The sequence below is a fragment of the Pituophis catenifer genome, unplaced genomic scaffold (assembly GCF_029215685.1).
Source record: "Pituophis catenifer annectens isolate HBS135680 unplaced genomic scaffold, rPitCat1.0.hap2 SCAF_10, whole genome shotgun sequence".
NCBI lineage: Eukaryota > Metazoa > Chordata > Lepidosauria > Squamata > Colubridae > Pituophis > Pituophis catenifer.
Genome location: NW_027256890.1, coordinates 20988279 through 21240981, shown reverse-complemented (window position 1 = coordinate 21240981; position 252703 = coordinate 20988279). Strand labels below are relative to the sequence as shown.

At 44.7% G+C, this 252703-nt stretch overlaps 16 protein-coding genes and 1 non-coding gene across 19 annotated transcripts; 8 read left to right on the top strand and 9 right to left on the bottom strand.

The window, feature by feature from the left end:
• The first annotated feature begins 14693 nt into the window (after window positions 1–14693).
• On the top strand, window positions 14694–17899 carry CSKMT (citrate synthase lysine methyltransferase). Its single transcript, XM_070950994.1, has 2 exons — window positions 14694–14793; window positions 16766–17899. The coding sequence occupies exons 1-2, from the start codon at window positions 14694–14696 to the stop codon at window positions 17416–17418; spliced, it is 753 nt and encodes a 250-aa protein (XP_070807095.1). The 3' UTR covers window positions 17419–17899.
• Window positions 17900–28907: 11008 nt separating this feature from the next.
• DMAC1 (distal membrane arm assembly component 1) lies at window positions 28908–31492 on the top strand. Its single transcript, XM_070951126.1, has 2 exons — window positions 28908–29135; window positions 31061–31492. Exons 1-2 carry the CDS (start codon window positions 28922–28924, stop codon window positions 31111–31113), a joined length of 267 nt encoding a protein of 88 aa, XP_070807227.1. The 5' UTR covers window positions 28908–28921; the 3' UTR covers window positions 31114–31492.
• Window positions 31493–32193: 701 nt separating this feature from the next.
• Window positions 32194–42156, bottom strand: UBXN1 (UBX domain protein 1). The gene is made up of 10 exons (XM_070951000.1): window positions 42058–42156; window positions 40892–40984; window positions 38806–38859; window positions 38567–38688; window positions 37956–38022; window positions 36735–36926; window positions 36129–36180; window positions 34983–35102; window positions 34261–34444; window positions 32194–32519 (listed from the first exon to the last, which is right to left on the bottom strand). Exons 2-10 carry the CDS (start codon window positions 40948–40950, stop codon window positions 32470–32472), a joined length of 900 nt encoding a protein of 299 aa, XP_070807101.1. The 5' UTR covers window positions 40951–40984; window positions 42058–42156; the 3' UTR covers window positions 32194–32469.
• A 6829-nt stretch (window positions 42157–48985) lies between these two features.
• On the top strand, window positions 48986–51579 carry LOC139322328 (proton-coupled zinc antiporter SLC30A1-like). The gene is made up of 2 exons (XM_070951408.1): window positions 48986–49520; window positions 50861–51579. Exons 1-2 carry the CDS (start codon window positions 48986–48988, stop codon window positions 51577–51579), a joined length of 1254 nt encoding a protein of 417 aa, XP_070807509.1.
• Window positions 51580–66959: 15380 nt separating this feature from the next.
• Window positions 66960–68976, bottom strand: LRRN4CL (LRRN4 C-terminal like). The gene is given in 3 exon segments (XM_070951331.1): window positions 66960–67346; window positions 67348–67832; window positions 68898–68976. Coding segments are annotated over 2 exon segments (867 nt in total). The 5' UTR covers window positions 67828–67832; window positions 68898–68976.
• Window positions 68977–75447: 6471 nt separating this feature from the next.
• On the bottom strand, window positions 75448–91722 carry BSCL2 (BSCL2 lipid droplet biogenesis associated, seipin). The gene is made up of 11 exons (XM_070950556.1): window positions 91646–91722; window positions 88340–88951; window positions 87680–87761; window positions 85616–85759; window positions 83474–83608; window positions 81189–81286; window positions 80213–80354; window positions 78474–78549; window positions 78091–78171; window positions 76722–76805; window positions 75448–75788 (listed from the first exon to the last, which is right to left on the bottom strand). The coding sequence occupies exons 2-11, from the start codon at window positions 88546–88548 to the stop codon at window positions 75628–75630; spliced, it is 1212 nt and encodes a 403-aa protein (XP_070806657.1). The 5' UTR covers window positions 88549–88951; window positions 91646–91722; the 3' UTR covers window positions 75448–75627.
• Window positions 91723–94256: 2534 nt separating this feature from the next.
• Window positions 94257–98960, top strand: GNG3 (G protein subunit gamma 3). 3 transcript variants are annotated; one of them, XM_070950786.1, is made up of 3 exons: window positions 94257–94524; window positions 97933–98039; window positions 98832–98960. In XM_070950786.1, exons 2-3 carry the CDS (start codon window positions 97941–97943, stop codon window positions 98958–98960), a joined length of 228 nt encoding a protein of 75 aa, XP_070806887.1. In that variant the 5' UTR covers window positions 94257–94524; window positions 97933–97940. The 3 variants fall into 3 exon arrangements, with proteins under 3 accessions (XP_070806887.1, XP_070806886.1, XP_070806888.1); XM_070950785.1 differs by having other exon boundaries at window positions 97930–98039; XM_070950787.1 differs by lacking the exon at window positions 94257–94524 and having other exon boundaries at window positions 97929–98039.
• Window positions 98961–100453: 1493 nt separating this feature from the next.
• On the bottom strand, window positions 100454–118013 carry LOC139322462 (adenylosuccinate synthetase isozyme 2-like). Its single transcript, XM_070951574.1, has 13 exons — window positions 117756–118013; window positions 116593–116695; window positions 115752–115820; window positions 113829–113879; window positions 113086–113152; window positions 110997–111104; window positions 109125–109206; window positions 108157–108283; window positions 105794–105948; window positions 104670–104794; window positions 103976–104073; window positions 102405–102554; window positions 100454–102171 (listed from the first exon to the last, which is right to left on the bottom strand). The coding sequence occupies exons 1-13, from the start codon at window positions 118011–118013 to the stop codon at window positions 102119–102121; spliced, it is 1446 nt and encodes a 481-aa protein (XP_070807675.1). The 3' UTR covers window positions 100454–102118.
• A 6236-nt stretch (window positions 118014–124249) lies between these two features.
• HNRNPUL2 (heterogeneous nuclear ribonucleoprotein U like 2) lies at window positions 124250–141157 on the bottom strand. The gene is made up of 14 exons (XM_070950275.1): window positions 140558–141157; window positions 135031–135160; window positions 134177–134250; window positions 133561–133700; window positions 132915–133005; window positions 132685–132797; window positions 132055–132318; window positions 130381–130503; window positions 129570–129701; window positions 128511–128679; window positions 128185–128385; window positions 126891–126970; window positions 125365–125475; window positions 124250–124430 (listed from the first exon to the last, which is right to left on the bottom strand). Exons 1-14 carry the CDS (start codon window positions 141120–141122, stop codon window positions 124362–124364), a joined length of 2262 nt encoding a protein of 753 aa, XP_070806376.1. The 5' UTR covers window positions 141123–141157; the 3' UTR covers window positions 124250–124361.
• Window positions 141158–151856: 10699 nt separating this feature from the next.
• On the top strand, window positions 151857–157979 carry TTC9C (tetratricopeptide repeat domain 9C). The gene is made up of 4 exons (XM_070950641.1): window positions 151857–151962; window positions 153433–153688; window positions 155370–155552; window positions 157645–157979. Exons 1-4 carry the CDS (start codon window positions 151948–151950, stop codon window positions 157737–157739), a joined length of 549 nt encoding a protein of 182 aa, XP_070806742.1. The 5' UTR covers window positions 151857–151947; the 3' UTR covers window positions 157740–157979.
• A 6488-nt stretch (window positions 157980–164467) lies between these two features.
• Window positions 164468–179897, bottom strand: LOC139321968 (dapper homolog 1-like). Its single transcript, XM_070950924.1, has 4 exons — window positions 179516–179897; window positions 170794–171061; window positions 169328–169570; window positions 164468–165932 (listed from the first exon to the last, which is right to left on the bottom strand). Exons 1-4 carry the CDS (start codon window positions 179684–179686, stop codon window positions 164500–164502), a joined length of 2115 nt encoding a protein of 704 aa, XP_070807025.1. The 5' UTR covers window positions 179687–179897; the 3' UTR covers window positions 164468–164499.
• A 3812-nt stretch (window positions 179898–183709) lies between these two features.
• On the top strand, window positions 183710–189087 carry LOC139321951 (microtubule-associated proteins 1A/1B light chain 3C-like). Its single transcript, XM_070950901.1, has 4 exons — window positions 183710–183749; window positions 185486–185541; window positions 186518–186624; window positions 188925–189087. The coding sequence occupies exons 1-4, from the start codon at window positions 183710–183712 to the stop codon at window positions 189085–189087; spliced, it is 366 nt and encodes a 121-aa protein (XP_070807002.1).
• A 1300-nt stretch (window positions 189088–190387) lies between these two features.
• ZBTB3 (zinc finger and BTB domain containing 3) lies at window positions 190388–230176 on the bottom strand. Its single transcript, XM_070950396.1, has 2 exons — window positions 229942–230176; window positions 190388–192811 (listed from the first exon to the last, which is right to left on the bottom strand). Exon 2 carries the CDS (start codon window positions 192740–192742, stop codon window positions 191414–191416), a length of 1329 nt encoding a protein of 442 aa, XP_070806497.1. The 5' UTR covers window positions 192743–192811; window positions 229942–230176; the 3' UTR covers window positions 190388–191413.
• LOC139321620 (5'-3' exonuclease PLD3-like) lies at window positions 197566–217611 on the top strand. The gene is given in 15 exon segments (XM_070950395.1): window positions 197566–197762; window positions 197859–197973; window positions 204101–204274; window positions 204567–204638; window positions 205894–206091; window positions 206093–206173; window positions 206531–206712; window positions 206833–207016; window positions 207982–208096; window positions 209082–209209; window positions 210295–210495; window positions 211467–211606; window positions 212866–213031; window positions 213996–214089; window positions 214813–217611. Coding segments are annotated over 14 exon segments (2025 nt in total). The 5' UTR covers window positions 197566–197762; window positions 197859–197883; the 3' UTR covers window positions 215013–217611.
• On the top strand, window positions 219396–225523 carry POLR2G (RNA polymerase II subunit G). Its single transcript, XM_070950668.1, has 8 exons — window positions 219396–219484; window positions 221689–221798; window positions 223022–223181; window positions 223282–223332; window positions 223456–223521; window positions 224196–224267; window positions 225122–225155; window positions 225356–225523. The coding sequence occupies exons 1-8, from the start codon at window positions 219473–219475 to the stop codon at window positions 225367–225369; spliced, it is 519 nt and encodes a 172-aa protein (XP_070806769.1). The 5' UTR covers window positions 219396–219472; the 3' UTR covers window positions 225370–225523.
• On the bottom strand, window positions 228164–228354 carry LOC139322527 (U2 spliceosomal RNA). The gene has a single exon (XR_011600858.1). It is a non-coding gene; the product is annotated as a U2 spliceosomal RNA (small nuclear RNA).
• A 9858-nt stretch (window positions 230177–240034) lies between the features above and the next one.
• On the bottom strand, window positions 240035–250054 carry SDHC (succinate dehydrogenase complex subunit C). Its single transcript, XM_070950952.1, has 6 exons — window positions 249999–250054; window positions 248158–248214; window positions 245166–245267; window positions 242943–243004; window positions 241586–241749; window positions 240035–241131 (listed from the first exon to the last, which is right to left on the bottom strand). The coding sequence occupies exons 1-6, from the start codon at window positions 250016–250018 to the stop codon at window positions 241027–241029; spliced, it is 510 nt and encodes a 169-aa protein (XP_070807053.1). The 5' UTR covers window positions 250019–250054; the 3' UTR covers window positions 240035–241026.
• Between the last annotated feature and the right edge of the window lie 2649 nt (window positions 250055–252703).

Sequence of the window (252703 nt, the reverse complement as noted above, 5' to 3'; positions counted from 1 at the left end):
AAAACGCGTGATGCCGGGGTCAGAAAAAAATCTGCCCAGGTCCAAAAAATTTTTTTTGACTCAAATGTAACAACGGATGCTAGAATGTGGTTCGGGGTGGAATTCCATGCTTAAAAATGTTATTATTAGCTGTTTTTAAAAATCGAGTGTTTTTGCTGCCCGAGGAAGAAAACGCGTGATGCCGGGGGGTCAGAAAAAAATCTGCCCAGGACCAAAAAAAAATTTTTTTGACTCAAATGTAACAACGGATGCTAGAATGTGGTTCGGGGTGGAATTCCATGCTTAAAAATGTTATTATTAGCTGTTTTTTAAAAATTGAGTGTTTTTGCTCCCAGAGGAAGAAAACGCGTGATGCCGGGGTCAGAAAAAAATCTGCCCAGGTCCAAAAAAATTTTTTTTGACTCAAATGTAACAACGGATGCTAGAATGTGGTTCGGGGTGGGAATTCCATGCTTAAAAATGTTATTATTAGCTGTTTTTAAAAATCGAGTGTTTTTGCTCCCAGAGGAAGAAAACGCGTGATGCCGGGGGTCAGAAAAAAATCTGCCCAGGACCAAAAAAAATTTTTTTGACTCAAATGTAACAACGGATGCTAGAATGTGGTTCGGGGTGGAATTCCATGCTTAAAAATGTTATTATTAGCTGTTTTTAAAAATCGAGTGTTTTTGCTCCCAGAGAAAGAAAACGCGTGATGCCGGGGGTCAGAAAAAAATCTGCCCAGGTCCAAAAAATTTTTTTTTGACTCAAATGTAACAACGGATGCTAGAATGTGGTTCGGGGTGGAATTCCATGCTTAAAAATGTTATTATTAGCTGTTTTTTAAAAAATCGAGTGTTTTTGCTCCCAGAGGGAAGAAAACGCGTGATGCCGGGGTCAGAAAAAAATCTGCCCAGGACCAAAAAAATTTTTTTTTGACTCAAATGTAACAACGGATGCTAGAATGTGGTTCGGGGTGGAATTCCATGCTTAAAAATGTTATTATTAGCTGTTTCTAAAAATCGAGTGTTTTTGCTCCGAGAGGAAGAAAACGCGTGATGCCGGGGTCAGAAAAAAATCTGCCCCGGAGCAAAAAAAAAATTTTTTGACTCAAATGTAACAACGGATGCTAGAATGTGGTTCGGGGTGGAATTCCATGCTTAAAAATGTTATTATTAGCTGTTTTTAAAAATCGAGTGTTTTTGCTCCCAGAGGAAGAAAACACGTGATGCCGGGGTCAGAAAAAAATCTGCCCAGGACCAAAAAATTTTTTTTTGACTCAAATGTAACAACGGATGCTAGAATGTGGTTCGGGGTGGAATTCCATGCTTAAAAATGTTATTATTAGCTGTTTCTAAAAATCGAGGTGTTTTTGCTCCCAGAGGAAGAAAACGCGTGATGCCGGGGTCAGAAAAAAATCTGCCCAGGTCCAAAAAATTTTTTTTGACTCAAATGTAACAACGGATGCTAGAATGTGGTTCGGGGTGGAATTCCATGCTTAAAAATGTTATTATTAGCTGTTTTTAAAAATCGAGTGTTTTTGCTGCCCGAGGAAGAAAACGCGTGATGCCGGGGTCAGAAAAAAAATCTGCCCAGGACCAAAAAAATTTTTTTTGACTCAAATGTAACAACGGATGCTAGAATGTGGTTCGGGGTGGAATTCCATGCTTAAAAATGTTATTATTAGCTGTTTTTAAAAATTGAGTGTTTTTGCTCCCAGAGGAAGAAAACGCGTGATGCCGGGGTCAGAAAAAAATCTGCCCAGGTCCAAAAAATTTTTTTTTTGACTCAAATGTAACAACGGATGCTAGAATGTGGTTCGGGGTGGAATTCCATGCTTAAAAATGTTATTATTAGCTGTTTTTAAAAATCGAGTGTTTTTGCTCCCAGAGGAAGAAAACGCGTGATGCCGGGGGTCAGAAAAAAATCTGCCCAGGACCAAAAAAATTTTTTTTGACTCAAATGTAACAACGGATGCTAGAATGTGGTTCGGGGTGGAATTCCATGCTTAAAAATGTTATTATTAGCTGTTTTTAAAAATCGAGTGTTTTTGCTGCCCGAGGAAGAAAACGCGTGATGCCGGGGTCAGAAAAAACGCTGCCCAGGACCAAAAATTTCTTTTTGACTCAAATGTAACAACGGATGCTAGAATGTGGTTCGGGGTGGAATTCCATGCTTAAAAATGTTATTATTAGGTGTTTTTAAAAATCGAGTGTTTTTGCTCCCAGAGGAAGAAAACGCGTGATGCCGGGGTCAGAAAAAAATCTGCCCAGGACCAAAAAAATTTTTTTGACTCAAATGTAACAACGGATGCTAGAATGTGGTTCGGGGTGGAATTCCATGCTTAAAAATGTTATTATTAGCTGTTTTTAAAAATCGAGTGTTTTTGCTCCCAGAGGAAGAAAACGCGTGATGCCGGGGTTAGAAAAAACGCTGCCCCGGAGCAAAAAAAATTTTTTTGACTCAAATGTAACAACGGATGCTAGAATGTGGTTCGGGGTGGAATTCCATGCTTAAAAATGTTATTATTAGCTGTTTTTAAAAATCGAGTGTTTTTGCTCCCAGAGGAAGAAAACGCATGATGCCGGGGTTAGAAAAAAACGCTGCCCCGGAGCAAAAAAAAATTTTTTTGACTCAAATGTAACAACGGATGCTAGAATGTGGTTCGGGGTGGAATTCCATGCTTAAAAATGTTATTATTAGGTGTTTTTAAAAATCGAGTGTTTTTGCTCCGAGAGGAAGAAAACGCGTGATGCCGGGGTCAGAAAAAAATCTGCCCAGGTCCAAAAAAATTTTTTTTGACTCAAATGTAACAACGGATGCTAGAATGTGGTTCGGGGTGGCATTCCATGCTTAAAAATGTTATTATTAGCTGTTTTTAAAAATCGAGTGTTTTTGCTCCCAGAGGAAGAAAACGCGTGATGCCGGGGTCAGAAAAAAATCTGCCCAGGACCAAAAAAATTTTTTTTGACTCAAATGTAACAACGGATGCTAGAATGTGGTTCGGGGTGGAATTCCATGCTTAAAAATGTTATTATTAGCTGTTTTTAAAAATTGAGTGTTTTTGCTCCCAGAGGAAGAAAACGCGTGATGCCGGGGGTCAGAAAAAAATCTGCCCAGGTCCAAAAAAATTTTTTTTGACTCAAATGTAACAACGGATGCTAGAATGTGGTTCGGGGTGGAATTCCATGCTTAAAAATGTTATTATTAGCTGTTTTTAAAAATCGAGTGTTTTTGCTCCCAGAGGAAGAAAACGCGTGATGCCGGGGTCAGAAAAAAATCTGCCCAGGACCAAAAAAAATTTTTTTGACTCAAATGTAACAACGGATGCTAGAATGTGGTTCGGGGTGGAATTCCATGCTTAAAAATGTTATTATTAGCTGTTTTTAAAAATCGAGTGTTTTTGCTCCCAGAGGAAGAAAACGCGTGATGCCGGGGGTCAGAAAAAAATCTGCCCAGGTCCAAAAAATTTTTTTTTGACTCAAATGTAACAACGGATGCTAGAATGTGGTTCGGGGGTGGAATTCCATGCTTAAAAATGTTATTATTAGCTGTTTTTAAAAATCGAGTGTTTTTGCTCCCAGAGGAAGAAAACGCGTGATGCCGGGGTCAGAAAAAAATCTGCCCAGGACCAAAAAAATTTTTTTTTGACTCAAATGTAACAACGGATGCTAGAATGTGGTTCGGGGTGGAATTCCATGCTTAAAAATGTTATTATTAGCTCTTTCTAAAAATCGAGTGTTTTTGCTCCGAGAGGAAGAAAACGCGTGATGCCGGGGTCAGAAAAAAATCTGCCCCGGAGCAAAAAAAAATTTTTTGACTCAAATGTAACAACGGATGCTAGAATGTGGTTCGGGGTGGAATTCCATGCTTAAAAATGTTATTATTAGCTGTTTTTAAAAATTGAGTGTTTTTGCTCCCAGAGGAAGAAAACGCGTGATGCCGGGGTCAGAAAAAAATCTGCCCAGGTCCAAAAAATTTTTTTTGACTCAAATGTAACAACGGATGCTAGAATGTGGTTCGGGGTGGAATTCCATGCTTAAAAATGTTATTATTAGCTGTTTTTAAAAATCGAGTGTTTTTGCTGCCCGAGGAAGAAAACGCGTGATGCCGGGGTCAGAAAAAAATCTGCCCAGGACCAAAAAAATTTTTTTTGACTCAAATGTAACAACGGATGCTAGAATGTGGTTCGGGGTGGAATTCCATGCTTAAAAATGTTATTATTAGCTGTTTTTAAAAATTGAGTGTTTTTGCTCCCAGAGGAAGAAAACGCGTGATGCCGGGGTCAGAAAAAAATCTGCCCAGGTCCAAAAAAAATTTTTTTTGACTCAAATGTAACAACGGATGCTAGAATGTGGTTCGGGGTGGAATTCCATGCTTAAAAATGTTATTATTAGCTGTTTTTAAAAATCGAGTGTTTTTGCTCCCAGAGGAAGAAAACGCGTGATGCCGGGGTCAGAAAAAAATCTGCCCAGGACCAAAAAAAATTTTTTTGACTCAAATGTAACAACGGATGCTAGAATGTGGTTCGGGGTGGAATTCCATGCTTAAAAATGTTATTATTAGCTGTTTTTAAAAATCGAGTGTTTTTGCTCCCAGAGGAAGAAAACGCGTGATGCCGGGGTCAGAAAAATATCTGCCCAGGTCCAAAAAATTTTTTTTTGACTCAAATGTAACAACGGATGCTAGAATGTGGTTCGGGGTGGAATTCCATGCTTAAAAATGTTATTATTAGCTGTTTTTAAAAATCGAGTGTTTTTGCTCCCAGAGGAAGAAAACGCGTGATGCCGGGGTTAGAAAAAACGCTGCCCCGGAGCAAAAAAAATTTTTTTGACTCAAATGTAACAACGGATGCTAGAATGTGGTTCGGGGTGGAATTCCATGCTTAAAAATGTTATTATTAGGTGTTTTTAAAAATCGAGTGTTTTTGCTCCGAGAGGAAGAAAACGCGTGATGCCGGGGTCAGAAAAAAATCTGCCCAGGTCCAAAAAAATTTTTTTTGACTCAAATGTAACAACGGATGCTAGAATGTGGTTCGGGGTGGAATTCCATGCTTAAAAATGTTATTATTAGCTGTTTTTAAAAATCGAGTGTTTTTGCTCCCAGAGGAAGAAAACGCGTGATGCCGGGGTCAGAAAAAAATCTGCCCAGGACCAAAAAAAATTTTTTTGACTCAAATGTAACAACGGATGCTAGAATGTGGTTCGGGGTGGAATTCCATGCTTAAAAATGTTATTATTAGGTGTTTTTAAAAATCGAGTGTTTTTGTTCCCAGAGGAAGAAAACGCGTGATGCCGGGGTCAGAAAAAAATCTGCCCAGGAGCAAAAAAAATTTTTTTGACTCAAATGTAACAACGGATGCTAGAATGTGGTTCGGGGTGGAATTCCATGCTTAAAAATGTTATTATTAGGTGTTTTTAAAAATCGAGTGTTTTTGCTCCGAGAGGAAGAAAACGCGTGATGCCGGGGTCAGAAAAAAATCTGCCCAGGACCAAAAAAATTTTTTTTGACTCAAATGTAACAACGGATGCTAGAATGTGGTTCGGGGTGGAATTCCATGCTTAAAAATGCTATTATTAGCTGTTTTTAAAAATCGAGTGTTTTTGCTCCCAGAGGAAGAAAACTCGTGATGCCGGGGTCAGAAAAAAATCTGCCCAGGACCAAAAAAATTTTTTTTGACTCAAATGTAACAACGGATGCTAGAATGTGGTTCGGGGTGGAATTCAATGCTTAAAAATGTTATTATTAGCTGTTTTTAAAAATCGAGTGTTTTTGCTGCCCGAGGAAGAAAACGCGTGATGCCGGGGTCAGAAAAAAATCTGCCCCGGAGCAAAAAAAATTTTTTTGACTCAAATGTAACAACGGATGCTAGAATGTGGTTCGGGGTGGAATTCCATGCTTAAAAATGTTATTATTAGGTGTTTTTAAAAATCGAGTGTTTTTGCTCCGAGAGGAAGAAAACGCGTGATGCCGGGGTCAGAAAAAAATCTGCCCAGGTCCAAAAAATTTTTTTTGACTCAAATGTAACAACGGATGCTAGAATGTGGTTCGGGGTGGAATTCCATGCTTAAAAATGTTATTATTAGCTGTTTTTAAAAATCGAGTGTTTTTGCTGCCCGAGGAAGAAAACGCGTGATGCCGGGGTCAGAAAAAAATCTGCCCAGGACCAAAAAAATTTTTTTTGACTCAAATGTAACAACGGATGCTAGAATGTGGTTCGGGGTGGAATTCCATGCTTAAAAATGTTATTATTAGCTGTTTTTAAAAATTGAGTGTTTTTGCTCCCAGAGGAAGAAAACGCGTGATGCCGGGGTCAGAAAAAAATCTGCCCAGGTCCAAAAAATTTTTTTTTGACTCAAATGTAACAACGGATGCTAGAATGTGGTTCGGGGTGGAATTCCATGCTTAAAAATGTTATTATTAGCTGTTTCTAAAAATCGAGTGTTTTTTGCTCCCAGAGGAAGAAAACGCGTGATGCCGGGGTCAGAAAAAAATCTGCCCAGGTCCAAAAAATTTTTTTTGACTCAAATGTAACAACGGATGCTAGAATGTGGTTCGGGGTGGAATTCCATGCTTAAAAATGTTATTATTAGCTGTTTTTAAAAATCGAGTGTTTTTGCTGCCCGAGGAAGAAAACGCGTGATGCCGGGGTCAGAAAAAAATCTGCCCAGGACCAAAAAAAATTTTTTTGACTCAAATGTAACAACGGATGCTAGAATGTGGTTCGGGGTGGAATTCCATGCTTAAAAATGTTATTATTAGCTGTTTTTAAAAATTGAGTGTTTTTGCTCCCAGAGGAAGAAAACGCGTGATGCCGGGGTCAGAAAAAAATCTGCCCAGGTCCAAAAAAATTTTTTTTGACTCAAATGTAACAACGGATGCTAGAATGTGGTTCGGGGTGGAATTCCATGCTTAAAAATGTTATTATTAGCTGTTTTTAAAAATCGAGTGTTTTTGCTCCCAGAGGAAGAAAACGCGTGATGCCGGGGTCAGAAAAAAATCTGCCCAGGACCAAAAAAAATTTTTTTGACTCAAATGTAACAACGGATGCTAGAATGTGGTTCGGGGTGGAATTCCATGCTTAAAAATGTTATTATTAGCTGTTTTTAAAAATCGAGTGTTTTTGCTCCCAGAGAAAGAAAACGCGTGATGCCGGGGTCAGAAAAAAATCTGCCCAGGTCCAAAAAATTTTTTTTTGACTCAAATGTAACAACGGATGCTAGAATGTGGTTCGGGGTGGAATTCCATGCTTAAAAATGTTATTATTAGCTGTTTTTAAAAATCGAGTGTTTTTGCTCCCAGAGGAAGAAAACGCGTGATGCCGGGGTCAGAAAAAAATCTGCCCAGGACCAAAAAAATTTTTTTTTTGACTCAAATGTAACAACGGATGCTAGAATGTGGTTCGGGGTGGAATTCCATGCTTAAAAATGTTATTATTAGCTGTTTCTAAAAATCGAGTGTTTTTTGCTCCGAGAGGAAGAAAACGCGTGATGCCGGGGTCAGAAAAAAATCTGCCCCGGAGCAAAAAAAAAATTTTTTGACTCAAATGTAACAACGGATGCTAGAATGTGGTTCGGGGTGGAATTCCATGCTTAAAAATGTTATTATTAGCTGTTTTTAAAAATCGAGTGTTTTTGCTCCCAGAGGAAGAAAACACGTGATGCCGGGGTCAGAAAAAAATCTGCCCAGGACCAAAAAATTTTTTTTTGACTCAAATGTAACAACGGATGCTAGAATGTGGTTCGGGGTGGAATTCCATGCTTAAAAATGTTATTATTAGCTGTTTCTAAAAATCGAGTGTTTTTGCTCCCAGAGGAAGAAAACGCGTGATGCCGGGGTCAGAAAAAAAATCTGCCCAGGACCAAAAAAATTTTTTTTGACTCAAATGTAACAACGGATGCTAGAATGTGGTTCGGGGTGGAATTCCATGCTTAAAAATGTTATTATTAGCTGTTTTTAAAAATTGAGTGTTTTTGCTCCCAGAGGAAGAAAACGCGTGATGCCGGGGTCAGAAAAAAATCTGCCCAGGTCCAAAAAATTTTTTTTTGACTCAAATGTAACAACGGATGCTAGAATGTGGTTCGGGGTGGAATTCCATGCTTAAAAATGTTATTATTAGCTGTTTTTAAAAATCGAGTGTTTTTGCTCCCAGAGGAAGAAAACGCGTGATGCCGGGGTCAGAAAAAAATCTGCCCAGGACCAAAAAATTTTTTTTTGACTCAAATGTAACAACGGATGCTAGAATGTGGTTCGGGGTGGAATTCCATGCTTAAAAATGTTATTATTAGCTGTTTTTAAAAATCGAGTGTTTTTGCTGCCCGAGGAAGAAAACGCGTGATGCCGGGGTCAGAAAAAACGCTGCCCAGGACCAAAAATTTCTTTTTGACTCAAATGTAACAACGGATGCTAGAATGTGGTTCGGGGTGGAATTCCATGCTTAAAAATGTTATTATTAGGTGTTTTTAAAAATCGAGTGTTTTTGCTCCCAGAGGAAGAAAACGCGTGATGCCGGGGTCAGAAAAAAATCTGCCCAGGACCAAAAAAATTTTTTTGACTCAAATGTAACAACGGATGCTAGAATGTGGTTCGGGGTGGAATTCCATGCTTAAAAATGTTATTATTAGCTGTTTTTAAAAATCGAGTGTTTTTTGCTCCCAGAGGAAGAAAACGCGTGATGCCGGGGTTAGAAAAAACGCTGCCCCGGAGCAAAAAAAATTTTTTTGACTCAAATGTAACAACGGATGCTAGAATGTGGTTCGGGGTGGAATTCCATGCTTAAAAATGTTATTATTAGCTGTTTTTAAAAATCGAGTGTTTTTGCTCCCAGAGGAAGAAAACGCATGATGCCGGGGTTAGAAAAAACGCTGCCCCGGAGCAAAAAAAATTTTTTTGACTCAAATGTAACAACGGATGCTAGAATGTGGTTCGGGGTGGAATTCCATGCTTAAAAATGTTATTATTAGGTGTTTTTAAAAATCGAGTGTTTTTGCTCCGAGAGGAAGAAAACGCGTGATGCCGGGGTCAGAAAAAAATCTGCCCAGGTCCAAAAAAATTTTTTTTGACTCAAATGTAACAACGGATGCTAGAATGTGGTTCGGGGTGGCATTCCATGCTTAAAAATGTTATTATTAGCTGTTTTTAAAAATCGAGTGTTTTTGCTCCCAGAGGAAGAAAACGCGTGATGCCGGGGTCAGAAAAAAATCTGCCCAGGACCAAAAAAAATTTTTTTGACTCAAATGTAACAACGGATGCTAGAATGTGGTTCGGGGTGGAATTCCATGCTTAAAAATGTTATTATTAGGTGTTTTTAAAAATCGAGTGTTTTTGCTCCCAGAGGAAGAAAACGCGTGATGCCGGGGTCAGAAAAAAATCTGCCCAGGAGCAAAAAAAATTTTTTTGACTCAAATGTAACAACGGATGCTAGAATGTGGTTCGGGGTGGAATTCCATGCTTAAAAATGTTATTATTAGGTGTTTTTAAAAATCGAGTGTTTTTGCTCCGAGAGGAAGAAAACGCGTGATGCCGGGGTCAGAAAAAAATCTGCCCAGGACCAAAAAAATTTTTTTTGACTCAAATGTAACAACGGATGCTAGAATGTGGTTCGGGGTGGAATTCCATGCTTAAAAATGCTATTATTAGCTGTTTTTAAAAATCGAGTGTTTTTGCTCCCAGAGGAAGAAAACTCGTGATGCCGGGGTCAGAAAAAAATCTGCCCAGGACCAAAAAAATTTTTTTTGACTCAAATGTAACAACGGATGCTAGAATGTGGTTCGGGGTGGAATTCAATGCTTAAAAATGTTATTATTAGCTGTTTTTAAAAATCGAGTGTTTTTGCTCCCAGAGGAAGAAAACACGTGATGCCGGGGTCAGAAAAAAATCTGCCCAGGACCAAAAAATTTTTTTTGACTCAAATGTAACAACGGATGCTAGAATGTGGTTCGGGGTGGAATTCCATGCTTAAAAATGTTATTATTAGCTGTTTTTAAAAATCGAGTGTTTTTGCTCCCAGAGGAAGAAAACGCGTGATGCCGGGGTCAGAAAAAAATCTGCCCAGGTCCAAAAAAATTTTTTTTGACTCAAATGTAACAACGGATGCTAGAATGTGGTTCGGGGTGGAATTCCATGCTTAAAAATGTTATTATTAGCTGTTTTTAAAAATCGAGTGTTTTTGCTCCCAGAGGAAGAAAACGCATGATGCCGGGGTTAGAAAAAACGCTGCCCCGGAGCAAAAAAAATTTTTTTGACTCAAATGTAACAACGGATGCTAGAATGTGGTTCGGGGTGGAATTCCATGCTTAAAAATGTTATTATTAGCTGTTTTTAAAAATCGAGTGTTTTTGCTCCCAGAGGAAGAAAACGCATGATGCCGGGGTTAGAAAAAACGCTGCCCCGGAGCAAAAAAAATTTTTTTGACTCAAATGTAACAACGGATGCTAGAATGTGGTTCGGGGTGGAATTCCATGCTTAAAAATGTTATTATTAGGTGTTTTTAAAAATCGAGTGTTTTTGCTCCGAGAGGAAGAAAACGTGTGATGCCGGGGTCAGAAAAAAATCTGCCCCGGAGCAAAAAAAAATTTTTTTGACTCAAATGTAACAACGGATGCTAGAATGTGGTTCGGGGTGGAATTCCATGCTTAAAAATGTTATTATTAGCTGTTTTTAAAAATCGAGTGTTTTTGCTGCCCGAGGAAGAAAACGCGTGATGCCGGGGTCAGAAAAAAATCTGCCCAGGACCAAAAAAATTTTTTTGACTCAAATGTAACAACGGATGCTAGAATGTGGTTCGGGGTGGAATTCCATGCTTAAAAATGTTATTATTAGCTGTTTTTAAAAATCGAGTGTTTTTGCTCCCAGAGGAAGAAAACACGTGATGCCGGGGTCAGAAAAAAATCTGCCCAGGACCAAAAAAATTTTTTTTTGACTCAAATGTAACAACGGATGCTAGAATGTGGTTCGGGGTGGAATTCCATGCTTAAAAATGTTATTATTAGCTGTTTCTAAAAATCGAGTGTTTTTGCTCCCAGAGGAAGAAAACGCGTGATGCCGGGGTCAGAAAAAAATCTGCCCAGGTCCAAAAAATTTTTTTGACTCAAATGTAACAACGGATGCTAGAATGTGGTTCGGGGTGGAATTCCATGCTTAAAAATGTTATTATTAGCTGTTTTTAAAAATCGAGTGTTTTTGCTCCCAGAGGAAGAAAACGCGTGATGCCGGGGTCAGAAAAAAATCTGCCCAGGTCCAAAAAATTTTTTTTTGACTCAAATGTAACAACGGATGCTAGAATGTGGTTCGGGGTGGAATTCCATGCTTAAAAATGTTATTATTAGCTGTTTTTAAAAATCGAGTGTTTTTGCTCCCAGAGGAAGAAAACGCGTGATGCCGGGGTCAGAAAAAAATCTGCCCAGGACCAAAAAAATTTTTTTTTGACTCAAATGTAACAACGGATGCTAGAATGTGGTTCGGGGTGGAATTCCATGCTTAAAAATGTTATTATTAGCTGTTTTTAAAAATCGAGTGTTTTTGCTCCCAGAGGAAGAAAACGCGTGATGCCGGGGTCAGAAAAAAATCTGCCCAGGACCAAAAAAATTTTTTTTTGACTCAAATGTAACAACGGATGCTAGAATGTGGTTCGGGGTGGAATTCCATGCTTAAAAATGTTATTATTAGCTGTTTCTAAAAATCGAGTGTTTTTGCTCCGAGAGGAAGAAAACGCGTGATGCCGGGGTCAGAAAAAAATCTGCCCCGGAGCAAAAAAAAATTTTTTGACTCAAATGTAACAACGGATGCTAGAATGTGGTTCGGGGTGGAATTCCATGCTTAAAAATGTTATTATTAGCTGTTTTTAAAAATTGAGTGTTTTTGCTCCCAGAGGAAGAAAACGCGTGATGCCGGGGTCAGAAAAAAATCTGCCCAGGTCCAAAAAATTTTTTTTGACTCAAATGTAACAACGGATGCTAGAATGTGGTTCGGGGTGGAATTCCATGCTTAAAAATGTTATTATTAGCTGTTTTTAAAAATCGAGTGTTTTTGCTGCCCGAGGAAGAAAACGCGTGATGCCGGGGTCAGAAAAAAATCTGCCCAGGACCAAAAAAATTTTTTTTGACTCAAATGTAACAACGGATGCTAGAATGTGGTTCGGGGTGGAATTCCATGCTTAAAAATGTTATTATTAGCTGTTTTTAAAAATTGAGTGTTTTTGCTCCCAGAGGAAGAAAACGCGTGATGCCGGGGTCAGAAAAAAATCTGCCCAGGTCCAAAAAAATTTTTTTTGACTCAAATGTAACAACGGATGCTAGAATGTGGTTCGGGGTGGAATTCCATGCTTAAAAATGTTATTATTAGCTGTTTTTAAAAATTGAGTGTTTTTGCTCCCAGAGGAAGAAAACGCGTGATGCCGGGGTCAGAAAAAAATCTGCCCAGGTCCAAAAAATTTTTTTTTGACTCAAATGTAACAACGGATGCTAGAATGTGGTTCGGGGTGGAATTCCATGCTTAAAAATGTTATTATTAGCTGTTTTTAAAAATCGAGTGTTTTTGCTCCCAGAGGAAGAAAACGCGTGATGCCGGGGTTAGAAAAAACGCTGCCCCGGAGCAAAAAAAATTTTTTTGACTCAAATGTAACAACGGATGCTAGAATGTGGTTCGGGGTGGAATTCCATGCTTAAAAATGTTATTATTAGCTGTTTTTAAAAATCGAGTGTTTTTGCTCCCAGAGGAAGAAAACGCGTGATGCCGGGGTCAGAAAAAAATCTGCCCAGGTCCAAAAAAATTTTTTTTGACTCAAATGTAACAACGGATGCTAGAATGTGGTTCGGGGTGGAATTCCATGCTTAAAAATGTTATTATTAGCTGTTTTTAAAAATCGAGTGTTTTTGCTCCCAGAGGAAGAAAACGCGTGATGCCGGGGTTAGAAAAAACGCTGCCCCGGAGCAAAAAAAATTTTTTTGACTCAAATGTAACAACGGATGCTAGAATGTGGTTCGGGGTGGAATTCCATGCTTAAAAATGTTATTATTAGCTGTTTTTAAAAATCGAGTGTTTTTGCTCCCAGAGGAAGAAAACGCGTGATGCCGGGGTCAGAAAAAAATCTGCCCAGGTCCAAAAAAATTTTTTTTGACTCAAATGTAACAACGGATGCTAGAATGTGGTTCGGGGTGGAATTCCATGCTTAAAAATGTTATTATTAGCTGTTTTTAAAAATCGAGTGTTTTTGCTCCCAGAGGAAGAAAACGCGTGATGCCGGGGTCAGAAAAAAATCTGCCCAGGACCAAAAAAAATTTTTTTGACTCAAATGTAACAACGGATGCTAGAATGTGGTTCGGGGTGGAATTCCATGCTTAAAAATGTTATTATTAGGTGTTTTTAAAAATCGAGTGTTTTTGCTCCCAGAGGAAGAAAACGCGTGATGCCGGGGTCAGAAAAAAATCTGCCCAGGAGCAAAAAAAATTTTTTTGACTCAAATGTAACAACGGATGCTAGAATGTGGTTCGGGGTGGAATTCCATGCTTAAAAATGTTATTATTAGGTGTTTTTAAAAATCGAGTGTTTTTGCTCCGAGAGGAAGAAAACGCGTGATGCCGGGGTCAGAAAAAAATCTGCCCAGGACCAAAAAAATTTTTTTTGACTCAAATGTAACAACGGATGCTAGAATGTGGTTCGGGGTGGAATTCCATGCTTAAAAATGCTATTATTAGCTGTTTTTCAAAATCGAGTGTTTTTGCTCCCAGAGGAAGAAAACTCGTGATGCCGGGGTCAGAAAAAAATCTGCCCAGGACCAAAAAAATTTTTTTTGACTCAAATGTAACAACGGATGCTAGAATGTGGTTCGGGGTGGAATTCAATGCTTAAAAATGTTATTATTAGCTGTTTTTAAAAATCGAGTGTTTTTGCTCCCAGAGGAAGAAAACGCGTGATGCCGGGGTCAGAAAAAAAGCTGCCCAGGACCAAAAAATTTTTTTTGACTCAAATGTAACAACGGATGCTAGAATGTGGTTCGGGGTGGAATTCCATGCTTAAAAATGTTATTATTAGCTGTTTTAAAAAATTGAGTGTTTTTGCTGCCCGAGGAAGAAAACGCATGATGCCTTGGACAAATTTTTTTTTTACATTTGTGTCAAAAAAAATTTTTTTTACTCCTGGGCAGCTTTTTTTCTGACCGCGGCATCAGGCGTTTTCTTCCTCACCAGCCCTAGAAAACCCACTAAAAAAATCCTCTTCTTATGAACGTCAGACCCAACCTCGATCTGCCAAATTCACTCTCAGTCTAAAGAAATTAAAGTTTCTGGTTTTCTTTTCTTTTTTTTCCCCCTCTTCCTTTTGAAGACCCAAATCACCATCTCAACCAGCTTCCCAAAATTTAAAAACAAAACTAAACATTGTATTATCTTTGGTTTGCAAATGTTTGAAATTTGTTTTTGCAAATGTTTCAGGTAATCGTGGGCATTAGAGCCATAAATCCTTGTGATGTCAATGCTGTTGCTCCAGCTTGACAGGCAGAGAAAAACCTTTGATCCTGTTTTAATTGCTTGGGAGGAAATTTTTTAAAAAGAGTGCAGGGAAGAGAGAGTGAAAGGCTATTTGCTGAGCTGGAATTTCTTTTTTCTTTCTTTCTTTCTTTCTTTCTTTTTTTTTTTTTTTTTTTTTGCTTTCTGCTTTTCCTCCTTAGCTCCTCCTCTGCCCTCCTTCCTCCTTCCTTCCTTCCTTCTTTCCTCCGAAAAATGGCAGCCACAAAGGCGTTTGCAAAAATCCCCCTGCTGAAAAGATCTCCCGCTGGACATACGATCCCTGTGTCCTTCGCTCCTTTTTCTGCATGGACAGGTGGAGGAGATTAAAGGGATTACTTGATAGTGTTTGTGTTGTGGTTTAGTTTAATCTAAATTGTTTATTTTAGTTTCATTTTTCATTTTATTATTTTATTATTTATTTTATTATTACTTTGTTTTATTATTTTATTTTAGTAATAATAAAGTAATTATTTTATTTTATTATTTTATTACTTTGCTCTTATTTTATTGTGTTTTATATTTTATTTTATTTTATTTTTACTTTTATTATTTATTTTATTATTACTTTATTTTATTAGTTATTTTAGTCATAAAGTAATCAAGTAATAATCTTATTTTATTATTTTATTACTTTACTCTTATTTTATTTTGTTTTATATTTTAGTTGTCGAGCCTCGGTTGGGTCTCGCCATCACTGGGGAGGACGACGAGGAGGGGGCAAGATTAGTTTAGTTTAGTTTAGTTTAATTTTTATTATTTATTTTATTACTTTATTTTATTATTTTATTTTAGTAATCAAGTAATCAAGTAACAATCTTATTTTATTATTTTATTTTATTATTTCTGTATTTTGTTTTATAGTTTATTTTTTAGCTTAGTTTAGGTTAGTATTTTATTATTTATTTTATTATTACTTTATTTCATCATTTATAAAGTAATAAAATAATACTTTATTCTTAATAAAGTAATAAAGTAATTATTTTATTTTATTATTTTATTTATTTTATTATTCCTGTATTATTTTATTTTGTTTTAGATTTCATTTTTTAGCTTAGTTTAGTGTAATTTTTTATTTTATTATTTATTTTATTATTAATGTTATTTTATTAATAAAGTAATGAAGTAATTATTATTATTTTACTTTATTTTATTTTATTTTATTTTATTTTGTTATTACTTTATTATTTTGTTTATTTTTTATATTATATTATTTATTTTCATTATTTTCATTATTTTTCTGATGGGATGCTGTGTTGAGCCAGCTCTCCAGCCCTTAAAAGCAGAGGCAAAGTTTTTTTCAAGACATTCTGAGTTTGGCTTAAAGACTGATTCTGGTTGCTAGTCCTTTTCTAATGCAAAACTCCACTCGCTCCCCCCCTTCGCCCCCCCCTTGTTGGAAGTACCTCCAAAAGAAAGGGGGGCAATCTGTTTTTAGACAGAGGCAGGTCGAAGGAAGAACAAGACAACTGGGAAAAATTATCGTTAGACATTTCTTGTCCTGCATGCTTTGCTCATTGAACTTTTTAAATTGTCAGCGGTTTGATTGGTTTAATTATTTACCTACTGAATCTTTGGGTTCATTCAGTGGGTTTTGGGGTCAGAAAATTGCACTGATCCTCAAGGGGATGGAAGCAAAATTGTATGTCATTGCTGAAGGGTATTTAATTACATTTCAAAGGCAGGACAGTACTGGAAAAGAGAGCCGTTTATATGCAAATTTATTTCCTTTTTAAAATCAGAATAAACAGAGTTGGAAGGGACCTTGGAGGTCTTCTAGTCCAACCCCCTGCTCAGGCAGGAAACCCTACACCACTTCAGACAAATTGTTGTCCACTCTCTTCTTAAAAACTTCCAGTGTTAGAGCATTTACAACTTCTGGTGGCAAGTTGTTCCACAGATTAATTGTTCTCATTGTCAGGAAATTTCTCCTTAGTTCTAGGCTGTTTCTCTCCTTGGTTATTTTCCATCCGTTGCTTCTTGTCCTGCCTTCTGGTGCTTTGGAGAATAGCTTGGACCTCCCCCTCCCCCCAAATCTTCTTTGGGGCAGCCCCTCAAATATCAAAACACTGCTATCATGTCACTCCTAGGCCTTCTTTTCACTCGACTAGACAAATCCAATTCCTGCAACCGTTCTTTATATATTTTAGCCTCCAGCCCCCTAATCCTCTTTGTTGCTCTTCTCCGCGTTCACATTTGACCTCCCAAAAGGAAGGAAAATGTCACCGCGCATCTCAGGCTGAAGTGCCCACCTTCAATTTCTCTCCATCCCACCCCCTTCTTTGCAGAAGATCTCCTTCAAAACATGGACCAGCGCGAAGCTTGGGACCGCTTCTACGCCCGGAGGGAGAAAAACGGATCTCCCCATCCATTCGACTGGTTCTTTGGCTACAAAGAGATCTCAATGCTTCTCGGCTCCGTTCTTAGGGGGCTGCCCCCTGGCCGGGCCCGGGTCTTAGACGTCGGCTGCGGTACTTCATCCTTGGGCTTGGAGCTCTACCAACGCTCACCCGTTCAGCTTCATGTCTCTTGTCTGGACTTTTCATCCGCAGCCGTCCAATGTCTCACTCGGATGCTGCAGGATAGCCCCCCGCCATGCCACCCGCTCTCCAAGCTGGAGTGCCACCTGGGCGACGCCACCGAACTGTCCCGCCTCTTCACTTTGGGGTCTTTCCACTTGCTTCTCGACAAAGGGACCTGCGATTCGGTCCTGCGGGGATGCCCGCAGCGAGCGAGATGCTTAGTGTCCGAGTGTCTACGGGTCCTGAAGCCGGAGGGATGTCTCATCCAGATCTCCGACGAGGATCCAGACGCCAGGGTGCCATTCCTGGAAACAGCCGGTGGGGCCAACATCAACATCGGGGAAATTGCCAATGTTAACGGCATCTCGTATTATGCTTACACACTCCGCCCCAAAGCTTCAGACCCTGTTCTGACCTAGGCTCCCTTAAAAATCAGGAAGCAGAGTCTTGGTCCCAGCAAAACCTCTTTTATTTACACGACTGTGAATTCCTTTCATTCACAGTCAGCAAGGCCTGTCCAAACAGTCTTTCAGAGGAATATTCATCAACACAGACCTTATCTCGTTTGGCAAGCTGCCACGTAACTAGTTTCCAAACGCAGTACAAGGCCAAACTTGGCACAGAGTCTCTCAGAGTCACAGAACGAACGAATTGTTTCCTCCAAAAGCCCCCTCCCCGTTTGCTCCCCTTTTGTTTCCTATGGGAGAGGCCAATCACCTCCGAGGTGTAGCTTTACTCCCAAGTCGGCCCTGCTTTCTGAGTTGTTCTTGTCTTCTGGCAGCTCTGCGCATGCGCACACTGGGAACGGGCTCCAGCTGTTCCTCTGCCTCGCTACTATCTCTCTCTCTCTCTGCCTTCGACGCAGAGCCCTCGTCCAAGCTTTCCCCAGCTCCCCCAGGACTGGCCCATGTTCCTCCCCAACCTCCTCATTGTCCGACTCTGCTGCCAGCTCTGCTGGCCGCCAGACCCATCAGATGTGGGGCAGCCCACCAAGTCTCCGACGAACCCATCGGAGACAGACGTTAACTACAATACCCATATATCTTATATCATACACTCCAGTCGTTTAGAGGTGGTTAAATTTTATTGTTTATTTCCTCGATCTGGACTCTCAGATTTCCCCTTTTGCGAAGCAAAGCCACAAACACAAGCAATTCTTTTATTTATTTTATGCGTTCAGTTTTCGTGGAACAAGCCACGATTGGCTTGCTTCGGGCAGACCACGAAGCCGTAAAAAGCTAGTTTCCGGACAGCAGGAAACGACCAAGTCAACACGACAGTTAGCGGAATTCTGGAATTTCAAAGAGAAATATTGGCCACCGTTCTAGACTTGAGGACGGTGTGATGTGATTTATTTTAAAAATATGATGTGATTTATTTAAAAAAAAACCCTGCCATCTCTTGACTTTGTTGCAATTTATTTATTGGATTGTTGGGAAGCCACTGAGCGTCCTTCAGAATTGGGCATCCTACAAGCGTATTCAATTAATATAAATTATTACTATTTATTATTATTTAGAGTACAGTAACGTCTCTAACTTCCTAACTGTCACAACATTTTCTTAGGGCCGAGCCACCCAATTCTCAAGTTGAAGCCCAAGATCCTTTCTGCTTCGACAATAAGTTTCACAAAACACGACGATAACCTGTGATTTTATTCCGCAATCAGCTAAATTCCTTGAAATTCTAAATTCAGCCCCGACAGTTTTGACGGAAATGCTGCTCAATGCGATGGGCAGCGAATGCGTGGGAATATTTGCGCGTGGATGTCAATCTTTCCTTTCCAAGCAGTTCTCGGACTGACAACGTAAGATTACTGTCGGAGGTTGGTGAATAAGGAGGAGGCCAAAATAGGGAAGAAGAAAAAACCCGGCTTTACAAACTCCACGTTGACTCGGTGCTACTAGCCAGGTTTGCAATCCCGAATCTGGTTTATAAGAGGTTAGGAAAATATCGGCTCGTCCCCTTGGATCAACAATTAAAGCCGGCTTCCTGTTTTACAGTAAGACATCATCCACGTCGTTTTCAAAAGAGGAAAACTCTAAAACAAAACAAAACAAAAAAAATGTAAAAACGGGAGGCCAGAAGTTAAGGAGCATTATTATGCCGCATTATTTTATTGAATTTATTTTTTATTGAAATGGTATAGAGCTTTTGGCACGCGATGGCACGGTAGGCCCGTTTTTCGCCCTCCCCAGGCTCCAGAGGCTTTCTTGGAATCTGGGGAGGGCAAAAACAGCCTTCCCTATCCCCCCGGAGGCCCTCCGGAGGCCGGAAACAACCTGTTTCCTGACTTCCGGTGGGCCGGGAAGGCCTGAAAATTAACTGGCCGACGTGTGCATGCGCGCTGGAGCTGAGCTGAGGCAACGCTCACATGCCCTCAGATATGGCTCCATAGGTTTGCCATCACGGGTTTAGAGGTTCTCCCATTTGGGAAGCGGGCTGGACTAGAAGACCTCCAAGGTTCCTTTCAACTCTATCCGATTCTGAATTTTATTACAAATATATTTTAAGGTACCTTAGTTCCTCCTGAAGTAACTTCATTATTTATACATCATTTGTTAAATTTATTAAGGCCTGGCCTCAGAGTTGGGGTGCTTGCTCGTGACCTGGGTGAGCAGTAAAGTGTAGTCCTTGATTTATGACCACAGCTGGGATAAGAATTTATGTTGACTCATTCAGTGAGTCAGGCCTGATTCGATCAGCTTTTTTTTCTTTTTTTGCCACGGTGGCCGCTGTTAAGTGAATCCTGTGGTCGTTGAGTGAATCTGACACCCCCCCCCCCCCAATTGACTTCTTGGCTCGTCGGAAGCCGGATGTGAACGGCGATCGTATAATCCCAGGTTCTTGCAACCATCATAAATACGTGACAACGGCTGAGTGCCCCGATTTTAATCATGGGGTGCAAGGATGGCCATAATTCACTTTTTTCGATGCCGTTGTTAAATCTCGAAACGAGTGGGCGTAAATCGAATCTGTGGGGACTTAACAAGCAATGGTGAAGCTGGTCAAGGTGGAATTTGGCTCGTGGTTGCATTTATAACATCTGGAGGCACTTCCCAGGAACATCTGGAGGAGCTCCTAAAGAACAGCCGGAGCTTCCCAGGAACATCTGCAGCAGCTTCCTAGTAACATCTGAAAGAGCTTCCCAGGAACATCTGGAAGAGCTTTTCCAGGAACATCTGGAGAAGGTTCCCAGGAACATCTGGAGAAGGTTCTAAAGGACACCTGGAGATTCCCATGAACATCTGGAGGAGGTTCCCAGGAGCACCTGGAGAGGATTCTTAAGGATCCTAGAATTTGGCTCATGGTTGCATTTATAACATCTAGAGGAGCTTCTAAAGAACGCCTGGAGCTTCCCAGGAACATCTGGAGAAGCTTCACCAGGAATATCTGGAAGAGCTTGCCAGGAACACCTGGAGAAGCTTCCTAAAGGATCCTAGCAAAACAGTGGCCAACCAGCTACCCAAAGGATCCAAGACGACGTCGAGGCTGACCATTCTCCCAACCCCGAGCTCACCAGCCTCCAGTTCCTCCTCCTCCTTGTCAGCCAGGAACTCATCTGGCTCGTCCCCTTCCAGCAACGGGAAGCCCTCCGGAGGCCACAGGAGCTCCCCGCTCTCCCCGTCGCTCCCTTCGCTGGGCTCCACCACGATGGAGGGCAGGCGGGTCTTCTCGAAGATGAGACCTTCGCGGGGTGTCCTCTCGCAAGGCCACCGGTTCGGCTCCTCCTTGAAGCCATCCGAAAGCCTTTCGGCCTGGCCCAGGAGCTCTGGATGGTCCATCTCTTCACAGGGGAAGCCCGTGTCCAGGGGAGGACTCTTCGAGAGGTCCCACCCCAGATCTTGCGGTGGAGTCAGAAAGGCCTTGAGGGAGAAGGGGGGAAAAAACACCAAAGGGATCAACTTGAGAGCAGAGTCGGTTTTTTCCAGGACTTGATCCCACGTATTATTATCATTGTATCCCATTCTATTATTCCATTCTATTTTATTATTTATTATCTGTATCCCGCCTTTATTATTTTTACAAATATTTCAAAGTAGTGAACATATCCGCCTTCCTCCTCCTGTTTTCCTCACAACGACAACCCTGTGAGGTGGGCTGGGCTGAGAAAGAGTGATTGGTCCAAAGTCACCCAGCTGGCTTTCCAGCCTAAGGCGGGACTAGAACTCACCGTCTCCTGGTGATTGGCCCAAAGTCACCTAGCCCGGCTTTCCAGCTTAAGGCGGGACTAGAACTCACCGTCTCCTGGTGATTGGCCCAAAGTCACCTAGCCAGGGATTTCATGTCTAAGACAGAACTAGAACTCACCGTCTCCTGGTGACTGGCCCAAACTCACCCATCTGGCTTTCGTGTCTAAGGTGGGACTAGAACTCAAGAGTCTCCCACTTTCTAGCCTAGCGCCCTAACCACTAGGCCAAACTGCCTGTACCTGGCCTAAGATTTGGGTGGGAATCGACACCTGTGCTGACTTGAACCGCTGAGGAGGCCACGAATGAGTTGGGAAAGAGAAAGGTGATTGATCTGGAGAGCAATTATGAGACGCTTCCTGAGCCTTACCTGCCTGCTGAGGGAAGGATCGGAGCAGTTGAAATCTTCTTTGGTCAAGCTCCATTGCATTTCTTGGTTGGAGTTTAAATCCGACTCGCCGCTCGGCATTGGATTCGAAACCGGGGCCTGCTTCAGATAAGGAGCATGTTCCTCGGCTGAAGTCGTGGGATTCTGACACTTCTGGACCATTTCCATCATGTTCGCATCTGTAGAGGCAGCAAAAAAAAAAAGAAAAAGAAAAAGAAACACAAGCCGTCCTCGTTTAGCGTCCACAATCGAGACTGGTCACTCAGTGAAGCGGTCAATAAGCGAAACCGCAGCCGTGTGCACAAGATTGGAGTTCAGCTTTTCCTTGGCTCGACAGGCCCGCGAAGGTCGTTTACGGGACGACTGGTCACAAAGTTATTTTTTTCCAGCACCTTTGTCACTGCGCACGGTCGTGAAACGAGGCAGTCGCTAAGCAAGGACGGCATCTAGCTCGCATTTTGATTTGTGGTTCGCAAATCAAAAGCAGAGGTTAAAAATACCATGCAAGCAAACAAAAAAGGAAGAGAATATCATTTCGCAATCCGTCTTAAAATCCGTCGGAGGCGATTTGCTGCACTTCCGTGGCTGGCTCCCCTCCTACTGTACCCCGCTGCTGGCTGGGGAGGATGGGAGTTATAGTCCATTTCATTTCAAGCTACATCAGTAATCAAGATGGGCTTAAACCTGAATTATTCCTGTTGGGGATTTTACCAGAAACTTACAATAAAGAAAATGTACATTTGATTATTCATGTAATAACTGCGGCTAGAATCGTATTTGCACAAAATTGGAAAAGCGGAGAGATCCCCACGGAGGAGAATGTGATTAAGAAAATATTAGAAATGTGCAGAAATGAACAGATTAACACTTGCAATTAAAGGAAAGGAAGAATCTGACTATTATAGTATATGGGAGATATTTTTATCAACGGTGAGAGAATAAATGCAAACACTCGAAATAAAAGCAGAGGAGTGAAATATGGAAAACGTACGATAGAGCTAAATAAGCTAAGAAGAGAAATGTTATATAAATAAGTAGGTATGTTACGTATTGATATTCATCTAAGAATAGATATAACCAATGAACCTGGTTGTAAACTTTTTAATTGTTATCGCGCAAAATATCTGCACCCAGACGACAAAAGAGGAAATCTTTGTATTAAAATAAAATAATTTTATTTTACTTGGTCTGCCTTCCCTGGCTCTGTCGCTGGAAACCATAGTCCCAAACACTTAAGCAAAGGGTGTTTTTGAAGGCGGATTAGCAGCCGAGAGATAAATGTCTGGATTGATGATATCTCAGGAGGCTTTTGGCCGCTTGGCAAAGTCATCGTAGTGCAAGGGGAGAAGAGGAGAAGGTCAGCCAGAAGATCTTTGTGGAGTGGTGCAACCTTTAACAGGAGACAGCTGGCCATAGAGGAGGTGCCGCAACGCCAAAACACAAATCTAAGCTGCATTTATCGTGCGTGGACCGCAAGAAGTCGGTCAGCTGCTCAGTCGGTGTTTTTCAAAGGAAGGAACGTTCAGAGGTCTGGACTTCAACTCCCAGGATTCCCCCCAGGCAGGTCTCCAAGATACTAGGGGGTCAGTGTTAGTGGGAGCAGCTCTGGGGGGTTCCTTGGTTAGGCTGTTTTTAGCAGAGTTGTAAAATGACAACACTGGTGATGAGGCACTTGGATATAAACAGAGAGCACAGCTCTCTCCGTCCTTCCACTGATGATGTTACCTAGTTGGGTCATGAAACGTTTGCAAGAAAACCACCAAGCTCAGAGAGCACCGAGGATCTCACAGTCCTCCTCCCCCTCCTCCTGCTTCTCCTCCCCACAAACCCCACTGCGATCTAGCACTGATGACGTTACCTACTTTGGTAATGAAACGTCTGAAAGAAAAAGCCACCAAGAACCCCATGCCTGGTTAAGGGAGAAGATCAAGAGCCTCGTCGATGTTCAAACAGACCATCTTCCAGTCAGAGAAACCAGAGGGGAGAAAGGGAGACGGATTCCTGCTGCTTTGAGCAGGCGGTTGGGTTTTAATCCCAAACTTCCCGCCTCCTTGGTTTTATTTCCCCATATTGCTTACCTTTTCTTGGATCCAAGCAGCTCCGGTTTAAATGTTGGAAGCCGAAGGAGACACGGTCACTAACGGCAGCTCATCCTTTGGCCTCGATTGGATAACCAGGAGGGGGAAAAAAAGCAGAAGGAAGGAAGGAAGGCTGGAGAAAAATCAGCGTTGGAGTCACCATCTGAAGTGCGGCCGAATGGCCAGTGGACGATGTCCAGATTAGTAATCTCCTTCTGAGCTCATGGAAACTTCAGTGAGAGCTAAGGAGCTCAGGGAAATATAAGCTAATCTCACGGAGGGCGGGCGAAAAGGAGATAAGTCTTGAGTCTTGACCCCCTGGGCTGTGGATAATATCTATTATTTGGGAGGTTTTGATCCTCCTCCAGCTTGTTTCCGAGAAACCTGGTTAGATGGCCAACTGCCGGAGCCACGATTGACGATCCTGGATTCGACAGAGCTCAGCAATGTTGCTTAAGGCAGGGTTTGTCAACTCACAGCCACTTTAAGACTTCCAACTCCCAGAATTCCCCAGTCATCACAGTTGGACTTCAACTCCCAGAATTCCCCAGTCATCACGGTTGGACTTCAACTCCCAGAATTCCCCAGTCATCATAGTTGGATTTCAACTCCCAGAATTCCCTAATCATCACAGTTGGACTTCAACTCCCAGAATTCCCCAGTCATCAAAGTTGGATTTCAACTCCCAGAATTCCCTAATCATCACAGTTGGACTTCAACTCCCAGAATTCCCCAGTCATCACGGTTGGACTTCAGCTTCCAGAATTCCCCAGTCATCACGGTTGGACTTCAACTCCCAGAATTCCCCAGTCATCATAGTTGGATTTCAACTCCCAGAATTCCCTAATCATCACAGTTGGACTTCAACTCCCAGAATTCCCCAGTCATCACGGTTGGACTTCAACTCCCAGAATTCCCCAGTCAACATGGTTGGACTTCAACTCCCAGAATTCCCCAGTCATCATAGTTGGACTTCAGCTCCCAGAATTCCCCAGTCATCACAGTTGGACTTCAACTCCCAGAATTCCCCAGTCATCATAGTTGGACTTCAACTCCCAGAATTCCCCAGTCATCATGGTTGGACTTCAGCTCCCAGAATTCCCTAGTGAACATGGCTGGACTTCAGCTCCCAGAATTCCTCATCCCCCTCAGCTTTCTAAAGCACATCTGGGCTTCTGATGTTTTGCAGAGGAAGAGGCAGGCACACATAAATTCCATTTTTATTTCTTGTTTTTAAAAAAATCTGGAGTTTTGTCCTGTCTGGGAAATTGGTCAAATCTCTAGTTTGCAGGGAAGGCAAGAGGGTTGAGCTGAGCTTTGGAGGAGAATTTTGACTTTGTTGCCACTTTGGAAATTGTCTGTGCGAGATGCTGGCTGAAGATGGTTGGACTCGCAACTCCCAGAATTCCCCAGCCAGCCTGCTTCTAGATGGGTGGACATGCTGCCTGGAGAATTCTGGGAGTTGAAGTCCACCTCTTTCCAAATGGCCAAGGTTGAAGTGACCCACATATGTGCAGCAACCTGAATGCAAATTCTAACCGTGAAGCTTGACCACTTGAAAAAGGGGGAGGAAAAGGGAAGATTTCCTGAGGCCGCCACACGAGGGCGCTCAAACCCCGAGAAACAAGCTTCTCTTAGCTTAAGCTGCCGAGGCGCCGGCCGGGCGCCCTTGTGCTCTCTATGGTGGTCCGGCACCGATTCCTGTCCCCCTCGCTGCTTCCGGGAAGAGGCGCCGCGGCCTGCCATGGCCATCCAGGGGCGCGTCGCTAAGGCGGTGGGCACCGGGGTGGGCATCTTCGTCGGGGCGCTGTTGGTTTTCCAGGTCTGGCCGTCCGACGAGATGCGCTCGGCGAAGATCAGCAAGGTGAGGAAATAGCCCCAGGCCGCTTCCTGCCGTTGCCGCTTTAAAACATGAGGACTAGCGCCTTGCATAAAGAGACTACTCCGAATAATGAGGACTAGCGCCTTGCATAAAGTCCTCATGTGGACTAGCGCCTTGCATAAAGAGCCTCCTCTGAATAATGAGGACTAGCGCCTTGCTTAAAGTCCTCATGAGGACTAGCGCCTTGCTTAAGACCTGAATCATGAGGACTAGCGCCTTGCATAAAGACTACACTGAATCATGAGGACCTTGTTCTGAATGATGAGGACTAGCGCCTTGCATAAAACCTTGTTCTGAATTATGAGGATTAGCGCCTTACATAAGACATGAATCATGAGGACTAGCGCCTTGCATAAAGACCCTACTCTGAATCATGAGGACCTTGTTCTGAATGAGGACTAGCGCCTTGCATAAAGTCCTCATGAGGACTAGCGCCTTGCATAAAGACCCTACTCTGAATCATGAGGACCTTGTTCTGAATAATGAGGACTAGCGCCTTGCATAAAGTCCTCATGAGGACTAGCGCCTTGCATAAGACGTGAATCATGAGGACTAGTGCCTTGCATAAAGACCCTACTCTGAATCATGAGGACCTTGTTCTGAATGATGAGGACTAGCACCTTGCATAAAGATTAGCCTGAATAATGAGGACTAGCACCTTGCATATAGACCCTGTGCAGAATCACGCAGATCAGTGCCTTGTGTAAGTGCCCAGTTGTGAATCATGAGGACTACCAGTGCCTTAAATACGCACTCAGAAATACCAGCCTTTTATTTGTTTATGTATTGATTAGACTTTTTATTTCATTCGTTAAGATTTGTTTGCTTTGCTTATTGTTAGATTCTGATTTCATTTGTTTATTTGATTTTTATGTAGTAAATCCGTATCTTGTATCCAGCTCTTTGCTTGTATAAGTCTCATGTTCGGTGTGCGTAATAAATGGAATTTATTACATTTTTTTTACCTCCTGTTTTTTGAGTTATATATATAACTCAAGATGGCAAGCCTAGCTGATTACTCCTTTCTCCTGTTTTCCCCACGACAACCCTGTGAGGTGGGTTGGGCTGAGAGGGTGACTAGCTCAACGTAACCCAGACGGCTTTCATGATTAAATGAATCTTTCATGATCCTGGCAAAACTAGGACTCAAGAGTCTAGGCCGGTACCTTCACCACTACACCAAACTTGTCATTTTAGATCAGATCTTATTAAAGAACCACAAGGACTAGCATCTTAAATAGGATTCTACTCCAAAACACCTTAAATAACATAGCCCATGCAGAACCACAAGGCTTAGCCTCTCAAAGAAGATCATATTTCAGACCCATGAGGACTAGAATCTTTTCTGACTGGTTAGGTCTTAGGAGAAGAGATGTGGCTCAGATCACAAAGGACAAGTAGTTTTTTTTTTCCACCTCAGGTGATACTCAGATCCACAAAAATGGGGATGCCCGAAAACCTTGTTTTGCCTTCCTCACGTCTTCGTTCTCCATGCAGGAATTCCGGGAATCCAGTCAGAATTATTCGGACTCACAACGACAGAACGCTTTGATAATGGAAGTCCTTAAAGAGGCCGCCACGACAGATGAGAATTGGGCTCGGAAATCTTTCTCTTCCAAAAAGTAGCAACGGCTGTGACTCGAAAGAGGCCTTGGACTGCAGAAGTGTCGTGACTCTGTAATGAAAATCACTTTTTGTTTTTTTCCTTCGACCCGTTTATTCCTTAGGGTCCGTCTATGGCTTGCTTGGTAAGCTGTCTTCATAAATGAAAAAGTGGCACTTTGGAGTGTTGTTCTGTGTGTTTCACGCCTGGCAAAATCGAAAAACGGACCTTAGAAAAACGCACGTCCTTAGGGCAGCCCAACGTGGCCATCGTTGTGTGTTTGTCTTTGAATTCACACATCATGCCGCAAGAAACAACGGTTTGCCTGCTGCTAGCTTAAGTGTCTGGTTCGTCCTGAAAATTTTTATTTTATTAAAATTTATATGTCGCCTAGAAGGTGACTCTAGATAGCTTAAGTAAAACAAGTAAAAGCAACAAGATAAAATATGAAGAGATATTAAATATTAACATCAGTTGGTCTGGAAACTGGTAGAGAGACGCTCAAGAACAAAAGTGCAAAAGAAGTTTATGGTGGAAAAACTTTAGAAGGCATTTACTAGCTGCAGTTTGACTATCTGTGTATTTATAAATATATAGTGGCTCGTGTTTTTATGTAAGGCACTTACCAAGTTAATTGTCACAAACTGTGCTGTAGTAACTTATTTATATATTTATAAATATATAGTTATTGATATGTGGCTTAGCTGGTTAATTATTTTAAATGCAGTTTAATAACTAACACTGCTAATATACATATATGGAAAGGAAGGAAGGAAGATGGTTAGATAGGTGGATAGGAAGGAAGGAAGGGAGAGGGAAAGGAGAAGAAAGAGGGCAAGAGGAGAGGAAAGGAAAGGAGGGAAGGGAAGGAAGGAAAAGAGATGGGAGAAAGGGGAAGGAGGAGAAAGGGAAGGAGGAGAGAGGAAGGGAAGGGGAGAAGAAAGGAAGGAAAAGATGGGGAAAAGGGAGAGAAGGAAGGAAAGGAAAAGAGGGAGAAGGAAGGAAGGAGCAAGGAAGAAAAAGAGGAAGAAAGGAAGGAAAAGATGGGAGAAAGGGAGAGAAGGAAGAAAAGGAAAAGGGAGAGAAGGAAGGAAAGGAAAAGAGAGAAGGAAGGAAGGAGCAAGGAAGAAAAGAAAAAGGGAAAGGAAGAAAGGAAGGAAAACATGGGAGAAAGGGAGGGAAGGAAGGAAAGGAAAAGAAGGGAGAGAAGGAAGGAAGGAGCAAGGAGGAAAAGGAAAAGGGAGAGGAAGAAAGGAAGGAAAAGATGGGAGAAAGGGAGAGAAGGAAGGAAAGGAAAAGAAGAGGGAGAGAAGGAAGGAAGGAGCAGGGGGGAAAAAGGAAAGGAAAGAACATGGGGAAAAGGAAGCAAAAGATGAAAAAATGAGATGATTTCAACTCGGGGGAACTTTTAAGAAGCCCATATTTTAGGAGGTAGATTTAGAACAAAAGACCAATGAAATCTGGAAGATGCAGCCATTGATCGCTGGTGGGAAAGAAACGCAGCTCAGGAATTTAAAGATTATTATTTTTTTTTAATCCTCCTAGGAAAATAACACAAAATATTGCAAAACGGCCTCGTTTTGTTTCCTCTTTTATTTCCCCCCAAGCGGAACCTAAGCATAAGGAACCTTGTTGCCCCCGCCGGACGTTTATAGAAGTCGGACGTCTCTTTTTTTTTTTTTCCCTTCCCTTTTCCTCTCTATGGCGGCCTTTCCGCGCTTCCGGCGGCCCGGCAAGAGCGGCTTCCGGCGCGGAGGCGGCCATCTTTTCTCGGCGGGAAGATGGCGACCCAGCCCTCCGGAGGCGGCGTGGTGGCGGGGTCTTCCGCGGCGCCCCCCAAAAAGTCCTCCTTCTGGTCCTGCTTCAGCTGCCGAATGGTGGCCGGCAGCGGGCTGTTGGCCGCCGGGCTCTGGGTCCACCTGGGAGCCCACCAGTCCTTGAGAGGTTCCAGGCCCGGGAACCTCTATGACATCTTCCGGATAGTTTTCGCCATCGGTAAAGGGGGGGGAGGGGTGTAGATTCGGACGTGCAAGGTTAGACACGTGTATTGCATGTGCCTTGCGGAGTGGAGGTCATTTTTTCCTCCCCCCGCGCGCGCTTGGGAGTTTTTCGGGGGGGTGCAATGACGCAGCTGGGCCACCGGGGGGCAGCATTTCCCCACCCTAATCCTGAGCAAGAATGTATTAAAAGAATGTTTTTTTTTTTTTTTAAATTAATGGTTTTTTAAAAAAAAATAATGGGTTTTTAAAAAAAAAAAATTAACGGTTTTTTTTAAAAAAAAATAAATGGGTTTTTTAAAAAAAATAATTTTATTGATTTATATCGATTTTCTTAGTGCTGTGAATAAGAAAATGTGTCTTTATCAGAGAGCCTAAGTGTCTGAATCACGAGGACTAGCGCCTTTAAATGAGACTGCATTCAGAAATACCAAGCTATTGTTATTTATTGGGTTTTGATTTTGATTTATTTTTTTTTATCCCTGCTTTATTACTTTATAAGGGACTCCAGGCGGCAAACGTACTTCACGCTTCTTTTCTCCTGCTCTTTGGCCTTCGTAACAACCCTGTGAGGTGGGGCTGGGCCGAGAGGGAAGGATTTTCCCCAAATCACCCAGATGTTTTTTTCCATGCCTAAAATGGCACTAGAATTTTACCAGCTCCTGGGGGATCGGCCCATAAGTCACCCAGCCGGCTTTCTGGACCAAGGTGCAGGACTAGAACTCGCCATCTCCTAGTGTTTGGTGCAGAATCATGCAGCTGACTTTCAAAGCTAAGGTAGAACTAGAACTCGCCGTCTCCTAGTGTTTGGTGCAGAATCATGCAGCTGGCTTTCAAAGCTAAGGTGGAACTAGAACTCGCCGTCTCCTGGTGATTGGCCGAGTCCAGTGGTGAAATTCAAATTTTTTTACTACTGGTTATGTGGGCGTGGCAGGGGAAGGATACTGCAAAATCCCCATTCCCACCCCACTTTGGGACCAGCCAGAGGTGGTATTTGCCGTTTCTCCGAACTACTCAAAATTTCCACTACTGGTTCTCCAGAACCTGCTGGATTTCACCTCTGGCCCAGTCACCCAATTGGCTTCCATGCCTAAACTGGGACTAGAACTGGTTTTCTGATTTCCAGCTTGGTACCTTCACCACTAATCAACCTGGCCTGTAATAGTTTCAAATATATTATCTATATTTATTAATATATTATTGGATTGGATTGGATTGGATTATTGGATTTATTAATATATTATTGGATTATTGGATTTGTACTATTAAGCCACTTTGGGCAGCCCTAATAATCCTCCATTTTTGGAATTCTATTCTTATTCTATTAATTCTATTCTATTCCATTCTAGTCTTTATTTCTATTCTATTCCATTCTAGTCTTTATTATTTCTATAGGAGCTGCGGTGGCGCAGTGGTTAAGAATGCAGTCCTGCAGGCTATTTCTGCTGACTGCCAGCTCCCTGCAATTTGGCGGTTCGAATCTCACCAGGCTCAAGGTTGACTCAGCCTTCCGAGGTCGGTAAAATGAGGACCCAGATTGTTGGAGGGCAAGAGGCTGACTCTGTAAACCGTTTAGAGGGCTGTAAAGTACTGTGAAGTCTCTTGCTATCTTCCTTCCTGTTAGAATGCAGCATTGCAAGCTAACTCTGCCCACAGCCAGGAAGTTCGATCCTGACCAGCTCAAGGTTGACTCAGTCTTCCGTCCTTCTGAGGTCATTAAAATGAGGACCCGGTTGGGGGGCAAAAGCCGGTGTAAATTGCTTAGAGAGGGCTGTAAAAGCACTGTGAAGCGGTATAGAAGTCATTCTAATTCTAATTCTTCTATTTCTATTTTATTCATTTGATTCTTTTTGCCTTCTGCAGTCTCACACAAAAGAACTTGGTTGTGCCTTTGCCAACTACGATTTTTTTGTCTCTTTCCAGGCCTTTACTCTGGGGCGATCGTAGTCATCCTGGATCCCGTCCAGCCGAAGTAGGACGGGGAAGACGTCCTTCATCGGCGGAGGCTTCCCAAGTTCTACCTGGAGGCAACCCAGAGTGCGGCAGGGATGGGGGGGAATGAAATCTTTCATTTTGAAGATTGGGAGATGTCCTGCGATCCATTAAGACAGGACAGAAACGTTGCGGCTTTCGATCTTCCACGCAAAATGGCTGCTGTCGTTGCGCGAGTTTTTTTTCCCTGTGTCAAAACAAGTCAGTTACGATGATGACACTTCGGGACAATCGTCTCTTAAGTAAGGAACGTGGACCTGATTGCGGTCGGTAAACGGAATAAGCTACCTTGCCAATTACGTTGTAGTTAAAATCATGCTTGTTGGGTGAATGGGGAAGGAAAAAAAAATCCCTCTTAATTTTGCTGTGTGTGTTTTCTGTCTCTTTTCTCTCCTTGCTCGGTCCCGTAAAACTGATCCTCACTTAAAAAACACGGTCGCTAGCTTTGAACCCCAAATTTCCCCCGTGGATAATTTGCAATTTCAGCTCCCCGGGGATATTGTGTGTTACGGGAAAACATCATTTGGGCACATCCGGATTCTGCACATTTTCAGTTACAATCCAGTCTCCTCCTTCCGAGGCAGTCTACCTCACAATCAGGGTGGATTTGATTTAAATCGAGTTGATTTAAATCACGATTTAAATCATGATTTAAATCACTAGTAAAAAGGCGTGATTTAAATCAACTCGATTTAAATCATAATTTTTAAAGAGTAACTGTCATCTCTGCTACTCCTTTGACCCACTGTTGACTCACCAATAGTCCCAGTGTTGCAGAATAGACAGCCTCGTGCTACATAACTAAGCTCCATTTCATGCTGAATAAACTAAATTATTTATCTATCTTAAATAGAAAACTATCTTACGATAGATTTTTACCCCAAAAGTTTTTTTATTAAAATAAATTTGATTTAAATCAAAAAAATCTGATTTTTTTAAAAAAAATTATTGATTTTTATCCACCCTGCTCACAATGCTGGATTGCTGGAGGGAGGGACTGTCCCGCTGGGCTGACCAGATCCTGCGCTCGTTTCCTCCGGCGAGAAATAAAACCACAAATGGCACACCAGGGTGAAGAGGTTTTATTCGGGGCTGGCCTTGGGGGGGTATCCAGTTGCAAACGCTGGCTCCTCTCCAATTCTTCTACCCACATAATGTCTTGTTTTGGTACCCCTGGGTTAAAGGGCTGCTGTTTCAGAGTCTCTCGGGGGGGAGGGAAGGAGGGGGGAGCTGGTGCGCTAGGGTGGCACCCAGTAACTACAGGGCTAGGTCAGCCTCCAACAACCGGCGCGAAGGAGGGAAAGCCACAACCGACCGTCCACAAGCGAAGAGAGCGCCACTCAGCTGTTCCCCTTCTTGGCCACTATCAACACCGCGGAAGGCACCAAGCCTGGAGAAAGAGGGGGGGGGAGAGAGAGAGAGAGAAATGAACAGAAGAAAGCAGAATTTCTCAACCTCGGCAACGTTTCGATGGACTTTAATTCCCAGAATCCCCCTCCTCGGATGGAATGCTGAGGTGGTTGCGAATCCAGGTTTGCTCAGAATAGAATAAATAATGAATAGAATAACAGTAGAAGAATATAAGAATAGAAATAGAATTAATAGAATAATAGAAATAGAATTAAAATAGAAATAAGAATAAGAATAGAAAGAATTAATAGAATAGGAATAGAAGAAGAAATAGAAATAAAATACGAATAGAAAAAGAATGAAATAGAATAATATTACTAATACCGTTTCCCCCCCAAAATAAGACATTATCCCCTGATAATAAGCCCAATTGGGCTTTTGAGGGCATGGCAAAAAGTCCACGCGCTTATTTCGGGGTTCAAAAAAATATAAGAGGGTCTTATTTTCAGGGAAACATGGCATTCTTATAATATTATAAATAATATAAGAATAGAAATAGAATTAATAGAATAAGAAATTTATTTTTTATTTATTTGATTTGATTTCTATACCGCCCTACTCCCGAAGGACTCAGGGCGGTGAACAGCCAACAATAAAATCCATAAAAGCAGAATTAAAATCAAATTAAATAGTTTTGGCCCAGACAAATTAAAACCCCAATCAATTTAAAACCAATTTTAAAATTTGAATATCTAAAATACTAAAAAAGATTAAAAATTAGAAGTTATTTTATAAAAGAGGGAGAAAATAGAATTAGAATTAAAATAGAAAGAGAATAGAAGAATAAGAATAGAAAGAATTAATAGAATAGGAATAGAAGAAGAAATAGAAATAAAATACGAACAGAAATAGAATAATGGAATAGAGTAATATTACTAGTACCCTGTTTTCTCCCAAATAAGACATCTCCTGATAAGCAGCCCAATTTGAGGGTTCAAAAAAAATAGACGGGGTCTTATTTTTGGGGAAACACGGTATTTATTCTATTCTTATATTATAAATAATATAAGAATAGAAATAGAATTAATAGAATAGAAATAGAATTAGAATAGAATTAAAATAGAAATAGAATAGAATAAGAATAGAAAGAATTTATAGAATTAGAACAGAGAATAGAATAATAACTTTATTGTTGCTTTGAATGTACACTAATTGGCGTATATTAAAAATGACATACAGCTTGTTGCATACAGCTCTTAAAGGGTCACAACCTCCAATTTTACACTACATAAACATGACAAGATAAATAAATGCAAAATTATGCATATACCCACATATATTATATGACACAGAGAAACCGTCTAGTTCGGATGTATATACGTGTTTATGGCAAGAAAAACGAATCTTGCGAGTTTACCAGACGGTTGGCCTAGGGGGACAAAGCTGTTACGGAATCGGGTGGTCGTGCTAGAGAGACTTTGAAATCTCCTCCCAGAGGGGAGCAACAGAACGAGGCCGTAAAGTGGGGTGTGTGGAGTCTCTAAGCACATTGCTCTTATAAGCAGTATCCTGAATAAAGGGAAGCAAGCTTCCTATGATCTCCACTGTCCTCACCACTCTCTGTAGGGGCTTTCTATCTGAGGCACTGCTGCCACCAAGCCAGACAACGCTCTCAATCGTGCCTCTCTTAAAACATCGTTATGCTTTGAGATTCCTGGCATTTAGGAACGAGGCAAAAGCATTGGAGGCCCCCCCCGCTCCACTTCGACCCCCAAACTCACCCAACTCCTGCAGGGGCTTTTCCATGTCTTCCTCAGTGAAAACCCGCCGGGGGAAACTCGTCAGGAGGTGAAAAGGATCTTCGCCGCCATCTTTGCGGTTCAGCTCCACGTACAGCCGCACGGCTGCCAGTTGCTCCTTGGCTTTGAAGGTGTGAGTCAGAGAGGTGCCATCCAGGAGTCTCACCTGCCCGGAGCAAAATCAAATCCTCATTGACAGGTGGTCCTCGACTTAACGACCAAAATTGAGGCAAACATTTCTGTTGCTAAGCGAGAGGGGGGTTAAGTGAGTTTTGAGCCCTTTTTTTTTTTACGACCGTCCTCGCCAGACACTTGTTAAGGGAATCACCGCAGTTGTTAAGTTAGTCATGCGGCCGTTAAGCGAATCCGGATTCCCCATTAACTTAGCTGGTCAGAAGGTCGCAAAAGAGAGACTGCAACTATCGTAAATACGAGTCAGTTGCCAAGTGACTGAATTTTTGGATCATGTGACTGTGAGATGCTGCAACCATCGTGCGAGAAACAAGCCATATTTAATATTTTTTCCGGTGCCGTTGTAGCTTCAAACAGTCACTAAACGAAGGGTTGTAAATCGAGGACTTACAAAAGCCAGCTTTTCCTTGTTCTCCATTCCAGATTTTACTGCATCGCAACTAAGAGCTGGTCTACCCAAAGGAGTTCAACACAGGAGGTTTTTCACGCCGTCAAACTTACTAGCGCCTTACCTGAATCTTGCACTGGTCGTATTCTCGCTTGACGGGGAACTCCTGGCTGGGGGAGGAGATTAGCACGGGCTCCATCTGGTCGGGCAGGGGGGAGGCCTGGGTGGCGCTACTGCAGCCGAACTAGGGGGCAAAAACCAGGAAGGTGAGCAAAAGTCACCCGCCAAGCTGTGCAATGCGTATTAAACCAGCGTTTCTCGTGCTCGGTAACTTTTGAGATGGGTGGACTTCAACTCCCAGAATTCCCCAGCTAGGATGAGGGAGGGAGGGAGAGAGGAAGGGAGGGATAGGATAAGATAGGATAGGAAAGAAGGGAAGGAAAGGAAAGGAAAGGAAAGGAAAGGAAAGGAAAGGAAAGGAAAGGAAAGGAAAGGAAAGGAAAGGAAAGGAAAGGAAAGGAAAGGAAAGGAAAGGAAAGGAAAGGAAAGGAGGAAAGGAAGATAGAAGAAGGGAAGGGAAGGAAGATAGAAGAAAGAAAGAAAGGAAAAAGGAAAGGAAAGAAAAAAGGAAAGAAGGAACGGAAGATAGAAGAAAGGAAAGGAAGACAGAAGGAAGGGAAGGGAAGGAAAGGAGAAAGGAAAGGGAAGGAAAGAAAAGGAAAGAAAGGAAAAGAAGATAGAAGAAAGGAAAGGAAGACAGAAGGAAGGGAAGGGAAGGAAAGAAGAAAGGAAAGGAAAGGAAAGAAAAAAGGAAAGAAAAGGAAAGAAAGGAAAAGAAGATAGAAGAAAGGAAAGGAAGACAGAAGGAAGGGAAGGGAAGGAAAGAAGAAAGGAAAGGAAAGGAAAGAAAAAAGGAAAGAAAAAAGGAAAGAAAGGAAAAGAAGATAGAAGAAAGGAAAGGAAGAGGAGAAGGAAGGGAGAGAGGGAGAAAGGAAGGAAGAGGGAAGGATGGAGGGAGAGGAAAGGAAGGAGAGGATGAGGGAAGGAAGGAAGAGGGGAAAAAAGGAAGGATTGAGAGAGGAACGAAGAAAGGAGGAGAGGATGAGGGAGGGAGGGAGGGAAGGAAGAAGGAAGGAAGGGGGAGAAAAGAGAGATAGGAAGGACTGACAGAGGAAGGAAAGAAAGAGAAGAGAAGATGGCTGAAGAAAGAAAACACGAAGGGCAACCTTAGTCTAAATGATAAAAATTAAACCCCTTTTTACTTTCTCACCTTCTTGGCTCGCTCGGCCTTGTCGCGTTCAATCTTCTCCCGCACTCGCTGCCTGAAAAAAGGAACCGGGGGGGGGAGGGGAGGGGGGGTTAATGGTGGAAGGATCCCCTTCCTCACTTCAGTTTGGGGGTGGCGGACAAAAGCAGACGGACAGACTCCCTTTACCCAGAATGCAATGCTTCAGCCCCCCCCTCCCCCCCCACAGGCCCTCGATGGAGCCGAATGAAGCTTCCCAGCAGCCCCTGCCAAATAGGGGATCCCGTTCCTGGGGGATGCTGGGAGATGTAGTCCAAGATCCTCCTGTTTTAAGCAGGGTTTGGACACTTTTGAGGAGGCTGGACTTCAACTCCCAGAATTCCTCAAGACAGCGAGCGGAAGTCCACGCCCCTTTAGCTGGGGGATTCTGGGAGTGGAAGTCCAGCCATCTTGAAGTCGTAAAGGCGGAAGAAGGCAGGTTTAGAGTGAATCCGGGCTGCTCCGCCCCAGCCGGAAATGCAATTTTCCCCCTGGATTCCTACAGGTTTACACACTCACACTCTCACACACACACACACACACACACACACACACACACACACACACACACAGAGACAGAGGGTCCCTCACTTGGCCAGCTTCTCCTCCAGCTTCTCCCTCCGCCTCTCCTCGGCCAGCTTCTTCATCTCGTCCTCCTGCAGCTTCTGGCGGATGAGCAGCAGCTCCTGGCCTTGTTTCCGGCGCTGCTTCTCCCGCTCGATCGTCTCCCGCTTCTCCCGCTCTTCGCGCTCCTTCTGCTTCTGGTAGATCAGCTCCATCATCCTGGGGGGGGGGGAACGGGAGGGCGAAAGGAACCGCTGGAGGCGCTTAGGAGGCACAGCTGGCCCTCAGCCCGGGAGGGAAGGAGGAAGGAGAGTAGGGGAGCAGGGAAGGGAGGGATGAAGGAGAGTAGGGAAGGAATGAAGGGTAGGGGATGAAGGAGAGTAGGGAAGGGAGGAGAGTAGGGGAGGGATGAAGAAGAGTAGGGGAGGGATGAAGAAGAGTAGGGGAGGGAGGGATGAAGGAGAGTAGGGGAGGGAGGAGAGTAGGGGAGGGATGAAGAAGAGTAGAAGGGAGGGATGAAGGAGAGTAGGGGAGCGAAGTAGGGGAGGGAGGAGAGTAGGGAAGGGAGGGAGGAGAGTAGGGAAGGGATGAAGAAGAGTAGGGGAGGGAGGGATGAAGGAGAGCAGGGAAGGGATGAAGAGTAGGGGATGAAGGAGAGTAGGGAAGGGAGGAGAGTAGGGGAGGGATGAAGAAGAGTAGGGGAGGGAGGGATGAAGGAGAGTAGGGGAGGGAGGAGAGTACGGGAGGGATGAAGAAGAGTAGAAGGGAGGGATGAAGGAGAGTAGGGAAGGGATGAAGGGTAGGGGATGAAGGAGAGTAGGGAAGGGATGGAGAATAGGGGAGGGAGGGGAGTAGGGAAGGGATGAAGACGAGTAGGGGAGGGAGGGATGAAGGAGAGTAGGGAAGGGATGAAGGGTAGGGGATGAAGGAGAGTAGGGAAGGGAGGAGAGTAGGGGAGGGATGAAGAAGAGTAGGGGAGGGAGGGAGGGATGAAGGAGAGTAGGGAAGGGATGAAGGAGAGTAGGGAAGGGAGGAGAGTAGGGGAGGGATGAAGAAGAGTAGGGGAGGGAGGGATGAAGGAGAGTAGGGAAGGGATGAAGGGTAGGGGATGAAGGAGAGTAGCGAAGGGAGGAAGAAGACTAGGGGAGGGAGGGATGAAGGAGAGAAGGGAAGGGATGAAGGAGAGTAGGGAAGGGAGGAGAATAGGGGAGGGAGGAGAGTAGGGAAGGGATGAAGAGTAGGCCTAACCTTTTCGTCTGTTCCTGCTTTTCCTCTTCCGTCAGGGGACGCTGTGTCTCTCCTTCAGCCACCTCTCCTACGGGAAGAAACTTTGTTTATACCTTTTCAAGGGACCGGGCAAATGAAAACCATAATCCACTGCCGAGTCATGATCAAAGGATGTGCAACCCTCTACAGGTAGCCCTCAACGTAGGACCACCACGGAGCCCGGGATTTGTTGCTAAGCGAGTCATCGGTCAAAGTGAATTTCGCCCCGTTGTGCGACTTTTCTGGCCACCGTTGTTAAGTGACCCATGGCACTTGTTAAATCAGTCACCCGGTCGTTAAGTGAATTCGGCTTGCCCCGTTGACTCGGCTTGTCCGAAGGTTCGCAAAAGGGGGATCACACGACCCCCGTCATCCATGCGAGTCAGCTGCCAAGCGTCTGAATTCTGATCCCGTGACCGCAACGGTCGTTAAGTGTGAACGGAGATGCCGCAACGGTCGTTAAGTGTGAAAAATGCTCCTAAGTCGCTTTTTTTTTTTCCCCTTAGCGCCGCTGTTAATTTGGAATGTTCGTTAAGTCGAGGACCACCTGTGGGGAACTCCGCCGGCACGCCCGCAAAGATCTGCTCTCTGACCTGATCCCCCTTGCTCCGAATCCGGCGTCGGTCCTTTGGGGGATTCCTCGGCATCCGGAACGGGGCCTTGAGGGGCGGCGAAGGGTTCATCCAGATTGGGATCGTTCTCATGTTCCACCAACCTGGGTCCAAAAGAGAGACGACAACGACGGCCGTTCAGAAGGGAAGGAGGGGAGGAGGGAGACGGGGGGGGGGGAGGATTTCGTAAAGAAGTGGGGAAGGTAGGCGAGCATACCTACCAATCCATGGCTTGTTCGATACCCTGGTTGCCGGTCAGAGCGAGGGCCTTCTCTCTGGAGGGGGGGGGGGGGGAAAGCAAAACATGGCATTCTTTTACTTACTTTATTTTTATTTGATTTATATTTATTTATTTATTTATTTATTTTTCATATTTGTATACCGCCCTACTCCCGAAGGACTCAAGCCGGTGAACAGCCAACAATAAAATCCATACATACAAAATTTAAAAAGCAGAAATAAAATCGAATTCAATAGTTTGGCCCAGACAGATTAAAACCCCAAGCAATTTAAAACAAATTGAAACTTTGAGGATTAAAAATATTAAAATTATTAAAATTGTTTAAAAAGAGGGAGAAAGTTAGGCCAAATAAAAATGTCTTAAGCGCGCAGCGGAAGGTGTGCAGATCCGTATCTCCGGGGGGGAGCTCGTTCGAGATAGTAGGTGCCCCCACAGAGAAGGCTCTCCCCCTAGGGGCCGCCAGTCGACATTGTTTGGCCGACGGCACCCGGAGGAGCCCCTCTCTATGGGAGCGTGCCGGCCGGTGGGGGGCTATTGGTGGTAGTAGGCGGTCCCGCAAGTACCCAGGTCCTGAGCCATGGAGCGCTTTAAAGGTGGTAACCAAGACCTTGAAGCGCACCCGGAAGACCACCGGGAGCCAGTGCAGCTCGCGCAGGAGGGGCGTTACATGGGAGCTCCACGCCGCTCCCATAACCACCCGCGCAGCCGCACTCTGCGCCAGTTGGAGCCTCCGGGTGCTCCTCAAGGGGAGCCCCATGTAGAGAGCGTTACAATAGTCTAGGCGGGAGGTGACGAGGGCATGAGTGACCGTGTGTAAGGAGCCCCCCCCCCCCGCCGGGGGGAAACCCAAGGGTTTTCGCCTCCCCCTCCCGTTTTCCGGCCCTCTCCCGAATTACGACGATTCTACTGCTCTGACACCTTCTGGAGGAACAGAGAAACGGACGAGGAGAATTCACGCCGCGATGGGAGTTTAAGAGGACGGAACAGACTTAGTATCGTAGCTCGGGGTTGAACTGGGGAGGGGGGGTCCTCGGTGCTCTCTTGAGCTGTGGGGGGGGGGGGTTTCTTGGACGTTTCAGGACCCAACTGGGTAACGTCGTCAGTGCTAGAAGGGAGGAGGAGGACGACTGTGGGGCCCTTGGTGCTCTCTGAGCTTGGTTTTTTTCTTGGAGACGTTTCATGACCCAGCTGCCTAACATCATCAGTGCTGGAAGGGAGGAGGAGGAGGAGAACTGTGGGGCCCTTGGTGCTCTCTGAGCTTGGTTGGAGACGTTTCTTGACCCAACTAGGGAGCATCATCAGTGCTAAAAGGGAGGAGGAGGAAGAGGACTACTGTGGGGTCCTTGGTGCTCTCTGAGCTTGGTGGTTTTCTTGCAGACGTCTCATGACCCAACTAGGGAACGTCATCCGTGCTGGAAGGATGGGGAGGTTTACTTTTTATTTACCCACGAGTAGCTCGCCTTTAGTGTTGTCAGTTAACAACTCAAGAAACAACAGTCTAACCAAGCACCAAAGAACACCCGAGTCAACCCCGACCCTGTATATCAACAGGGAGCAAACCCTTCTCCCTTCTACAGCGCTGATGATGTTACCCAGATGGGTCAAGAGACGTCTGCAGGAAAACCGCCAAGCTCAGAGAGAAGCACTGCTCCGTTGTTTTTTTTCCACGTTTCCTCCACGTCTAACAGCCCAGAACAGCTTCGGTTAAAATGCAGCTCTATTCCTTCCCTTGTAAACCCAAAACCTGGCCTAAATCATCTCCTCTTTTAAATTTAAATTTTAAACCTAAATTTTTAATCTGTTTAATCATGGGGGTATTTTAAAATTCAGCCTAAATTATTTAATTTGTTTTAATTTATTTTAGATTTTGTATTTCCTGTGTTTTATCTTCTGGCTGTTCACCGCCCTGAGTCCTTCGGGAGAAGGGCGGTATGGAAATTTAATAAAATAAAATAATTAATAAATAAAAAACCTCCCACGCGACAGGTGTGCATTTTCGTAACCCGTTAAGGCGGGGTTGTCCCCTCCCACACAAACCCCACATTTTTCCCGGGATGGAGACCTACGCTCGGTTCTGCGGGAAGCCCATCTCGATTAAACTTTCCAGGGCCGTGTTTTCCATCATGCTGCCTTTTTCTCACCGTCGCGGCCAGCAAATTCTGCAAAATAAAAGAGAGATTAGCCGGCCTTTAGCGGATGTTTATCCATTGGATTGTATTTAATAATAATAACAATAATAATAATAATAATAATAATAATAATAATAATAATAATAATAATTTTATTTCTATACCGTAATAATAATAATAATAATAATAATAATAATAATAATAATAATAATAATAATAATAATAATAATAATAATTTTATTTCTATACCGTAATAATAATAATAATAATAATAATAATAATAATAATAATAATAATAATAATAATAATAATAATAATAATTTTATTTCTATACCGCCCTTCTCCCGAAGGACTCAGGGCGGTGTACAGCCAATTTAAAAACACAAGACACAACAATAATTAAAAATTAAAATAATTAAATAGATTTGGCCGATTTAAAACCCCAAAAATTTAAAATACCCCAATTTAAAATTATTAAGTTGATAGCCCGGCCTGGCGGAACAACAGGGTCTTCAATAATAATAATTGGGGGTGATGGGCTTTGTAGTCCATCCCGATTTTTGAAGGAGGGGGGGGGAGGGAAGGCAAGACCCTCGTCCCACCCACGTGGAAGGAGGGAGGTGGGATGAGCCCACCTGGGCAGGGGATTATGGGTTGGCCCGGGCACCCCCCCCCAGCTGCGGCGGGGGAGGATGGGCCTTGTGATCCACAGCCCAATGGGAGGGGGGGGGGAGAACCAAGACACCTGGGAGGGGTGTGGGGGGGGAGTTTATCCAGCCCAATGGGGGATAATAGATAGGAAGGGGTGGGGGCTGCAGATTGAGGGTGATGGGCTTTGTAGTCCATCCCAATGTTTGAAGGATGGTAGGGGGAGGGAAGGCAAGACCGTCGTCCCACCCCACGTGGAAGGAGAGCTGGGCGGGGGATTATGGGTCGGGAACGGACCAAAAAAAAAAAACCCCACAGAGCCGCGGCGGGGGATGATGGGCCTTGTAGTCCGGGCCTTCGAGGAGAGCCCCACCCCCCGCAAACACCAACACCCACACCCGGGGCCCACGCGAGCCCAGCCTGCCACCCCCCCCAGGCGGAAGGGGAGCCCTCACCGGCGGCTCCAGCGAAGAAGCGGGAAGCGGCGGCCGAGGAGAAGAGGGAGGAAAGGCAGGCGGGCAAAACCGGAAGCGCGAGGCCGCTGTTTGGGTCACGTGGGCCGGATGCCGGAAGAGCGGACGGCGGCCGCGGAGGGCCAAAGGAGGGCGGGGGGGGTGTTTCTTTCTTCCTCCTCGCTCCGCCCCGCCCCGCCCAGCCCTGCCCTCCGAGCTTTCGCTTTCTCTTTGCTGCCCCCTCGTGGCTGCTGGAGGTCGCTCGCTTTTCGCCTTTAAAGTTTAAAGGAAACTTTTATTTTTATTTTTTTTTTTGCACGACGCGCAACAAGCTACGATTGGCTGAATTGGGGGGGGGGGTTGTGGGAGTGCAGCAGCAGCACGCCCTAGATTTGGGGTTTGTTTTGTCAGCTTCAGCCGTGGTAAAGATGGGTTGGAGCTCTTCGACTGCCAGGATTCCCCAGCTAGGAAGGGGAATTCTGATGGGGAGTTGACCTCCACTCATGTGAAAGCAGGCTGGCTGGGGGATTCTGGAAATTAATGATAATAATAACAATAATAGAAATAGAAAGAAGGAGGAGGAGTACAAGAAGAAGAAGGGGAGGAGGAGGAATAAGAATCAGGAGGAGGAGGAGGAGAAGAAGAAGAAGAAGAAGAAGAAGAAGGGAGGAGGAGGAATAAGAATCAGGAGGAGGAGGAGGAGGAAGAGGAGGAGGAGGAGGAGGAGGAGGAGAAGAAGAAGAAGAAGAAGAAGAAGAAGAAGAAGAAGAAGAAGAAGAAGAAGAAGAAGAAGAAGGGAGGAGAAGGAATAAGAATCAGGAGGAGGAGTACAAGAAGAAGAAGGGGAGGAGGAGGAATAAGAATCAGGAGGAGGAGGAGGACAAGAAGAAGAAGAAGGGGGAGGAGGAGGAATAAGAATCAGGAGGAGGAGGAGGAGGACAAGAAGAAGAGGAGGAGGAGGAATAAGAATCAGGAGAAGGAGTACAAGAAGAAGAAGAAGAAGGGAGGAGGAGGAATAAGAATCAGGAGGAGGAGGACAAGAAGAAGAAGGAGGAGGAGGAGGAAGAATAAGAATCAGGAGGAGGAGGAGGAGGAGAAGAAGAAGAAGGGAGGAGGAGGAATAAGAATCAGGAGGATGAGAAGGAGAAGAAGAAGAAGAAGAACCAACAACAACAGCAATAATAATAATGGCTCAAAAAGAAGCTGCCCATGGAACCAAAAACCTTACACTATTCCCCTTCTCAGTTGCAGCACTGCTGAGTTCATCCCCTTGTGTTAGGTGTGACAAATTATTTCCAGTGGGACCACTTCTGGGGGCAGGGGAGGAGAGGGGGGAAGGGGAAGAAGGGAGGACGAGGAGGAGGAGAAGGAGGGGGAGGAGGAGGAGGAGGAGGGGAAGAATAGAATAGAATAGAATAGAATAGAATAGAATAGAATAGAATAGAATAGAATAGAATAGAATAGAATAGAATAGAATAGAATAGAATAGAATAGAATAGAATAGAATAGAATAGAATCTGGCAAAATTTCAAGCCTGGTGGCCTTAGGTATTCTGTTGTAAGCGGAGGAGTGGAGGACTTTTCTCGTGAAATACCTCTGGACTCGCTCAATCGTACAGATGCGCTGTATTCAAGAATTGGTCTGGCAAAGGTTTTGCAGGCCCTCGTTTGCAGGACAACGTTACCCGAGAAGAAGCTTCGCAAGATTAGGTTAACAACTCTTAATGCCTTTTTGGCAAATGCTGTTCAATTGTTACTTGTGGTGTCGCCCCAGCAAAGAGTTAAATTTTTCCGTGTCCTTGAATGGAGGTCGCTCAGCTGTTCTCTGTCCAGCCCTGGTACATGTCTGACTCATCCAAATAAACAATCGGAGTCTTTGATTGTGAAAAGGTGAATTCGGGGCCAGCAAATCCCTTCCAGTTCAGCTGCTCCAGCCTTTCCCAGCTCTTTAGGGCCCCCCTGGCCCTTTGCCCAGCTCCTCCTCCCTGGCCTGGCACACACAAACACATGCACAACATACACACACACACACACACACACAAACCCCCCCCCCCTACAGGCTCCCTTTTGACACGGACTGGTCTGGTCCAAAGAAGATCCATGAATCCTGATGGGCCACTTATCCCTTACTCTACACTCGTTGTCATGACTTTCTGGATCTTCACAGTCTTAGATGCGTTGGCTTTCGGAGGTTGTCTTATTTAGTGGGATTTTAGCGTTTCGGCCCGATCATTTATGACAGGCTGAACCTTGGATCTCACTCACAGATTGGAGCTTGTTTTGTAAATGTATTTGAACTCTTATTTTAAATTTTATCTGGTTTATTGTCTGTCCGGATTACCACCACGATAAACGTATATTGTATAGTCAACATACTTAATAGATGATTGATAGATAGATAGACAGACAGACAAACAGACATAGACAGACAGACACACACACACAGAAGACAGATGTAGGTGTAGATAGATAGATGATAGATAGATAGATAGATAGATAGATGATAGATAGAAAGAAAGAAAGAAAGAAAGAAAGAAAGAAAGAAAGAAAGATAGATAGATAGATAGATAGATAGATAGATATTGTATAATCAACATACTTAATAGATGATAGATAGACAGACAGACAAACAGACATAGACAGACAGACACACACACAGAAGACAGATGTAGGTGTAGATAGATAGATAGATAGATAGATAGATAGATAGATAGATGATAGATAGAAAGAAAGAAAGAAAGATAGATAGATAGATAGATAGATAGATAGATAGATGATATTGTATAATCAACATACTTAATAGATGATAGATAGACAAACAGACATAGACAGACAGACACACACAGGAGACAGATGTAGATAGATAGATACGTAGAAAGAAAGATAGATAGATAGATATAGATAGATAGATGGATGGATAGATATTGTATAGTCAACATACTTAATAGATGATAGATAGACAGACAGACAAACAGACATAGACAGACAGACAGACACAGAAGACAGATGTAGATGTAGATAGATAGATACATAGATAGAAAGAATAGATAAGATAGATATTGTATAGTCAACATACTTAATAGATGATAGACAGACACAAACAGAAGACAGATGTAGATGTAGATAGAAAAATAGATAGATATTGTATAGTCAACATATTTAATAGATGATAGATAGATAGATAGACAAACAGACATAGACGCACACAGGAGACAGATGTAGATAGATAGATAGATAGATAGATAGATAGATAGATAGATAGATAGATAGATAGATAGATATTGTATAGTCAACATACTTAATAGATGATAGATAGACAGACAGACATAGACAGACAGACAGACACACACACACAAGACAGATGTAGATGTAGATAGATAGATAGATAGATAGATAGATAGATAGATAGATTAGATTAGATTAGATGATAAGATAGATAGATAGTTAGACAGATAGATTAGATGATAGATAGATGATAGATAGATAGATAGATAGATAGATAGATAGATAGATAGATGGATAGATACCGTGTTTCCCTGAAAATAAGACCCTGTCTTATATTTTTTTTGAACCCCGAAATAAGTGCTTGGCCTTATTTTTGGGGAGGTCTTATTATTTTGGGGTGCGTGGAGCAAGATGGGGCTTCTCTTGCCATCTTACACGATTTCCAGCTCTGCGTTTAAATATTTTCGGGGAGGGCTTATTTTCGGAGGGGGAGGCTTATTTTAGTACGTGTGCTCAAAAGCCCGATCGGGCTTCTTATCAGGGGATGTCTTATTTTGGGGAAAACGGGGGAGAGAAAGAGAGAGACAGAGAGAGAGATAAAGAGAGAGAGATGTAGATAGAAAGATAGGTAGATGATAGATTAGATAGATACATAGACGGATGGATGGATCAGCGGTGGGATTCAGCCTATTCGGTCCAGTTCGAACGAACCGGTTCGCTGCAACTGCCAGCTGGGCTGGCCCGCCCGCCTCTGAGCTTTACCTACCTTTATTTCGTTCATTTCGAGCGGATTGCCGCGCCTCCGGAGTTTTTAATGCTTTTAACACTGCTTCTAATGGACTGCGCTCCGTTTTACGACCCTCCTGGCCACCGTTGTTAAGGGAGTCACTGCAGAAACATAGTTGGTCGGTGACTCTGCCTTGGTAGTACAGTGGTCTAAGGCACCCTGTTATTAAGCTGGTTATTAAGACCAGCTGCCTGCAATTACTGCAGGTTCGAATCTCGCCAAGGCTCAAGGTCGACTCAGCCTTCCATCCTTTCTAAGGTAGGTAAATTGAGGACCCAGTTGTGGGGGCAATAAGCTGACTTTGTATAAATATACAAAAGGATGAAGGCTATTGCTGAGCGCATTGTAAGCCGCCCTGAGTCTCCGGAGAAGGGCGGCATATAAATCAAATTTTTTTAAAAATAAAAAAAAACAGTCGTTCAGTGAGAAACACGGTCATAATTCCCTTTGGTCAGTGCCGTTGATCAGCAAACCGGTTATTACACCGGTTGATTCCTGCCACTGGGATGGATGGATGGAGAGAGATAGGTAGATATAGGTAGATATAGGAGTCGGCAACCTGCAGCTCTGGAGCCGCATGTGGCTCTTTCATCCCTCTGCTGCAGTTCCCTGTCGCTGGTCAGCTCCACAGTTGATAGGGCTTTTGGTTAGGACAGGTAGAGGAAAAAGGATGCCGCGCTAGGAGGAGACTCTATGGTGGGGGAACTGGACTTCCTGTCAGCTCCGGAATTGAACGGGAGGGCTTCCGGTTAGGACTTTTGCGGCTCTTTGAGTGCTTAAGGTTGCCGACCCCGATATAGACAGACAGACGTTTTATTGAAATGTATATGTGTTTTTTTACATATAATGTGTTTTTTTTTTTGAATTAAAAAGTTTTATAAGAAATACAAACATTTTCTCCCCCCACCCACCCTTTCCCCCCTCCCCCCTTTCCCCTCCCCACCCCCCCTCCCTAGACTTCCCAGAACAGGCACAGGGTATAGCATTCACAAAACATAAAGCTAAGATATGCTAACAAATTATTGCCTTCATATTCTCCCTAAATCTTTAACTCCTTATAACTCAAGAGCTATAAACATAAACTACTTAAAAATATTTCATTCATAAGTTATAAGAATCTTCTTGTTCGGATACTTTTTTTGCATACTTACCGATAGATTTGAAAATAATATATAAAATTAATGAGTGTGCGGAATCAGATAGATTAACTAGATTGATCAATGGTAAAAAAGATTCAGAATTTTATAACAGTTGGAAAGTATGGTACGATTGGGTCCAGAAAAGGTGGGATAGAATAGATATATGATGATGTATATATATATACATATATGTATATATATAAAGGAATATTATATATATACATATATGTATATATATACATATATATATACATATATGTATATATATAAAGGAAAATATGTATGTATAAAGGAATGATTTTATACTTATGGACAATGTAATCATATTATACCATGGTGGCAGGATTGTATATTTTATTTGTGTATTAGTGTATAGAATATATTAATAAAAATTATATATATATAAAAAAAAAGATATGCTAACAAATTATTGCCTTCATATTCTCCCTACTTAAAAATATTTCATTCATAAGCTATATGAATCTTCTTGTTCGGATACTTTTTTTTTTGCATATCGTCAATCCATCTCCTCCATTCTGTTGTTCCGCCAGGCCGGGCTATTAACATAACGATTTTAAATTGGGGTATTTTAAATTTCTGGGATTTTAATTGGAGCCTAATTATTTAATGATTTTAAATTTTAATTGTTGTTTTGTTCTGTGTTTTTAATAGGCTGTACACCGCCCTGAGTCCTTCGGGAGAAGGGCGGTATAGAAATAAAATTATTATTATTATTATTATTATTATTATTATTATTATTATTATTATTATTATTATTATTATTATTATTATTATTATTATTATTATTATGATATGCATCTTTCATTCGAATGATCTTTAAGATACGATGAAATTTTTGCCATCTCAGCCAGATGCACAACTTTTAATGTCCATTCCTCAATGGTGGGTGGATCGTCCTTCTTCCAGTATTGTGCCACCGGTAACCTGAGTATAATGTGTTTTATTACATATTAGATATCCGGCATCTAAGGAACTGCCACAAAGGGGAGGGGGGGTCCACCTATTTACCAGAAGACAAGAAGCAACGGATGGAAACTGATCAAGGAGAGAAGCAACCTGGAACTAAGGAGAAAATTTCCTGACAGTGAGAACAATTCCCCAGCGGAACAAGTTGTGAAATGCTCCAACACTGGAAGTTTTTAAGAAGATGTTGGATAATCCTTTGTCTGAAGTGGTGTACGGTTTCCTGCCTAAGCAGGGGTCCGGACTGGATGACCTCCAAGGTCCCTTCCAGCTCTGTTTTTCCTGTTGTTAACGTTGGTGTCTCGGCGACCGCCTGAAATGTGTAGATGCTATACACCCAAAAACTGGATGCCGTAATCGACTAGCAACTGCCCCCCCCCGCCCCATCGCGTTGGAGCTCCCCGTTCCTTTCCTAGCAAGACTCCCATGCATACTTATAACCTTGGCTGTCCTTCTGCAGCTGGTGGACGACCGGGCACGGGTCCAAGAAAAAGAGGGGGAAATCGAAAAGAATGGCCTCTTTGGAAGGCCCAGGCGGCGTGCCATGGCTCACGGCTTCTGCCAAACTCCCCCGACAGCTGCCGATGAAATCCTCCTGGGAATCAGCCGCCGGGGGGGGGGCGGTGGGGGAGAGACCCACAGCAGAGCCAAGAGGTCCACAGGCGTTGATAAGAAGGGGGCAGGAAAGGCCGAGGAGGAACTCAATGGCTGGGCATCAAGGTTGAAAACCTGGCACTGCTGTGGAGAGACAGAGCTAGGCTGGCGGGGCACGAAATTGGCCTGGCCGAAGATTGCAGATGGCACCCCTCTTGAGAAAGGCATCGGGGACGCCGCTCGCCTTCCTGCCTTCGTGGCTGGTGGGCAGCCCAGACTTCCCGATCGGTCAGCTCTACCTGTTGGTCGCTCTCTTCCTGGCGGAGATGGTGGGTAGCCGCGTGACGGCCTCGCTTCTTCTGCAGACCTGTGCTTTCCACACCTTGGAAGGCGCCCTGGCCTTGGCGGTCCGCGTGATGGACGCCCGGCTTGGCACGGAAGGCACTTACGCCAGCTGGAAGAATACCTTCGGGTGGTCGCGAGCCCCCGTCGCCGGGACTCTGGTCAGCGGCGTGTTGCTCAGCGCGTTGTGCGTGGCTCTGGTGGCCGAGGGTCTTCGGAGATTGGCAGAGCCCCGGCTTACCCAGCACCCGCTGGCGCTGATGGGCATGGGGGCGCTGGCCATCCCCATCCATCTGGCTAGGGAAGGTTTGCCCTGGAAAGCGCCCGCTAAGATGGACGTCGGTCCCTGCTGTAGCAGACACAGGCCAGTGCCAACGGCAAAGCAGGAAACGGAAGGTAAGTTGGCATCGGTGTGCAAGAGACGAAGCATGCCCAGATGTGTCTTTAATGTTTTTTTAAAAAAAAATACTAAATTGTGATGCTCTTAACAGATGCCCTGCGAAGACTAAAAGTTTAATTTTAAATTGGGGGGATTGGCGGTAGAAGGAGTCATTTTTTTTTGGCTCAGTGGAAAAATTGCATTTAATTCCAGAATTCACAGGCACAGTTGAGCCCCAATTTTTTTTTTTTAATTTGATTTATATGCCGCCCTTCTCCGGAGACTCAGGGTTGCTTACAATGCGCTAAGCAATAGCCTTCATCCTTTTGTATATTTATACAAAGTCAGCTTATTGCCCCCACAAACTGGGTCCTCATTTTACCCACCTTAGAAAGGATGGAAGGCCGAGTCGACCTTGAGCCTGGCAAGATTCGAACCTGCAGTAATTGCAGGTAGCTGGTCTTAATAACAGGGTCCTTTAGACCACTGTACTGCCAAGGCTTCTTTGTGGTGCTAAGTGAGTTTTGCCCAGTGGTGAAATTCAATTTTTTTTTACTACTGGTTCTGTGGGCGTGGTATGGCTTGGTGGGTGTGGCTTGGTGAGTGTGGCAGGGGAAGAATACTGCAAAATCCCCATTCCCTCCCCACTCCTGGGGGAAGGATATTACAAAATCCTCATTCCCTCCCCACTCCTGGGGCCAGCCTGAGGTGGCATTTGCCGGTTCTCTGAACTACTCAAAATTTCCGCTACCGGTTCTCCGGAACCTGCTGGATTTCACCCCTGGTTTTACCCCGTTTTACGACCGTCCTGGCCACCGTTGTTAAGGGAGTCACTGCAGGAACATGGCTGTTTGGTGACTCTTCCCATGTGGGGCGACGGTTGTTCAGTGAGAAGCACGGTCGTAATTCCCTTTTGTCCTGCCGTTGTAACACCAAACGGTCACTAAACGGATCATCATAAACAGCATCCCCGTGGTCAGGGGATCCAAATTCAGATCCTTGGCAGGTGATTCACATTCATGATGGTCGCATGATCCCCTTTTTGTGACCTTCCGACAAGCGAAGTCAGCAGGGAATCCCAACTCGTTACGCAACCGCGTGGCTTAATTTAAGCCACGTGTCAAGGAAGGTCGTAAAATGGGGCAAAACTCACTCGACAACCGTCTCGCTTAGCAACAGAAGCGCTGGGATCAATTGTAGTTGTAAGTCGAGGACGGCCTGTCGCGTTCACCAGCCTGAGAGGTGATCGTGGCCCAGGACGTGTGCGATCGGGGACTTAAATTCAGGATTTTATCATCTTGGCCCTGCATTAAATTCTCCCAAGCTGGCTTCAATCTTGATTCTCTTCCTCAAATAGATCTTCTGGGCCATGGATCGTCAACCATCAGTCAACCTTGGTTGGTCAAAGAGAAGGAGGGAAATACTGCGTCGGCTGCAGGACCGTGGCGGACTCTTTATCTCGGATGGATGGTGGCTTGTTTTGGACCTGTGGCGGTTTTTCTGCATTCTCTCACGATCCACCTCTGGTGGACTCCATGCCTGGGACACGATGCGACATGTCTCGATCCCTGCCCAAAGAACCCGTGTCAATCCTGGGGAACGTCTGACGTCCTGCCACCGCTGTCTGTGGATTGTTGGCTGCTCTACTTGGATCCCGGGCTGGCTATGCTGGTCGCCGTGGCCTTCCTGGGTTTGATCTGGCCTACCTTGCGGGCCTCAGCCCTGGTCCTCCTCCAAGCCATGCCGGAAGATCTGGATCTGTGGCTCCTGGAGAGACACCTCCACGCCACGGAAGGGGTGGCCGCCGTGCGGGAGCTCCGGGTCTGGCAGCTGGACGGCTGCAGCCGTTTGGTGGCCACGGCCCACGTGGTCTGTCTCGACATGGCGTCTTTTGAGCCGGTGATTCAGAGGGTCAAGCAAGTGTTCTGCGAACACGGCGTCCATGCTGTCACGGTGGAACCGAACTTGGGGATGGGCCCAAATAAGGAACGGCGGGAAGAGTCCGGCCAGGGACCCCATAAGAGGCAGCTGTGTCCAAATCCTGCAGAGATGCTGGAGTTTGAGACCTGTGTATGAAAGAGGGGAGGGGAGGGGAGGGGAGGGGAGGGGAGGGGAGAGGAGAGGAGAAGAGAAGAGAAGAGAAGAGAAGAGAAGAGAAGAGAAGAGAAGAGAAGAGAAGAGAAGAGAAGAGAAGAGAAGAGAAGAGAAGAGAAGAGAAGAGAATCATGGACAACTGTCTACTACCATAGATAAACAGTTAAGAAGTCGAATGAATGAATGAATGAATGAATGAATGAATGAATGAATGAATGAATGAATGAATTCACCAAGCTGGCATTTATGCTCTCATCTAGTCAAAGTGAGGACCACAAGCTGTAAATCTCGCTGGGGCCCCAAACCTGTCTCCGTGGACTCATCTTCTTCGTTTCCTGCCCTGTGGGTAACTGTGTTTTAACTGGGTTTAGTTCTGTAAGTTTTAGCAGTATGTGGGGAAGAGATGGGGTTCACGGAAGAGTCAGATAAGAGGCAGCTGAGCCCTCAGTTGCATAATGGGTGGGGAAAAAAAGCCCAGAAGGGATCTTCCCTAATTTCTTAGCGAGAGAGTTGTACTTTCAGACTCACAATTGTATTAACCGAGATTCACAATAAAGTAGATTTCGCTCATCTGGTCATGAATCCTGTCTGGTCTAACTGGTTGGGCTGGCCTAATACTCTCACTCTCCCCTTCCTTCCTTCCTTCCTTCCTTCCTTCCTTCCTTCCTTCCTTCCTTCCTTCCTTCCTTCCCTCCCTCTCACCTTCCTTTCTTCCTTCCCTCCCTCCATCTTTCCCTTCCTTCCCTCCCTCCCTCCCTTCCTCTCACCTTCCTTTCTTCCCTCCCTCCCTCTCACCTTCCTTCCTCCCTCCATCTCTCCCTCCCTTCCTCTCGCCTTCCTTTCTTCCTTCCCTCCCTCCCTTCCTCTCACCTTCCTTCCTTCCCTCCCTCCCTCTCACCTTCCTTTCTTTCTTTCTTCCCTCCCTCCCTCCCTCCCTCAAACCTTCCTTCCCTCCCTCCCCTTTTTCCCTTCCCTTCTATCTTCCCTTCCTTTCCTTTCCTTTCCCTTTCCCTCCCTCCCTTTTATTTCTCTTCTTTTCCAAAGGGGTTGATCCCAGGCACCAAAACGAGACTTAATTGCATTCCTCCTCCTCCTCCTCCTCCTCCTCCTCCTCCTCCTCCTCCTCCTCCTCCTCCTCCTCCTCCTCCTCCTCCTCCTCCTCCTCCTCCCTGCTCCCCCAAAAGAAATGAAATCAAAACCCATGGAAGAGAGATTAAATCGAAAGGATTTTTTTCCTGTTTTCTTTCACAGCGCGTCATCCGCAGCGAGAATGCGAAATTAGGAGACAGAGCGACATCGGGGAATCATCCAGGCGTCTTCCTCCTTTCGGATGACCCCGTCATGATCTGCCCTCCGAGATCTTCACGTCCTGCAGGAACAAGACATTCATTTCCAAGCCCTCCCCTCCCCCCTCAATTTGGGGGAGGGGGGGAAGGCCTCCGGAGGGCCTCCGGAACTCAGGGGAGGCCGTTTTCATCCTCCTGGAGGCTCAAGAAAAGCCTCTGGAGCCTGGGGAGGGTGAAAAGGCCCCTACCCTGGTGGTCCTTGGCCCCACCTCCTTCTTCGTACCTGGGAGTGGTGGCCTCTAACTCATTGGTGGTTTTGGTCAAGGCGAGTCCTTCTGTTTTCTTCTCCACCTCTGGAGAAGATGTCAAATCCGTCAGCGGTGGTTCTTTCACTTCCGGCTCCACTTCTGTTTTCAGTTCTGGAATGGCTTCCAGTTTCGCTTCTGCCTTCGCTTGCGGCTTCGCTTCCGGTTTCGCTTCCAGTTTTTGGCTAGCATGGCCCTGTTCTAGCTTCTTCAATAATTTTTTGGTCACCACTTTGCTCTTGGGAGTCTTGGCCCTCAGCTGCTTCTTGATGCCTTCGCAGATGACTTTTATCTTCTCCTCGGTGTCCACGTAGCCGGCGCCATTCTGGGTGGGGACAAGGAAAGGCGGAGCTTATTTGTTTTTCCCTCCCCCAAATTGTCCGCGCCCTTCATCGCTTCCAGGGGTGGGATTCAAAAATTTTAGCAACCCAGTTGGTGTGTGGGCGTGGCCATGGTGGACGTGGCCTACTCAGCCTCCTGCACCAGGGGAGGGGCCTTTTCGCCCTCCCCAGGCTCCGGAGGCTTTTCTTGAGCCTCCGGGAAGACGAAAACGGCCCTCTCCGGGCTCCGGAGGCTGGAAACGGGCCCTTTTCCAGACTTCCGGGAGGCCCGTTTTTCGCCCTCCCAGAGCTTCCACGCCCTGTACTTACCTGGCATCCAAAACGGGCCACGTAGAGACTCCTGGGAGGGGAAGGGCTCGGTGGGCGGGGCCAACCAGTCCTTGCAACTACCGGTTCGACGAACCAGAGTAAAATTAGCATCCGAACGGCTGAATCCCATCCCGATCGCTTCCAACCTCACGTCTGGACACTTCTGAGATCAGCCAGCCCCAGAATTGTGTCGGGAATGTCAAGGCCTCCGTATGGGAAGGAAGGGTGGGGCAAACAGCCAAGCTTCCTTAAACAAACCATCATATATATATATATATCCCGCTCAAAACCATGATTGTAAAGTTTGGAAAGATTCCAGTTTGGTGTATATACCCATGATGGGACAATCTGTCAGGGTTGATGGGAGTGTTCTTGGAAGTTCCTGGATTAGGAGACACGTGTATATAAAAAAAAGAGAGCAAATCCCAATTTTTTTTTTTTCAAGAACGGATGGTGTGACCTACATGGGTTATGAACCAGGGTTTTTTTGCTTGAGCAGGGGGTTTGACCAAAAGACCTCCAAGTTCCCTTCCGAGTCCATTGTTCTGTTATTCCTCCTCCTCTCTGCAAACCCTCCCTCCCTTCCAGCACTGATGCAGTTACCTTGTTGGGTAATGAGATGTTTGCAAGAAAACAAGCTCAGAAAGCACCAAGGAACTCATATTATTCCTCCTTTTCCTCTTCCTCCTCCTTCTCTTTCTCCTCCTCCTCCTCCTCCTCCTCCTCCTCCTCCTCCTCCTCCTCCTCCTCCTCCTCCTCCCTCCTCCACTCCACAAACTCCCCTCCCTTCTAACTCTGATGACGTTACCTAGTTGGGTAATAAAATGTCTGAAGAAAACAACCAAGCTCAGATAGCATCAAGGAACCCACATTCTTCCTTCTCCTCTCCACAAACCCCACTCCCTTCTAGCACTGATGACATTACCTGCTTTGGCCCACAAAATCCCATTTTCCAAACTCGGGGGGGAAAAAAAAAAACCCTTCTCACCTTCTTGGAATGCAAAACGATATCGGATTCTGGCAGAATCACTTCAAAGGTCCCACTCTCACCAACTTCCGCCGTCTGGAGAGGAAAAATATATACGTACCGTTGTATCTTTGTTGTAAGTTGAGACTTTTGGAAAAAGGGGCAGAGAAAATGATTTTAAAAGGCCCGGAGATTAAAACATATGAAGAACAGTTGTAGGAACTGGGCATGGCCAGTCTAGAGAAAAAAAGGACTGGAGGGACGGACGGACATGATAGCAGCCTTCCAATATTTAAGGGGTGCCCCACAAGAGGAAGGGGTCAATTTATTTTCCAAAGCACCAGGAGGCCAGACAAGAAACAATGGATGGAAATTAATTGAGGAGAGAAGCAACATAGAATTACATAGAATTAAGGAGAAACTTCCTAACAGTGAGGATAATTCACCAGTGGAACAGCTTGCCACCAGAAATTGTGGGTGCTCCATCACAGGAGGTTTTTAAGAAGAAACTGGACAGCCACTGAAGTGGGATAGGATCGCCTGCTTGAGCCAGAGGCTGGACTAGAAGACCTCCACGGTCCCTTCCAACTCCTTCCTTCCTTCCTTCCTTCCTTCCTTCCTTCCTTCCTTCCTTCCTTCCTTCCTTCCTTCCTTTCTTCCAAAGAAGAAGGTTTTTAAGAAGAAACTGGACAGCCATTTGATTCTAATAATTCATTTAGGGCAGCTTACACAAATACTGAAATCCTTTTCAAATACCGAAAGCAAGTAGCAAGCAAGCAAATGTTTACTTCAGATTTTCCAAGTCAGGATTTGGGATAGGAACGAAGTGTTTTGGGACTGTTAAAATACCACAGACGGATTTACACCGAGTCCATTTTTCCCCCCACACACACACCCCACTTTCTGGATTGGCTCCACCACAACTCACTTACAATGTCCAGTTTGTTCGGGAATTTTTTCTCCAAGAGTTGCTTAATCTGCATGAACTGAGAAAAATCCATATTTAGAACACAAGAATTATAACGTGTGGGGAGGATCTACCGTCTTATGATTCAGTCTTAGGCAACAATTCAAATCTGAACCACTTAGTGCTGGTGTTAATTATCATTATTATTCAAAACATGTCGACCCAAAGGAAAAGGAATGATATTTTTAAATCCACCATAGCTTTACGGAAGGAACAGGAGGATATGTTTTTATAGGGTTAGGTTAAAAAGAAGGAATATTAATTTTGTGTAATATTAAGAAGAACCAAAAGGCATGAGGGATTGAAGAAATTAGACACCCCAACGGAAGAGAAGCATTTGGGAATATTTTGGGGGGGGAAGAAGGGTGGGGGAGAAGGGGTGGAAGGTCCAAGAGGCAGGAGGGGCGCTACGGAAAGGGGCTTACTTACCCGAGCTCTCGATCCTCAGGAACCTCTGTAAAGAAGGAAAAAAGAAGGAGGAAGATCAATGTGCCAGATGATGGATGGGTGGAAGGAAGGAGGGAGGGAGGGAGGGAGGGAGGGAGGGAAGGAAGGAAGGAAGGAAGGAAGGAAGGAAGGAAGGAAGGAAGGAAGGAAGGAAGGAAGGAAGGAAGAAAGAAGAGGGAGGGAGAAAAGAGGTTCAGCTAGATGTAATGGAGGGAAGGAAGGAAGGGAGGGAGGGAGGGAGGGAGAAGAGGAAGGGAGCAAAAAGGTACAGCTAGATGGAGTGAGGGAGGGAAGGAAGGAGGGAAGGAAGGAAGGAAGGAAGGAGAGAGAGAAAAAAGGTTCAGCTAGATGTAATGGAGGGAGGGAAGGAAGGAAGAAGAGGGAGGGAGAAAAGGTACAGCTAGATATAATGGAGGGAGGGAGGAAAGGAAGGAAGGAGGGTGGGGAGGAAGGGAAGGAGGAAGAAAAAAAGAAGATGAAGACGAAGGGGAAAAAAGAGATGATGGAAGGAACGAAAAGAGCAAGGAATCAAGAAAGGGGGAAAGGAAGGAAGGAATAGGGGAAGGGGAAGAAAGGGAGGGAGGGAAGAAGGAATAGAGAGAAAGATGAGGAAGGGAAGAAGAAAGAAGAGGGAAGTATGAAAGAAGGAAAGAAAGAATAGAGTGAAAGATAGGGAGGAAAGGAAGAGGAGAGGGAAGGGAGGAAGGAAGGAAGGGAGACAGTCAAGAAAAAAAATCCAGTTCAAGATAAGAACAAAGATCTGAAAGCATTCAAACCTTCCCACCAACTATTCAAAATCAGAATTAGGAAAAAAAGACAGGAAAACAAATTTGAGCCACCCTAAAAGCAGCTTCATCTAATGACTTCATCTACACACAGACACAAAGACACATACACACAACTACACAAACCTCTCCCCATCTTCCTTCCCAGGAGGAGGAAAATCCAAACTCAGCCTGTCTCCCACCGCTTTGTGGATTTATGCCTCTCCTGAACTTCCTCCTAAATCTTCTAATGGAAGGATTTGGGGGGGGTGACCCTTTCTTTCCCCCCTTCAGTGGTTTCTCCTGGAAAAGGATAAAATGGTATTTCCAGGGGGAGCAGGAACCCAAGACACCCCTTCCCTCACCCAGAGGGTCTTCTCATCTCACCAAAAGAGGATCTTTACTTCAAGCAAAGAGTTGGAAGTCATGGCCGCCCCTCAGCTGGGTTGGGGGGTCCCAGAAGGACAAGGGATGACCAGTTGAAAGGCTTCACCCCACAAGAGAAGCTTTGTTGGGGGGGAGCAGGTCAAGGATGAGAGTGGGGGGGGGGGACGAGAGCTTCATGGATGTTGAATCTTAGAAGAATTGGTGTGTTCCTAAGCAACTGCTCCAACGTTCTGACTTCAGACACACAAACCTTCTTTTGATTGCACAGATCTTCTAAACCATCATGGGGGAATCTCAGTTTAGGGGGTCCTTCCCTAAGGGGGATACCTTCTAGGGCACCTTTCTCCAAGCCCTCTATAGATCCACAGGATGTCCATGCCCATCATGAGGGACCACCAAGGGATGGGGGTCAACACACCCAATGCAGAAGATCGGAAGAAGAACGAAAGGGAAACGTGGTTTTTATGACAGAGGTTCTCAATCATGGCAGCTTGAAGACCTGCGGACTTCATCTCCCAGAGTTCCCCAGCCAACTTCCCTTAACAACCAGGTGATTCACTTAACAGCCGTTGTAAAATGGAGCAAAACTCACTTAACCAATGCCTCACTTAACAACAGAAAATGTGGGGCTCCATTGGGGTCATAAGTCAAGGGCTACTTGTATATGTTATACAATAAATCTTTCACACAAATGTTTTTGCTCAATTTTGGGCGTTTTCCAACCTTTTTTTCCCAGAAATATAAAATTGCTGGAGGTGGAAAGGCCGTTTTGACTCCCCACGCAACGAAACCTTTGAACCAGATCTGATGTCTTCTTAAATAACATCGGGAAGGTCAACATCTTGCAAGCTACTGATCTGGACATGATTGTTATCTTATCTTTTCCCGTTTGTTTTTCTCTGCTGGAGGGGAGGACAAATACGGCAACGATAAAATGGGAATTACCAGTGAGAGAGGGAGAAGGCTGGTTGAAATCCTAAATGACATACAGACAGTCCTGGCAAGTTTTGATGGTCACCACACTATAAAAAAAAGATTTGGAGACTCTAGAAAGAGTGCAGAGAAGAGCAACCAGGATGATGAGGGGACTGGAGGCTCAAACATACGATGAACGGTTGCAGGAACTGGGACTGGCTGGTCTAGTGAAGAGAAGGACCAGGGGAGACATGGGAGCATCTTCCAACATTTGAGGGGCTGCCACAGAGAGGAGGAAGGGGGTCCAGCTATTTTCCAAAACATTTGAAGGCAGACAAGGAATAATGGATGGAAACTGATCAAGGAGAGATTCAACCTGGAAATAAGAAGACATTTCCTGACAGTGAGAACAATCAACCCATGGAACAGAAGTTGCCTTCAGAAGTTGTGGGAGCTTCATCCCTGGAAGCTTTCAAGAAGAGACAGGACTGCCATCTGTCAGAAATGGTGAAGGGTCTCCTGCTTGAACGGGGCAAGGGGGCTGGACTAGATGACCTCCAAGGTCCCTTCCAACTCTGTGATTCTGTGAAGCAATCAATTGAGCAAGACAGGATCACAAGATCCTCACATGTTCCACCTTAGTCTTTCCAAGGCTAGACTGTTTACGTCTCACCCCTCCCGAATCCCTGAACATTAATTTCTGCTTGTCATCATGTTGGAGTTAAGCCGGGGAGAAGGAAATTACACAATGCAAAGCTGTTTTTGTTAAATAATAATAATAATAATAATAAATGAACGATTCCTTGGCAGGGAGTGAAATCAAAAGGAGAGAAGGAAAAACATCCACAGAAACATAAACAGACAGGCTATTTGGAGGGACGAGACTCAACTCTCCAACTCCGAACACAGAAAACTCTTATGTTCAACCCCAGCAGATTTGTTTTTTTTTTTTCCTAGTAAGACATAACTCGGTGGAATCATCATTAAACCAACAGAAAAACTTGGAGGAAGATGGGCGGTTTAGAAATGTGAAATATAAATAAGGAGGATAATAAGGATAAGGTTTTTCAAAACCTTATCGTCTCAACAACCTCCTACACCAGTAAATCTAGGAGGGGACCTTCAGGGAAAAACAGATTAGAGCCATTTGACACCCCCCACCCCCCACAAGGCTACCTAAAAGCCTTTAAAACCCATTGTTATTTTAAAATCTGAGACCCTGAAAACATAAATGACTGTTTAAAGGAGCAATTTTGGGCTGATGCGCATCTGATGCTATGTTATTGTTGGTTCTTCTCTTTTCCTTCTTCTCTTCTCTTTCTCCCTTTCCCCTTGATCCCTCCCTTTTCTTCCTCCTTTCCTCTCCTCTCCTCTCTTCCCCTCCCCTCCGCTTCCCTTTCCGTGCTTTTTTCTTTTCCCTCCTTCCTCTTCTCTTCCCTTCCTTTCCTTTCCTTTCCTTTCCCCTTTCCATTCTTTTTCCTTTCGTTTCCTCTCCTCTCCTCTCCTTCCCTTCCCTTTCCCTTCTTTTTTCTTTTCCCTCCTTCCCCTTCACTTCCCTTCCTTTCCTTTCCCTTTCTTTTTCCATTCTTTTTCCTTTCCTTTCCTTTCCTCTCCTCTCCTTCCATTCCCTTTCCCTTTCCCTTCTTTTTTCTTTTCTATCCTTTCCTTTCCTCCCCTCCATCTTTCCCCTTCCTTTCCTCCCTTCTCTTCTCCCTCCCTTTCCTTAATTCATCTTTCCTTTCCTCCCCTCCATCTTTCCCCTTCATATCCTCCCCCTATCCTCCCTCCCTTTCCTTAATTCCTCTTTCATTCCTTTCCTTTCCTTTTCCCTTTCCCTTTCTTCTCTTCTTCTCTCCACTCCTCTCCTCTCTTTTTCCATTCTTTTTCCTTTCCTTCTTTCCTTTCCTTTCCTCTCCTCTCCTCCCTTCCCTTCCCCTCCCCTTCTCTTTCCTTTTTTCTTTTCTAACCTTCCCTTCCTTTTCTCTCTCCTCTCCTTTCTCTTCCCTTCCTTTCCTTCTTTCCTCCCTCCTTCCCGTCAGTTTCTACTACCTTTTACTACCACAGTCCAAATCCTTTATATATATTTATGTACGTATAACCCACACATATAATTGCCACACGTGTTAAAGAGAGAGGATTAACACAGCAGCTTGCTCCAGCTGACCACCGAGCTTTGAACGGCAACGAAAACTAAATGAACAAGGGCATGATTCAGTCCTCATAACCCCATCCCATCCGTGTGGCCCATCTCCTAACTGTTTACCAAAAAGGGAAAACCACAAAAATGCCAGCAATGCACCAGGCTGGCTGGGTCCTTCCTTCCAGCTCATCTAACCTAAGACGGAAGGCGAGGATCAAATGAATGAGAGAATGAATCAACAGGGATAAAATTAAATCCCAGAATGTCAACCGGCGGTTGCCAAAACTGGGGGATGGGATGGGAGCAAGGCCAGGTGAAGGGTGTATCAATCATCCTTTGTGCAGCTCGTCTGGGCTTCATTTGCAAGCGAGGGTTTTTATTATGTTCAGGGCAGCAAACGAGCTGAGGGTCAGCCTGGATGAGCAGCCAGATTTAAATTAAATGCCATAATCCTTTTCCGGTTGACGCATCTGCAGCCCAAAAACAGCGCAGAGAAACCACACAGGGAGGCCGTTTTCGGTCGTGTTTTCAGGGATGTTTTTCTACGCGACAACTCGGTTTTATTATCTTCAAACAACGAGTCTCGGAGCAGTTTGGGGTGATCCTTTGATTTTAGGGTCTTTTGACAGAGGGGGTCCTCGACTTACCACCGTTCAGTGAGGGAGTGTTTGAAGTTACAAGGACTGACGCTGAAAAAAAGTTATTTTTAGGGCCATTTTTCACACTTTTTTTTTTCTTTTCTTTTCCTCCTGCCTGTGAAAATGACCACACACACACACAAAGCACAATTTCACCAGGGAGCTGAGTTGGAGTGGAAAAAAACACTGGCAGAAATCCCCCTTATTTATCCGTTAATATGTCTCTCTTTCTCCATCTAAATATCTATCTATCTATCTATCTATCTATCTATCTATCTATCTATCTATCTATCATATCATCTATATCTATCGATCTACATTTATCTCTATGTCTATCTATCTCTATCTCTATCTCTCTATCTCTATCTATCTAATCTATGTCTGTCTGTCTATCTATATCTATCTATCTACATCTATCTCTATCTCTATATCTATCTACATCTATGTCTGTCGATCTATATCTATCTATCTATCTACATCTATCTCTATGTCTGTCTATATCTATCTGTCTATATCTATCTATCTATCCATCCATCCATCCATCCATCCATCTATAACCTGTCTGTATGTTCTGTATGTTCATTTCCCTGTCTCTCTCATTTTCTCTATCTTAGTCCATGTATTAATATTGTCTGTCTGTCTGTCTCTTTTTCTGTCTCTGTCTGTCTGTCTATCTATCTATCTATCTATCTATCTATCTATCTATCTATCTATCTATCTTCTATCTATTATGTATGTATATATGTATGTATGTATGTATGTATGTATGTATGTATCTATTTATCTATTGTCTATCATCTATCTATCTATTATCTATCATCTATCTATCTATCTATCTATCTATCTATCTATCTATCTATCTATCATCTCTCTTCCTTCTTTCCTGCTCTGTCTCTATCTGTCTGTCTATCTGTCTATCTATCTATCTATCTATCTATCTATCTATCTATCTATCTATCATCTATCTATCGTCTCTCTCGCTCTCTCCATCCAAGCTATCCCTTGTAATTTAAAAATTCAGCACAACATAAACTGGAAAAGGATGTTAAACACATTCCCACCCCTAAAGAATGGGAAATTAGGATGTTTGGCCTCTTGGTGTATTTATTCTCAGTGAACCTAAGGCCACCCTCCAGCTTTAAAAGTAATTATTTCGCGGGAGAATATTTTTTTTGTTTAACCTTTTCTGGTAAATATAGATTTAAGAACTGCCATCCGATTCCCTTTGCGAGGATTATCTTTCCAAAGTTATTTTGCACGGACCCCCCTTTTGGACATCCGTAGGAATCGATGTTTTTAAAGTTGACAAATAAAACACATGGAAAAATGAAAGGAAAGAGTGGGAAGGGGTGGGAAACGAAGCTGAGGGAAAAAAAAATCTGTTCCACATCTGGTTTAGAGGTTAGGGAGGCATTTAAGGCAGACTCAGGCCCCAAGGAATGTGTGGGTACAAATTGTCCCAACCCGGTTGAACGGTGGGCATCTCCAGCTGTTGCCGTTCCTTCTGCCATCTGGAAAATATTGCATTTTTTTCGGGAGGAGGCAAAAGAAGCTGGCCAAATTCAGCCGCAAATAAAAAAAATTCCGGTCTTGGAAAGTGGATAGGAAAGGATCAGGGGGAAAAAAAATTCTACCTTTTTTTTTCCTCCTCTTTTTTTTCTGAGGGAAGGAAAAGCAGACCAAGAGAGCAAGATTTAAAGCAACCCAATTTTATTCTCCCCGATTAAAAAAATATATATTTTATTTATTTATTTATTTATTATTTAGTTATTTATCTATTTATTTTTTTATTTATTTTATTTATTTATTTATTTATTTATTTATTTATTTATTTATTTATTTATTTATTTTGGCGCACTTCTATGGCGCCCCCACTCCCAAGGGACTCTGGGCGGCATACAACAGAGAATAAAATATACTCTTTTTCTCATTGTTCTTCTGAAGCAAAGATGGCAAACCTATGGCAAACGCGTGCCAGAGGTGGCGTGCTGAGCCCTCTCTGTTGGCATGCCCGCTGTCGCCAGCCGCTCTTCTGGTTTCTTGCCTAGCCGGTCTTTGCGGTTGCTGGAGAGCGCCAAAAAATGGCCTGGAAAAACGGCCGAAAAACAGCCTGAAAACAGCCCGAAAAATGGCCTGAAAACAGGCATGCGTGCGCCAGTTTGGCTGGTCTTTGTGGGTGCTGGAGTGCCAGAAAATAGCCAGAAAATGGCCCAGAAAACGGCCTGAAAATGGCCTGGAAAACGGCCTGGAAAATGGCCAAAAAAACCGGCCAAAAAACAGGCATGGGGCGTGCCAGCCAGCTAGTCTTCGCAGGTGCCAGAGTACCAGAAAATGGCCTGAAAATGGCCTGGAAAACGGCCAGGAAAGGGGCCTGGAAAATGGCCTGGAAAATGGCCAAAAAAAACGGCCAAGAAACAGGCATGGGCGTGCCATCCAGCTGGTCTTCACGGATGCCAGAGCGCCAGAAAAACGGCCTGAAAATGGCGGAAAACAGCCCAGAAAAACAGCCTGAAAACGGCCTGGAAAACGGTCCTGGAAAACAGCCTGAAAACGGCCCGGAAAATGGCCTGGAAATGGTCAAGAAAACAGCCAAGAAACAGGCATGTGCATGCCAGCCAGCTGGTCTTCGCGGGTGTCAGAGCGCCAGAAAATGGCCTGAAAATGGCTGGAAAATGGCCCAGAAAATAGCCTGAAAATGGCCCGGAAAATGGCCTGAAAAACGGCTAGAAAACGGCCAGGAAAGGGGCCTGGAAAATGGCCTGAAAATGGCCAAAAAAACGGCCAAGAAACAGGCATGGGCGTGCCAGCCAGCTGGTCTTCACGGATGCCAGAGCGCCAGAAAACAGCCTGAAAATGGCGGGAAAACAGCCCAGAAAACAGCCTGAAAATGGCCTGGAAAATGGTCTGGAAATGGCCTGGAAAACGGCCCGGAAAACAGCCTGAAAACGGCCCGGAAAATGGCCTGGAAATGGCCAAGAAAACAGCCAAGAAACAGGCATGTGCATGCCAGCCAGCTGGTCCTCGTGGGTGCCAGAGCGCCAGAAAACGGCCCAGAAAACGGTTCGAAAATGGCTCAGAAAACAGCCTGAAAATGGCCCGGAAAACGATCTGAAAAACGGCCCGGAAAACGGCCCAGAAAGAGGCTTGGAAATGGCCTGAAAACGGCCAAAAAACCAGCCAATGAAGGCATGCACATGCCAGCCAGCTGGTCTTCGCGGGTGCCAGAGCGCCAGAAAACGGCCCGGAAAACGGTTCGAAAATGGCTCGTAAAACGGCCCAGAAAAGGGTCTGAAAAACGGCCCCAAAACAGGCATGTGCGCACTCCGTTTCCGGCACTCCGTTGCACACGCATTCCGGTTTGGGCCCTCGGTGCCAAAAAGGTTTACCATCGCTGTTCTGAAGTTTTCGTAGGAGGAAAAATGCAAAAGAAGAAACCCAGAGATCAGATTTAAACCCAATTTTATTCTTCCCAGCGATAAAAAGTAAACATCCGTTGACAGAATGATTCTTAAATTCGTAAGTTAGGCTCAGATTGTTCCCTGTTAGGCCATACCGAGAGAAGAGCATTGTGTGAGCCCAACCCCATCCGCACACAAAAAGACACACACAGAATCACACACACACAAAAGTTCTTACAGCTAAATTATTAAGCCAGTCAAGGACAAGTCAAACCACAAACGTCTCCAGGACTGTCCATACTTAGAGAGGGATTTTTCAAACGGCATAGAAAGCTATGGCTTTGTCTCCTATTAGTAAAATAAGAATCTAGTCCTCATTGTGCAAAATAAATAGAGGTTTGTTAAATAAGCAGGAAAGGAGTGGCTGAAATGTACACCCGAAGTCCCAGACTGGACAGCGGTAATTCTCCAGATGTTCAAACTGGAGTTTTTCTCCTACTTGCGAGACCACAAAGATAGAATTCGGTAGTTTCTAAATGCCAAATTGGTAGAAAATAAAAAAAAACTTTCCTTGGTGAGGAAGTTGGTTAGGGGTGGAAAATGTGCAACCGTCTGGATACTGAATTCCAGAAGGATTTTGGAGTGGGAGGCGCACCTAAATTAAAATAAATTAAATTAAATTATAATTTCCCGGCTGGTGTGATTGGCACAAATAAATTAAATTTTAATTTCCCAGCTGGTGTGATTGGCAGGATGTGGGGAGCTGCAGCTTGCAGGAGTAAGTAGCGTTTCCCCCAAATGAGATCACAACTCTTGAAATGGTTTTAAGTCTTAGAGTAGTTTCCTTCTTTTGAGTTAATAAACAGATCACAATGTTGGGTGCAAAAGGGTTAATTTTGGATTTTGAGAGATTTGTCTGCATCAGAGCTAAACTTTGCGGGAAGTAAATAACCTGGAATCTGTGACTCCAGGCAGGGGAAGGCATTCTCCGTAGGACGACTGAATCATTGAATCTAACAGTTGGAAAGGACCGTGAGGTCATCTAGTCTAACCCCCCAAGGATGAGCTATTGTAGATCTGAAGATGCCAGCCAGCTACAAAAGCAGGTGTCAGAAACCAGAATTTTTTTCTTCAAAGTACCTTCAGTCATTGCAACAGACAGGATGTAGTACCCCGCACTCCGAAAGAGGCCCTCCCCCCCCCTCGATCCCTTCCCTCATTCCATTGTCTTTACTTGTGATCTTCCCATCTGGTGCTGTCATCGACTCACACAGTGGCGAAGGGATGCCAGGGTGGGGATAGCTGTACCGTGGCATGATTAAAAGAGAGAGAGAGAGAGAGATAGTAGAGCGAGCTAATAAATACATAAATAAACATAATTCACAACTTCTGGATTGGAAAATTATCTCTGCATTCCGAGAACTAGCAGCCATCAGGAGAAGGAAGGAAGGAAGGAAGGAAGGAAGGAAGGAAGGAAGGAAGGAAGGAAGGAAGGAGAGAAGGAAGGAGGGAGGAAGGGAGGGAGGGAGGGAGGAAGGAAGGAAGGATGGATGGATGGATGGATGGAAGGAAGAAAGGAAAGAAGGAGAAGGAGGGAGGAAGGCAGGGGGGAGAAAGGGACGAAGGAAGGAAGGAAGGAAGGAAGAGGAGGAGGAGAAAGAGGGAGGGAGGGAGGGAGGGAATGAGGGAGGAAGGAAGGATGGATGGAAAGAAGGAAGGAAGGAAGGAAGGAAGGAAGGAGGAGAAGGAGGGAGGGTGGCAGGGGGGAGGGCGGAAGGAAGGAAGGAGGGAAGCAGGGAGGCAGGGAGGAGAAAGGGACGAAGAAAGGAAGGAAGAGGAGGAGAAGGAGGGAGGGAGGGAGGGAGGAAGGAAGGAAGGAAGGAAGAGGGAGAAAGAGAACACAAGTACTCCTCAACTTACGATGACAATTGGGACCAGAATTTTCATTGCTAAACTAGGCAGCTATAAGACAGCCCAATACTACAAGGTTTTTTTTTTGCCACGGTTGCTAAGTGAATCACATGGTCATTAAGCGAATCCAGCTTCCCCCATTGATTTTGCTTGTCGGAAGCCGGCTGACGAGGTCACAAATGGGGATCGCCTGACCCTGGGACACCGCAGCTGTCATAAATATATGCTGGCTGCCAAGCGCTCGAATTTTGTTTATGTGACCGTGGGAATACTGTATTGGTTGTTCGGTGTGAGGATTGGTCGTTAGTCGCTTTTTCTCAGCGCCGTTTTAACTTTGAATGGTCGCTCAACACATGGTCATAAGTCGAGGACTACCTGCAGTCCGTAAAGAGAATCAATTCACTTTGAAAACCATTGTCCAGCAGAAAAGGGAGGCTTTGGTCCGACTGTCCGTCATCGGAGCCCCTCTGTCTTCCATCACTTGCGCAGCCTCTCCATGATCGTGCCTCAGTGTCCCCGCCGTAAAAAGAAACTCGGTGATCGTCCAAAACGGGACACTAATAGAAACTGGCACTAGGAAGCAATCATCACAGTTGTTCTTCCGTCCGGAATGAGCTGTTGGTGGCTCCGGCGTGTCCCAAACTCATCTCCCCGTCCAGGATATTATCCAAGGATCCATGCTGGATGGGTTTGGCTTTCCGTATGTAGAAACGCCACAAGAGGACAGAAACAACCCCCAGGATTACCACAGAGGCCAAACCCACTGCTATATAGACATAGGTCATCTGGTGAGCCGGGGTTCGAACACGCCGGCACGGTCCGTGTTCTCGAACGCCATCATCCGTTGGGCTGAACCCAGCTCGGTTGGCCGCCACGACGCAGAGGAGATATTCGGTGCCGGGTATGAGGTCGGACAGCACTGTGACGCGGACGGTGTTGTTTAGCGGCGGCCCCGAAATGAAATCCTCGCCGGGGGATCTGGTACATGAGGTGGTACTTTTGAACCGTGGACGAAGGGGCGCACCAGTGCAAGTTCGCTCGGGTCTCGCTGACATGAACCGCTCGTAAACGGGGAGCGTCCGGGAGGACGTCCGGACCGGTGACTCCGGGACACAAACATTTGCTTAACCGGCTCAATTCTGCGCAAGGCACTTGGAGATGTTTGCAGCGGTCGTAGGCGCAAAAGGGGGTCAGCGACCCCGGGGAGACGGAACGGGGGGACTCGGTGGTCTGAAAGTTGTCGTAATAATCTTCGTAGTAGTCGTCGTAGTCATCGGACGCCGCGGGAGATGCTTTCTCCGGTCCGGAGAGCGGGGTGTGGCTGACCGACGGATGAGGGGTGTTTGGGCCTTGGAGGGGTTTGGGTAGCGGGTGGCCCATGCTGGTTGTGGACCCCTGAGGGCACAGCGTCAGGAGGCCACAAGCCATGATGGGTAAGAGCGTCCAAGCTTGCATGGTTCCTGAGGAGAAGACGAGAGGGAGACACTCGTGAGGAAAAAGACACAGGTGGGCCTTAGAACGATTCGTTTAGCGATGTTACAACAGCCTTGATTAAAGTGACTTGCAACCAGTGTTTGTGGTGAGGACCCTAGTAGCCTTGATAGTACAAGGGTTTAGTGCACCCTGTTATTAACACAGCTGCCTGCAATTTCTGCTGGTTCGAATCTCTCCAAGGCTCAAGGTTGACTCAGCCTTCCATCCTTTCTAAGGTAGGTAAATTGAGGACCCAGTTTGTGGGGGCAATAAGCTGACTTTGTATAAAATATACAAAAGAATGAAGGCTATTGCTTAAAGCATTGTAAGCCGCCCTGAGTCTCCGGAGAAGGGCGGCATATAAATCAAAGCAAAAAAAAAAAAAAAAGTAGCATCTGCACAGTCGCATGAACAAAAATCAGACAACTTGGCAACCAGATGCATTTACAACAATTTGCAGCATCCTGGGGTCGTGTGACGGCCATTTGCGGCCTTCCCGGACCAGCAGCGTCAAAGGGGAGAAGTTAGATTCACTGAACGACCACACAAGAACTGCAGTGATTTGCTTAACAACCAAGTTCAGAGCGCACCAAGGACAATTCCTCCTCCTCCTCTTCCTCCTCCCCCCCCATACATACCCCCTCTCCCTTCTAGTCCTAATGACGTTAACTAGTTGGGTCATGAAACGTCTGGAAGAAAACTATCAAGCTCAGAGAACACCAAGGACTCCACAGTCGTCTTCTTCCTCCTCCTCCTTTCTACAAACCTCCCTCCCTCCTAGCACTGATGATGTTACCTGGATAGGTCCTGAAACGCCTGCAAAAAAAATAATAAAATCAGGCGTGACTCACTTAAACAATCTCCTTGCCTAGCAATGGAGATTCTGCCCCCCGTGTCTCAGTCGTAAGTCAAGGACCACCTGTAACGAAAAATGCTTTTTTTTCCCCACTGTTCCAGGTTCACCCCTTGGATAACTCTTCCAGGCTGCCCAATTCATCAGGAAAAGCAAGCAAATGAACCGACAGAGAGGGAGGAGAGAGAGAGTGGCTCACCTGGCTTGTTCAGCACGATCCGGCTCAGCGAAGGATAATTCGGGATCCAAGCACGATGGAAGGAATCAAAATATTCAGGAATCCAGGATGAAGTTGTCCAGCATTAGGGGTCTCCCAGATAAAAACAGAGAGAGAGAAAAATTGTTTGTTTTTTTTCTTAAACTGGATTCAGCATCACCTCTCCGGCAGCCAAAATGAAGAATTTTTTTTTTTTGTTCTCGCTTTGCAAGGCACGGCGGAGTGGAATTCTCTCTGTTGGGACTCGCTCACCAAAGAAAACTTTATATCTTACTCATCCGATGACTTAATCTGCCCCTCCTCGCCTCCCCTTTTTTTTTTTTTTTTACAACCGGGTCCAGCCAGTGGGAAGCAGGGAAAGGAGAGCCAAGGGGGTGGGTTTTTCTGGTTTTCATTTAAGGAGAAGGGAAAAAAAATTTTTTTTTGGCCTTGCCTCCAGCCCCCATTGCAGGTGTTCGTGCAAAAAAAAAAAAAGAGAGAGAGAGAGAGAGAGCAAAGCATGCCTTATAAGGATTGTTTGCACACTCCTCGCGTCCGTGAATCCGTTCAGCGAAAATAAAATAAAATAAAACCTCTGCCTCCAGCAGTTGGGAATGCTCCAACACAGGAAGTTTTTAAGAAGAGATTGGCTCACCTTTTGGCTGGAATGGCATAGGGTTTCCTACCTGAGCAGGGATTGGACTAGAAGACTTCCAAGGCCTCTTCCAGCTCTGTTATCCTGTTATTCTGCCTTCTTTCTTTCCTTCCTTCCTTCCTTCCTTCCTTCCTTCCTTCCTTCCTTCCTTCCTTCCTTCCTTCCTTCTTTTCCTCCTTCCTTCTGGTTGGACTAGAAGATCTTCAGGCTCTGTTTTCCTTCCTTCCTTCCTTCCTTCCTTCCTTCCTTCCTTCCTTCCTTCCTTCCTTCCTTCCCTTCCTTCCTTCCTTCCTTCCTTCCTTCTTTTCCTCCTTCCTTCTGGTTGGACTAGAAGATCTTCAGGCTCTGTTTTCCTTCCTTCCTTCCTTCCTTCCTTCCTTCCTTCCTTCCTTCCTTCCTTCCTTCTTCCTTTCCTTCCTTCCTTCCTTCCTTCTTTCCCTCCTTCCTTCCGGTTGCACAAGAAGACCTTCAGGCTCTGTTATCCTTCCTTCCTTCCTTCCTTCCTTCCTTCCTTCCTTCCTTCCTTCCTTCCTTCTGGTTGGACTAGAAGATCTCCAGGCTCTGTTATCCTTCCTTCCCTCCCTCCCTCCTTCCTTCCTTCCTTCCTTCTTCCTTTCCTTCCTTTCCTTCCTTCTTTCCCTCCTTCCTTCCGGTTGCACAAGAAGACCTTCAGGCTCTGTTATCCTTCCTTCCTTCCTTCCTTCCTTCCTTCCTTCCTTCCTTCCTTCCTTCCTTCCTTCCTTCCTTCCTTCCTTCTGGTTGGACTAGAAGATCTCCAGGCTCTGTTATCCTTCCTTCCTTCCTTCCTTCCTTCCTTCCTTCCTTCCTTCCTTCCTTCCTTCCTTCCTTCCTTCCTTCCTTTCCTTCCAGTTAGACTAGAAGACCTCCAGGCTCCCCTCTCCTCCCTTCTCCAGCCTGCTTTAAGATGGGTGGACTTCAACTCCCAGAATTCCCCAGCCATCTTGCTTTAAGATGGGTGGACTTCGATTCCCAGAATTCCCCAGCCATCTTGCTTTAAGATGGGTGGACTTCAACTCCCAGAATTCCCCAGCCAGCCTGCTTTAAGATGGATGGATTGCCCCTGGACAGGACATAACTCATTTAAGAACTGTCTTGTTAAGCAACCGAAATTCAAGCCCCAATTCTGGCCATAAGTTCAATGTATTTCTTGGATAAGTTCAATGTATTTTTTACAAGAAAGTGGCATGTTAAACAGTCAATCCATTTCTTTTCCTACTGAAACAGTACTTTAATTTTTATTTGATTATTCTTGCTTTGACCTGTTCCTGAAAGCTGGAAGTAAGGAAACGTATCCCTGCTTCTTCCTTAGGAAATCCTCAAAACTGAGTATTTGCAATGAAAAAACAACAACAAAAACAGCGTCTTATTCAATGTTTGCCGTCTTCCAAATTCTCATTTAATCTATTTTGTTTCCCTGGCCTGTTAGCAACCTGGTTGCTAAAATAAACAGATCTAAATTCTTCAGACGAGCCTCTTAAAAATATTTTCTTGCATTTATTAAATGCTTCCTTCATCCACTCTATAAAAAAAAAAAAAAAATTCCATGAAAACTGCAGGTGCAAAAGGCTGACACAAAAGACAAATTCATCCAGGGAGCCAGAGTTTTCAAAACAAGCTCCCAAAATAATTTTTTTGTGTGTGTGTTTTCTTTCAAAATACCAAAAATATCTCCAGAGTTGTCATCTGGCAGCTGAGCCCTGTCTTGTTTTCTGGCAGTGGTGTCTCGAGTTAGCAAAAAAATATCTTGGATTTAATTCACGCTCGTCCAAAGGAATTTTTTTTCCACCACCCCTTTTTCCTGGAAATATTTTTTGCTCGGGAACATCTTGTGCTGAGTCAGAATATCGTGTTAGTGACTCAGCATAAATTGGCTTTTAAGGAAAATCTCATTTCCTTTCGCCTGAAAATGATGATGATTGAATTATTATTTGGGCCTCTTGGACGATCCTTAAAATCTTTGAACATGAATTATGATGTATATCTGTGCTATAATGTTTACTACTATGGCTCAAAGTCTCAAGGATTATGTATTATAAATGTTCCTTAAACATTTATTTTATTAAAGCAAGCAGAAATCGGCTGGGTTTTCATTACAAGAATATACAGATAATCCTTGATTTACGACTACAGGTGAGCCGCAAATGTCTGTTGCTAAGCGAAACATTTTACGATCTTCCTTGCCACAGTTGTTCAGTGAATCATGATTAAGGTAGAAACACCGCTGTTAAGGTAGAAACACCGTTGTTAAGTGAAGATGGCTTCCAAGTGTTGACTTGGCTCATCAGAAGGTCACAAAAGGATGATCATCCGGGACATGTGCAACCCGTCGTAAATATGAGTCAGTGGCCAAGCGTCTTGAATTTTGATCCCATGATGACGGAGATGCTGTAATGGTCATTAAGTGTGAAAACCGTCGTAAATATGAGTCAGTGGCCAAGCGTCTTGAATTTGATCCCACGATGACGGGGATGCCGTAATGGTCATTAAGTGTGAAAAACAGTCCCTTTTTTCAGCGCCGTCGTAACTCTGAATGGTCACTAAATGAGCAGTTGTACGTCGAAGACTACCTCAGTTAGAGAAAGGCAGTCCTTGATTTATGACCGTAATCGGGATCCGAATATCTCATTTCTAAGTAAGGCAAGGCGGTTTTTAAGCTAAGTCTGGCTTTACAACCTTTCCCCCCCTCCCGTGGTCGTTAAGCAAATCACTGCCGTTCCTAAGTGAACCAGGCGGTCGTTAAGCGAATCCGGCCTTTGCTTGTTGGACACCGGCCGGGAAGGTCGAAAATCACAATCACGGGACACAGACACCCTCCAAGACCCAGCAATCGTTGTAAATGCCGTTTGCCAAATTTTGATCCCGGGATCGTGGTAATACTGTGACGGTCATAAGTCTGAGGACCGGTTGCCAGTCAGTTTTTTTTTTTCCCCCGTTCTGTTGTAAGGTTGAACAGTTTCGTTGTAAGTTGAGGATAAACCTGTAGAGATTTATCGTGCAGAAATATTTTAAAAAATGACCAGCTGCGAACGTCTGGCGGAGCCTTACGGAATCGTGACACAACGGCGGTTTAAAATTGACTAACGCATTTCAATCGGTGTGGCTGGCAAAGAGGTGTGATTACACACATCCCAGATGGGTGGGGATCCCTGGGGGTCAGAGCCAGCCCAAAGTTGGCTAATATAGAGTTTATTTGCGGTTTGTGGAATGCAGACGGTTCTCCTTCCCAGAAATAAAAAGGGTGGAAACAGGGCAGAGACGCGTCACAATTTCACTCCAAGTGAAATTGGAAAAAAAATAAATAAAAATAGCTGGCTGGACAGGATCTCGTGTCCTCACAACTATTCATGAGGAAAAAAAGAGAAAATTTAGATCAAGCACAAAATTCCAGGACTGGAATTAATAAAATTTGCCATTAGAGTTATGCAGAATTTTTTTTAAAAAATGTTATTTTATTCTGGTTGAATCCTGACTGGAATTTCCCCAAACCGCATCCTGGGGCTCAATTCAGATTTCAGAATGAACTTTTCCTTGTTTTAATTTATTATTATTATTTAATATTTATTTAAATATTTAATTATTATTATTATTATTTAAAAATCCCTTTCTCCAGTCAGGATTCTGGTTGAATTCTGACTGGAATTTCCCCAAACCGCATCCTGGGACTCAATTCAGATTTCAAAACGAACTTTTCCTTGTTTTAATTTATTATTATTATTTAATATTTATTTAAATATTTAATTATTATTATTATTTAAAAATCCCTTTCTCCAGTCAGGATTCTGGTTGAATCCTGACTGGAATTTCCCCAAACCGCATCCTGGGGCTCAATTCAGATGTCAAAACGAACATTTCCTTGCTTTAATTTATTATTATTATTATTTAATATTTATTTAAATATTTAATTATTATTATTTAAAAATCCCTTTCTCCAGTCAGGATTCTGGTTGAATCCTGACTGGAATTTCCCCAAACCGCATCCTGGGACTCAATTCAGATGTCAAAACGAACGTTTCCTTGATTTAATAATTTATTATTATTATTGTTGTTGTTGTTGTTGTTGTTATTATTATTATTATTATTATTATTATTATTATTATTATTATTATTTAATATCATTATCATTATTTAAAAATCCCTTTCTCCCAAGCCGACCTCTCGGCATCGAGGACTAGAAACTTGTCTTTTCATCCAAATGTTTTAAAACATCTGGCTTTAAAGGAGGGCCCAGCGGGACAGCTGAGGTGTTTTTTTTTTCCCCCTCTGCTGGAAAAGCAGAAGCGGTGTGGGGCAGTTTCTGTTTGCTTTCTGCAAACACAACGTTTTGTGGCCTTTTTGTTTGCAAAATTAGTCAGCAAGCAATCGCATTCCAGAGATGATGGGGGGGGGAAAAATGTGTGGCGGTTATCAGAATTTACTTGGCTGAAAATACCTGCTTGCATTTGCTCCCTGAAAAAAATAAAATATATTGTTGTTTTGTTTCCTTCGGGGCTCCAAGGTTGTGTAAAATAAACTCCCGTTAAAAAAAAGGAGGGGAAAATTGCCAGAGTTGCAAACACTCCTTGCAGCTTGCCGGGGGTTAAATTCACACAATACAAAGCCACAATTTAGGAAAGTGTATACCCCCAAACCCAAATCCTGGATAATTGCACATTTTGGTCATGAGGTCTTAGCAAGAAAACAAAACAAAGTGTGACTTGAAGGCAGTTTGGCCTAGTGGTTAAGCATCGAGCTAAGAACCGGGAGATGGTGAGTTCTAGTCCTGTCTTAAGACATGAAAGCCAGATGGATGATGTTGGGCCAATCACCAGGAGACAGGGAGTTCTAGTTTTGACTTAGGTATAAAAATCGGCTGAGCAACTTTGGGCCAATCATCGGGAGACGGTGAGTTCTAATCCTGTTTAGGCATGAAAGATGGCTGGGTGACTTTGGACCAAATCACTAGGAGAGGTGAGTTCTAGTTCGGCCTTAGGCATGAAAGCCCACTGGGTGATTTTGGACCAATCACTAGGAGAGGCGAGTTCTAGTTCGGCCTTAGGCATGAAAGCCCACTGGGTGATTTTGGACCAATCACTAGGAGAGGCGAGTTCTAGTTCGGCCTTAGGCATGAAAGCCCACTGGGTGACTTTGGACCAATCACTAGGAGAGGCGAGTTCTAGTTCGGCCTTAGGCATGAAAGCCCACTGGGTGATTTTGGACCAATCACTAGGAGAGGCGAGTTCTAGTTCGGCCTTAGGCATGAAAGCCCACTGGGTGATTTTGGACCAATCACTAGGAGAGGCGAGTTCTAGTTCGGCCTCAGGCATGAAAGCCCCCTGGGTGACTTTGGGCCAATCACCAGGAGACAGGGAGTTCTAGTTTTGACCTAGAAACAAAACCAGCTGAGCCAATCACTAGGAGAGGCGAGTTCTAGTTCGGCCTTAGGCATGAAAGCCCACTGGGTGATTTTGGACCAATCACTCGGAGAGGCGAGTTCTAGTTCGGCCTTAGGCATGAAAGCCCACTGGGTGATTTTGGACCAATCACTAGGAGTCGGTGAGTTCTAGTCCTGCCTTAGGCATGAGCGTCGGCTGGGTGTTTTTAGGCCAGTCCTCTCTCAGCCCAACCCACCTCACAGGGTTGTGTGAAGAAAATAGGAGGAAGATTAAATATGGCTGCACATACAGTCCAGTTGTCGAACATTGGAAGTTTAGTCCTGTGACTGGAGTGGGGGGGGAGCATCAGAACTTCTAATCTGGTTCACGAGTAGCTTCCAGGTAGGTCCGACATAACCCAAGGACTACTGTCATAAGTGGAGGACTCCTGAACACCTCAAACGCAAGCTCTCTCTCAATTCCCATTCTTCGGAGAAAGGGAGGTTTTCGATCACGAGACAACGGCGGTGAGCGACTCGCCGTTCAACTTTTATTTAACTTACAGTGTTTCGTGTGTGAGGAGAAGGGATTGGAATGTAAACATAAGCAAGGAGTAAAATACAAGCCCTCGGGAGAGCAAGGCCTGTGGGTGGGCTACCGGGAGTGTAACGTGGAGCTTCCTGGCAGGACTCGAACCCATGCCTGATCAGGAACTGGAACAGCTACTTCTCTGGCGGACTTCCGAGCCGACCGTCAGTGTCCGGGACAAGGGAGGCAGCAAATCTGAGCTGTTCCCCTCTGAGGAAGGGGCAGGAAGGTTGACCTCGGTAAGCAGGGGTGTCTCGTCCGGAGCATCGTATTCGGCCTCTGTTAAAAGAGGAACCCCCCCCCCCAAAAAAATTAGGATCTGTCTGAAGGTGGACGGGGGGACAGGACACGATTGGCGTTGACGCGGAGACCCCAAATTGTGTAAGTAACGGGGTTTCCTGGCACGCCGTATGCAGAGGTGGTCTTCAGATGGTTCGGTTCGGTCCGGTTTGGACACAATCCCATCCTATATCACTGTGTTTTTGATGTTGCATGCATGTATGGACGGCACACGCAAGCGAGCGAATTCCTGTGTTTTGTGACGCCGTACGCATGCGCGGATGGCACTCGGTCACATTTCCGGTGTTGGGCGAACTGGTGGTAACGGTATGCGAAGGCCCACCTCTGGCAGTATGGTTATACAGCTGGATTTTGGGGACCAAAAAAATCTCAAAGGATTGGTACTTTTGGAGTGGGGAAGACTTTGAAAGATACAGACAATCCTCGAATTACGAACATTCACTTAACGACCACTCAAAGTTATTACAACGGCACTGAAAAAAAGGGATTTGCGACCAGGCCTCGTACTTATGACCATCCTACAGACGCCTCGTCATAATTTGGATGTTTTGTCAACCGGCGTTTATCTACGACGACGACTGTATGATCCCGGGATCAGGGGAATCGTCATATATGAGCTTCCCAACTGGCTTCCGACAAGCGGAGACAACGGGATGGAAGGAGGATTTGTTTAGCAACCACACAATTCGCTTAACGACTGCAGCGATCTGCTTAAATCGCCGTGCCGAAAAAGCTTGTAAAATCAGGCCAGGAGTCGCTTAAAACCGGTCACCAGAGCGAAGGCCGGTCGTAACTCACACTTTTTTCACATTGTGACTGTGAACGGTCGCTTAAAGGAATTGGTTGCAATTCGAGGACTACCTGTAGAAAAAGGAAGCACAAGAATGCACTGCAAAATAAAATCCGGGTCACCTTCATTTGAGCTGGCGGTCGCACTGGATTCCGTTCCAAAATCAGATTTTTCAAGACTGCTTTTCTTCACCTCCGTCGTAGACTCTGCAGAAGATCGAGGGGATTAAAATCGAGAAAACGAAATCGTTTCTAAGTGTACTATCCCGTACAGGTAAGTCCTTGACTTACAACAATTCATTTAGCAACCAAAGTTACGACGGCACTAAAAAAAGTGACTCAGGACCGTTTTTCACTCTTATAACGGTTGCTGCAACCCCTATGGTCACGTGATTGACATTTGGATGCTTGGCAACTGTGTCAGATTTATGACGGTCGCAGTGTGTGTGTGTGTGTGTCACATGATCCCATTTTGCGACCTTCTGACAAGCCAAGTCAATCGGGAAGCCAGATTCACTTAACAACCGTCTGACCAACTTAGCAACTGCAGTGATTCACTTAACAACGGTGGCAAGAATGATCGTAAAATGTCGCTTAACACATTTCTCACTTAACATAAATTTTGGGCTCAATTGTGGTCGTAAGGCGAGGACTATCCGTACATTAAAACAAAACATTAATGCGAGAAAAAGCACTTGCTCTACAGCAATTGAGCCCAATATGTCTCTTGCTAAGGGAGACAATTTTTATGGTGAATTTTGCTCCATTTTAAAACCTTTATTGCCACAGTTGTTAAGTGAATCACTGCAGTTGTTAAATTACTAACACGGCTGTTAAGTGAATCTGGCTGGCCCCATTGACTTTGCTAGTCAGAAGGTCGCAAAAGGGGGATTCACATGACTCGAGGACACTGCGACCGTCGTAAATATGAACCTATTGCCAAGCATCTGGATTTTGATCATGTGACCATGGGGATGACTCTACAATGGTTGTAATTGTGAAAAACGGTCCTAAATCACTTTTTTTCAATGCCGTCGTAACTTTGAACGGTCACTAAGTGAATGACTGCAAGTCAAGGACTATCTGTAAAAAAAAAAGGCAGAAAGATCAAAGAGCCAGGAAACCCGACTGTAAGACTGCTTGGATGTTCGGATTGATCTTCGTCTCCTTTTAATGACCCCATAATCCCTTGCAAGGTGGAATCTGGGCAACTGAATAGAGTTGAGTGTTTTACTGGCCGGATGCCCTTCCCTGTCACCAATACGGAGTTTTGTTCACCAGATATATTCTCATCGTGCAGAGAGAGAGAAATATCTGCCTCTACCTAGGATCGAACTCACAGCCTCCGGATTGTGAGGCCAGAGCTCCACCTCCACCTCTAGGCCACCATACCACTCATGTTGGGACTGATCCCAGCAAGCAATTTGATCATTACTCGAGATAAATTTTGAGTCTCGCCCGATAAAAGAAAGAGAATTCAAAATCAACACACCAGCTTTGGACAATTTTTCTCCTTCGGCAACTCCGACATCTTCTGGCTGCAGCAGAGAAGTGTCTTCTTCTACGTCGCCTCCTGGGGGAAAAAAAAAAAGGGGGGGGGAAGAAAGCTGATTACAGGTAGTCCTCGACTTATGACCATTCATTTAGTGACTGTTCAATGTTACAAACGGCACTGCCAAAAAAAAAAAAAATTATGAGCGGTCGTTTTGCTTATGATCTTTAGGGCGTCTCTGACGTCACACGATGGTAATTCGGTCACCTGGCAATTGTGTCTTTTACGACAATCACAGTGTCCCGAACACACACAAAGATTTTGCATCTTCTTTCCTTCGTGATTGAACTGAGAGCTGAGAGTCCGATCACAACCGACCTCACCTTCTTTAGGAAACACAACTTGTCGACGTGAATCATCCAAGTTTTGCACTGGTCCGGATTTGTCCCGGCCCGGGATCTGTTCAGAAACGAAAAAAAAAACAGAAAGAGACTGATTATTCATTGGGATTCGGTCCAGCAATGGTAATTCTGTATTTGTTGAGTTTTTTCAAGGTCTTTTTGTGCCTAGTTCAGGTAGACCTTGACATAAGACGGTAAGGGAAGCTGCCTTTTGCAATTGACCGATGGGGATTTTGTCAATGCTGATGTCGTTCAATTATTATTGTGGTTCGTCGCAGACAGATGTTTAGATGGGATTTGGCTTCTTGAGTCCTTCCCAAGGACTTGCGACAGGTTTGATGGTGTCAAAAGTCTCGTTATGGGATGTTCCCTTCCGAAATTGACTGATGGGGATTTTGTCAATGCCCGTCCGTCAATTGCCAAAAAGGCAGCTTTACCCGGAACAGCTGACATTATCAATTATTATTATTCTCAAATTATTTTAACAGAAACACAGCGTTGGAAGGTCTCACAGAAGTCCAACCCCCTGCTCTGCCCCATTCCAGACAAATTGTTGTCCAATCTCTTCTTGAGACTTCTGTTCTCACTGTTAGGAAGTTTCTCCTTAATTCCAAGTTGCTTCTCTCCTTGGTTAGTTTCCATCCGTTGCTTCTTGTCCTGCCTTCAGGTGCTTTGGAGAATAGGATGACACCCCCCTCCCCCTCTTCTTTGTGGCAACCCCTCAAATATTTAGGTTCTATTTAATTGGACCAAACTATGTTATAAAGTAATTTTAATTAGCAATTTTATGATGTTTGTGTATCTATATTTTTCTTGACTGTACACCGTCTTGAGTCCTACGGGAGAAAGGCGGTATAGAAATATAATAAATAAATAAATAAATATTGGAAGACCAATATTGTGTCCCCACCCGGAGTCCTTCTTTTCACTAGACTAGATGTACCCAATTCTTGCAACCGTTCTTCGTATGCTTTAAGCCTCATGTTTTTAGATCACTTATTTGCTGCCTATCTCACGGCAAATAAATGATTCTTTATCGCGCACAAAACATCGTATTCTCATCTAGGCTTCCCCAAACCACGAAGCAGACTCCTTGTCCCGACAAAAAACCCTTTTTATTAAGTTTTGGTGAATTCCTCTCATTCACATCCAGCGAAGTCTTTCAAGGGAGAATTTACAGTCACAGATCTTATCTGGCTTGGAGAGCTGCCAGGCCCAATATCTTCAAAACTTGGAAAGGAGTCACGAACCAATTAAGTGAACTAATTGTCTCCTGCAAACTCCCCTCCCCTTTCGTTCCTCTTTTATTCCCTCTGGGAGGGGCCCTTCATCGTCCACCTGTGGCTTTACTCCTGAGTCGACCCTTGTTCTTTAGCCGTTCCCTTCGTCTGGCAACTCTGTGCATGCATACACTGGGAACAGGCTCCAGCTGTTCTTCTCCCTCACTGATGTCTGACTCCGAAGGCAGCTGATAACTGTCAGACGGCCCTGGCCCACTCTCTGCCTCCGATGCAGAGCCTTCCCCAGACTCCAGAACTGGCCCACGTTCCTCCCCAATCTCCTCACTGTCTGAATCTGCTGCCAACTCCACTGGCAGGCCACAACACATCGAACCCGGAGGAGCAGGTAAAATATGCAAACTCGTTCACAGGTAAAAAGTTGTGCAGTGCCTACGTGTGTGTGTCTGTCGCAGCAGGCAGAGAAACCTCCAAAACACATACCTGTACAGAGAGCGTTTCTTTAGGCCACAAACTGCCCCAGATCCACTGCAGGTAGCTGAAAAGCACGATGACGCTGAGGAACATGAAGTTGCTGACTACGCCCAAGACGGCCGAAGTCACAGGGAAGTTGTACAGAAGATACCTGTGGGGCCGAAAGACAAGAAAAACGATGGGTTAAGAGTTCACCGTCATGTATCTCGGTATATTTCGATCCTTCCATTCAAAACTTGAGCCTTGGTAGTACAGTGGTCTAAAGCACCCTGTTATTAAGACCAGCTACCTGCAATTACTGCAGGTTCGAATCTCGCCAGGCTCAAAGTCGACTCAGCCTTCCATCCTTTCTAAGGTGGGTAAAACGAGGACCCAGTTTGTGGGGGCAATAAGCTGACTTTGTATAAAATATACAAAAGTATAAAGGCTATTGCTTAACGCCCTGAGTCTCCGGAGAAGGGCGGCATATAAATCAAATTTTAAAAAAAACAAAACAAAACTTGGTCATCGAATTTTGTTTTCGTTGAATGCTGTAAGGTCTCTCCTGGACTTGCCTTCTCTCTGCGTTGTCGTAACGTCGAGGGTTGTCTATACACACTATTTATCCACGCCTCTGGTCTACTCCATCCCACCCCAAAAAAACTCAAGAGTCTCCTTCAAGTCTCCTTCAAATCTTAGCAAGGAAAGAATCGGTCCGGAAATCTAGAAATGAGCAGGGTGGATATTCGAGTTGACTCAACGGATGAGATTTGAGCAATTCAGTTATTGCAACACCTGTGTTTGTGACTCCAGAAAGTGGGTTTTTTTTTTTTAAAAAAAAAAATCTCCTTAAATTCGGTCGGATTTTCCTGGCAAGCCTAAAGTTCTCCGTTTCAAATTCAAACCGGAAAATCTTCCTTGCGTTTATTGCTTTACGTAGGGGAAAAAAAAAAAAAAAAGAATTGTCTTCCCTTCTCAAAACATTCAACGTGAGTCTCTCTCTTACCGCAGACCAGTGAAATGCGCGTGAATTCTCAGGTGCGCCCCATAAATCTGGATTCTAGTTGTCTGGATTTCAATCACTGCCCCAATGGTGGGGATATACTAAAAGGAAAGAGGAAAAATTAAATTAAAGAGAGGCAAAGCTGGGTTTTTCCTGCTTGTTATGTTACGGTCTCAGATTATTTCGCAATTCCATGCTCAAACATTCTGCAGGTACGACCACAATTGAGCCCAAAATTTATTTTGTTTTAAGTGAGTTTTGCTGCTATTTTTCGGCCTTTCTTGCCACTCTTATTGTCTAAGCTGGGCCAGGATTCACAGGGATCTTAGTCCCCTCTAGTGGAAATTCCAGGATCAAGCAGTAAAAACTTGTAAAAACAAAATTAACATCACAGCCCCGTTTCTGAAACTCAGCAACTTTAAGATGGGTGGACTTCGACTCCCAGAATTCCCCCGCGAGCCTGCTTTAAAATGGGTGGACTTCGACTCCCAGAATTCCCCAGCCAGCCTGTTTTAAAATGAGTGGACTTCAACTCCCAGAATTCCTCAGTCAGCCTGTTTTAAAATGAGTAGACTTCGACTCCCCAGAATTCCCCAGCCATCTTGCTTTAAGAGGGATGGACTTCCACTCCCAGGATCCCCCAGTCAGCCTGTTTTAAAATGAGTGGACTTCGACTCCCCAGAATTCCCCAGTCAGCCTGTTTGAAGATGGGTGGACTTCAACTCCCAGAATACTGCAGCCAGCCTGCTTTAAAATGGGTGGACTTCAACTCCCAGAATTCCCCAGTCAGCATGCTTTAAAATGAGTGGACTTCGACTCCCAGAATTCCCCAGCCAGCCTGTTTGAAGATGAGTGGACTTCGACTCCCAGAATTCCCCAGCCAGCCTGCTTTAAAATGAGTGGACTTCGACTCCCAGAATTCTCCAGCCAGCCTGCTTGAAGATGGGTAGACTTCGACTCCCAGAATTCCCCAGTCAGCTTGTTTTAAAATGAGTGGACTTCGACTCCCAGAATTCCCCAGTCAGCCTGTTTTAAAATGAGTGGACTTCGACTCCCAGAATTGCCCAGCCATCTTGCTTTAAGAGGGATGGACTTCCACTCCCAGGATCCCCCAGTCAGCATGCTTTCAAAGGGGTGGACTTCAACACCCAGAATTCTCCAGCCAGCTTTAAGAGCAGGGGGGACTAGAGAATTCTGGGAGTTGAAGTCCACATGTCCTAAAGGTTGCTGAGATTGGGAAACATTGCGTTACAGCATTGCAACACAACTAATCCAGACTGCCCCAACTTGACACACACTTCCAGAAGTGCCGGATTTCAACTCCCACTGGCCAGATTGGCAAATCAAAAAATCTAACATGTCGGGACAGCTCGAAATCAACGAGTTGATTTTAATCTCACGGAGACCCGAGATCAAATCTCTTGCTCAGCTGGTTATTTTTTTACCTTACAGGAGGAGTAGAGCGGATAAAATAAAACCGAGCCTTCTTTGATCATGCAGCTAGTCCTCAACGTACAACCACCCAAAGGCGCCCCAATTTTTTACGTTGCTAAGTTGAGACGCCGGTTAAGTGACCGTCGCCCCGTTTTACGACCTTCCGGGCCGCCGTGGATTAAGCGAAGCATTTGCTAGTCGTTCGGTTAGTAACGCGGTCGTTAAACGAATCCGGCTTCCCCGTTGACTTTGATGGTCAGGTGGTCGTAAAAGGGGATCGCGTGACCCCGGGAGGCGGAGACCGTCATAAATATGAACCAGTTGCCAAGCACGTGACCGGGGGGAGGGAGATGCTGCAATGGTCGTTAAGTGTGAAAAACGGTCATAAGTCCCCTTTTTCAATGCCATTGTAACTTCGGTCGCTAACGGTTGTAAGTCGAGGACTGCCTGTACAATGAAGGTGGCTTATAACATCATTAAAAGATACGGGTAAGTCCTCGCACTTATGACCGCTGGTAGTATCTCCGCGATCACGGGATCAAAATTTGGGCAATGGTTGCCGCGACCTTCCCAGATGGCTTCCGACAGGGGGGCGAAGCCAGATTCGCTTAATGACCTCACGATTCGTTTAACGACTTTGGTGATTTGCTTAATAACCACTGGGCCAAAAAAAAAAGGGTCGTAAAATCAGGCAGGACTCCCTTAGCAACTGCCTTGGTTAGTTAGCCATGGAAATTCCGGTTGTAACTTCGAGGACTAACCCTAGTCTGTTTCTTAATATCGGCATTAGAACAGGGGAATCTCAAAGGATCTGCATCCAAAGCTTCTTGGGGGGGGGGCAAAGGGGATCTCACCGAATCTTCTTTGTAATCGGAATATAACTCAACATCCACTGTTTGTTTCTGTTCTGTAAACCCAGCGAGGAAGAGGCCGGAGAAAGCAAAGGTATCGAGCATCTGTAATAATCCCGACCGATAGTGCAACATGGCCTAAAACAGGAAGGAAATTCACCAATCAGAGGTCAACAATCCAAGAATTACAGAGATACCGTTTTTTTTTTCTGATTACAATTGAAGAGTGTATTTGTAGCTAGCACTGATGATGTTACCTAGTTGGGTCATGAGACGCCTGTAAGAAAACCAACAAGCTCAGAGAGCACCAAGGACCCTGGCAGTTTTTGCCCTCTTCCTCTCACCTCCTCCTCGTCCTCCTCCCATTCTCTTTCTCCTCCACTCTGCAAACCCCACTCCCTTCTAACCCTGATAATGTTACCTAGTTGGGTCATGAGACGTCTCCAAGAAAGAAACCAAGATCAGAGAGCATCAGGGACCCCCACCGTTCAACCCTGAGCTACAAGGATTCTCTTCTAGCCAATCCACTTGTATGTAAACAGAGAGCAAAGCCAATTCCGTTCTAGCACTGATAATGTTACCTAGCTGGGTCATGAAACGTCTATAAGAAAACAACCAAGGACAGAGAGCACCAAGGACCGAACTATCATTTCTGAATTAAAAATATTTCACCCCTTCTCATTGTCCCAGACAAAACTACTCAACCCATACAGAGAGCCACGGAAATTCTCCATTCTCACTCCGCAAACCCACTTCGTTGAGTTTAAGTCAATAAAATGTGGTTTATTGCAAGGCGGGAACCGGGTTTGAGACACTTGGCTGCAGGACCAGCCAAAATATATCACATTAATCACAAATTAAATCACATTAATGGGCTATTTCCCTCTCTTTCAGGCAGAAAACTGAGGGATCAGAGCCAGTTGGGTCTAGTGGTTAAGGCACTAGGCTAGAAATCTGGAGACTGTGAGTTCTAGTCCAGCCTTAGCCATGAAGGCCAGTTGGGAGACTTTGGTCCAATTATCAGGAGCTGGTGAGTTCTAGTCCAGCTTTAGGTACAAGAGCCGGCTGGATGACTTTGGAATGGGCCAATCCCCAGGAGACTGTGAGTTCTAGTCCCGCTTTAGGCATGAAAGTCAGCTGGATGATTTTGGACCAATCACCAGGAGACTGGGAGTTCTAGTCCCGCTTTAAGCATGAAAGTCAGGTGGGTGACTTTGAGCCAATCACCAGGAGACTGGGAGTTCTAGTCCCGCCTTAGGCACGAAAGCCAGGATGACGACTTTGGGCCAATCCCCAGGTGACTGGGAGTTCTAGACCTGCCTTAGCCATAAAAGTCCGCTGGGTGGCTTTGGGCCAATCACCAGGAGACAGGGAGTTCTAGTTCCGCCTTAGCCATGAAAGTCAGGTGGGTGACTTTGAGCCAATCACCAGGAGACTGGGAGTTCTAGTCCCGCCTTAGGCACGAAAGCCAGGAGGATGACTTTGGGCCAATCCCCAGGTGACTGGGAGTTCTAGACCTGCCTTAGCCATAAAAGTCAGCTGGGTGACTTTGGGCCAATCACCAGGAGACAGAGAGTTCTAGACCCGCCTTAGCCATAAAAGTCAGCTGGGTGGATTTAGCCAATCACCAGGAGACAGGGAGTTCTAGTCCCGCCTTAGGCACGAAAGCCAGGCCTTTGGGCCAGTCCCTCTGTCACTCAGCCCAAGCTACCTCACAGGGCTGTTGTTCAAAAAAATAGGAGGAGGAGGAGGAAGTGCTTGATAGTTTTACCACCTCGAGTGACTCGTACAGATAATGAATACGGGATACAATAAATAATACGAAATTAAAACAAATCCAGACGGTAGAATTAACAGGGCTGCCGTCTGTATCTCAGCGGAGACCGTGAAAGGGTTCCACATTTTTTTTTCAGGATTGGTTTCTCCCGCGACTATGTGGCAGAAGTTTTGTTCTAAAAGGTTCCCCTTTTGTGATACTTCAAAGATCACTCACTCTCCCGTGTGAAATTAATCAAGGGGTGATTTATTGAATGGCTCCACCCGTTGGCGAGAGCGGATCAAAACGGATCCTATCCATCAAAAAATAAAAATAATCATCTAATCCCTCTGAGAATCTCTCAATCCTTATTAAAATCCCAGACTTACAGCCCGAGCGGAGGAAGAAATGATGCGTCCGCCTTTGGTGTAACAAGAGATTACTACCATAAACATGCCCAGATTTTGATTGACGGGTGATTCGGGTAATTCCAACTCCAAGGACATTCGGTAAGGTTGGCCGTACATGAGAACCTGGTGGGAAAAAAAAGAGAATGATCTTCCTTTGTTGTGGGTCACTCATGCCCCGGTTATCTTCCCCCCCACCCGGTTAGACTACTGCAATGCTGTCTCCGTGGGGCTGCCCTTGAAGACGGTAAGGAATCCTCCACCTATAACCATTCGTGTAGCGATCGTGGGAAGGTACAACGGGCTGAAAAAAAGTGACTTGGGAACGTTTTTCCAGAGTTAGGGCCTTTCCAGCATTCCCCCCGTGATCAAAATTAAGATGCTTGGCAACTGGTTCGTATTTATGACGGTGGCGGTCATAAATCATGCGATCCCCCTTTTTACTTTACTTTGCTTTTTATTATTATTATTATTATTATTATTATTATTATTATTATTATTATTATTATTATATTTAAATTTGTATACCGCCCTTCTCCCGAAGGACTCAGGGCGGCGTACAGCCATATCAAAACACATAAAATTTACAAAATTTAAAAACCATTAAAATCAAATATACAAAAATTTGGCCCACAAATTAAAAAACTGACATACGAACTTCTGACCAGCAACGCCAAGAGGGGAAGCCAGGTTCACCAAACCATCGGCTGACTAACTTTATCAACGTGGCAAGAAAAGGGGTGGGCAAACTCCCTTATAACAAATGTCTCACTTAACGGCAGAAATTCTGGGCTCAACTGTGGGCGTAACTTGAGGACTACCTGTACTTACCACCAATCCTCGCATGGAGGACCCGTTACAGCGTTCCCACGGTTATGTGATGTCGGCTGCTTGGAGACCGGCATGTATTTACGAGTTGTAGCATCCCAAGGTCACAAGTTCTACCTTCTGTGACCTGCCTAGCCAGCTTTTGACAAGCATAGTCGATGTGGGGGGAAGCTGGGCTCGCTTAACGACTGTTGTGTTTAGCAACACAAATGTGGGTGGGTCAGTTCAACAGGTATTGCACGAGGGCGATCAACTCCGCCATCTTAATTGCCAGGCTGCACCCAACGGGCGCAGCAGCTGAGATAAAACCGCGAGCCGAGAATTTCAGGCCCGATTTGAATTTCACCTCGTTTCTGATGCAATACCAAAGAGGCTCAAAAATAAACAACCCCAGAGCATCGTGTGCAGCTCTCACGGAGTTTCTGGGCTCTGGCACCGTGCTTTGCACGCATGTGCCTAAAGACATCTGTCTGGTCGGCCATATCCTGTTTTTAATCGCCTATGATGATTAAAGCTAATTATTTACAGCCTAATTTTTCCTGCCTTCAAAGTTGGAGGGAGGGAAGGAAGAAATGGAGGGAGGAGAGGGAAGGAAGGAGAAGGAGGGAAAGAAGGAAGGGAGGAAAAGGAAGAAAGGAAAGGAAAAAGGGAAGGGATAAATGAGAGGAAGGGAGGGAAGGAAGAAAGGAAGAGAAGGAGGGAAAGAAGGAAGGAGGGAGGAAAGGAAAGATGGGAGGGATAAAGGAGAGGGAGGGAGGGAAGATAAGAGGGGAGCTAAAGAGGAACAAAGGAAGGAAAGAGGGAGGGGGAGAGAGAGGGAAAGAAGGAAGGAAGGAAGGAGGGAGGAAAAGAAAGGGAGAAAGGAAAGGAAAAAGGGAAGGATAAACGAGAGGAAGGGAGGGAAGGAAGAAAAGAAGGGAACTAAAGAGGAAGGAAGGAAAAAGAGGGAGGGAGGGAGAGAAGGAAGGAGGAAAGAAAGGAAGGAGGGAGGGAAGGAAAGAACAGAGGAAGGAAGGAAGATAAAGGGGAGGGAGGGAAGGAAGGAAGGAAGGAAAGAAGGAAGGAGGGAGGGAGGGAAGGGAGGGAAGGAGGGAGGAATCAGAATTATCAAAAATCATAGAAGAACAAAAATTAGTGTACAACTTTTGTTTCCTGCAACCTTATTCCATCTCATTTCAAAACATTGTAGTCATCAACTGGTCTTTGAAAATCGCTCACCTGGTCTCGGCTGTCCTTGATGAACGAAATGTTGGCAACAGGAAAGGAGCAGAGTTCAGGTCCCGGGTGGCCACAATCTGTCCTGAAAAAAAGGCCAAAGAGTTGTCCCAAATCAGATTCAGATGACACGTTAGCAGATCTCAAGCTTACAAAGCTGTTATTTTTTTTTTTTGACATGTAATTTTTGGGGCAAAGAATTACAGGTAGTCCTTGACTAACAACGATGCGTTTAGTGGCCATTCAAAATTACAATGGAAGTGGAAAAAAGGGACCGATGATCATTCCTCGCTCTTACGACTCTCCCCGCGGCCACGGGATCAAAATCTGGGCATTTGCAACTAGCGTGGATTTACAACGGTGGCAGAGTTGCTATTTGAGACCTTGCCAGCCAACTTCTGACAAGCAGGGTCAAGTGGGGGGGGGATACCGATTCGCTTAACGACTATGTGATTCGCTTAACAACTGCACTGATTCGCTTAACAACCCTGGCCAAAAAAAAAAAAAAAAAGATGGCAAAATCAGAAGTGACTCGCTTTAACAACTTCCTTGCTTAGCAATGGAAAATTTTGGCCCCAATTACCGTCGTAAACCGAGGACCGCCTGTCATAATCTCCTACTAACCCAGTCTTGCTACAAACCCCCTCATCTACCCAAACTAACCTGAATTGGTAGTGCACGGGGCTGACGTAGCTGACCGTCGGCATGTAGGAGTAATAGAAGCTGCCGTACAGGAAAATTGAGACCCAGAGGAGCAGCAACAACACGCAGAACAAAATGGCCGTCTGGAGGACCGTGCGCCGTACTCGCAACATTAGCAAGGAGGCGACTTCTTGGACCCAAACCAAGAATGGTCCAGGACTCGCTGACATGATGGCGGTTGGTTCAAGATCCAAGGAAAGTAAGTCAATACGTTTGGGGAGGGGGGAGTTTCAACCCAAGCGGCGAGCGTCCGGTTTTGGGCACCGCGGCAAAAGCACAGCAACGTAATCGGAGTTCTTTCCGCAACGAAGAAGTGGATTTAAAAATAATTAAAGCGTGGTAGTCATTTTAATCCGGAAGTCAAAAGCTTTTTACGCAGGCGAAAAGGACCGGGTGGAAGATGGTACGCTGGTGCATTGCGGTTTTCGGAAAGCGGCTTTGGCTTCATGAGAAAAACAGTAAGATCAGAACATGCTGGATGGGGAGGGAAGGGGGGCACCAAGCCCTGGGACCCCTCCTCTTAAGAAATTAGGCTGTTTTTTTAGACTCCGCTCCCCAGGGCCCAGAAGGTTCCTAAAATGGAAGGAAAAAAAAAAATAAGACAAAATAGATACAGGGTTATTGCAGACGGCGGATTTCGCAAATTCTTGGCACATATTCTTTTTGGGTTCAACTTTTCCCTACAAGTCTTTGGATTTGTGAACAAAGAGCGTTAACCCTTCTTGGAGAAGGAGGTTCTACAGCAAAGGGCGGGGGCTATCATGGGATGCAGAGATTATAACCCCCCCTCCCCCAAAAAATAAATTCGGCCTCTGACCCACTTCCTTTGCCAATTCTATCTGGGTAACCCAGACGGAGCTTGCAAAGAACGGTGTCAGAAGCGACAATATCGGTCGCTAATGGTTGAATGTTAAAACAATCTGAGTTTAATATGTAATAATAGAATAAGAGAGTTGGAAGGGACCTTGGAGGTCTTCTAGTCCAACCTCCTGCTTAGGCAGGAAACCCTACACCACTTCAGACAAATGGTTATCCAAACCTCTTCTTAAAACCTTCCAGTGTTGGAGCATTCACAACTTCTAGTGGCAAGTTGTTCCACTGGTTAATTGTTCTCACTGTCAGGAAATTTCTCCTTAGTTTTAGGTTGCTTCTCTCCTTGATTAGTTTCCACCCATTGCTTCTTATCCTGCCCTCAGGTGCTTTGGAGAATAGCTTTGCTCCCTCTTGTTTGTGGCAGCCCCTGAAATATTGGGTTTTGTTGAAAAGTTTATTGGTGTTTGCATTGGGGTTTTATTTTTTTATAAGCCACCCGGAGTCAATGTGAGTTTGGGCAGCCACGTTTTTATTTTATTTATTAAGTGTACCGGTAATATGTGCCTCCCATCTGATCTAGAGGCAGAAAACTGTACATTTTCTAAACAAACACATAATAAGTAAAAACAAAGACTGGTGAGTGATACATTTGGTCCCTATTTCTCAATACAGCCAACACTTAATTTGAACCAATTATGTTTTTTAAAAAAATGCTTTCTGTAAAAGAGGGAAGAAGATAAAAAGCCTTTAAATAAAGATACAGTTAAATTATTACAGTGCAAAGCTCCCAATTCAGAATTCCGAGGAGCAAAAGCTGTACTAACACCCAACCAAAATAAAGTATTTTAATTTTTTTTTCTTTCCTCAAACAAGAAGGCAAAACTTGGGACAGGAAGGAACTTAAAATCAGTTACTGCTCAAGGTTACAATCCGTAGTTGGAGTGGTCTTAGTTGGAGTCTTAATTGCAGTTTTAAGTACAGTTTTTTAATAATATTTTAATCTGTATAATCTTAATTTTGTAATGTTTTAATTTTTTTTTACTGGTTTTATAATCTTTAGGGTAGATGGACGCCATAAAAATTTAATAAATATCTTTAATTTTTATTTATTACATTTTTATGGCGTCCATCTACCCTAAAGATTATAAAAGCAGTAAAAAAAAATTAAAGATAAAGAAGACTCGAAATATTACAGGACATGGAATAAATTTTATGAATGGATAAGAGACAAGAGGTAGAAACAAGAGGGTAGTTTATGAATGTCAGTTCAACAAAGATGTACAAGACTATGGATATAATATGTAAAAATTTGTAAATAAGCTAATGTATGTAGAAATTTAGTTGAAGTTTTCTTTTCTTTTCTTTTGGTTGTATTGGTGCAATTACTGTTAAAATAGTACAGCTATAGTTACTAGCATGTATGTTAAGATTCACCATTGATCTCTCTCTGGCCATGCTTTATTTGCATTGTTATCTTGACATGGCACTGTCTTTTCAATAAAATAAAATATTTTTTTTTAAAAAAATTAATAAATAACATAATAGTGAGCTTAAAGTTAAATCCCAATTCAAAACACAGCAATGCCAACATTCAGAGATACACCGGCTCTTTTGAAGTTACAAAACACACAACAGAATTTGTTGTTTGCCTGTCTTTGTTTGATAAACTGTGAACCAGAATCTCTCACAATTCTCCCAAACGACACTTTTTAAATTTACTCATACTGTTTACACTTGCCAACATGCCCTGGCAATCAAACTAACAGCCTTTAAAATTTTAGAAAATGACAGCCTCCTTTCCCAGGAATGTGAAATTCAGCTTCTAGTTACAATTCTAAGTTTCTAGTTCAATTCTAAATTCAGCTCCTAGTTACAATTCTACGTTCTTAATTAAACAAACAAGCAGACCAAAGGCATCCATACAAAGCTAAGTGCAACAATATACAAAATCCTGCAAAGTCCTCTTATTTTCGCACGCAAGGGAGAAAGAAATTAAGAGGGGAAATTGGACCTGTGTTGTTATGATAAAAGTGGGTTTTTAAAAACTTGGGTTTTTAACTAGAAACAGGGAGAGACAAGGTCCATACAGTCCTTACCCCCCCCCCCACACACACCAATCTTGGTTTAGGCTTCTTTGTTAGAAGGGAAGCTTCCTTCCAAACACAAACCACCATTCCCATCTCGGTTTAAGAAAGGCAACCAGGATAAGAGGTCTTGCAAAAAAAAAGAAAGAAAGAAAGAAAGAAAAAAAGGATCAGAGATGTTGCATGCAAGGATGGGGAAGAAAATAGTGGGGAGGGGGGAATGCAGAAGGAAAAAAGGGGAGAGGGCTTTTTTTTTTTTAAAAAAAAAAAGTCCCATCTGTTTAGCTTGCAAACCCTGATTGGGAGTCAGAGAGGAAGCTTGTTAGTTTCCATTAAGGGGGGGAAAAAATAAAATAAAATTTCAAAGCACCTGAATTAGTTCCAGCGATGTTGCTGCTGCGGCTCCGCCTCTGGATTCTCCCTTTAAAGTCTTCCCCCCCTCCACCCCCCCCTTTCCCTAAATGTGGATCTGGTGCTACCTCTTCCGGGTTTGGCCCCGCCCCTGAGGAGGGAGGGGGGAAAGGAGGAGGAGGGGAGTGGCCTGTTTTTTTTTTTTGGCAAGGCTGCTGCTGCGAGCATCTTCTAGTCACGTGGTCGGTGGGATGCGGCGGCGGCTGCCTGCCTGCCTCCCGTTTCCATGGAGACGGGCCGAAGCGGAGGACCGCTTCGGTGCCTTTTCTCCAAATTAAGATGCTGGAGGGGAAGGAGGGATGCTCAGTCAGGAAAATAAAAGAGATTTATGTTTAACCAAAGGCTTCCCTGCTTTCTGATTCTTCTTCTTCTTCTTCTAATAGTGAAACAGGGGTCTTTTTATTTCACCATTAAATAAAACGATGAAATATCTTCCGCCGGGCCCTGAAGACTTTTTTATTTCAGCAAGCCGGGCTGGGTTAAAAAATCTTTTAATTGGGGAATTTTATGGGCAAGGGGTTTTAAATTGGAGAAGCCAAAGATAATTTAATTTCGTTTTAATGTATTTGAATATTTGTATTGTGTGTTTTTAATTTTGGCTGTTCACCACCCCGAGTCCTTCGGGAGAGGGGGTGGTATAAAAATTCAATAAAATAAATAAATAAATAAATAAATAAAATATAAAAATTAAATATTTAAGCTTCCTTACGAGTTGGGGCCTACATTCGCACAACCCTAGATTCTGTGGGCTTAGGCGTTAAGATTTCTCGGGAAAGGAATCTTTTATCGCCTGTGTTGCAGACACCTAAAAGAAATTCCTTTTAAAGCTCTGTTAAAATCAATTCTCTGGCTTTTATTTACAAGAGGGTGAGCTTGCAATTCAGGGTATGGTTGAAAATTTCAAGTATTTTTTTTTTTTTTTTAGCAGATTAAGTGATAAAGTGTAGGATAAAAACAGCATAGAACATTATACATGCCCAGCAACTAATCTGAGAAAAATGGAAAAGGTGTCTCTACCATAAATGGTGGAGCTTTTGATCTTTACGATTCAGGCCCTGAATCATAATTATTTTATGGAATTTCAATTTCAAACCTTTATTGTCAATGCACAACAGGTGTACAATGAGATTGGCTGAGCCTAAGATTGGCTAAGACTAATTCTTATAAGAATTGATTTATATAAATCAAATTATTTCTTTCTACAACTTTCCCAAGTTTCTGGCAATCGTGAAAATTAATTTACTCTTTGGTAAATCCAATTTATTTCCAAGGGGGGGGGGCACACTGTGTAAAGATATTTAAGATGACGGCCTTAACAGTGGAATAAATATATTCACTGAATACATGTAGTAGCAAATCACTAATCTTGGTAGGAGTACTGAATATGTATCTAATGGTATTATGAAATAGTCATTTGGAGTGCAATCCTCTGGGTACCCGTTTAAGTAATTTTGACCTGGTACACGTTTTACATTAAATTTTCCATCTGTTTACCTACAATTAAATTAATAAGCCAGAATTGGCTGTGCTCCTATGGCTAAGCATGTTGTGTGAACAAACTATGGTTAAATAAACCACATCTTAGAACAAGGTGCGAATCAAGACATTTGAGTTTAACACCTATCTTCTGGGATGTTTGGGGTGTTTTTTAAAAAAACATTTCACGGGCTAGTAGAACATATATAAACCTGTTTCAATATAATTCATAATTATTGAATTATATATATATAAAAAACTCAGCCCAGTGCCGTAACAAAATACATAAAATAGGCTGTGAAACTCTATTTAACTTAGCATAAATTGTTAATACCCTTCTTTTTCTTTCTCCTTTTCTTTTTTCCTTCCTTTTCTCTCCGTCTTTCCTTCCTATTTCTTTTTTCTCCTTCTCTTTTTCCTCCTTCCCTTTCCCTTTCTTTTCCTTCCTTCCTTTTCATTCTCCGTTTCTTCCTTTTTTTCTCCTTCCCTCCCTTCCTTCTTCATTCGTTCACTGCCTTTCATTTTTTCTCCTCTCCTTCCTTCTTCTCCTTTCCTCCCTTCTTCCCTCCTTCTTTCCCTTCCTTCTCTACCCTTTCCTTCCTTCCTGATTATGCTGTTTTGTTTGTGTTTAACCGTGGATTATGCAAACCAGTATGTCCACCGTCTTCCTTCCCAAGGTGATGCAGGAAAAGGAGCTAGGTTTTGAAAGTCTGGTGCCCAATGAACTGAGAGAACAATTTTTTTTTTTTTTGGGGAAAGGCTGTTGATGTCAGATTTGTAAATGAAAGCAATTGCTGACAAATACTGCAGCTCCCCGACGTTCATATTTGCACAAGGGGGAATGGTGGTGTTTGACCAAGTGACACAGCCACTCTCTTTTGACTCCGCTTCTTCCTTTCGTGGCCCCCTCCTCAATCAACCTCTTCCGTAATAGAGCCCGGCTATGCCAGCCCCCTCCCACACTTTCCAGTCCTGCCTTTCAAGCAATGGCTGTCTGGGCAGGAGGTGGGAGGGGGTGTACCATCAGCCCTCCCTCTACCCCCCCACCCTTTAAGGAGATGGTTTGGTCCCAGCGTTAATTGCTTTGTGGAATCCTTCAAGGTAGATCGATCCATGGGATTCAATTTCATCTTAGCCAAGGTGTGCCAAACGTCTTAGGAAGTCAGGGGTGGGTGGGAAAAGAGCCCCTTTCTGGTCGTCCACCTTGGAAGAGGGTTCTGCAGGGGTTGCTGCAGTGCCCCCCCCCACTCCTTCCTTCCCTCCCAGCCCAGGTGACTCTTCCCCAGATCATCTCAGCACTCCAGCCCGAAAGGTCTGACTTTGCTCCCATCTTCACTTTTCGGCAGGAAAATCTCTCCAAAGGTAGGTATGTGTGTGTGTGTGTGTGTGTGTGTGTGTGTGTGTGTGTGTGTGTCTTAGTTTGGGCTGGGTTTTCCCTCTTGGATCCTTTCGGAATCGTGGGGGTGGGGTGGGGGGGTGTCAGGGGTGGGGGTGGGGTAAGAAATGATTTCCATGTAAATACAGGAAATCTTCCGCAGGGGAAAAAGAAAAAAAGGCCCCAGTTGTAAGAGGGACTTGTTCATAGAGACTATTGGGATGGGATAGAGATAGATAGATAGATAGATAGATAGATAGATAGATAGATAGATAGATAGATAGATAGACAGACAGACAGACAGATGAATAGATAAGATGGATAGATGGAGCAGAAAGTAAATAAGGCAGGCAGGCAGAGAGAGGGGAAAGCAGGGAGGGAGGAAGGGAAGGAAGAATAAGGGAGGGAGGAAAAGATGGATGGATGGATGGATGGATAAAATGGATGGATGGAGCATAAAGTAAATAAGGCAGGCAGGAAGAGGGAGGGGAAAGAAGGAAGGAAGAATAAAGGAGGGAGGAAAAGATGGATGGATGGATGGATGGAAGGATGGAGCATAAAATAAACAAGGCAGGGAGGCAGAGAGAGGGGAAGGAAGGAATGATGAGGGAGAGGAAGGAGGAAAAGATGGATGGATGGATGAAGGAGGGAGAGAGGAAGGGAGAAAATGATGGATGGAAGGAAGGAAGGAAAGAGAAAAAGATGGAAGGAAGGAAAGGGGAAGGAAAGGATAAACAAGGTAGCTAAGGAAGGGAGGGAAGAAGGGATAGATAATAGACAGAGAGAGAGAGAGAGAGAGAGAGACAGATCTTGTCCTCTATTCGGGTGGGAAATCACAGATGGAAACAGAAAATCCCCCCCTCCTTGCTAGAGGGGCTGTGAATGACTTTGGATGTCCTACTACATTGGGACTGTCTTTTATTTCTGTTTTGTAATGTCTCTTTTTTTTTTGAACATTTTCCTTTCTTCTTTTCTATTTATCTTGGTTGCCTCAGAGAAGGGAGGCCTTGGGGCAAAAAATAAATGGGGGAAGAGATGAAGCGGAGAAATTTCAGAATGAGGCAGGGGCTATTTGCGGGTTTTTTTGAGGGGGAAGAAATTTTACATCAAATCAGAACCGAAGGGAAAATGTTTGTTTTCTAGAGAACCAGAAATTAATTCATCTTTATTGTACGCAAGATTGGGTCGTTATAGGGAAAAACAACAACGAAGCATCCTGGTTTTTGAAAGAAGCCCTAAAGGTTATTTAGAGGATTGTGGTTTGTAAGAAAAGAAAATGGTCTTTTGTTCCGCTGGAGTTATTTTTAATTTTTTTGTTCTCCTTCCTTCTCTCTCTCTCATCTCCCTCCCTCCCTCCCTGCATTCTGCCTGGGTCTACATTCACACAACCACATTTGAGGTTGTGGATTTGTGTTACAGGAACCCAACGACAGCCCCAAATGTCCCTCTTTCGCATGGTTTATTTCTGGCAGGTTGTGTAAATCAAAGCCAGGTTGAAGTCGATAGGGATAAGCGGTGGCTGAGGAAACTGAAGTTGTTCAAATTGCGGCAAGACGGCCACAAGTTGAGGTCGGGACGTGAACTCTCGAGTTTAACCCTGGTGCAGAATAATAGTTGTGCTGTGGTAGATGCAGTCCCCACACACTCGACCCCCCTCCTGGGCGAATGCGGCCTAGTCATGCCGCTAGTCCTCAAGTTACAATCCAAAAGTAGGGTTCATTTTTTGTTTTAATATCACGTTCTCCGTATAAAAACTGGAGGATTTTAAGAAGAGGATTTTAAGAAGCCATTTGTCTGGAACAGTATAGGGCCGTGATGGCGAACCTGTGGCACGTAGAGTCCTGTCTGTGGGCACGGATGCCATCGCCTCTTCTGATTTCCGGCTGGTCTTCGTGGGTGCCAGAGTACCAGAAAAAGGCCTGAAAATGGCCCCAAAAACAGGCTGTTTTTTGGTCGTTTTGGGCCTGAAAACAGCCCCAAAACAGGCATGCACGCACCGGACAGCTGTTCTTTTGGGTTTCCGGCGTGTGTGCCTACATACAAGTGCACGCGTGTTCTGGTTTGGGCATTCGGTGCCAAAAAGGTTCACCATCACTGGTATAGGGCCTCCTCCTTAAGCAGAGGGGGTGGACTAGAAGACCTCCAAGATCCCTTCCGACTCTGTTAATGTTCTTCTGTTCTTCTTTCATTTTCTTTTTCTTTCTTTCCTTCCTTCCTTTCAAGAAGAGATTGGACAACCATTTGTCTGGAACGGTATATATAGGGTCTTCCTGCTTAAGCAGGGGGTTGGACTAGAAGACCTCTAAGATCCCTTCCAACTCTGGTATCCCGTTCCAATTGAGAGATCTCTTGCAAGACCACCACAAAGAAGAAGAAAAAAAACCCGTAAAACAAAAATATAAATTTCCCAGGCAAGAGTTTTTACTAAACCATTCAGTCTTGATGACACGATGGGAAATTGCCCTCCGGAAGTTCAGGCAGGTGTAACACAGGGTCGGTACCCTTTGGTTCACGTTCGTAAGACCCCCCCCCAGTTGTATTTTCTACTTGGAAAACTCCTTTTTTAAGAGAACTGACCATGAGGTGTGTATGCAAACCTACCTACGTCCATTAGGTGGTGCAATGCATTACTGTACTGGTTTTGCAACTGAGTGGGCGCCCTCCAGTGGTCGCCGGGAATACTGCGACGTAGCCCTAAGCTACGATTCAGCAAATTCTACTTCTAGCGAAGTCGCTTGCGAGGATAGAGTTAGCGTTCTGACGTAGGCTCCCTTAAAAAGCAGGAAGCAGAGTCTTGAGTTTCCCGCAAAAACCTCTTCTATTTACACGACTCTGAATTCCTTTCATTCACAGTCAGCAAGGCTTATCCAAACAGTCTTTCAAAGGAACATTTATCAACACAGACCTTATCTCGCTTGGCAAGCTGCCACGTAACTAGTTTCCAACCACAGTACAAGGCCAAACTTGGCACAGAGTCTCGGAACGAATTGTTTCTTGCAAAAGCCCACTTCCTGTTTGCTCCTCTTTTGTTTCCTATAGGAGGGGCCAATCACCTCCGAGATGTGGCTTTACTCCCAAGTTGACCCTATTTTCTGAGTTGTTCTTGTTTTCTGGCATGCGCACACTGGGAACAGGCTCTAGCTGTTCCTCTGCCTCACTACTATCTCTCTCTCTGTGCCTCCGACGCAGAGCGCTTGTCCGAACTTTCCCCAGCCCCCCCAGGGTTGGCCCATATTCCTCACCAACCTCCTCACTGTCCGACTCTGCTGCCAGCTCTGCTGGTTGCCAGCGAGCCACAACAGTTAGGGCCGCTTTTGAAGAACACGTCTTCAAGGTCTCCATTTACGGTGAAACGGTCTTTGGATGGACTTTCTCCTCTCTGATGTCCTCAGCAGGTTTCCTCATGAAGGGCGAAACTCCCGTCAACAGCACAATGAGCATCGGCCAAGCTCGCAAAATGGTGGAACAGCTGAAGATTGAGGCCAGCATGTGCCGAATAAAGGTGAGGAAAAGGCCTACCGGGGAGGGGGTGGGTGGGGGAGGCAAGGTAGACGCCGGGCTAGTTTACTCAACAGTGACGCCTCGAAGGTGGGTGGAGTTCAAAGTCTCAGAGTTCCCCTGACAGCATTGCATCTTCAAGTTGTTAAGTAGCGAAACACGACCGTGGATAAAACGGTGGCAACCAACAAGGCTGCAAAACCGAGAGCAGCCACTAGCTGGCAGCAACTACCATTCTAAGTAGCTGGTTTTCTTCTCTAGTCTGCCACCTAGGGTCTATATAGAGTACTGCAGCCCAGACTTGTAACCTTGATTTTCTAAATACAGTTGATTGCAGGGTGGATAAAAATCAATGATTTTTTTAAAAAAATCAAAAAAATCGAATTTTTTTATTTAAATTGGATTTTTTTGATTTTTATCGAATTTATTTTAATAAAAAACTTTTGGGGTCAAAATCTATCGTAGGATAGTTTTCTATTTAAGATACATAAATAATTTAGTTTATTCAGCATGAAATGGAGCTTAGTTATGTAGCATGAGGCTGTATATTCTGCAACACTGGGACTATCGGTGAGTCAACAGTGGGTCAAAGGAGTAGCAGAGGACAGTTGCTCTTTAAAAATCATGATTTAAATCGAGCTGATTTGAATCAAGCCTTTTTACTAGTGATTTAAATCGTGATTTAAATCGATGCGATTTAAATCAAATCCACCCTGGTTGATTGACAAGTGCTACCTCTCCAGCAGATGAATGCCATTCTCTAATTTTCTTCCCCCCCACCCCAAATCCTCCCTAGGTGTCCAAAGCAGCTGCCGATTTGATGACCTACTGCGATGCCCACGCCTGCGAGGACCCCCTCATTAGCCCTGTGCCCACCTCGGAAAACCCCTTCCGGGAAAAGAAATTCTTCTGCGCCCTGCTTTGAACTATTTTTGCTCCCATCCACTTGCCCCTCATCCCCGACGCCAAGTCGTATCCCTTTCCTTCACCCCCTCACCCCTCTTATACTCATCCATCTGTATGGAGTTGGGTTATTGCAGGACGTTTGGCCTCCAAGCTCCTATCATTGGGGGTAGAGAAGGGGGGGGGGAGGTGGTCTTCATGGCAGTTCTATTTTCTCCTGCAGAGAGCCCTCCGCAACTCTCGTTTTCGCAAAAGCTTCCAAACCCAGGAAGCAGATCCTTTGCATAATACAGAGCATTATTATGAAAGGAACAGCCTCATTTCCCCCCCCCAAAGATGGGGGGAGCTGTGGTTTGCTTAGGGGGTGGGGGGGAAAATCAGGGTACTCAAATACCCTCCCCCAATTAGATCAAACAGTCAGCAAGCATTGCAATTCCATAAACCCCCAGGATCTAACCTAGGGAATTTCGTTCCGGCATTTACGTCCAGCATCGTTCCCACCAACTTCACACCATGGTTAAAAAGTTTAGCTCCGAAACGAGGTTATTGAAGCCAGCCCTCTCCTCCTCCTCTTCCTCCCCTGCCCCGAAGGTCTTCCCGCCACCCCCCCTTTCCCCCACCTCCCCCAGGAAGGGCAGAAGGTTTCCACGACAAGCCGATGGTTCTTCTCACAACTTTTCACCCGTTCTGTATGTCAGAAAAGCACGGAAAGTGAATAAAATTTACTGGAGTTCAGGTCTTGCGGATCGCGAGTGATTGAGCTACAAAATTCGGGCGGAACGGGGTGGGGAAAATGGAGGATTCGCTCAAAAAAGAGCCTTGGTAGTACAGTGGTCTAAAGCACCCTGTTATTAAGACCAGCTGCCTGCAATTACTGCAGGTTCGAATCTCGCCAGGCTCAAGGTTGACTCGGCCTTCCATCCTTTCTAAGGTAGGTAAAATGAGGACCCGGTTTGTGGGGGCAATAAGCTGACTTTGTATAAATATACAAAAGGATGAAGGCTATTGCTTAACGCATTGTAAGCCGCCCTGAGACTCCGGAGAAGGGCGGCATATAAATCAAAATTAAAAAAAAAAAAAAAAAAAATTCAGGCGGAACGGGGTGGGGAAAATGGAGGATTCGCTCAAAAAAAAAAAAAAAAAAAAAAAAAAAGATCCCCAAAGAGATCTCTCGATTCACAACCTTCCGGATCGACCTTCCAGGATCGGATCAAAATGGCCGTGTGCAGTCTTGGTCTTCGACTTATAACCAAACCGTTTGTTTAACGACCGAAGTTAAAACGGCACTTCCCTTTGGGAAGCCGGATTCGCTTAACCCATCGGTCTGATTTGTTTAAACGGCCCGCCATTAAAAAAAAACTGTCGTAAAATTGCACCCGACTTACGACCGCAACGACTTTATAAGACGGAAATTTTGCTCCCAATTTACAATCGTTAAGTTGAGACGACGATGACAACCTGGGGAAGTTTAAAAAAAAAAAAAAAAAAAGAGAGGAAAGAACAGCCAAAAAAAAATTTTTTTTTCTTTCACTATTCCAACCGATTTATAAAAAATAAATCGTGATTCTTTTATTGCTTTTGGTGGCAGATTTGGCAATTGCCGGAAACAAACAAACAAACGACCGAAGTGAGAGCAAGTCAGGCTAAAAGCACTAAAGTTTTGTGTGTTCGGATGTAGCGAGAGAGGTTTGTGCAAGTAGAAATCTAGAAAGTTTTAACATCCCAAATGGCTGCTTCCCTTATTAACCATCGGCAATTAAAGAGGCTAGTCCTGATTAAGGTCCCCAAGGGGAAAAAAAACCCACACAATCTACAGGGAGTGCTTCCATAATTTAGCGATCCCCGAAGGAGATCTCCACAATTAGGCTTAAACATAGAAAGCGTGCTGGTTTTTTTTTTAAAATGTAGAAAGCTAAATATTAAAAAAATCGGGCGGCGCGTCAAGAGTTTTCGACAGCACAAAACCCTCTGCAATTCACAATGAACTTGTTTCCAGTGGCAGGAACAGGGCCCAGGCAGTCCTCGACTTACGACGGATCCCCTTTGTGACGGTTCGAAATTACGACGGACCTTCCCCCCCACCCCCGCCCCCAGAAAGCTACTTACCGCCCAGTTCTATACAGTAGATAAGATACGGAAATTACAGCTCCTAGCGCTCCTCACCGCCAGCTGACACTTGGTGGAATTACTACTTGTAGTACGGTAGACAATCGACGGAAGGCAGCTGTTTTTGCACCAGAGGACTACAATTCCCATGAACCACTCCCTCCCCGCCCCACACACCTGGCTGCAGGGGATGGGGGGAGAGAGACACCTCCAACATGGGATCAAGGCTGACTGCCAGGGAATGACCAAAGGGATTAGTAATGCAAAAAGAGACGGTGAACCACGAATGCTGGTCAGATCAAGGTTAGGGGTGATCGATGGCAACTTATTGGGGAGGGAGGGAGGGAGAGGGGGAAAAAGAAAGGAATGGGGTGCAAAAATGGAGTGTGTGCCCTTAAATTTGTCCTGGAAAGATGTGTAAAGCTCAGCTGCCAGCCAGGTTAAGGTAAAGGTAAAGATTCCCCTCGCACATACGTGCTAGTCGTTCCCGACTCTAGGGGGCGCTGCTCATCTCCGTTTCAAAGCCGAAGAGCCAGCGCTGTCCGAAGATGTCTCCGTGGTCATGCGGCCGGCATGACTCAACGCCAAAGGCGCACGGAACGCTGTTCCCTTCCCACCAAAGGTGGTCCCTATTTTTTCTATTTGCATTTTTTTTTTAACCTGCTTCCGAACTGCTAGGTTGGCAGAAGCTGGGACAAGTCACGGGAGCTCACCCCGTTACGCGGCACTCGAACCGCTGAACTGCCGACTTTTCGATCGACAAGCTCAACGTTTTCAGCCACTAAGCCACCGCGTCCCTATGTGTAAAGCTCAGCTGGCAGCCAGAACTTGTCCTAATTCTCTTCCCAAACTATCAAGGGGTAGAATCAAGGGCCAAGAGGAAATTTTACATGGGAGGGAGGGAAACTGAGGAAGGGGCGCTGTGTTCTCTCTAGTAAAGGGGTGTGTGTGTGGGGGGGTCTGGCTTGAGTGCATTTAGGAAGGGTGGGCGGGCGTCCTCAGCTGCTTGGCTCAACGAACTTGAGGGTAGAAACAGCTTCTACCTTCGGTCCGGGGAGGGAAGGCAGGTGGACTTCAAAAGAGTTTGATGATAGATTTGCGAGATTTCCCCACGCCGATCCACTTGACTGAAAAAGAGAGAAGAGGGAGGGGGAATTGGGTGGAGTGAGATCTAAAGGGGAGACCACCAGGAAATCAATTCCCCCAGGAAGGGGTAATTCTGGCATCGGTCAGAATTACAGAATAGCAATAGCCCTTAAGACTTATATCCCGCTTCACAGTGCTTCACAGCCCCCTCTAAGCGGTTTTAAATAAAAAGAAAAAAAAAAAAAGCAAATTTTGGACTGTCCAAAAAGCTCACCTGGCACTTCCAGATAGTCCTCGATAAACCGGATGTAAGCCTGGGCCTCAGCGGGCAAGTCGGCAAAGGTACGAGCTCCCTCGGTGCTACACCTCCATCCAGGTAGGTCTTTGAACTTGACCGTGACTTTGTTCAGGAGCTCCTGATTGGCTGCAGACAGCGAGAGGAAGGAACAGAGGATCTAGTTAGGGTCCTTGGGGATCTCGGAGCTTGGGGGTTTTCTGGCAGACGTTGCGTGACCCAACCGGGGAACATCATCAGGGTAGGAGGGAGTAGGGTTTGGGAGTGGGGTTTGGCAGGACGACGACGACTGTGGGGTCCTTGGTGCGCTCTCAGCTTGCTTGTTTTCTGGCAGACGTTTCGTGACCCAACTAGGTAACATTATCAGTGCTAGAAGCAGGGTGGATAAAAATCAATGATTTTTTAAAAAAAAAAAATCAAAAAAATCAGATTTTTTTTTATTTAAATCGGATTTTTTTTGATATTTATCGAATTTATTTTAATAAAAAACTTTTCGGGTCAAAATCTATCGTAAGATAGTTTTCTCTTTAAGATACATAAATAATTTAGTTTATTCAGCATGAAATGGAACTTAGTTATGTAGCAGGAGGCTGTATATTCTGCAACACTAGGACTATCGGTGAGTCAACAGTGGGTCAAAGGAGTAGCAGAGATGACAGTTCCTCTTTAAAAATTATGATTTAAATCGAGTTGATTTAAATCAAGCCTTTTTACTAGTGATTTAAATCGTGATTTAAATCAACTCGATTTAAATCAAATCCACCCTGGCTAGAAGGGAATGGGGATAGCGGAGAGGAGGAGGAGGAGGAGGAGTGCTTGGTGCTCCCTGAGCTTAGTGGTTTTCTTGAAGACGTTTTGTGATCCAGCTATGTCACCTCATCAGTGCTAGAAGGGAGTGGGGATTGCGAGGAGGAGGAGGAGGAGGAGGAAGAAAAGGAAGGAAGGAGGGAGAAAGAAAGAAAGAAAGGAAGGAAGGAAGGAAGGAAGGAAGGAAGGAAGGAAGGAAGGAAGGAAGGAAGGAAGAAAGAAAGAAAGAAAGAAAGAAAGAAAGAAAGAAAGAAAGAAAGAAAGAAAGAAAGAAAGAAAGAAAGAAAGAAAGAGAAAGGAGGAGGACTGTAGGGTCCTTGTTGCACTCTGAGCTTAGTGATTTGCTTGCAGACCTCTCAATACCCAGCCAGGCAACGTCATCAGTGCTAGAAGGTTTTGTGAGGAAGAGGAGGAAGGGAGGGGGAAAAGGGAGAGGGAGAGGAGGACTGTGGGGGTCCTTGTTGCTCTCTTTTGAGTTTGGTGGTTTTCTTGCCAACGTTTCGTGACCCAACTAGGTAACCTCATCCATTTGCAGCAAATCCCTCTCCCTCCTAAACCTGATGCTGTTACCAAGTTGGGTCACGAAACGTCTCCAAGAAAACCATCAAGCTCAGAGAGCATCAAGGAACCCCCCAATTCAACTCTGACTCCAAATTTGTCTCTTCTATTGATACAGAGGCCAACAACAGTTCCTTAGCCTGCTGGGACTTATGGGTCTGCACCCCAAAGTCCTCAGTTCTCACCTGGGAAATAGGGAATCTGCTTCCCATCCAGATGGTATTCCACACCCACTTTGATCTCTTCAAAAGTGTCAAGGATGTCCAGCTTGGTCACAGCCAGCCTAGGAAGCGTCCCCCAAAAAAAAAAGTGTTATGATCGAGGCAAAAACATCCTCTTAGGATTATTGTTCACACTTACGACCGTTGCAGCCTCCTGGCGGTAATGTAAGCAAAATCCAGCTGCTTTGCAACTGACTCGTATTTATGACGGTTGCAGCATCTCGGGGGGCTCAAACAATCTCCTTTTGCAACCTTTGGGTCAGCCAAGTCAACGGGGAGGGGGGGAGCCGAATTCACTTAACGACGGCGTCGCTGATTTAAACAACCGCAGCGCTTCGCTGAACAAAAGGTGGCAAGGAAAGCCGTAAAACTGGAGGCCAAACTCCCTTCGCCGATTTCTCACTTAGCAACATAAAATGTGGGGGCTCAATCGGGGTCGCTAAGTCGAGGACTACCTAAGCTGCATAGAAAAGCAGAAAGCAGAAGTCTCCTCTGTCCATTAGGGGGCGTCATCTGTCCACTAGGGGGACGTCATTCTGCAAATGGCGCCCTCTAGTGGAGCGCCATCTTCACAGGACGTTCAAATCCTGCAACAAACAATAAAAACGAAAGGAAGAAGAAAAAAAAGAAAAGAAAAAGAAATTTGGAAGAGACTCACGCGCTGAAACCGTTGATCATGTGGGCGTATTTCACCAGGACGAGGTCCAGCCAGCCGCAGCGACGCTTACGGCCCGTGGTGACGCCAAATTCTCGTCCTCGGGTCTGGAGCGTCTCGCCGATCTCCTGCAAAGGAGATTTTTTTTAAAAAAAAAATGTACGGAGCGTGGACACTCCCTTAAGGCAAATCCCAGTTTTTTTCTGCCGAAATATTCAGACACCAACCCCCAAAAAAATTAAATACCGGGTTTCCCCGAAAATAAGACATCCCCTGATAATAAGCCCAATTGGGCTTTTGAGCGCATGCGCTAAAATAAGCCCTCCCCGAAAAATAAGCCCTCCCAAAAAACATTTAAATGCATGCAGTTCGGAGAACCGCTAGTAAAAATTCTGCCCCCATCTATTCTCTGCCTCCTGAGTCCCAGCTGATCAGGAGGGAATGGGGATTTTGCAGTATCCTTCCCCTGGAGTGGGGTGGGAATGGAGATTTTATAGTATCCTTCCCAGTAGTGAAATGTCAAATTTGTTACTACCAGTTCTGTGGACGTGGCTTGAATATGACTGAGTGGGCGTGGCCAACTTTTTTTTTTTTTTTTTACACTTTTGAAACCATTTTTTCTACAACCTCTTCGGTTGAAGAGGTTGTAAAAAAAAAAAACGCTTTTAAACTAAGTGTCAGGTTTCGATGCTATCTCAAAATAAGTGAATTTCCAAACTGCCGACCTTTAAGGAAATTTTCTCTTTATTTGAGCACAGCGATCTGATCCTGGCTCTTTCGCGGTCAGTACTGACCTTTGCCCCCCTCAATCCCTCCCTTTCCGATCCCCAATTCTCTGCTTCTCATTGGCTATCTTCCAAGTCATTTTCCTGATCTCTTCTTCGTCAGATCACAGGAATGTCTCCCCCCATCTCCCATCTCTGAGGAGACAGAATCTTCAAAGGAATTTAGTAGGCAAAAGTTCAAGCTTCTCCTCTCTTTATATATGTCAGTGCTGGAATGCTGACACTAAGCCTCTGACGATCCCAGCTGACTTGCCTGATCGGCAGAGGCTTTTTTTTCCTTTGAAAAACATTTTTTTTCTATAACATCTGGGGAAGACCCAGCTCCAATATTCAGGGACTTACGTTGTTCTGCTCGGTGGGGAAGGTCCCCACGCCGACGCGGGTGGTGTACGCCTTCACTACGCCATATACCTTGCCGATGTAATGGGGGGGAATGCCAAGGCCGGTGCAAACCCCTCCAACGGTGCAATTCGAGGAGGTCACGAAGGGGTAGGTACCTTTGGGGGAGACGAGAACATTTGGGGGGGGGCTACAAAAGGAGTTTTTTTTTTTGAGTCAGCGACACTTGCAAATTTAAGGTTAGAGTATCTAGTTAGAAGTTCACACCGCTATGCAACCAATTCTTGGTCACCGTACTACGAAAAAGAGGTCGAGACTTTGGAAAAAGGTGCAGAGAAGAGCGACTAAGACTAATCCTAACCAATTGCCTCCCACCGACCAGTTTGCTCCCACAGAGAGGGCCTCTTCAGGGTGCCGTCGGCCAGACAATGTCGGCTGGTGACCCCCAAGGGGAGAGCCTTCTCTGTGGTGGCACCTACCCTCTGGAACAATCTACCCCCAGAGATACGAGTGATCCCAGACCTCCGGACTTTAAGTCAGGCCCTTAAAACCTATTTTTTTCAGTTAGCCGGGCTGTCCTGATTTTATGGTGGGTTTTTAAAATTTGAAATTGGTTTTGAATTGAAATGTTTTAAATTATGGGCCAAACTTTATTTAATTATTTTAAATCTATTTTAACTTTTGCGTACAAATGTTTTACTTCGGCTGTTCACCGCCCTGAGTCCGAAAGGAGAAGGGCGGTATAGAAATCTGAAAAATAAATAAATAAATAAATAAATAAATAAATAAATAAATAAATAAATAAATAAAACACTCAAAGAGCCATTTGGACCCCGTTTCCCACAGAAAAGAAAACACCGGGAGCCACAAAAACCCTTCCCGTGTCTATTTCTTCAGAGCCACAAAACTAGCGTATGTAGTTGAATTAAACGTTCTGTTTTCTTCTGAAACTTTTCTTTTGTTGGATTTATCCATGGTTGGCCTACCGGGGGTAGAAAAGTTCAATAAATCGCGTGCCGGCGGGAGTCGCACATTGGCGGTTGTGACGCAGATTTTGAGCGACAGGGAGCCGCAGCAGAGGAGGTGAAAGAGCCACATGCGGCTCTAGAGCTGCGGATTGCCGACTCCTGAACTACGATGATCAAACGCCCGGAGACTAAAACATACGAAGAACGGTTGCAGGATTTGGGTTTGGCTAGTCTCAGAGAAAAGGAGGATAGCAGTATTCCAGTATCGGAGGGGCTGCCACAATATAGGAAGGAGTCAACTTATTTTGCAAAGCAGCTGAAGGCAAGGAACAACGGATGGAAACTAATCAAGGAGAGAAGCCACCTGGAATTAAGGAGACATTTCCTAACAGTGAGGACAATTAACCAGTGGAACAACCTGCCTCCAGAAGTTGTGAATGCTCCAACACTGGAAGTTTTTAAGAAGAGACTAGACAGTCACTTCTCTGAAATGATAAAGGATCTCCTGCTTCAGGAGGGGGCTGGATCCCTTCCAGCTCTATTCTGTTCTATCTGTCACCTCCAGCAATACTAAGACGACTCATCCAGTTGCTTCTCAGGTTCCTACTGCAATCGGTCTTATCTTAGGATCAATGAGGACTAGAACCTTGCGTTTACAAAGCATGTACGTGGCGGCTAGGTTCTTCCTCAGCTGAAAGTCCAGCATCCTCATCTCTTGCTCTAGCTGGGAGTCAACGCATAAGACCTGGCTTTTTAAGCCCCCACCCTTTGGCCTCTGCCTCCCAGCAATTTGCCTCCTTGCAGCAAACAGCCTGTTTCAGTTTCATTTGCAGCACAGCCTGATTACCAGAAGCAGCTGACTGTCGGTTAGACCTGCCTCCCGACCATCAGCTGTTTCAGGCTGCAGGGATTGCCACTGCCCACTGCTGCCTCCGCACTCCTCCGCTGTTTCCTGCAAGGAGGCAAACTGCTGGGAGGCAGAGGCAGATTTTTTTTTTCTTGTGCTAATCAGGCTGTGCTTAAAATGAAACTGAAACAGGCTGTTTGCTGCAAGGAGACAAATTGCTGGGAGGCAGATTTTTTTTTCTTGGGTTAATCAGGCTGTGCTGAAAATGAAACTGAAACCTGCTGTTTGCTGCAAGGAGGCAAATTGCTGGGAGGCAGAGGCAGATTTTTTTTTTCTTGTTTTCTTCCCCAAAAAAGGTAGGTGCCTTATAGTCCGGAGCGTCTTATACTCCGAAAAATACAGTAATAAACTGTGGTTTGAAGGACGACAAGCGCTGCACACCGAACAAACCTAGATACCAACTTTAAGCTGGCTTGTGGGCCGTTTTTGATTCAGAAAAGAACAGCTGTAAACCAAAACAGTGAATTTTAATTTGCAAAAAGGGACGTTACCAAAATCTATGTCCAGGAGAGCTGCGTTGGCTCCCTCCACGAGAATCTTTTTGGAAGGCCCATGCAGAGCTTGGTACATGAAATAAACCCCGTCCTTCACCAGGGGCCGGATCTTCTCGGCGTAGATCTGCCGATCGAGAAAGATTGGCAAGATTGAATTAAATCGGGGGGGAAATATACTAAGAGAGTTGGAAGATACTTTTTAAAAAAAAAAAAAATTTTTTTTTTCTTTTAATACAAACATTCCATCTTTCATTAAACAGTGTGTCGTCTGGGTATAAAATCCTTTGTGTCTTAACAATTAAACTTACCACCGTAATTCATTTCTGACATTCATTCTTATATTAATACGAGGGTGGATTTGATTTAAATTGAGTCGATTTAAATCATGATTTAAATCATGATTTAAATCACTAGTAAAAAGACTTGATTTAAATCAACTCGATTTAAATCATAATTTTTAAAGAGCAGCTGTCATCTCTGCTCCTCCTTTGACCCACCGTTGACTCACCGATAGTCCCAGTGTTGCAGAATAGACAGCCTCGTGCTACATAACTAAGCTCCATTTCATGCTGAATAAACTAAATTATTTATGTATCTTAAATAGAAAACTATCTTACGATAGATTTTGACCCCAAAAGTTTTTTATTAAAATAAATTCAATAAAAAAAAAAAATCTGATTTAAATAAAAAAAAAATCCGATTTAAATAAGAAAAATGCGATTTTTTTGATTTTTTTAAAAAAAAATCATTTATTTTTACCCACCCTGATTAATACTAAATAATAATAATACTGATAAAGTAACATAAACCTAACATTTCTCTTCTTTACTCATTTATTTTTACAATACATTGCTTTCATATTTATTCTCTGAGGACTGGCTGTATTTGAGTCTGCAAACTACAGATTAAACCAGCTATAAACACACATTTTTAGGAAACCTCCCCGCCCGGATGCCTCAAAATACCTTTAGTTGTTCCAGTTCGGCTTCCGTGTCTATATTAAGCGTTGGGTAGCTGGCTTTGTACTGCTGGGCCAAAACCCTGAATCTGAAACGAGTCAATTCGTTAACTTTCCAAATTATTATGATCATTTATCCAATTTCTTCGTCTCGCGGTACAAAGCCGACTCCGAGCGGCTTCCGGTAAGATTCTATATACAAATCTCCGACAATTATAAACATAGATTAAAATGACAAAAAGTTCAAAACAAACTTTAAACAGCTTTCAAACCTTCTAGTTATGCTATCACATGTGCAGTAGCAAAATTCTGTGCAGCTGCAATGACTTGACTTTACTTTTTTTACTTTTATTTGATTTATATACCGCCCTACTCCCGAAGGACTCAGGGAGGTGAACAGCCAACAATAAAATACATATATACAAAATTTAAAAAGCAGAAATAAAATCGAATTAAATAGTTTGGCCCAGACAAATTAAAAACCCCAATCAATTTAAAACAAATTTAAACTTTGAGTATTAAAAATATTAAAATTATTTAAATTGTTTAAAAAGAGGGAGAAAGTTAGAGAAAGACTTTTCCACAAGGAAAAAGTCGATTTACAGAATTAAAGATGTTTACCGCACCAATTTCTGGTAGATATCTCTAACAATTTTTAGAGAATCTATATTTACACTCATACTTACCCGCTCTCCCGTCATGTAACCAAGGGAAAGAGCCATACTGTTTCATATTATGTATTTTATTATTATGGATGTTATTACTAATTATTATTATTAGTATCTTTAACACTATTTTTAAAAAAAAAATTAAAAAGTTTATTCATCATTCAAAATTAAAAACATCGGACAGAGATATGGCATCACTTGTTCTAAATATCTTTCAACACTTTAAACTAATACAAAGTGTGTTAAAGTTAATATTATAATTCTTTAAACTTATACGTTATTTATACATAACATCATACTAACAATTCTATATCATATTTCTACACACTTATACATACTTGTCTATTAATCTATAGCTGTACCTATGAGAATGGATGAAAAATATATACTTTACGACGGATAAATATGTATGCAAATTGCATAAATAGGTATCTTTTAACACTATTACAAACAGTGGTAATTTGTCTATTGCTGGTCTGTGACAGTAATAGTTTGCTGTTGTTATTATTATTCCACTTTGTTAGGATATGGTTTGAGCCTAACAAGTTGTCCAGGCAATATAAGTGTACTGTAACTTTAATCTGTAAATGTATTATGTGACTTTAAAGTTTTACTGCTGAATCATTATAATGCTGAGTCATGCTGTAATTAGGTAATCACTGGTTGTGAGAGTATTTAAGCAAGGTATTGTAACCTGTTCAGTTGCTGCTATGATATGCTGCCATTGTGTATGAAGCTGATGTGATATGCTACCAGAGTATGATATGCTGCCATAGTGAGGAGTTGCTATCTGCTATCATCGTTTGATGGATCTGCTACCATCGTGGTTTGTGAACCAGAGTGAGTTTGTTATTCTAACCAACTAATGTTTGTTTGGTAAGAAGATATCTGTAACTACTGGACTGATTTAACTGGCAAAGACTTGGAATTTGATTTAAAGACTATGAGACTGTTTTTCTACTATAAAGTAAGCTTTTGATAAACCAGTTTGCATATCTCTTATTCATCGCTCTCAGCAACGTTTCCTTGTGCATTTACTCTGCTGGTTGGTAACACAACACCAATATCCTTAACACACTTATGCAGAGACTACACTGCAATTGTGCCTGTCCCCGATCCTCAATGAGGACTAGTGGCATCCCTGGATTCAACGCCCAATTCTACACTCCCCCATCCCGTGGTTAAGAGTTGCCAGCTCCCAAATTACTCACTTTTTGGAGAACTCGTTGAAATCTGCCAACAGGTCACAAATGCGCAGCCCGGTTCGTGAAGCTTTCGAAGCGTAGGCAGGCCCGATGCCTTTCTTGGTGGTGCCCAGGCTGTTGGGAGAAACCAACAGGGCATCAAACAGGATCTAAAAGGGCACTTCCCACCCTCATTCCAACTACAGATAGTCCTCGATTTACAACACTTCGTGGCGCGACAATTCAAAGTTACGACAGCACTGAGAAAAGAGACTTGGATCATTATTCACACTTACGGCGGTTGCCGTATCCCCGTGATCAAAATTCCGAGGTCTGGCAACTAATTGTGGTCATAAGTCAAGGACTACCTGTAATATTATCCAATGGTATGTTTTGTTTTCGTTTTTATTAAATTTATATACCGCCCTGCTCCCGAAGGGCTCAGGGCGGTGAACAGGCACAAAATAAAATACATAGATACAAAAGTTAGAAACATAATTAAAACCAGATTAAATAATTCAGCCCGAGGCAATTAAAAAATCCCAATAATTTAAAACAGATTAAAATTTCGATTTAAAAGAATTTTAAAACAGGGGAGAAAATTAGGCCGGGCCGGCTTGCTGGAATAGGAGGGTCTTAAGAGCACGGCGGAAAGTGCGCAGATCCGGGATCCTCCGTATCTCTGGGGGGAGCTCGTTCCAGATAGTGGGTGCACCCACAGAGAAGGCCCTCCCACTGGGGGCCGCCAGTCGACATTGTTTGGCTGACGGCACCCGGAGGAGCCCCTCTCTATGAGAGCGTACCGGCCAGTGGGAGGCTGCTTGTGGTAGTAGGCGGTCCCGTAAATAACCAGGTCCATGGAGTATGTGAGAATGGAGACTGGGAAAAGAGCCACAGTAGAGGGGGAATGTTCAGATAAGGGACAGCTGAACCCTCAGCTGCATAATGGACAGGGCAAAAGACTCGGAAGGGACCCTCCCTAGTTTCTCAGGATGTAAAGGAGACGGTTGGAATGGTATGTGGGGAAGACCTTGGGAGACGGGGCTATGATGCTGCCCAGGGAACAGAGATAAGAGACAGCCGAGCCCTCAGCTGCATAATGGACAAGGCAAAAGACTCAGAAGGGACCCTCCCTAGTTTCCCAGGATGTAAAGGAGAAAGACCTTGGGAGACAGGCTAAGAGATGCTACCCAGAGAACAGTCAGATAAGAGACAGCCAAGCCCTTAGCTGCATAATGGACAGGCTCAGAAGGGACCCTTCCTAGTTTTTCAGGATGTAAAGGAGATTACTGGAATGGTATATGGGGAAGACCTTAGGAGATGGAGCTAAGAGATGCTGCTCAGGGAACAGTCAGATAGGAGAGAGCCGAGTCCTCGATTGCATAATGGACAGGCAGTTTCTCGGGCTATAAAGGAGATGGCTGTAATAGTATGTGAGAAAGACCTTGAAGGATGGATGAAAAGATGCCAAGGAAAGGCTCAGATAAGAGACGGTTGAGCCCTCAGCTACATAATGGATGGATGAAGAAGTTCAGAAGGAACCCTCCCTAGCCTGTCTTGGGATGTAAAGGAAGGGAAGGAGAATCTAGATCTACGAAAAGAGTTCAGAGGGGTGCAGGTATGTGGGAAAGACCTTGGGAGAAGGAGGAAAGAAACTCTACCCAGGAACAGTCAGATAAGAGATAGCTTAGCCCTCAGATGTATAACAGGCAGGGTAAGAGGCTCAGAAGGGACCCTCCTTAGTTTCTCCGGCTGTAAAGGAGATGGCTGTAATAGTATGTGAGAAAGACCTTGAGGGATGGATGAAAAGGGGAAGGGTTAGATAAGAGACTGCTGAACCCTCAGCTGCATAATGGATGGAGAAAGCGGTTCAGAAGGGACCCTCCCTAGTGTCTTCAGATGTCAAGGTGAGGGGGGGGAAAGAGGTGTACTTTCACACCAGCACGATACTGTTCAAAAAAGTCAGAGGAAGTTCTGCTGGGTGTGTCTCCTGCCTGGACTACCTCGCAAGGCCGCCACTTCTCCATTTCAGCCTGCTGAATCATTTCCGCCCTTGGTCTTGAGAGTGTTTTGGGAGAGCAAAGCTTCAACCCTTCTTTCCCAATGTCCCACTTACTTTTTCCCTCCTTGCTGTTGCCTCTGCTGCTCCTGGATGCCGTCCACGGCTTGGTGGAAATTAAACACTAAAGAAATATAAGAGAGCCGGTTTTGTCCGGTGGTTTAAGGCACCAGGCTTAAGAGAGTTCTAGTCCTGCTTTAGGCATGAAAGCCGGCTGGCTGACTTTGGGCCAATCACCAGGAGACAGTGAGTTCTAGTCCTGCTTTAGGCATGAAAGCCGGCTGGGTGACTTTGGGCCAACCACCAGGAGACAGTGAGTTCTAGTCTCATTTTAAGCATGAAAGCCGGCTGGGTGACTTTGGGCCAATCACCAGGAGACAGTGAGTTCTAATCCCACTTTAGGCATGAAAGGCGCTGGGTAACTTTGGCCTAATCGCCAGGAGATTGTCAATTCTAGTTCTGCCTTTGGTATGAAAGCCGGCTGGGTGATTTTGGTCCAATCACCCGGAGACAGTGAGTTCTAGTTCTGACTTAGATATAGAAGCCAGCTGGGTGAGTTTGGGCCATTCCTCTTTCTCAGCCCAGCCTACCTCACAAGGTTGTTGTGGTGGGAAAAAGAGGAGGAGGAGGAGGAAGGTATGTTGGATACATTCACCGCCTGGAGTTATTTGTAAACTAATATATAAATAAGCAAATAAGTAAGTAGAGGTGAGATGGAAAGTATTGATTCTTTCCTCACTGTCTCTCCAGTTTTTCCAAGATCAGGGCCCTCCAAAATCTCCCCATTTTCTAAGACTTACCCAAGTGAGCGCGATCAGAAATCACAGTCCGGGTTTCCCAGCCTTCCAACCCTGTGGAAGCAAAATGTTTAATATTACAGTCCTGGAAAATGCAATTTATTCCTTCTCCCGCCATCAGCAATTTCCAATTTTCACTCCGATTCGTTGTCCCCCGAGCCAAAATAATGGAGCGACTTCTCCCAACCGTAGAGACCCTACCAAGATGCAGATTAAACCTCCATTACGGTTCCTTTTAGGAACAAAAATAACTGGGACAGTTATGAAACTGGGGTCACATGGGAGCGATGTGGCGCTCCCATGACCCCCCCTCCTGCGCGAGCTGCACTGGCTCCCGGTGGTCTTCCAGGTGCGCTTCAAGGTTTTGGTTACCACCTTTAGAGCGCTCCATGGCATCGGACCGGGGTATTTACGAGACCGCCTTCTGCTACCAACAGCCTCTCACCGACCGGTACGCTCCCAGAGAGGGGCTCCTCAGGGTGCCGTCGGCCAAACAGTGTCGACTGGCGGCCCCTAGGGGGAGAGCCTTCTCTGTGGGGGCACCTACCATCTGGAACGAGCTCCCCCCAGAGATACGGAAGATCCCGGACCTGCGCACGTTTCGCCGTGCTCTCAAAACTTTTCTATTTCAGCAAGCTGGCCTGGCCTAACTCCCCTCTTTTAAATTTTTTAAATTTTTTAATTCGTGACTTTATAAATTGGGTGTTTTAATCTGTGTTTCGGCCAAAATATTTAATAATTTTAAGGGATTTTTAATATTTGTATTATCTGTATTTTATCTTGGCTGTTCACCGCCCTGAGTCCTTCGGGAGTAGGGCGGTATAGAAATTTGATTAAATAAATAAATTTAAAAAAATAAAAATAAACTGAGGTCGGGGGCTTCACAAGGGCAGCTCGGGGGTCTCGGAGGGGGAAGCTCAAGAAAATCTTGTTGTGGCCCGCTGCTAGGCAGCAGAACTGGTGGCAGCAGTCGGACAGTGAGGAGGTGGGGGAAGAACTTGGGCCAGTCCTGCTCGGACGAGGGTTCTGCATCGGAGGCAGAGAGGGGACCAAGGCCATCTGATAGTTATGTGCTGCCTCCAGAGTCTGACATCAGCAAGGCAGAAGAACAGTGAGAGCTTATTCCCAGTGTGCGCATGCGCTGAGCTGCCAGACGACAAGAACAATTAAGGAAATAGGGTCGACTTGGGAGTAAGGCTTGGAGATGATTGGCCCCTCCCGTAAGAAATAAAAGAGAAGCAAACGGGACGTGAGCTTTTGCAGGAAGCAATTAGTTCATCCGTCCGATTCAAGATTTGAAACTCCTGTTTGTGACTCTGTGCCAAGTTTGGCCTTGCCCTGCGTCTGGAAATTAGCTCTCTGGCAGCGTTCCACGTGAGATAAGGTGGGTGTTGATAACCTTCCTCTGAAAGACTTTTTTATCAAGCCTTGCGGACTGTAAACGAAAGTAATTTAAAGTCGTATAAATAAAAGAGGTTTTGTGGGACTAAGATAGTGCTTTATACTTTCTAAGGAAGCCCAGGTCAGAACAAATGTCAGGTAGACATCAAATCTTGGAGAACATCAGCTCTCTTTCACCTCAACGCTTATGAGAATTAGCAACTTCAGGATCATCCCATCCATTTTTATTTCTTTAAAGGAGAAATTAATTGTTCGGGATTTGGGGAACACGGGGGGTTCCCAGAACCGCAATTTGGAGGAACGGAAAGCTTAACGGAGTCTACAGATGTCAAGACCCTTATGGACTTTCATGGTGGACTTCCATGAAAGCGACGCTGATGATGGGAATCCCAAGAAGAAAATGTTGGCAATGGCCAAATTTATTTCGGGAGGGAAATTAAAGGCAATTGGTTCAATGGCATTTTTATTTCTTTTACTTCCTGCGCTCTTTTCCTCCACGCCAAATTGCTCGGGAGAAGGACTCACCTGGTCCCTTTTTTAAATTCTTCTCAGCTTCTTCAAAGAGTCCCGGAAGGTGGATTACGACCCCGTTCCCTGGAATAAGAAGACAGCATCATCATACTGAAGTATTTTCTCGGGGTTTTATTCTTAAGATAGTCCTTTATTTGCAACCGTTTGATTTAGTAACCGTTCAGAGTTACAACGGCATTGAAAAAAGTGACTTGGGATTATTTTTCACATTTACGACTGTTGCAGCATTCCCCCCCCACCCAAGGTCACGTGACCCTAATTCACACACTCTTGGCGACCAATTCGTATTTACGACAGTCGCACTGTCCCTCGTGATTTTCTTTTGCGACCTCCTGACCAGCAACGTCAATGGGGAAGCCAGATTCACTTAACAACCGCGCTACTCACTTAACAAATGCAATGATTCAATTTAACAATTGTGGCGCAAAAGGTGGTAAAATGAGGCAAAATTCACTTAAGTGTTTGATTGGGCTCAATTCAGTAGTGGGATTCAGCCGGTTCGGGCGAATCGATAGTTAAACTGCTGGCTAGCCCCTCCCCTCCCCACCCCTTCTAGGAGTCCCACACGCCCCATTTTGGCTCCCAGGAAAGTGTAGGGAAGCCTCCTAGGCCCAAAACAGGTTGTGGGGGGCGCATTCACACACACACCCACGGCCCGTTTTTGCTCCCAGGGGGTGCCAGAGGCTAAGCGCTGCCTGTCAAACCGCCTGGCCACGCCCACCCAGCCGGTCATTAGGGCAGAGAACCGGTTGTTAAATTATTTGAATCCCACCACTGGCTCAATTGTGGTCGTAACTCGAGGACTACCTGCACGGACACATGGATGAAACCTCACCAATGAACGAAGTGGCGTTGTGATTGATGACTCCGCTGGGTAACAGGTGGAAATCATATTCCACCGTGTCCACCACGACGGTGTGTCCTGCGTTGTTGCCACCCTGCGGGGGAGAGAAAAATCAAAGAGGTAGGTGTTGATAAACCCTATACCCTACACGTTTGTGAGAAAGCAGCCCCGTGCAGACTGTGGAGGATGGAATTTGAAGTCCCCAGCTGCAGCAGACGATAGGATAGGATTCGAGTCCCCCCAACCTGCACAGGTTGGGATTTGCAGTCCCCGTCCGTCCCCCTATTGCAAGAGATGGGATTTGTAGTTGCCCAGCTGTGGAGGATGGGAGTCGAAGTCACAACTGCAGAGGACAGGATTTAAGTCGCCCAATCTGCAGAGGATGGGATTTGTAATCCTTCCCCCAATCTGGAGAGGGTGTAATTTGTAGTCCCCCCCCAATCTGGAGGGTGGGATTTGTAGTTCCCCCCAATCTGGAGAGGGTGGGATTTGTAGTTCCCCCCCAATATGGAGAGGGTGGGATTTGGAATTCCCCCCAATCTGAAGAGGATGGGATTTGTAGTTCCCCCCAATCTGAAGAGGATGGGATTTGTAGTTCTCCCCAATCTGAAGGTGGGATTTGTAATTCCCCCAATCTGAAGGTGGGATTTGTAGTTCCCCCCAATCTGAAGAGGATGGGATTTGTAGTTCTCCCCAATCTGAAGGTGGGATTTGTAATTCCCCCCCAATCTGAAGGTGGGATTTGTAGTTCCCCCCAATCTGAAGGTGGGACTTGTAATTCCCCCCAATCTGAAGGTGGGATTTGTAGTTCCCCCCAATCTGGAGAGGGTGGGATTTGTAGTTCCCCCCAATCTGAAGAGGGTGGGATTTGTAGTCCCCCCAATATGGAGAGGGTGGGATTTGTAGTTTCCCCCCCCCCAATCTGGACAGGGTGGGATTTGTAGTCCCCCCCAATATGGAGAGGATGGGATTTGTAGTCCCCCCAATCTGGAGAGGATGGGATTTGTAGTCCCCCCAAATTCATGAACCTGGGAGTTTTGAAGGACTTAACTGGGGCGGATGGGCTTTGTCGTTGCCCCAGTGGCGGGGGAGGATGGGGCTTGTAGTCCACCCACCCACCCACTCCCAGAGCAGAGCCGAGCCGAGGGGCTCACCTGGCACCTGCAGACCAGGTCGGCGTCGAGGCTGAGCAGGTCGACCACCTTCCCTTTGCCCTCGTCCCCCCACTGCGCCCCCAGCACCACCGTCACCCGGTTCCCGGCAGGGGGAGCGTGAGGAGCCGAGCCTAACCGGGCTCGCTTCCCGCCCGGCTCTTCGCCATTCGCCCCGCCATTCAGCAAAGCCGCCGCCGCCGCCTCCGAGCCGCCCTCTCCCGCCATGTGCTGCAGGGAAAAAGCGCCGAGCCCTAACATGGCGCCGCCCGGGCCGGCTTCGGCGCGCCAGCAGTCAACATGGCGGCGACGGGCGAGCGAGGCTGAGCGCCTTCCCTCCTTTAACGTCTTTCTCCAGGCGTACGGCGCGCGAGAGGAGACAGTTCCGATGCGGGCGGAGCAGGGCTTCCGCGTTCGCCCTTTCTCCAATTCACCCCGGTAAGAAAGGAGAGAGGGACGCACAGATGTTTCTGGCGTGGAGCGAAATAAATAAATTAATAATAATAATAATAATAATAATAATAATAATAATAATAATAATAATAATAATAATAATAATAATAATAAATAAAATAAATAATAAAGTAAAATAATAATCATAATCATATTCATCATCATCATTTTTTAAAAATGTTATCTAATTTTAGGTTCTACTTAATTGGGTCAAACTTATGTTATAATAATCATTTTAATTAGCAATTTTATGATGTTTGTGTACCTATATTTTTCTTGACTGTACACCGCCTTGAGTCCTACAGGAGAAAGGCGGTATAGAAATATAATAAATAAATAAATAAATAAATAAATAAATAAATAAATAAATAAATAAATAAATAAATAAATAAATAAATAATCATCCCTCTGGAATGAGTTGCGACCTGAAGACTTGGCTGATCAAGCAAATAGGCCAACTCTGATTCTGGGTTTTATTATTTATTACTTATTAATTAATTTGGTTTAAAATGGGATTTTGTTGTACATGTTTTTAACTTGTGTTCGCCGCCCTGAGTCCTTCCGGAGAAGGGCGGCATATAAATACATGAAATAAATAAATAAATACAAATAAAATAATAAAATAAAATAATAATCATCATCATCATCCTTCTGGAATGAGTTGCCTACTGAGCTTCGGACGGCTCCTGATCTCCGCTCCTTCGGTCAGGACCTGAAGACTTGGCTGATCAAGCAAATAGGCCGACTCTGATTCTGGGTTTTATTATTTATTATTTAATTTGGTTTAAAATGGGATTTTGTTGTACATGCTTTTCACTTGTGTTCGCCACCCTGAGTCCTTCTGGAGAAGGGCGGCATATAAATACATGAAATAAATAAATACAAACAAAATAAAATAAAATAAATAAAATAAAAATAAATAAAAATAAAATAAAATAATAAAATAAAATAATGAAATAAATAAAATAAAATAATAAAATAAAAATAATAATAATAGTTGGTGTGGCACAACCAGCCAGAGGTTTTAGACCAGATTTGGCATCCTTATCCACGGATCTTGGTTAGGTAGGCAGGTGGTTTTTATTAAATAATATTAAAGGTGTCAGTTGCAAGATGTCAGCTGCGCCAAGTCAAGCTGCCTTTTGCCATTGACCGATGGGGATTTTGCCAATGCCAGCGTTGTATAAAGATCCTTATCATTATATTATATATAATTATATATATCCTTATACCATTATAATGTATAATCCTCCTCGATTTACAACAGTTCATTTTAGTGACCACGGCACTAAGTGATTTAGGATTGGGTTTTTTTTTTTCCCACCCTTATGACGGTCGTAGCATCCCCATTGGTCCCGTGATCAAAAAAATTTGGGCCCTTGGCAGCTGGTTCGTACCGTTGCTGTGTCCCGAGGTGATGTAATCCCCTTTTTTGAGACCTCCTGTCAAGCGAAGTTAAGCCAGATTCATTTAACAACTTTTGTGACTCACGGAATAACTGCAGCGATTCAGTTTAACAACTCCGGCAAAAATCTGCGGTACCTTTGGTTCCCAAAACTAAGAAACTGGGCTTCTAAAAGTTGTGTTCGGCTCAAAAAATTGCTTCTCATGAGAGCAGATTGCTTTAGGGGGGAAAAAGCACAAGTATATTACCAAAAAAAAAATTCTACCCTAGAACCACTGAATTTTAAACCCAGCAGGAATTATTAAAGTGGCCAAATTTAGATAAGCTGTGAACAAGACCCTGGAGGCTGGAAAAACAGATGATGATTTGAAAAAAACAAGGTACAAGGTGGTTAGCTATGGTGATCCGTCAAAAGTTGTCAAAAGGACTTGCTGAACCAAAATCCCACGTCCACTGAGTTATGAAAAGTCGCAGTGATGCTTAGAGCAAGCAGCAATTAATTGCTCCGTCTTTTCGCTTGGGGGAAGTAACCAATTTTTTTATTTCCCGAATCAGGTTAAGGAAACTGTAGTTTAGTGTTGCGAATGTTCCCTTAGAGCAATTCAACTTTTAAGTTGGGGGGGGGGACAGGGTCTTCAATTCCCAGAATTCCCCAGGCAGCATGATGGGGGGAATGATGGGCATTGAACTCCACCCATCTTAAAAGTTGCTGGGATGAATGAACCTTTAGATTTTAAGGTGTTTTTGCTGCCCCAGCTCCCAAGTGTTATTATATTCTAAGCTTTGCTTTACGTAAGATAAAAAGGAAAAATTATCATCTCACAGAGGGACTCTAAATTTAAAGTATTTTAAAAAAAGCATATTGGATTAGAAGAGCGCTACGGAAAAGGACATTAAATGCATATACTTTCCTCAATCCCTTCCAAAATTTATGAGGCTTCTGCATCAGGCAGAGACCTTTCGATAAATGTTCCGTTAATGAAAGCCATCAAGAACAGAAACGAAATGTCGAGTCTTCGTTGTCGTCCGAGCTTGTTGGTTTACTTGCAGATGTTTCATTACCAAGGTAGGTAACATCATCAGGGCATCAGGGAGATAGGAGTTAGCTGGCTGTTTATACCCTCTCCTATATGCACCGATGTTACCTACTCCGGTGGGAAAACATCAGCAAAGAAACAGCCAAACTCAAGAGCAAGAACTCAATAAATAAGGCTATATAGTCCTCGTTTAGCGACCGTTCGGTTACAACGCGGATAAAAAAATGAACTTTGCTAAGCTGTCCATGCACTGACAAACGATGCTGGTCTATACAGAAAAGGGAAGCGGAAGTCCAATCGTAAAAGCTGCCGGCAACTGCTTAAAGACCAAGTTGCGGGTTCCAATGGTCACTAAATGAGGACTGCTTGTATTTCCCTCCCTCCCCCCCCGCCCCGGTGAGATGATGGGTTATGAAGAAGCACCGGATGCGAATCCCGCCCTCAAAGGCGGTCCCCCCTCTGGTTATCAACGAAACAGGAGACTTCTGAAGAGTACCCACATTCAAATTTATTGAAGAGGAAGGTTTTTTCTGCTAAAATCAAAATTAATTTCCAGAACGGTTTGGTCTTTGGAGATTGTGTTTCACTGGGGAGAAGAGGAGGAGGAGGAGGAAGAGGAGGAGGAAGGCCCAATGCTTCAAATGACGACACTGAAAAAGTTAGCGGTGCAACAGAAAAAGCTAGAGTCAAGCGAATGGCTAATTTATTCTAAAAATGGAAAGGTTTTCTTTTTCCAACCTACAGATGCCAGAATTGTTAAGAAAGGAAAAGTTACAGGTGTAAACAACCACACAAAAGTTACATGTTCAATGGCAACCCCTCCCTCCCCATGTTTTTATTTTTATTTATTTCTTTATTTTTACTGGCCGCTTCAACGTTTCACCATTCGTAAAAACTTATTTTTTTTTCATTTTTTTTTACTGCCTTCCGTTTCGCTTGAGCTTTGTGTCTACAGCAAACTAAGACATACAATCATGAAAAAACACTAACAGATTTTTTTTTTAAACAGGCTGAATTTTTTTAAAGGGTTTTTTTTTTTTTGAACCGTTTGACTTTTTTTTTTTTTCCTTTTTTCAGTTTGTTTTTTTACAAAAATGTGCAGAAAAAAAAAGACATCTACTAAAGTTGCTAAGAACTCTTCCTTTTCTCTCTCTCTCTCTCTCTCGGTCCGTTGGTCTAAGGGTGCAGCAGTTTCATTCATTCCCCAGTCTAGAAAGCCAGAAATCCCATTTTTTAAAAAGGTCCCATCTGAAAAAGACCCTTATTCCCCCCAAAAAACCCCCCAAAACTAACCCCTTTCTATTTCCTAGAAAGTACAGAAGCTAACTGGGGCCCAGCGCCTGTCCCCCCCTTATCCTGTGATTCAACAGGTGCAACCAAGGAACGCCTTACTGTGATCTCAGCAGCTGGCACTCTGCACATGAGCAAAGGAATGCCCCACAGCCAATTTTTCAAAGCCCCTCCACCATTTCAAACTCACGCAAGCGGTCAGCTACTGAAGTTACTCACGAGCACGGATATTCTTCCCAGACTCACCCTCAGCATATGTGCGCTGTTCTTTTCTCCAGAAGAATAAAAAAAATTTTTTCCCCCTCGGTGGCCTTAAGTATTGAAAATACCAGTTAACTTTTAGATATAAAAAACAGTTGTTCACACAACCCGCATGCATGCATGGAGACAGAATTCTGCTTTTTCTTCCCCTCATCCATATCACCTTCCTTTAAAAAAAAAAAAAATCTACTTTCCCAGGCCCCTCCGGAAGTCGGCAGGATTCTGAATCTGGCTGAAATGCAGAAATAAGCATTTTTATTTTTTAAATGGGGATGGAAATAAAAAGCTGCTTGCGAAGAGTGGGAAGGAGATTTTGGGAGAATCTATTCTTTTAAAGAAAAAAAAAATTAATAAAATAAAACAGCCAACATTTAAAAAAAAAAAAAAAGGAAAAGAAACCCCGCCCCCCCCCCCAAAGCCACCCACCCCGAATTTAAAAAGTTTGAATTTCAAACAGTGAATCACAAGGAACTAATCTTTTAATCCCTGTGGATGGGAATCAGACATAATTAGCCAAGCTGGAGACAAGCAGCGCCAAGAAGCGAAGGGGTATTTACACAATGGGGAGGGGGGGCATCCAGAGGGCATCCAGTGACAAAGACTCCCAAACCCACGAGAGAAGCCAAGAAAGACGAAGTTAATTCATTAATGGGAGGAAAAGGAGAATAGGGAAGGAGGTGATGGAGGAGGAGGAGGAAGAAGAGAGAAGGAAGAAGAGAGAAGAAGACGACGACTAGCGGAAAGAGAACTATGCTTTCAAATAAAACACCAACATTCATTTTCCAAGCCAAAAACAGAGACGTCTGCCCAAGCCCCTCAATGCAGACCGTCTCCCCTTCCCCACATTATGTACAGAGGCCGATCCGTTTATCAAAATCACAACCACCACAGGATGATGGGCTTCCCTTCTCCCACCCCTGCACTTTTGACGGTATTTTTTTTTTTTAAAAAAAAAAACAGCAACAAAATAAAATGACCTTTCGATGCTCCACATTAAAGCTACTCGGAAGCTGAATTCGACCTGCTAGCACAGATTTTTTTTCCCTATATACATGTCAGGTGCTAACAACCAGGAGATCCGGCAGAAACCCTGAGAGATTTAAGTTCCGTTCGTTCCGTTATCAAGGCAAAAAATAAAAAACTAAAATAGAAAATAGAAGAAAAGGGAGGAGGAGGAGGAGGAGGAGGAGGAAAGGACGTAGATTCTGTACAGAGATGATCCAAAAAGGGGCCCTGCTAAGTTTCGGGAGAGGAGAGGGGAAAAAAGAGCTACGGGCTTCAAACGGGGAGGGGTGGGGGTGGGAATAACTGGCTGGTTTGGTGGTACGTCTGAGAGGGGATTTGTGAGCCTTGCTTGAAATCTCGAAGGAGGAACGGCGAGGAAAAGTTTAGCCTCCAGCCTGTGGCACCCAACATCTAACAGGCCATCCAGCAATTCACTGTCTGAAAATGCGGGCTGATATTTTGACAGAGCGGAGGAGGAGAAGGGCCCGAAAACTGAATTATATGTCGACATACGACTTCCTCCCCCCCTGGGTTTTAAGTCGAAAACGGGGGGGATGTCCAACCATCCATCTCCCCAGCTCTGCACCCCGTCTTCCCTGCATCGTCCCCGCCCCCCCAGGAGCCCTGCCTCTCCCGTTTCGGTGCCCCCGCCCCGCCCCAGCCCCCAGGACAAGCTGCCAGCCTAGCCGCTCTACCATGTCTTGTTTTCCTATCCGATTAATAGACGGCTTTTTTTAAGTGCTGTTCTGTAGTTGTGTTTCCCCCCCACCCCAGGCGAACAAATGGGGATTACAAATGTCTAAACTAGAGTTTGAAATGTGGTTTTTTTTTGTTTTTGTTTTTTTTTTCTCGGTTTTTTCCCCCCCTCTTTTTTTTTTATAGAATAAGACAATATTTTTTTTTTCCAACAAACTTTAAAAAAAAAAATTTACAATTTTTGTTTCGGTTTTCAAACCTCCCCCCCGCCCTTGCCCACCCTCTCTCTCTCTCTCAAACCCAGCCACCGCTTTCCTCCTCCTCCTCCCCCCCCCTTTCCCCTCCCCCCCACTCCCATTTCCGTTGCTTGCTTCTGGAGAAGTGGCGGACATTCTCCCTTCTCCTTCTCTCCCTCTGTTGAGCCTGGGTGCTTGGCTGAAGGGTGGAGGCGGCCAAGGGGTTTCACCGGTACCCCTGGTATCCGTAGTAATTCCTGTAGTATCGGTCTCTGTCTTGATAGTAGTTCTGCCACTGAAAAAAGACAAGGGGGTGAGTTAAGAAGGGAGCTGGCGGAGGACTGACGGGAATTAAGAAACCAACTCAAAAAAAATAGCTGGAAGAACCAAATAAATATACTGCTCAAAAAAATAAAGGGAACACAAGCAGAAGACATCCGAGATCTGAATGAATGAAATAGCCTTATTAAATACTTTGTTCGTTACATACAGTAGTTTATACACTGCTCAAACAACTAAAGGGAACATAAAACTACTGTATATAACGAACGAAGTATTTAATAAGGCTATTTCATTCATTCAGATCTCGGATGTCTTCTGCTTGTGTTCCCTTTATTTTTTTTGAGCAGTGTATAATCTCCAACATAGATTATTTAACCAAACAATAAGATTTACCTGACTACAGGTAGCCCTAGACTTATGGAGGCCAAAATTTCTGTTGCTAAGCGAAACTTTTGTTAAATGACTTTGCCCCATTTTACAACGCTGCCGTTGTTCCATTAGTTGAACTGCTGTTCGGTGAATCTGGCTTCCCCAGAAGGTCGCAAAATGGGTTACTTGACCCCAGGACACTGTCGCCGTCACAGATGTAAGTCAATTGCCAAACGTCTGGAGTTGTGATCATGGGGTCATAAAATGAGACAAAGCTCACTTAACTGTCTCATTTAGCAATGGAAATTTTGGGCTCAACTGTGGTCAGGTCATAAATCGAGGACTACCTCTAGTCAGATCCCTGTTGGAAGGGCAGTGGCACTTCCAGTTTTGGGCAAAACCACGCCCGTCGTTCGCTTCGCCACCGCAGTGTCTGCTTAAGGACTGCCACACACACACACACAAAAGTCATAAAAACAGGCGACCGTCGTAATGTACAACTATAATAGGCAGGTTTCATTAGGGTCGTACGTCGAGGACTACCTGTAACTCTGCCCTGGACGTATACAACCTCTTACCTCTCGGTTGTAGTCCCTGTAGTAGTCCCGGTATCTGTTGTAATCATAATCGCGTCCGTAGAAGCGATTGTAATCCCTGCCTCTGTAGCTGTCATAGAAGTTGCGATAACCCTGAGGGTTAAAAGATGTCAGTTAGAAGCATCGATGCCCAAGAACCACTGGTCAGAAGCCTCAATCGTAGACCATGGCTTGCTCAAACCAGGGCCAGGCGTTACCGCCCTGAGTTTCTAAGGACCGTCCTTAGACCATCAAAGGTACCAAGGTTTCCAAACCACAAGCGAAGCCCCATCTATGGGATGCAGGCAGCAGCGGAAAACACGGCCTCTCTGGTCCACGGAAAACCCTTTCTCTATGGAACCGGTCCCTGCGGCCCGAAAGGTTGAAGGCCGCTGCTCTAGAACTAATGGGGAGGGGAGGGGAAGACAATTAGTGGTCCCATAATTCTTTTAAGAGCCGTGGTGGCGCAGTGGTTAGAATGCGGTATTGCAGACAAACTCTACCGACTGCCAGGAGTTCGATCCTGACTGGCTCACGGTTGACTCAGCCTTCCAAGGTTTCAAAATGAGGACACGGATTATTGGGGGCAATAGGCTGACTCTGTAAACCACTTAAGAGAGGCTCTGAAGCGGTATATAAGTTTCAGCGCTATTGCTACCTTCCTTCCTTCCTTCCCAATGGTTAGAATGCAGTATTGCAAGCTCTTTAAAAAATTATATTTTTAAAGAAACAGTGCTGTCGGTTTTGAAAAAAACGCCCTTATCAATGGGTGGGAAGGAAAGCCGGCCAGATTTGCTGTTATCAGCGACATGGGCAGCATAAAAATAAATGAATGATAATAAGCAACACCTTGGGTTGCTTACAGAGTGGATAAAAATCAATGATTTTTTAAAAAAAAATCAAAAAAATCAGATTTTTTTTATTAGAATCGGATTTTTTTGATTTTTACCGAATTTATTTTAATAAAAAACTTTTGGGGTAAAAATCTATCGTAAGATAGTTTTCTATTTAAGATACATAAATAATTTAGTTTATTCAGCATGAAATGGAACTTAGTTATGTAGCAGGAGGCTGTCTATTCTGCAACACTGGGCCTATCGGTGAGTCAACAGCGGGTCAAAGGAGTAGCAGAGATGACAGCTGCTCTTTAAAAATTATGATTTAAATCGAGCTGATTTAAATCAAGCCTTTTTACTAGTGATTTAAATTGTGATTTAAATCAACTCGATTTAAATCAAATCCACCCTGGTTGCTTATTATCAAAATAATAATTTTTGATTATTATTCAATAATAACTGGAGCACCACTTGAAAACACCCACCGGCATTGACAAATTCAACGCCGGTCAATTGCAAAAGGCAGCTTGTCTCGGAACAACTTATATCCTGCGACGAGACCTTTAAAACCATCAAACGTCCACATCTGCCTAACCCAGGTCCGTGGGAAGGACTCGAGGGATGGATAAAAAAGGCCAGATGCAGTCTGAACATCTTGTGCGCCGACCCACAAAAATAAAGAGATATACTCACCCCTCTGTTTCCAGGCTGCCCCCAGTACTGCTGTTGTCCATAGGCTCGGTTGTTGTAACCCCGGCGCTGACCTCCTCCGACTGGGAGAAACAGGAGAGAAAGTGAATTAGACCAGAGTTTTGGCTTGGTGAAATCCATCTGGATTTCCTAGCTGAGTGGGGTTTGCTGCAAATGCCCCCTTTTAGCACTGATGACGTTACCTACTGTATTTTTCAGACTATAAGATGCACCTAAATTTAGAAGAGGAAAACAACAACAAAAAAAGTTTTTGGCCCCCCCTTTTTTCGGGCCTTTTTCAGTCTGTTTCCAGGGCTTTTTTCGGCCCATTTTTGAAGCTATTTTTAGCCCGTTTTTTTCAAAAAGAAAAAAAGAAAAAATGGGCTGAAAAAAGCCCTGAAAACGGGCCCAAAAAAAGCCCCCAAAAGGGCCCCCAAAAAGCCTCAAAAATGGGCCCCAAAAACCTCAAAAACAGGCCAAAAAAAGCCCCCAAAACAGGCCGAAAAAAGCCCCCAAAACAGGCCGAAAAAAGCCTCGAAAAAAGCCCGAAAAAAGCCCCTAAAACAGGCCGAAAAAAGCCTCGAAAACAGGCTGAAAAAAGCCCCCAAAACAGGGCATGTGGAGGCCAAAAAATGGCTGGTGGGTGGGCGGGGCTTCGGCAATATCCAGTCTATAAGACGCAGACATTTTCACCCCTTTTTGGGAGACAAAAAAGTGTGTCTTACAGTCCGAAAAATACGGTAGTTAGTTAATGAAACATCTGTAAAAGAGAACCAAGCTTAGAAAGCACCAAAGACCCCATATAGTCCTCCTCCTCTCCGCAAACCCCACTCCCTTCTAGCACTGATAAGGATACTTGGTTGGGTAATGAAACGTCTGCAAGGAAGCAACCAAGATCTGAGAGCACTAAGCACCACCAGCCCCAACTAGATGCCATCATGTGAGCCCCTCCAAATTCCCCTTTGTTATTCCCACAAGCCGGCGGAAATGGCAGAGAAAGAAAAAAAACGGTCAATTTACAAGGGCCAAGAAACAAGCACAGCCAGAACCAGGAATCAACTCGCCATGGGACAATTCAACGAACACAAAAACTAAATTAATTTCGATGGATAGTAATAAATAAATAACTGAACTAAACAATTAAGGCGGTGTTGAGTTGTCCTGCAGCGGCTTGGATTTTCATAGACCCTCTGAAAGGTGCCCAGAATTCTTTTGAAGATCTAAAGAAGCTCCTGGCAGTTCGGCAACACCAAGACAACTCTACCCCGCAGCCTGTCTCGCCCGCCTCCAGCCTCACCGTATCCCTGGCCGCGGTTGCGATTCTGGCGGTTGCGTTTGTTCCGGTTGTTGCGACGGTTCGTCCGTTTCTCGGAAGGTGGGAGGAGCTTCCGGGCATCTTCCTTGTATTTAGTGACCAGAGGCTGGGCCTCTTCTTTCGCCAAATCTTGAAAGAGGACTTCGTCGATGTAGTCGCATTTGTCCGGAAGGGAGAAGTTGGCTGGGATGGAGGGATGCAAAAGATCAAAGAGATGAGAAGGCCCCCCAAGCCTTAATTCCACCAAATGAGTGCCTCCCCCCCCCACACACACATACACCAAGTCTGGATCTTTGAACGGACCGTACCTTTCATTTCCAGCATCACTGATTCCGGCACGTTCTCCCCTTCGGCTTTCTCCCTCTGCTGCAGCCTGTCCACCCAATCTTCCTCGCTGGGCACTAGCACCACCACTTTGCGAAGGAAGCCTTTGAAAGGCAGGAGTTTCCTTCGCTGGCCGGAGTTGTAGACGTTGCACTAGGGAAGGAGGGGAAAGGGGGATTCAGAAAGGCCGAGATGGCATACCGGGGGGGGAAAGCAGCCGTGTCATCTGGATCGCACCCCTGAAGCCCTTCAGAGATGCTGAAGCACAGCTCCCATTCGGAGCCGTGGTGGCACAGCGGTTAGAAATCAGCATTGTAGGCGCAGCCAGGAGTTCGATCCTGACCGGCACAAGGTTAACGCAGTCTTCCGTCCTTCCAAGGTCGGTAAAACGTGGACCCAGGTTGTTGGGGGGGGCAATAGGCTGACCCTATAAACCACTTAGAAAGGCTCTAAAGCACTTCGAAGCGGTATGTAAGTTTAAGTGCTATCTTTCTTTTTTTTTTTCTTCCTTCCTTCCTTCCTTCCTTCCTTCCTTCCTTCCTTCCTTCCTTCCTTCCTTCCCAATGTTAGAATGCAGTATTGCTGGCTCTGCCCACAGCCAGGAATTTGATCTTGACGGGCTCAAGGTTGACTCAGCCTTCCGTCCTTCCAAGGTGGGTAAAATGAGGACCCAGATCGTTGGGGGCAAGAAGCTGACTCTGTAAACCGCTTAAGAGACACAGCGTTTGCTTAAAACTGGCTCAAAAAGACGTAAAATCAGGTCAGGCACATCATTGACCCATTTTACGACCATAATAGACAGGCTCTCCAATAAGGTCGTAACTCAAGGACTACCTGGACAACAATCCTTTGGCTTTTAAAGCTGCCTGCATCTATCTGGCAAAAGAACACCAACAAACACTAATAAAAAAACCAAAAAAACCCACAAGTGTGAAAAATTGCATCCTCACTCTGCTGGTTCAGAATCTCTTGCGGAGATGAGAAACTCTTTTTTTTTTTTTTGACATCCATCAGAGGTCTCTGGATTTTTAAATATAAATTACCTGATCGAGAATAAAATTTCTCCTTGTCCGGGGTGCGATCTGGACCAGTTTGCTCACGCAACGGGCAGCTTGCTGAAGCAGCGAATCGCGAGCTTCGATAGGCAGCGGCTCTTCAACCGCGAGGCCTTTTGTCTGGCGAGGAAGGAAATTGGGGGAGAGCAGAAAGATTAAAGGAGGGAGAAACCCCCCACATTTGGGGAAAGGCGAGGGAGGGATTGATCGGGGGCAGGTTACTACTCAAAATTTTTGGAAGTTACATATCACCAGATAGGATTGGTTTTTTTTTTTTTAATTTGATGAAATCAGAAGGACGAGAGGCGCCCACGGGATATCTCCTGGGGGTCCCAAAGAATGACATGCAGAGTTAACCACGATTTCCTTAATTGCTCTTCATCCTCGACTTACACAGTTCATTTATTGACAGTTCAAAGTTACAGCCCTGAAAAAAGTGACTTTTTTTTAAGCGTTGCAGCATCCCCATGGTCACGAGATCAAAATTCATTCAGATGCTTGGCAACTGGTTCATATTTATGACAGTCGCAGTGTACCGGGGCGGGGTGGGTGGGTGGGGGGTTGTCACATGATTCCCCCTTTTACGACAAGCAAAGTCAACGGGGAAAGCCAGATTCATTTAACAACGGTGTTGCTAGCTTGACTGCAGGGATTCCCTTCACAACGGTGGCAAGAAAAGTCGTAAAAATGGGGCAAAGCTCAATTAACAACTTCCTCGCTTAACAACGGAGCTCAATTGTGGCCGTAAGTCTTTGCAGCAGCTAGTCGGGGACATCCCTCTCTCTCTTTTTTTTTTTACCTTCATTTGGTACAGGATGTTGTCGGTCCCCAAGATGTTGAAACGCTTGTCCTGATTCTCCTCGGTGTGCTTCTGGGCCCAAAACGTTTTCCCACATCCTGGTAGCCCAACCATCAGCAAAACCTGGTTCAGGGAAGACGGGAGAAAGAGAGAGAGTAAGGGACGCCCATTCGATCGAGGCCTCTGCAGGGAAGGAGGTGCCAAAATGCTATTAAGGTTACGTGGATGCCTTGAAATGAGACAGTCTTGAGGAGGAAAAAGATAAAAAGGGAAACTAAGCTATAATAGCCAGAAATATTTGTAGCCTTTTAACCAATCCATTAGGAGAGAGGGATGGACTCAAGGAGAGCTTGCTTTGCGCTGCCGAAAAAGCTGTTGGCCCTGAATGCCAAATAAGAATAACAGCATTTGCCTATTGTGAGGTATCCCAAGGACTAGTAGCATGACTGGCTTTTAAAAGAGGTCTGCAGGGATTCCGGTGATAAAGCTATCAAGGGCTGCTAGTCACGATGACTTTCTCCTCAAGGCCTCAGGGTGGAAGCCTCAATTATTCTGGGGTGCTTCTCTGGTCTTCCCAAGGGCACTGATGACTGGCCACTGTGGGAATCAAAGCTCCCACACACATCAGGGTAGCATTTCCATTCTTAGTTTACAAAATTAGCAATCTTAGAACTGTGGAATCCTTGGTGTTCTCTGAGCTGAGCTGTGAGAAGTTTCATGACCCAACTAGGTAACCTCCTCACCCCGACAAGGCAAGCCACCACTCCCTTCTAACACTGATGTTACCTAATTGGGTCATGAAATGTCTCCAATAAAACCAACCAAGCACAGAGAACACCGAAGACTCCACAGTTCAAAATCTGAGCTAACAAATATTCTCTTCTATTGGCACAGCCTGAAAATTCCAAATGTGTTTCTAACTGTCTCCTTTGAATGGGATAGAGAACAAAACCCCACTGCCTTCTAGCACTAATGATGCCACCTAGCTGGGTCATGAGACGTCTGCCAGAAAACCGCCAAGCTCGTAGAGCGCTAAAGACCTCACAATTCAACCCTGAGCTACAAATATAGGTGGTACTCTTAAGAAGAAAAGAAAACAAGAGTTTCTGGAGCTTAAGGTTCAAGCCACAGTCCTTTCCCTTTTGGGAAACCTCTCATTCCTTGCCACTGATCAAACAGAGGGCACAGGGCAGTGCTCACACTTACAGAAAGGAGGGAGGACGCCCAAGGACAGGGATCTTCACACTTGGCAACTTTAAAGACTGGCGGACTTCAAATCGCGGAATTCCTCAGCCAGGCTAAGGAATTTTTAATTCTGGGAGTTGACGTCCACCAGTCTTAAAAGCTGCCAAGTCTGGAGACCCCCCTGCCCAAGGAGAAAAAAATAATTTCAATCGGACCGATGTGGGCAGTCCACGGCCTGCACTGCCTTCCTGAGCTACTACTTCAATCAGACACTTTTCCTAAAGGGCTGCAGGTACCGATAAGATACGCAAGCCGATGCTAGGGATCGAATTTAAACGACACCTTTTTCACAGCTGCAACCGCAGCGCGAGCACAACTGCCAGCAGATCTCCCAAGACTGAAACTATCTAACAAACTGTATTGGGGATAGGGAAGGTGGGGGGTGGGGGGGGGTGTGGGAAGGGAACAAAACAAAGAGACTTAGGCTACCTCACATTTTGCAGGCGCTTTGGGGGGTGCCGGGGTGCGCACACGCTCCTCGGCGGGGACGGCGTGAATGAACAGGTAACCCTCAGGAATCGGGAAATAGGGCTCTTCCTTCTGGCCGAAGTTGAGCTCCACGGCGCAATTCTTGCACAGGACGTGGGGCAGGAGGGCCCTGTCCCCCAGCAATTCTTTGCTGATTTGGAAAGCCACGCCCAGGTCCTCCCCGTTCTTGGAGAAGGACAGCTCCACCTCTTCACTTTCGAAGTTCTGTAAGGCAGAAGACAGAAGGTGTGAGGGGAGGGAGGGGGGTGTTTATCGGCCCTGCGGGGATTTGGGGGCCACCCGAGCCATGTTTCGTGGGGGGGCGGGGGGACCTCGCCGTTCGAGCAGGAAACGGCGGGTGCTTTGCTGAGCAGTCAGCAAACCAGACAGACAGATGGGGCCGTTCTAAGGAGATTAGAGCAAAGGCTGAAGATGGCACTTAAAGCAGGCGGCGGTCTCCTGAATGAGACCGGATCAAGGAACAGAGCAGTTTGCTTGTGCGGCACCTGGGTCCTGCCCCAAACCGGGGTTTCTCCAGACACATAACCCCCCCACCCCACCCCACATAAAGTCTTCTCGCACGGCACTTACGGCAAAGCAACCGATCACGTCGTTCTCCCCAAAGGCCTGACCGAATTCTTCAAACTGCCCATTTTCAGCCTTCAGCCCTCGTCCATCATAGCCGTAAGAAAACTCATCCTCACCTATGAGACAGCAAATGCTTACTCGGGCGGCGCTGTGGACAACCCAGCCCCACTCCCTGGGCCCCTCACCATCGACCCGGGAAGGATCAGCTGAGCTATCCTGGAAGGTGGACTTACCTAGCTGGGAACGAGAGAGATCGATAGACCATCCGACCCGGAGCAGCTGAGTCTCTGTGCAGCCTTCCTTGAGTTGCAGGTTTTGTGTCACCTAAGACAGGGAAGGGAAGACCAAAAACACCAGATGGGAAAGGGATGGGCCTAGAGATGGGAATCTCCCTTCCTGGCTAGTTTCACCTTCAAGTTCCCTGCTTCTGCAAGACTTGATTCTGATAAAAGTGCCCTGTGAATAGCAGTCTAAAGCATTTGGCTTCCTCGTCAATTTATTTATAATACAGATAATCCTCCGCTTACATTTAAGTTACAGTGGAGCTGGTGTCTTGATAAGCAAAGTCAATGGGGCAAGCTGGACTGCATGTATCATGTTAACAATGCAATGCCAAAAAGTTCATAAACTCACTTAACGGCCTTGCTTAGCAATGGAAATTCTGGTTCCAGTAGTGGTCGTTAAGTTGAGGACTATCTGTGCTAAAGGCTGCTGCTTTGTGCCCATTATCTAAATCTTTCAGGCAATCTATGGCTTTTTTTCCTACCGATTTTCAACCCTTTCCCTCGTGAAGACACATCCTGCCCTGTAAAATTAAATGGACTGGCCCCGATCCCACTTGCCAGCAAAAGCTCTCACATCGACTGCCAGCCTCCTCACCTTCGCCTCGAAGCAGACTTTGCCTCCTTTCACCCCGTGTGTGCTTCTCGCCCCAGACCAGAGATTGGGGAACTTCTCCGAAAACAGAGGCTGCCCTCCATAGCGGTCCTTGGTGGCTTTGAAGTGGAGATCGCATGTATCTGGGGGAGAAACGGAAGCGGGGAGTGGGGGGGCAATGAAAACCAGAGTTCGGCTAACTCCGCGACAAGCAAAAATAAAAAAGTTGAGGCCTGCAATTGTTTTACTACATTGTTGTTTTTTTTCCTGTTGTAAACAGAAGCGGGAGATTAAATATGAAAAAAAAAATAACGCTTTGTTCACTAAGAACAAATTCCCCTGATTTCACAGAATTATACTTTGAGGAGGAATAAGGCCGCAGGCTCGCCTTTTGCGCCGGATTGAAGCGAGGACTGGTTATGACCCAAGATTAGTGTCCTGCTTCAAGAGGGAGGGACATTAAAATAAAACCGCAGAACCATTCAGGTTTCAATTATCTTCTTCAGGCAACTGGTGCTGCCTTGAGCAGGGTTGAAATTCACCTGGAGTTATACATATTTCGTCTTGTGGGTATCTTTGCTTTCTCCCCTAGAGACAAGCGCACAGAATCGATACGTACATGTGTCCAGGATCACGAGAGTCTCGTCATCCTCTGTCCTAGGTTCCTCTTCTGGGGGTGGTGGAGACTTAGAACTGTATTGAAAAGGACAATCAAGAAAACTATCTTTAAAATTCACTGTCATAAAAAAAAAAAAAAGAAAGGTGTGTAAAAAAAGAAAGCAACCCTCTACTCTCTTCCCCAGTTCTGGCTTCAGGTAGTCCTCGACTTATGAGCCACAATTATGAGTTCAAAATTTCTGTTGCTAAGGGAGGCATTTCTTAAGCGAATGTTGCCCCGCTTTACGGCCTTTCTTTGCCGCGGTTGTTAAGCGAATCACTGCAGATGTTAAGCGAGTAACACAGTGGTTAAGTGAATCTGGCTTCCCCGCTGACTTTGCTTGTTCAGAAGGTTGCAAAGCGTGTTTTTACGTGACCCTGGGATCCGGCAACCGTCATGAATGAGTCAGTTGCCAAGCGGTCTGAATTTTGATCACATGACCATGGGGAAGCTGCAGTGGTTGTTAAGCGTGAAAAATGGTCGCTAGTCATGTTTTTCCAGTGCTGTCGTAACTTCGATCACTAAATTAATCGTTAAGTCAAGGACTACCTGTACCCCACAGACCAAAATAAGAAAATTGCCCACCAAGGAGCTTCCAAAACTAAAGTCAACTGTTCTGTGTTTCACAGAAAGGTGAGAGCCAGCCACTCACTCACTGGTACATCAATCGTTATCAGTGGCTGCAAACCTTTGATAACGTTTCTTCATTCGCTTCTAAGCCACTAAAACCCGTCCTCCAAATTCTCTACTGCACTTCTGTTTCGCTCCTCTGGCCTAGCGGATTAAATTCCCAGCCCAAACCATCCGTAGCTCACCGGCTGTTATAAGCCTCCTCTCGAAACTCAAAATAAGCACGACCGTGCTCTTCCTTCTCATCGCGCTGTCTTTTGAGGCCGTGGCGTTCACCGTCCGGCCCAGCCTGTTTTGCCTTCTCATCCTCATTTCCTGGGAAGAAAAACAAGCAGGCAGATTTTGTTAGGGGAAAAAAAACAACATACAGAAAACAGGTAAGTCCTTTTGACCATTTCAAACATAGAATATAACTCTCACCTGGTGCTTAGACTCTTGAGTAGCCCAAATCCCTTGTGCCCAATAAATAAATAATTACGAACAAGCCTCACATCACATCTGTCTACTTTGGGTACCTATCATTCAAGGCAACTGCAGGAAATCAAAATGGCATGTTTCATTTTCCACTTCGGAGTTCTGCCTGTCTCTAATGCTCTCAGAGGGAAGGCCTTTTAACATATGCATGATTGATATGTACATTATCCCTTATTCATACTTTCTGGAAAAGCCTCCACATTTTAAAGACTAATGTGGATGCTTATATATTACAAAAGCTTTCTGAATGCAGAAAATCAATCTTGTGTAGATTAAAATCTCCCAAAGACCTTATCCCATATGTACAATCTACACTTCAACAGTGTAGATTGTATAGTTACAATGCATAGTTAGCTATGCAATTCATTATGTCATTAATATGCTTCCTGCAGATAACTGTGAAATTTTATTTCAAGTTATCTGCAATTAACCAAGTCCTCACTGGGTCTGGGGACCAACGATTTTACAAACCAAAGGAGAGCAATTTTAAGAAAAATATATAGCTAGAAAAAATTGATTAATTATATCTGGGACTTGCTATTTATTAGATATCAGCAGAGCACAATAAGCACTTCAATTTCTTGCAAAGACCTAGCAAGAACATCAGATTTGTAGTGAAAACTGCATAAATCTCCTCACACTGTTAGAATGTGATAATTAAAATATGCATTGCATTCCAAGACCAAATCTTACTACCATATTTAAACGTTTATACTGCTCATATGACCATCACCTCAAAGCAAAAAGGAATAATACAGAGAGGGCTGTTGGGAATATAAAGAAAATGTTCTGGGCTATAAAAGGTTAAAACCCCAAAACATATTTTTTAAGTATTTTCTTGCAGCTAGCAAAGAAGAATAGAGCAACTGTTCAGGCAACCATGACTTCCTATCTACTAAGCACATAAATTGAAATAGTAACAATTATTCTTTAATTATAATTATTCATACAGTATCATCGATATTATTCAAGTTATGCTGTGGATGATACTCAACTTATTTCAAACACATTCTAGAGCACATTCTATCCTTAAACTACTTTAGTTTTATTAATATCTATGATGTTTATGAATGATTTCTGTGGATATTTCATTGTTTACATTGAGTTTTTGTTTTAATTTTATTGTACTCCATCCAGAGTCTGCAAGCAAGGAGGAATATTATAGATTTTACTCACACCTCAAATTCAGAAAAATAGATAGTTTTAACCCACCCCATTACCTTCTTTAAGGTGTGATATTTTAACCTAGATGAGAAAGAAAGCTAAAATGTGTTTCAAATCAAGACCATCCAAGACAACTGATGCTACCCAGGAATTCTGGAATTTATTTAGATTCTGGTAATCCCTAATAATGGGAGAGGGGCACCAGGTTGAATGGGGATCACACTTTGCGACAAAACAAAATCAAAACTGTGTTTCACAACATATTTTACACAAATCACTGCCATGCATATTCTATCAAAGCAATTTCCTCCCAAAAAGTGGGAGCAGAATTGTCCTAAGAAGCCCATTCTAAGATTTAGCACAAAGAAAAAAAAATCAAGTTATGCTGTAGATTATTCTGCTACAACAGCTTTTAAAGATACCAAAAAAAAAAAGACTGCCACAGCATTAGTACATTTGTAGAGGAAGACTTCCACAGACCAAATGTCCCTAATTTCAAACATTGTTTCTCTTTACAAAACAGTGGTTGGCAAAAGTCAGCTACTTTTTTTCTAGTCCCCAACTAGAATCTTCAATGTTACTTGGCTCACCAATAACCCTGATGATCTTTCGGCAAACTAGAGGACGAGGTCATTTTGGGTCACGATTTTGCTGGTTTGAAAGCAACTGTGTGGATGCTGCAACAGTGTTCCCAAGTGCCAGGATCCATTTTTCGGTGCCGTCATAACTTCAAACGGTCACTAAACGAACGGTTGTACCTTGAGGACAATGTCTAGTCTTTAAGAATGCCCAATACCCTTTGGCTGCTTCTAACCAATTTGTCCCTCTCTCTCAGCCCAATGTTGTGGGAAAAAACAGGAGAAGGAATTTGTTTTACCTATGTTTGCTGCCTTGAGTTATTTATAAAGTGATAAAGGCAGGATAAAAAAAACCAAGAAAGCAAGCAAGCAAATTGATGCCCAATTCTCTGCCTGCTCACTGCGGGAAGCCAAATAGAAAATAAATAAATAAATATACAAGCAGACAGGTAAATAAATAAAACTCCTCTGCTTGCTCACTGCCAGAAGCCAAAAATCAAATGAAGAAACCAACCAACCGACGGATAAATAAATAAAAATGGGAGCCAATTCTCAACCTGCTTACTACCAAAAAGCACCTCTAGGGATTATTACCAAGGACCCCCAAATGCCCCCAAGCCAAGCCATTACCATATTTCCAACAAAACAAGCCTGACTCGTTTTTTTTTTTGTTTTTTTTTAAAGGGTGGGGGATTGCCATCCCGCAGTTCTCCAAATGCCACACAACAGGACCATTTGGATGTTTGCAAAGTGGCGGGGACACACAGATGCTGCCCACCCGCCTTTGCTCTCTTGAGGAGCCCACCCACAACTGGGGACTCCCCCAAGCCTCTGCAGCAGCCACAAGGGAGAAGAGAGAGCGCATGGCACCAACAGGTTGTACTTATTATTATTATTATTATTATTATTATTATTATTATTATTATTATTGAATCCATAAAGACCAAAAAAAGGGAGGGCAACCAACACCCCTCTTGCTGAGGATGGGTTCTGGGGGAAAAAAGATAAGTGAGCGGGCTGAGGATGATGGGAGCTGCAGCGCTAGCAGAGAATGGATAAAGGGGGCACTTGGTGAGGGGGATTGCAGGTCTTTCTATCTCTCATTAGAATCCTTAATACTGGCAATTCTGTGGCTGTGATATTACTATTTATGCCTTTTATTTTTTTATTCCCCCATTGTTATTTATTGTTAGGTATTGTTATTATCGTTAGCATTATCCTTGTTATTATGGTTCATCGTACAGTCAAGCCAGATGTTCAGACTGGATTTGGCTCCCTCCCCTCTTTCCCAAGGACCCAATAGGCAGGTGTGGATCTCTAATGGAGTTATGAATATCCTCACAGGATGTCAGCTTTATTTATCTATTCTAATTTAATTACAATCCAACACACACTCAGCCCACTGTTCAACATGGATTCATCATCATATTTTTATTTTTATATTTTCATCATTATATTATTATTATTTAATTTTCAATTTGATTCAAAGTCTGGGCCTGGTAAAAACTTAACAGTTCAAGTCCTAACCAAAGACCTAAGACTTTTAAGGTAACTTAGTATTATTATTATTATTATCATCATCATCACCATCATTATTATTGATTTAATCAATTCAAAGTCCAGTCCTGGTAAAAACTTAACAGTTCAAGTCCTAACTAAAGGCCTAAAAGCTTTAAGATAGCTGCTGCTGATTTATTGTTGTTATTATTGTTATTCATTAAACATGAAACTCAAGTCAACTGAACACTCAAAAATGCATCACAAATACCATTGATTGGTGCTAATGGTTGATACCGATGGCTATTATTTTTTTATTGTTATTATCTATTTTATTCATTAAACGTGAAACTCAGTCAACTGAACATTCAAAAATGCATCACAAATACCATTGACTGGTGCTAATGGTTGATATGGGTTGCTGCCAGCATCCTAGGTATTATTATTATTCTCTTTTATTCATTAAAAATGAAACTCAGTCAACTGGATATTTAAAAATGTGTCACAAATACCATTGACTAGTGCTAATGGTTGATATGGGTTGCTGCCAGAGTCCTAGGCATTATTATTATTATTATTATTATTATTATTATTATTATTATTATATACTTTATTCATTAAACATGAAACAGTCAACTGAACATTCAAAAATGCATGACAAAATACCACTGACTGGTGCTAATGGTTGATACAGGTTGCTGCCAGCATCCTAGGTATTATTATTACTATATACTTTATTCATTAAACATGAAACCCAGTCAACTGAATATTCAAAAATACATCACAAACATCATTGACTGGTGCTAATGATGATGATGATGATGATGATTTATTGGTTGAATCTTCATTCTGATTCAAAGTCCAGGGGCCTGGTAAAAAAAAAACTTAAAACCATTCAACTCCCAACTAAGGACCCCAAGAGCTGTTAAAAAAGTAAAACACCTAAACCTATACAGAGGCAAGTTCCAAAAGTAAAAATTATTATTATTCTCTTTTATTCATTAAAAATGGAACTCAGTCAACTGGACTTTTAAAAATGTGTCACAAATACCATTGACTGGCGCTAATGGTTGATATGGGTTGCTGCCAACATCCTAGGTATTATTATTATTATTATTATTATTATTATTATTATTATTATTATTATTATTACCAGGTGGCTGGTTGTTGTTGTTGTTGTTTTTTCTTTCTTTCTCTCTCTCCTTTTTTTTTGGCAAACTCAAAACATTCAGGCCTGATCCCTTCCAAATTTCCATATATCACCACCACCACCATTCTCTGATGATGCCTTGCAATTAAATTAAAACACTGGGAGCTTCTTCTGCCGCCCCCCCACCCCCCGGGGACCACCCAATATTCCCTTATGTATGTATGTGTGTGTGTATATGTATGTGTATGTATGTATGCGTGTGTGTATATGTGTATGTGTATGTATGTATGTGTGTGTGTGTGTCTGTATGTATGTGTGTGTCTGTATGTATGTGTGTATATGTGTGTCTGTATGTATGTGTGTATGTGTGTGTGTATGTATGTGTGTCTGTCTGTATGTGTGTGTGTGTCTGTATGCATGTGTGTATGTATGTATGTATGTGTGTCTGTATGTATGTGTGTGTCTGTATGTGTGTGTCTGTATGTGTGTGTGTATGTATGTGTGTATGTATATGTGCGTCTGTATGTGTGTGTGTATGTATGTGTGTGTGTATATGTGTGTCTGTATGTATGTGTGTATGTATGTGTGTGTCTGTATGTATGTGTGTATGTATGTATGTGTGTGTATGTGTGTGTGTGTGTGTGTGTCTCTTGACCCAATCAAAGCATTCAATTCAATTCAATTCAATTCAATTCCTTCCCCCCCTCCCCCTCCCCCCCCCAATAAGGAAAGCGAGGGGGAAGCGTGTGTTGTTGTTGAGGGGGGAGGGGAGGGGGAGGATGGAGGAGAGGAGAAAGGAATATAAAAAAAAGACTTGAGAGGGGAAGAAAAGCCAACGCCATCCCTTACCTTCTTGGTCTCCGCCCTGCTCGGCTTCACCGCTGGCCGCTGAACCCCCGGCCGAGGCCGCCACCGAGGCCTCCTCGCCGGTTTCGGCGGCTCTTTGGGCGCCGTTGACCCCTCCGGGTTGAGCGGGGCCTTCGGCGGGCTCGGTTTGGGCCTGCTCGCCACCACCACCGGACGCCGCCGCCGTCGTCGTTGTCGCCGCCGCCGCCTCAGGCTGCTGTTGCGGGGGCTGCTCCTCCTCGTCGGCCAGCAGCGCCTCCTCGTCCTCCTCCTCTTCGTCCTCCTCCTCATCTTCCTCCTCCTCTTCTTCCTCCTCTTCCTCCTCCTCCTCCTCGTCGTCGTCGTCGTCGTCCCCCTCAACGCCCAAGCGGGCCCTGGTGAGGCTTTGCCCGCCGCCGCCGGCCGCTCCGGGTTCGGCGCCGGCTTCTTCAGGCCCGGCGGCCAACATCTCGGCGTCGAGGGCCTCTTGGAGCCGCTGGACCAGGTCGAGTTTGAGGCCTCGAGAATCCAGGCCTCGCCGCCCGAGCTCGGCCCGCAGCTCCGTCACCTTCAGCCGCTTCACGTCCATGGCGCGCGCGCTCCGCGGATGAGGGAGGGGGGGAGGGGAGGGGGGGGGCGCGCTCCGACGCCAGCGCGCCTGCGCCGGCCAGCACCGCCGCGCGCCAGGCGAAAGGGACGCGCCGCCCGGCGGCTACACCCTTTGCGCAGCGGAGAGAGAGAGAGGGGGGGGGAAATAAGGGACTGCGCCTGCGCGAGCGTGCGGCTCTCGCTCTCTTTTTTCTTTTTTTCCCTTTTCTCTCACTCTCTGGCGCGCGCGCGAAGGCCGATGCGCAAGCGCGGACGGGCGGGGTGAGGGGAAAAAAAAAAAAAAAAAGCCGAGTGAACGAATTGAGAGGAAAGGAAGGCCGGAGGAGGAAGGAAGGAATTAAAAAAAAAAAAAAAAAAAAAAGGGGAGGGGGAGGTTTTCCCGCGCAGGCGCGCGCGCGCCTCTGTGGCCTAATGGCGCGCCTGCGCGGGAAACCCCGCTTTTTCTTTTTTCTTTTTTTTTAAAATCCCGCCCCCCCCCTTTTCTCTCACGTTTCGATTTTAAACGGAGGAGGCCCGCTTTTTTTTTTTTTATTTTTTTTTAACTTCCCTCTCTCCTCTCTGTCGCTACTATATAATATTATATTTAATAATATTCTTAATAAAAAGGAATATCGTCTCCTGGAAAGGCAACCGCCGCGGGAATGTCTTTCGTTGTGTTTGTGTTTTATCTTTTTTTTTTTTTGAAAGGAGAGGGCTTGGCTCGCTTTTTTTTTTTTTTTTAAATAAAGATCTTGCGCATGCGCGCTTGGGCGCGGGGGCGCGCGCGCGCGGGGGGGCTCTGCGTCGTGTCGATTTGAGCGGGCGTCAGGCGACTGGAGGAAAAGAACGAGGCCGAGCTTTCTGATTGGGTGCGGCTCCGCCAATCCGGGAAAAGAAAAGGTGTTGGGTCTCCTGGCTTGATTTTTTTTTTTTAAAAAAAAATGTCCAACCAGACTCTGCGTTGATTGGATGAAACGGTTTCTCTCTTTTTTTTTTTATTTAAATTGGAGGTGCCGCCATCTTCCAACATTCCCCCCTCAAAAAATAATATCTCAGCAAAAGACAAATATTAAAATGAGTTATTTTTATTTTATTTTTTCTTGGACAGGTGCAGCTTTCAAACCATGCCATGGGGGAAACAAACAAAGCAGCTTCATTGTTACATGCTTGGCCATCCATCTTTTGCAAAAATAAAGCCCTCAGCTTGGATAATCCTTTATTTAAACCCTTAAATAAAAAGAATTGCACCTCGTTTCATGCACATCATTTTTTTTATACATTAAAAATTAATATATACCATGCACATCTTTGCATATGTATTCTCCAAGTCGGCTAAAACAATAAAACGCAATTTAAGGAAACTTAAAAGTCACTAAAATCTCCCTTTATCCTCTTTTAGCTCAGGAAACTTCACTATAATTAAATCTTGGAAACTTGACTTTCCAAAGGATGGAGAGACAAAAAATTAGATTTGATTTCCCAATTTCACTGGCTATTTTTGAAGCTTTTTCCAAAAAAAAAAATCTCTACAGTTCAATTTTATGCAGGCTAACATAGCTATAAGAACTATTCTTGTTATAGTTATTTGTTTATTTATTTACTAAATTTATATTGCTGCCTATTCACCCATGGCGACTCGACTCATGAACCCATTTCTTTGACAAATGTATATAACCGCCTGTCCTGTATACATTCTGATGTCATTATAGTTTGTATCAGACACCTATAGATCTGTTTTTATGTAATTGTTTTTCTATCCTGCTTTTACTATATTGAAAGCCACTGAATAGAAGCATAGAAACCTAGAAAACTGATAGCAGAAAAAAATCTAGCCATAAATTCTGTGCTTTTTAATTTTTTTGTCATATGGTGGACGTGTTTATCCCAAGCGTAATATAATAATGTAAATTTAATAAATAGATGATACCATTTTAACAGCTACTTTGATTGCTATAGTCTTGTTTTTTAGCATCTATATTTTTGTCAGACACTAAGAAAAACTAGGATATATCTTTTGGACAATTTTTCAGGGTCTTGATTTATTTAGGGTCTTCCTAAAATGTTATATTTTGGAATATTCAATCATAAATAACTATGAACTGAGTTCTTTCATTGTTAACCACATCAACATTCATCCCAAGGATAATTTTCTCCTTTTAAATTTTCTTCTAGAATCTCTTCCTTGTATAATTCAGTATCGCAACATTGGAATCATAGTACAGCAAAGAGCATAGGACTTTGTCCACTCTATATTTTATGGACAAACCCCAAAATCTATTTTCCAAATTCAGACATGGCTCTAGTACCCCGACTTGTTATTCTATAAAATGTGATCTCTCAGAAAAGTACATAAAATTATGCTGCTCTCCCAGGGACTGGAAAATCAGGATTATCTGCATCGCATGATCCAGATCTGATTTTAATTCTAGATGCATCTATACTCCCTTTCCACAAATGTTACTGAGTACCATGGACTTGAAAAAGGAACAAAAAAATCCCTACTCCATCTATGCCCCATGATCGGTACCCCAAAGTTGTCCAGTAGATTTAAAAATTGGGGGGGGCGAGAAATAAATACAGAAGAGAAGAGAAATATAGAATAGAATACAAAATAGAGTACAATATAGTGTAGAATGTAGAAGATAGAATAGTATATATAGAATAGAAAAGAATGGAATGGAATGGAATGGAATGGAATGGAATGGAATATATAGCCGTGATGATGGTGAACCTATGGCACGTGTGCCACAGGTGGCACACGGAGCCATATCTGTGGGCACGTGAGTGTTGCCCTAGCTCAGCTCCAGCGCGCATGTGCGTGCCGGCCAGCTGATTTTCGGGCCTTCCAGGCCCACTGGAAATGGGCCGTTTCCGACCTCTGGACAGCCTCCAGAGGGCCTCGGGGTGGGGGGAGGCCGTTTTTGCCCTCCCCAGGCTCCAAGAAAGCCTCTGAAGTCGGGGGGGGAGCAAAAAACGGGCCTTCCAGTCCCACCGGAAGTTGGGAAACGGGCAATTTCCAGCCTCCGGGGGGGGGAGGCCATTTTCACCCTCCCCAGGCTCCTAGAAAGCCTCTAGAGCCTGGGGAGAGCGAAAAACACGCCTTCTGATCCCACTGGAAGTTGAGAAATGGGCCATTCCTGGCCTCTGGAGAGCCTCCAAGGGGGTGTGGAAGGCCATTTTTGCCCTCCCCAGGCTCCACAGGCTTTCTAGGAGCCTGGGGAGAGTGAAAACGGCCTTCCCCCCCCCCCCCCGGAGGCCAGAAACATCTCTAGGTCCATCCGCTTTTGCCACGCAACGACAAAAAGGTTAGCCATCACTGCTATATAGAATATAGAATACAATATAGTATAGAATGTAGAAAATAGAATAGTGAATAGAATAGAAGATGGGATGGGATGGGATGGAATAGAATATAGAATAGTATGTAGAATAGAATAATATATACTGTAGAATAGCAGATATAGAATAGAATAGAATAGAATAGAATAGAATAGAATAGAATAGAATAGAATAGAATAGAATAGAATAGAATAATGGAATGGAATAGAATAGAATAGAAAATAGAAAATAGAAAAGATATACAATAGAATAGAATAGAATTAGAATGGAATGGAATAGAATAGGAATATAGAATATAGAATAGTATGTAGAATAGAATAATATATAGTGTAGAATGGACGTTGTCTTACCTGAACGTCCCTTTTCTGGGCGCTGCGTACACTATCCATGCATGGGTTAATCCTTCAGTGCTTGGCAAACAACTGAGTGAAAACAAAAGGCTTTTGTTCCCCTTTCCGGCTCCCAAGCCACGCCTCTGGTCCCATGATCCCCCAGTCTGAACGAAGGCGCAGCGGACAAGAAACCACACCATGGTAACATATAAAACTCAACTTTATTAACTCACATTAACGTAAGGTAAAAGAAGGACTAGTCTCAGCCATAAGAGTGGCAGGCAGCCGTAACGGGCGGGATATGGATAGTGTACGCAGCGCCCAGAAAAGGGACGTTCAGGTAAGACAACGTCCATTTTCCTGTGCGCTGCTCCCACTATCCATGCATGGGATATACCCAAGCTTAAACTCCCTGGGTGGGGGGCTGCCTGCTCCCAGAGTCCTCCTCTGTCAGCACTTTTTGCAGGACTCTGCGGCCAAAGGATGCCTCAGCTGAGTTGTAGGCATCGATCTTGTAGTGGCGGATGAACGGTGTGAGGGATGACCACGTTGCAGCTCTGCAGATGTCCACGACCGAAGCTTGTGTGGCCCAGGCCGCCGTAGTGGCCGCACTGCGAGTCGAGTGCGGAAGGATCTTGCCGGGGGTCGGTTTGGCGTTCAAATCATATGCCATGGCGATGCAGGCCTTGATCCATCTGCTAACTGTGGCTGCTGATATCTTCTGACCCATGGACTTTGGGTTGAAGGAGACCAGGAGTCCCTCCGTCCGGCGGAAAGGAGCGGTCCGTTGGATGTAAAGGTGGATGGCACGTCGCACGTCTAGGGTGTGCCACCTCTTTTCTCTGGGGTCGCGAGGTGAGGGGCAGAAATCCGGCAGGATGAGCTCTTGAGCTCGGTGGAACCACGAGTTGACCTTCGGGATAAAGGCCGGATCCAGGCGTAGAGTCACCGTGGATTCGTGGAAGATGCACAAATCTTTGCGAACTGACAAGGCCGCTAGCTCTGAGACTCTCCTCGCTGAGGTGATCGCCAGCAGGAAGGTCACCTTAAACGATAGGTACTTAAGCGATGTCGAGTCTAGGGGCTCGAAGGGGGGCCCGGTCAGTGCCTGCAACACCAGCGGTAGATCCCATGAGGGGTAGCGGTGAACTGTGGGGGGCCGCAGGTTGGTGGCCCCGTGCAGAAACCCCTTGATGCGTGGGTGGTGCGCGAGGGATAGGTACGGAAAACACACAATGACCGTTGACAACGCTGCTGTCTGTCTCCGTAGGGTCGCGGGGGCCAGGCCCTTGTCTAGGCCGGCCTGTAGGAACCGCAGAATGTCCTGAATGGAGGCTGATGTGGGATCGATGTGCTGCTGGGCGCTCCATCGACAGAACGCCTGCCATGACGACTCGTAGATACGGGTCGTAGCTGGACGTCTGGCCGCCTGGATAGTGGCAACCACCTCATCTGGTAGGCTGTCCTTCTTCAAGATGACCCGTTCAAGTGCCAGACGGCTAATTGGAGCCACTGGGGCTCTGGGTGCGTGACTGCTCCCTGGCACAGGACGAGCTGCTGTGGTGGGATCAGCCATGGCTGTTCTACGGACAGTGCTACAAGGTCGGCGAACCAGGGTCTCCGGGGCCAGTTCGGGGCTACCAGGAGTAGGTCGGCTTTTTCTGCCAGTAGCTTCCGAATGACTCGCGGGAGGAGCGGGACTGGTGGGAATGCGTACAAGAGACCCTTGGGCCACCTGCATCGTAGCGCATCGTGGTCCTCCGCTTGTGGTGTCGGGTAGCGTGACACGAAGCGGGGAAGCTGAGCGTTGGTCGGGGTTGCGAAGAGATCTACGACCGGGTTTCCGAAGCGTGAAGTGAGTTCTTGAAACAGGTGAGGGTGGAGCTGCCATTCCGCTTGATCTATTGTTTCGCGGCTGAGCCAGTCCGCCCTCACATTGGTTGCCCCGGAAATGTGATCTGCTCTGATCGAGAGCAGGTGTCTCTCTGCCCAGCTGAACAGCTCCGCGGATTCCATCATCAGGGCACGGGACTTCGTGCCCCCCTCCCTGTTGACGTGTGCCTTGGCCGAGATGTTGTCGGTCAGGATTAGGACGTGATGCCCCTGCACCGTCGTCTGGAAGTTGCGGAGCGCCAGGCTGATCGCTCGAAGCTCTAGGAGGTTGATGCTGCATTGTCGTTCTTCTTGCGACCACTGACCTTGTGTGACTAGGTTGTGGAGATGGGCTCCCCACCCCCGAAGGCTGGCGTCGGTGGTGAGTATCAGACGGTCTGGCTCTAGGAAGCTGGAGCCCTTGAGGAGCGACGGTGACGTCCACCACCCGAGGGACCTGCGGACCTGTGGAGTGAGGCGAACCTCCTTCTTGGAGTTGGCCCTTCCCGTTCGCTGGAAAGGAAGGAGGAACCACTGCAGGGGTCTCGAGTGTCTGCGTGCCCACGGTACGATGCCGAAGCAGGATACCATCTTCCCGAGGAGGGTTGAGAGGTGGATCAGAGCAACTTTCCTCCTCGTCAGGCACTGCAGTGTTAGGGTTCGGATGCTTTGGACTCTGTCCGGTGATAAGAATACCTGGCCGCTGGCCGAATCTATCTGTGCCCCCAGGTGAAGGAGTCTGGTGGTGGGCAGGAGCTGACTCTTTGCAAAGTTTATGGTGAAGCCGTGATCTTGGAAGACCTTGATCACCATCTCCATGTCTTTGTGAGCTTGGTCGGGCGTGGACGACAGGACCAGAATGTCGTCCAGATAGCATAGCACCCGGATCGGGACGGCCCGGAGTCTGGCCGCCACCACCGCTACCAGCTTGGTAAAGGTGCGCGGGGCCGAGGAAAGTCCGAATGGCATCGCGCGATATTGGTAGTGACGGCCCGCGTATGCGAACCTCAGGTATTGCCGGTGAAGCGGGTGAATCGGCACATGCAGATAAGCCTCCCGGAGGTCGACTGATTGGAGGAAGTCGCCCTGTCTCACTCCCGCAAGGATGGTCTTGAGGGAGTGCATCTTGAACCTGTGGTATTGTACCGACAGGTTCAGGCGCTTTAAATTCAGTATGCCCCTCCAGCCCCCGGAATTCTTGGGGACCAAGAAGAGGGTCGAGTAGAATCCTGAGCCCCGCTGGCTGTGCGGAACAGGCTCTATGGCCTCGACCTCCAGAAGGTGGGCGATCTCCTGCGACATCAGGTCCTGAAGTTCCGAGGATCGAGGGGTTGGACAACTGACAAACCGGTGGGGCGGCTGGCCGGAGAATTCGATGGACAGACCTAAAGAGGTCGTACGCCTTACCCAGGAGTCCGAGGTCGATCTGGCCCATTGTTGATGGAAGAGGATGAGCCGTCCCCCTATGGGCCCCGAGGGCCTGGAGTCATTTTCCCCTTCTGGCGGGCTTAGGGCCGGCTCCGCGGAAGTTGCGTTTGGGCTGTTGGTGTCTTCCTCGGTCTCGGAACTGTTGTCTGTCGTTAAATCTGTCTCCCCCCTGGTAATGGGGGCGGTGCGAGGAGGACCCCCTGGGTCCGGCGCCTGCACGAAAGGGCTGATGGAGCGGGTAAGGCGTGTACCTGCGTTCCTGGCGCCTGTAGGTTGATAGGAGGATCTTCCTCTTGTCCTTCCCTTCAATGAGTAGGGGTTCCAGCGATGCACCAAACAGATCTGGTGCTTTATATGAGGAAGCCGCCAGCTTCCATTTGGCCTTGAAGTCGGCTTTCCAAGGCCGAAGCCAGAATAGTCTCCTAGCTGTAAGGGTAGAAGCCAGCGCCCTTGAGGCGAACTTGGCTGAATTCAGGGAGCTGTCAGCGGTGTATTCGGTGGCAGCTATTATCTTATTCAGATCCTGATGCAGTCTAGTGTCCTCAGATGGGAGCCTGTCTTGCAGGTGCCGAAGCCAAATAAGCGAGGCTCTGTTGAAGAAGGACGAGGCTGTCGCGGTTCTGATTGCCCAGCCAACGGCCTGGTGCGCCTTGCGGAAGGCCCATTCCATCCTCTTTTCCTCTGCCTTGAGCGAGTCTAGAGGGTCGGTAGAGATCAGGGAGCTGGAAGACAGGGTTGCCACCGGATGGTCTACTGAGGGGAGCACCAGGAGGTCCTCTAACTCTGGGGCTGAGCAGTAGAGTTTTTTATCTAGGTTGCTGGGTGTCGCCATGGATGCAGGCTGCACCCAGGGGTTCTGAATCACCTCTGTAAATAGCTGTGGACAAGGGATGTAGTCCTTCTGCGGCTTTGAGGATTTGAAGAGGGCGTCGTGCGGACCCGCCGTTGGCGTGGAGGGCGCTGCGATATCTCCTGGCACTCCAAGGTTGGTCGTGAGTCGTGCCTTGTGGAGGAGCGACTTGAACAGGGCCGGGCGGAAAAGGCCTGTAAAGGCCGGAGTGTCCGGTGCAAGTCCTTCGTCCTCCGATAGCTCCATCTCCTCTGGGCCCTCCTCCGCTTGGTCTGATTCCTCTGATGAAGAGTCCTGACCTCGCTGTGGGAGGGGATGGGGCTGAGGGTGGACCGGCCGCGCCTGGCTGGGTGCGGTTTGTACAGGAACCTGCGCCGCCTGCTGCATTGATGCCGTGAAGAAGGATGACAGAGCCGCCGAGAACATGGCCTGGAAGTCCACTGGGGGTGCCAAGCCCAGTCCGCCCTGACCCTGTGGGTCTACCCTTGAGGGTGTGGCACTTGCCTCCCTGGCCCGGCGGTGCTGGTTTGGTGCGGGGGAGGTAGGAGTCTCCCGTCCGGGCCTTGACGCTGTCTCGGTGCGCGGTGTTGCGCGCGAGGGCCCAATCCCCTCAGGGGTACTGGGGGTGACTGTGATGTCGGCCACAGATGTAAGTCCCCGTTCCGCCTCTCTTGGAGAGATGGGAGTAGGCTCCCCAGGTGTAGGATCCCTGGACGGGGTTCCTGAAACCGCCTTGTGCGCCCTCTCCCACTGTCGCTCTAGGGCGTTGTGCCTCCTCAGGGCATCCCTATCCTGGAAGGGTAGGGAACCTTCTGAGGCCGCCCTGCTGGCCGAGCTCGCGTGCCTCTTTTTTGATTTCTTCTTCCCCCTTTTTTCGCATGTGCGTGGGGGGCTTGGTTCCAGCTCCATGTCTGACGATGGGGGGGAGTGGGACATGGCTGAGTCGGCTTTGTGAAGTAGGGGCCTTGTTCTGTCGCTCACGGGTGGCGTTGAGTGAGCGCCTCGGGCCCCCCCCGAACCTCTTCAGACGGTGGTGGTAGAGGTGGTTTGATGCCCCTTCCAGCTGTGGGGGGGGGGGGGGTGCAGGTCTGCGGCTGGCTCCCTGGTGGGTTAGGGAGGCACAAGCCTGAGAGTCTCGCCCAAAATGGCGGCCCGAAGGTCCACCAATATGGCGCTGCCACGTGGTGCGCTTCACCACGAGGGCAGACCTGGCAGCGGACTTATAATGGCGGCCCGAGGGTCCGACCAAACGCCGCGCAATCCCCTTAACGAGGGCTATTCTGTAGTGCAGGGGGGCTGCCTCCTTCTTCCGGCGCTTGTTCTCGCGCCCTCGCTCCGATGCAGCCCTGCGGCGTCGGCTTGAAACGCGGCTTCGGTGACTTCGCCGCGTGGGCGGCTCGCTTCCGGCTCCGCCGGCCAGCTGATGCGCGCGCCGGCGCTCTTCAAAGATGCCTCGTGGGCGGCCGGCGCTTGGGGCTCCGCCGGCCAGCTGACGAGCGCGCCGCCGCTACTGAAGCTGCCGCGTGGGCGGCCGGCGCTTGGGGCTCCGCCGGCCAGCTGATGCGCGCGGCGGCGGTATTCAAGGTTGCCGCGTGGGCGGCCGGCGCTAGGGGCTCCGCCGGCCAGCTGAAGCCTCCGGCGTGGGGCGATGAGCAAAGAGCCTCTTCAGAGGAGAGAGCTGTCTGAGGCTAGGGGGCTGGCGAGCGAGCGTGTGATCGCTCTGCTCCACTCCCCCTCCTCCGCTCAAATTCGCCCCACACAGTAGTCAAAGAATAGAAAAGCAAAAAAATTAACACGAAGGGGAGCTACTCAAAAATAACGTAAAAGCCTAACGCTCAAGGAAAGGAGAAAGCCAAGAACTTTAAAGAATTAAAAGGAATGGAGAAGAAAACCCCCACAGACACACAATACCTTAGCAATCTGTGGAGCTCCAAAAATCACTACAGTGTTTGCCAGCAACTGAGTGAAGACTGGGGGATCATGGGACCAGAGGCGTGGCTTGGGAGCCGGAAAGGGGAACAAAAGCCTTTTGTTTTCACTCAGTTGTTTGCCAAGCACTGAAGGATTAACCCATGCATGGATAGTGGGAGCAGCGCACAGGAAAATAGCAGATATAGAATAGAATAGAATTAGAAGAATGGAATAGAATAGGAATATAGAATAGAATAGAATAGAATAGAATAGAATAGAATAGAATAGAATAGAATATGAAAGAATGGAATGGAATGGAATGGAATGGAATGGAATGGAATGGAATGGAATGGAATAGAATAGAATAGAATAGAATATGAAAGAATGGAATGGAATAGAATAGAACAGAATAGAATTAGAATGGAATGAAATGGAATAGAATAGGAATATAGAATAGAATAGAATAGAATAGAATAGAATAGAATAGAATAGAATAGAATAGAATAGAATAGAATAGAATAGAATAGAAAATAGAAAATAGAAAATAGAAAATAGAATAGTAGATATAGAATAGAAAAGCTTTATTTGGCCAAGTTTGATTAGATAGACAAGGAATTTGTCACCACTGCAGCTTTCAATCTACAGGCAAATAAGAGAAAACAACAACAAAAACAACAACAACAATACTACAAGTATGCAACCCATAGAAGGGGGAAGAAGGTCATAAAAGGATAAGTCATCCTACTATCCTATCATGGGTTAATTAACGTCCTAGTTCACAAACCAAGGCTTCCCCACAGCCCGCAAACCAAGCCTGCAGAAAGCAATGAGAAGTTTTTGGCCCCCTAATAAAGAAACAACTCCCCCCCCCAAAAAAACCCCTCTAAATTCCAACCCATCAGCTGGAATCCAGCGGGTCACGTGGCAACCTGCGCCGCGTCCATTTTGGTAGTTTTTTTGTTTTGTTTTGTTTTCCGCCGGCCACTCGGCTTCCGGTCCCGAAGGGGGCGTGGCAGCTGCCCTGGAGAGCAGCTGCAAGCTCGCTTTTTTTGCATGGCCGGTTGGCGGGAGCCGGTGCTCCTCCCGGGCCCCGCATGGCGTCGGCGAAGGTACCCCGTTGCAAGCGACCCAAGGGAAGAGGGGCAAAGGGGGAGGGGGTTCCTTCCTCCCTTTGCTTGCATTCCTGCCAGGGAAGAGTCCTGATTAAAAAATGGGGGGGGGGAGTGGTATAGAAATAAAATTATTATTATTATTATTATTATTATTATTATTATTATTATTATTATTATTATTATTATTATTATTATTATTATTATTATTATTCCTTGCAAGTTTGCAATTTGCACCAAAAAAAAAATGCATCCAGAAATTGCATTGGGAGGTTTGCATTTGCATGCTCTTGGTCCAAAGGGAAGATCGATCCGTGTCATCCAAAATATTGTATTGTTATTGTTATGGCGGGTCGCACAGTCAGCCAGATGTTGGGCTGGAGTTTGCATGCTTTGGCCACCTGTGGAGCCCTTCCCAAAGACTTGGGAGAGACAGATGTTGTTTTAATATGTATTAAAGGTCTGGTGACAGGAGGGCAGCTGTTACAAGCCAAGCTGCCTTTTGCAATTGACAGGATGGGGATTTTGTCAATGCCCACAGTATTAAACGGGTGTTCACGATGATTATTATTACAGTTGGTTGTACAGTCAGCCAGATGTTTAGGACCTAGGAGAGGCAGATGTGGATGTATTAAATGTCTCCCTGCCGGATGTCGGCTGTTCCAAGCCAAGCTGCCTTTTGCAAATGACGGGATGGGGATTTTGTCAATGCCCACAGTATTAAACGGGTGTTCATGATAATTATTATTACGGTTGGTAGTACAGTCAGCCAGATGTTTAGGACCTAGGAGAGGCAGATGTGGATGTGTTAAATGTCTCTCTGCGGGATGTCAGCTGTTCCAAGCCAAGCTGCCTTTTGCAATTGACGGGATGGGGATTTTGTCAATGCCCACAGTATTAAACGGGTGTTCACGATGATTATTATTACAGTTGGTTGTACAGTCAGCCAGATGTTTAGGACCTGGGAGAGGCAGATGTGGATGTGTTAAATGTCTCTCTGCAGGATGTCAGCTGTTCCAAGCCAAGCTGCCTTTTGCAATTGACAGGATGGGAATTCTGTCAATGCCCATGGTATCCTATTACCCCTAGCCAGCCAAATGGTTAGAACTGGATTGGGCATTTATATCTATTGATCCAGTCCTTCCCAGAGAACTGAGTCTGGCAGATGTTTAAATAACAGGCAGATATTAAATAAATCTCCTCCCAGGGCTGGCAGCTGTTCCAACACAAGCTGCCTTTTGCAATTGACTTGACTGATGCAAAGGGTCACCAAAAGGGGATTGCACGACGCCTGGGACCGTCGTAAATAGGAGTCAATCCTCTGAATGCTGATCCCGTGAGCGCGGGGGATGCTGCGTGTGGGGAAACGGTCCTAAATCACTTTTTTTGCAGTGACGTCCCTTTGAACGGTCACTAAACGGACCGTTGTAAGTTGAGGACTGTCGTTTTCTTCTCTCCTGCGACGGCCAGGTTCCTTCCCAAGCAATCCCGGAGCAACGGCTGCAACAGGCTCGCATTTTCAAGGAGGAAGGGAACCGCTGCTACAAAGAAGGCCGTTTTAGGGATGCCGTAAGCCGTTACCACTGGGCCTTACTGCAGATTAAGGGCCTGGATCCCAACATGCCTTCCCCACTTCAGGAATTCATGGGTGAAAAGCCGGCCGTAACAGCAGACCAAGAGAAACAACTGTACACAATCCAGTGTGATTGCTACAATAATCTTGCCGGTAAGTTTGCTTGCTGATATTATTTTCCCCCTCTCTCTTTTTTTTTTAATTTAAAAAATAAATAAATAAACAAACAAAACATAAATCCATCATCAATTACGAATACAAACAGCGTGTCGGTTGGTTATTCCCTCATTCCGTACAAAATATTCTCAAATTTAAGTTAATTTATATTGTGACATTCGTTTCATCATCCTAGATCGATCCAATAACAACACATCTTTGTGTTATATTTTATATAATTCTACAGTTCTTGTATTACAAAGGTCTCAACCATATTTCCTTTCCATATTATTTTATCTAGCCATTGATAAAATAGACTCCCATCCCTTATAATGTTGTTTATCTTCTTGTTCTCTTCATTTCAGGTGTCAGTTTACTCATTTCAGCACATTCCATTATTTTCTTAATAACTTCCTCTTGCGTTGGTATTTTCTCATTTTTCCAGCTTTTAGCAAACACAATTTTAGCCGCTGTTAATACATTCACAGTCAGATATCTCAATTCTCTATTATATATTTCAGGTACCATCCCCGATAAAAAAATCTCTGCTTTAAAATCTATGTGTTTTTTTTGTCATTTTTTTCCAACCAAGTGTGGATTTTAGTCCAGTATCTTTTAGCTTCTGCACATGTCCACCACATTTTTTCCCCCCTCTCTTGTCTCTAAACGTTACTGGCCAGTGATAGAGGTAGTCCTCGACTTACGACCACAACGGACCTCTCCCCTCTCCCAAAAAAATTTCTGTGGCTAAAGTGAGACGTTGGCGAAGTAAGTTTCGCCCCGTTTGAACGACCTTCCTTGCCACCGTCGCGAAGTTGAATCCTTGTAGGTGTTTAAGTTAGTCCCGCAGTCATTAAATGAATCGAGGTTTCTCCATCGTCGGAAGGAGGAATCGTGGGACGCTGCGACCATCATAATTACGAGTGAGTTGCCAAGCGCCCGGATTTTGATCACGGAAGCTGCAAAAGTTGTGTGAAAAACGCCTTTTTTTTTTTCCAGTGCTGTCGTAACTTCGGTCACTAAATGAACTGTCGTAAGTGGAGGACTACCTGTAACAGAAATCAAACGGATGGGTTGATTTCCCACAATGCCCCAATGCTGAACCAAGGGCATCCCTAGTAAATTACTTCATCACTTTTGAGTTTTCGTGAGATATCTTTTTGTAGGTAGGCCTCAAAATGCGACCGGAATCGAGCCTGCCCATCAGAGGTGCAGGTTGTGATGGTCGTAAGGCAGAAACAGGTCCAATTTTAACACTTTTTTGTGGCCGTTCGTTGTTAAGCGAACCGTCGTTCTCTGTGAGGCCTTGTTGTCCAAAACCTGGAAATTAACAGTGGACTTTGGCACAAAAATGTCATAAATCATGGGGCCTTCGAAGGCTGACGACAGCCATAAACACAGGCCTGTTCACAGCACCTGAGATGAGGTCACGTGACTGCTGGAATGGCCAGCTATGGAACCAAGTTGTCGAAACGTCCGACGGTTGCTTAGCAACCGTCGCAAGTCAAGGACATCCTGTATTTAACTGGAAAATGGACACAGTCCGGATCTCCCAGCTTCCAAGTGGATTTTCACAGGATGTTACTCGTTTGCGATTTTTGTGGGTTCTTTTTTTTGTGGTGGTAGTTGTTGTGTCCTGGAAACCACACGTTGTGTCTTTACCCGTCTGTCTCTCCAGCTTGCCTCCTTCAGATGCCGCCTGTGAATTACGAGCGGGTGAAAGACTACAGTCTCAAAGTCCTAGAGAGGCAAGCGGACAACGTCAAGGCGCTGTACCGAGCCGGTGTGGCGTTCTACCACCTGGGGAATTACGACAAAGCACAACACTACTTGCTGTCGGCAACCAGCCGGCAGCCCAAAGGTGAGTAATACAGGCAGTCCTCGACTTAACGGCTGCAATTGAGCCTGAAATTTAGGTTGCTAAGTGAGACATTTGTTCGGTGAGTTTGGCCCCCACGTCCTGGTAAGTGAGTCACTGCAGCTATTAAGTTAGGAACACGGGTCATTTAGTGAATCGGGCTTCTGCTTTGACTCGGCTTGTCGGAAGGTTGCAGGAAGGGGATCACGTCACCCCGGGACACTGCGACCGTCATAAATACGAGTCAGTTGCCAAGCGTCTGAATTTTGATCACCACGGGTTGTCAGTGTGAAAAAGAGATGGAATAAGTCGTTTTTTTTCCAACGTCGTCATAACTTGGAACGGTCACGAAATGAAATGATGTAAGTCGAGGACTACCTGAACTGACATTCATCCCAGGCCTTGCCTTAAACCAGGGGTCCCCAACCTTTCGGACCTCAGGGACCACTCAATTCATAATTTTAAATCCCGCGGACCGCTAATACGATCTGCCTAATGACTGGGTGGGCAGGGCAAGGCAGTCATGTGACTGGGTGGGTGTGGCCAACTCGATGTCACTCACGTTGAGGGGCGCCTTGCCAACCTCTACTCGCTACTCCTCACCTGCCCCCCCTCCCCAGGCTCCTTAGGGCCTCAACAGGAAGCAGGAGTTGGAGCTAAGCAGCCCCCCCGCGAGAAAGAGTCGGCAAAACAGCTCAAATTGGACCTGGCCGAGAAGGAAGCTCAGCAGAAGCACCTCGCTGAGGACTAGGAGCATAGGCTTTCCAAGCAGAGGGAAGACCTGCGGGAGTGCAAGGCCAGGTACCGGCGCCTGGAGGCTCAGCAGGCTGAGATGGTCAGCCAGTTCCAGGCCATGAGGCAGTCCCACTGGAACGAGGCCCTCCGGCTCTTCGCCACCAGCGGCTCTTCCGTCCAGCCTTCGCCCAAAACCCCACACCAGGAGGCCGAAGCAGACCCCGAGTCGGAATTTCTGCCCCCCTCCGACCCACACAAAAAGACCCCGAAGGGGGAGACTCTCTGCAGCAACACAAACGTCCATTGCACGTATCCATCCCAGGGGCCGTAGTTTGAGGACCCCCTGATTTAGTGCGATATAAAAAAATGCAAATAATTTTTCTGCGGACCACCAAAATTTTCTCATGGACCACCAATTGCCTTAAACCATGGTTTTAGTGAATAAATGGCTAGGTTCCCATCCCATATGGACTAGTAACACCATTGTGGTCCGTCACAAAAAAGTATGGAGATGAAATCGTATATATGAAATGTTTTTAAATATTTATCTTCAGTTTAAGTAAAGAATAATTGCTACATGAGGAGATCTGGAGAATTGTAAGCACGAAATGATTTCAACCGATTGAGATGCTGTCTATAATTGTTTGTAAGGATGATTTTTTTTTTTAATTTTATTTAATTTTATTTTTATTTTTTTTTAATTTGATTTATATGCCGCCCTTCTCCGAAGACTCAGGGCGGCTTACAATGTGCTCAGCAATAGCAATAGCAATATTTTTGTGTTGTTGTTGTGTTTTTTTTTTACTTTATTTTTATTTTTTTTAATTTTTAATCTAAAATAAAACTTTTTCAAAAAATAATAATAATAAATAAATAAAATTGGGTCCATCACGCCACCAACCTGTTTTACGACTGTCACAAGTTACAACTGTAATGGGGAAGCTCCGTGACGGTCGTAACTTGAGGATGGTCTATATCTGCCAAGATGCTAAACCCAAAGCTGATAAAAGTAGAATATTTATTGCTCAGGGGTGAACTACAGGTCTTTCGTGCTCTCTGAGCTTGGTGGTTTTCTTGCAGACGTTTCATGACCCAACTAAATAATCTCATCAGTGCTGGAAGAGAGCGGTGTTTGCTCTCTGCAATCAGGCTACTTGTATATAAACAGCAATCCCACTCCTTTCTAGCACTGGTGATGTTCCCTAGTTGGGTCATAAAACGTCTACAAAAAACCACAAAGCTCAGAGAGCATCCAAGCCGATACCTGTTTGGTTTAGCACTGCCTTTATACAATCAAATCCTGAAAATTTTTAATTTTTTTTTTAAATATTTCTTTCCCTTCTCTCTTCTCCCCCCCCAGATGCGAATGTCAAGCGTTATCTACAGCTGACCGAATCACAGCTCAGTATTTATCTCCAGAAAGAAAAACAGTTATACATGGGAATGTTTGGGTAGCAAAAAAACCTGAGCTGGAAGTTACACGCCGTGTATTTCTGGTTTTATTCCTGTGGACGACACGCAATGGATCGATCGATTCTGGAGTTAGGTAGTGCCTTGAAAAAAAAAAATGCCAATAGCCAGCCCAGCTAGGAAAAGCATCGTCAGCCAAATGTCCTCTTTATTCGTTTTTTCCGACACGTTTCCTTCCTCCTTTCCCTCCCTCGTTTTTGTTCATAAAATCTTGCGAGAAGTTCACCCGGGCTGGATGTGATTTCTTTGAATTCCTTGCTAATCGCCTGCTTTGCGTTCCCGTCTCCAGATGGAAAGAACGGAGACGGCGTTTTAAATCACCGCCTGGGATCGCTCGTCGCTTAAAATGTAATTTATGGAAATGATTTATTTTATTTTATTTTTTTCGCACGAAAACGGGCCAAGCCGACGAATCAGGCTTTGCGTCAAATCTGATATTTGCTCCTCTTAATGGCTGGGGCCAGTTTGGATCTTATCTAACGTTGCGATCAAAGTGATAAAATATTCAGATGCCGGCTTAAAGTCTTCTGAAAACCTCGTGGTTTGCTTAAAAGGTTGATCTGGGACAGGGAGTCAGCAACCCGGAGGGCTCTGGAGCCGCGTGTGGCTCTTTCATCCCTCTGCTGCTGCAGCTCCCCGTCGCCAGTCAGCACCACAATTTTGAGAGGAGCTTCTGGTTGGGGGGGGGCGGGGGCGGGAAATCATGGCGCACCAGGAAGAGACTCTATGGCAAGGGGCGGGTTTTCCGGTCAGCTCCACAATTGATAGGGCTTTCCGTTAGGACAGGTAGGGAAAAAGAGGAGTCTCTATGGTGGGGGAACTGGACTTCCGGTCAGCACCAGAATTGAACGGGGGGAGCTTCCGGTTAGAACCTTCGTGCGTCTTTCGAGTGTTTTAAGGTTGCCGACCCCTGATTTAGGAGGTTCATGCCAAAGCCAGACCTGACATTAATAAAGAGGAATATTTTGTAATTCAGGGTTGAAACCCGGGGTCTTTGACACTCTCTGAGCTTGGTGGTTTTCTCGCAGACATTTTATGACCCAACTTAGTAACTTCATCAGTGCTAGATGGGATTATGGTTTGGAGAGGAGGAGGAGGAGTATTGTGGGGTCTTTGATGCTCTCAAGAGCCTGGTTGTTTTATTCCAGACGTTTCATGACCCAACTAGGGAACATTATCAGTGCTAGAAGGGAATGGGGATTGTGGAGTGGAGTAGGAGGATGGGAGGAAGAGGAGGAGGATGACTGGGGGATCCTTAGTGCTCCCTGAGCTGGCTTGTTTTCTTCAGACATTTCACGACCCGACTAGGGAACATCATCAGTGATAGAAGGAAGTAGAGTTTGCAGAGAAGAGGAGGAGGAGGAGAACTGATACAGATTACTGAAAAGAGTGACTTATATGACCGTTTTCCATACGACCACTGTAGCATCCCCAGGGTCGCACGATCAACATTCAGACAACTTGACAGCCGGCTCACATTTATGACGGTGCACCGTCCAGGGTTCCTGTCCCTGATTTCCTTTTTTGCGACCTTCTAACCGGCCAAATCCACGGGGGAAGCCAGATGAAGTTACTTAATTTACCCACTGCAGTTAATTTAACCACCGTGGCAAGGAAAGCGGTAGGCAAAAACTCACTTCACAAAGTGTTTCACTTAGCGACTTAGGAAACTCGGCTCCATTGTGGTCGTAAGTCGAGGACTGCCTGGACTGAGCTTATTTGAGAAGGGTTCCAACTTCCGCCGGTGTCGTCTTCTGCAAAGAAAGGATGGCCTTACAACTGTATTGACAATTCTGCAAAATATATATAAAGAAAGAAGCAGATATCCTGCGAGCTCCGGAACTTAAAATTTTAAAATAATTAAAATTTTATTTAACTAAGCTTTCGTCAGCCATCTGCTTTTAAGTTCCGGAGCTCGCAGGATGTCTGCTTCTTTCTTTACTAATATACCTGGAACTCGTATTTTTAGAATAGTTTGTAATATATATACATATACATACATACATACATACATACATATATATTTTTTAATGGTTATCTCTGTTGCCAGCTCACATCCGTGCAAACTTGGCCTCCTCCCTTATTTCTAAGCAAATATTTTCTCCCTGTCAGCAGCTGGGAAACGGGCTGTTTGAGTTTCCCAGCTGCCTTGTCTGTCTTTATCCTTTGCAAATAAAAAAAAAAAAGAATTATTTTTTTTGTTTAGTTTGCTTCTTCCTTTCCACCCAGAGTCAAAATCCCCTTTGCTGCTGCTTTTATAACCCTTCTCTAGGAACGTACATCGGGAGCAGAAAGTCCAAAAAATACACATCTGGGGAATCTCTGCTTCTGCTTCTCTTTAAGAATGTTAAGTTTCTAGTCCTTATGGCGAGAGAATTTGCCAACACAGACGCTGCGTGTTAAAACCACAAGAGGGATTTGTCTCCCGGCTCTAGCAGATGAATAAATGCCAAATTGCTTTTAGGAAAAACAAAATTGGACACAAATACACCCTTCTACGGATCTCACGCCGGACGATTCACGATACAGGCAAGTCCTTGATTTATAACGGTTTGTTTAGTGACCGTTCAAAATTACAACATTGCTGGGGGGGGGAGGGGAAATGGCATGACCGTTTTTCATGCTTATAACCGTGACGGCCTCCTCGTGGTCATGGGATGAAAATTCAGACACTTAGCCACAGACTCATACTTCTGTTCCAGCATTTCAGGGGTCACGTGATCTCCCTTTTGCCATGTGACAAGCCAAGTCGCTGGAGATTCATTTAATAACCATGTGGCTAACTTAACGGCAACGATTCAGGGAAGGCAACGTGGCAAGGTAGGTCGTGAAACAGGGCAAAGCTCGCCGAACAAATGTCTCGTTTGGCAACATCCATGTTGGGGCTCAATTGAGGTCTTAAGTTGAGGACTAACCCGGACGTGGTTCAAACATGGCTTGTTCAATAAACCGCAGTTGGGCATGACTCGGTTAGCGATGGAAATGCCAATCCCAATCATGGGTCAGAAGTCAAGGATCACTTAAAAGCTCCTTTCCGATCGCATCATGTGGAGTGAGCGCCGGACACATCCAGCTTGTTTGGCCAAGGACGTAATGCGTGACTCAGTTTACCCATTGCAATAAGACATAAGGTGGTTTGTTTGGTTCTGGATTAGTGCTGTCTGGACATTCAGGCTGTGTTATCAGCAGTCTACCCTACAAAGATAGGACATCCCTAGACAGTTTAACCATATTGTGCCTCAAATGCTGTCTCTCACACACATAGACACACAATCTCCCTTAACACAGCGCACAAAATTCAGCATTAAGGGAGCATCCAAATTCTTTAATTCTTATTTAGGGCTGGATAAAATCACCGTCGCTTTTTTGGCACCTGCCTCGGTTGTCTGACTTTGTGAGGCTGCAATCGCAACGAAAAGTTGCCGGAGGGGACTTCAAAATACATTACACACACACACACACACTCCTCAAATAAATTGTGGTTCCAGCTATTAAAATTCCCAGCTGCGTTCGGTTGCGGTCGACGAGAGATCCAACTTTTCCAGGTGGGAAAACTGCCTTTTATCAACGAGAGGGAAGTTCTCGACTTACAACCGTTCGCTTAGTGACGGTCCGAAGTTACAGCAACATTGGAAAGCATCGTTCAACCTTCAAAATTTTTAAAAAATGGGTCGCTTAGTGACAAATTTGGATCTCAATTGTCGTAAACTGAGGAATTATCTCTATTTTATTTTTAACAAGCGTCTCGCTTATCAACGGATGTTTGGGGCTTGTAAATAGCCCTTCTTTTATTTTATTTTATTTTACTTTACTTTCCTGTCTCTCAAGTTTCTAGACCTCATGATTTGTTTTACAGGGGGATCCTCGAGTGAACGACCACAATTGAGTCCCAAAGGTGGTTTTGCAGGAGGCAAACTGGATTTTCTTGGTTGTTTTTTTCTCTTTTGAAGACATTTCGCTTCTCATCCAAGAAGCTTCTTCAGCTTCTTGGATGCCCACCATCCAGTCAGAGCCGAAGAAGCTTCTTGGATGAGAAGCGAAACGTCTTCAAAAGAAAAAAAAAACAACACCTGAAAAACCACCTTTGGGACTCAATCTAATAAAGAGCCTTGATAGTACAGTGGTCTACGCACCCTGTTATTAACACAGCTGCCTGCAATTTACTGCTGGTTCGAATCTCTCCAAGGCTCAAGGTTGACTCAGCCTTCCATCCTTTCTAAGGTAGGTGAAATGAGGACCCAGTTTGTGGGGGCAATAAGCTGACTTTGTATAAAATATACAAAAGAATGAAGGCTATTGCTTAACGCATTATAAGCCGCCCTGAGTCTCCGGAGAAGGGCGGCATATAAATCAAATTAAAAAATATATATATATATGGTTGTTCAACCAAGGAACCCTCCCCCCCTGTAAAACAAATCAGGAGGACTAGGAACTTGAGAGACAGGAAAGTAAAATAAAATAAAAAGAAGGGCTATTTTGGATATTTAGATATCCGAGAGATATAATATACCTTGGGTGTTCATCTCAGCAGTTCATCGAGGTCAATTCAATTAAAAAATATATATATTATTATTTTTACTTTAAAAAAGGTTGGGTTAGACTGCAGAGTTGTTGAAGCAGCGTTTCTGGGCCAGGAAAAGAATAAAAAGAAAGCAGATTTAAGGGCCAATCCTGCACGATCTTCGCCAAGCAAGCTTCGACTTGCTGGCATGCTCCTTTCTGTCTCCCCGCCTTGATAATTACTGTTATTAGCAATGCGGTGCCAAGGAATTGAATCTCGATGTAAACAGCAATTGGTAGAGAAGGCCTTTTATACTCTCGGAAAGGAAAGAAGAAAAAAAAAAAAAGGGAAAATAAAGCAACAGGTATGAGTTATGCAAAATTGCATAGCTTGGTGCGGGGGAAACACGGACTCACCTTCGTGGCACCTGGTTTTTAAGGCTGGGGTGTGGCACGTTGCTTTGATTTGCAGAAATAACGCACGATCCCTGAAAAAAATATAACCGTTTGTCTGAAGTGGTGTCGGGTTTCCTGGTGTCTTAAGCGGGGGGTTGGACTAGAAGACCTCCAAGGTCCCTTCCAACTCTCCTATTCTATTCTGCTCTAAAACGGGCAAAAGATTTTCTTTTCGGCCCCCCCCCCAAGGAAACCGAACGGAGGGGCGGAAGCCGTTCTCCCATCAGCTACCACGTCCTCGTTTGGCTGGACTACGACGCCCCATCATCCCCAGCCAGCCCTGTTGCTCCCCGTTGAGGATGATGGGAGCCGTAATCCGAGGATAAGGTTCATTCACCCCTCAGAACCGTCTCTCTGGTTGACGCCACATCGAATCATTTCAAGGTGGCCTGTTTAACCCCAGTTAAGCCTGGGCTTAGCCATAAAGTAGCTTTTTTTTTTTTTTTTTACAGTGTGACGAATTAAACCACAAAATAACGGATATAAATACGGATAACGGCTCCAAAATGGAGCCGTTATCTGTATTTTGAGCCGAATATGGATAACGGCTCCATTTTTGTGATCCAAAGCTGTGGGTTTGTAAGAATTGGAAACACAAAATAGCCCTCAATTCATAAACAAGTCCTAAGTTTCTTTTGCTAACTGAGGCAATTGTTAAGGAAATCCTTACAGGTTGTCCTTGACTTACGACAGTCTCATTTAGTGACCGTTCGGCGTTAACCACGGCACTGGAAAAAAAAGTGACTTACGGCCGTTTTTTTCACACACGGCCATTTTGATCCCCCGATGATCAAAATTCGAACGTTTTTGGCAAACGGACTCATATTTACGACGTCCCGGGGTTACGGGATTCCCCTTTTGCGTCCTTCTGACCAGCAATGTCAACGGGGAAGGCAGATTCACTTAACAACCGTGTGACTAAGTTAACAACGGCCGTGATTTGCTTCACCAGGGTGGCAGAAAAGGTCATCAAACGGGGCAAGACTCACTTAACAACTGCCTTGCTTTAGCGACAGGAATTTGGGGCCGTAAGTCAAGGGCAACCTGTAACGGAAGGTTGTCCTCACTGAGAACTAGCTTCGAATCCAGATGATTGGGAGGAAAGGTGATAGCATGACACAGGCTCTCCAAACTACCTCAGATTCTTGGAAACCTAACATCTTTTTTGGGTTTATTGTGTATGAAGAACCCAAAACAGCACTTGGCATTCACTGATCCGGCATAGACTACCCACGGTGGATCACCGGTGGCAAACAATAAGAAAACTACACATGATTGGTCCCTGATATCGAAACAACCAAGATCAGAAGCAGACTTCAACCAATTGTGACTTTTCTTCGATCCCCTTCTATGCTCCTGGCTGGCAGAATTAAGAAAGCCAATCCAAAGTGAGGAGCAGCAGGAGCTGACAGAAAACATCTCGGGGGGGATGAGGGGGTGTTTCGAGGGAGATCTCGAGTTCAAGTTCAGCTTTGGTTTGCGTGCGGGCCTGTCGGTGTCCCACGTCTCGCGAGAGGTTTACATTTGAATTCAGGACATTCTCGGCCAAATTCATGACCTTGCCAATGTGGAAGAATGCCAATGTGCAGGAGGCCGTCTCATCGTCCAGACGACGAGAGAAACTTCTGCAACACAATCGCGACAAAAACCAAACCGGGCCCCCCTTCCCCCCCAACGCATTCAGACGTGAATGTATCTTTCACGCACGTCCCAAAGGAATGTCCTTTTTTTTCCTCTCTCTCTCTCTCTCTCTCTCTCTCTCTCTCTCTCTCTCTCTCTCTCTCTCTCTCTAGTATTTGGCAGTTCGGGAATTCTTGAAGGAGCGAGACACAATCTTCTTCAGCTCTTTGAAAGAACGGCTGCGTCGGAGCTTAAAGTTGTGAGGCGGCAGATCGGACGAATCCAACGTGGCGGAACCGTGCAGCCATCGGTCTCCGAGCTGGTGGAACATCCAGTCTCCGTTCAGGCTGACCGCGCTGGTTGCTTCCACCTCGCTCAGCCTGGACCCGTTGCCCGGACGTCCGGCCTGTTGCCGAGGCGGCAGGTCAAAATGACCGTCTTCTGGGAAGCAGAAGGTTGCCGGCGCGTCGGAGGAAAAGGCAAGGTTGCGGTTCAAAACCACCGGCGGCAGGAACGTCCCTCCTTTCGTGCGATGGCGTCCGGAGGACTTGCTGGAAATTTCCAGCACCGACGTCCATTTCGGCTTGATGGCCTTGCCTCGGTTGGTTTGAAGTTGGCTGGGGCACACCAGCCCCGCGGCCGCATGAACGTTCATTTCTGAACTGGCTCGGGCCCTCCCCGCCACGCGGGATGACGGTTTGCGCCGGAGACTTAATCTGCGTAGCAGTTCACGGGGACTCAACCAACTTCTCTCGGTCGCCTTCTCACCTCGCTCGGACGTTTTCACCAACTCCCGCGAAGCGTGTTTGCCTTTGTACAGCTTGTCGACGCCAGTAACAGCTCGAGGCAATGACGTCTCCTTTCTCAAAGAGGGCTCGGCCTTGATTATCAGTTGGTGGGGCCCTGCTGCCCAAATTTTTCTATCTGGCGTGGCAGATGGCTTGTTCAGGACGAGTTTGACAGAAGGATCCTGCGGCGTTGGGAGGGATATAACAGATGACTCGCTAGGTTTAACCAGGCTGGTGGTACTCGATTGAAACGAGTTGATCTCTGGGAACGGCGGGAAATCCCACAACCCGTCTAGGACCCGGGAATCTCGTGCTCCCTCTGAACCTTCAGGAGAACGCAAGTGAGAACAAGTGGAGATACGCCGTCGTATCTTCCATCCTGGAATCGGGCCCAGGACTTGACCAGCTACCGGTCCCGAACTGCAGATGGACGTCATCGATAAACTTTTCTGGTTCCCCGTGAGGTATCCCGATTCGGTTCGACTCGCTGCTGTGCGGCACTTGTACCGTAGCACCAATTTCGCCACGTATTGATCCAAGCGGATCTTCGGGAGTTCTCCGGAGCAGAGGGGGTCTCTCTTGGGAGAGTCGGATCTGGGAACCTTCGGAGGCGTCTCATCGAGATCTTCCTGGGACGAGCTTTGAGAGAGGCCATTGGTGAAGAGAGGGCTCTGTAAAGCTACCGCATGGAGAGGACTGGGGTAGTGGTAGACTTCGTTGGTGTTTCGAGAGACCAGATCGGACTTGTACCGTAGGAAATTTGGGGGTCTTGAGAGGGGCAGGGAGCCAAGGCCCAACAGGAACTCGAGGTCACCTGTTCCAAGAGACACAATTAAAAAGAACTCGTGAGGTACAGGAATCTACAATTCTGGCGAGAATCTAATACCTCTTCCGGGTGTCTATCCGATTCTTTATCCCTTCGGATTTGTTTCCGAAGGTGCTTTTAATGAAAGGGGTGGTGCGATGGCCTAGAGGTGGAGCCTCTCGCCTCACAATCAGGAGGCTGAGAGTTCAATCCTAGGTAGAGGCAGATACTTCTCTCTCTCTCTCTGGGCAGAATGAAAATATATCTGCTGAACAAAACTCCGCATTAGTGACAGGAAAGGCATCTGGCCATTAAAACACTCTGCTAGCTCCATTCAGTTGCCCAGACTCCACCCCCGCAAGGGATTATTATGGGGTCATTAAAAGAAGATGATGATGCTTTTCATGAAACAGAAATAGGGAATCGGGAGCTCCCAAGTACAGTTTCAATTTTTAAGATTATAGACCGGGACAGGACATCTACCTTAGAACAACCTTTCTATAGATAGTCCTTGACTTACAACAGTTCATTTAGCGATGGTTCGAAGTTACGACGACACTGAAAAATGTGACTTCTGATTGTATTTCACACATACCCGCCCTGAGTCTCCGGAGAGGGGCGGCATATAAATTTAATAAATAAATAAATTTAAATAAATAAAATATGTCCATCGCAGCATCCCCCCGGGATCAAAATTCGGACGCTTGGCAACTGGCTCATATTTATGGCAGTCGCGGCGTCCTGGGGGTTGCGTACGGCAGTGTCCCGAGGTTGTGTACTGCAAACGCACAAAACGTAAGCTACCTTTCCCCAACGTCTACACGGAAACAAATTCAGACTGAATGACGTGCCGAGGATTTTGCTTTTTAAGCCATAATTAGGTGAGGTATTTTGTACCTTGCCTTGAGGGGACTATAAAACGGAGACATCTTCGAGTAAACAAACAGGTTGGAACAGGGGAAGCTGACTCCGCTGCACGGCGAAGCAAAAACACAATTACACTCTGGTGCCTGCCTAACTTGGATCGTTTCCCTGGATCGACAGCTCAGATTTAGCGTGCCAGGGTTACTCATTCGACGGGGTAGAATCCAGTGGTGAAATGCAACCGGCTTTATCCGGTTCGTGCAAGCTGATAGTGCCAGCAGCGAGTGGTTCAGCGAGCTGGTAGCGCCGCCGGCAGGAGGCTCCGCCCCCCTCCCAAACCGGGACGTCTTCGCATCCAGGAGGATGTCTTAACATTTGCTTCCTTTAGCGTTGCAATGAAGTATTCAAAAGATCGAATGAATAAATCGATCCAGCCTTGCATTTATCATTCCTCTCCTCAATGTGAACCGAAAAAAAGTTTCTAGTCCTCATGGCTGCTCCCAGCATCCTTAAAACATTCACTAGAATTCACTTGAAACTCACTAGAAGAAAGACTGAATTTGAGAATTAAGCTTCTCTTAAGAGGCTGGTGGTTTTCGGAATCTTTTATAACAGCTCCGTAAAGTAGTCCAACGCTAAGAGTGACAGCGAAATATTCACCAATAGAGATCCAGGTTCAAATCTCTCCCTTTGCCAAAATGGCTCCTGAGCTGCTACGTATGATCTAATCATGGCTTATTACACAAGCTCTACTGCAATGTTTCTCAATGGTGACAACTTTTAAGATGTGTGGACTTCAACTCCCAGAATTCATGGAATTCTTAAGAATTGAAGTCCATCCATCTTAAGGCTAGGGAATTCTGGGAGTTGAAGTTCTCCCATCTTGAGGCAAGCTGGCTAGGGAATTCTGGGAGTTGAAGTTCTCCCATCTTGAGGCAAGCTGGCTAGGGAATTCTGGGAGTTGAAGTTCTCCCATCTTGAGGCAAGCTGGCTAGGGAATTCTGGGAGTTGAAGTTCTCCCATCTTGAGGCAAGCTGGCTAGGGAATTCTGGGAGTTGAAGTTCTCCCATCTTGAGGCAAGCTGGCTAGGGAATTCTGGGAGTTGAAGTCCACCCATGTTCAAATTGCCAATGTTGACAGACACAAGCCTTGCTGGCTGGATTCACACAACACGCTTCGCCTGACTCCAGACACTGGGGTCAGCCAATGAAATAAGCCAACAATTTCACTGCCATTCTTAGCACGGACTACCTTACAGGGCTGCTGTAAGAATTTCCAAAACCAGCATTCTTAAGCGCGGTTTCATTCTCAAATCCAGTCCCTTCTCTAGACTGTGGCGATATCAAGGATGGCTGGAGGCAGCGATGAGGACTAGAAGCTTTCTTCATATAATACATGTGGGTATATACATCATTCTGTATTTATTTCTTTATTAAGTCATGTTTATGCAATGTATATTGGAGGTGGTGACCCTTTAAGAGCTATATATGCAATGAAATTTCCTTTTTTAATGTATGCTGATTAGTGGACATTCAAAGTGACAATAAAGTTTTTATTCTATTCCATTCCATTCCACTCCACTCCATTCCTCTGCTTCTACTCTGTATCTCTTCTCTTCTCTTTTCTCTTCTCTATCTCTCCTCTATTTCATTCTATTATCTGTTACCTCATGTTCTATTCTATTCTATTCTATTCTATTCTATTCTATTCTATTCTATTCTATTCTATTCTATTCTATTCTATTCTATTCTATATCCTTTCCTTTCTTCTATCTTCCTTTCCTTTCCTATCTTATCTTCTATCTTCCTTTCCTTCTTTCCTTTCCTTTCTTCTATCTTCCTTTCCTTTCCCCCTTCCCTTCCTTTCCTTTCCTTCTTTCCTTCCTTTCCTTTCCTTTCCTTCTTTCCTTTCCTTTCTTCTATCTTCCTTTCCTTTCCTATCTTATCTTCTATCTTCTTTTCCTTCTTTCCTTTCCTTTCTTCTATCTTCCTTTCCTTTCCCCCTTCCCTTCCTTTCCTTTCCTTCTTTCCTTCTTTCCTTTCCATTCTTCTATCTTCCTTTCCTTTCCTATCTTATCTTCTATCTTCTTTTCCTTCTTTCCTTTCCTTTCTTCTATCTTCCTTTCCTTTCCCCCTTCCCTTCCTTTCATTCCCTTCTTTCCTTTCCTCACATCGAGGAGAGGCCGAGAATGATAAATGCAGGGTGGGATCAATTTCTTTATTCGATTTATAATAAATGCCTTATTCCAAACACTAAAAGGCCGCCCAATGTAAAAAACATCCTCCTAGTGTCTTTTTTCCCTCCCCTCTCCTTTAACAACAACCCTATAAGGTAGGCTGAATTGAAAGGGAAAGGCTTTCAAAATCTGCTAGGGGGAGCTTCTATGGCTGAGGCGGGACTCGAACTCAGACCTCACTGCTCAGTATTTTCGCCCTTCTTCGACCACAGACTCTCGCATTTTATGTTCTCTCATATCTAGGACGGAGACCTTCCCCCCCCCCCAAAATCAGCCTCCCTCCATAAGGAATACGGAGCCTTACCAGTGGATACCGGACGTCGGTTGTCCGTCCCGGCTGCCTTCGCCAAGTTCAGGCGCTGAAGTTGGAGGTCGAGGAGACGGACGGCAGCCTCGTCCGTGGACCGCGGGCGGATGAAGCCATTCTCGCGCAATCCGGGCAGGTGAGGGAGGGAACCGATGCTACACCGCGAGGCCCCCGGTCCGTCGCTGTGCACCGAGGCGCATGAATCCGAGAGGGAGCCCATCTCGCTGGTTTCGTAAAACCCTGAAATGTGCAGAGACCCCTGGTTACGACAGGCCGGGTTGCAAAATCCGGGTAGTCCTCGACTTACGACTGCAACGGAGCACCCCCAAATTTATGTCGCTAAGCGGAACAATTGTTCAGGGAGTTTGCCCCGTTTTATGCTCGTTTCTTGCCATGGTGGTTAAGTGAACCGATGCAGTTGTGTAAATCCGTCCCACGGTTGTTAAGCGAATCAGGACATTTGTTAAGCTAGACAGACGGTTGTTAAATGAATCGGGCTTCCCCCCCCCTGGACTTTGCTGGTCAGGCAGCCACAAAAGGGGATCGCGGGACACTGCAACTGTCGTAACTGTGAGTCAGTTGCCAAGAGTCTGAATTTCAACCGTCGTAACTGTGAGTCAGTTGCCAAGAGTCTGAATTTCAGCCGTCGTAACTATGAGTCAGTTGTCAAGCATTTCAAATTTGATCCCCTGACCGTCGGGATGCTACAATGGTCGTAAGTGTGAAAACGTGGCCATAAGTCCCTTTTTTTCGGTGCCGTTGTAACAATTTCGAGCGGTCACTATATGAAACCGTTGTAAGTCGAGGACTACCTGTATTAACTGTTAAAAAAAGTTTAACGGGAGGAGGAGATCAGATCGACCAATCATGGGCAGACCTGATGGACTGTCAGGTCTTTTTCTGACATCTGTTTTCGATGTTTCCATCATGATGGAACCACCATGGATAGGCGCAGTCTACCCCAAATGCCAAATACCTTGCAGAAACAGGGAAGGGTGATGACTTTTGTGCCCAATTCTCTCCAAGACTGATTGGAACTGCCAGATTACAATACCCATCAGCCTCAATCTGCAGATACTGATTAAATATATCAGCCGGGTAGGATGAGCTAACACTAACCGTAATCTAACCCTAACCTCGAACCAGCTAACTAACATGCAGATTCAGCCCCGATCTAGGATTTTAACTTGTGGAGGTATAGATGGCTTAAACTACGAAACCACTGTGATAAATTGGGGTTCACGGTTGGCTGACATATCTTAGCTTGCGTTAAACCGTGGCTTGCTGGGCCAGAGATGAACAAAAATGCCATGATTGTTTCGTTGGCCTGCCAGAGAGTGTTTGGGACAGGTCTACAGACCCTGGTTTACACACAAACCCTGGTTAGGGAAGGGAAACAAAGGCAGACATCCAAGAAGGAAAATGAAAATATTAGGATCCGGATTGTCTGAACGTGGACGTACCTGAACTGGGTCTGGAATCGGCTTCCGGCACCTCCGTGGTGTCTCCTCCGTTGAGGCCCGCTTTCTTGGACTCCTCGCCCATCATCCTCAGCCCCAAACCTTCCTTGTCCGCGCCATCTTCGGCGTGAACGCACAACTCCATGTTCTCCGATGAGGCGTACAAGCCACAACGTCCCTCGCCGCATCCGAGGACGGACGCTTTGTTCTGATCCAACTTTGCGCCGTTGGGATGGATCAACTTCTCGTCTCCGAAGACATTGGGGTCCTCCTGTATGGCCAGGTGGAAGAAGAGAGGAAGGTCAAAAGATCCCTTTTGGTGGGGGTTGCAAAGACCCGGGGCGCGCCACCTCGGAGGGAATCCCGTGTTTGCCGGAGTAGATCCCTCACGCACCCTTGTCCATCCTTCCCCCTCGTTTTCGCCTCCTATTGGCCTGAAGGTACCAATATGGATTCCCACCATGAGGAAAACATTACGACGGTCCCAAGAAGCAAAATACAGGACAGGGATGGCTAATCTTTTTCTCTTCGGGTGTTTTTGCCCTCCCCAGGCTCCGGAGGCTTTCCCTGAGCCTCCAGGAGGGTGAAAACAGCCTCCCCAGGACTCCGGAGGCCCCTTTGGAGGCTGGAAATGGGCCCGTTTTCGGACTTCCGGAACTTCCAGGCGGCCTGTTTTTTGCCCTCCCCAAGCTCTGGAGGCTTTCCCTGAGCCTCCAGGAGGGTGAAAATGGCCTCTCTCAGGCTCTTCCCTTCATCTTTCTTTTTCTTTCTTCCTTTCTCTTTTTTTCTTCCTTCCTTCTTTATATTTTTCTTTCCTTTCCTTCCTTTCCTTCTTTCTTTCTTTTCCTTTCTTCCTTCTCCATATTTTGTTCTCTTCCCTTTTTCCTTTCCTTTTTTCCTTTCTTTTCCTTTTCTTTCTTTTCCATCCTTCTCTATCCTTCCTTCTTTCCTTTTTCCTTCCTTTCCTTTTTCCCTTTCTTCCTCACGTCTTTCCTTCTCCACATTTCTCCAATTTATATTACCTGCCTGTCTCGCAAAACCTGTGACTGACATCAATCTTCCTGGGGGATTGTTAATATTGGGAACGTAAAAACACATCAACAAATGGAAGTAAGCAAAACGTAATCCACTCGCTGGTGCATTCCAAGCCTCTCAACCCTTTCTGGATCTCTGGAGCAAAATACATTCCATCGTTTCAGGTGGGTTGATCAAAACACTTCCTTGTGCAAAGCGTGTAGGACACCGAGCAAACCAGTTTTACAGCTACCCACTCTGTTTCCTCTTTGTGCGCCTTCCTGAATCCGATCAATAAACAGTCCTGGCATTGTAGCGACAGAGAAGGAAGGCTGTGAGATAGGAGAAGTGATCCAAAAGAGGGAAAATATTATAAATCCAAGACACTTCACCATTGAAAGGTGGATTTATGTCAAGGCGTACTTGGGGAAATCCAAGCAAAAACAAGAAGCTGGGTTTATATATATATATGTGTGTGTAAAGAAAGAAGCAGACATCCTGCGAGCTCCAGAACTTAAAATTTTAAAATAATTACAATTTTATTTAACTAAGCTTTCGTCAGCCACCTGCTGACATCGTCAGAGTATTAAACTACCATTACAGAGATCTCTGCCTTTAATAAATTTATTAATAAATAAATAAATTTGGCCCTTAATAAATTTGGCCCTTGAGCATGTAATAGGCCCTTCCAGCAATCTCCCACTTGTAATCAGCTGTGTTGTTCTTGCTGTCATCATGCTGGATGATGGAGGCTTCATTCCTACTGTTTCCTCCCTCCTAGCTTGCTTATCAGTGGGGGATGATGATAGCTTGTGAGCCATACTTAGTTAAATAAAATTTTAATTATTTTAAAATTTTAAGTTCCGGAGCTCGCAGGATGTATATCTATATATCTATTTCCTGAAAGCATCTTTTAAAAAAAATATTAATATCAAAGTGGGCAGGAATCCCGGAGGATGTAAAATGAGGAACAGTCTTTGCAATGCAACTGGTGGGAAGTCAGAGCCGAGGAAATGGCTTTCCGACAGCAGAAAAAAATTAATTTTACCGGCCATTTAATAAGGCTTCAAGTCCAGGCCAGAGGTAACTATTTTGCAAATAATTAATCTACACCTTGAACCAACAGGGACTCGGGCAGGACTCTACAGCCAAAGGTGTAAAAGATTACGTTTGATAATGAGGCTGTGTATGATAAAAGATATCACGAAGTGGCTTACAATTTTCTTTAACCGCAGTTATGAATACGTTTTTATATTCTGTCTTTTCTCTCTAAGGCAGTGATTCTCAATCTTGGCAGCTGGAAGATTCACTTGTATATAAACAAAGAGCAAATCCTACTCCCTTCTAGCACTGATGATGTTCCCTAGTTGGGTCATGAAACGTCTGCAAGAAAACCAAGCTCAGAGGATATCAAAGACTCGACATTCCTCCGCTACCACATCCTCCTCCTCCATTCCACAATCCCCACTCGCTTCTAGCACTGATGATGTTCCTTAGTTGGGTCACGGAATGTCTGCAAGAAATTCACCCAGCTCGGAGAGCAACAAGGACCCTACAGTCCAACCCCGAGCTGCAAACATCTCCTTTATTGGTACTTTCTAGCTTTCTTTACACATTTGCCAAATATCCCAATGGTTTGATTGCCCTTTCCTGAATCCTTCCACACCTGAAGTTGAACCAAAACTGAAGTGGGGGGAGGTGGGGGAGAAATATCTACCTTCGCGTAGGCAAACTTTGAAAACCACAGGAATGCCAAGAGGCAAAGGCGAGCAAAGGAGAAAATAATTTATTTATTTTACACAAAAATGTAAGCGTGTCAACTTTATTAGCCTCCGGTCGAGAGGTAACCGGTGCCAAGAGGAAGTCCCTATCCCTGCAAACAGAAAGTTTATTGTTTGGGTGAGTATATCTCCCACCCACAAGGCCAAAGCCAAGAGCCCAGTAAAAAAGCAAAATAATTCACCAGCCAGCGATGTATGCTAAAAGACATTGGTACTACAGGGGTGGGCTTCAGAAATTTTTAGCAAGGGGTTCTCTGCCCGGTTGCTGGGTGGGCGTGGCCTAGTCGGCCTCCTGCACCACGGCGGGAGGGCGTTTTTGCCCTCCCCAGGTTCCAGAGGCTTTCCTCGAGCCTGGGGAGGGCAAAAACAGCCTCCCCAGGCTCCAGAGGCCCTCTGGAGGCCGGAAACAGGCCTGTTTCCCGAACTTCCCGTAAGCCCATTTTTCACCATCCCCGAGCCTCCTCGCGCATCCTGCACTTACCTGCATCCAAAATGGCCCACGTGGGGTCTCCTGGGAGGGGAGGGGTCAGCCAGGAGTGGGATTTGGGGGTTCTCCGAACTGCACAGAATCTTAGCTAGAGGTTCTCCCGAACCCCTGCGAACCCCCAGCAGATCCACCCCTGGACATACAAGGTAGCCCCTCAATTTAAAAACACAACTGAGCCACGACATTTTGGGATATGAACGGGAAACCCTCCCGTTGTTAAAAGCTGGGAAGTGAATCTGGATTTCCCCCTTGACTTTTTTTTTTTTTTTTTATTTGATTTATATGCCGCCCTTCTCCGGAGACTCAGGGCGTCTTACAATGCGTTAAGCAATAGCCTTCATCCTTTTGTATATTTATACAAAGTCAGCTTATTGCCCCCACAAACTGGGTCCTCAATTTACCTACCTTAGAAAGGATGGAAGGCTGAGTCAACCTTGAGCCTTGGCGAGATTTGAACCTGCAGTAATTGCAGGCAGCTGGTCTTAATAACCAGCTTAATAACAGGGTGCCTTAGACCACTGTACTACCAAGGCTCTTTGGTAGTACAAGGCCCTTTTGATGAGCCAAGGACTTGGCTCATCAAAAGGGGAATCACGTGACTCTCGGGACACCGGAACCGTCATAAATACGAGTCAGTTGCCGAGCGTCTGAATTGTGACCACGGTGAGGCTGCAACGGTCGTAAGGGTGAAGCACGGTCATAAGTCGGTGCCGCTGCGTGGCAAGAGAGGTTGTAAAACGAGGCAAAACTTAACCAATGTCTTTCCTTAGAAATTTTGGGCTGAATTATTGTCTACCTGCAAAGACGTTGATTTTTGTCAACATCTTGCTTGGTTATTTTTAAATAATTTTCGGAGGACATATACCTTAGTGTGTAGCTTTATTATATTAGATTTCTTAGTGTTCGGTCAATAAACATATTATTGTAATCAGGGCGTTCAGAGTATGCCATATCTCACTTATTTTATAGTTGTACAAAGTTGTATTTTGTAGTTACACCGTCGTTCAAATCACTGTACTCTTGTCCATCCTGATTCTATTTGTTATCTTTTAATCCTTTTTATTATTTCATGTTGCTGACCAAATCAATAAAGTAAAAAAACCTTCATTGCGGAACTCCATGTTGTTGTTTTTTTTTAAAAAAGTAGGGAGACTTTTAAAACTTAATGAAAAGTTAAAATTTCGGATCAGGAGTTAGTTAAGGATTAAAACGAATCCTCGCAGACCCATTCTGTAAACACATTATTAGGTCCCGTAACTGCATCGACCATCTCGGGCAATAACTGAACTCAGCCGACCTATAAAAGTTTGGCCCACATCTGTATATGCACAACTGGAAGGTTTTTTTGCTGGCTGTGACACCCTCCCAATGCTTCCTTCAGCTCACCGTCACAGCTTTTTCCTCTCTGCATCAGCGGTGGGTTTCCTAACGGTTCGCCCCATTTGGGTGAAACGGTAGCGTCGGCAGTGGGAAGCTCCACCCACTCGCCCGGACATCATCACGGACACTCTACGCAGCAAAAACCGGTAGCAAAAGTAAGTGAAACCCACTACTGCTCTGCATCCCTGCTAAGTAGACTAAAGTTTTGCACAAAAGGGTCAGGGATTTTTTTAAAAAATCGTTTCCATGTCATCTGATGGGTGGGAGGGTGGCATCGATCCAAGAAAAACCTCCCTTGGCAAACCGAAGCCGGCCCAGAAAAACCAAATTTCCCCCCCCCCCCCCCACCACCAAATTACGGTGGAAACCCAGATTTTAATCCGTGTTTGTGTTTGTAAACACAGAGTAAGAAGCAGCATGGATGGCTCCAGAATGATTGTCAAACGGTGGGAGTCTTGCCATATGTTAGCTATCACACCCCCGATGTGGAGATCACACCGAGCCCAATTCGCGCCCCCCTCCGGCCTTCTTCCAGCCCACCCCTCACCCGCCCCGTTCCCTGATCCTTCCCCCCCGCCCCCTTTTTCAAAGCTTCAATATTAATTGCCCATCTGCCACGTTGCAACAAGCTGTTTCGCTCTCCCACTTTTTTATACACCTGGTCCGTCTTCCTGGTTCCTAGCTCAGCCTTAAATCTAGTCCTTCCGTATTTGGGAAGTAGGTGTGGTGATCTCCTTTTGGAGGATCCCATTTTTTCTGCCCCCCCCCCTCCAACCCGATCCAGGCTACAAGTCCTCCCCACCCAATCTGCCAATTTTGTCCCCCTCTTCCGGAGCCTAATTTCTCCCCCACACAGGTGTCTTTTATTTACAACCTCGTTTTGCAAATTTATATTCTTATTTGTAGGTAACTTATTTCTAGGCAGCTTTGTTAACCCGAAAAATCCACCGGAGATCTGTTCCCATCTACAGGTAGTCCTCAACTTGTGACCACAATGGATGGAGCCCAAAATTTCTGTGGCTGAGTTATTCAGCGAGTTTTGCCCCATTTTACGCCCGTCCTCGCCGCAATTGTTAAGTGAATCACTGCAATTGTTCAGTTAGTCGCCCGGTGCTTAAATGAGTCTGGCTTTCCCCATTGAATTTGCTGATCAGGAGGTCGCAAAAGGGGGATCAGGGACCCTGCCACCGTCATAAATATGAGTCAGCGGCCAAGCGTCTGAATGGTGATCTCGTGACCATGGGGATCTTGGAACGGTCGTAAGTGTGAAAAATGGTATTTTTCAGTGCCTTTGTAACTTTGAAGGTCACTAAATGAAACTATTATAAGTCACTAAATGAACTATTATAAGTCAAGGACTACCTGTAAGATCATATCTTACCTGTATGGCCAATTAAATCTGGTAGTCCCTGGACTTTTTTGGATTTTGTCCCGTCCCCCCCCCATTTTTTTTTCCTTGAAAACATTTCGTTTCTCATCCAAGAAGCTGGATGATTAAGAATCTCCATAGATATAAATTTGGTGGCAGGCAATTTTTCTGTCTCGTGCCTCTGGTTTGATAGCCAAGGAATCAAATAATACAAATATTAAAAACATGGATGATTTTGCTTGAGTCTGGAAAAGACTCCCGCTAAGTTTAACTCCTAATTACTTTATGGAATATCCATAAATAAATAAAAGGGCCTGTTTTCTGTTTTCTCAATTCTAGCCTCACCCCTGAGATTTCCTGGTGGTCTTCCATCCAAGTATTAACCAGACTCCGTTTCCCTTCCCAGACACGAAACAAAAACATGGCTGATTTTGCTTGAGCCTGGAAAAAAAGGTGTACAGAAGACTCCAGCTGAGTTTAAACTCCTAATTGTTTTATGGAATATCCATAAATAAATAAAATGCCTGTTTTTATATATTTTTTTCTTGTTTCTCAATTCTAGCCTCACCCGTGAGATTTCTTGGTGGTTTTCTATCCAAGTGTTAACCAGACATGAAACGTTCATTTTTCTCCGATAAGAGTAAAACCCACCCACATTAGCTCTATTTTTCTGCCTTTTCACAACTTGCCTGGATACACAAAAACTAACACCACACAGGTGAGGACTATACTACCCAGCCTTCTCAACCATCTCAGCCCCCTGGGGGTGTGTGACCAGGCTGAAAAAGCAGCTGAATATTTCTAATTAAACTTAAGCCTTTAATTGCAATAAATCCTGATTTTTTTTTTTCCTCACCTCCTTCCTTCTTTTAGCTTACAAGCGTTTTTTTTTTCAGGTAGCAAATTTCTTCCTAAGATTTTTCCTTTGAAATCCCCCTCTGGGGCTTTGCAATCAAACTCCGGGTAAAATTAAATCGTGGTGAAGTGAAATATTGATTTTTTTAAAAAAAAAAAATTCTTTTTCTCCAACTTTGAACCAAATCCAAGCAAGCAGAGTTCATTCCTCGCAGAATAGCCGGTAATTTCCCAACCACCCCAAAAAAAATTATAATATCCACCTTCTACACAGGAATATAATTCATCTTTCTACCCCATCTCCCAACCCCAAGATCTGGTTTAGGGAAGGCCAAATCTTTCCTGGCTGAGCTCCCTTTACATTCCCTTGAAATGTAGGAATGAACAAGTCAGGAAATATTTTAAATAGCATTCAGGATCAAAAGATGAAAAGATACTGGGCCCCCCTCTCTCTCTCTCCATTTTTTTTTTTATTCCTCCGTTCAAATCTGCAAATCCCAAACATGGATCCTCCTGACCACATGGCAGAAGGGGGAAATCCCCCTCCCCAAATTCCAGTCTGCTCTTTAAACAACAAAAGCCGCTTGCGGAAATGATGGGAGTTGTAGTCGAATGCTTTTAGAGCACCACAGAAGCTCCCACCTAAAGGGATCCCCCCCCTCCAAACGCACACAGATTGCCACCAGCTCAGACGGGGGAGACCCATTGGCTCCCCCAAGCCTCAGCAACTTCTCCTGGGCTCTCCCACAAGAGATCCTTTAAGGGTGGGATCCTCCTTCCAAACACGAGGCCAAAGATATCCAGAGAAGCTTGGAAATTAAAAAGAAAAGAAAAGAAAAGAAAAGGTGGGAAACATTAGAATCTCTTATTGCACTTTCCTAGGATTGTTCGTGAGTTGGGGCTCCAAGAAAAGAAGCCAGCAGCTCTGCTTCCCTGCCAGATTAAACCCACTGGATCCCGCGCATTTGCTCACCTGATGATGATGATGATGATGATGATATTATTATTATTATTATTATTATTTTATTCATTAAACATGAAACTGTCAACATTTAAAAAGGTGTCACAAATACCACTGACTGGTGCTAATGGTTGATACGGGTTTATTTATTTATTTATTTATTTATTTATTTATTTATTTATTTATTTATTTATTTATTTATTTATTTATTATATTTCTATACTGCCTTTCTCCCGTAGGACTCAAGGCGGTGTACAGTCAAGAAAAATATAGATACAAAAACATCATAAAATTGCTAATTAAAAATATTATTATAACATAGTTTGGCCCAATTAAATCGAACCTAAAATTAGATAACATTTTATAACATTGGTTTGCTGCCAGCATCCTAGGTATTATTATATTATTATTATTGTTGTTGTTATTATTATTATTAATAATAATAATACCTCCGGGTATTTCGTTGTGCACTCAAGACCCTGTTGTTCCGCCAGGCTGGGCTATCAACATAACACTTTTAAATTGGGTTTTAAATTCCATTGAGCCGAATTCATTTAATAATTTTAAAACTTATTTGAACTGATGTTGCCTTGTGTTTTTAATAGGCTTGTACACCGCCCTGAGTCCTTCGGGAGAAGGGCGGTATAGAAATAAAATTATTTATTTATTTGGCCTGGCACCTGATGGAAAGATTTTTTATTTTTATTTTTTAAAGCCAAGATTTGCTTGTCCCTGCCAAGGAAAGGCACCGATTCCCAAAAAGGTTTTTTCCACGTGCAATTTTCCCCCCGGGGGAGAGAAGGAGAAGCTAGAGCTGGCCAGCAAGCCCACCCACCCAATATATATATATATATATATATATATATTCCCCATCTCACCGATCTGGGCTCCTCCGCCCCAGCCAAGGCGCTCTCCACGCTGGCTTTCTGCATTACGCGCAAGAGATCCAGTTCCCAAAGACCAGCCAGGCTGGCTTGGAGACGCTCGCCGATGCGAAGTCGCTCGTGGCCGGACCACAGAGAAGGGGGCACGGCCCGGCGGCCGGCCATGGGCACCCCAGGACGAGGGGACCGAGCCCCCAAACCGTGCGCCTTTGGAGAGATCTGGCTGGCACGCACCTGGGGGGAACCAGGTGCCTGGAAGCTGGGAAGCAAGCAGGTGGGAAGGGAGGAGGGGGTCGAGGAGAGAGGGGGGGGGACAGATCTGGGGGGGGAGGCTGTTCCCACCCACCCCTTCTTTCTTTCTTTCTTTCCTTCCTTCCTTCCCTCCTTCCCAAGCCAAGAGAACTTCAGCTGCTTCCAAAGGCGCAGCCAAGCGCAATTCAGACAAAGGAGAAAGGTTTGAACGCGTCACGTGCAAACAGGGCTCTTCTCTCCCTCCCCTTTTTTTGGGGGGGGAGGGGGGGGACCCACGCCCCTTCCCCTCCCCCTGGCGTCGTCGGCTCCTGATTGGTCCAACCCACCGGGAAGATATTTTTCTCCCCCCCCAGCCACACCCACCCCAAGCCCAAGGAGAGAGAGAGAAAGAAAAAAAAACAAGAAAGAAAGAAAGAAAAAAACTTTGCCAAAGTTTTTGCAAGGACAGCCAGGTAGCTCAACCGGAGCGGCCACTTGGCTTGTCGCTGTTATTATTAAAACACAAACTTTCTCCCCTTTCTTTTACATTTTTAAACTGAAATTTTATTTATTATTATTTTTTTAAAATTTGATTTATATGCCGCCCTTCTCCGGAGACTCAGGGCGGCTTACAATGCGCTAAACAACAGCCTTCATCCTTTTTTATATTTATACAAAGTCAGTTTATTGCCCCCACAAATTGGGTCCTCATTTTACCTACCTTAGAAAGGATGGAAGGCTGAGTCAACCTTGAGCCTTGGCGAGATTCGAACCTGCAGTAATTGCAGGCAGCTGGTCTTAATAACCAGCTTAATAACAGGGTGCCTTAGACCACTGTACTACCAAGTACTACCAAGTTTAATTTGTTTTAAATTATTGGGATTTTTAATTATCTTGGGCTAAATTATTTAAGTTGGTTTTAAATGGTTTCTAACTTTTGTATTTCTGTATTTTATCCTGTGCCTGTTCACCGCCCTGAGTCCTTCGGGAGTAGGGCGGTATACAAATTTAATAAAACATAAACAAACAAACAAACATAAACAAACAAAGACACACACACACAAAGACACACAAAACACCGCAGTGAGAGAGTTGTTGTTTAAAAAAAAAAAAACACCTGGCAAATAAAATAGCCTGCTGAGTTTTAACTCCTAATGACTTGATGGAATATCCATAAATAAATAAAAGGGCCTGTTTTCTTAATTCTAGCCTTTATAAATTGGGTGTTTTAATCTGTGTTTCGGCCAAAATATTTAATAATTTTAAGGGACTTTTTAATATTTGTATTATCTGTTTTTTTATCTTGCCTGTTCACCGCCCTGAGTCCTTGGGGAGTAGAGCGGTATAGAAATTTGATTAATAAATAATAAATAAATAAATAAATAAATAGCCTCACCCGTGAGATTTCCTGGTGGTCTTCCATCCAAGTATTAACCAGACTCCGTTTCCCTTCCCAGACACGAAACAAAAACATGGCTGATTTTGTTTGAGCCTGGGGAAAAAAAAGTTGTACAAAAGACTCCCGCTGAGTTTAAACTCCTAATTGTTTTATGGAATAGCCATAAATAAATAAAATGCCTGTTTCTATATTATTTTTTTCTTGTTTCTTAATTCTAGCCTCACGCGTTGAGATTTCCTGGTGGTCTTCCATCCAGCAATGAAAACAGGTTGCCTAGCCAATAGGATGGTGGGTTTTAGGTTTTTTTTTTTTTTTGTAAGGATAACACTGATAAGAATAACAGAATGAGGTGGAAGGGACCCTTGGAGGTCATCTAGACCGACCCCCTTGCTTCCAGCAGGAGACCTAGGCTAGGGATTTGAACCGCCCACCTTTCTGATCCACAAGCTCAGCATCTTAGCCACCTAGCCAGGCCATTTTGTGTGCATTTAGAGACGTACACAAATGCACACCGACACACGCGTTGGCCTTAAATTAAGGCTTAAGGGGTTTAAGAGAGAAGATGGGATATTTATTTTTATTTATTTATTTTTTTAAAAAAGCAGATAGCTCTGCAGACTAAAGCACTGTAATTTAACACCTGCTGTCTGCAATTAAAGTAAGTTCGAATCTCGCCAGGCTCAAGGTTGACTCAGCCTTCCATCCTTTCTAAGGTAGGTAAAATGAGGACCCGGTTTGTGGGGGCAATAAGCTGACTTTGTATAAAATATACAAAAGTATGAAGGCTATTGCTTAACCCATTGTAAGCCGCCCTGAGTCTCCGGAGAAGGGCGGCATATAAATCAAATTAAAAAAAAAAAAAAATGAGTGGACTTCGACTCCCAGAATTCCCCAGCCAGCCTGTTTGAAGATGGGTAGACTTCGACTCCCAGAATTCCTCAGTCAACCTGCTTTAAAATGAGTGGACTTCGACTCCCAGAATTCCCCAGCCAGCCTGCTTGAAGATGGGTGGACTTCGACTCCCAGAATTCCCTCGCAAGCCTGCCTGGATAGCTCTGCAGACAAGGCACTGTAATTTAACACCAGCTGCCTGCAATTAAAGTAAGTTCGAATCTCGCCAGGCTCAAGGTTGACTCAGCCTTCCATCCTTTCTAAGGCAGGTAAATTGAGGACCCAGTTTGTGTATAAAAATATACAAAAGGATGAAGGCTATTGCTTAACGCACTGTAAGCCCGCCCTGAGTCTCCGGAGAAGGGCGGCATATAAATCAATTTTTTTAAAAAAACACCTGCACAGACAATAAGACCGCAGCAAGAGTTTTTTAAATTTATTTATTTTTTAAGTACCTGGCAATGAAAACAAGTTACCTACCTAGCCAATAGGATGGACCCCCAACAGGTGAGGTTTTTTTTTTTTTTTTTTTTTAGGATAATAGTGATAGGATTTAAAGATGTACACAAATACACAATACACAACGCGTTTGCCTTCAATGAAGGTTTTTTAAGAGGGAAGATCGGACGTTGGATGCCCTGTTTATTATTATTTTTTTTTTGAAACAAGCAAAAACAAAGGAAAGGAGGAAAAAAACAGACGAGGAGAGAGGAGGTGGGGGAAAAAATGTAGCAGAAACCTGGCAACAAAAGAGTGGCATCGTCCTAGGTAGCCAAAAGGAACAATAAATCGAAAGTTCCCCGCCCCGGAGCTTCTTTCTTTCTCTTTCTTTCTTTCTTTCTTTCTTTCTTTCTTTCTTTCTTTCTTATTTATTTATTTATTTATTTATTTATTTATTTATTTATTTATTTATTTATTTATTTATTTATTTATTTAAAATTTGTATACCGCCCTTCTCCTGGTGGACTCAGGGCGGTGCACAGCCAAGTTAAAAAAAAAACATCCAATACAATATTTAAAAAACTTAAAAGAATTATACTGTCCTTTGGCCGAAAATTAAGAACCTGACGACTAAAACCCATTAACTAATTAAAATTAGAAGAGCCGGAGAAGCGAGAAAAGGAGGAGGATGGGGCGCGATCCGCGTTGCAGCCCGTTCCCACGACCCGTTGAAACGCTCCGACGCGTGCAAACCCATGCTCCAGGTTTGCCGTTGCAACGTCGGGTTAGGCTTACTTCTTACCCGACGGGGCTGGTGTGAAAAGACCTCTGAAAACCAACCCCCCCCGCCCCAAACCGCTAATAAATCTCGGGTTTTTTTGGACACCTAGTGGCGGGGAGTTCCCAGGACCCGTGAAATTGGGTTAAATTCCAGCGGGGTGGGGGTGAGTGGGGGTGAGAAAAACGCCTCTGGAGTTGCATCCTTGCTCTCCACCCCCATTTCCCCCCCTCCCCACCGGAAGCAGAAGTGGCCTCGATCCTGAAAGCAGGATGGGGGGGGAAAAAAACAAAATTGCGCATCTCCTTGCGCTATTTAAGTCGCGGCGGGCTGGCGGGAACGCCTGCAGAGCCGTCTCGGGATCTCGGTGCGCTTCTGCCTCTCTTTTTTTTTCCTTTCCCCCCCCCGCCCCCCTTGGACAATTTGGCTCCAGCGAGTGGATCTCCCGATGGCCTCCTTTCCTCCCTTCAAACACCGAAAACCGTTTGGTAAGTGCTCCGTTGCACTCCTGCTCCTGCGCGTAAACTCTCCGGATTGAGGTGCTCCCCCCTACCTTAATTGCTACCGTCCCTTGTTGGCCCAAGGGGGGGGGCAATTCACTTCTTTTGGGGGGGGGGTTATTTTCTTCATTTTTAAGAGTTGTACTGCAATGGTTAATGAGCAGGCGGCGTTCCCAAAATACCTTTTCCCCACCTTACCTGTCCTCAGGTTGAGTAAATCCGAGCGGGCTCCGTTAATTCAGTCTTCTGGGCATATATAACCAAGGTCTCCTGCTTGGAGAGGTTGGGGGTTGGACTAGATGACCTAAAAGGTCCCTTCCAACTCTTGAGCATCTATCTGTGTCCATGACTTGGTCGGTGTGAGGACCCCTGAGGTTCTCGAAGGCACCTCTCGGGGGGGGGGGGTCTCTGAACTCCCAAATTATTTGCCAGCCTGCGCAGAAAAATAATTGTATATTAAAATCCTATCGTGGAATCGTGAGAAGCCGTACAACAGCAAAAGGCGTCAATTTTAATAAATATTAATAAATATCCGGGCCGACAAAAATACTTTGGGGGTTTCTCTAGAATTTTTAGAAGGGGGTCCAGAGAGAGAGAGAGAGAGAGAGAGAGACAGAGAGAGAGGGAGGGAGGAGAGAGAGAGAGACAGACAGAGAGAGAGAGAGGGAGGGGGGAGAGACAGAGAAGGATGGAAAGAGGGAGGGAGGGAGAGAGGAAAAGAGGGAGAGAGAGAGAAGAAGAGGGAGGGGGAGAGGGAAAGAGAGAGACAGAGAGAGAGAGAGAGACAGAGAGAGGATGGAAAGAGGGAGGGAGGGAGGGGGGAGAGAGGGAGAGAGGGAGGGAGAGAGGAGAAGAGGGAGAGAGAGAGAAGAAGAGGGAGGGCGAGGGAGAGAGGGGGAAAAAAAAGAGAGAGAGAGAAATAACAACCTAGGTTTATTCCAGCATAAAAAGTAAAATGGTTAGTTTTGTGTCCTGCTGTAAAAATGCACAAAAGTTGCCACTAACAGGGGATCTAACTGCCTTTCCAAGCTCTCTAGAGAGGTGGTATTACAGAGCCCATCGTTCCCAGCCAACAGAACTTTTGATTGCTTTGGGATTAAGGTTGCTCAAAGGCCGGAAGCCATTCCTCTGCAGATAAACAAACTTTATAGAGGTTGGCCTAAACCACAATTAAACCATTTTGGACAGACATGGTTTGATTTTAGGAAAGGGTGGTTGACTAGAGTCACCCATTTTGTGTGTTTGTGTGTGTGTGTGAGAGAGAGAGAGAGAGAGAAAGAAAAAAGGAAGGAAGGAAGAAAGGAAGATAGATAGAAAGATAGAAAGAGAAAGAAAAAGGAAGGAAGGAAGGAAGGAAGGAAGGAAGAAAGGAAGAAAGGAAGAAAGAAAGAAAGAAAGAAAGAAAGAAAGAAAAAGAAAGAAAGAAAGAAAGAAAGAAAGAAAGAAAGAAAGAAAGAAAGAAAGAAAGAAAGAAACCATGTTTTCTGAGTTGTAAACCCAGTTCTTTGTGTACTGCAAAGTCACATTTTATGGCTTACCGCAGAGTGGATTTTGCTGATTGGAATTCCTTTCCCAAACCACGGTTAAACTGAGGCTTAGTGTGATGTGGGAACCCGTGGGGGTCGGAAACCAGTCTCTGGGGATGATTAAAGCTTGGGAATGTCCATCCACAATCCATCATATTGAAAGCCTTTCCCATTTTTGAAACAACCTTTTTATTCCAGCTTCCAGGAGGAATGAAGTGGCTGCAATCCGGATCAGATTTCCTTATAAACTACCGGTGGGTGTGAATTTTCTTAAGGGCAGGTTTCTTGCACAACTGTAGTGAACTTGGGACTCTTTTTTTTCCCTTTTCTTTCTTTTTCCTTCTTTTCTTTCTTTCCTCCCTTTTTCATTTTTTTTCTCCTTCCTTCCTTCCTCCTTCTTTCCTTTCCTTAATTTTTCTCTTTCCTCCTTTCCTTTCTTTTTCTTTCTCCTTCCTTCCTCTTTCCTTTCTTCTTCCTCCTTCCTTCTTTCCTTTCCTTCTTTCTTTTTCTCCTTCCTTCCTTCTTTCCTTTCTTCTTCCTCCTTCCTCCTTCCCTTTCCTTCCTTTTTTTCCTCCTTGCTTCCTTCTTTCCTTTCCTTCCTTTTTCTTTTTCTCCTTCCTTCCTTCTTTCCTTTCCTTCCTTTCTTTCTCCTTCCTTCCTCCTTCTTTCCTTTCCTTAATTTTTCTTTCCTTCCTTCTTTCCTTTCTTTTTCTTTCTTTCTCCTTCCTTCTTCTTTCCTTTCCTTTTTCTCCTTCCTTCCTTCTTTCCTTTTCTTTCCTTTCTTCTTCCTCCTTCCTTTCCTTTTTCTCCTTGCTTCCTTCTTTCCTTTCCTTTCTTTCCTGCCTCCTTCCTTCTTCTTTCCTTTCCTTTTTCTCCTTCCTTCTTTTCTTTCTCCTTCCTTCCTCTTTCCTTTCTTTCTCCTTCCTTCCTCCTTCTTTCCTTTCCTTCCTTTTTCTCCTTCCTTCCTTCTTTCCTTTCTTTCCTTTCTTTCTCCTTCCTTTTTTTTCTCCTTCCTTCCTTCCTTTTCTCTTTCTCTCTCTCTCTCTTTCTTTCGCTTCTGCTGTTTCTTGAGAGAAGAGGGGTCCGTTTAAGGTCCCTCCAGTTTTGTACGCAGATGTAAAAACACACACGTGTTTGTATGCCGACACAGGCACGCAACAAACACCCATTTAAGTTGCACACTTAAAAGTGCAGCTTCTCCAACTCCCGCTCTCTCTCGGTTCGTTGCAGGTGATTCTGGAACGCTATTCGAAGGAGAAAATATTGCCGGCTTTAAATAAGGTGAAGTTTCTAGTCCCTGGAGATTTCACCATGGGCCAGTTTGTAGCCATCATTCGGTGAGCATTTGAAATCTTGCGGCAAATTAATTACGGTAATAAAGGATGTCCGGGGGGGGGAAGGGGGGGGACCCTTCTCCACAATGGGGAGAAAAACTAGAAAACGTTCAGGATGTTTTGTGAAACAGATGAGGATGTTTTAAATGGGGTTTAAAATGAGTGCATGAATGACTAGATTAGCATTTGAAAACCCGAGTCATTAAATCGCGATTAACAAGGAAGTGTTGGCCTTTCCCCCAAAAGAGCAAGCAAAGATTTCTGGATTTGGCCAGTTTTTCACAGCCATCCAGCGATGGGGGGGGGGGGGGGTTGAAGTACAGGTGGGTCTACTGACCAGAATGAAGATTTTAATTGGGGGTTGGTCTAGATGATCTCTAGGTCCCTTCCCATCCTGATGGGTCTACTGTACAGTGCAGTGATGGCTAACCTTTTTGCCGTCGCGTGGCAAAAGCAGGGGGAGCGCGGGGGGGGTCGAGCCCACACCCATAATTCAATGTGCCCCACCCCCCCACGCATACACGCATGACCCCCCCCCCCGCTCTGCTTTTGGCACGTGATGGCTCAGTGGGTCCGTTTTTTGCCCTCCCCAGGCTCCAGAGGCTTTCTTGGAGCCTGGGGAGGGCAAAAACAGCCTTCCCCGCCACCCCAAAGGCCTTCCGGAAGCCGGAAACAGCCTGTTCCTCGATTTCTAATGGGGCCAGAAAGCCTGTTTTTCGCCCTCCCCAGGTTCCAGAGGCTTTCTTGGAGCCTGGGGAGGGTGAAAACGGCCTTCCCCGGCCCTCCGGAGGCCAGAAACGGCCCGTTTGCCGACTTCCGGTGGGACCAGAAGACCCGAAAATCAGCTGGCTGGCGCACGCATGCGCACTGGAGCTGAGCTAGGGCAACGATTGCGTGCCCACCAATATGGCTCCGTGTGCCACCTGTGGCACGCGTGTCATAAATTCGCCATCACGGGTATAGTGTATTGGCTCGTTGGGCAGGAGGAACAGTTTAAAACAGGAACTGGGGAAAGAATATTGGAGTGAAGTGGGTTTTTTCCCCCCCCCCCCAATCAAACCAAGTTTCCTTGACTATTTTAACTCCCGATAGGCCGTTATTTAAAAAAATTACAAAATAAAATAAATAAATAAATTAAAAAGATTTATGGAGGAACTGCCGAAAAGCAACCTGTCCCTACAAGTATTGAATCAGGTCTGATTTGAGCGATGTTTTGTTTTTTTTTGCTGTAGGAGGCCAAAATTTGATCACGTTTATGCAGGAAGGGCAAATAATAAATAAATTTAGGATGAGGTCATTAAAATGAAAACTGGGGAATGGCTCAGACAGCGCCCAAACGCAAAACCTTGCTTTGCCGACTAGGCTTATACTTACGCTCTTTGAAAATAAGCCTAGTGGTTAAGCCACCAGGCTAGAAGCCAGGAGACGGTGAGTTCTAGTCCCATTTTAGGCAGGAAAGACTGCTAGGTGAGCTTGGGCCAATGACCAGGAGACGGGGAGTTCTAGTCCTGCCTTAGGCCTAAAAACTGGCTAGGTGACTTTGGGCCAATCACCAGGAGATGGTGAGTTCTAGTTCCACGTTAGAAACAAAAGACAGCTAGGTGACGTTGGACCAATTACCAGGAGACTGGGAGTTCTAGTCCCATGTTAGACACAAAAGCCAGTAGGTGACTTAGGACCAATCACCAGGAGATGGGGAGTTCTAGTCCTGCCTTAGGCCTAAAAACTGGCTAGGTGACTTTGGGCCAATCACCAGGAGATGGTGAGTTCTAGTTCCACGTTAGAAACAAAAGACAGCTAGGTGACGTTGGACCAATTACCAGGAGACTGGGAGTTCTAGTCCCATGTTAGACACAAAAGCCAGTAGGTGACTTAGGACCAATCACCAGGAGATGGGGAGTTCTAGTCCTGCCTTAGGCCTAAAAACTGGCTAGGTGACTTTGGGCCAATCACCAGGAGATAGTGAGTTCTAGTCCCACGTTAGACACATAGGCTCGCTAGGTGACTTTGAGCCAATCACCAGGAGACAGGGAGTTCTAGTCCCATGTTACACACATAAGCCCGCTAGGTGACTTCGGACCAATCACCAGGAGACAGGGAGTTCTAGTCCTGCCTTAGGCACAAACGCCAACTAGGTGACATTGGGTCCATCACCAGGAGATGGGGAGTTCTAGTCCCGCCTTAATCCATCTTGGACCATCCTTGCAACTGCACAATCGCAAGAAACTTTGGAAATTACAAACACACAATCCATGTCAAGGATCTCGAGATCTCAACATTGCTTTGTCCTTCTTCCCCCCCAGCAATCGGATGGGCCTGAGGTCCACGCAGGCCTTCTACTTCCTGGTGGACGGCAACCACAGCCTCGTGAACATGTCCGCCACCATGGCCGACGTCTACACCACGTACAAAGACGAGGACGGCTTCCTTTACATGACGTACGCCTCCCAGGAGATGTTCGGTTGAGGGCCTTCAAAACCCCTCTTGAGAAGATGGGCCTGGGAGGGTGTCCTTTCGTTCTCCTTCCTGGCCGCCCGTTTTATGCTGAATTTTGCAGTCTTCGGAATGCGTCTCTAAACCTTGGAGTTTTTCTAATTTCCCCCTCCCCGTTGTGCAGAATTGTGATTTTACGGAAGACGGTGTTGGGTTTCCTGAGCTGGAGGAACAGCTCTGGTGGCAATTGTGCTTGGGTGGTCTCCAAAGGATCCCTAGTTTAAGAATCTGGCTACTTCCCTTCCTCTGCCAGTTTTTTGGGATTAAATGTCTTCTGCTCCAGATTCTTCTATACCCCTGGTTCAGTTTGGGGGTGAAGGCTGAGCCCCCTGTTATTCCCAAATCCCCAAATTTTCTCGCCCCCAAAGACAGAAATGGGATCTTGCCAGTTTTTTTAGTGTTTCTCAATTTTACGCACTTGAAGACGGGTGGACTTCAACTCCCAGAATCCTCCTGTGCCTGGGGAATTCTGGGAATTCCACTCACCTGTCTTCAAGGTTTGCCAAGGCTTGAGAAAACAGTATTAGCTGATCACTCCCAGCATCCCTTTTCCCTTGGTCGTACCGGCCGAGGCTGCTGGGACTTGTAGTAATTCAGCTCAGCTCAACAGCAGGCGGGAACTCGACACTAAAGTGTCGTGAACAGGAGGACTAACTTTCTTTCGCCGCCGAAGGAATCTCACAACTACCTCGTGGTGGCACAGATCGGTCAAGTTTTTTGCCGGGAGGAAAGAACTGTGTTCGTTGCGACTCGTGAATTTATAAGCGGAAAAATGTTTAAAAATTTGCAAAGCGAAAACGGTTGGAAACGGCTTCAGTGTAAATCCAAAGTAAACTTGCGGGCGGCTGAAAAAGCCCCGGGGAAAAAAGGTGTAAAAATGTCACAATTTATTTGGAGTATTTCACGGCTTATTATTCGACGAGCAAACGGGGGGGGGGGGAGGGAGGGGGGGAATTTTTACTACCGGTAGTAAAAATTCTGACTGGCCCCGCTCCCATCTATTCTCTGCCTCCCGAGTCTCAGCTGATCGGGAGGAAATGGGGATTTTGCAGTATCCTTCCCCCTGGAGTGGGGAGGGAATGGAGATTTTGCAACACCCTTCCCCTGCCACGCCCACCAAGCCACGCCCACAGAACCGGTAGTAAAAAAAATTTGAAACCCACCACTGAACCAAGCTCAGAGAGTACCAAGGACCCCACAATCCTCCTCCTCCTCCTCTCCTCTCTGCAAACCCTTCTCCCTTCTAGCACTGATTATGTTACCTAGTTCGGTCAGGAAACATCTTCGAGCCAAAGCTCAGAGTCTGCCGAGACCCCCCCGCACCTCCTCCAATATACTTAAACAACTAAAGCTAAACACATTTCAGTTGGGTTAGGCGTACCTTTAAAAGTGCAAAATAAAAGTCTCACGGACCACAGAGATTCAGGAACACTGGAGGTTTTTTTTTTCCCTTATTTTTTTTTCTTTTCTTTTTTTTACTGTGGAATAGGTTGTCTTGATCCATAAGGCTACACTGGAGCTACTTACAAAACAGGTTAGAGAATTGCAACGGGGGCCAGATGGCAGTGGTCGCTGCGAAAGGAGGAAGGAAGAAGGACCGCTCGGAGGTGGGGAAGGAAGAGTTCTAGGGTGCCTTCCCCCTTCCCCAATTTTGAGTGGACGGGGGCCTCAGACCCGTTCCTCACCCCATGGATCGGAGCATCCAGTTGTCTCTAAAGTCACTCGCTCACTTTAGGTCAGCATTACGGCGTTTGAAACGATTATCCTGCGCCTGTCAATCCAGTCTTGCCCGCTTGGTACTGTTCACAACCAACAACAAATCCTGGTGCCCCCTTGGCGAACAAGGGCGCCAATCATTTCCCGTTTTCCCGCAAATAAAATTCTGAACTGCCACCGGCACTGAGAAGAGAGCCTCCCCCCCCCAAAACCAGTAAGGCTGATTTCTTGGGAGGGCTAAAACCCCACGGGAGTGTCGCTGTATCAGCAGTCGGGCCCACAGACACACAAGCGATCTCCGTCCGGGGATGGTTTACGGCGGTTTCTTTTCGAATCGGACGCAGGGAATGGCCGGAGTCGCCTCTGCGTTGGCGGGGAAAAAAAAAAATTCCCCGATAAGGAGAAAACCGAACCCTCAAAATTTTTGCAGCAGATGGGACATTTTGGATAAAGCAACCCGGCCGAGGAGGAATGGGAAAATTAGACACCAGTGGTGTGGCTTCTTCTGCCAAGGAATGGAGACGACGGGAGAATTTCGCTCCTTGTTTCGGGGAAGTTTGTTTCCACGCCGTGGGAAAAACCCCTAGGAAGGATTTTCCACATCGTGTTTGCAGCGTTTGACGGCCAGATCTTCGTTGTGCGCTTTCCGGATGTGCCGGTAAAGATCTCCGGATTGAGTGTAACTCCGCATGCAGTAGCGACATTCGTACGGCCGTTCCCGGGTGTGAACGGTTGCGTGACGGCGCAGCGTGTAGGAGCAGGAAAAGGTTTTCCCGCACGTCTTGCAGGTGGGGACATCCTCCGTAAAAAGGCTAAAATTGGAGTGGGAGTCGTAATCTTGCAAGTACATCTGTTCGTGCAACGGAGGAGTAGCCATGGTGGAAAATGTCTGACCTCCTGGCATGTGGATCAAGTGGTAGGGGGCATTTTCTTGAGGTAGGAAGCTGCTTTCCGAAGAGACCTCTTCCATCCCACCGGGCTCTTCAAAAGCATCCGGGTGTCGCCCGCAGCCACCCCCCGAGCCCACCTCCCCACCAGATTTCGGAAAGATGCTTTCTAGCCTCAGCTCCGGGGCAGGAGGGACATCCAGCTGCTCGACCCCGTCCGGTTCCTCGTCAGAAATCACGATCGCTTCCACTTTGACCCTGACGGATCGATTCGTGGACTCCTTGTGTCCGACGCGCTGTTCTCCGTATCTCTCTGGAGGAGGGTCCAAGCCGGACGTCCCCTCGGCACCAGTCCCGGAAGGATACGAGCTACACAACAGAGTTTCGGTGGAGCTGCTCGGGCTGGAGAGAGAAATGTCCACGATGGGTGGCGGACGAGGCCGAGCGGAGGACGGCGCGTCCATCCCCGGTTGGGTGGTATCCGCGACGTCCAAAATGGAAGCCGAGAATTCTTCGGGAGACGTTTTCTGTCCGACGTTCCACTCTTCTTTTTTGTTTTTCTCGGGATCGCAGGAGTGAGGCGGGGGCAAGGATACGGGCTGGCTTTCGGGGGCCTGAAGCAAGCTTTCCTCCTCCTTTTTTGTGCTGTCGGCTTCGGCCAAAGCCCGGGCTTGCAGCTTTTTCTTACACACCTTGACAATGTCGTTCATATGCAAATAACTGGCCGCGGCTAAGATGTCTTCCACCGGCATGTCGCCGAAGGAGAGGCTGCCTCTGTACATGAATTCCAGCAGGAGCCCGAAAGCCGGGGCGGTAACGATCTCACTGTTGATGGAGACCAAGTCTCGCTTATCCAGCCGCTCCTTGTAGAACATCTGAAAAAAGGCACTGCAGGAGGCGAGGACGGCCCGGTGAGCCAGGAACCGGGTGCTGCCCACCAGGACGGTGCAGTCGCAAAGGAAACCCTCGTGTTGTTGTTCCCAAAGTTTTCGGAGTAAGTTCTTGCTGTGATCGGGGAACTCCATCGTGGGCCCGGGGGGGGGGGGGTGTCTCTTTCACGACAACAGGAAGGTTGAAGGCATAGCCCCGTCCCACTGGAAGCAGCCGGCAAGAGAAAGAGAGAAGGAAAGTCACTGTTGGAGAAGGAAATAATAATAATTGCATGCCAAAACAATAAGACACAGGGACAGTTTTTTCCCCTCTTCTGCTGAACGCTTAATTCTCCCAGTGCTATCTTATGTCTCCGCATGTTTACCCATGTTGTACGGCTGTAGTATGATTAGCATCCTTTTGTCTACTACCCACTCTTACTGGTATCGTATTATTATCATTATTACTCTATTGCTTTGCATGTACACCAAGAGCTTCCCTACCAGAGACAAATTCCTTTTGTGTCTAATCACATTTGGCCAAATAAAGTATTCAATTCCTATTTCATTTCCATTTCTTCCTATTCCTCTATTTTGCCCTGTCCTGTCATGTCCTATCCTATTTCTCATAATTCTAATTCTATTCTCTATTCTGATTCTGTTTTCTATCCTAATTCTATTTTCTATCCTATTTCTATTCTTGGTGCATACTGGAGCGTATGCACCAAGACAAATTCCTTGTGTGTCCAATCATATTCTATTCTATTCTGCTCTAATTCTATTCTATTCTATATTCCTATTCTATTCTATTTTATTCCTATTCTATTCTATTTTATTCCTATTCTATTCTATTCTATTTTATTCCTATTCTATTCTATGTTCCTATTGTACTTTTTTCTATTCTATTCTGCTCCTATTCTATTCTATTCTATTCTATTCTATTCTATTCTATTCTATCCTATCCTATATTCCTATTCTATTCTATTCTATTCTATTCTATTCTATTCTATTCTATTCTATTCTATATTCTATTTCTTTTCTTCTTTTCTCTTCCTTTCTCTTTTTTCTTTTTTCTATTCTATTCTACTCTATTCTATTCCATTTTATTCTATTCTATTCTATTCTATTCCATATTCTATTTCTTTTCTCTTTTCTTTTCTCTCTCCTATTCTCTCCTATTCTATTCTATTCTATTCTATTCTATTCTATTCTATTCTATTCTATTCTATTCTATTCTATTCTATAATATTCTATTCTATTCTATTCTATTCTATTCTACTCTATTCCATTTTATTCCTATTCTATTCTACTCTATTTCTATTCTTTTCTCTTCTTTACTATTCTACTTTATTCTATTCTATTCTCCTTTATTCTTTGTCCTATTCCCCATCCTATCCTATCCTTTTTCAAAATGAAAAAAAAAGATCTTCTGCAGTCACAACATAAGCCTAAGACCGAAAATGAAAGCTTGTCAGATGTTCCATCTTTTCTATCCTGCTCTACGGAGTAGAAGAGTTTGGTCTCCGACAGAAAACCACTTGAAGAAACTAGAAGCATTTGAAATGTGGATTGACAGGCGGCCGTTACGTATTAAGCTGGGTTGACAAAATCAGAAATGGAAGAGGTGATAAGCCGCCTGGGAAAAGCAAAGCGAAATCATCAAAGCCATTAAAAAGCGAAAGTTAGAATATTTTGGACATGTGATGCGACGCCCGGAAAAATAACGGCAGAAAGATTGAAGGCGAACGAGGCATAATCCTCCTCCGCTCGCCCTCCGCCTAAAACTGCCCATACTATTTCCTCCCTCTCGGTGGGAATGGAACTGGTGGCCCCCTGCCCCAGCAAGCTGTCCTCTTTTCTCTGTACCCCACTAATTTCTTCCCAACTCCTTATTATTTCTCGGCAGCCCCTTCCAATATTGTCCTTAATTGGCCCCCAGCTCCCCCTTACTGCCCCCCTCCCCAATATTGAGCCCTTAATTGCGCCCCTCCACTTCCCTTGCTTCCCCCTTTCCAATACTGAACCAATTGCCCCCCCCAGCCCCCTTGCTGCCCCTCCCCTTTACTGAATCAATTGCCCCCCCCAGCCTCATCACTGCTGCCCCCCTTCCCCAATACTGAGTCAATTGCCCCCTCTTGCTGCCCCCTCCCCAATACTGAATTGGTCCCCCAGCCTCATCATTGCTGCCCACCTCCCCAATACTGAGTCAATTGCCCCCCCAGCTCCCCTTGCTGCCCCCTCCCCAATACTGGGTCCTTAATTGGCCTCCCAGCCTCCTTTGCAGCCCACTCCCCAATACTGAAGTCAATTGCCCCCCCAGCTCCCCTTGCTGCCCCCCTCCCCAATACTGAAGTCAATTGGCCCCCCAGCCTCATCACAGCTGCCCCCCTCCCCAATACTGGGTCCTTAATTGCCCCCCCAGCCTCCTTTGCAGCCCACTCCCCACTACTGAGTCAATTGCCCCCCCCTGCTGCCCCCCTCCCCAATACTGAATTAATTGGTCCCCCAGCCTCATTACTGCTGCCCCCCCCTCCCCAATACTGACGTCAATTGCCCCCCCAGGACCCCTTGCTGCCCCCTCCCCAATACTGGGTCCTTAATTAGCCCCCCCAACTCCCCCCCACTGCTGCCCCCACCCCCATTTAAGGGATGATTGGATCCCGGGGCGCCCTTCTTCCTCCCCCCCAATAGGGGGTGCGTTGGGCGAAAAGGGACCCCTTCCTTCCCCCACTTACCTACCACAAAGCAAGAGGCCTCCCGGGACACGCCCCCTTCTTCCTGATTGGCCCCACGACTCTGCCCCTCTCCGGGAAGGCGGAGTCACGCCTGCCACGCCCAGAGAGCTCCCGCTCCTGATTGGTTACCTCGGCTCGGCTCTTTCCCGCCCGTCGCCGCCCTCGCCCAACCTGGGCGCGGCTGGAAGATGAAAGAGGATTGAGGTTTTGGCCCGCCTTTTCTTTCTCTCGATTGGCCAGCTGGATTCTGCCGGGCGGTTTTGATTGGAGAAGGCGCGCGGAGACCGCCGACGTTTCTCAGCGTCGGCGGCCGAGCAGACGTTCCGCCCCTAAATGTTGATTGGCGGGAGGAGAAGGCGGGGTTTGGGTTTCCCTGGTTACCAGGTGGAGAGAGGGGGGCTTTTATGCAAATATACATTATGCAAATTAAGGATGCTGCTAATTTAATGAGCCCTGGCCTTAAAAATCTTAAATTAAGCCTGCAAGAGCAAAAAAAAAAAAAAAAAAAGCAGCCCTTTTCATTATAATTATGATTTATAAATTATTAATTATTTTTTAACCCTGGTGACTTTGAATAAAGGAAGCCCCTTTAATAATAATAATAATAATAATAATAATAATAATAATAATAATAATAATAATTGCAATCCTTTATCTTTTAATTGCAGCATTAATGCAATTAATTGAATTTACCATCATCTAAAACAAAAGCCCTTCTGTGACTCCCACTAAATATCTTTTTGCATTTGTATTGCAAGTATAGATGCAAAATAGATGCAAAAAAAAAATATTTGCAATGGTCGCAAATTACCATAATTAAGGTTTTAATCACAGGGGAAAAAAAACCAGTTCTATCAAAATCTGTAGGACTTTTTGGATTGAGGAGCAAAACATAAATTTAGGATCTGGGCAGCCATGTGAAATATTGTTTCTTTTTTTAAAAAAAAATATTTATTTAAAACATTTAAACAAACAGAATAAATAGCTACATCAAAGAAAAAAAGATAGAAAGAGACATTGTGGCTAAAGAATAAAATGCATATAAATAAATATAAATATAAATATAAATATAAATATAAATATAAATATATAAATATAATGTAAACAGAGTGGACCATTATACAAATTTGAAATTCGTTATTCTATTAATTAATAGTACGAATAGAACTATGTTCGTTCTGTCCTCTTAAAAAACACCTTTTAAAAAAACTACAAAAACTTTAAGCTGAATGTTGGTATCCTCGCTATTTGTAGTCGTTTAAAAAGAAAAGAAATACAAGGTTTTTTAAAAAGGGGACAGAAAAAAAAAACATTGTTTGGGTCAGAGATTCAGCAGGAGCCTTTAATAGAGATTGAGCTCCTGAGTTTGTGCAGAGTGCAAGACGAATCCCAAGCAATTAAGTAGCAAAAGATCTCATTAAAAAGAGAAAAAAAATAATATTCAACGTACAGCAATTTGCAATGCGGAATATAATCTTAACCCCAGCTCCCAACAAACATTAACAGACCTTTCTTCTAATTAATGTAACTTGAATTAAAGTTCTCTATTTCTCCTGGGGTGTGAAAAACCAGTGCAAAAAGATAAGTCAATTTCCAACAGATTTACTTTCCAAATTAACAACCAAGTTTTGATCAAGTCTTGCAGGATTTTGTTCTTCTTCTTCTCCTCCTCCTCCTCCTCCTTCCTCCTCCTTCTCCTTCTTTCTCTTCCTCCTTCCTTCTTCTTCCACCTCCACCTCCTCCTCTTCCTCTTCTTCCTCCTCCTCCTCTTCCTCTCCTCCTCCCCCTCCTTCTCCTCCTTCTTCCTCCTCCTCCTCCCTTCTTCCTTCTCCTTCTTCCTCCTCCTTCCTTCTTCTTCCTTCTTCTTCTTCCTCCTCCTCCTCCTCTACTACTTCTTCCTCCTCCTCTTCCTCCTCCTCCTCTTCCTCTCCTCCTTCTCCTTCTCCTCCTCCTTCTTCTTCTTCCTCCTCCTCCTTCCTTCTCCTATCTTCTTCCTCCTCCTCCTCTTCCTTTCTTCCTCCTCCTCTTCCTCTCCTCCTCCTTCTTCCTCCTCCTCCTCCCTTCTTCCTTCTCCTTCTTCCTCCTCCTTCCTTCTTCTTCCTTCTTCTTCTTCCTCCTCCTCCTCCTCTACTACTTCTTCCTCCTCCTCTTCCTCCTCCTCCTCTTCCTCTCCTCCTTCTCCTTCTCCTCCTCCTTCTTCTTCTTCCTCCTCCTCCTTCCTTCTCCTATCTTCTTCCTCCTCTTCCTCTTCCTCTCCTCCTCCTCCTTTTTTTGCAAAAGGGCTGCTTTGAAGGAAGAGAGGCTTCTTACACACTCGGCCACTAGGAGTCAGTCAGTTGTGCAAAACTCAGCCTAAATGCAATAATTCACCAACCAATTGCGGTGGTGCTAGCCATTTCAAATCCATCTGAAGTCGTTTCCCCACCAAATTTAACGTTTCTGTAAGTTCGCTAGGTCATTTTTCGGGGTTCCGGTGCTGGGTATCTGCTAGGTAAAAGGTGGGGGGTGTATTTTTTTTTTAAATAAAATTTTTTTAGGGAGTGCTATTTCCTTTGAGACAACATGAGGAAGAAGCTGCCTGCTCAAAACCAAGCCAGTGTCACCCCAATTAGAAGATCGACTCGCTTGCAACAGGAGAAAACAGCTGAAAAGGTAGGAAAAATGTCCACTCTTCAAACGTGGAATTATCACACATACATACACACAAATATCCTTGTCTCTCCTGGAAGTGGCATGTGTCTCCTTCAATATATCTATCTAATGTTTTACTTTATTTTACTTATTCAATTTCTACACTACCGATCTCGCCTAAGTGATTCTGGTGGTTTAAAAATATAAAACGATATGAGCGTGTGATTTTTAAAAAAAAAAACACAGTTAAAAACGTATTTTATTCCATTCATTTATTTATATGTCACCTTTCTAAACTGCCCATCTCCCACAGAGAGGGGTTCTGGGTGGGGGAGTAAAATATAATAAATAGATAAACATATACAATTGAATGTTAAAATATGAAAATTAATGAAAATGATTGAACAGAAGATAGAGACTAGATAGATAGATAGATAGATAGATAGATAGATGATTGATAGATTGACAGATTAGATAGTTAGACAGATGATTGATAGATTGATAGATTGACAAATTAGACAGACAGACAGACAGACAGATGATTGATAGATTGATAGATTGACAGATTAGATAGTTAGACAGACAGACAGACGATAGATTTATAGATAGAGACAGAGAGATAGAGAGATTAGATAGAGAGATTAGATAGAGGAAAGATAGATAGATAGATAGATAGATAGATAGATAGATAGATAGATAGATTATAGATAGATAGATAGATTATAGATAGATATGTAGATATATAGATAGATGATAGAGATAGCATCTATATATACATATATATGTGGCCTTATGTTAGCCTGTGATCATAATAAAAAAATAATTTGATTTATATGACCCTGTCTTCATTTACAAAAAAAGAGATCAGACAAATGACAGATAAAGAAAGAGAGAAAGAGATGATAGATAGATGATAGATTGATATAGACAGAGATAAATGGAGATATATATATATATATATATATATATATATATATATATATATATATATATATATATATACAGAGAGAGTGATGATGGAGAGAGAGATAGACAGACAGCATATAGTTATACACATATATATGTGGCCTTATGCTAGCCTGGATCGTAATAAAAACTTAAGGTGATCTGTCTTCATTTACAAAATCCCCTTTCCTTCCGTCTGTTGGACAGCTCCCTTTGGCACACTCTAAACCAGGCTGAAAGGGACACAGTGGCTCAGTGGCTAAGACGCTGAGTTTATTGATCGAAAGGTCAGCAGTTCAGCGGTTCGAATCCCTAGTGCCACGTAATGGGGTGAGCTCCTGTGACTTGTCCCAGCTTCTGCCAACCTAGCAGTTCGAAAGTACGTTAAAAAAAATGCAAGTGGAAAAATAGGGACCCCCTTTGGTGGGAAGGGAACAGCGTTCCGTGCGCCTTTGGCGTTGAGTCATGCCGGCCACATGACCACGGAGACGTCTTCGGACAGCGCTGGCTCTCCGGCTTTGAAACGGAGATGAGCACCGCCCCTTAGAGTCGGGAACGACTAGCACATATGTGCAAGGGGAACTTTTACCTTTACCTTTAAGCCAGGCTAAACAAATATTTCTCCCCACCTCTTTTAGCTAGCCAGAATAATGCAGCTCAAACCTCAGTAAATTCTGATTTTTCTTGATGCTCAGGGTCAGTTTCTCGTCGCCATCCATCATGGTTTCTCCACATTTAGGGCTGGATTTTTCCAGCTCTTCCTTTCCTGAAGGGAAATTCTTTTCACAATGTTGGAAGCATAAAAATGGAAAAGATTTAGTCTGATTGACTATGGAGGAATGGTTGGTGAAGGTGATGGAAGTTGCTAAGTTGACTAAATTGTTTTGATAAAGGAAAATACGTTTACTGCTGCCTGGAAATGCTTTCTAAAGATATACAGACAGTCCTCGATTTACGACCATAATCGAAGCCAAAATTTAGGTCGCGAAACGAGACAGTTGTTAAGTGACTTTTCCCCTATTTTATCACTTTTCTGGCCACAGTTGTTAAATTAGTAACACAGTTGTTAAGTGAATCTTGCTTCCTCATGGACATTGCTGGTGAGAAAGGGGATCACATGATCCCAGGACACCGGAACCGTCATAAATACGAGTCAGTTGAGTTGCGAAGCATCCCAATTTTGATCACATGCCCACGAAGATGATGCAACGGTCGTAAATTTGAAAAAACGGTCACAAGTCAGTTTTTTCAGCGCCGCTATAACTTCGAATTGTCACTAAAAAAAACTGTTGTAAGTCGAGGATTATCTGACTTAGGTATGTTGGCCTCCTAGAGTTGTTTATAAAAATAATAAAGTTCGGGATTAAAAAAAAAAATAAAATTAAAAATACCGTAGGAGGGCCGAATTCTTTTCTTCCGCTTTGTCAGCTAGTTTCATTATGACGGTGTCCATTTTAGATCCTGTTTTTCTATCATTATTCCTCTTGTGTTGTTGTGACATTGTTTATTAGCGTTTCCCCAGGTTTTTTAATTTTTTTTTTTTTTAAATGTTGTTCTCCTTTCTGGCAGCTTTGATGTGGTGTTTTTTGTTTTTTTTTAACTTGCTTTAAAAGCTGTCGACAAACGCTAGTAAAAATAATTAAAAAATTTCTCGGGAAGGACAGGATAATCTTGCCTTTGCAAGCAACGTGTATTTTCTGCCATCTTTAGATTAAAAAAAGAAAAAAAAAAAGCAGAAGCCAGAGACAAAAATAATACTTTGATTCAGCCTGAAACTCGCTCGAAACTATTTTTGAGCGTAGCGTAGACGTTAGAAGCCGAATGCTGATTTTGCTTGCAGATAAATTCGATGTCGGTCTTTGGAATAGCAAACTCAAAAATGGTTTTACTGAGTGACGGACGTTTGGGTATCCTTCGGGATTAAACAACATTGTCCAGACTGGTCAAATGGTCCATGTCTCTCTCTCTCTCTCTTTTTTTTTTTTCATGTTTTATTTGTTTTATTTATGTAACACAAAAGAGCCTGTAGTACAGTGGACTAAAGCACTGTTATTAACATCTGCTGCTTGCAATTACTGCAAGTTCAAATCTCAGGCTCAAAGTTGACTCAGCCTTCCATCCTTTCAAAGGTAGGTAAAATGAGGACCCAGATTGTGGGGGCAATAAGCTGACTTTGTATAAATATACAAAAGTATGAAGGCTATTGCTTAACGCATTGTAAGCCGCCCTGAGTCTCCGGAGAAGGGCGGCATATAAATTAAAGCAAAAAAAAAAAAACACTCAATTTTCATCAAACAGGGTGTATTCTGGGTACAATTATGTTTAGATAGTCATATTTATACATCTTCATTATATTTAGTCATCACCATCCTATTAATAATATAATAACATTATACTATAACCTTAATATTTAACATTTAATATCATCTTCTTTAATGACTCTCCTCTGTACCATTTCCTCCCTTTATATCTCTTCCTTTCTAACTTCTATTTCTATTATCTAACCGTTGATAAAATGTGTCCCATATCAAGAAATATTCAGTTTCTTCTTTATCTTTAATAACAAGTTAGTCTATCCATTTTTGTTTCTTCTTTATCTTTAATAGCAAGTGTTAGTCTATCCATTCTTGCACAATCTAATATTTTTTTAAAATTACATTCCCCTCAGACGGGATCTCATCATTTTTCCATTGTTGCGCAAATACAATTCTAGTTGCCGTTAATATATGCAAAATCAAATATGCAGTCCTTTTTTTAATCATGTTTTTCTGATAGAATGCCCAACACAAATATTTCTGGTTTCAGGTCTATATGTAGTTTTATCATTTTTTTTCCAGCCGCGCGTGTATTTTTGCCCAATATTTTCTCACTCTTGGGCATGTCCACCACATGTGGTAATATGTGCCAGATGCTTGATTACACTTCCGACATTTGTCCGATCTGTCTTTAAACATTTTTGCCAGTCTTGCCGGTGCGAAATGCCATCTATAAAACATTTTATACAAGAAAACCTATACTGCATATAAGTTTTCCTTATATGCAGTCGACATCGTCGATTTCGATCCCACAATTTCTGCCGGGCCATTTCTCTTTTCAAAGAGCTTTTATATCTTGCTTTCAAAGTTTGGCAGTTGTTGTGGTGTGTGCATTCAAAGGCAGAGAGAGAGAGAGGAGAGAGAGATGCCTTTACTGCTGCTATCTCTGCAGCTGTAGAAACATCTGTGCCCTCGCTCTGCCAGGGAAAACTCCCCAGCGAGCTAAATTAACACAAGTTGGTGTTAGTAAGCCAACCAGAGCTGGCCGCCATGACAGCAGGGGGATTTACAAAACAAAACAAAAACAAAGTTGGCTTAAAAAATGTGTAACTTAGGAAGATATCCATAAAAGCTATTTTTATGTATTTATATATTAAATTAAAGGTACAGCATGTAGCTGCTTGTCTGTGTGGTAGGAATAAAGAATAATGTTGAAGGATTATATCCTTCTTCATTCAAAGCTGTAGTGGAGTTTCCTACTTTCTTTGCTGAATAGATCTCCATCTCTATCTCCATCTCTTATCTCCATGTCCATGTCCATCTCTCCATCTCCCCTTTTCTCCATCTCTGTCTTTATCTGCAAGTCCATGTCCATCTCTTCATCTCATTTCTCTATGTCTATGTCCATCTCCATGTCCATCTCTCCATCTCTTTCTATCTCCATCTCTACAGCTCCATCTCTACAGCTCTCTTTCTCTCTATTGCTAATCTCCATCTCCATCTCTCCAGCTCCAGCTCCATGTCCATCCATCTCACCAGCTCTATCCCCATCTCCACTTCTCCATCTCTCTATCTCTTTCTCTCTATCCCCATCTCTATCTCCATGTTCATGTTCATGTCCACCTCTCCATCTCTTTCTATCTCCCTCCATCTCTCCATCTCCAGCTCTCCAGCTCTATCCCCATGTCCATCTCTCCAGCTCTTCATCTTCATCTCCCCATCTCTTCTTTTCCATGTCGATCTCTTCATCTCTGTTTCTCTCTATCTCCATCTCTCCATCTCCATGTCCATCTCTCCAGCTCTATCCCCATGTCCTTCTGTCCATCTCTTCACCTTCATCTCCCCATCTCCCCTTTTCCATCTTCGTCTCCATCTCATCTCCCTCCCCATCTCTCCAGCTCTATCTCCATTGTCTCCATCTCTCCATCTTCATCTTCCCATTTCTCTGTCTTTGTGTCTATGTCCCTCCCCATGCCCATCTCTCCATCTCTTTCTCTCTATTTCCATCTCTACAGCTCCATCTCTACAGCTCTCTTTCTCTCTATCGTTAATCTCCATCTCCATCTCTACAACTCTATCTCCATGTCCATCTACCCATCTCTCGTATCTCCATGTCCATGTCCATCTCAGTTGAAGCTGTTGAGGGTTTGAGGATGTAACAATGTTGTCAGGTAGAGCATTTCCAGGCGTTGACCACTCTGTTGCTGAAGTTGTATTTTCTGCCATCGAGTTTGGAGTGGTTTACCTTGAGTTTGTATCGATTGTTTGCCCATGTATTATTGTGGTTGAGGCTGAAGAAGTCATTGACAGGTAAGACATCGTAGCAGACAATTTTGTGTACTATGCTTAGATCGGACCGCAGGCGGTGCAGTTCCAGGTTGTCCAAGCCCCAGAATTTCAATTCTGGTGACCTAAGGGATTCTGTTTGTGAGCGGAGGAGTGGAGGACTCTTCTCGTGAAATACCTCTGGACCTGCCCAGTCGTGTTAATGTCCGATATACAGTGTGGATTCCAGGCGGATGAGCTGTATTCAAGAATTGGTCTGGCAAAGGTTTTGTAGGCCCTAGTTAGCAGTACAATGTTACCGGAGAAGCTTCACAAGATAAGGTTAACAATTCTTAATGCCTTTTTGGCAAATGCTGTTATAGTGGGGCTTAGATTGTTATAACCAGTCTCTGGTTAATCTTCCTTTTCAAGACCAGCTAGAGACTGTTATGGTGTCAGCCCTTCAAGGCAGCCCAAGTCAAGCATGACTGGTGTCTGTATTTGTGTACATCTGTGAGTGTTGTGTATCTCTCTGTCTCTGTGTGCGTATTTCTACACAGGAAGTGTAGATGCACCACCCACTGGAGAACACTTCCTCAATTTCCTGGCACTAGTTTTCTAGCGATGAGAGTGTCGGTTCCTTTCTGATTAAACACTTCTGTGATTTCTGAACCACAACCCAGAAAGAACCTCAACACCCCAGAAGTCGGGCCGATGACATCCTGCAGCCCCGAGAAAGCATCAAAGCTTACAAGAAGCAAGTAGTAGATCCCACCGAGGAGCGACCAGATCCACCAGGAACTCCTTCGGAATCAGGAGCTCAGCTGGACGTCGGGCGACGAGCAGAGAAAGTCGTAGTAAGTGTTGAGTTCATCCGACGTCAGATGTTTGGCTTGTGTTTCGTTCCAAGATAGGGGCTTCATCCCTGGAGGCTTCCAAGAAGAGACTGGACTGCCATCTGTCAGAAATGGTGTAGGGTCTCCTGCTTGGGGTGGGGGTCAGAGTAGATGACCTCCAAGATCCCTTCCAACTCTGTTAGATGTTCAATCAGTTAGATCATGGGCGCAGACACCCAGTTTGGGTTGTTCTTGAGGAGCGAAATGCTTGTGAGGTCCCACCAAAGACAATTCGTCCCATTTTCCCTTTCAGCCCCCCTTTGTGAGGCTGAGGAGACTGGAGTTGAAGGAAGACCCTTCCCCACATCCAGAGAGGGGAAAGGAGGTAACGGAGTGGGGGCAAAAGGCCTGGCGAAGATCCAAGTTTGTTTGTGTCCCGTTTCCGAAGACAGTTGGTTCATCCCGTGCCAGGCAGAGCTGCTGTGTCTTTGCGGTGATGGCACTGTGTGGTGTCAACCTTGTGGTGGGCACACTTAGAAACCGGGACAAATTAAATCCCCCCTCCTCAAAATGCATCAGACAGATCCAACATTGCTCTGATCTTTGTTAGCGTTTTTTTTTTTTTTAAATTAAAATCTTAAGATCACATCGAAACCAGCATTTCTGTTGTTGCTAACCAAGATGGCTATGCCCGATTTTACCTTTGTGCTTTGGTTTGTTCAGCAAAATCGCTGCAGACATTAAGTGAGTCATGGGGTCGTTAAGCAGATCCAGCGTCCTCCATTGACTTTGCTTGTGGGAATTTTGGGGGGGAGGGAATTCGCCTGCGTTTTCTTTCGAAAGTGATTTCCATGTTTGATTCACAGCCGATCGATTTCGATGGGGATATATGGACATTAAACCAGTTTCTAAAATAGGAGATGGATCAATCTTTTCAATAAGCAAATGAGTTAGAACCAGTGGTGAAATCCATATTTTTTTACTACCGGTTCTGTGGGCGTGGCTTGGTGGGCGGGTGTGGCTTGGTGGGCGTGGAAGGGGAAGGATACTGCAAAATCTCCATTCCCTCCCCACTCCTGGGGGAAGGATACTGCAAAATCTCCATTCCCTCCCCACTCCTGGGGGAAGGATACTGCAAAATCTCCATTCCCACCCCACGTCAAGGGAAGGTATACTGCAAAATCCCTATTCCCTCCCCACTCCTGGGGGAAGGATACTGCAAAATCTCCATTCCCACCCCGCTCTGGGGCCAGCCAGAGGTGGTATTTGCCGGTTCTCCAAAACTACTCAAAATTTCCGCTACCGGTTCTCCAGAACCTGTCAGAACCTGCTGGATTTCACCCCTGGTTAGAACTGTACTTTCCTCCAATCATGATTAACTGTTTCTGGACAAGCCAGGATATTAAGTGGATTCCGAGCCATGTTTATTATTTGACTGAAAAATTAGACCAGTTTTGGGACCCCATCAGATCAAAAACCATGGTTTACAAGCTACCTCTGTTGGTTTAACCCAACCCAACCCCAATATTTTAGAAGACCATATCTCAGCCACGTTCTTGGTCATGGATGATGGTATGCTTGGTTGGTTTGTTCGCCCAAAGGAGGAAGTCAAACCATCTCTACTTTCCCTCGATCCATAGTTAGACACTCCAAATATTCAGTGGGCAGTGGTGAAGGATCGAGAATCTTGGCTGCAAATCTTGGACACCTCAAAACCACAAAGTGGTAAGGTTGGACATCTGGAAGACACAACCACACCCAGTCTGCGAAGACCAATCGAAACCCGGAGGGAGTCGAGACAGGAGACCTGGACCGAAATCACCCCAAGAATCAAGGTACCCCCCAATGAAGAAGATGGAGAGCACCAAGTTGCCACCTAAAGCTTCAGCAGCAAAAGAAGTCCACCAAAAATTGTTCAAGGTAGATCGTTGGTCCTTTGCCGCCTGGAATTGTATAATCTTCAACTCCCTCTCTCAGTGGCAATATTTCTAAGTCTTGTGGAACCCTTCCAACTCTGAAAAGCAGGCCGGTTGGGGGATTCTGGGAGTTGAAGCCCACCCATTTTAAAGCATGCTGGCTAGGGGATTCTGGGAGTTGAAGCCCACCCGTCTTAAAGCATGTCGGTTGGGAAATTCTGGGAATTGAAGTCCGCCCATCTTAAAGCATGCCAGTTGGGGGATTCTGGGAGTCGTAGTCCACCCATCTTCAAGGGATCAACTTCGAAAAAACGCTGTCCTAAGTCAACCTCTCTTGTCTTCCCTCACTTTTTCTCCTTAGTTCTCCAAGTTCTCCTGGTCTTCTCTCTGTTTCCTTCTCTTCTTCCTCCTCCTGATCCTTACCTGCTGGCTCGTATGGAACCACGGAGTCCCCGCCACTCTCGTGCTTGGAAACGGATCTTTAATGTGGAAAAAATTAACAACGCTGTGGAACGAGGGGGAAGAATGCAGCTCTCAGTGCAGGCAAGTTCTCTGCGTTTATTTTACGCTTGGAAATGTCCTCCAGATGTTAGTTCTCAAGCCTGGATCAACCCCATCGCTGCTGACCGCCTTGGTTTTAATTCTCCTTTCCCTCATTCCTAGCCTGGTCCTTCTGGAGAGCATCCCAGACAGCTTACAGTATCCGCCTTCGAGTCCTCAAAATCCCACCACTTACGAAGGGTGGATGGACCTCCTCTCGGAAGCCAACAGCGTGGTAGAAATTGGGGCTTTCTACTTTACCCTCCGAGACTCCGATTTACAAATGGAAGATGCTTCGGCGATGCAGGTCAGTTGGTCGTCGGGGACACCGGCGTAAAAGGATCCACTCTGGATCTCTTCTTGAGTCTAAACCTCGTGTCAGGAATTGGGAGATGGAATGGAATGGTCCTTCTGGAATACAGAAGGAATAGAATAGAATAGAGTAGAGTAGAAGAATAGAATAGGATAGGATAGGATAGGATAGGATAGGATAGGATAGGATAGGATAGGATAGGATAGAATAGAATAGAATAGAATAGAATAGAATAGAATAGAATAGAATAGAATAGAATTAGAGCAGAATAGAATAGAGTAGAGCAGAATAGAACAGAACAGAACAGGAATAGGAATTTAGAATAGAATTAGAGCAGAATAGAATAGAGTAGAGTAGAGCAGAACAGAATAGAACAGAATATGAATATAAAATAGAATTAGAGCAGAATAGAATAGAATATAGAGTAGAGTAAAGTAGAGTAGAGTAGAGTTCAGTAGAACAGAACAGAACAGAACAGAACAGGAATAGGAATATAAAATAGAATTAGAGCAGAATAGAATAGAATATAGAGTAGAGTAGAGTAGAACAGAACAGAACAGAACAAAACAGAACAGAACAGAACAGAACAGAACAGGAATAGGAATATAGAATAGAATTAGAGCAGAATAGAATAGAATAGAATAGAACAGTCACCTGTCTCGCTTAGTGACCATGGTGATTCACTTAACGACCAGAGCAAAAAAAAGAAGGATAAAATTGGGTGTTCGTCCTGTGATGTCTCACTTAACAACCGTGCTGCTTAATAATGAATTTTCCAAATCCCTTTTGTGGCCGTAAGTTGAGGACTACCTGAAGTTGAGTCCAATCAGGCTCCAAGAGTTATTTGAGAACTGAGCTGCACGAATGAAAGGCAGAACGTCCGAATGGGCTCGGCCGACATCCTCCTCTCATCTAGGACCAAGTCCCACAAGCGTTGTCGTTTTTGTGTCACTCCGCAGGGCCTGGAGGTGTTTAATATGCTACGCAGCCTGCCTTCCCGGGGGGTGAAGTTGGAGATCGCGGTGAATAGCCCTCAGTCGTCCGAAGACGACACTGATGAATTGGCCCGTGACGGTAACGTATCTGTAGGGAGATAGCAAAATAACAGAGTTGGAAGGGACCTTGGAGGTCTTCTAGTCCAGTTTCCTTCCTCCTCCTTTTCTTTTTTCTCTCTTTCTCCTTGATCACTTCCTTTCTTTTTCTTCTTCTCTTCTCTCTCTTTCCCATCCATCTCCTCTTCCTCCTCCTTCTCTTATTCTTCTCTTTCTCTCTGTTGCCGGCGTCCCATCCATCTCCTCTTGCTCCTCCTCCTCCTCCCTTTCCTCCTTCTCCTTCTGTTGTGGCCCGCCAGTGGCCAGGAGGTTGCAGAGGAACATGGAGTCTGGGGAAGGCTCGGATGAGGGCTCTGCGTCGGAGGCAGAGAGGGGGCCAAGGCCGTCTGACGGTTGTCAGCTGCCTTTGGAGTCAGACATCAGTGAGGCAGAGGAACAGCTGGAGCCTGTTCCCAGTTGTGCACATGCGCAGAGCTGCCAGGAGAAGGAAACAGCTAAAGAACAAGGGGCGACTCAGGAGTAAAGCCACAGGTGGATGGTGAATGGCCCCTCCCAGAGGGAATAAAAGAGGAGCGAAAGGGGAGTGGAGTTTGCAGGAGGCAATTAGTTCGCTTAATTGGTTCGTGACTCTCCAAGACTCCTTGCCAAGTTTTGAAGATATCAGGCCTGGCAGCTCTCCAAGCCAGATAAAGGTCTGTGACTGTAAATTCTCCCTTGAAAGACTTTGCTGGATGTGAATGAGAGGAATTCACAGTCACTTAAGAAAAAGGGGTTTTTGTCGGGAGAAGGAGTCTGCTTTGTGTTCTTGGGAAGCCTAGGTCAGAACAATGATTGACAGACAACCTACGACCGCAATGCACAGGCTCCATTACAGTCATTACTTGAGGACTACTTTAGTACAATAGGAATAAAACAGGCCAAGCAACGTTGCTAGGAATTGGAAGAAAATCAGCGTGTTTGATGGTGTCAGCTGTAAAGAGAGATTCGTTTACAATCTTGCTCTCCAGGCGCAGACGTGCAGTATGTGAAAATGAAGGAACTGACCGGCGGGATCGTGCACACCAAATTGTGGATCGTGGATCGGAAACACCTCTACATTGGCAGTGCCAACATGGACTGGCGTTCCCTTACTCAGGTATCTCCTTCGGGGCAGGCGTGAAAAGAGGCACAGGCGCTCCTGACTTACAACCGTTCGTTTAGTGACTGCTCGGATGCGTCAATCCTTTTGATTGCGTGATGGTTGTCGAGTACCCGAGTGTTGTGGCCTTTTGGCTGCCGGCCCCTCCAACAGCTGAATCAGAGGAGGAGAAGGAAGGGTGGGAGTCAGGGTCAGTGTTCTGTCCCCGTCTCACACACGCACACAAACAGACAGCCGGGGGTTAAATAAACTGGCAGACAACCAATTCTTTCGATAAGAGGATTGGCAGCAACCCAGTAGCTGCTTGCCAAGACTTTACTCATAAACAAAATACACACAGTTCAAGAATTGTCAAGTCCAGTCCGTAATTAAATCCAAGGCAGATAATGTTGTTTCCAAAGATGCAATGTGACTCGATAGTAGTTAGTTTTTTCCGTCACAGAGTCTGAATGGCCACCTCACCCCCTTTTATACTCTGTGGGGTGTGGTCCAGTGACTCCGCTTAATCTCTGGCACGTCTCTTCTTCTGTTGCGCGCGCTTATCTCTGCGACGCTGCCGAGAATCCAGCCAAGACTCATCTCCCTCATTACTGTCCACCTGTGGCTGCGTGGACGTGCTTGGCCTCGGCCCTATCTCTTGACCTTCGGCGGACACCGAAGGCATTGCCAGAGAGGAGGGTCCTGGAGTGGGAGGCCTAGCCAACTCCTCTCCTTCACTCTCGGAGTCCTCTCCTGCCGAAGACACAGGCTCAGGTAACGGAGCCACAACAGTCAGCATCAGGGCAACCTGGGAGCTCCGAGGGGGGATGAGGGAATGGAGGTGGCAGAGAGAGAGACAGAGGCGGAGCCTGGGCCGGCTGTCAGCCCTCAGATGGAGAGTCAACAGCCCCCAGGTCTGCAGGAGGCTGATGAGGAAGAGGAGGAACAGCTGGGTCCAGTGCCTGACGCGTGGATGCACAGAAGGAAGAGGAGAGGAGAGCAGCGGAAATCTATGGGCCGGTCCTATGGGAGATTACAGCCCCTGAAGAAGTAAATCTGGGGATCTTCCAGCAAGATACTCACGGATCGTTTTTTCCCCTTAGGTGAAGGAGCTGGGAATTGCCCTCTACAATTGTAGCTGTCTGGCTAAGGATCTGCACCGGATCTTTGCCATGTACCAGATCTTGGGCAAAGAGGGAGCCTCCTTGCCCACCACCTGGCCCAGGGATCTGGCGGCCGAATCCAGCCTGGAGGAACCTCGGAAGATTCAACTAAACGGGGTAGAGGCCCAGGTCTATATTTCCGTAAGTGTGTTTGTGTGGAAACGACAACAACAACGGTTTAAAATCCTGCAGATGTGTGGACTTCATTGTCCAGATCTCCTCAGCCGGCCCAGACAGGAAGGAAGAATTATGGCAGCTGGATGCCACACATCTGGACGGCAGGGGGATTTTTTGGGGGAGGGGGGGAAATGAGATTGGGAAGGTAGAAAAGTAGCAAGTTGGTGATTCCACGTCCCTAAAAATCAAACCAATCGGAGTTGGAAGGGACCTTGGAGGTCTTTTAGTCCAACCCCCTGCTCAAGCAGGAGACTCTATAATGTTTTGGAGAAATGGTTGTCCAATCTCTTCTTGAAAACCTCCAGTGATGGGAAAGGAAGGGGAAGGGGAAGGGGAAGGGGAAGGGAAGGGGAAGGAAAGGAAAGGAAAGGAAAGGAAAGGAAAGGAAAGGAAAGGAAAGGAAAGGAAAGGAAAGGAAAGGAAAGGAAAGGAAAGGAAAGGAGGCCCGTTTTCTGCCCTCCCCAGGCTCCAGAGGCTTTCTTGGACGCTGGAGAGGGCGAAAACAGCCTTCCCCAATCCTCTGGAGGCCCTCCAGAGGCCGGAAACGGCCCGTTTTCCAACTTCCGGTGGGGCCGGAAGGCCTGAAAATCAGTTTTGAGAGCACGACGAAACGTGCGCAGATCCGGGATCCTCCGTATCTCCGGCGGGGAGCTCGTTCCAGATGTAGAGGTGTTTCCGTTCCATCTAGGGTGACGGCTTGCCTAAAAAATTACATAAAATATGTTTAAGCGGTCTAAAGCCACCGTTTTTCTTTTGGGTGTTTTTGAAACGTGGTCGATTTCAGCCGGCATCGAGTTTCACCCTGCCAAGGTGAGCTGTCTGGTTTTCTTCGGCCAAGGTCACCTGTTTGGAGCCAGGTGGCCTCGGAAGACGGAGCAGGTAGAAATCGTGGCTCTGTTGTTCACACTTTGTAATTCTGTTCTTGTCGACCGCAGAGCTCCCCGCCGGCTCTGTGCTCCACCGGCCGGACGTCTGACCTCACCGCCATTTTGAGCACGATTGAAGACGCTCAAGAATTCATCTATATTTCTGTGATGGATTACGAGCCGCAGTGTATATACTGTAAATCGAGAAGGTGATCTCATTTCCTTCCTCCCTTCCCTTCCCTTCTTCTCTTTCTCTTTCTTTTTCCTTCCTTCCTTCCTTCCTATCTTCTTTCCTCCCACCATCTATCTTCCTTCCTTCCTCTCTCTCTTTTTTCCTTCCTTCCTTCCATTCCTCTCTCTTTCTCTTTCTTTCTTTTTCCTTCCTTCCGTCCTACCGTCTTTCCTCCCACCATCTATCTTCCTTCCTTCCTCTCTTTCTTTTTCCTTCCTTCCTTCCCTCTCTCTCTTTCTTTTCCTTCCTTCCTTCCCTTTCTTTCTCTTTCTTTTTCCTTCCTTCCTTCTTTCCTCCCACCATCTATCTTCCTTCCTTCTTCTCTTTCTTTCTTTTTCCTTCCTTCCTTCCCTCTCTTTCTTTCTTTTCCTTCCTTCCTTCCCTCTTTCTTTCTCTTTCTTTTTCCTTCCTTCCTTCCTTCTTTCCTCACCATCTATCTTCCTTCCTTCCTTCCTCTCTCTCTCTTTTTCCTTCCTTCCTCCCTTCACTTCCTTCCTCTTTTTCTTTCTTTCTTTCTTTTTCCTTCCTTCCTCCCTCCCACCATCTTCCTTCCTTGCTTCCCTTCCTCTCTCTCTCTCTCTCTCTCTCTCTTTCTCTTTTTCCTTCCTTCCTTCTTTCCTCCCACCATCTTTCTTCCTTCCTTCCTTCCTTCCTTCCTTCCTTCCTTCCATCCATCTTAAAGATGTTGGCTAGGGAATACTGGGCGTTGAAGTCTTCACACCATTATTTTCCTGACTTTATTGCGAGTGGTTCTACTTACAGAATCTTCCCAATCTATGCTCTGCCCTCTTCCCCCACTTATACTCCAGTAAATTAGGAAGGTGTCCGTCAGATTCTCTCTCTCTTTTTTTTTTAATTTGATTTATATGCCGCCCTTCTCCGGAGACTCAGGGCGGCTTACAATGCGCTAAGCAATAGCCTTCATCCTTTTGTATATTTATACAAAGTCAGCTTATTGCCCCCACAATCTGGGTCCTCAATTGACCTACCTTAGAAAGGATGGAAGGCTGAGTCAACCTTGAGCCTGGCGAGATTCGAACTCGCAGTAATTGCAGGCAGCTGGTCTTAATAACAGGGTGCTTTAAACCACTGTACTACCAAGGCTCTGTTATCTGGATTCTTGTTATCTGGACTTCTCAACTTAAAAATCCTTTAGCCTCCTTTAGATAAGGCATCCTGGAAATTTCTCCATCGAGGTCACCTCCCTAATTCTCTGCACCCATTTTCCTTTCCAAGGCTCTGGCCCGTCATTGATGATGCGTTACGGAGCGCAGCCTGCGATAAAGGCGTGACGGTGCGCCTTCTTATCAGCTGTTGGCAGCATTCGAGACAGACCATGTTTGTCTTCCTGGAGTCGCTGACGGTCCTGAGAAGGAAACCCCTCCACTGCCCCATCGAAGTGGTGAGTCTTCCCTTTTCCTACTAATTAAACCCACAGGGTTAGATAGTATAAAATGGTGGAATGAGGGAGAGAGACAGAGAGAGGGAGGGAGGGAAAGAGGGAAAGAGGGAGAGAAAAAGAGGGAGAGAGCGAGGGAGAGACTTAGAGACAGAGAGAAAGAGAGAAAGAGAGAGAGAGGGAGTGGGGGGAGAGAGAGAGGGAGGGAAAGAGGGAAAGAGGGAGAGAAAAAGAGGGAGAGAGAGAGCGAGGGAGAGACTTAGAGACAGAGAGAAAGAGAGTAAGAGAGAGAGAGGGAGTGGGAGAGAGAGAGAGAGGGAGGGAGAAAGACAGAGACAGGGACAGAGAGAGAGACAGAGAGAGAGGGAGAGAGACAGAGACAGACAGAGGGAGGGAGAGAGAGGGAGGGAGAGAGAGATAGAGAGAGGGAGAGAAAGAGACAGAGAGAGAGCAAGGGAGGGAGAGAGGGAGGGAGAGAGGGAGAGAGGGAGGGGGAGAGACAGAGAGAGACAGAGAGAGGGAGGGAAAGTGGGAGGAGGGAGAGAGAGCGAGTGAGAGAGAGGGAGGGAGGGAGGGGGGAGAGAGAGACAGAGAGAGACAGAGAGAGGGATGGAAAGAGACAGAGAGAGAGGAATGGAAAGAGGGAGGGAGGGAGGGAGAGGGAGGGAGAGAGGAAAAGAGGGAGAGAGAGAGAAGAAGAGGGAGGGAGGGACAGAGAGAGGGGAGGGAGAGAGGGAAAAAGGGAGAGAAAGAGAGAGAGAGGGAAAGAAGGAAAGAGAAGGAGAGAGGGAAAGAAAGAGAGATGCATTTAATTTTTTTTTTAATTTGATTTATATGCCGCCCTTCTCCGGAGACTCAGGGGGGCTTACAATGCGTTAAGCAATAGCCTTCATACTTTTTGTATATTTATACAAAGTCAGCTTATTGCCCCCACAATCTGGGTCCCCAAATTCTTTTTCCTTTTCAGAAACTCTTTGCGGTTCCCATAGAAGGGAGAGAAATTCCTTACGCCCACGTTAACCACAACAAGTACATGGTGACGGACCGAGTAGCTTATGTTGGTACGTAGTAGCTCACGTTGAATTTAATTCACGGAACAACAAGAGATGGAAGGGACCTGGGAGGTCTTCTAGTCCAACCCCTGCAGGCAAGCAGGCAAGTTTTGCCCCATTTTACGCCTTTTCTCACCACCGTTGTTAAGGGAATCGCTGCCATTTTTAAGATAATAACACAATTGTCCGGCTTCCCCGTTGAGTTTGCTTGTCAGAAGGTTGCAAAAAGGGGCCGGCGTCCGAATTTTGATTACATGCCCCAGCAACACTGCAACAGTCGTGTGAAAAATGGCCATCAGTCACTGTTATAACTTCGAACGGTCGCTAAATGGACGTTCGTATGTCGAGGACTGCCTGTAGCGTACTGCAAATGTCCTATAAACCGATTTTCTTCTTTTTGTCAACTCCCAAAGCATCCTTGGCCAGCTCTCGGGTTGCCATAGGCCGGAGGGGGGGGGATGGGAAACCGGCGAAACAGCCTGGCAACCAAAGACAGATGCACATTCCAGATTTATCTCTCTCAAGGCTGTCTCCCAGGGTTACCCACAGCAGCCGGAGGGGAGTTGACCTCTACAACCAGGGAAATTGTTCCATTGGTGAATGTGATTGATGACACACCCTGGACAGGAGGGTGGGGGGGGGAAACAAGGTCATAATTGGAGCGTAAATTACGTAGGGTCAGAGCTTCGTGATTTAATTAGGGCCCTGACACTTTTATTTCTCCGCCTGCAGGAACTTCTAACTGGTCCGAAGATTATTTTCTCCGGACCGCCGGAGTTGGGCTGATCGTCAACCAGAGCGGTGTTGCCCCCGAAGCCCAAAGTTACACATTGCGACAACAGCTGGTGGACGTTTTCCTTCGGGATTGGGAATCTCCGTACACCCTCCCGCTCGAAAACCACTCGGAATGTATGAAGAAATTAAGAGAGTGAAGGGTTTCGCTTGAAGAACCAGCCCTTAAGGCCAGACTCACTCAATTTCTCGGTCCGTGAGGACCTTCCTTTAAACATGTCCTGTGGGTTGGATGCTCTTGGTGTGTCCCAATCTTTTTTTTGGCTCTTGGTCTGCTTTTAGGAAAATGTCAGGCTGCTTTTGCATTCTTAAGATATATGGCCTCCCCGGGTTCACAATCTCTCATCGGAACAGGGGAGGAAAAGCTATTGCGGATAAATCGTTCTGGGCTCTGAGAAGCACCAGGAGCTGAGGGACCAAGTTAGGGACAGATCATCATGGGGAAAAATCTATCTATGTGGTCACTAAGAGAGGACAATTTGATGGACCTCCCTCCCTCCATTCATCCATCCATCATCCATCCATCCATCCATCATCCATTAATCCATCTAGCCATCCTTCATCCATCCATCATCCATTAATCCATCCATCCATTATCCATCATCTATCCATCCATTCATTTCATTTTTCATTTTTCATTTTATTAAATTTGTATACCGCCCTACTCCCGAAGGACTCAGGGCGGTGAACAGCCATAAAATAAAACATATAAATACAAAATTTAAAAAGAGATAAAACAAATTAAATAAATTTGGCTGAACCATTTTAAAACCCCAATTTAAAACCAAATTTAAAATTCCCATTTAAAAAGAGGAAAAGTTTAGGTCAGGCCAGCTTGATGGAATAGGAACGTCTTAAGCCATCCATCCATCCATCTATCTATCTATCATCCATCTGTATATCTGTCCATCCATCTATTCATCCATTCATCCACCCTCCATCATTTGTCTGTCTGTGTCTCTGTCTGTCTGTCTATCTATCTATCTATCTATCTATCTATCTATCTATCTATCTATCTATCATCCATCTGTATATCTGTCTGTCTATTCATCCATCCATCCACCCTCCATCATTTGTCTGTCTGTGTCTCTGTCTGTCTATCTATTTTATTTATTTTTTCTTTTTATTTTATTTCGAATTTATATACCGCACCTTCTCCCGAGGGACTCAGGGCGGTGTACAGCCAACTAAAAACATACAATACAAACATTAAAAACAATTAAAAGGATATATTAATTTGGCCCCAATTTAAAATGACAACCCAGTTAAAAATGTTTTTAAAAAATGTTATGTTAAGCCAGCCCGGCTTGCTGGAAAAAGGAAGTTTGAAGGGCATGGATATCTATCTATCTATCTATCTATCTATCTATCTATCTATCTATCTATCTATCTATCTATCTGTCTATCTGTCTATCTATCTATCATCTAGCTAGCTACCTAATTACCTAGCTACCTAACTATTAGTCTCTGACAATATATCTATCTAGCTATCTAGCTATGATCCATCTATCTGTATATCTGTCCATCCATCCATCCATCCATTCACCCGCCATCATTTATCTGCCTGCCTGTCTACTGTGTTTTCCCGAAAATAAGACCCTGTTTTATATTTTTTAATAAGCGCTTGGCCTTATTTTCGGGGAGGTCTTATTATTATTTTCGGGGAAACTGGGTATCTATCTATCTATCTATCTATCTATCTATCTATCTATCTATCTATCATCCATCTGTATATCTGTCTGTCCATCCATCCATCCATTCATTCATCCACCCTCCATCATCTATCTATCTATCTATCTATCTATCTATCTATCTATCTATCTATCATGCATCTGTATATCTGGCTGTCCATCCATCCATCCATCCATTCATCCATCCATCTATTCAAACATCCACCCTTCAACATTTATCTATCTGTCTGTCTGTCTGTCTATCTATCTATCTATCTATCTATCTATCTATCTATCTATCTATCATCCATCTGTATATCTGTCTGTCCATCCATTCATCTATTCATCCATCCATCCATCTATCCATTCATCCATCCACCCTCCATCATTTGTCTGTCTGTCTGTCTGTCTGTCTGTCTACCTATCTATCCATCCATCCATCCATCCATCCATCCATCCATCCATCCCAGAATCATAGTGTTCAAAACCCAATGGGAATCTATGGTGTATCTACGATCCTTCAGGTGCCCATTGGCTAATGGTGAAGAACTCTGGAAGCCTGTAAAATACTGCCCACCTTGCTTTCCAAGGATTAAAATCCTGCTCTCTGCGGTCTTCTTTCCCCCCTGAAAATATATTCTTTAAATTATCTATTTTCTTTTGAAACTTGAAAGAGCACACCCGATTTACTGCTCTGAAATGTGTCATGTCACCCCGTTGGCCACCTGCACAGAACAACCTGCCTACATCTGGGCTGCAATAATCTAAATGATCACAAGAGGGCGGCAAAAGAATCCAGTGGTTTTAAAACCTCTCTCTCTCTCTCTCTGCTGACCTCTACTGGTTGTCTCTGATTCCTGCACCCTAAAAACGATAATCCGTTTTATTTCTTACGGCCAACGTCTTTGGAAATTTTCGTTCTGGAAACTCAGGGATTGTGTTATAGATGGGGAATTATATGCCTTAGTCTGAATGTGCTATAAGCAATATGAAAAGACATCGCTTGGCAGAGTTTATTTTTGATAAATCAAATAATTTTTATAATAAACAAGTTTGTTGTTTACCTGTGTTCTATTGGTATCCTCGTCTAACTTAATTCAGAGCCAGTTTGGTTGTGATTCTTATCAATGCTTTTTGCATCCAGTTTACCGAGTAATTCTGTCTGGATTTGGTATTGAATTTTGATTACTAGTTCCTTCTGATAAATCTACGATGATGATAATATTATTATAGAGTAGTATCTAATATTAAAGGTTATTTTTAAAAGGATGATATTACAGGAAGTCCCCGAATTAAAAATTGAAAATTTAAAACATCAAGCGTCATGTTTAAAAAGACTAAAAAGCATATATGAAAAAGAAAGATAAAGTAAAAAATCTAAAAATTGGCCTGCTTGTACTTATAGAGTAAAAGAATAACAGAATAACAGAGTTGGAAAGTTGGAAAGATGGCTATTCCATCCCCCTAAAAATCAAACCAATCAGAGTTGAAAGGGATCTTGGAGGCTGTCTAGTCCAACCCCGTTCAAGCAGGAGAACCTATACCGTTTCGGATAAATGCTTGTCCAATCTCTTCTTGAAAACCTCCAGTGAAAGGGAGGGAGGGAAGGAAGGAAGGAAGGAAGGAAGGAAGGAAGGAAGGAAGGAAGGAAGGAAGGAAGGAAGGATAACAGAGCTTGGAGAACTTCTAGTCCAACAGGAAGGAAGGAAGGAAGGAAGGAAGGAAGGAAGGAAGGAAGGAAGGAAGGGAATTTGTGTGAGAAAGAGGAAGGGAGGAAGGAAAGAAGGAAGGATAACGGAGGTCTTCTAGTCCAACAGGAAGGAAGGAAGGAAGGAAGGAAGGAAGGAAGGAAGGAAGGAAGGAAGGAAGGAAGGAAAGATAACAAACCTTAGAGGTCTTCTAGTCCAACTGGAAGGAGGGAGGAAGGAAGGAAGGAAGAAAGGAAAGGGAATTTGTGTGAGAAAGAGGAAGGGAGGGAGGGAGGAAGGAAGGAAGGAAGGAAGGGAATTTGTGTGAGAAAAAGGGAAGAAGGAAAGAAGGGAGGGAGGAAAGGAAAGGAAGGGGATTTGTGTTAGAAAAAAGGGAAGAAGGAAGAGAGGAAGAGAAGGAAGGAAGGAAGGAAGGGAATTTGTGTGAGAAAAAGGAAGGAAGGAAGAGAGGAAGAGAAGGAAGGAAGGGAATTTGTGTGAGAAAGAGGAAGGAAGGAAGGAAGAGAGGAGGGGAGGGAAGGAAGGGAATTTGAGAAAAAGGGAAGGAAGGAAAGAAGGGAGGGAGAGAGAGGGAGGGAGGGAGGAAAGGAAGGAAGGAAGGGGAAAGGAGAGAGGAAAGAAGGAAGGAAGGGAGAGAGGGAAGGAAGGAAGGAAGGAAGGAAGGAAGGAAGGAAGGAAGGAAGGAAGGAAGGAAGGGGAAAGGAGAGAGGAAAGAAGGAAGGAAGGGAGAGAGGGAAGGAAGGAAGGAAGGAAGGGGAAAGGAGAGAGGAGGGAAGGAAAGAAGGAAGGAAGGAAAAAAGAACAGCCGAGTAACAGAATAACAGAGTTGGAAGGAACCTTAGAGGTCTTCTAGTCCAACCCCCTGCTCAGGCAGGAAACCCTATATCATTCCTCACAAATGGCTGTCCAGTGAGGTCCTATTTTCATTTAGGAGGGTCCCTAAATTTCATGGCCCAAAACGAGGCGGGGGAGGACCCCCCTTGTTTTGATTGAAAATGAACCCAGAAATGCCTCTCCTGCCGCGCCTGCGCAGTGGCGCCCACGACGGTCCCAAGCTCTTTCGCTGAACCTCGAGCACGCCTGTTCCTTTAAGGCGCTTTGGAACGGGCCGGCGCGTCTCAGCCAATCAGCGGAGAGGAACGTTGCGACATTTTTACCCGCGGGGGGGGCGGGGCGAAGCCTCAACGTTCCATCCGGTCGAGAAGGGCTCCGCTGGGGAGGATGTTTTATCACGTGAGTTTCCAGGGGTCGTGGGGATGGGGCGTCCACGCGTGTAACGGGCCGGGCCTCGCGTAGGGCGGCTCGCCCAGCGGGAAGAGCGCTTTTTTCCCCCCTTTCTACCCGTGTTCACCAACACGTGAATGTTAATTCAGCTTTATTCTGGGCAAATTCCTTGGGGATCACTTTCTAGATTTATATAAACTCCTTCTCTTTTTTTTTTTTAAAAAAATATTTTTTTAAATTATTTTATAGCATATTTTTCCTTTCTTTGCTGAGCAGTGTGCTCCCTAGGTGTCCCAGGTGTTCACATACAAACATCAATATCATCATCATCATAATCGTGTACGCAGAGATAGACAGATAGACAGACAGACATAGATTAGATAGTTAGAGATAGATAGAGATAGACCTAGAGATAGATGTAGATAGATAGATATAGATGATATAATGATAGATAGATAGATAGGAGAGAAAGATAGAGAAGATAGAGAGATAGATGAGAATGATAGAGAAGATAGATATAGACAGACATAGCTAGACAGATAGATGAGAAGGATAGATAGATAGATAGATAAAGGCAGATGATAGAGAGACATATTGATTAGATAGATAGAAAGATAGAAAGATAGATAGATAGATATAGACAGGATAGAGAGACATTATATTTATTAGAAAGAAAGAAAGAAAAAGAAAGAAAAGATAGATAGATAGATAGATAGATAGATATAGACAGATGATAGACATAATATTGATTAGATCGATGGGTGGGTGGGTAGAAGTTTAGATGGGTGGGTGAGTGGGTGGGTGGGTAATAGAGATAGATATCTACTACATGGGCCTGGGTCACAACAGACAGACAGACAGATAGGAGAGAAAAATGATAGAGAAGATAGAGAGATAGATGAGAATGATAGAGAAGATAGATATAGACAGACAGATAGCTAGACAGAGATAGATGAGAAGGATAGAGATAGATAGATGATAGATAGATAGATAGATAGATAGATAGATAGATAGATAGATAGAGGTAGAGATAGAGAGACATGATATTGATTAGATAGAAAGATAGATAGATATAGACAGGATAGAGAGACATGATATTGATTAGATGAAAGAAAGAAAGAAAAAGAAAAAGAAAAAAGAAAGAAAGAAAAATAGATATCAAATTTATATTTCGCAGTTTGCTCCCTCCCACATGTTGGGGTAGGCCAGGTGCCTTGATAGAAAAACTAGAACAGGTTCGAATCCGAGTAAGGCTATGGCTAGCTGATGAGAGCTAAATAGCTTGAAATAGATCTATACTAGTCTCCCTTTATTTCTTTATCAGCGAAATATAAATTTGGCATAAAAAATGATTCGTCGTGAATGCGACAAACCATCTTTGTTTGAATGCTTGCGGGCTCGTGGATTGGAGCTGAAAGGCGAAAGGGAAACAGGATGCTCCCTCCCATTTGGGGGTAGACCAGGTGCTTCGACAGAAAAACACTTTTTTTAATATACATACATACATACATACATACATACATACATACATACATACATATATATATATATATATATATATATATATATATATATATGCATATTCTTTCTAGCCAGGTTTTACCTACGTAAACTAAGTTGTTTTGCAGCTCTGGTTGTGTGAAATCTCATTCACAAGCTTCAGGGCTTTTTTTTCTGTTGACAAACTGCAACTCTGTGTTGCTCTCTGGGAGAGTTGCAGTTTGTCAACAGAAAAAAAGCCCTGAAGCTTGTGAATGAGATTTCACACAACCAGAGCTGCAAAACAACTCAGTTTACGTAGGTAATATATATATATATATATATATATATATATATATATATATATATATATATATATATATATATATATATATATATATATATATATATAAGTGCTTTTCTATCGAGACACCTGGTCTACCCCAGCAGGTGGGGTAAAATGTCAAATCCAGTCTCTAACCATCATAATTGATTGAAATCTGAAGGCTGCCCAATTCTCCATGATTCTGCGTGGCTGAGAACAACTAAAATGACAATCAAATGACGGAAGTGTAAAACATTCATATTTTTCACCTGCCTACCTCACCAAGGGGGGGGGGGTGTCTCTCGTAGGCTGCCTTGAATTGGGGAGGAGAAAATGGGGGGGGGGGAGATAAACATTGGAGCTGAGCCGTCCGTCATGGCTACCGTGGCTTTCTCTTCTTTGCGTTTAGATCTCCTTGGAGCATGAAATCCTGCTGCACCCTCGCTACTTCGGACCCAACCTTCTCAACACGGTGAAGCAAAAGCTTTTCACCGAGGTGGAAGGGACCTGCACTGGCAAGTAAGAAAGAGGGAAGCTGGGGAGGGTCTGTGCCAGTAGAGGATGGCATGAAAATAATGGGGGGAAAAAAAAACCCAGCTTATCTGTAAAACAATGTGTTTCCTTCATTGCTTTGCGAGAAGTTGGCAGAAGTTGGCATCTGTTTGATATTTATGAAGGGTTTTGTCCTGCCTTTCTTATTTCGTAAGTAACTCAAGGCGTCGAACAGAGTTAACGCTCCTTTCTCCTCCTATTTTCCCCACAACAACCCTGTGAGGTGGGCTGAGAAGAGATGGATTGGCTCAAAGTCACCCAGCCGGCTTTCATGCCTAAAGCGGGACTAGAACTCCCAATCTCCTGGTGATTGGCTCAGACTTATCCAGCTGGCTTTCATACTTAAGGCGGGACTAGAAATCCCAGTCTCCTGGTGATTGGCTCAAAATCACCCAGTCGGCTTTCATGCCCAAGGCGGGACTAGAACTCACAGTCTCCTAGTGATTGGTCCAAACTTATCCAGCTAGCTTTCATACTTAAGGCAGGACTAGAACTCCCAATCTCCTGGTAATTGGCTCAAAATCACCCAGTCAGCTTTCATGCCTAAAGTGGGACTAGAACTCACAGTCTCCTGGTGATTGGCTCAAAATCACCCAGTCGGCTTTCATGCCTAAGGTGGGACTAGAATTCACAGTCGCCTGGTGATTGGTCCAAACATACCCAGCTGGCTTTCATACTTAAGGCAGGACTAGAACTCCCAATCTCCTGGTGATTGGTTCAAACTTATCTAGCTGGCTTTCATAATTAAGGCAGGACTAGAACTCCCAATCTCCTGGTAATTGGCTCAAAATCACCCAGTCAGCTTTCATGCCTAAAGTGGGACTAGAACTCCCAGTCTCCTGGTGATTGGCTCAAAATCACCCAGTCGGCTTTCATGCCTAAGGTGGGACTAAAACTCCCAGTCTCCTAGTGATTGGTCCAAACCTATCCAGCTGGTTTTCATACTTAAGGCAGGACTAGAACTCCCAATCTCCTGGTGATTGGTTCAAAGACACCCAGCCGGTTCTCATGCCTAAGGGCAGGACTAGAACTCACTGTTTCCTAGCCCAGTGCTGAAAATCCCCTATCTGAAAATCTCGGGTGGGAAAAAAAAGGAAAGCAGCCAATAATTCCCGGAAAAAAAAGAGAGAGAGAGAGAGAGAAAGAGAAAGAATTGGCTTTAATGCACGTATGCCACTTCTCCCTTCCAGGTATGGCTTCGTCATCGCCGTAACCACCATCGACAACATCGGGGCGGGCGTGATTCAGCCGGGACGCGGCTTCGTCCTCTACCCCGTCAAGTACAAAGCCATCGTCTTCCGTCCGTTTAAGGGTGAGGTGGTGGATGCCATTGTGACTCAGGTGAACAAGGTAAGGAGGCCCGGTGCACCCTGCGGAGAGATCGTAAAGAGATCTTCCCGAGACCTCCGAAGGGAGTTTTGTATTTTAATTTCTGGTTTTTGCAACGCAGGTTGGCCTCTTCACCGAGATCGGGCCGATGTCTTGTTTCATATCCCGACATGTGAGTCGACCCGTGGGGTGGGGTTGGGGTGGATAGAAGAGGGAGCGATTCCCTGCGAAACGGGCCAGGGGAGCCAAAGATCCCTGCTCGGCTGTTGATCTCAGATCCTTGTTCTCGCCGCAGTCGATCCCTTCAGAAATGGAGTACGATACGAACTCCAATCCGCCCTGCTACAAGACTGTAGATGAGGTGAGGTTTTTTGCCTTCCTTAAATCAAGCTGATTGGGGGATTCTGGGAGTCGAAGTCCACCCATCTTAAAGCAGGCTGGCTGGGGAATTCTGGGAGTCGAAGTCCATCCATTTTAAAGCATGCTGGCTGGGGAATTCTGGGAGTCAAAGTCCATCCATTTTAAAGCAGGCTGGCTAGGGAATTCTGGGAGTCGAAGTCCATCCATTTTAAAGCATGCTGGTTGGGGGATTCTGGGAGTCGAAGTCCATCCATTTTAAAGCATGCTGGTTGGGGGATTCTGGGAGTCGAAGTCCATCCATTTTAAAGCATGCTGGCTGGGGGATTCTGGGAGTCGAAGTCCATCCATTTTAAAGCATGCTGGCTGGGGAATTCTGGGAGTCGAAGTCCACCCATCTTAAAGGATTGGGGGGGTATTCTGGGAATTGAAGTCCATCTTAAAGCCTGCTGGCTGGGAAATTCTGGGAGTCGAAATCCATCCATCTTAAAGCAGGTTGCCTGAGGAATTCTGGGAATTAAAACCCACCCATTTTAAAGCATGCTGGCTGGGGGATTCTGGGAGTCGACGTCCACCCGTCTTAAAATGTGTTTGGGAAACACTGTCTTTAACCACTGCACCACGTTACTTCTTATTGTCTTGGTATTATTGTCTCTGGTTCTTTTTCTTCCAAACCAGGACATCGTTATCCAGCCAGAAGATAATATCCGATTGAAGATTGTGGGGACCCGGGTGGACAAGAACGACATAGTGAGTGGCATCATTCGAACGGTGTCCCTTTCTCAATCTCATTTTGGCCGTTCGGGGTCCCTCCTGTTCATTCGTCCTCCTTCGTATCCAATACAGACGGAGAATTAAATTATTGATGCCATAATATCTGCTGGGGGAAAATCCGCAGAGAAAACGTGGAGAAGAAATCGTTTTGCGCCAATATAACTTTCTCTTTATTCAAATTCCTTTCTCCGGGTTAAAAGTGGTAGCTGAGGAGAAGTGCAGAAAAAAATCCTCTTCCAATTTTTGGTTTCGAAGGCTATTGGGATTGTGAGGGTCAGGCTGGATTCCGGCCTGCGTTTGCTCAAGCCGCATCGGCACGATTTATAAACCATTATTTTATTTTATTTTATTTGTTTAGCTGTGTCTTGTACTTGCAATCATGAGGACTGGAAACTTTTATTTTGAGAGAAAGGTCTTCGTTCAGGCTGACTCCTTTTTGCATATAAAAATTGTCTTTTGGGGTCTTCCATGAGAGATGGGGACAGAATTCCTGTTCTGGAAATTTGGGATAATATAGGGCCACTTTAGCAGTTTTAACTAACCCTTCCTTCCTTCCTTCCTTCCTTCCTTCCTTCCTTCCTTCCTTCTTCTCATTCTCATTTCCTTCCTTCCTTCCTTCTTCTCATTCCCATTTCCTTCCTTCTCATTCTCATTCCCTTCCTTCCTTCTTCTCATTCTTATTTCCTTCCTTCCTTCTTTTCATTCTTCCTTCTCATTCTCATTTCCTTCCTTCCTCTTTCTCTTCCTCTCTCTCTCTTTTCTCTTTCCTTTGCTCTCTTTTTATCTCTTCTCTCTTTCACCTGCTATCTTTTTTACTTTTCTTTCTGCAGTTTGCCATTGGATCCTTGATGGACGACTACCTGGGTACGTGTTTTGAATTGCTTGCCATGTCGTAAAATATCCTCCCATTTGGTGACCAACCGTCATAAGTACATGCCAGTTGCCAAGCGTCCTGAATTTTGATGGGCACTCATCACCAGACAACCGTTTTTTGGGCTTAGGGAAAAAAAGGGACAATTTTCCAGGTGGCAATTTTTAATCTTGCCTTTGTCTCCCTTCTCCAGGTCTACTGAACTGAAGGCGCATTTTCTGTTCTTCTTGTGTTCTCCTTCAACTCCGTGGTCATTCCTCCCTAAAGAAACGTTGGCTGGCTGCTGTTTGTTTGTTGCTGGAATTGAGTGTCTCTGTTAAGCCCCTTTTTCGGTCATTAAACATTTTTTCTGTTTTCTGTTCGGGTGGCCTCCTGTTTCAAGTTCCTCTTCCTTCTCTCTCTGTGTTACACGAAACAACTGACATTTTTAACGTTGCGATTTATTTTCTTTATTCATTAAATTTATACGTCTGGGCGGGTTACCTCACATCGTAAAGAATTTAAAAGCCTTATAAAACGAGTGGTCCTTGGTGGTCTGTGAGCTTGGTGGTTTTCTTGCAGATGTGTCATGACCCAATTGGGTTTGGATTAGATGAACGGAGTTGGAAGGGACCTTGGAGGTCATCTAGTCCAACCCCCTTCCGAAGCAGGAGACCCTACACCGTTTCTGACAAATGGCAGTCTAGTCTCTTCTTGAAAGCCCCCAGTGATGAAGCTGTGGGGTCCTTGGTGGTCTCTGAGCTTGTGTCCTGTCCCCGTACCTTGGAAGGTTTGGAAGGGACCTTAGAGGTCATCTAGTCCAAACTTCCCTGGCCAGGGCAGGAATCCATTCAACGCATAGAATCCTAGAACAGAAAAGCTGGACATAACCTTAGAGGTCATCCAGTCCAACCCCCCGGACAAGGGCAGGAATTTCAATGTATAGGATCCTGGAAGGGACTGTTCTGTCCCCGTACCCCACACGCACCCCAACAGACGGCCCGGAGTTAATAAGCCACACGACAAAACTCTTTGAAGATAAAGCTGGCAGCAACCCAGTGGCTAGCTGCCAATTCAGACTTTACTCACACAAAACAAAGGTTAGACTGCCAGCATTCCGATAAAACAGGCAGAGTTTTCAACAATACAAGGATTAGTCCAAATGCAGTCCGATAAAGCAGGCAAAGTCCAGTAACGCAGAGATCATGGATTATTTCTAGTTTTTGCTCGTCACAAACTGAATCGGCCACCACACCCACATTTATACCCTGTGGGGTGTGGTCCAGTGACTCAGCTAATCTCTGGCACGCCTTCCCTTCTGCTGTGCACGCTTCTCCCTGCGCTTCTGTCGTGGGTCCAGCCAGCACTTATCTCCTTCGTCGCTGTCCACCTGTGGCTGCGGGGACGTGTTTGGCTCTGAGCCTATTGTTTGGCCTTCGGTGTCCTCCGGAGGCATTGCCAGAGAGGAGGGTCCTGGAGAGGGAGGCCTTGCCAACTCCTCCCTCACTCTCCGAGTCTGCATCTGTCGATAGCCCAGGCTCAGGCAACGGAGCCACAACAGCTTGGTGGTTGTCTTGCAGACGTTTCATGACCCAACTAGGTAGCATCATCAGTTCTAGAAGGAAGGATTTTTTTATTTATTTTTTTGCTGCAAATGCTCCTTCTAGCACTGATGATGTTCCCTAGCTGGGTCATGAAACGTCTGCAAGAAAACCACCAAGTTTAGAGAGCACCAGGGAGCCTTCATTTCAACGTTGAGCTACAAATATTTTCCTTTATTGGTTAAAACCTTAAAAAATTCACACAGAACTAGCTAAAGAAGGAACCAGTGCATAAACGGGGGGTGGAGGTGGAATCTGCTATTGTGTGATTTTTATTTAGCTGAATTTCTACACGGGAGCTGCTTGTGACCATCTTCCCCCATTTCCCGGAACAGGCAATGATCCTTTGAGAGCATCTTAGCTAAAATAAGGGAGGGCGAATTCTTGGTCAAAGCCAGCTGGCATGGGGGTTATGGGGGTAGAGGCTTTGCAGACCCCCCACATGTACGATTTTTAGGTACACACCCACTCCAAAAACCACCTTAAAGGGACCATAAAGGGATCTAGTCAGTCCCATGCTCTCTGCCAGGATTTTTCCTTCCTGCATTTTCTGTTGTTTTTTTTTTTGAACCCGTGAGATCTCTCAAAAACGAAGCACCCCCTTATGGTCTGAGTCTGGATCCTTTTGCGATTTATTACACATGTAAAGCCTTTTGAACCCATTCCTCCATATTTTAATTAAATCTTTCAATTAAACAGTTCAATTAATTGTCTGAATGAAGGAGGGGGTTGGACTAGAAGACCTCCAAGGTCCCTTTCCTATTATTCTATCTTCTAAGAGCTAAGCTCCCCTTCGTGGGGCCTAAGACTGGATCCTTTTGTGATTTATTACCGGTACATATTTAAAGCCTTTTTAACCCACTTCTCAATTAATATTTTAATTAAGTCTTTCAATTAATTGTCTGAATGAAGCAGGGGGTTGGACTAGGAGACCTCCAAGGGTCCCTTTCCTATTATTCTATCTTCTAAGAGCTAAACTCCCCTTCGTGGGGCCTAAGACTGGATCCTTTTAGGATTTACTTGTACAGTTAAAACCCTTTTTTAACCCACTTCTCAACTCCTCAACTTAGCACCCCTTCCTGGCCTAAGACTGGATTTAAACATGTAATAAATAAGAAGCCTTTTTAACCCACTCCTCAATTTAGCAATCCTTCCTACCCAGAAACTGGATCCATTTTATGATCTATTAGGCATTTAAAGCCTTTTCCAGCCACTCATTAGAGTAACTGGCTCACCGTTCACCTATCTGCCCATCAAATATCATTTGCACCCATGTGCAAATGGGTGGAAATAGATCACCACTCTTAAGTGAGAGGCAGAGAGCGCAGCCAGATCTCTGGAGCAAAGGACCCACCAGAGGATCCCTCTGCATGCCAAGGAGCTTTCGATCTGTTTTTTGACCCGTGAGATTCCTCCCAGGTGGGAGGTGCACCGTTCCTGGAGGTACTGCAATACCAGGCCGATGCTTGGAGTGGACGGAGCAAGCCCCTATTCCATCTCCCAGTTCCAAAAATCCATTTAATATGTAGTCCTCAAATAGAGGACATATCAGATATTAAACTGATAAGAACAGATACTACACTTGATCTTAGCCAAAAGGCCGAGAAGCGATACCGGAGCCTGGCGGACGGGGCCCGAGACTCCCGTCCGGAGGTTCCTCCAGATTTCGGGGAGCGCGACAGGGTGGCAAAGAGATCCCAGGGGATCAATTCTTCCCAGTGCTTGGTCTGGGCTGGACCACAACAGCATCTCCCGTGGGGCGATTTGGGGGTGAAAATGGGGGCTTCTCTCCCCTCTGCGCGTTTCCCATCATGCCAGATGGCTATCCGGGTGGCCATTGGTGGAACATTTGCATAAGGTGAGTCACCCTCTCCGTCACTCTTCTCCCCTGTCATTCCTCAGTTGGCCGAGGGGGGCACTAGCACCCCCCCCCTCCGCTGGCAAAAGGGGCCTGCAGGGCAGAGAGACGCTGGGGGGCTGGGCTGCTTTCTGCCTAGCGTGGGACCCCAAAGCTCTGCCGCGGCACCTCCTGGACAGGACCCACCAGCCGAGCATGATGGGCACAGATGTCCTCTCCCCCCACATCCCTCCGGCAGCTGCGTTTAGGCATCACACTGGAGCTTCAGTCCCGGACATCCATGCCACCTTCGTGGCTCAGAGGGATCCTGAATTACAGATGATGGGGTTGCAGTAGGATGTATTTGGGGAGGGAAGAGAAAGGAGGAAGGAGGAGGCAGGAAAAAAGGAGAGAGAGAGGAAGAAAGAAAAAGAAAAGGAAGGGAAGGAAGGAAGAAAAGGAAGGAAAGAAAGAGGGAGGGAAGGAAGGAAGGAAGGGAAGGAAGGGAGGGAGGAAGAGGGAAGAAAGAAAGAGGGAGGGACGGAAGGGACAGAAAAGGAAGGAAGGAAGGAAAAAGAAGGGAGGGAGGAGAGAGAGGGAGGGAGGGAAGAAGGATGGAAGGGAGGAAAGAAAAGAGAGAAAAGAGAGGGAAGATGAAGGAAGGAAGGAAGAAATAAAGAGAAGAATGGAGGGAGGAAGCAAGGAAAAAGGAAAGAAAGGAAGGAAGGAAGGAAGGAAGAAAAAAGAAGGGAGGGAGGAAAGAGAGAGGAAGGGAGGGAAGAAGGATGGAAGGGAGGAAGAGAGGAAAAGAGAAAAGAGGGAGGGAGGGTAGGAAAATGAAGGAAGGGAGAAAGAAATAAAGAAGAATGGAGGGAGGAAGCAAGGAAAAAGGAAAGAAAGAGAAAGAAAGAAAGAAAAAGAAGGGAGGGAGAGAGGGGGCAGGCAAAGAAAGGAAGGAATTAGGAAAAGGAAGGAAGATAAAGGAGAAAAACGAAAGGAAAAGGAGAAAAAGGAAGGAAGGAAAGAGGGAATCAAGTAAACACAGCACTTCAACTTGGCATCTCTTCCAAATTTCTTCCGTTGTTCCGTTTGTTGTTTTAAGCGAGAGTTTATACCTCTTTTTATGCCCCGAAAGCCGTTTTAAATCCCAGATTAAACCTTCAGCATTTTCCATCCCAAAGCATCTAGAATCGATGGATGCTTTTTTTTTTTAAATCTCCCCCACATCCAGAGGTAGAAATTCTCCTGCTTTGCAAACTCCTCCCGATTTTGCAAAACTCCCAAACGGCCAGCAGGGGGCAGAATTGTCCGTGTCGTCATACTGCCCCCTAGAGGCTCTCCAGAGGGTCGGCAAAGCCTTACCTTGCTCCTCGAAGCTGGCAGGGAAATCGCAGCTCTCAAAAGGTCGGCCTGGCAGCTTTTAATTATCTTTGCAGATTAACTCATCCCCGCTTGCTATAAATACAGTTTTAATTATTGCCAGGAGAAGTTTCTTGGGGCGGATAAAAAGGCATCCTTGAAGGTTCCTTGCGGGTGGGAAAAGACGGGCGTGTGTGTCTCCCAACATCTGGCCAACATCTGGCAGGAGAAGCAGAGAGAGACTATGCTGAAAGGGGGGAAAAAAAAAAACCAGAATAAATGTGAAAAGAAAGAATAAACATTTAAAAAAAAAAAAACAACTCAAAATTAAATCAACAGCTAAAACCTACAAGCGAAAGCAAACAGGCGACTCGGAATTAAACCAAGAAGCAAAAATGCACAGACCGGCTTTAAAAATTAAAATTAAAAATTAAACCCCACAGCCAAAACGAAATCAATTAAAAAAAGAAATAAAAAACCGACTCAAAATTACATCGATGAACACAATAAAATAAACAAGCAAGGAATTAAACAAACAAACAAGCCTTAAATAGACAGAAAAAAAAATGTGATTTTACGTTTTAAGAGGGAAAAAAAACCAGCCTCACCACCACGGCTTAAAAGTCATCCCGTTTTATACATCTTTAAAACTAACAAACTTGGCCTGTTTTTTTAATACAGTATTTCAATAATAATAATAATAATAATAATAATAATAATAATAATAATAATAATCTTAAGAAGGTACTTGGTTGATCCCTAGGACGCTGGCAGCAACCCGTATCAACCATTAGCACCAGTCAATGGTATTTGTGATGCATTTCTGAATGTTCAGTTGACTGAGTTTCATGTTTAATGAATAAAGTATATAGTAATAATAATAATAATAATAATAATAATAATAATAATAATGTCAATATTTGTGATACATCTTTAAATGTTGACAGTTTAATGTTTAATGAATAATAATAATAATAATAATGCATTTTTGAATGTTCAGTTGACTGGGTTTCATGTTTAATGAATAAAGTATATAGTAATAATAATAATAATAATAATGTCAATATTTGTGATACATCTTTAAATGTTGACAGTTTAATGTTTAATGAATAATAATAATAATAATGCATTTTTGAATGTTCAGTTGACTGGGTTTCATGTTTAATGAATAAAGTATATAATAATGATAATAATGTCAATATTTGTGATACATCTTTAAATGTTGACTGCTTCATGTTTAATGAATTAGATAAAATAATAATAATGCATTTTTGAATGTTCAGTTGACTGAGTTTCATGTTTAATGAATAAAATAATAAAATAATAATAATATTTTTGAATGTTCAGTTGACTGAGTTTAATGTTTAATGAATAATAATAATAAATAATAATAATAATAATAATGCATTTGTGAATGTTTAGTAGACTGTTTCATGTTTAATGAATAAAGTATATAATAATAATAATGTCAATATTTGTGATACATCTTTAAATATATATTTTTTTAAATTTGATTTATATGCCGCCCTTCTCCGAAGACTCAGGGCGGCTTACAATGCGCTAAACAATAGCCTTCATGAAATGTTGACTGCTTCATGTTTAATGAATAAAATAATAATAATAATAATAATGCATTTGTGAATGTTTAGTTGACTGAGTTTCATGTTTAACAAATAATAATAATAAATAATAATGCATTTGTGAATGTTTAGAAGACTGTTTCATGTTTAATGAATAAAATAATAATAATATTTGTGATACATCTTTAAATGTTGACTGAGTTTCATGTTTAACAAATAATAATAATAAATAATAATGCATTTGTGAATGTTTAGAAGACTGTTTCATGTTTAATGAATAAAGTATATAATAATAATAATAATAATAATAATAATGTCAATATTTGTGATACATCTTTAAATGTTGACTGAGTTTCATGTTTAATGAATAAAATAAAATAATAATAATGCATTCGTGAATGTTTAGTTGACTGAGTCATGTTTAATGAATAAAGTATATAATAATAATAATAATAATAATAATAATAATAATGTCAATATTTGTGATACATCTTTAAATGTTGACTGAGTTTCATGTTAAATGAATAAAATGATAAAATAATAATAATAATAATGCATTTTTGAATGTTTAGTTGACTGAGTTTCATGTTTCATGGATTAATAATAGTAATAATAATAATAATAATAATAATAATAATAATAATAATAATAATAATAATGTCAATATTTGTGACACATCTTTAAAACTTGACTGAGTTTCAGGTTTAATGACTAAAAGAGATAATAATAATAATAAATACCGTATTTAAGAGCGAATTAATTCATGGGGCCCTGCCTCCACCCAATTCCCCACACACTTTCTTTTTTTCCCCCCTTTTTCAATGACAAAACCAAGTTGCTAGGCCTCAACGAGGACGGCGGGCCAAAGCCAACGCGGCCTCTTCGGAAAGAGACGGGCGACCCCTGGCGGCCAGAGGCGGGAAGGAGGAGGGGGCGTGGCTTAGCCTACCCCCTCCCTCCCTCCCTCCCTCCCTCCCATTGGCTGGAGCCGCTCCTTTGTTCTCAACCGCCACGCCCGCCGTTGCTAGGCGACGCCCCAAACAAAACCCCCGGCAAAGCCGCGATGGCAACGCATTTCAGCTCGGGGCAGGTGAGAAAGGGGGGCGCCCCCCAATTCCCCCCTCCCCCAAATTTGGGGGAGGGGGATTAAATGCATGATGGGGGGGGGGAAGGCAAACATCAGGACAGAGGGGGACCCTCCCTGCCCCATAGCTCCCTCCAGATAGGTCGGACTACAACTCCCATCGCCAGTTTGCAGGTGCAGATTGGGGAGGAGACTACAAATCCCATATAAACCCCCCCTGGAGCACAGAACTGGGGGAAGGCGGGGGAGTTGGGGGGGGGTAGAATTCTACAGGAGGGATTTCACACACACCCCTCCCCACCATTTTAACCTCTCCGACCTATCGCAAATTCCCACAAAAGGAGCAAAAAGTTTTTTTTTCCAATGCAAAGAGAATAAAATAAAATATTATTTATTTCGGGGGGTGGGGTCGGTGTAAAAAAAAAATCTATTTTCCTGCTGCAAATCTAACCCCCCCCCCCTTTCTTTTCCCGGAAGGTTCTGCCCCTATTTGCCTCATTTTCACCCCGTTTTGGCCTATTCCTATATATCTATATATCTATCTATCTATATATCTATTTTTCTATCTATCTATCTATATCTATCTATCTATCTATCTCTAATACCGGTACATTTATCATTCATCTAACTATGAATCTCTGTCCAATCTAATATATCTCTCTCTCCATCATCTATCCATCCATCCATCCATCATCTATTTATCTATCTTCTCTAATACTTCTATCATTCATCTAGCTTTCAATCTCTGTCCAATCTAATACATCTATTTAATACTATCTATCTATCTATCTATCTATCTATCTATCTATCTATCTATCTATCTATCTAATCTATCTATCTACCTATCTACCTACAACTCTTAAATACTTCCATATCTATCTATCTATCTATCTATCTATCTATCTATCTATCTATCTATCTATCTATCTATCTATCTTATCTACCTACAACTCTTAAATACTTCCATATCTATCTATCTATCTATCTATCTATCTATCTATCTATCTATCTATCTATCTAATCTATCTATCTACCTACAACTCTTAAATACTTCCCTATCTATCTATCTATCTATCTATCTATCTATCTATCTATCTAATCTAATCTATCTATCTACCTATCTACCTACAACTCTTAAATACTTCCATATCTATCTATCTAGCTATCTCTGTCTGTCTGTCTGTCTCTTATTATCCACCCAGCCATTCATCCATCCAAACACCTGAGATTTTAATTTTTTGCATATATATATATAATGTATACACACATTAATATTTGCGATATATTGCTTTATATATTTCATTTCCCACCCTCCCGCTTGGTTTTCCAGTACGAAGATGCCTATAACCCGCGGAATTTGCAAAGCTGGAGTCTTCCCAAGGTTACTAAGGCGGTGAGTTGCTTTGAAGTCCCCCCCCATTTTTTTTTTTTTAATACAGGAGAGATTCACACAACCTGCTGAACCCTGGATGCAGCCAAGTAGGGTTGTGAGAACACATCCTATGTGAAGTTTGTGGCAACGCTCATTGGCGATTCAGGGCGCCCTGAAAATACCTGCGGACCTTCAAAAATAAAATTGAAATTCTAAAATTTCCTCCTTTTTTTCTTTTTCTGGAAAAAAAAAATGGCTCATCTTCCTTTCAGGTTTTAGGCCTTGCTTGAATTTAGGGACCGAGCCCCGTTTCGAACTTTGAAATCAACTGCAAATCACAGCAGTCGTTAAGCGGATCACGCAGTCGTTACGCGAATCGTGCTCCCCCCCCCCCGCCTTGACTTTGCTGGTTGGAATGCTGGTTGGGAAGCTACTGCAACTATCTGTAAATCTATGCCAGTTGCTGAGCATCCAAAATTTGATCATGTGTGATTGTGGGGGGAAACGCTATGACGGACGTAAGTGTGAGGAACAGCTCTAAGCTTCATCGTTTTCAAGGCTTTTGTAAATATCATTTATAAAATAAATTATAAACCTGTAAGGAAATGCAAACTCTTTTTTTTAAAAAAAAATGTCTCTTCTCGGCCCTCGGTTCCACTTTTCAAATTGTGTCTTATTATATTACATATTTTTTAAAATTGTTACCCACTTCGAGTCAAGATTTGTAAAGTTTTTTTCCCCCCCCTAAAAAACGGGATGTACTTCTCACCGTCCTGTGGGGAAGAGTTTCGTGGCTCAAATAAGGATTGTGGACTTTTGCTTCTGGATGAATATGGATTCGTGTGAATAATGAACGGGGAGGTTAAAAAAACAGAGCTGGAAAAGTATTAAATCTTGCCAGATGAAATCTAATGGATGAGTGCATTTTGATTTTTTTTAAAAAAAAAAAATATTTGAAAAGAATGTAGGCACAGGACAATAAGAAGGAACAGGAGTGGGAGGTGTATTGTGTGCGTTAAATTATCAGAAGCGTCTTCGAGATTGAATCTGCTAATGAATAATGCATTTCACATTGTTACTGTATTGTGTTCTAATTCTGTTTTATTCTATTCGGTATTCTGTTCTATTTCTATTCCTATTCCTATTCTCTATTCTATTTTCTCTTCCATTTTTTTTCTTTTCTTTTCTTTTTATTCCATTCCACTCCATTCCTTTTTATTCCATATTTCATCTGCATTATATTGTATTCTGAATTTTATCCTGTATTTTATCCTGCATACTATTCTATTCTATTCTATTCTATTCTATTCTATTCTATTCTATTCTATTCTATTCTATTCTATTTCTATTTCTATTCTATTCTATTCTTATTCTGTTATTTCCTTTTCTCTTTTTTCTCTATCTCCACCATCCTTTCCTTCCCTTTCCTTTCCTTCCTTTCCTTTCCTTCCTTTCCCTTCTCTTTGTTCCTTCTTTCCTTTCCTTTCCTTTCCTTCCTTCTTTCCATGCCTTCTTTTCTTTCCCTTCCTTTCCTTCTTTCTGTTCCTTTCCTTTTCCCTTTCCCTTCCTTCCTCCTTTCCTTTCCTCCTTCCCTTCCCTTCCCTTCCCTTCCCTTTTTCCTTTCCTTTCCCCATCTTCCTTTCCTTTCCCCATCTTCCTTTCCTTTCCTTCTTTCCTTTCCTTTCCTTTCCTTTCCTTTCCTTTCCTTTCCTTTCCTTTCCTTTCCTTTCCTTTCCTCTATCTTCCACCCACTCTTATTTTTCTTCCTCCAGCATCCTTCAGCCCGGGAAGGATTTACTCAAATTATAGCCAATGACAGAGGTCACTTGCTACCTTCCATCCCCCGCTCTAAGGTGAGGATTTTCTCTCTCCCCATCCCCATTATCCTTTGGATTTTATCCCTTAAACTGAGGTCTCACAGCAGCCTTTAGCTGTTTACAGAATGAATCCAGTTTTCCTTGAGGGTTCACACAACACTCTAAACCCGGGTTTATCAAACACAGGGGCAGCATTCATGAGACATGCTGTGGGGGGGGCACGGAATGGAACAGAACAGAACAGAATAATGGAATGAAACGGAACGGAACAGAACAGAACAGAGGAACGGAACAGAACGGAACGGAATGAAACAGAACAGAACAGAATAGAGGAACAGAACAGAACAGAACAGAACAGAATAGAATAATGGAACGGAACAGAACAGAACAGAACAGAACAATGGAATGGAATGGAATGGAATGGAATAGAATAGAATAGAATAGAATAGAATAGAATAGAATAGAATAGAATAGAATAGAATAGAATAGAATAGAATAGAATAGAATAGAATAGAATAGAATAGAATAGAATAGAATAGAATAGAATAGAATAACAGAGTTGGGAGGGACCTTGGAGGTCTTCTAGTCTAACTTCCTGCTTAAGGGCCGAAGACCTAAATGGGTCAAAGCCCTAAATGGGTCAAAACAAACACATTTCTCACGTAGCGACGTAAATCCTGGGCTCAGTTGTGGTCGTAAATCGAGGACTTCCCGGACCCCTTCTCCCGACCTGCGTTCTGAACCCTGCCGTGTGAACGGGGGTCCAGCTTTTATCCTTGCAGGCAATGTCGAGCCAATGCCCAAGGCAAGATTTCTCCTTTTTCTTATAGGCTTCCCCTTGGGGTACCTATATGACCACTTGGGATATGCCCCTCAAAATCCCACCGGCCAAGGTCTCGCTCACCTCCCGCTCCATTGACGCGGCCGCCCGGCTCACCGAATGGATGAATAAATCGGCAGCCTTAAGCCAAGCCTGCAACGGATTGTGTCCAGAAATTGTCGGCAAGGTAAACGGACAAATAGACGAAGGAGAATATTTGTTGCTCAAGAGGGTTGGAAATGACAGACGTTTTATGACCTAACTAGGTAACGTCATCCGTGTTAGAAGGGAGAGGGGGTTTGCGAAGAGGAGGAGGAGGAGGAGGAGGAGGGTGAAGAGGAGTAAACGACTCCCTATATAGGAAATAGTCTACCGATTCTCTTTCCCCCTGCAGCCTTCCATCCCCGTGATCAAAGAAGTCCTCTCTAAACCCACTCGGACTTCCGGTAAAACATCCGAGCGACCCGTCTCATCTGGGAAGATGCCGGCTTTTGAAGAGGTCGGTTCCCGGGTAGGGGCTACCCCCAGCGGCCCGCTTTCCCGCCAGCCCGGCAGCATGGACCTCCGCCTGAAAGATGTCAGTGGGCCAGACGTCCAGGACGCCTACGAATTGGAGGCGAAGCCCCCCAAGGAGAGAAGCAACGACGATATCCCGCTGTCTCGCCAACCGGGTTGCATGGATCTCCGTCTGAAGGACACCAGCCCCCAGCTGCCTGCATCCAACCGCCCCGGCTCGCGGGATCCCACCCCGAGGCGGACGATCTCCGCTGAGGCCCCTCCGTCCGGTCGACCCCGGTCCCGGGAAGCGAGGCCCAAAGGCTTAGGAACCCCCGAGCCTTTGTCTCCCTGCCGTCCAGGGTCACTGGAGGTCAATCCTCGGGGTGGATCTCCCTGCCGTCCAGGGTCCCTGGAAGTGAACCCTTGTCCGGGGTCGCTGGAGGTCAATCCTCGAGGTGACCGTTCGCCGGAGGCTTTGCCCTCCAGCCGGCCACTTACGAAAAGCAGGCAGGGGTTGGAAGTGCCGAAGACGGGAAGCTCCGAAAGGAATGCGTCCCGACCCCTTTCCTCCACATAAATCTTCCCGGAAGGCCAGATTTAATAAAAGAAAGGAAAACAAAAACAAAAAGAAATCAATTACCAATGCTTAAAAAAAAAGTGGAAAGCACCAGCCTTTTAAATGCCTTTCTTTCTGTGTTTTTTTTTTCTTTTTTTTTTTCTTTTTTGTGGTGGTTTTGCACTCATCCCCGTTCAGATCGATTTTCCCACGCCTCCCCCCAATACTCAATCTCAAAGGTCCCATTTGCGTCTTAGCAAATTGGCTAAGAGAGCTCCCCCCCTCCAAAAAATAGGGCTGGTTTTGCCAACGTGCGTCTCCCGGGCTTCGGTCATCCTCGTGCATGCTCTGGGAAACGAGACGGCGGTGGGAGGTTCAACCATCCGTGGGATACCAAACACAAGTGCAAGGGTTCGAAAGAAATCGCAGGGGGCGGCCGGACAATGGAAGGGTGCCGTTTTCAACACCGGAGGTTTTGTTTTTTTCTTAATAATTAATAAAGCTAATTGGCCATTGAATTTGTAGTTGTTTTTCCTGGTGGGGGCAGAGGGGGGAGGAAACTTGATTTAAGCTAGGGTTGAAAAATTTTGCCTTCGACACGGTCTTTCGACGATGTATCCTGAGGGTTATTTAAGAAACCCGTAGTCCTCAAGTCACGACCACAATTGGCACTAGTTACAGTAACTGGTTTATCAACCAATGTTACGACGCCAAAAATGGTGATTTACAAGCAATCCTCAGACTTAAGACCGCCGCAAAGTCCCTGGCGTGTATCTATGAGGGCGGGCAGCCTCCCAGGGTCACGCGACCCCAGCAAGCGGGGAGGGAGTCGGATTCATTTAACGACCAGACGATTCCCTTAACAACCGTGGCGAAAAAGGCCTTTAAAATTGGACGTGACTCACTTAAGTGTTTTGCTTAGTGACGGAAATTCCGTTCCGGATCGTGCATCGAGGACTCTGTATTTTCCCCGTTTTCCTGCAAAAGCGTTGAAATCGGAACGCGCAGGCAGCGTGGCGGAAACCTGTCGGTAAAGGATTATAGGCTCCGGGTTTTTGAATCTCCCCTTTTATAAAAAAAAAACCCTGCAGGATTTTATCCCCAAAAGCCGTAAACTACAGAAGTGGGAGGCAGAAGCATTGATAAACAGCACCCTTGATTTAAAAAAAAAAAATGTGAATAAATTATTTAACAAAAGAGTGAGCATTAGGGGGAACCGCGAGGAGGCAGAGCCAAGGCGATTAATTTTCGGAATATCAAGGAAACCCGTTTTTAGCCGTTCCCAGCCGTTCGGCTTTGCTAGCGCTCTGCACACCTAGATCAAAAGATTTAAAAACAAGACACCGAACAATTGCTTGCTACACAATCAACCGCACCGCCACGACACGTAATTTGCTGAACGGAAGACAAAAGCATCCGCTTGGGCTCCCAGAGAAGGATCTCGCGCATTTTGATAATCCAAAAGGGCTTTTAAAATAAAAATAAAAGGTGGTTTTCGGATGGGTGGAAGCTAAATCTAGGGCTAGTCCAGAGATCAGCAACCTGTGGCTCTGGAGCCGCATGTGGCTCTTTCACCCCTCTGCTGCGGCTCCGTCACTCAAAATATGCGTCACAACCGCCAATGTGCGACACCCGCCTGCACGCGATTTATTGAGCTTTTCAACCCCTGGTAGGCCAATCATGCATAAATCCAAGAAAAGTTTCAGAAGAAAACAGAACGTTTAATTCAATTACAGATGCTAGTTTTGTGGCCGCTTAAGAAATAAGTCAGGCACGGGAAGAGTTTTTGTGGTTCCCGGTGTTTTCTTTTCTGTGGGAAACGAGTCCAAATGGCTCTTTGAGAAAAACTTCTATCTATGGGGAGAAAAACTTCTTTCTATGGGGTGGTGGCTGGGAAAAGGATTGGAGGGCACGTCATCGAACGAAAATTATATTTTTAATTTGTTAAATCATTTCATTCACCGCCAAAACGGGTCGATTCTCCTCCGACCGTCTGGGGGGAAAAAAAAATCTGCTTTTACAGTTTGCAAGTGAATTACTTGCCCGTTTTGTTATTTATATAGCGTTTTATCTTTTAAGACGATAAACCGCCCGGAGTAAACCTTGTGGTGGCAGGACGAGTGGCCAATAAATGTAATAAATAAATAAAAACCAAGAGAAGGAAGGAATCGAAAAGTCCGTATTTGGAAGGATGGATTCTAAATCCATCAGACCGAGCTCCAACCTCGGACAAGTGCGGCTTGGACTAGATGACCTTCAAGATCTCTTCCAACCTTGGATTCAGTTCGCCTTGGTGACGGGGAGCTGAAATCCAAAAAGATCCCCCCTCCGGCTTCAAACCGCAACCTATCTCCATAAACGAAAGCAAGACAAGTTGTGGTTTTTTTTTCAACGTTTATTATTAACCGGAAAAATCTTCATGAAGGGGGGGGGCAAACCCCCCCGGAAGAGAAGAAACTTCATTTCAGGAAAGGGGGGCTGTCAGCCAGCTCAATCATTCACGAGTGGAAAAAGTAAAATCGGACGATATATTTACAGAAGATGGACAGCTGGGTTCTATTTTTTGGGGGGTGGGTGGGGTTCGGAAGGCTCAAAATCTTTTCTTGACGTCGGCTTAAAAACCGAGTCAAACGGACGGCTACCCGAAACGGTGAATTCGACAATTGATTCAACCAGCGTCCCCCAAAATTTAATGCAAAGATAGAGGCTGTTTCCTGCAGAAGGGAGAAAGAAAACTGCAAGATTTCAGGCTGCCTTCACTCCCCCACCCCAGCTCCTCCCTCCGAGCCCCGGGCCCACTTGGAAAAAAATAATAATAATTGGCCAGACTGGAGGTTGTCCACCTCGGCTTGTGTGATTTGTTCGTGCCAGCTTGCTCTCAATGGACGATGTTGTCCTTTGTGACATGGGTGGGACGCCCACGCCCGTTTGCACGCTGCCCCGTGGTTCTTTCAAAGGGAAGGATTGTTCTGAGAAAGCGAGAGAAGAGCTAGACGGTTCTGCGTTTGGCCCGGTGGGAGAATGTCAGTTTTCTAAAAGCCCAGTCGCGTTTTTTTAAAGCGGTGGGATTTAAAGAAGAACCCCCCCTTAAGAATCCCTCGGGTAAAACTGTGGCCTCTCGTGATGAAAAGAAAATAGATTAAGAAAAATCATCATCATCATGAGAAAGTCCTACTAGAATTGTCTCCGTAGGATTACAACAGTGGTAATAAATGTGAATTCGGCCCGTTTCAGACCTTCGGCCCCCAACCGATTATTTTCCTAACTAACAAACCGAAGTCCTTGATTGGACTAACTTTGCGGGGATGCAAAGTTAGAAAAGCTGGGGAACGAGCAGGGGGGAGGCGTGTTTCGTATCTCTTCACATGGCTGCAATCCCGAGGGAAGAGAAAACCGTCAGGATGAGGACCAGGGCACCGGACTGGTAGAGCTGGGGTATCTTGAAACCGATGCCCATGTCCCAGGCCTACAAAAGATGAGACGAGAAGGACGTCATAACATGAGGAATAACCTCTCCGAAGTAGAAAACCCGACCGATAAACCCACTTCTTAAAACCTTAGCATGGTGTTTCTCAACGTGACCAACTCTTTAAGATGCTTGAGGAGGGGGGGATCGGACTACAGTAGTGGCCAAAATTTGTGGAAACCTTTTGGGAAAAGTGTATTTTCTAAAACTAGCTAATAACACCTTTTTTTTTTTTTTTTGGAGTAGCACCATAAAATTATATATATATATCCATGGAAAGATAATTGAATGAAGAGTGCAATGCAATAACTTTTAGGAAGGATTTGCTATCAGAATAGCAGTTTACAGTATAAAGAAGAAAAGTGAAACACGTAGAAAAAAACGAGAGACACAAAAATTATCCCCGTGTCAGTTAATAGTGGTAAGAATTGGCTGCTCTCAAAAGGCCGCTTACCAGATGCCGAATCCCATTCCAGGTGTGGTAAGTTACCGGTAGGGCCAAAGCAAACTTGGCAGAATAAATTAGAGCCGGTCCCAGGCTGAGCGACTTAATCATATCCAGGTAGTCGGGAAACTGTCCAGGAAGAGCCAAGGCGCTTAACGCGAAGAGCGACACACCTGGTGAGGAAACACATCCAGCAGGAATAGGATACGGGTAATCAGTCTGTCTGTCTGTCTCATCTACCTACCTACTGTATCTATCATCTATCTATCATCGGTCTATCTATCTATCTCTATCATCTATCTCTATCATCTATGTATCTATCTATATCATCTATCTATCTATCTATCTATCTACCTATCTATCTATCTATCTATCTATCTATCTATCTCTATCTACAGTATTTATATCTATCTATCTACAGTATTTATATCTATTCTTTCTATCTATCTATCTATCTATCTATCTATCTATCTATCTATCTATCTATCTATCTCTATCTACAGTATTTATATCCATCTATCTACAGTATTTATATCTATCTATCTACAGTATTTATATCTATTCTTTCTATCTATCTATCTATCTATCTATCTATCTATCTATCTATCTATCTATCTATCTATCTATATCTACAGTATTTATATCCATCTATCTACAGTATTTATATCTATTCTTTCTATCCATCCATCTATCTATCTATCTATCTATCTATCTATCTATCTATCTATCTATCTATCTATCTATCTATCTACAGTATTTATATCCATCTATCTACAGTATTTATATCTATCTACAGTATTTATATCTATTCTTTCTTTCTATCTATCTATCTATCTATCTATCTATCTATCTATCTATCTATCTATATCTACAGTATTTATATCCATCTATCTACAGTATTTATATCTATCTATCTACAGTATTTATATCTATTCTTTCTATCTATCTATCTATCTATCTATCTATCTATCTATCTATCTATCTATCTATCTATCTATATCTACAGTATTTATATCTATCTATCTACAGTATTTATATTTTATCTATCATCTATCTATGTACAGTATTCATATCTATCTACAATATTTATATCTATCTATCTATCTCTATCCATCCATCCATCCATCCATCCATCCATCCATCCTTCCATCCATCCTTCCATCCATCTATAGTATTCATATCTATCTATCTATCTATCTATCTATCTATCTATCTATCTATCTACCTACCTACCTACCTACCTACCTACCTACCTACCTACCTACCTACCTAATCTACAGTATCTATCAAACATCCATCCATCCATCCATCTTTCCTTGGAAAGGTGAAGGAAAAGATTGAGCTGAGGAAGGAAATTGCGACGCACCTAAACTCATTCCCACGCCAGTCCCGCGGTGAGTGATGGACATCATCATCGGCAGGGACCACCTAAAAGGAAAGAAAGGGGGGCACTGTAAAGAGCTGAACCCAGAAATGGCAATGCTGACGTCTCTTTGTGGAAAAGAAAGGAGGAAAGGAGATACGGGTCACAGTTAGAAGAATTAATCAGTGGAACGCCTGGCCTCCAGAAGTTTTGGGTGCTTCAACAGTGGAGGTTTCCAAGAAGAAGAGATGGGGCAGTTTTATATACATAGGGTCTCCTGCTTGAACAGAGGTTGGATTAGAAGCCCTCCGAAGTCCCTTCAAACTCTGTTATTCTTTTTTCCTTCCTTCCTTCCTTCCTTCCTTCCTTCCTTCCTTCCTTCCTTCCTTCCTTCCTTCCTTCCTTCCTTCCTTCCCTTCCCTTCCCTTCCCTTTCCTTCCTTCCTCCCTCCCTCCCTCCATCACTGGGCCTTTGAAACGGTTCTAGGGTCTCCGGCTTGAGTGGGGGTTGAACTAGAAGACCTCCAAAGTCCCTTCCAACTCTTGTTATTCTTTTATTCTGTCATCCCGAGCGCCGAGCTCAGGCCAGGGCAGGGCAGGGCAAACTGTTCCAGCTCTTTCGATCTGCTCCCCACTCTGAATTATTCGAGGAATTCCACCAGAGAAGGAACACTGGAATCTGTGGAGGAGGCTGAGGAATGAGAAGTCCACACGGGGAGGGGGGGGGAGGGAGAAGAAAAATTCTCCTGGACGGGCAGCAGAGGAGCCGGCCAAGGACTTAAAAGGAGAAAAGGAACCAAGAGTTTAAGCTTGGCTACCAATGTAGGGCTTGCAATTTTCCCCCCCCGGGGAGCAACTCAGGGCAGGTAAATGGAGCTACAAGTAGTCCTTGACTTATGGCCGAAAGCAAACCCTGGAATTACGGCTGTTAAGATTGTGGTGGATGGGACACAGGTTCATGTCACCTGACCGCACCTGATTTTTACGACCTTTTTTCGCGGTGGCCATTTAAGTGAACGGCTGTGGTCCTTCTTACTTGGATTGAGATTGTATATCTTAATTGTTGTGAGCCGCCCTGAGTCCTATGGAGATAGGGCGGCATATAAATCTAATTAAATTAAATTAAATAATTAAATTAAATTAAATTAAATTAAATTATTAAATTAAATTAAATAATTAAATTAAATTAAATTAAATTAAATTATTAAATTATTAAATTAAATTAAATTATTAAATTAAATAATTAAATTAAATTAAATTAAATTAAATTAAATTATTAAATTAAATTAAAATAAAAAATTAAATTAAATTAAATTAAATTAAATTAAATTAATTAAATTAAATTAAAAATTAAATTAAATTAAATTAAATTAAATTAAATTAATTAAATTAAATAAATTAAATAAATAAAGTAGGGAACACGAAAAGGGGGAGGGAAGCTCAGCGTTATGGGGTAGGTGAGGACATTTCAATCCAGGGGTCCTTGTGTGCTCTTTGACCCTGGCCGTTTTGTTGTAGACATTTCATGACCCAACTAGGTAATAACATCAATGCTAGAAGGGAGTGGGGTTTGTGGAGGGGAGGAGGAGAGGGAGAGAGGGGTGGGGAAAGGAGGAGGAGGGATTTGGGGTCCTTGGTGCTGTCTGAGCTTGGAGGTTTTTTTTTTGCAGACGTTTCATGACCCAGCTAGCTAACGTTATCAGTGCTTAGAAGAAAAATGGAAGTTACAGAAAGGAGGAGGAGGAGGAAGATGAGGAGAAAAAGGAGGAGGAGGATGAAGGGAAGGATAAGGAAGACGAGGAAGGACTGTGGGGTCTTTGAGCTTGGTTGTTTGCAGACATTTCATGGCCCAACTAGGTAACATTATCAGTGCTTAGAAGAAAATGGAAGTTACAGAAAGGAGGAGGAGGAGGAGAAAAAGGAGGATGATTTATTTATTAGATTAGATTTTTATACCGCCCCCTCTCCCGAAGGACTCGGGGCGGTGAACAGCCAAAATTAAAAAACATACAATATAAACATTAAAATACGTTGAAATACGATGAAGAGAAGGATAAGGAGGAGGAGGAGAAAGAGGAGGAGGAGGACGGACTGTGGGGTCCTTGAGCTTGGTTGTTCGCAGACATTTCATGACCCAAATAGGTAACATCATCAGTGCTAGGAGGAAAGAATGCAATTCGGGAACATTGTGAAATGAAACTTGATCGCAATGAAAGACGTGTCTTACTCATAAATGGTGACATGCGGGGACAACGGGCGTTTAGATTGAGTGTTCTTCTCCCAAAATTTGGCCATTTCTTCCTTCGCCGACGTCGTCACAGGGAGCACACTGGAAGCAAACCATCGAGAACGTGTTAGGAGGTAGGCCCCAAATACCCAGCGTTCAGGCAGTCCCCGACTTACGACCATTTGTTTAGCAAGCGTTCAAAATTACAACAGGGCTTTAAAAAAAAAAAAGACTTATAACTGCTCCTCGCACTTACGACCCTCACAACGTCACCGGGATCAAAATTCAGGTGCATATATACAGTGGCGGCCAAAATTGTGGAAACCTTTTGGGAAAAGTGTATTTTCTAAAACGAGCTAATAGCATCACTTTTTGGGGGGGAGTAGTACCCTAAAATGATGTATCCATGGAAAGATAATTGAATCAAGAATGTAATGCAGCAATTTTTATGAAGGATTTGCTATTAGAATAGCAGTATAAAGAAGAAAAGCGAAACACGTGGAAAAAAAAAAGGAGATCTACAAAAAATGATCACCATAGAAAAAAAGGAGATATGCAAAAATGATCCCCATGTCAGTTAAATACTTCGTTGGGTAACCTTTTAGCATGAATGACGGCCTTACAACGTCTTCCCATGGAGTGAGCCAAATCTTTTAGTTCTGCAGCTGTTATCATGTGAAACCAAGATTGAATGATGGCTTCGATTAACTGGGTTTTATTGCTGGTGTTATTAGCTAAGTTTTAGAAAATACACTTTTCCCAAAAGGTTTCCACAGTTTTGGCCACTACTGCAAGGTAGTCCTTGACTTACAATAATTTGTTTAGTGACCACGTGAGTTACAACAGCCCTGAAAAAAAAAAGAACGTATGACTAGTTTTTCCACACTTAACCATAAAAATAAGGCATAAATATAAGGTCAAAAGGCACTTAAAGGAGGCAAATATTTCACAGCAAAGAAGTTAGATAGGAGAGAGGAGGAGGGGGTAGGAAGAGGAGAGGGAGGGTGAGGAATGGAAGAAAGGAGAGGAGGAAGGGAAGGGAAGGGAAGGGGACAGGAGTAGGAGTGAAGGCGAGAAGGGGGGAAAGAAGAGAGAGGTGGGGGAAAGGGAAAGGAAGTAGGATGAGGGGGGAGAGGAGGAGGCAAGAGAAAGTAGGAGAGAAGAGGAGGGAGGGAAGGGAAAGAAAGGAGGAGGAGAAGAAGGTTTGTTGTGGAATGAGGGGAGAAAGAGAAGAAGAGCAACTCCGAATGTAATTAAAATGTCTTATTTTAATGCTTTCTTTAAGGGAAACATGTATATGTAGGATTTCTTATGTATAAGAAAATGTACAATTTCTATTATGTGGGGAAGGGGAAAGGGTGGGGGGGCAGAAAATTGTTTGTATTTCTTATAAAACTTTTCAATAAAAAAATAATAATAATAATTTGTTTAGTGACCACGTGAGTTTACAACAGCCCTGAAAAAAAAAAAGAACTTATGACTAGTTTTCCCACACTTAACCATAAAAATAAGGCATAAATATAAGGTCAAAAGGCACTTAACGCTAAATATATTGACAGAGAGAAAGTGGGGGTTTACCAAAAGTGCTTTTTTTCCAGGAGGCAGCTGGATTTGTTTTGTTTTTTTTTCTTTTGAAAACATTTCGCTTCTCATCTGAGAAGCTTCTTCAACTCTGACCGGATGGTGGGGAATGGAAGGGTTGATCTTCCTTGCAGACAGCTGATCATTTGCATCCTTTTAGAGCAGAGGTCTTCAAACTTGGCAGCTTTTTTTTTTTTTTTAATTTGATTTATATGCCGCCCTTCTCCGGAGACTCAGGGCGGCTTACAATGCGTTAAGCAATAGCCTTCATTCTTTTGTATATTTTTTTATACAAAGTCAGCTTATTGCCCCCACAAACTGGGTCCTCATTTCACCTACCTTAGAAAGGATGGAAGGCTGAGTCAACCTTGAGCCTTGGAGAGATTCGAACCAGCAGAAGTCCACAAGTCTTCAAGCTGCCAAGTTTGGGGACCCCTGTTTTAGAGGGTCGTTGAAGCACTTGGATTCTTGCAGACTACAAGAACCATTAGCCTCACTCAGGTCACCCCAGGACACAAAGAAACCTCCAAGTGGCCTCAACGACCCTCTAAAAAGGATCAGCTGTCTGCAAGGCTATCAATCCTTCCATTCCCCACCATCCGGTCAGAGCTGAAGAAGCTACTCGGATGAGAAGCGAAACGTCTTCAAAAGCAGGGTGGATTTGATTTAAATCGAGTTGATTTAAATCACAATTTAAATCACGATTTAAATCACTAGTAAAAAGGCTTGATTTAAATCAACTCGATTTAAATCATCATTTTTCAAGAGCAACTGTCCTCTCTGCTACTCCTTTGACCCGCTCTTGACTCACCGATGGTCCCAGTGTTGCAGAATAGACAGCCTCATGCTACATAACTGAGCTCCATTTCATGCTGAATAAGCTAAATTATTTATGTATCTTAAATAGAAAACTATCTTACGATAGATTTTGACCCCAAAAGTTTTTTATTAATAAAAAATTAATAAATAATATATAATAATTTAAATAATTTATTAAATAAATTTATTAAATAAATAAATAAATAAATTTATTATTTATTTTAATAAATTCAATACAAATCCCAAAAAAAATCCGATTTAAATCAAAAAAATCCGATTTAAATTAAAAAAAATCTGATTTTTTTGATTTTTTTTTTTAAAAAAATCATTGATTTTTAATCCACCCTGTTCAAAAGAACAAAACAAGAAAAGTCCAGTGGCCTCCTGAAAAAAGCACCTTTGGGACAATCGTGACTTTGGATGATGGAGAAATCTCTCTATATTTTTAAGGGGTTTACCAAAAATCAGGTTCCACAGACAACCGATTGTGCAAATTTCATCGGCTTTGCTGTTTTGTTTGAAATCCTTCCTTGCTTGCAAAGATTTAAAGGAAAGTGGGAACCGATCCCTTCTGTGCGTGTGAGGAACTTACTGTCGCATGGGGAATCCCGCGTTGAGGCGGACACAGAGGCAACGCCGGCTCGCTAACCTGAAACGATGGGGGAAAAAAAAAAAATACAGGATACGTTGAATTGATAGCCAGGAGGTTTGTCCTTTAATGCGTGATCAGCCTACCTCGCAGGGTTGGCGTAAGGATTTTCTGAACCGTCAGGAGGCGGAGAGAACAAGGGGGGTTCAACGGCTGGCCCAGTCAGTCAAAACAGTTTTGAAGGAGGTTTTGGGACTGCATAAATTCCAAAGCCGTGTCTTTGAGAGACCATAGCAGTTGGGTTTAATGGTTAAGGCGCCAAGCTAGAAACCGGGAGACGGTGAGTTCTAGTCCCGCCTTAGGCATGTAAAGCCAGCTGGATGACTTTGGGCCAATCACCAGGAGATGGTGAGTTCTAGTCCCGCCTTAGGCATAAAAGCCAGCTATGTGATAGGGTACAATCACCAGGTGACTGTGAGTTCTAGTCCTGCCTTAGGCATGAAAGCTTGCTGGGTGACTTTGGGCCAACCACAAGGAGACTGTGAGTTCTAGTCCCACCTTAGGCATGAAAGCCAGCTGGGTGACAAGGGTCCAATCACCGGGAGACAGGGAGTTCTAGTTCCACTTTAGGCATGAAAGCCAGCTGGGTGACAAGAGTCCAATCACCAGGTGAATGTGAGTTCTAGTCCCACCTTAGGCATGAAAGCCAGCTAGGTGACTTTGGGCCAATCACCAGGTGACTGTGAGTTCTAGTCCCACTTTAGGTATGAAAGCCAGCTGGGTGACAAGAGTCCAATCACCAGGTGAATGTGAGTTCTAGTCCTACTTTAGGCATGAAAGCCAGCTAGGTGACTTTGGGCCAATCACCAGGTGACTGTGAGTTCTAGTCCCGCCTTAGGCATGAAAGCCAGCTAGGTGACTTTGGTCCAATCACCAGGTGACTGTGAGTTCTAGTCCCGCCTTAGGCATGAAAGCCAGCTGGGTGACTGGGCCGATCACCAGGTGACTGTGAGTTCTAGTCCCACTTTAGGCATGAAAACCAGCTGGGTGACTTTGGTCCAATCACCAGGTGACTGTGAGTTCTAGTCCCACCTTAGGCATGTAAAGCCAGCTGGATGACTTTGGGCCAATCACCAGGAGATGGTGAGTTCTAGTCCTGCCTTAGGAATGAAAGCCAGCTGGGTGACAAGGATCCAATCACCAGGTGACTGTGAGTTCTAGTCCCACCTTAGGCATGAAAGCCAGCTGGGTGACCCCCCAAAACCACCCCCCATTTTGGCAGCCACTGATCTTCACCCTTCTTTCAAACCCCCACCCCCCACCCCGCCAACAACCCTGCAAGGTAGGCCGAGCAGAGGAGGAAGAGCAAGGGAGCTTCTGCGGCCGAGGGAGGACTCGAACCCAGGCAACCCACCCCACCCCCACTTCCCTTATCCTGGGTTCGGGTTCTCTTTCGCAAAGGAACTACAGCGCCCATCATCCCCGGCTTGCATGGGAGGTGTAGTCCAGTCCTTCCTCGGAATGCTTCGCCGGGGAACGATGGGGTTGTGTGCAATCCGACGCCTCCCTAAAAAGTCGGATTAAATACACGAGGACAGGGGGGGGGAAAAAAGGGGGGGCAAACACGTGTCTTTGTGTGGCCGTGTGAATCCGCCACACACATACACACACACACGCAGGCGGGACACGCCCCCCCCCAGTTCACCCCGCGTAATAATCCTCCCCCCCCCCCTTTTTCCGGCCCCGAACACGCGTGTTTCTCCGATTCGGGTCCTTCCTGACGAGACGAGGCCACCGCGGAGCTTCCACCCCCCCCTTTTTTTTTTTCCCTCCCCTCCGGTCACCTCAAGACGGAGGCCGCCATCTTGGCTGCGAAGGCCCGGGTGACGTCAGCGCCCGACTTCCGTCGCCGGAGCCAAAGAAGGGCGGAAGTCGGAAGCAGCTGAGCTGCAACACGTGCGCTGGAAGCCCTGGAAGTGGTGGGGGGACACACAGGGGGTGGGAAAAAAGAAGGCGGGGCTTCTGCCCTTCCAAAGGAAGGCTGGGGGATTACACTACCCATAATCCCCTATCCGGGGATGGGGGAATGTAGTCCTCCTTCTCCTCCTCCTCCTCCTCCTCTCCACAGTCCCCATTCCCTTGTAGCACTGATGATGTTACCTAGTTGGGTCAGGAAACGTCTGCAAGAAAAACCACCCAGCTCAGAAGAGCACAAATTAAATGATTTTAATTTGGTTTTTAATGGGGTTTTAAAAAATTGGTTTTAAAATGAGAGTTTTGAATTCGGCCTATGATTTAATTATTTTAATTTTGCTTTTAAATTCTATTTTTTTTGTACATTGTTTTTATTACGGCTGTTCACCGCCCTGAGTCCTTCGGGAGAAGGGCGGTATATAAATTAAATAATTAAATTAAATTAAATTAAATTAAATTAAATTAAATTAAATTAACTTAAATTAACTTAACTTAAATTAAATTAAATTAAATTATTAAATTAAATTAAATTAAATTATTAAATTAAATAATTAAATTAAATTAAATTAATTAAATTAATTAAATTAAATTAAATTAAATTAAATTAAATTAAATTAAATTAAATAATTAAATTAAATTAAATTAAATTAAATTAAATTAAATTAAATTAAATTAAATTAAATTAAATTAATTAAATACCCCACAGTCCTCTTCCTCCTCCTCCTTCTCCTCCTCTCTGCAAACCCTTCTCCCTTCCAGCACTGATGATGTTACCTAATTGGGTCACAAAACGTCTGCAAGAAGACCACCAAGCTAAGAGAGCACCAAGGACCCCGCAGCTGGGCGAAGGGTTGGACTACATGACCTACAAGATCCCTTCCAACTCTGTTAATCTGTATCTGTATCAGTTCTCCTCCTCTCTGCAAACCCTACTTCCTCCTAGCACTGATGATGTTCCCTAGTTGGGTCACAAAATGTCTGCAAGAAAATCAACCAAGCTCAGAGAGCACCAAGGACCCTGCAGTCCTCCTCCTCCTCTCTGCAAACCCTTCTCCCTTCTAGCACTGATGATGTTCCCTAGTTGGGTCACTAAACGTCTGCAAGAAAATCACCCAAGCTCAGAAGAGCACCAAAGACCCCACAGCTGGGCGAGGGGTTGGACTACATGACCTACAAGGTCCCTTTGTTAATCTGTATCTGTATCAGGTCTCCTCCTCCACTCTGCAAACCCTACTTCCTTCTAGCACTGATGAGGTTACTTAATTGGGTTATGAAACGTCTGCAAGAAAATCAACCAAGCTCAGAGAGTACCAAGGACCCCACCGTCCACCTCCTCTTCTCCACAATCCCCATTCCCTTCTAGCACTGATGATGATATCTAGTTGGGTCACGAGACGTCTCCCAAAAAAACCCACCGAGCTCAGAGAGCACCAAGTTCCCCACAGTTCAACTCTGAGCTACAAACGTTCTCTAAATAAATAAAGAAATAAATAAATAGCAGTTTGCAAACCCAACAGCTTCCATCTGCCCACTTCGGACTTGGCTAAGGCAAAAAAAAGAGAAACCACAAGGCGTGCCTTTGTGTTTTCTGGAATGCACGTCGCCTACTAAAAACTGCGATTGTACTGAAAGAGTGGCCTGAGAGGAAGATTTTAAAAGAGTTGCAGGAAGGGGCAAAGGGTCCGTGTACGAGACACCTGGTTTTTCTTCTGCCTAACCGTTTTATTTATTTATTCATTTATTTATTGGTTCGATTTATATGCTGCCCTTTTTTTTTTTATTATTTAAATTTGATTTATATGCCGCCCTTCTCCGGAGACTCAGGGCGGCTTACAATGCATTAAGCAATAGCCTTCATCCTTTTGTATATTTATACAAAGTCAGCTTATTGCCCCCACAAACGGGGTCCTCAATTTACCTACCTTAGAAAGGATGGAAGGCTGAGTTAACCTTGAGCCTGGCGAGATTCGAACCTGCAGAAATTGCAGGCAGCTGTTCTTAATAACAGGGTGCACTAAACCACTGTACTATCAAGGCTCTAAAATGGCACTAGAATTCACCAGGTGATGTGCAAAACCACTGACCAAAACAGGATCTGATGATCCAATATGGCAGGAATTGGGTCCTTGCTGCTCTCTGAGCTTGGTGGTAAGAAGAAGAAAGAAGAAGGAGAAGGAGAAGAAGAAGAAGAAGAAGGAGAAGGAGAAGGGGAAGGGGAAGAGGAAGAGGAAGAAAAAAGAGGAAGAGGAAGAGGAAGAGGAAGAAGTACTACTGCTATGGGGTCCATGCTGCTTTCTGAGCTTGGTTTTCTTAAAGATGTTTCATGACCCAACTATGTAATATCATCAGTGCTAGAAAGTAGTGGGGTTGGCTGTGGAGAGGAGGAGGAGGAGGAGGAGGAGGAGGAGGAGGAGGAGGAGGAGAAGAAGAAGAAGGAAGAAGAGGAAGAGGAAGAAGGGGAAGGGGAAGAAGAAGAAGAAGAAGGAGGAGGAGGAAAAAGGAAGAGGAAGAGGAAGAAGGAGAAGAAGAAGAAGAAGAAGAAGAAGAAGAAGAAGAAGAAGAAGAAGAAGAAGAA

What these genes read in the sequence shown, in the direction of transcription:
- CSKMT (XM_070950994.1), top strand. Translation starts at nt 14,694, where the DNA reads ATGGCAGCCACAAAGGCGTTTGCAAAAATCCCCCTGCTGAAAAGATCT. An exon ending in TCCTTTTTCTGCATGGACAG is followed by an intron (nt 14,794 to 16,765) that starts GTGGAGGAGATT and finishes CCTTCTTTGCAG; the next exon opens with AAGATCTCCTTCAAAACATG.
- DMAC1 (XM_070951126.1), top strand. Translation starts at nt 28,922, where the DNA reads ATGGCGACCCAGCCCTCCGGAGGCGGCGTGGTGGCGGGGTCTTCCGCG. An exon ending in CCGGATAGTTTTCGCCATCG is followed by an intron (nt 29,136 to 31,060) that starts GTAAAGGGGGGG and finishes GTCTCTTTCCAG; the next exon opens with GCCTTTACTCTGGGGCGATC.
- UBXN1 (XM_070951000.1), bottom strand. Translation starts at nt 40,950, where the DNA reads ATGATGGAAAACACGGCCCTGGAAAGTTTAATCGAGATGGGCTTCCCG. An exon ending in TTCGGAGCAAGGGGGATCAG is followed by an intron (nt 38,023 to 38,566) that starts GTCAGAGAGCAG and finishes TTCTTCCCGTAG; the next exon opens with GAGAGGTGGCTGAAGGAGAG. An exon ending in AAGCAGGAACAGACGAAAAG is followed by an intron (nt 36,927 to 37,955) that starts GTTAGGCCTACT and finishes CCCCCCCCCCAG; the next exon opens with GATGATGGAGCTGATCTACC.
- LOC139322328 (XM_070951408.1), top strand. Translation starts at nt 48,986, where the DNA reads ATGGCACCCCTCTTGAGAAAGGCATCGGGGACGCCGCTCGCCTTCCTG. An exon ending in GGCAAAGCAGGAAACGGAAG is followed by an intron (nt 49,521 to 50,860) that starts GTAAGTTGGCAT and finishes TTCCTCAAATAG; the next exon opens with ATCTTCTGGGCCATGGATCG.
- BSCL2 (XM_070950556.1), bottom strand. Translation starts at nt 88,548, where the DNA reads ATGTCAGCGAGTCCTGGACCATTCTTGGTTTGGGTCCAAGAAGTCGCC. An exon ending in AGTTGTGTTTCCTAAAGAAG is followed by an intron (nt 78,172 to 78,473) that starts GTGAGGTCGGTT and finishes TTTTTCCCCCAG; the next exon opens with GAGGCGACGTAGAAGAAGAC. An exon ending in AGAAAAATTGTCCAAAGCTG is followed by an intron (nt 76,806 to 78,090) that starts GTGTGTTGATTT and finishes GATCTTCTGCAG; the next exon opens with AGTCTACGACGGAGGTGAAG.
- GNG3 (XM_070950786.1), top strand. Translation starts at nt 97,941, where the DNA reads ATGAAGGGCGAAACTCCCGTCAACAGCACAATGAGCATCGGCCAAGCT. An exon ending in CCAGCATGTGCCGAATAAAG is followed by an intron (nt 98,040 to 98,831) that starts GTGAGGAAAAGG and finishes AATCCTCCCTAG; the next exon opens with GTGTCCAAAGCAGCTGCCGA.
- LOC139322462 (XM_070951574.1), bottom strand. Translation starts at nt 118,013, where the DNA reads ATGTTAGGGCTCGGCGCTTTTTCCCTGCAGCACATGGCGGGAGAGGGC. An exon ending in TCCCCACCGAGCAGAACAAC is followed by an intron (nt 104,795 to 105,793) that starts GTAAGTCCCTGA and finishes TCTCCTTTGCAG; the next exon opens with GAGATCGGCGAGACGCTCCA. An exon ending in GGACTATCTGGAAGTGCCAG is followed by an intron (nt 102,172 to 102,404) that starts GTGAGCTTTTTG and finishes TCTCTTTTTCAG; the next exon opens with TCAAGTGGATCGGCGTGGGG.
- HNRNPUL2 (XM_070950275.1), bottom strand. Translation starts at nt 141,122, where the DNA reads ATGGACGTGAAGCGGCTGAAGGTGACGGAGCTGCGGGCCGAGCTCGGG. An exon ending in GCAGGGCGGAGACCAAGAAG is followed by an intron (nt 135,161 to 140,557) that starts GTAAGGGATGGC and finishes TTTTCTTCCCAG; the next exon opens with GAAATGAGGATGAGAAGGCA. An exon ending in ACGTGATCGGTTGCTTTGCC is followed by an intron (nt 132,319 to 132,684) that starts GTAAGTGCCGTG and finishes TCTGCCTTACAG; the next exon opens with AACTTCGAAAGTGAAGAGGT.
- TTC9C (XM_070950641.1), top strand. An exon ending in TTGCTACAATAATCTTGCCG is followed by an intron (nt 153,689 to 155,369) that starts GTAAGTTTGCTT and finishes CTGTCTCTCCAG; the next exon opens with CTTGCCTCCTTCAGATGCCG. An exon ending in AACCAGCCGGCAGCCCAAAG is followed by an intron (nt 155,553 to 157,644) that starts GTGAGTAATACA and finishes CTCCCCCCCCAG; the next exon opens with ATGCGAATGTCAAGCGTTAT.
- LOC139321968 (XM_070950924.1), bottom strand. Translation starts at nt 179,686, where the DNA reads ATGGCCGGCCGCCGGGCCGTGCCCCCTTCTCTGTGGTCCGGCCACGAG. An exon ending in GGGCGGAGGAGCCCAGATCG is followed by an intron (nt 171,062 to 179,515) that starts GTGAGATGGGGA and finishes CTGGCCATACAG; the next exon opens with GAGGACCCCAATGTCTTCGG. An exon ending in CGATTCCAGACCCAGTTCAG is followed by an intron (nt 169,571 to 170,793) that starts GTACGTCCACGT and finishes TGCACATTTCAG; the next exon opens with GGTTTTACGAAACCAGCGAG.
- LOC139321951 (XM_070950901.1), top strand. Translation starts at nt 183,710, where the DNA reads ATGGCCTCCTTTCCTCCCTTCAAACACCGAAAACCGTTTG. An exon ending in CAAACACCGAAAACCGTTTG is followed by an intron (nt 183,750 to 185,485) that starts GTAAGTGCTCCG and finishes TTTTTATTCCAG; the next exon opens with CTTCCAGGAGGAATGAAGTG. An exon ending in CAGTTTGTAGCCATCATTCG is followed by an intron (nt 186,625 to 188,924) that starts GTGAGCATTTGA and finishes CTTCCCCCCCAG; the next exon opens with CAATCGGATGGGCCTGAGGT.
- ZBTB3 (XM_070950396.1), bottom strand. Translation starts at nt 192,742, where the DNA reads ATGGAGTTCCCCGATCACAGCAAGAACTTACTCCGAAAACTTTGGGAA.
- POLR2G (XM_070950668.1), top strand. An exon ending in TTGTGACTCAGGTGAACAAG is followed by an intron (nt 223,182 to 223,281) that starts GTAAGGAGGCCC and finishes TTTGCAACGCAG; the next exon opens with GTTGGCCTCTTCACCGAGAT. An exon ending in GGGTGGACAAGAACGACATA is followed by an intron (nt 224,268 to 225,121) that starts GTGAGTGGCATC and finishes TTCTTTCTGCAG; the next exon opens with TTTGCCATTGGATCCTTGAT.
- SDHC (XM_070950952.1), bottom strand. Translation starts at nt 250,018, where the DNA reads ATGGCGGCCTCCGTCTTGAG. An exon ending in ATGGCGGCCTCCGTCTTGAG is followed by an intron (nt 248,215 to 249,998) that starts GTGACCGGAGGG and finishes CCATCGTTTCAG; the next exon opens with GTTAGCGAGCCGGCGTTGCC. An exon ending in CCGCATGTCACCATTTATGA is followed by an intron (nt 243,005 to 245,165) that starts GTAAGACACGTC and finishes CTTTCCTTTTAG; the next exon opens with GTGGTCCCTGCCGATGATGA.